General features: G+C 40.0%; 4 protein-coding genes across 9 annotated transcripts in view; 2 read left to right on the top strand and 2 right to left on the bottom strand.

Annotated features, from left to right (window-relative positions):
* The window catches only part of LOC119913070 (attractin-like protein 1), a 162,280-nt gene extending 40,807 nt beyond the window's left edge, over nt 1–121,473 (top strand). The window contains exons 6-10 of the mRNA XM_038732386.1: nt 2,864–2,925; nt 14,069–14,147; nt 75,493–75,588; nt 102,247–102,361; nt 119,780–121,473. Coding sequence (XP_038588314.1) covers nt 2,864–2,925; nt 14,069–14,147; nt 75,493–75,588; nt 102,247–102,361; nt 119,780–119,901 — 474 coding nt within the window. The 3' untranslated portion in view covers nt 119,902–121,473. The remainder of the gene's footprint in view (nt 1–2,863; nt 2,926–14,068; nt 14,148–75,492; nt 75,589–102,246; nt 102,362–119,779) is intronic.
* Nucleotides 121,474–137,471: 15,998 nt separating this feature from the next.
* Nucleotides 137,472–244,784, bottom strand: gfra1a (gdnf family receptor alpha 1a). Of its 3 annotated transcripts, none has more exons than XM_038732379.1 (11): nt 244,768–244,784; nt 240,404–240,709; nt 239,440–239,520; nt 224,925–225,095; nt 165,212–165,390; nt 164,203–164,375; nt 161,645–161,754; nt 159,748–159,882; nt 152,232–152,413; nt 144,572–144,618; nt 137,472–140,934 (listed from the first exon to the last, which is right to left on the bottom strand). In XM_038732379.1, the coding sequence occupies exons 2-11, from the start codon at nt 240,594–240,596 to the stop codon at nt 140,922–140,924; spliced, it is 1,284 nt and encodes a 427-aa protein (XP_038588307.1). In that variant the 5' UTR covers nt 240,597–240,709; nt 244,768–244,784; the 3' UTR covers nt 137,472–140,921. The 3 variants fall into 3 exon arrangements, with proteins under 3 accessions (XP_038588307.1, XP_038588305.1, XP_038588306.1); XM_038732377.1 differs by lacking the exon at nt 244,768–244,784 and adding an exon at nt 241,250–241,878; XM_038732378.1 differs by lacking the exons at nt 224,925–225,095; nt 244,768–244,784 and adding an exon at nt 241,250–241,784.
* On the top strand, nt 244,259–259,082 carry ccdc172 (coiled-coil domain containing 172). Of its 4 annotated transcripts, XM_038732381.1 has the most exons (8): nt 244,259–244,488; nt 246,206–246,291; nt 248,001–248,117; nt 249,162–249,327; nt 250,684–250,785; nt 251,735–251,837; nt 256,471–256,558; nt 256,801–259,082. In XM_038732381.1, the coding sequence occupies exons 1-8, from the start codon at nt 244,410–244,412 to the stop codon at nt 256,834–256,836; spliced, it is 777 nt and encodes a 258-aa protein (XP_038588309.1). In that variant the 5' UTR covers nt 244,259–244,409; the 3' UTR covers nt 256,837–259,082. The 4 variants fall into 4 exon arrangements, with proteins under 4 accessions (XP_038588309.1, XP_038588310.1, XP_038588308.1 ...); XM_038732380.1 differs by having other exon boundaries at nt 244,262–244,488; nt 256,471–259,082; XM_038732382.1 differs by lacking the exon at nt 248,001–248,117 and having other exon boundaries at nt 244,261–244,488; nt 256,471–259,082.
* Nucleotides 259,083–259,145: 63 nt separating this feature from the next.
* Nucleotides 259,146–261,735, bottom strand: LOC119913069. The gene is made up of 5 exons (XM_038732384.1): nt 261,608–261,735; nt 261,089–261,469; nt 259,908–260,020; nt 259,678–259,792; nt 259,146–259,462 (listed from the first exon to the last, which is right to left on the bottom strand). The coding sequence occupies exons 2-5, from the start codon at nt 261,324–261,326 to the stop codon at nt 259,287–259,289; spliced, it is 642 nt and encodes a 213-aa protein (XP_038588312.1). The 5' UTR covers nt 261,327–261,469; nt 261,608–261,735; the 3' UTR covers nt 259,146–259,286.
* Between the last annotated feature and the right edge of the window lie 26,623 nt (nt 261,736–288,358).

Here is a 288,358-nt window from a genome sequence, read left to right as displayed (position 1 = left end):
ATTTCATCCCCAGTGTCAAGTCAGTTCCCTGTTAAAAGATACAACCTGATTGTTAGAACTTTAAATATGAACCCATCCTAACATCTACAATTCAGTGATCGGGACATTGTCCCTTCTTTTGTTATTGCAACACACTTGGACAGTTTTGATTTGGTTATGCATTTCCCCATTCCCCTTAAAGGCAACACATAGGAGACACTTTATTTTCTAAGTAAGCACACAAATGGCGTTCTCTGTCAAATGTGACTGCTCCAAAAAAGCAATAATTGTTACACATTTGCACCCCACATCAGCTCAACCTGGCTGTGGTACCATGGCTACTTTTGTGCTTCTGTACCATGTGTGCTACAGGCGTCAAATGTTGTGATGCTATGCTTAGCGATAAACATGTATTGCACTTGAGTTTTCATCAATGAAAACAACCAAGTCAACCTATAGCCAACCTGTAAGATTAGCCAAGTCTGTCACTCTGTAGTTTCCCAACCATGAACATGACTAGCATGTTTTTTCTATTTTTAGGAATTGACATTGGGTCTCTGGAGTGGTGCCAAGATTTTTTGCCCGTTTGGCATCCGAACAGCCCAATATTTTACAATTTATTTAATAAAATTGGTTAAAAAATTATCTAAGTCCACTTTTGGTTGTGGTCTTCAGCTTGGCCATTGCATTATACTGCCGGGCTTTGCTGTGTACAAGTACCATCTCTCTATCTCTCAATGCACATCCTCCTTCATCTGTCTAGAAACAAGACAGTGGGGACTGTGAGAAAGCTCTATTTTGTTCCTACAGGGCGGAAAAGTGAATGGAAAATGAATTGTGTCTGTAATAAATAATCCTCTTAATATGAGGGAGTTTATTCATGGACAACAGTGGCTTTACAGGAGGTTTTCTTAGCTGAAGGCCAAAACTTTGCTCTGAAGCAGCAGGGTGCATCTCTCTTATACTGAGACACACAAACAGGAAACCCTGATGAAGACAGATTGCAGAGTTATATTTTGAGGGATGAGATAAGGTGAGAGGTGAGCAATGTGTGGGTGTGTACGCTGATGAAACAATTGGAAATATGTTTAAAGTTTTTTATTGTTTGTTTTAATGGTGCAACATACAGTATGTTTTTTGTTTTTTTTACATATAGAAAACAATTTTATGTTTTTTGTGCTATATGTCTCTTTTATTAGTCGACATGAAGTTCACCTAAATCATAAAATAACACATTTTGCCTGGGTGTTTTTTATTAATGCAGATATATTTGGTTTCATTTGCCCAGGTTTTGAAAACTTGTTGTGAGATTTCTGCTCAAGCCACAATGCAATTGAGGTTAATTGAATTTCACATTGGCCCCACTGAAATTTAAAATATCAACAATGTATATAATTATAATCAGCCACAACAATGAGTCAAAAACGAACAGCATAAACTATATACCGCAAAATGTCACAAAAAGGGATTTAAAAATCTTTAATTAAAGTGCAGATAAGAAACATATCAAAGAATGCATCTTAGAAACACTTGTGGTGACTCGGGGCCCACAGACCTCACTGTAAACTACTTGGGGAACTATGGGTTATCCCAAGTGACTGGATGATATTTCTGGAGTTTATTTCAAATCGTGTTTTTCTTAAAGTTCCATTCACCCCCATTGTATTTGGGTGGAAGCAGATGATTCACAGACGGATATCTGAAAATCTCAGCACTTAAAACCAGAAACTATTTGCATGACTAAATATCACTATGACTGAATGGCAAAAATATGTTTTTCTTTTGTAATTTGGGTGAACTGACCCTTTAAAATTGTCCCGCAGGATGTCTTAGTCAACATGTATCATATCTGTGACTCAGGAAAGCAGAGGGCTACACGCTGCGCCAGTATCCCAGCACAGAAAACGTGATGATGGATTGTGCAGCCAGTGGATTTAGTGGTGCTGTAGCATCCAGCAGGTTTGTCGGAGTTCAATTGAACAATGTGCTGCAGAATACTGGAGAGCACAAAGGGCCAGAAACCTTTTCTCACAGGCTAATCTTATACTAACCTGCAAACCATATGGGTGGTGGCTCGCGCGCGTGTGTGTATGTGTGTTTTAGACAAGGAGACAGAGAACATGTGAGAATTTATTTGGCAGAAAAAGTTGTTGGCCTTACGTAAGAGGTCTGAACATTGGCCTTAGGTAAGAACGATGTTCATCCACAGTTATTGCATCAGTTTCACGTAACGCTCTACACATGTTAGGGGAAAGCGAGGTTACATAAGTGTTTTGTTTGCTTTGTGCAAAAGAATATCTGTACTTCAGATATAGAATAAAGTCGTGTTTCAGACATGCATTTGAATAATTTTAAAACTATTCATTACCTACCTCTGGCCTGATGTATTTAAATCTTCTTTCACCTGTATAACCTTCAGCTTTTCTTTGTTATGTGGAAGTAGGTGGAGTTGCATAATTTAATACATAGACTGAAAACCAAATGCTGACACAAGTGTAAAAAAACAACAGTTTGGGTCGGACTGACGTGGAGGTTTGTTTGTCTAACTTTGTAACTTACTATGTAATTTGATACTGATATCTTATTTGATACTATGTTTACATGGTAATAAAGATCTAAAGGAAGAAAGAATAGAGCATTGATACACAGTCATGCAAATGTAGAAAAGGTAATCAATATATCCAGCAAAAATGCCAAACATTTTAAATGTGAGGTTGGTGCTATCGATGCTATTTTGTTTTCTCAACCGATCATAATCAAGATATGGGATCGTTTTAGTCTAAACTATTTCAGTTTATCCGGTGCAGGGTTTTGCACAGATTTTGAACTTTCCATATGCGTTACCTGTATATAATTAAACTGTCTTTTCTTCCCTTTTCAACAGATTGCTTTCTCTCAGCACAACAGCATCATGGACCTGGTGCAGTTCTTTGTTACCTTCTTCAGGTAAGTTTTTCCTCAGTGTCTTATTTACTGTGTGTACTGTGTTTGCTGTGTTTGCTGCAGAGCATCCAGCTGCTCATCTCAGGGCTTTGTTCCTCAGTGGTTCACTTCCCTGAGGCTCTTTGCACAACTGTGCTATAGCCTGAGCACATTGAGTTACAGTAGGTGGCAGCAGCCTCAGGAAAGACACTTTGCCCCCAACAGCTCTTGCAATCTTCTCCATCTGCTCAACAGCAACAAGCAGATGTGTGGGGTAACTCGTAGGTGTGTGAGTTAGGTTGCTGAGAAAGAGCAACTCAACTGATATTTAAAAAATGACTTATATTGCACTCTAAAAATAGGAAATGTGCAAACCAAATTGACAATCTTGCAGTAAACTATGATTTGTTGATGTGCAGGTCAAAAGGAGCTTTTTTAGATGTCAAGGTTGAAAAACCTTGATTTCACTACATTTCAGCATGTACTTATGACCTTCTTTACCCTAAAAATATAGCCATTTATAGTATATGCTGTGGAAACAATGGTGCATTGAACCTTGATCTTAAAAACAAAACAACAACTTACTTTTCAACCAAAATTAGCTCAGTATTGATTAGATTTCTATTGACCTGCAAATCACCAAATTAATGGTCTCAACATCTTTGAACAATAAGTGCATTTTCAGTAAGGTCATAAGAATTTTATACTACAGTTTCTCCTGCCTATTAGCTCACTTTGATCAAAGAAGAAAAAAAAATATAATAATAATATATATATATACCGTAAAACAATTATTGGCCGAGTCCCAAATAGCCGCCTACCTCCTTTACTGGCCTGGTGTGGGAATACATTTTGACAAATAAACGCCTGCCTCCATTAAACACCTGGTCTGGTTTTGTAGAAGTTCTTTGGATGTATTAAACCTCTTAAACCCTGCGGGGTCGCCCACTTTAGCTGCTTCTAAGATGCTTAGATCGCAAGAACACAAACACAAATATTAATGATTAAACGTATGATCCATGTGTCAGTATGGACATGCTGCACATCGTTAGATCCGTTAGATTCTCCACAATTCAGTCATTCAGTTCATTTAACGCAAACAACGAACCCCAAAGTCTAATTCTGAACCTGCATGGTAGGAGAGGAAAGGAAAAAAGTGCTGAATGCCATTACCTTTGAAGCCTCGTTAAGTCCGAATGTGTCCGTTCCTTTATTATTTATCTTCCTTTAGTCTGTAAGAGTCCCCCGATCAGAAGAACAGCTTTTCAGAAAAATGAATCCAAGTTATGAATCCTGTCATGTGAAGTCCTTCACTCTCTGTCAGCTAACTTCTGCCACACTTCTCTCATCCTGCACCCTGTTGTTGTTTCGTTAGTTGCTGCCTTCAAAATAAAAGCGCACAAGCCGTCTGTCGGAGCTAGATCAAATGAATGACGTGTATTTGATATTATTTGATCATTTTTATACAAGTATTATTCTGTTTGTTTTGTGCAAAAAAGTGCCTGTCCTATATGGACGCCTGTCCCAAATATAGGCAGGGTCAATTCAGTGATTTTAGCAAATAAAAGCCCGGGCTATTATTCAAAGTTTTACGATGTGTATATATTAGAAAAAAACTAGACATTATCCAATGAAACACAACCTAACGTCACCCTAAGCAGTGGGTTAGCATTTATGATCATCATATTTATCATGTAGAAGAATTTTAACTAAAATATATCCCCAAAGACGGTTCAGACAGAACACATGGCAGATTTCAGAGATGACGCAGTTGCATCCGAAGTTAACGGAAAGACACGATTAGCTCCAGGGCAGCGCGACCTGATGCAAAGATGCAAGTTTCAACTTGCGAAAATTCACACTAGAGAGTAAAAAGAGAGAGGCTGGAGGGAAATGAGCCGGCAAACAAACTCACACGGACAGTTTTACAAATCAGTAAAAAGCAAACGTTTCTTAATACAATGGCAGTGAATGTTTTTGTTTTGTTTTTCGCTTGTGGTGTGGCAGAATCAGATGTTTTCCTGTTTGTCTCTGTGATGCATGCTGTTGTGTGGTGTTTGTTTAAGTAGTATTAATACTTAATAAGGTCTGAATAGTAATAGCTTAAAGACTCATCTCCATAATTTCCACACACATCAAACCAAACAGTCAGACAGAGCAGTGAATTTTTTTGGAGTGGGTGAGAGACGTGTATGTTACTGCTCGTCATGCAGACAGGCAGTGGATATAATGAGAGAGTGTTTTGGAGGAAGAAGTCTGGAACGAAGTCTGCTGTCTTCAGGCAAGATTCTGCCACTCAGCTACGACACCGGACAAGTGTGTGTTTGTTCGGTGCGAGTGTGTACGTGCGCGTTGTTTCCTGTACGTGTACATGTGCGTCCCCCTCACTGTGTGTCCGTGCTTGTATATGTGCGTGTTGGTGTGTGTCACTGTGCTGCCATGTGTGGAAAGTGAGCCATTTGTGTGCCCACGGCCGGCTTCCGGACATCAGCGACCTTTAGGCCAGCATAGAGGGATGATGTCATCAGTAGGGGACAGCGTCAAGTTTTGCCGGGAGAGTTGGTGTTGCTTGTGTGTGTGTGTGTATTAGTCACTGCTCTGTTTATGAGTTGCTCTCTTCTGCACTGCATCAGACTCTCAGTGAGAAAAGGTTATGTGCTACATCTACAGGACTTTTTTGTTGTTGGTTTATTTGCTGCCCTTATTATACAGTATAAATGTAATTTGCATGTTTTTTTTTTTATTAATGTCCTTTTACATATATAAGAGCAGCATTACCATAATTAAAAAAATGCTCAATTAAAAGACAATGCTTTTAAATTTGTATTCTTAGATGCGTCAATCAATATTTTCAATGTTAACACAGAATCAAACAAAAACAGCTGTTCAAAGCCTCTTTTAGCTCAAAGTTTTGGCTGTACGGTATATTAACTGTATAGTTCAGTCTCACCTTACCGCGTAAGGCCCGTTTCCAGCAGCAACAGGCAGCTGTTTTCAGCAAACAAGCTCTAATAAACCCACTTTACGCTACCAGCCCCGCACCAAATGGCAAACAAAGTTAATTGGCGCTTTCACACTATGCCGGTATTGTATAATTGTACGATGTCAGTGTCAGGGATTATGCCGCAAACGTCGGTTCACTATGAATTAGTGAATGCGGCATATTGGCGAATATTCTTTCCGCGTGTATGGCATTGTATTGTGTATCTGTATAAAAGGGCCTCATAATTAGCTGGTGAAGAAAGTGGTAAATAAAGGAGTTTTTGGAAGGCAAAGTGGAGCTAAAAGCAGACTGAAGTTGGAGTTAAGATCAATAACTTTTTGCTAAAACATTTACCATACATTTTGCAGCTTTAGTTCTGCTGTGGGGAACTTTTGTCTCCACCTTCCGATTGTGCGAGTATAAAATAAATATAAAAATGCTGAGTTGCTGCTGTCACCGTGGTTGCGCCCCCTTCAGCTCTAGCTGCCAAATCATTGCTGGGGTCACTACCGGTGTGCCAGCGTGGGATTGTCGCCACAGACGATCCGATTTAAAAGCTCTGGTATACAAAGAGATTTACCTGTTGGTGATGGGGTTTTTCTGTCAATGGATATTTAAACTATATGTCAGAGATGCAGACGTATGTATGTGTGTTTGTGTGCGTGTAGGTCTACATCACATAGGTGGGTATGTGTGTGTCTTTTGGCTCCACTGTGCTGGTGGGGTCAGGAGCTCGAGTGCCGAACTGCCTGAGTCATGACTCAGTGTGTGTTTGGCTGTAGGCAGAAGGCACAGTGATGAGATGCAGTCTGGCACTGGGAAGGAAGAGAAGAGGGAAGATATGCAGCAAACATAGAAAAAAGCAAAGTGATTGAAAGGAGAGATTGGCGATCTCGCTTTATTGTCTGTCGACTAATGTATCTGTCTCTGTGTCTGTCATCAAGCAGATATGATTGGGGTTTTTTTTTATTGCTTTTGGGGGCTTTTTATTGTCTTTACTAGATAGGGACTGCTAAAGAGAGACAGTAAAGATGGGAGAGAGAGAGAGAGAGAGAGGCGATGACATGCAGCAAAAGTCCCGGGCCGCTGCGGTAATGACTTAATGTATGGTGCAATGGATTGACCAGGTGAGCTACTGGGGTACCCAGGAAAATATGTTTGAAGGGAACATAACCAGGCCTTAGTTAAAAAAGCAAAGAAATATTTACATACAACGCATCAGCAGTGTGTTGACTGTCAATGTGTTTTCTCACAGCATCCTCTGCTAGCAACTAAAGCACGATTCACATTTGTATAATTACTGGATGTTTAGGCCAGTGTTGGGAGTAATATGTTACACAAATACCGCAGTTACAGTAAAGTATTGCTCTTTGCTGTAACGCAGTAATATAACGCATTACTAATCACATTTCGGTAAAATTAGACCTGTTAAAATCTGTGAAATTTTGAGGGGAACATTAAGATTGAGGAAAGATTGTGGTGTGGGTTAAATATTGAGTAGTTACATTTCCTCCAAAATCCGTTTGCGTCCATTGTTGATTGAACGATTTGTAGCTACGTTACTGATACTGCCGTGTAAATAACTACAAAGCAAAACATTTGAACACGAATGGATGCTGCCAGGGTTAAATAGGAGGGCAGAAAAATAATCAATTTAAAAAAGCTGCAGTCATCATTTAGTGTTGGGGTTGTATAATGACACAGTTTTAAGAATATGCAATGCTGTAACAGCCCAGAGGACAATCTATAAGTCTATATGTGTTTTATTAACTGTTGACTTTTTTCTTTTGTAAAATTGGGCCCAGCTGCTTAAAGTTTCTACTTCCTATGTCTCCCTGATTAGCTGTGAAAGCTCCTTCCACAAAGATTTGGAAAAATTTGAAACTCTCCTCCCCTCCCCTTCCCGTCCCTCCGTTCATCCTCCTCATGTATTCTTTCTCATCTCTAAGAAGCAGAGGAGAAAAAGGAATACGGCCATAATTAAACAGCGTTTATGTCTCCGCTCTCCACAGTCTCAAATGCTAATTGGTGACACTGCAGTTCAGCTTTGTCCAATTACTCCTAGCTCTCGCTCGCTTGATTAGCAATCAGTTTCTCTCTCTCTCTTTCCAAAACAGAGAAGCTACTCAGCACTAAGTGGCTCATGAGACTCCCTGAGCTCCCGCACTTCATTTCAAAATGACCATCCCCATCAACGTTCACTTCCACCTCTGTGGAGATTTTAGTCTTCGTTCAAATATATTTTATCTGTTGGCACCTATTTCAGATTTTAGAGTTACTTCTTTGAACATGCACAAAAAGCAAACCAATAGGCACTTAACGCATGGAGGAGCAGGAGCGATGCGGAGGTTGATTCCTCAGCTCCTATGTGTTATATGTTATGTTATATTATGTTTTCAACCCTTTTTTTTCCAAGAGCAACACGTTTCTTGACTACATTAAGACTTAACCACTTGAGTGCATCATTGTGTTTGGACTTTTTAGCAGTTTGGTGGTTATACATAACTAATGGTGTGACATGACTCAAAATTCTGCAACTCAACTCTAATTAAAGTAAACTCAAATATATTTATTGAACCTAAAACCTTTTTTTCCCTGGCAAGTTTTACACTAGCCATGTTTTCGTCTAATTGTCATGCAAATTTTACAGGAAAAAAAAAAAGCGAAATATGTGCATATCCGTCAGCTGGTTTGGAGTGAATGAACCAGGCTACGGCAAGCGTAGGAAACAAACAGGAAACAAAACCAGTCGCATGGACCTGAGGGCCATTGATCTTAGAAAAATGGAGAGAGGTCCTCAGGAATGCGTTTCAAGCGGGCAAGTTGCCACCAGCCATATTGCCGCACCTTATGGGAATATCCGGCAAGACGCCGACAGCGGAAACAGCTGATCAGACGTGAGTTACAATTTCGCGACATCAGAACTTATTCGGCAATCTCCCATTTAGCGCATTTACACTTGTTCGACAAAGCGAGTGTAAAAACTTTTTTGCAAAATTAACTTTTTTGCAAAATTAAGGATTTTTTTTAAATGCTGGGCAACAATAACATTTTTTAATTGCAATTAATCGCGTGATTTTCTTGCTGCATCCTTCTTAGTCTTCCGAAGCCTCCCTCCGCTGCTTGTGTGGGTGGATGATTTGCTGGCTGATCAACATCCCACCCCTCCTGTGACTCATGGATTTACTGTAGGCCTATAGCTGATGATACACAGAGCAACTTCTAGAGCAATGGTGCAGGGCAACGTTGCCATCAATGGTAATGGGTAAAGATTACTACCGTTATCCCCTTCCCCCACCACTCCGCCACACCCGCCCCGCACCGCCGCTATCTGTTCAAAACATAGTCGGACTTGCCACTAGCAAGATTGCCCAGCAACATTGCTCAAAAAGTTGCCCCGTGTATCATCAGCTTTAGTGAATTCAGAGCCAATGAGCAACGGACTTTCAAGATGATAATAAGTTTTAAAAAACTGTTAACGTGCGATAAAATAATTGCCGTCATTAATTAATTAGTTAATGTGTTAACGGGCCCAGCCCTAATTTCTTTCAAATTGTGCCGTTTCCATCAGCCTTTTCTAATGCGATACTTCAAAATGTGCATAAAAAAACTTCGTATCGTACAACACCGTCTGTTTTTAGACCCTTGACTCGGATCAGGAAGAGAGTACCAGATAAAAAAAAACAATTAAAAACTACAAAAATGACTTTTAAGCAAGTAATAACAAAACTTAACTGAAGACTTCATACATGGAAGAAATGCAGCAGTTGCTTCATCTTTAACACAATGAAAGTCCACTTTGAGAAATACTGAAGACCCATGAGTTTGCAGTCACCAGAAACAGCAGTTTATCATATTCAATCCTGCGCAATCATTTAATCTATCAGTGCCACTATGTGCAGGTAAATAAAATATGGTCTATTCGCCAGGCAACACATTTTCTTCGCCAAGGCGCTCTGCTACCTCTACCCAGGGCTCGACCTCAACGCTGTCTTAGGTTGACCATTAGGCATATTTTATATAAAACTAGCTTTGTAAAACGTTGTATCCTTGCTGTGATGTTATCTGTGCTAGTCGGTGGACAGTGATGCTACAGGGGAAAACCGTTGAATGTCTTGACTGACAAAGTGAAGTTGATTCAGGGCTTCAAACTGAAAATTTTAAACCGATTTTAGGGAGCAGCCCTTTGGAGTGGAATCGCAAAGATTTTATGAGGATGTTGATCTGGTTCACCAACAATTCATATGCTTCTCATTTGTTGAAATGAAAACAGAAAGACGAAGATCTGGACACAGATCCTCCGGGTGCACAACCGATAGTAGTTTAAATGTTGAAAACGTTACAGGAACAGAACCTGCTGCTTCTCTCTCTCCGAAGAGGAGGCCTCAGAGTGGTCCGTCCCTACACAGAGTTGATTTGCTGGTTGTGCAGATGGAAAGCTGTTTCCTATTGTGTGCTATCTGTGGCTCATGTTCAACGAATAGTTTATTGATTTCTTTCGCTCTGCCTACAGGGATTCCGGTGTTTCACTGTGTTCTCCTGTGTGTGTGTGTGTGTGTGTGTATGTGCTGTGCTTTAGGATTTCACCACTTTAAAAAGAGCAGGAACACAACCTCACACACTCACTCATACATGGACCCAGACTCGTTCTTACCCATTTTCCCTGGTTGTTTAATCAGTCGATTGCTATTACCTGTGGCTGAACAGTCTTAAACCCATCAAGAGGCTCAGTGAAGTGTTAACAAACCCACAGGACAATCCCCCCCCCACACACACACACACACACACTTCCTTCTCTCTAATGCCTTGGTAATAGCGACAATCAGCCGCTCCGGTCCATTGGTTAGATGGCTAAGCTCGGGTCCTGTGGCTCATTAATGGTGAGCTGAGGTAACACAGACTGAATGGGGAATCTTGGGCCTGATTGGATTTGAATCCCGGCCAGTGGAGGGTTTTTAGAGCATACGTTTGGAGGCTGGAAAATCATTGCAGGGGAGCTACTGAGTCTATTTGTCTTTGCTGTAGTTGTTCCAGGGAATATTCAGTGTAGTGGGGGTCCTGGCATATCTGGTGTCTGGCCTGGTCAGTCTATTCAGATGGCACAAGCAAGTGGAAGTATTTTGAAATAAACCAGACTTTCTAACAGACAACATGAAACTTTAGAATTAAGATCAGGTAACGGGTAACTAATGTTTTGATACATAAACCAGTTTGGCTAACCATTATGGCCCAACAAGTCAACCAATCAACCGTTGTTGACGTTGCTTTTTTCCCTCCCATCAGCAATCAACATGGGCAACATCGCTCATATATGTATATAACTGCACTATATAATGTAATATAACTAAAAACACAAAACAAATTTTTACAAAATAAAATAAAGATAAAACATTATTGGTGGTGTATAGATAGGTGTAAGATATAAGTCTTGCTTATATCAGTCCTGCCAATCACATTTAGTCCATTTGAATAGGTTGATATATCAGTTAGTGTCTACTTTATGTTAATTAAAACCTGATCAAACCAATATTTTATAGCTGGTGATGGAATAAAATTTATACATAAGCAGATAAATGTTATTGCAATATATTGTTATATATAACCTTAGCTGTTTTAAGTTTACAGTAACAGTACTGCAGACTAAATCAGAAACCTAAGCACAAACATTAGTGCCATGTCCATAAATTGAAACTCCTCCCTTGATCTTTATATTATATGCGTTTGTAGTTGATGGTACGACTAGGAGACATTATGGTCAGGTGTGATAAAGGTCAAACAGGGTTGAACCATCTCTGTAAAGTGTATATATATGTATGTATATATATATCACCTTGTCAGGGCGCTTTCAAGGCTATTGGATGACAACTTTTCAAATAATCTTGAAAAAGTCAGCTGTTCGAGTCTTGAAACCGGATGGTTTTCATCCAGCAGCAGCAATTAGCATCGTGTCCTCATCACCGGAGGGGATTTCCTAGTTGTGATGTGCCTCAATGCAGCTGAGAGGTCGGCTGTGGACTGAAGAGGCCATGACTGCGGCCTCTTCAGCAGACTGAGTCTGAAAATGTCATGCTCATTACACAACTAATACCCTTTACAATGCTGTCTTCCTCACATAGACACACAGTAGGACACACACACACACACACACACACACACACACACACACACGGATGAAGAGGAGCATTGTTTCAGAGCTGCTGTCCTCAGCAGTTTCTCAGGGACTTCCTGTTAAGTCTTTGGGTGCGCTTGTTTTGAGTTCTTGTCAGAAGTTCTGGTTGAGAGAGGAGCTTTGTGTTTGGCCAGATAACTTTGCCCTCCAGACATTAGACTTTGAGGCTGAGTGCGTGTGTGTGTGTGTGTGTGTGCGCGCGTGTGTGTACATGAGACCTTGTTCTTTGTTGGAGAGCATCATGTCGCTCATTGACCTCTCGCTGCCCTGTGCTGTGCTAAAATCCCCAGCTGTCTGTGGTCACCGCTTTTTTGTATCTCGCCACAAATTTCCCAAGAATTTCTCTATCCTTTTGTCGTCTTTGCTCTCCAAAAAAGGGAGCTCGAGGGCAGTAAATTAGTGTGAAGATACTGCTCTGTGATTGCATTGTGGTTGTGTGATTTCCTTTTTTCTTTTTCGTTTTTTAAGGATAACTACAAAGACTACTACAAGCATGAAATATGTTGTATTAAAATCACGTTATCTGCAGATAGACCCTGGGTGGAGTTGTATAGCGTGAAGAAATTGCCCAATAATTAAATAATGGTTTAGAGAAATGTTATTTTCATTATTATTATTATTTAAACTACAAAGGATGAAAACATGTGTTTTTCTTTTAATTCATTTTATTTTTCAACACTAGCCTCCTCTGTCAGTTGCAGTGCCTTGTTATTGGACTTTTGCACGTATATTGCACCTACAATATCTTATTAAATGTAACATTTCCACCCAAGGTTGAATATTTCTAGAAGTAGCTGTGTTGAGCACATAACTAAACCTGCCAGTATTTTACATGAAAACAGAAAAGGCCATTTGTGTTTTTGTCTCTTGATCCCTTTAATGGATGTGTGTGGCTGATAACACGAGTATAGTTGCCTGATTTGTAGAATAAATGTATTCATACACACAAGTTGTGTGTCAGTATTTTCTTTGGAGGTGATTTGTTGGCAATTGCACCTCATTCTGGTTAGATTTGGACTCTTGCTTGCTGCTCCCTGTCCACTGAGGTCAAAAGTATGGTATTATTGATACGGCTGGGCGATATGGCTAAAAATGTTATCACAATAAAAACATTTCATATCATTCAATATTGATAATTATCACGATAAATGTCAAATCATTATTTCTTTAAAAGGCAGATATTTGCTCCTGAGTGAATGATGGAGAAATCGGAAGGGTAATTGTGTGGTTAAACTTTTCTTTATGGTCAAAACATGACAAAGACTTGATCCCAAACAATGGATCACTTCACAAATCTGAGGTAGAACATTCAAAACTTTTTAACAAATATAATTAGTAAATCTATTTTTCAGTCCCTTTTCCTCAACAAAATAAATATCTTAATAGAAACATTAAGTACTAATTCGTTCGTGATTCAAATGAATTAAATCAAACATTTATTGACTATGTATTGAACATTTGTTATATTGTTGTTGAGGAAAATTATCATTATTGTTTTATTTCCCAGCCCTAATTATTGAAAAATATTGTTGTCTGCTTAATTTAAAATTGTCACGTCGTCCTGGATAACATTTGTAGGTATTCATGCAGTGCTGCTGAGACAGATTGAGTACAGAGTGCAGTTTCCTTCAGGATCACTGTTGATGATCAAATTCTGATCCATTCTTTACTGAACTGTCCACCTCAGTTTGCTAATGGAAAATTAGAGGGGTTGCCACAGTTGTTATTTCATTGTGTCGGATACATACTGTGTTTAATCAGCATTTAGGCCTTGAATATAAAAGTATCAGACTGGACTAGTTATCAGCAGATTCCCAATCACTGCTGTGGGGGCTGTGATGAAATCAGAATGATGCCACAGCAGATGAACCAACATAGCACCGGGTCAGCTGGTAGTACCATCTCATTCTTGGTGTAACTATATATTTGCATGCTTGTGTTCATGCCCTATTCAGAATCCATTGGTTTTTAATTGATTGATTTGTGTATGACCTGTGTCGCTCTCCTCTCTCCAGCTGTTTCCTGTCTCTGTTACTGGTCGCTGCTGTGGTCTGGAAAGTCAAACAGACGTGCTGGGCCTCACGACGTAGAGAGGTAGGGAAAATCATCGGAGGGGGGGTATAATATGTGTTTTCATGTGTGTCAGCGTGTTGCAATATGTGTATACAGTATAATATATGTGTTGTCAAGCTGTGTGTGTGTGCGCCTCACTCTGCTACACATAAGCCGTTAGATGCAGCTGCCACATCGAAGACTGGCGTAAATATACACAGACGCATCCCCTCACCCACAGATGTGAACGATGGGTTAATGTCACCAGTCCTAAAAGAAAAAACAAAAAATCTCTCTCCGCTTAACGAGCGTCGCTGTGACGATAAACAAGGCCATCCCCTTTAATTAGTGCTCCTCATGAACCAATTAACTCAGACGAAGTGATGCTAAATGAAGTGGAATGGAGTGATATATCACTTAAAGCCTCAACAGATGCCGCATCATTTCATGTTTACTCCTGACCCCTCCCACACGCACACGCACACAAACACACAAAAACACAATTACACCCAGAATCAATTCAGCAGCTCCAGTGTTTGACTTGTTTTGGATATATTCTCTTTTAAGTAATAACCCACGGTCTCACTTCTCACTTTTTGTCACTGGTTTAATGTTTTTACGCATCTGTTTTCAGTGTTTGGGGTTTGAGTCATCAGGGAAGAATCAGTAATTGGGTATGAGCAGCGATGATAATAGTCTGTTTTTATTGGTGTAATCCACACACACACACACACACACACACACAGGGAGCTATTGTGCATAAATACACTTGCTGGTTTCCGGCCCCCCTCCTGCCTCTGCCTTTCTGCCATTATGCAGAAAACGCTGATGATTTCATGTGCATGTGTTTAAATGTTGGTGTCATGTTACTTTTATGGTCATTCAAAAATAAAAAATTTTTGTAATCTGCTTAAGTGGTTTAAACTTTTCTTCACTTTGGGTGCGTTCAGACTGCAGGTCTTAATGCTCAATTCCGATTTTTTTCCCAGATCAGATTTTTTAGTTTGACATTGTTGCTTAATGTGGCCCATATCAAGTGATCCGCATGCACAGAATAACACGTCACACGCAGGAAGCTGTTGTACAGAAGTAAACAGAGCCACAGAGGTTAACTCCTACGTGCTAACCCTTCCAATTTTCACAGGAGACTCCCGTACTTCATTGTCCTCTCACAGGTCACATTTTTCTCGAATTATGACAAATGTTCACAATTTTCTGTCCTTTTCATTACGGTTTCTGCCGCTGTAACGCAACTGCCCCACAACTCACTAACGTTACAGTCTCTCTCTCTCTCCCCAATGCGTCCGCACGGACAAGTAGCATGCACATAACTCAGAAGAGAGCTGACAGTCCGGAGGCTTACATGTGGAAGAAAGGGAATTAATTATGACTTTTCTGGAGCTTTCTTGTTCATAGCGGCTCCGTCTACAGCAAGAACTGTGACAGCAGCTGCTCTAGAGTGACGTCTAAGTCTGACCTGAGTGTTCAGACTCAGGTCGCATTTAAAAAGATCTGATCTGTATTGGATTTGGACCACATAGGAAAGTGTCCCAAATCCTGGATCAGATCAGATTCCATGTGACTTGGTCTGTTCACACTGTTATAAAAAGATCAGATCTGAGTCACATATGAGCAAAAAAATTGGATTTGGGTCACTTTGGCCTGCAGTCTGAACGTAGCCTTAGTGAGAGACGTCACTCTAATGTATTAAAAAAAAAACACAAACTGAAAATTGTGCACAGGAATAGTTATACTACAAATGTAAAGCTCATTGATTTTGGTTTTTTACCAAAAAAACCCACCCAGATGGCAGCTGATGCAGATTGCTTTGGATTGACTTTTATCTTGATTTTTTTTTCTATGTTGCCGTACATCTAAAAGTTTATTTTTGTTGTTAAACTACCAAATGTTAATGCTACGAATTGTAATTCTTAAATTCAGCTATAATATTTTTTATCAATCAAAATTGACAAATAGGTATGTGAGAGTCTTATCTAATCTAACTAGCTCTAATCAATATCTTTCTATTGACACTGGATCAAATGAGTCATTTAGCATCTTTCAGCTTATTATTTTGGTTTTACGGCCCATGATTTTGAAAAAGCTGTAAATGCCCACTTTACATCTTTCACTCAGTCTGAACATTTGTTATTCGGTTTTGTGTTTTTTGTGCACACAGGTGTGTATGTTCCCTGTGATTGATACCTGCACTGTGATGTGTGTTTAGCCACCTGTGACCTGACTAGCAGGGTGTTTGTTTAGCCTTGTTTTCCCAGTGTGAGGAGCAGCGTACTGGCTGCTGGCAGGCCGGCCTACACTCAGCTCCATTATTTATGAGAGTCTCATATCACAGCAGAACCGCAATGCTGCATTTACTGCGCTGTTGGTTTATTTACCCAGACTTCCTGCTATTTCTCCAGTTCTCTGTCTTCCCCTCTGTCGGTCTCTCCCTCTTTCGTCCTGAGGGCTGTTTTTTTTCTCCTTTAGATAACAGAGGATCTAATAAATGGAAACCTCTGCCTTCGAGGGAGAAATCATCACTGTAGGAACTGTGGCGATTAAACTTCACTTTCTTCCCTCCATCATCTGCAGTTAATGTCCTGTTTGAAATGAAATCAGTTACTTTTTTCATCACATAATTAGTTCATCTAGAATGGCACAAAGGAGGCAAATGGAAATCCCTCAAAGGGTGATCTTTCACTTTGCGGCGGCTCAAGCAGAGGGTGCATAAGAAAAAAGACAAACGTTTAATAGATTTTACCGAGTAATGGTACTCAGCCAAACGTAGAAGGGAGACCGTGACATTTCAGAAATGTACTTAGTTCATTTTCTTCACCAGTCAGTTGTTGCTTTACAGGAAACTCTTTTCTGGGTTTGTCCTTTTAGCTACTCAAAAAATGTCATGACTGAATCCAACTGCTGTAAGCAAGTGAGCCACAATGCAAACTATGTTAATGGGCCAAGTGTCAGCGGAGAAGCCCTTTCATTATAACAGGAACACTGCCCGTTGCAGGCACAAAACAGACAGATGTTCCAAATGTCAAATCGGACACTTCTGATGTCAGTGTCAGTCTTATATTGCTGTTTATATTCAACCTTTGCTCCACTACAAACCAGTTTTAGCTTTTGGTTGTGAAACAAGATGATACAGCTGTGTGAAATAGAAAAGAGGGTCGAGGAAGGAAACGAGAGAGTGTTGTGGGCTCATTATACTGCTGCAAAAACACCTTAGGCCCTACATGTGATCAGAGGCGGAAGTACTTGATGCCGGCATAAACCAATATTTTCCCATGGAGGAGATTGACGACTCCAAACCTACTTTGCGTGCTGCACACTTCTTGGATGTTACACCTCGCTACTGAACTCAAAGGTCATACTATATTGATATTAGATATTTGGAATGGGTAAACAAATCATTCATTTTCTTTCAAATGATTTAAATTTGTGTATGTTTGATGATGTTTGCCTTTACAAGAGAACGCAATTGAAACTCGTAGTTTACTCAGACCTCTATTTACCACTGTGCCATTTATGATAGAAGATAAACGGTGAGAAAGAGTCTGTCTTGTAACAGAACTTTGTCATCGTTCCCAGTGAGCTCTGCAGCATCGCGCCTCTTCAGCAGGCCACAGCCTCACTTACGCTGCACCGCTGAGTGAGAAATTAACAGTGCTAATCAATGCTGAATGCTGTGTTTTTATCATCTCCTTGTTTTGGTGTGTTTAGTGCAGGCCTGATTATTATGGAGATAAACTGCAGTTGTCAGGGGCTCTGGGGAGAGATGATCAATACATCCAGATTTTATTTATATAGATATTGTTATTCTAATATAAAGGCGCTACTGATCCGATTCAAATAGGGATTTTATTGAGGCTTTTTTTCCGTTTCTCCAAATAGAGCTGCACATTGTTTTGTATTTTTACCACTTTTATGAAAAGACTTTCCACATTAAACAAACTGCAAAAGGCTGTGATATCAGATCTTTGTGTGGTTGAAAAGTTTGAAACCTTTTTCATATTTTCAAATTCAAAATACAACCTGTATTAAACACTGATTTAGCGTTTTTGAACTAATTCAGAAGTTTCTGCTGCGTTCACGGCTGTGTCTGTAAAATAGGAAGAAAAGGAAAAACCTCACGTTTTTTTTGGGTATTGTTCTGTTTCGCATTGCTAGCCTTGTAATGGACATAATGCCTAAATTAGCAGTTTTTATTACATTTGTAGTAGTTCATTACCAGATACAAAGAATATGTGACTCCTTTTTTTAGCTGGATTGATTGTATTGGTGTTAACTTTGGATTTCATTCAGATGTAACTGCCACTTATGTCTGTTTGTTGCTGGTTTGTTTTTTACGAAGTGGGATATTTCAGAACTAACTTCATATAAGATCTAGATGCCTCGTTATAAGACTGTTTTGTTGTGACATCTGACACTGTGTTGGTGTAAACTGTTCTGTTTGGAAGGTGGGATTATTTGCCCTAACCAACCAGCAGCGAGTGACGTATTTGTGTCATTTATGTCATTTTTAGTTGACTCGCGAACTGCTGTAGCAAAACTGTGGCTGAGTTGTTTTTCCAACACTGGAGCAACAATTAACACACCAGCCCATTTTTCCCCTTATCCTGGGAATCTTGTTCATATTGGATTTTTTAAACGTTGGCATTGAATGTAATCTGCTGTTCGACAGAATCATCCAATAGTTAGATTCTGTGGCAATAGGGTCACATTAAGCACAATTTGTAAGATGTGGGCAATGACTCAAGTTAGATATGGATGTTTTTTCCCACTCATGCATAAATTTATGGTTGGTACAATATGACATGAATATGACAATAGATGTGACTGCAGCTGCTTCAGAGGCGGGGTTAACATAATTTCTTACACAATAGGAAAAAGAAACATCAATGCAATCTCACTGGCTGTTGGTGTGTTTCACAGTTTAGAAGCAAAGTCTCTCAATCCAAAGGTTCTGTAACCTTTAGACTGAGCAGCCAGATACACAGCTCAACTTAATGATATGATCCACCTATTCAAATCATCAGGATTTATAAACAGTTATAGCTGCCTTTAGCTTAAATGTATATTTCTGTTGATACTTTAAAAATCTAAAATATTTAAGTGTCAGTATACTGTAGGCTGCATTCTGTCAGGTTGTAATATCCTAAATCGGCTCTTTCTAGTTTTTCTGTAGTGTGAAGTATCATCTGTTCGCTGCTCTCGCTGCTCTCCAGAGAGCTGGTCTAGTGGGGAACCACACAGAAGGTGAAAATGGGATCTCTTCACTGTTAATTATGGATCACAACCAGACACAAGACTACAGAGGAAACGGGGTATTAATAGAACCACAGCCTTATGGTAATTGCTTTTTCTCACACTCCCTTTTTATAACCAACAATAATTTTTGGATATGAGATCAAACAATCAAAAGCTACTTTGAAATTCTAATGCTGATGCGCAGAGACAGGCTGCGCAAGATGTCTCTGGTTTTCACTAATAGGGTTCCCCCTCTGAAGACTGTGTGTTGTGGGCTTGCATTTTGAAATCCACCACAGCTAATATTGCCTCTCGACTGGATAAATAAGTCAAAAGACAAATGAAAAGCTAGAAAGAGAGCCAGCAAGAAGGACAAAATTGAGGTCCTCTCCTCCCCGTTGACTTTTTCCATATACATCATTCATCATTTTCTTCTCTCCTACCTTGAATCTGTCATTTAAAATAACTAATTAAAACTTACAATGCAACTTTTTATGGCCTTGTATATCTTAGATTATTGTACCCTGGTCATTGAACTGTACATGTTTTGACTTTATGGGCCACTGTACAATACCCGAACACTGAAATCAAAACTGAAGTCTACTATTAAACGGACTCGCAGGTCTTGAAAGAGTGAGTTAACCCCGGGCTGACTGTTCACCTCTGATCACACGGTGGTTGGGTTGATAGTGTTTCACCTGTAACCACACCCAACAGTGATGTCACATTGTACTGACACCTCCTTCTTCTTCTACTGTCAATGCAGCAAGCTCAAACGCTTTTCAGCTGATGCTGAGTTGCTCTTTTTTTTATTGTGTTATTTGTTATGTTCAATGATGCAGCAGTTTTAAAAAAAACCCATTAAAATAAACTTATGAAATATGAATGACAATTCAGCTGAAGCTTAGGCCTTTACCACGGCCAGAGATGGGCAAGAATATCTAGTGTGTCACATACATGTGAGAGAAACATGCATATAAAAATACAACAGGAATACAGCATAAAAAACCATAGCAAAATATGAGAAATATTGAATAATTAATTATTTATGAGCAGAAGTCTAAGCTAACTAAGTCAGTGGCTCCCGTGTTCTCCTTCACTGCCTCACTGATGATGAACGCACCAAAACCTCTCTGCCCTCCCCGTCCATCTGTCTCTCCATAAAACTTTGTTTCTCTCAGTTTGTTTGTTCATCTGCTTGTTGGAGCATTTTTTTACATCACGTCTCAGACAGATGTTGCCACACTTCCTCATCGATAAGTTGTCCTGAAGACTTTTAGTACTCGGCAGCGCTGCCAACTTCAGCCTCGCCCTCCTGAAGACTGAGAAGCTTCACTCTGAGCAGATTACTCTGATGTGTTTAAAGTTGGCTGTTAGCTCACAGAGCCTCCTGACCTCTGCTGCTGTCCCCCTCACACATTAATTTTCTTAAATTAGATGTGCATTAGATTTGCTCTTCTCTTACATGAGACAATTAACATACTGTGTCATTTTTCCTCTAAACTCATTAAAGAATCAGACTCCAAGATACTCCACTCTGAATTACAGGAGGGTGAGAATATGCAGCATAATGAAGAGAGCTTGATTAAAATTTAAGTTTTAAGGCTGTTTTGTTTGTTTATGACTTGTCAGCGCTGCACAGTATCCAATAATCTGGCTTGTGGAGCTAATTATGCTGCTGTAAATGGTTTCCTGAGGTCACTTGCAGTCTAATTTCAATTTTTGATGTTGTTGAATTTTGTCAAAACTATTGAGTTAATTGAACCAAAAGCCATATTTTAAGATTGTATATAGGCAATATTGGACATGGATACAAAAAGGGAATTAAATTCTGAGTAAAGAAGCTTACAGTGTGATTATGCTATTCTTTTTCCTTACTTTTCTTTTAATAAAACTGTTAGATTTACCGAGTTCTGCAGAGGCGATGCTGTGCTCTGATTGCTCAGTCCTTGGCTACCTTTGTGTGTGTGTGTTGATGCTGTACAGTATATGCTTGTGTGTCCCTTATTTAGTTGGCATTAATCGAGGTGACAGATTAGTAGAAAAGGTTTAATGTGGCTAAGCATGACTGGGTGTCTGTGGATGGCCGCTGTGCACACAAATCACAGGGACGAGACCGGAACACACATGCATGCACACACCCTACAGCAAGCCACCATGCTGCCTGTGCTTTAACCTCAGACCACAGACACTAGTCTCCTCTACAGTCACATTAACAAGCTGGCCATTTGCCACTGCACAAATATACAGTATATAGCTACACCGTATATACCAGGGGTACTTAAAAGTTTTTACACCACAATGACTTTTTCATAAAGTCAGAGGACTGGACCAATGAAGCAAAACATAGGAACAGAAATAATAGTCAGTAAATTGTCTTCAGCAGATACGTTGGTCTGCCTGGGCGTGAGGTTGGTTAATTAATGCTACTTCAGAGCTACATTACTACCATTTGTAACTCACTAGTTAGCCAGTCATGATCATCAGTTACTCATGATGGATATGTAAAACTTAAATGGCAAAATAGTAGATTAAATCTTTGTAGCTTTAAGGTTTCGGGTTTGGACTCAAAGCTTTTGTCAGCTGTTGAGCTGATGCGGAGTTCAAGTCAGACCCAAGCCAAAATGTCAGGCCTGAAAAAATTACAATGCAGTATTTTAATGGTTTATTCTGTCTCCATCTCAACAGCTCATTGAGGGACTGCATAAAAAATGATAGTGTGCAGTTTGTGGCCTTTTTTGACTCAATAAAAAATACAAAGTAAAAATGAAAGTGTGCCTATGATGAGTCAAATAAAATAACAAAGCAAAGCTTGATGCAGGTACTTCATGACAGCCCAGTAGCATGAGAAAGCACCTGCCAAACCGTAGTCAAGTCAAAACGTGACACTGCCATGGAGGGTGTGTTACATACTTTGGTGTGATGATGTGTGTGGTCTTTGTATGCTGCAAAGTGGGTTTTCTCCAACAGCCCAAAGATATACAGGTATGAAGTGGTTTACTATTAAACACCTTTAGGTTTATATTTACTCTGGCATCCAGTCCAGAATGTACCTGCTAAACATAAACATGTTAATGTTGGGATTGTAAACATGTTAGCATTTAGCCCAAAGCACTGCTGTGCCTAAGTACAGCCTCACAGAGTTGAGAGCATGGCTGCAGACTAATACTCCTGTTAGATTATAGATATTGATATTGCAATTTTATGTTTCTATGATTATAATTTCTCATCTTGAAACAGCTGGTGATATTTTTTTTCCTAAAAAGCCCCAGTGTCATACTGAACATCAAGTGCTTCCACCAAGAAGAAGAGTGCAAGACATTTTTCTGTCTGAAGCTGAAAATCTTGTTTCAATTTAGGGACCCGTTTCTACTGTCATTTCAAATCAGACAACTACAGACAAGCAAGCAGCTTATTTATGTAAAGTTTGCTTTAGGCTTGTAGCTGCTCTCCAAAGAAGAACAGCAAAAAACTGACTGAAAGAATGAAAACAAGACTTTACTTTAAAAATAGTGAAGAATCTCTGATAATATAGAAAAGAAATATACTGAACAAAATTATAAACACAGCACTTCTTTTTTTACCCCCATTCATCATGAGCTGAACTGAAAGATCTAAGACTTTCTCTATGTAAACAAAAAGCCTATTTGTCTCATATTGTTCACAAATTTGTCAAAATCTGTTAGTTAGTTAGTGAGCACTTCTCCTTTGCCGAGATAATCCATCCACCTCACAGGTGTGGCATATCAAGATGCTGATCAGACAGCATGGGTATTGCACAGGTGTGCCTTAGGCTGGCCACAATAAAAGGCCACTCCAAAATGTCTGCACATTTTGGAGTGGCCACACAGCACAACGCCACAGATGCCACAAGTTTTGAGGGAATGTGCAATTGGCATGCTGATTGCAGGAATGTCCACCAGAGCTGTTGCCTGTGAATTGAATGTTCATTTCTCCACCATAAACCGCCTCCAAAGGAGTTTCAGAGAATTTGGCAGTACATCCAACCGGCCTCACATTCGCAGACCACGTGTAGCCACACCAGCCCAGGACCTCCACATCCAGCATCTTCACCTCCAAGATCGTCTGAGACCAGCCACCTGGACAGCTGCTACAACAATCGGTTTGCATAACCAAAAAAATTCTGCACAACCTGTCAGGAACCGTCTCAGGGAAGCTCAACTGCATGCTCGTCGTCCTCATCGGGGTCTCGACTTGACAGCAACATCACACATTGAAGAGGAGTGGACCAACGTTCCACAGGCCACAATCAACAACCTGATCAACTCCATGAGAAGGAGATGTGTGGCACTGTGTGGAGCAAATGGTGGTCACACCAGATACTGACTGGTTTCCAGACCCCCCCCCGGTCCCCCGCACATTTTAGAGTGGCCTTTTATTGTGGCCAGCCTAAGGCACACCTGTGCAATACCCATGCTGTCTGATCAGCATCTTGATATGCCACACCTGTGAGGTGGATGCATTATCTCGGCAAAGGAGAAGTGCTCACTAACACAGATTTTGACAGATTTGTGAACTATATTTGAGAGAAATAGGCTTTTTGTTTACATAGAGAAAGTCTTAGATGTTTCAGTTCAGCTCATGATGAATAGGGGTAAAAACAAAAGTGTTGCGTTTATAAATTTGTTCAGTGTACAATCAAATAATTTATTTTCCAAAAACATGTGATCAAAGAAAAGTAATCTGTATGTACGTGTATATGTTGCATAGAAAGTCTTTTCTGACATCACATGGAGGTAATGTATACAGTAGTATGCGTGACATCTGTCTACTCAGTAGAATTTTAAAGTTTTGTTTACTCTCTTGTGGAGAATCCAAAATTTAAAAACATGAGATAAGGTAAATGGTAATGATATTTTGCTGCTATCAGCGCGGCCCAGGTGACCGCTGTCACCATCAGAGATCCAGATTAGCTTGAAGGTGCCGGTATTCAGAGAGGAATTTAGCAGCACCGCACTGCCACCAGAAAACTTCAAAAGCACCGAAATGAGAGAAACAGGAGGGAGTAGTTGTGTAGAGAGGGATGAAGAGACACAGAGAAGGGAGGGCGGGGAGCGTTTTTGTGAGGGACACAGCAAGGACATCTCCCCGGAGCCATATGGTGGTTGAGATGGTTTTATACGGTTGTGTTTGTCTGTCTGTTCCGTTTAGGATTTTTACCGGGAAGTGCCGCAGGCCAGCCGTCTGTAATAATATATCTCCCTCCCCCCCTCTTTTTTCACTACCCTCGACCATCTCTCTTACTGTTCTTCTGTCTCTTTGTTTCTGCAGCTATCCTAGAAATCTGCTCAGCGTTGTCATCGTGACTGATGGCCAACGTTGACTCAAGGTGGGAATGGGTAGTCTAGCTTTTATTAATAACTCAACACCTGAACCAGTGATGTGACTCCCGTACCTTTACTCCACTGGCTGTTAGTTTGTCCTTGTGTGTGCTTGCAGGTCCATATGGACTGACCATTGATACTAAAATTGCTGTGTGTTTAGAGCCCGACCGATATGGGATTTTTAAGTCCAATGCAAATTTTGATACTTGAGAATTTTAAAATACTATATATTGGCCGATATTCTTTTTTCCCCTTACTTTAAGAAATGCATGACATAAACAAAGATTATCCCTAATATTTGTTATATTGAGACCTCTCCAAAATACCACGACATAATGCAGTATAAAAAGAAACTTTTTTATTGTTATAAATAGTACTTTTTTATAAATTATGGAGTACTATTACTAAAGAACATTAAATTAAATAGTGTATGTATTGTGGGGGCCAGCGAAACAGAAATAATAAAAATACCAATATAGTACTACGACTGCTAATAATACCATATATCAAATCTCAAGTCACTGCTATAATAATGGTCAACAAGGCTCTCCTGAGTAGGCAAAAAAATTATATACGTATATAATATATTTGTCATGAAATGGTTATTACCTGATTTCCGATGTACCGATAGCAAGGCAAGAGACTCGCAGATATATTTAGAATATGTTAAATACTATAGTCAAGTTTCATTTATAAAGCACATTTAAACTATAGTTTAACATAACAGGAACATTCACTAGAACGGTTTCCGAAATCAATCTACAGTCACGTGAGCCTGGAGAGGGCAGTGAAAAACGGGAGGGTCAGGAAGTATGGTATGGTAAGAGGAGAAGTGATGAGGGCTATTTTTATTAATAATTAAGTCATGTAATTGATGTGAGAAATGACTAACTCACTGAGTGTGAGAGCTACCAGGAGCTACTCTCCGTAGCTCTGGCAGACTGCGGTCAGCTGATGTTTTGTTCTGTGGTGCTGCAGTGTTGATAACAGAGGAGCTGCAGAGCGCCCTCTGGTGGGCAAACTATATAACACGTATGACGAGTGAAGGATCCCGACTCTGTTTCTTTTTTAATAGTCACATATTGGCTGTTATAAACACCGATACAGCATATCTGCAACTAGCTTATATCGGCCGATAATATCTGCCAAACGATAAATCGGTCGGGGTCTAGTTGTGTTGTCTGAATATAGTCTGACACTTTAACCGAACAACGTCTGTGTTATGAATAGTTTGGAAAGGTTACAATGATTAGTTTTGTGTGGAAAAAAGTTAATGATTTTCACTTTGGAACTAGTCCTTACAAATGTAATGTAATATTTATTATCGACTTTTTTTTTTTTTATTGCCTAAACAAACTGGAACAGTACCTGTCTTGCTATGGATCATCTCTTAGCCTCACAAACAAAATGCATCATATTATTATGTCATCATAGCTGACATTGTGCTCCACATGTAGAACATTTTTCAAGGATCAAAGCTAAACCCCTGAAGAATGCTTTAAATTTAAATAGTAGAGATGCTGTCGGTGCAGTAGAGCAGCATTGTTGAGCTCCATCCCTACATTACGGGTCTGGTGTGGGTGTGTGAGTTCTGGGATGTGTTGCTAAACATATCTTTGTACTAACATAATCCTTGTCCTATCATAAACAAGTGGACAATGATGATCCTAATCCTGCTCTAAGAAGATTTTCATAAACTGGAAGCACACACACACACACTCACGCTGCTGCTTCTGCAGAGGAACTTTGAATGTGCACTGTGGATGAGAGCTATGACACATACCTTTGTGAATGTTGGATCTGGATTTTAAAATGATTGCAGACTTACTGCAGGTGGTTCCCACATCAAAAATACTAAGCATGATGTTTAGTACCTTACTTTTTGGGGGAAAGAAAGATAAATACTATTTGTGTACTTGGAAAGTTTAATTCTAAAGATTTTCAATAGGATTTGATATAATTTTGATTTTGGCTGAGTTGGTAAATCTGGTGCTTACCACACTAGAGAGTGAAACTTTGTCTATGTTAACACATGAAAAACATACCATTCAAACACATCAGCAAACTAGCAGATTCATGTTGTTGGATACATGACATGAAAGTCAGAAACTAATAATCAGTTAAAACAGCAGATGAATGTCAACCTAGGAGTAAACTTTCAGTCAGCACTTGACTTTGAACTTGCTTGTCTTGAAAATCAGCACTTACTGGAAATAAATGTTTCTGCATCACTTTGTGACGATGAAGAACAGTGAAGATGCCTGGAAAATTCACGAAATGGTATTCATCTTCTGTGTTTTGATGCATTTCGTAATAAAACGTGATGTTGGAAGTTAAACCTCATAGAACATCTGGAACTTAATCTGATGTTGGTCTTTTTAATACACTTCCAACTTCATTACTGCTCCTAGTTCTGATCTGCTTTAGCCCAAGACACGTGTTTTATATGATGGGAGATTTAGTTTCTGCTGACAATATCTGTGGTGACATTTGTTTGGAGGTACTTCTGTAAATGCAATATGAGTCATTTTTACAGAGTTTTTGTTGATGAAAATGTTTGAATGTTAATACTTCCCTTCATTACAAAATCGCGGAGCAAGAAAGAGCACACAGGTGCAAACAGATATATAAGTTTCCCTTCACCATTTCAGTGTGTGAGTATCTAACTGTCATTTTGGTTTTATACGTAATGAACCTTTTGCAGACATCTACTGTAACAAACCAAACATGCAGCTAATTCCTCAAGTGAAGACCAATCTCAGTCTAATTAGCTGCTCGCACAGGAAATCCACCCAGAAGTGGACCTAGTGCCGTTGCAGCAATGTTGATTTGTTTAGGAAGCAGATTAAACTAAATCTCAACTGAACCATACTTCATTTCAGATACCTGAACAAATATCAGGCTGAATATTAGGGAACTCTGTTGTTTTAGAACAAGTGGAAGCCAAATTGCTTGTGGGGATTAAATGAGAGACTATACACACACAGAACAATAATGAGGTACATCCGTGGAGAGAGCAGTTTGGGTAACACAATCAAGTCTGTGTGTAAATTGTTTTACTGGTGCGAGTGAGTTTAAACTGTTTGTTATTTTAAAGATCTGAATTCAGATTAACCCACTCACACATCTCACCTTTAATCATTCTAATTTATGACTTGCAGAAGTAAGGATAAATTACCATGGCTTTTGAACTGGAATACATTAGGAAGACACAAAACTTCCAGCCATCCATCATTAACCGCTGATCCTGCGTACAGGGTCGCGGGGGGCTGGAGCCGATCCCAGCTGCCACCGGGCAGGACAGGCCGCCAGTCCATCGCAGGGCCACACATAGACAGACAACCATTCACACTCACACCTGCGGACGATTTAGGGTCACCAATCAACCTAGGCCGCATGTCTATGGACGGTGGGAGGAAGACACAAAACTTTTACAATTTAATTAATTCCTTCACCAGACAAGAAAGACCGGAAATATAATCATCAAGGGGCACTTTTAAGTTTTATTTCTTTTTTATTTAAATGTTTAAGCATGAAATTGTATTATCCCCAAAATCTGCTTTGTACAGCATCTCATGTTCTTTATCAAATATGACCTAAGTTGCATGTTTACACATGATGACAACTAAGCAATCTCTATGATGCGCTGATAAAAACCTACATACAAAACACTCCAACACATACATAAAGATACATACATAATCACAGCACCATAAAAAGATAAAATGAAATGCACCTGATCCTGCAGTTCCCAGTAGACTTGCCCTGACTTGGTGAGCCTGAAACCCTGAGAGGTTTCACCATGTCAAAATTTTATTGTAGTTTTACACGTAATAAGAAATTTCATAAATGCAAAATTCACATAATTAATGACTAAAAAAGTGAAGAATATTCTAGTGCTATACTTGGGTATGTGCCTGCATGTGTTGATACTAAAAATCAATTGATCTTACTTTGTGTTCATTAAGAACTACAATACACTGGAAGGTGTAATAATATTCACTTCACTCTATTTCCACTCTGAGGCTAAACATTGTATTCAGTGCTGTGTGAGCCGGTCATAGAGCTGTTGAATGAGGTATAATTTCTTTCTATTGTTACACTCTGTCCACTGTCTGTGTGCATGAGGCTTTCTCCCCCGGCTGTCTGCAGGAACTGAAAAGAGATTTACATTTTTCCACACGACTGAGGCTTCCTTTGTGACTAAAAGCACTTTGTAGTCTGAAGCAAACGCAGGCATGCTCCCTCAAATGCTTCACACTCAAACACACACACAGCAGTAAGATGCAGAGGTGAATAGACTCTGAGACCTGGTGCTTATTAAAAGTTTAACATCTGAACCAAAGCTTTGTCCCCGGGGGCACTTGGCCCATCATCTGTGTGTGTGTGTGTGTGTGTATTTTGTGTATCTCAGTGTTACAGCATGACACACTGTCAGTTGGGACTCACAAACAAAGAAGAGATTTGATCCACAGTCGTTTCTCCTTCCATATCCTTTAATAAAAGCTCTTGTCCTCATCTTCCCATCCCTGTGGGCGTGTGTGTGTGTGTGTGAGAGTCTGGAAGTACAAACTGTCAGTTTAGTGAGTAAACGCGAGAAGAGCCCATGAATGTCAAAAAAATATAAATACTGCATATATATATTTTACTGTGTTTAAGCCACGTTTTTTCAGTTGTCCATCAGTTTTTTTCTGTCTGTCTACACCAAGTTGTGTCTCACTCACACGTATCTGCAACCCAAAGTGCGTTTCCTGCCATGTACACAGTAGGGCTGCAACGATTAGTCGACGTAATTGACGACGTCGACGTAAAAATTCATTGTCGACGCATCCTTACGTTTTAGGGAATCTTAGCAATCTTCATATAGAGAAGTCCCTCCCCTTCTGGTGGACCACCATGGAACCTTATTTTGAAAAATATTGTACGGTAGTCAATGGCGAGGGACAACAAATATTTTGATCCCGTTTGAATTGTGCCCTGAATTACACACATGATCTTTGTCGATTTAAAAGATACATTTTAAATTAAAGAAGGTTGTAGTTTGATGTAAAACTGTTGAGATATAAGACTGTGAAAATACGTAATTACAGAGACCATAAACCCAAAAGTCGCGTATGTGACGTCGTAACTTTCTCTGTCAGTGACTGAAGCTAACGTTACTGAAGCTAACATCAAAACACTTAAATGAGAGGATGATGTGATAAAAGAGCCAGGAGTTGTTGGATTAAACACATCAGGTGAGATATATTTCTGCGTGGAACATAGCTGCATTATCTAGATAGTATCAAGAAAGCAATGAACGTTAGCTAGTTTTACCGCGCTAACATGTGGGTGACGTATATTAGTAGTTCGTTGAGCAGTTTCACACAAACCGGCATGTAACAAAATGCGACTTTCTTGACTTGCAAAATTCTATTTTAAATTGACCAACATCATATGTGTAATTCAGGGTTCACTTCTAACGGGATAAAAAGATAAGTTGGCTCTCGCCATTGACTATCGTACATAATTTTTCCAAAATAAGGTCCCATGAGCCGGAAGCGGAAGTGAGTGACTTAGGCTCTCTATTACAAGTATATCCAGCTGCAGCCCGCAGACCTGACGGAAGTTGAACTTCCAAATATGTTTTTTTGGGGGGGGCATTTATCACCATTGATGAACCCCACAAAGAATATTATAGTGTTTAAAAGCAGTATTTGGAGGTGCAACAACAGAGCAACAGAGACCGAGGAAAGGCAGTGTTTCCTATAGGCTAAGTTCATTTATTTGTGGCGACCCGCCACAATATAAACACTGACCGCCACATACTGATTTTCGTTTTTTTATTTTATTTTACTAGGCCTATTTAAAATCTTATTTGATTGCCGATGAGCGCTGTAGTGCATTTGCACAGCACAAACTCTCGCTCGTGTCTCTCTCAACGGCAGCTTTAAAAATTTTTATTAGTATTGAGTAATGGTTTAAAGTACATAAAGGAACATCTACAGAACATTTTCCACTGAGCTATTGCCTAAAACCTATAAGCACTACAAGACGTAGTATGAAAGGGGACTGGTGCTTTATTGTTCTAAGTAGACATCACATTGTTGTGTACAGTTATGCTTTTAATTTAGTTTTATTTTATATAGTTCCAAAGCAAAAATCTTTTGTTAAACAGTTAAAAGTTTTAAAGTTTGTATAAATCAGTGAATTATAGGAGGAGCCTACGCTGTCTTGTCATCTTCCCTGGTTTCCCCCTGGCGTTGACCCTGGTGTTCATCCTGAATAGTAAATCTCGTTCACTTAATGGTAACGTTAGCTAGTTAGGCTGAGTGTTGGAGATCAGTAATTGGCTTGAAAGATATTTAATTAGTTAAATGGTTTACTTAGGGTTAGCGGAAGACAAAAATAATCATGACTAGTCGACTAATCGAATAAATAATTAATAGATTAGTCGACTTACCCTAGTATACAGTTCGTACTGTAAAGTACTACTACGCTCTCATTTCCATGGCCTTGCTTACTCAGTCTCTTATCAAATTCAAATCACGAGCGGCGGTTCCTGGATCTGCGTAAACATAATAACATAATTTGTCTAGAAATTAAAGCGCACAGAAAACATGATTTACAATGAAACCCACCCATGATGTTGATAATACTGGAGGAAAGTAATGGACAACAAATCACTGAGGTTGACGAGTCAACTCATCATGCTCTCTCTCTGTCTCCATCAGTTATAAAACACAAACTATAGCAGCCAGTAGCCTGGCAACAAGTACTTGACTGCATGGACCTGCACACAGACACACTCCACATAAGACGCCTTGAGTGACTCCACTGCCAGAAAGACAATTATTTCCTCTAATTAGAAAATCTCTGAGCAGAGTGCAGCATTTCTCCTCCCTCTCTGCCTCCCGTTCACACTCTTCAGATGTGCTTTTCAGTGGCTCTGTCATTTCTGACTTTAGCTGTAGACAACAGGTAGAAAAAAAATACATATGAGCAAGAGCACAGACCAGCACCTACATTTACATGTGTGAATGACATGAATAGCTTTTTCTATTTTACTTCTGTGAAGCATTAACTTGTGAAGAAAATCGTCTTACCCAAATAATTAAAACGATTTACATCTTTACCATCTATAACTTGTCATTTTGCTATAATGGTTATATTCTGTTCACAGGACATCCATTGCATCTTTATCTCTCCTGGGAGAGGGATCTCTCTTCTGTTGCTCTTCCTGAGGTTTCTTCCATTTATCCACATAAAAGCGTAGTAGTTTTTCTTCATCCGAATCGAGGGTCTGAGGAATTTGTCATATTGGGCTCCGTAAATAAAATTGACTTGACTTAATTTGACACAGAGCAGATCACATATAAAAAGTAAAACAATTTTTCATTACGTTTTGCCTGAGATTAACTGTGTTCATAGTTGACGGTAATTCACTGTCGAGCATAAACTCATCCTCCGGACACATGTTGGATTTGAAAGTATTGCTTATTGACAGTAAAATAAACTTTTAATTGTCCTTCAGTACCATTTATTAGACATTATGAAGGCTGGAACTTGTGGAAATACCTGCTATATTCTCCTGTTAATTGGGTAACCCAGCTTTGATTTACACCTGGTCATTCTAATAACCTTATTTGAATATAGGCTTCATTATGTGCCCAGACTGTGATCACATCAAGCAGGTCTGTTTTTCCCCCCTCACTATTACAGCCTCTTCTTATGTGCAGTGGCCTCCATTGATTTCAGTGTCTCGGCTGTCTTGGTTAAAGTTAAGGACAGATCGTGTGATTGATTGCCGATGTGTTAACTTCTAAAGATTTACTTGGTATGTGAACCTTTTATTCATAAGGAAAGAGCTTCATATGTATGGTTAAAAAGGTTTATCCTGATATGTCAGTTTGCTCTGATGAGGTGTTGAGTGGAAAACTTGATAATTAGTGGATAAAGCCTGTGTGAAACAGAACTACTGACTTCAACGTCAATATCAAACCTGTGACCAATGAGCCACGATGCCAGCTATTGCCTGCTTAAAATGTTATCTTTTAAGTAAATTTTTAGAAAGGCATTGCAGTCTTCTGTCCCCCTTGGTGAACTGTTGGACAGGTCAGATCAGAGTGCAGTCTTCAGAGTTCAGTCCGCGGCTCGGCTGTAATGGGACAGGGCCTCTCTGTCTGACTGATCGGTTCAGTAATGTAGGCAGAGTGCTGCGGTGGCAGGGTAATTGGGCGTGATTTAAAAACCCTCTGATGGTTTAAGTGTGAAGGCAGTTTGGCAAATTAATGGTTCTTAATCGAACATGTGTGAATTGTTTAATATGGCGGAAAAATACTCAACAAGGGCTTTAATAGAGAGCAGGGAGATTTTAAACCAAAATGACGAAAGAAATGAGACTACTCAGATTACTGTTTTTTGCTGATCTTCATTTCACTGGTTTTTTTCAAGCCTCTGTTATGTTCAACTTCCATATACCTTTTTAACCATGAAAACCCCAAATCTATGAGTTGTTATAGAGGCAATTTGAAACATATAAGGCAATTACACTCTCCTTCTCTCCAAGTGTTTTCTGCTGCTAAGTGTGTTTACCTGCAGTAATACAGTACAGTATTAAAGCTTAGTTTTTATTGAAAATGACTTTGGCTTGAGTATGTTGCTATTGAGGTATAGTTTTTGTATTTATTGTATTTGCTCAACTTGAATATAACGTAAACTTGGTTCTGATTTGTGAACTTTTTATCAGTTGCATTATCATTGCAGGGTAAGTAAGAGTAGACACTGTTGTGAAACTGGTTCATCAGGGGTACGTTCAGGTAAGGGTAAGGGTCTCTTAGGGCCGTGAGAGTGTAGATGTTTCTCTTTGATTACCTGAGAAGGTAATTACGGTTGTGCATTGGAGAGAGAAACAGGTGAGAGACAGACGCTCCTTGACGTCAGACCGTCTCTGTTTCTGTCGCTTTGTTCTGCTTGAGGGAAGACGCTGGGAAATTAGAATTACCAAGACAGCACCAGCGGATGGACTTAATGATCAGTAGATTTAACACACTTACACACATGCACACAACAAACTGTGATGTTTGTATTTTACAAGGGGCAACTTGAAACCCTCAGACTGCTAGTTAGTCTTGTATTTCTGAATAGCGTAGGCTTTAACAAGACATTTTGTCCCTCTTTGGTGCGTTCTTTTCCCTTCTCTCCGATTTTTCTTTCTTTCTTAATTTCATATCATTAACATTATCTTTTTTTTAATTTTATTAATTTAGTCTCAGTTTGGTTCATTTGCTTTCGGTTTTCATTCTTCCAGATTAACTAAAACACCTGCAAGGCAACATTACAGTGGGTCTAGTGGCAGTGCTATTAGTGTCTGATATTATACTGGACTGGTTTCTGCTATGTTCTAGATGTGGTTTGAGAATAAACAAAGTATTGTCAAATAACGTACAGTTTACTTCTGAGCGAGTATCACATGCTTGATATTTGTCACAGCATGACTCGCAGGTTGTGTCACTTAGTTTGTTTATTAGCTTTTTATTTGGCCACTTGATCTTGAGTGACTTCTGCTTTCTCTTGCCAATGTAACCCACGCATTTCAAAATGTGTAATTTAGAATATATATATATATATATACACTGCTCAGAAAAATAAAGGGAACACTTAAACAACACAATGTAACTCCAAGTCAATCACACTCCTGTGAAATCAAACTGTCCACTTAGGAAGCAACACTGATTGACAATCAATTTCACATGCTGTTGTGCAAATGGAATAGACAACAGGTGGAAATTATAGGCAATTAGCAAGACACACCCCCAATAAAGGAGTGGTTCTGCAGGTGGTGACCACAGACCACTTCTCAGTTCCTATGCTTCCTGGCTGATGTTTTGGTCACTTTTGAATGCTGGCGGTGCTTTCACTCTAGTGGTAGCGTAGAGTCTACAACCCACACAAGTGGCTCAGGTAGTGCAGCTCATCCAGGATGGCACATCAGTGCGAGCTGTGGCAAGAAGGTTTGCTGTGTCTGCCAGCGTAGTGTCCAGAGCATGGAGGCGCTACCAGGAGACAGGCCAGTACATCAGGAGACGTGGAGGAGGCCGTAGGAGGGCAACAACCCAGCAGCAGGACCGCTACCTCCGCCTTTGTGCAAGAGGAGCAGGAGGAGCACTGCCAGAGCCCTGCAAAATGACCTCCAGCAGGCCACAAATGTGCATGTGTCTGCTCAAACGAAACAGACTCCATGAGGGTGGTATGAGGGCCCACGTCCACAGGTGGGGTTGTGCTTACAGCCCAACACCGTGCAGGACGTTTGGCATTTGCCAGAGAACACCAAGATTGGCAAATTTCTGTGCTCTTCACAGATGAAAGCAGGTTCACACTGAGCACATGTGACAGACGTGACAGAGTCTGGAGACGCCGTGGAGAACGTTCTGCTGCCTGCAACATCCTCCAGCATGACCGGTTTGGCGGTGGGTCAGTAATGTGTGGGGTGGCATTTCTTTGGGGGGGCACAGCCCTCCATGTGCTCGCCAGAGGTAGCCTGACTGCCATTAGGTACCGAGATGAGATCCTCAGACCCCTTGTGAGACCATATGCTGGTGCGGTTGGCCCTGGGTTCCTCCTAATGCGAGACAATGCTAGACCTCATGTGGCTGGAGTGTGTCAGCAGTTCCTGCAAGAGGAAGGCATTGATGCTATGGACGGCCAATTGAGCACATCTGGGACACATGTCTCGCTCCATCCACCAACATTGCACCACAGACTGTCCAGGAGTTGGCGGATGCTTTAGTCCAGGTCTAAATGTAAATGCTCTGTATTTGTATAGCGCCTTTCTAGTCTTTTTGACCACTCAAAGCGCTTTTTACACTACTTCTGCATTCACCATTCACTCAGTGAGCCTAAGTGCTCAAACAGAAACTAGCTTCACACACATTCAATCGGGGTTCAGAATCTTGCCCAAGGACACATCGACATGCGGATTGAACTGCCGACCTTCCGATTAACGGCCAACCCAATCTACCTCTTGAGTCACAGCTGCCCCGGTTTGGGAGGAGATCCCTCAGGAGACCATCCGTCACCTCACCAGGAGCCCAGGCGTTGTAGGGAGGTCATACAGGCACGTGGAGGCCACACACATTACTGAGCCTCATTTTGACTTGTTTTAAGGACATTACATGAAAGTTGGATCGGCCTGTAGTTTGGTTTTCCACTTTGATTTTGAGTGTGACTCCAAATCCAGACCTCATGGGTTGATAAATTTGATTTCCATTGATCATTTTTGTGTGATTTTGTTGTCATTCACATTCAACTATGTAAAGAAAGGAGTATTTAATGAGATTATTTCATTCATTCAGATCTAGGATGTGTTATTTTAGTGTTCCCTTTATTTTTTTGGCAGTGTATATATTTATGACAACTGATTATTTTTTCTTTGTGTAGGATGACAAGAAATGCAGAGAGGATCAGTCAGAAAAGCAAGCATGTGTTCTTGAAAGCCAATATCTTGTAACGTGCTGCCCCAGGATGTTTACAACAGTGTGGACTTTGAGGTGTAAATTACACTGTTATGGGATGGAATATCCACAGCTATACTGTTTTAGTTTTTTCAGTCATGTGCCTTGAAGGGCATTTGAAAACCAGAGATAGTTCTAGTGTTTTTGTCTCTTGCTCTGTCTAGATAGTCCCACTTTGTGTGTGTGTGTGTGTGTGTGTGTGAACGTGTGTGTCTGTGTGTGTGATTCTGCTTGCATGTGGAGATGAAGAGCAGATGAAGAGAGCAACTGTGCAGACTAGTGGAAAAGTCTCCAGGGGCGAAAAGCCACTACAATCAACAAAACGGAGATGGCATTAACCCCCCATAGGGACACAGGCCTGTGTGTGTGTGAGAGAGTGAGTGTATGTTTTCTGATCAAGTTAAACTGCTCTCATCCATTGAATTTTTGCATTTTAGCTTAAAAAAAAAGAAGACATAGTTTTTCTATACACTGTGTGTTTGTGTATTTTTCCGTATGCTTGTTTATCTGTTTGTGTAGATGTGTCCATGTGTGTTGACGTATTTGAGGGTGTTTTCAGACAAATGCTCCTTTAATCAAACACTTGAGTTTCTTCTGTCTTTAATTATGTGAGACTTAATGATGCGTAGAGCTTCGTTGTCTTCATTAAAACAAATGCTCTTCCTCCCTCCCTCTCTCTCTCTCTCTCTCTCTCTCTCTCTGTCTCTCTCTCTCTCTGAAGTTGAACTATTCAAACTTTTTACAGACAATTATTAAAGAGGTAGGGAGTTAAAGCGAAAGAGCAGGAGAGCTGAGAGATTGAAAATACATTTTTGTTGTCTAATAAAAGCATGTCAAAGTCAAGCTGTAAGGAAGCTCAACAGTATATTTTTAGTGTAGTAGTATGATAATACTACCTGTGTGCTCTTTGTGCAGTGGGGGAAGATGAACTCAGATCCTTAAAGTAAAAGCAGCAATCCTGCAAATTAAAAACGACTCCATTACAATTAATTTAATACGTTCAGATTTTGACTTTTCAAGTAATTTAGAATTTAAAATAATTTCACTTATTCACAGTTAATGTTTTACGATTGGGAGTCTCCACGGGGTGTTTTATTTTGAAAATTGGATTCCTGACTTGTTGTTAATCAATTTACCAACCAGTAGCTCCACTTAGTACTTCCCTTTGAGGATGTGCAAAAGTAAGGGAGAAAAGGCTTGTTAAGTCTAACAAAATATAAATACTAAATTAAGTAAATCAAGTACCAAAACTGCACTTTAATAGTTTATTAGTGTACTTAATGGTTTTACCAAAGTACATTTATTTACCTCTGCTTTCAGAGTCCTCTTGAATGAATAATTATACATGTAAAAAGCTGGATTACAGTTTTCAGGCAGAAAAAAATAGCTGGACTGAACAATGTTAGAGGAAAGAGGGCGGAGAGGTAACATGAGGAAAAAGTTGTCAGAGAAGGAGTGAGAGTAGCGAATTGCTGACAGAGAGAGAGGAGAGGACAGAAAATCAGAGAGTAGTTGTGTGATAGAGAGAGGTGTCGACACGACTACCTGCCAGTGTGATTAATGAAATGGTGAAACAGCTCAAGCCTCCACATGAAAGAACCTCCAGGACAAAGTTTGTAGTAAGTGTCAATAGTGTACAGGTACTTTTTAAATGCTTTAAAACATATATTGCTGTGAAAAAAAGGTTCTCCAACACTTCATTGGTCAGTTGTTTTTCAGTGATTCATCATCCTGTTAAAATGGACCAAAAAGGGAGCGAATATCCACAAGGTTCACATGGTGTCTCACCCTGCTGAAATATTCAGGCTCTGGAATAAAATGTGCCCATTTATCACCCAGAAAGGTATTAAACATGTTTTGTTTTTTTAATCAAAGGGAATGTGCATTCTAAATCAAACAAAAGTATTTCTTTGTTTTAAAATAGAAAAGGAAACTTTGTCAGATACGTCCCCGGGATTGCACTCCCCAAAAGTTATCGCTCCTTCCATGACTTCCATTTCAGATGCAGATGCAACAGAGTTGTTGCATCCTGACCTTTAGTTCCTAGTATGGGCCAGGCTCCAAAAGGGGAATGCCTGCTCCAGATTCATCTTTACCTCTTCTGATGTAGATCTTTCTCCGCTTTTCTTCCTCTTCCTTTCTTCTCTCTCTCCCTCTGTTTCACTGGTGTGACCTGTTTGTTAACAAGCGTCCGCCTCTCATTAAACGTCACTAATCTAACTTTTAATGAAGCTGGCTGCAGGAATTAACCATATCAACAGAAACATTCGAAGACAAACTAGAAGATGGAAAACAGTCTCATTAGGCTCAGATATTGTTGTGGTTACTATCAGTGGCGTTACTGTGGACACAGTCTTACGTCATTAAGTGCTGCGGTTGCTTAGAGATGACATTTTACTTAGGAAGTTTTCATGTCCCGAATGTTTGCTTTGTTTTGGCAAAACATGGCTGCATTAGCGATGCAGTATCCCATCTGAAAACTATCTAGCTATGTAGCTATCTAATGATCACACTGATCACTGTAGATACTGTACTTCAAGGACGTTTCAATTCTGCAAGTTGATATTTGTAATGTACGGAAATAAAGGAAATCAGAAGCTGCCATAAAGGTAAGTAATATTTATAGTGTGTATATATAAATACATGTCTCAATTTAGCTGCCATCCCACTCTTCACACTCTCTCTCTAACTCACTCTGATAACTAAGGAGTAAGTCATTGGCTGAGTGCAGCACGTCCAACGTTTTCTTCTTTTGTTGAATCAGGATCCAGTGAATATCTTATGAAAATATTAATTGCATAAATGGCCCAATAAAAGAAAGCAAAGCGAGAGTTGCATGCACGTTTTCACACAGTTTATTGACAGATGTAACGGGGAGCTATTTAAGGCGTCACTTTCTCAAGGTTACCTTAACGACAGTGTTTTATATCAGTTTGTAGATGGAAAGATTCCTCATGGGGTCACATATCCTATTAATATTACTATCCACATGTCACAATGTGTGCGATGGCTGTGTAAAGTGTGTTAAAACATTATCATAGGATGGAGCAAAAATTAGTTCATGTGATGCAGAAGGAATTTTATTTGCGTGTTTCAAATCACTGATACACCTGCCCACACTCTTGATCCAGCTAAAGGTCCAAGGTTACTCTGACACACGGATATGTGTAAACTCCTACATTCTCTGGGTTAAGGTGGTTGGCTGACAGACAGGAGGCCTGGGCAGCAGCAGCAGCTGTTGGTGCTGCACTGCAGATGTAAATATCGGGTCTAACATCATAAGCGCACATTCACAGTGTATACACAAACACGCTTGTAGAGAACACCTCCCGCTGCACCTTGGGAAATTCTCCATCACTTGTCTTCCATCTGTTAGTGTACATGCAGGGAGATGAAGGAGACGGATGGTGAGATGGAGACGGAGACGGAGAGGACGGAAACAGGTGGGAAGAAAGCCTCTTCAGTGCAGGTGGTTGGGTTATTCAAAGAAAAAGAAAATGTCAGGTGGGCAGAGAAAGTGAGAATGAAAGGAAGTTGAGATAATGTGTATGGTCACCGAAGAAATAAGCTTATTGTTTACTGAATGAGAGAAAAATAGTTTGTGATAAGAGAAAACTGCTGGCCAAGATTTGTACGAGAGAATAAATAGGACATGATTAAAACATAAATAAACTGTTTTAAATAATTCAGTTTATATAATATAATAATTCAGTTATATTTAGTTAGTTAAGATCACCTATAGGGCCCCAATAAAAGCTTAAAGCGGCACTCCACCAATTTTACATGTTGAGTTTTAGAGCTTGTGAAAACAGTTGTGTAATGTCTTTTATGCTCTGGTCCAAGCTTTGTCAAGTTAGAGAAACTTCAACATGAGCCCCTTGTGCTTTGAGACTACACATTTGAAAGGGAAGCATGGTGCGTGGTGCTTTCACTTCTGGAGGCATGAAGATGTGGGCATTTACTAGTCTAAATGCAAAACGCTATAGAGTTTCATTATTAGTGGCCCCATTCAGAAGACCATCCCAAACTGGGCTATGGGTTCAGCGTTGTTGAAGTTGGACCCATAATAGAGACTAAAGTTGAGTATTTCTTTGTCTCTGCTGCATCGATTTTGTGATGATCTTGGTTTTGTTAAAAAAGCCCCAAAAAATGTTTAATTGTAGAGCCCTGAAAAGCTAAGGTCTGCTCTGGGTATTGGAAACCAAAGCCTTAACACAATTTAAAAATCTATTAGAAAAATGTTTTAGTTTATGAAATAAAAAATATGAAAATGTCCTATTTCAATATCATCATTCTGATTTGACCTTATCTCATGTAGACTCTCCTGGATTGACATCTCTCCCTGTACATCCTCATTATTTTTATTACTATAAGGATTTTGTTGGCCTCACATAATTCCCAGCAAAGCTCCACCCAACTTCAACCTGCACCAAAAATGTGATATTGTCAACTTTGCATTTTGCAAAGTTAAAACACCGTTAAACATAATTCACACTTGTGACTGGATCCCACTGTATGTCTGTTACTCTTGCACCAGGTTTTCTTTTATCTTACCACATTTTTCTCTGTTTTTGTATAACCTCACTGAACTTCATCACGATAAAAGAGAAAACGGTAATAAAAGCTCCACTCAATGCTCTGAAGACAGATTATGCCTTTTTCGTATGCTTTCCTTCTATATGAGCATGTATTGTGCAAGAGATGTAATTTTTGGTGAATGATGAATATCTTGTTTTTGGAAAGAGGCTCATTCATTTCCAACTCCCCGTCATCAGAGTGAGACAGGAACAGACTCTGATATGTGCCTTCCAACAATCTGGTCCCCCGCTGTCTATTCATCTCTAGTAATTTCCTCACCTCACTAAGTTCATAATTATAAATCTGCTCTGCCATTATTAGTGCTTCAAAACAAACAACAGAGCCCCTGCAGCTGAGAAGCCAGCCATGACAGCCTAAATACTGTTCCTTTCCTTTTATTAGCTAGCTTATTAACATTTTAGCCATCAGGGCTTTCAAGATCCCAGCTGCCACACAGAAATTATGAAATTTAATATCCAAAAGATTATTCAAAGTAAGTTTGACATTGTTATTATTATGAAATGAATGTGAAGACTTTGATTGCAAAATGAGATATCCAGCTTTTTATAAAGTGATTTCTGTTTTGAATGATAGAAGAGAATAAAGTACATAATAAAAACTTTTCAGATTTGAATAAACAGTAATGTAGTTCAGCAAAAAAAAAAAAAAAACTATCTTATCTACAACTATTTATTTACTAGTAAATTTACACTGTTGGAGCAACTTTAATGTTTAGCTGGGAAGGAAGGCATGAGAATCTTATAACAACGCTCTAAACACACTGTCAATGGACGCTGTTAATTACATCTTCAACCTGACAAACACGAATGAGATAAATGATGGATGTATAAAGAGATCAGAAGTGGACATTTGTAAAGATTAGAGTTGATTAGAAGAGGGTGGTGGGGCTGAATGAGTTTCATCTTTTCCCCCAGAGGGAATCTTTACTGTAGTGTCAGAGCAGTAAATGCAGTTAATAGATGTTAATACGTATTACAAACGGAACAGAAGTTTATAAATCGGAAATATAATCTCTTGTCGTGATATCACAGAAGTTGCTTGTCTGGCTCCTGCAGTCCCCTCTCCCTTAATTACAAAAGACACACATGCACACAGCAGAGGGGCAGATGATGGCAATGACCTCACACGAGTTCCGGTAAGATTCAGGGCAGACCTCTGTACAAAAAAAAGATTGGATTATGTGGTCTGACATCAGAAAAATACACACGTGTACACAAAGATGTTTATACCAGAATGGGAACTCTTGAGACAAGGACAGACAAACGGAGAAACCTTCTGTTTAACAACTCCCCACCGAGACTCTGTCTTACACACAGACCCATTAACTAACCAGTGAGACCACGTTTTACAGCGGCTCTGATCTGGATCATATTTTATAGAGAGAATATTGTCTGATTTATCCCACTGATGTCCGGCTGCTTTGCCTCAACTCTCAGTGATTTATGGAGTTTCTGAATTGACAGAGCTTTACTTGTTGCTAAAGTAACCGATAACTGTTGCTAACTGAAAAGTTAGCAAATGCAGAAGTGCCTTAAACCTGTGTTCTCTAATGGCCAGCAGGGGGCGACTCTAGTGGTTGTAAAAGAAGCCCATTGCGTTGTAGTCATGACAAAACTACCCTGCCTCTTACCTGATTTGTTACCTCAGTAAACACTTTCTTTATGAGTTCATGGTCTCAGTCACTAGTGTCAAGTCTTCTTCAATACAGCATGATGTTCATTTAGTAAATTATGAAAATAGACAATAAAGCAGGGGATGTTTTTGTCCACAAACTTTGATGTTTTCACAGTGTGTTCAGTTCATGAAAGTTAATTTTAACATTTCCATCGCCTAAAATGTGTTGTTCAGCAGTCAGTTGTACTAAAATACACTCTAAAGAGTTAGCAGTTAATTTTTTGTAAGCCAAAATTAGAATCCCAATTAAAATCAGTTAATGTGAATTATGGATGCACATTATTAACCATGCTGGCTAGCTCCCCCTGAGATGTAGACTTTTAGTTTTAATTCTGACCCAATGGTCCCTCCGTATCCACCCTCCTGACCCAGTATGTAAGATGGCAGACAAACGCCAAACACAAGTCTTCAAAACTGTAATCCACAAACCAATGGCTGACATCATCTTGGCAACGTCCATTTCATTTATACAGTCTATGAGATCAGGTCTTAATGGCTTGTTCAAATGCCATTTCATTAGATAAAACATTTGGAGAAACAATGGTCGATAACCGTTTAATTCTTTAACAGCACTGCATCAACATCCTTAGGAATAAAATTCATGTCTAGACAAATTCTTTCAGAAGTCCCTTCTATTAAATATATTAACAGTTCTACTCAAAAGAAGAAAAAACTCCTCAATTTGTGCCACAATCTGGGACCACCCAGCTCTTTTACTGGTTCAACCAGCATTTTTTAATGGGAATTGCTGTGACCTCATCACATCGCCTCTGAGCTCACTGACTCTACCATGGTCACCACTCCGCACTGCCAGCTATTAGCTAAAGGAGCTTTAGGTTGTGAGCAATGCATTGTATGTGTGTGTAGTTTGATGTGTGCTTGCAGCTAGGTGTGCATGTGTGTAATTGCTGTACACGTGTGGATGAGTAACATGCAACTGCACAGTCCCTTTCTGCTGTTTCTTTGTGAAACGTCTGGCTAGGCGCAGCAAGGCGTGACTGAAGAGGCGTGGTTTGTGACCGGTGCTTCATTATCTGTCTTGTAACGGGCTACGGTGGGTGGTGAGCTGTGACAGACACTGGGCATGACCAATCCCCTCCCCCCCCGCTGGCAGCCAGACAGAGCAGACAGGTCGTAAACAGTGGTGAAGGAGTCTGAGGAGAGGGGCTGGCCCATATCTTTGTCTGGTCGGGATGTGTGAGGCGTTCTGGAAGGATCTATGAGTCTACTTATTCACAGTGCCTGAGGTGGTGCATCAGAGAGTGGGCTTTATCACAAGTTAAATGCCTAGCCAGAGGTGTAAGAGAGACATTATGTCAAAGAGAGAGACGAGAGAGTAAAGGGAAGATGTGTATTTCTGTTTGTGTGTCAGAGAGAAAGAAAGGGCACAAAGGAAGACTTTATTCAACACTATGACTGAAGCATTTAAGGTGAGCGGTTGGGAAGGCATTGTGAATAATGTGAATCTTCAGTCGCTAATTTTCAGTGATCATGTATCACCAGTAAGAGATTTTCTTGACAGATATTGGTTTGTTAATAACCTTCACCACAAATTTTGGTCCAGCCTTTCGTGTACAATGTTCACTCTCATTTTGTCTTCACCAAGTCCTGAGAACAAAATGTGGGGCCTGTTTTACAAAAGGGATTTGTGAAAACTGCTTTCACACAGACGACAAATGATTTTGGCTTGCAATATGCAAGTTCTAGAAGGGTCTCACAAGCTCATGCATGGGTGGCAAGTATGGCTGTTGTTGAGACAGTGAAATAATTAAAAATGACAGACAGAAAAGTATCTCATTTTGCAAAATCCACCTTTCATGTTGCAAATTCGATGAAGCAATGTCCCAGCTCTTAAGCTGCTAGATGTTACACGTTTCTCACAAGCTGGCTGCTTACTTTTTCTTTTGGCTCTTGCTGAACAGGTAGCTTGCAGTGGGTTTATCAGAGTATTCTCACTGAAGAGACACAGAAAAAAGCATCTGCCAGCTGCTGCTTGAAATTAAGCTATTATGGAGCATATGAGCCAGAAAACCAAAACAATACAGTTAACAGCTCTGAAGAACTTAATATCAAGCATAAACATAAAAACACAATGCTCATACAAAAGAAAACATTTAAAAATATAGCACGCTAGTGGTGTGCCAAAAAATTCATACTGCAATATATCGTTGCACATTCATCCCTAATACTGTGTCCAATATTCCAACCGCATCCACATCCTGAACGACATACTTTGCAAATACTTAGTTTAGTTTTTATACTTAGTTAAGTACGTATGCTTCCTGTGTGAAATAAAAAAAAACAACTTCACTGGCTTGATCTGCTACTCTGCTGCTTCATAGCACCATAGACTATCTAAAGGAAGTGGACATAGTCATCGTGATGTCACACCCATTGGTTTGTGGACTGCCGTTTGGAAAAAGTGAGTTTGGCTGATAGGGCGCCGCCATGTTGAGTTTCTGCAACCAGGAAGTGCCCGGAAGTAAATGTATTCACCAGAGAAAGTGAATAGCTGACTCCGGATACGCTTTTTCAACGGCGCTGGTTAAATTTACACAGTGCCGTGGGTACGAGTCACTCTAGCCTGATTGACAGGTCGCCATGGTAACGACTTGTCAATCAGTAGGTGAAGAAAGGGCAGCACAATGCTGTGTCGTTGAACAGTTATAAATATGATGCACCAATTAGGCTTAGGTGGTATAAAGCAATTTGTATTTTCAGCAAAAAATCATTAAATTCAGTAAATTTGCATTTGTATGTGCCTTTTACAAAGGAATGTTTATCATATTAATTTTTCACATTTGCTCTGTAGTTCTGTAGTTTTAATTTATTAATTTACAGACTGAAAAACGTGCTACGGAATTGTGCGGTTTTCCAACAGTTTGGATATGCAGTAAATAAAGAGACATTCACAGGCATTTTGTATTCGTAGTTGGACAGATATCGTGAGGTATCATTAGCGAGGCTTATCTAGCGATAGTGTTGTAATACTCGAGACCGGTCTTGGTCTTGAGACGGGTCTTAGGACCACTTTTTGATGGTCTTGGTCTCGTCTCGGACTCGACCACATTTGTACTCGATCTTGTCTCGGTCTCGGACATTAAGGACTCGGGATTTTATTTCAAGACCAGTCGAGACCATAACTTTGGGAATATCAATAAATTACTTTTGCCATTGTCTCATTTATTTGTTAACATCCTAACTTTGATTGGATGTGAAACATATTGCTTCAAATGCAACCAATAACCCTAATTAAAAATGTGTTGTTACCCTTAACGACTGTCACTCCTCCTCGCGATGGTAAGCATGGAAAAGGAGTGTTGAATAAAGACGTTTATGTTGATTTCAGCTCTTAGTGTTTATATATGGGTGATTTAATGGGAATGTGGATCTTTCAGATCAATTTGTTTTTTCTCGGTATGTCATGTTATGTGGAGAACTGGTCTTGGTCTTGACTCGGTCTCAGCCCCTAAAAGTCTTGGTCTTGTCTCGGTCTCAATAAACTCTGGTCTTGGTCTTGACTTGGTCTCAGTTTGGGCAGTCTGGACTACAACACTATCTAGCGATATATTGATTCTCACAGAATTGCTGTATCGCAATATTATCGTTATCGTGAGCCATGTGTCGTGGATCATAATATAAGGTACCCTGCGATTCCCACCCCTAAAGTACACTATTGGAGTAAAGAAAAAAAATGGGGTTTTATGTTGTTTGAAACAGTCAACAGGCCCAACTGATCTATTGGGAGGCGGGACATCGAAATAACTTTTCAACATTTTTACAGCTTTAACCATGTGGAGTCAAATCAGAGAATAGTTATGGGTCGTTTTCATATGGATTGTTTTAGCATGAAGCCTGTTGGATTACAGCAGTGGTTCCATCATACAGTAAATTATGTTTCCTGGACTGAGTTGAGACATTGTATTATATGTGTATGTTTGCCGGAGAAAGGAAGGTGATTGCAGCTGAGTAGATGGCTGACATCTGCTCTTGTCTGTCTGGAGAGACACTCAGCTTCTCAAGAAGACCCTCTCCTCCTGGGCCAATCAAAACCAAGAGCAAATCCTCTTCCTAAGTCAATTGCACAATCATGCGGAAGGACAACAGTTCCTCATCGGTCAATTACCCAGTCAAAGAGAGTACTTGTTCTTCTTGTGTAAACTTTTTCAATCACAAGGAGGAACAGCTGCTCTTCCAGGGTTTAATTTCTCAATCGAAGGCAGGTATGACTGCTTTGTGAGACAGAACGCCAGTGACACCTGAGATTGTCTCTCCCACTCTAAACCACTCACAGCTAAATTAAGCAGCCAATAAATACCGATTGAGATAATTGGGTAGAATAGAGTACATTTAGGCATGGTCAGCAAGACAACCAGACCCAAATAACTACAATATTTAACACAAAAAGTTTCCATTTTGAAATTCATGTAATTTAGTTTATGTAACAGGCTGAAAGGTTCAGGCTGTTGCAGGGAGACAATGGTGGAAATGTGAGTCAGAGTTGTAGGGAGGAGTTTGTTGTGTAGGACCAATGTTAGGAAGTAAAGTCTTGGGTGTCACTGGAGTCACTTGTAGGGATCCTGTCCATGATGTTGTTAAATACTGTACCTAGTATACCAGTCAAAACCTAAACCACACTGCCAACCACCTTAAATGTCATTTTGGGAGTTATTGGTAATGGCCCTATTCTGTCGCTTAGGTGAGGGCGTGTTGGAAAAAGTCCTGTCTGGCCACATATTATCAAGTCTCATAAAAGCAGTGACAGGTGATTTTACTTTTTAAACCAAGTGACTCATTAACTGGATTTTTTTCCCTTTCATTCTGTACAAAATAAGCTAGTTTGATTTGTTAAAATAAAAGGTTTGGATCAAAACAGAAAGTAGCATAATGTGGGAAAATGGGTTATTTTTCATGGTGGAATGGTAAGGTGTAGAAGAGGGAGTTACAACAATGGGTTTTAAATTAGTTAATGTCAGACTTTGAGTAAGATGAATGGAAATGCATTAGTGCTGTGTTTATTAATGGTTTGGAACAAAGGGGTTGGAAAGTTGCTGTGCAGCATAACATTTGGGTTTTATTTCTCTCCTGCACAGATATCTGCCTTTTCTCCTTTTCTCGTCTATTAACCATTTTACTAAAATATATCAGTTTGTCATATGTTTTGATTTTTTTTGGAGGAGGCAGCTTTTAAACCGTTACATTGCAAATTATGCCTTTATTCATTTATTAGGCTTATAACTAACACTGTTTTGACACATATTTTACAATTTAATTTGAAATGGATTTTTTTAAACTTACTATTTGTTTATGTGAAAGGGGTCGTTAGCAGTGACAAACTCACAGAAACTCATACTTTGCTGTGGAAATTTTTCTTATTTTAGCTCATAATTTTGGCTTTACAACAGATTTACCTATTTTTATACTCAGTGCTCTTACAAACCTTTTTTCCAACAAGCTTTGATAACCTCAGGGTACGAAACCTGCACCAAGCAGCAGACAGACAGGGTTAGGGACTAGCTCATGAAGAAAGTGGAACAGTATTCCCTAAAGGAGTTTGGAGACCAAACCAGAGCTAAATGAGAGGCAGTATTGGACTCATCAGGTGGAAACCAGCACAAGTCTCTGAAAATCTAGTGTTTCTCTGTGTTTGATGCGTGTGTGAATATAAGTAGATAACTGTTTGCTAACACTTTTGCCATAACAACTTTATACGGTCATAATGTTTCAGATATATTTTCAGCTTTCCTCTTCCCCCAAGTGCCTGCAAAAATAAATTAATACAACTCCAAAGAAAGAAATGTTTAAAATTAAAAGACAAAAGAGATTAAAAAGAATAAAATCAAGGTAATCATAGGGCGTCTGACTAGGACAAGACAAAAAAATCATCAAACTATTGTGATTATAAATTTTGACCTTTACCACCCACTAGGTGCAGAAACTTTTACATGGTGCAGAGAAATCTAACAGTTGTACCGTCCATCTCTTTGTCGTGTACACATCATCACTCCACTCTAACTTTGCCCTTCTCTTTCCCACTGTATACTCCCTCTCCACTTTCTCTTCCAGCTTTCCAGCCACAATGTTTTGTCTTCATGCAACAGTTTGTTGCCTATATGTCTCTGTTTATCCATGGCTCAGGCAGCACATATCTAAATCTCCATCTCCTCGCTGGCTCCCCTCCTCTCTTCCCCTTTCAAACAGCTCTCTTCACCTCATTTCTACCCCGGCAAATATATAACTTTGGCTCTGGTTCTATTCCTTTATCCTCCTCCCGTTCCTTTCTTTTGTACTCTTTCAAGAAGCAACATAGAAGATTTTTTAAGTTTGATCTCTGTGTGATGTGAAGTAGCGTTGCCTTATCACAGCATGAATCTATCATCTTCTCTCTCACTGCTTTTCTTTACTCTTCCTTGCCAGGTACTTCGATTTACAACATCCAGTCTAAGAGCCCTTACTCTGTTTGACTTATGGAATAGTAAGCAGTCTGCCGCCACACTCACATACACACTCGAAGGGTTTCTCAGAGGAGTAAAGCTTTGTTCTAGAGGCTTTGACTGTGGTACTTTGCCTTTAGACGCCACTGTGAATGTTGTTTGCGTTCTGTCCTCTGTCACTCAGCAGCTATTTCCTGTCTTTTCATGTAGCTTTTCAGCATCTCACTGTCACTGTAGCACTCTTCAGACCCAATGCAGTGAAACACATCCTTAGAATAAATCCAGTGACCTTCCAGTTATCAGAAAATATTGCCACAGAAAGGGTATAAATGCACACTGATGTGAGTAGACAGGTTTCAGCTGAAAATCCTCTACTGCTGTAGGTGTGTTTGGCACATTGATCACATTTGGCACAAATTATCTGTGTCGGATACTTACAGATATGTGCTAAGTAATTATTAGAATTACAGCATCACACAAAAGTGAGTACACCCTTCACATTTTTGTAAATATTTGATTATATCTTTTCATGTGACAACACTGAAGAAATGACACTTTGCTGCAATGTAAAGTAGTGAGTACAACTTGTATAACAGTGTAAATTTGCTGTCCCCTCAAAATAACACACAGTATCACTACAGGTGCTGGTCATATAATTAGAATATCATCAAAAAGTTGATTTATTTCAGTAATTCCATTCAAAAAGTGAAACTTGTATAATGTATACATTCATTCCACACAGACTGATATATTTCCAGTTTTCATTCCTTTTAATCTTGATGATTATAACTGACAACTAATGAAAACCCCCAAATCAGTATCTCTGCAAATTAGAATATTGTGAAAAGGTTCAATATTGAAGACACCTGGTGCTAATTAACTCAAAACACCTGCAAAGGCCTTTAAATGGTCTCTCAGTCTAGTTCTGTAGGCTACACAATCATGGGGAAGACTGCTGACTTCAAAAGACGACCATTGACACCTTGCACAAGGAGGGCAAGACACAAAAGGTCATTGCTAAAGAGGCTGGCTGTTCACAGAGCTCTGTGTCCAAGCACATTAATAGAGAGGCGAAGGGAAGGAAAAGATGTGGGAGAAAAAAGTGTACAAGCAACAGGGATAACCGCACCCTGGAGAGGATTGTGAAACAAAACCCATTCAAAAATGTGGGGGAGATTCACAAAGAGTGGACTGCAGCTGAAGTCAGTGCTTCAAAAACCACCACGCACAGACGTATGCAAGACATGGGTTTCAGCTGTCGCATTCCTTGTGTCAAGCCACTCTTGAACAAGACACAGCGTCAGAAGCGTCTCGCCTGGGCTAAAGACAAAAAGGACTGGACTGCTGCTGAGTGGTCCAAAGTTATGTTCTCTGATGAAAGTAAATTTTGCATTTCCTTTGGTTTCAAGTTTTAGAGCACTTCATGCTTCCTGCTGCTGACCAACTTTATGGAGATGCAGATTTCATTTTTCAACAGGACTTGGCACCTGCACACAGTGCCAAAGCTACCAGTACCTGGTTTAAGGACCATGGTATCCCTGTTCTTAATTGGCCAGAAACTCGCCTGACCTTAACCCTATAGAAAATCTATGGGGTATTGTGAAGAGGAAGATGCGATACGCCAGACCCAACAATGCAGAAGAGCTGAAGGCCACTATCAGAGCAACCTGGGCTCTCATAACACCTGAGCAGTGCCACAGATTGATGGACTCCATGCCACGCCGCATTGCTGCAGTAATTCAGGCAAAAGGAGCCCCAACTAAGTACTGAGTGCTGTACATGCTCATACTTTTCATGTTCATACTTTTCAGTTGGCCAACATTTCTAAAAATCCAGTTTTTTGTGTTGGTCTTAAACAATATTCTAATTTTAATTTTAATGTTTTAATCACAGTTAAATGAAATAAACATTTGAAATATATCAGTCTGTGTGTAATGAATGAATACAATATCCAAGTTTCACTTTTTGAATGGAATTACTGAAATAAATCCACTTTTTGATGATATTCTAATCATATGACCAGCACCTGTATGTGTTGTAGTCAAGACCGCCCAAACCGAGACCAAGTCAAGACCAAGACCAGAGTTTATCGAGAACAAAACAACACCAAGACTTTCAGGGGCTGAGACCAAGTCGAGACCAAGACCAAGGGAGGACGAGACCGAGTCAAGACCAAGACCAGTTCCCCACATTACATGACACACAATAAAATGTGAAACGAGATCATAGGTACTTCACAAATTGATCTGAAAGATCCACATACCCATTAAAACACCCACATATAAACAGTAGGAGCTGAAATCAACGTAAGCATCTTTATTCAACACTCCTTTTCCATGCTTACCATTGCAGGAAGGGGTCGTTAGCGGTAACAACACATTCAGTAAAGGTTATTGGTTGCATTTGAGGCGATACGTTTTACATCCAATCATAGTTAGGGTGTTAACAAATAAATCAGCCTCCCACCCACTCCATGACTTTCTGCTCAAACACAGGAGCACTTTCAGTGCAAGACTTATTTCCCCAAAATGCACCACAGAGCGCCACAAGAAGTCATTCCTGCCTGTGGCCATCAAACTTTATAACTCCTCCCTTTAAGTGTCTGACACATTAAACTAGACCTCATTACCTATTTTCTGTCCTATATTACCTGTTTATTAATTAATGTGCAATATTCTCTGTTGCTATTTATTCACTAGTCCTTTTTGGTTCACCATAATTCTTAATAATGTAAATATTGTACATACCCACACACCTTTGTATTTGTCTTTATTTTATATATTTATACTATTATATTTATATACTCTTTATCTACCTTTGACAAGTGCAACTGTGACAAAAGAATTTCCCCTCGGGGATCAATAAAGTATTTCTGATTCTGATATTGTTAACCCTTAGCACCCTATTGACACAATTTGCTCTCCTACATAAATAAATTTCAACATAACATCATACACAGATTTTCAACTTTACTTACACCTTCTGAGGAAATCAATTTATGCTATATTTTTTGTATTGTTTTGTCTCTTCAAAATAGTGTCCAATTTTCTTAAAGCAATAGCAATGCTTTTTATGTTTTGAAATCCTATGAGAATCAAATTATGGTGACCTGTGAGGAAATTTGGAGTTTGTATTGGGGTTCTATCACTAAAACAAAACCAGGGGACTGCACTGTATCTTTAGGGGAGATCATAAGATTTGAGAAGTTAAACTGAGCAATAACAAAGTAAACTAAAACCATCGGATTCACACACACATTAACCAAGTTTACCAAGCAGCCAAACCAAGCAGGTTGGAAATCTATTCAATCATGGTTTTATTCACCATCCATTGTTTGGAGGAGCGGAGCGAATCAATAATTTTGTGATTGTAACAGGCCTGAGGGATGGGAAGATAAGAATCTTCTCAGATAATGAGCCGCTACTCAACGCTGCCGGGCAACAAATTACAACAATGCACACATTACACACTGCTGCGCACACACACACACACACACACACTGCTGAACTGAGCATAAAGGGAGCGTATGAGGACACCGGATGTGCAGGCATTGTTTCACATGCTTTCATCTGATCAACTTGCATTTTACATGGAGAGATCATTGAGGAGGGATTCTCATTAATAATGATCTCAAGCGACAAACAAATAAACAACCAAATACATATATAATATACAAATAATAATGCTAATAATAGAAGGAAATTACTATAAGACTGTTTGAAAGCATTAAATAACAGGATAAAGAAATCATCATGTGAAAGAAATGGATAAAAGAATACAGCACTTTAATATGTAAAGGAAATTTAATAAACTAAATAATAAACAAAAGAAACACATTGTTTTGACCCTGAGGCTAAATTGCGATCCACCTTTAAAACTATAATATCTGGACATTTTACTTGTGCTGCTAAACTTCCCAGTGCATCCCCTTAAACAATGTAAGAATGGCTCCAAGCTATCTTCTAGACTGTAACACCGTTCTCTTCTTACCTTTAATGGATCTTTTTTTTCCCCCCAAATGTTGCTATCTGAATTCCTTTTTTTTTTTTTTTTTCCTTTTTATGATTGGTCGAAATCACAACTTTTCTGTTTGTACAATATATTTGAAGGGAAGAATACCTGCACCCCATCATGACCATGATGACAAACTATGTGGCTATAGGTTTGGGCAAGGCCCCCTAGTTCGAATTAAAGTAAAATATTACAGCATAATATTATATTTTAGATGATAGTGCGCTTTCAATTTTGTAGCAACAGCTTAGGGAAGGGCCTTTTCCTGTTGCGACATGACTGATAAATAATAGATAAGCTATTTCAAATTAAAACACTCAATATACAGACCATTGCAGTAAATTGACCATGTAAATCCACAAGACTGTCAAGCTGCAAACAAGTAAACAAACAAATATATACACAATGCAAATAATAATAGTATTTGTTACTAACATACACAATTTTCACCACTTTATCACACACTGTCTTGAGTACACACACACACACCTACACAGATGCATGATCAGCTCTTGTTGCACTGGTCTGATGGGGCTGACTCTCTAATGCCTCTATCCTGTATACTTAAGCTCTATGGCAATCTGCAATAGTGCTGTGCTGGCTTGTTTATTGGCAAAACAGTTGGCTTCTCTCACTCTGCTCTTGAATTCCTCTCTTCTCTCGCTCTCTCTCTTCCACTCACACCATCGTTCTGCCTTTCTCGCTCTCCCTGTCTCTCTCAGAATATTTGTTTATCCCAACATTATTGACTTCTCCCTCTCTGCCAGCTTTCCCTCTCGGACGCCGATAGCTCAGCCACAGACGCCGCTGGTTTTTCATTTCCACAGCTGGCACACTGTACTGAAAGGGAGCCCAACAGGATCAGCGCTATGCCTAGATGTATGAATTAGTCAGCCTGACACACACACACAGCTTTATGTTGGTGTGCTCCAGATAGTAATCGATCAGAGATTGATTGACCGGCTCCTTGTTAAAAAGATCCCGAGATGAGGCCTGCAGGCTGGCTGGTAAAGTTGCTGACGCCGCTATCACGCACAAACACGGTGTTAGTCTACACGCACACTCACAAATACTCACGCTCAGTTGATGAGTTGTATATATTGGCGAGCTGAGGCCATTGTTAATGAGATGGGGCCTTGTTGTGTTGAATATTGCCGGGCTCTGCAGCTTTACACCCAGGTTTCACTGGCACTGAGGGAGAAGGAAGGAGGGAAGGACAAAAACAAAAGAGAGAGAGACAGATGGAGAGGAGATGATGATGCATGATTAAACAAAAAATCTTATGAACAGGGAAACACCAGTAAGAGATGTTCAAATGTCTTGAAAGTAGCTTTCAGTTACTCCACAGTGTTCATCTTGCATTGTTAAAGGTGTATGCTGAAATTTTGAGAAACATGCTGGTTTGTTTGAGTTAGAAGAAATAAGCTGATTGTTTTCAGTAATAATAATAATAATCTTTATTTGTAGAGCACTTTTCAAAAACAAGTTACAAAATGCTTTAACAAGTGTAAAGACAATAATACAAAAACAATACAAGATAAAAGCAAGAAAACATTGAAAAGACTAAAATACACGTTGAAGATAAATATAAAATAAGCAAAATAGAATACAATAAAAGGGATAAAAAAAAGAAGGGACTTAAAAGAGTTCACTGACTCAGCTGACCTGATTTCCTCAGGCGGGCTGTTCCAGAGGCTCAGGGCCCTGAAAGCAAAGGCTCTGTCCCCTTTAGTTTTCAGTCGAGATTCTGGAACAGACAGCAGACCTCTGCCTGAGGATCTCAAGGTACGTGCTGGTGCGTATGGGACTAAAAGGTCAGAAATATAACAAGGCGAGAGGCCATGAAGAGCTTTAAAAGTGATTAATAAAATTTTAAAGTCAATTCTAAAACATACTGGGAGCCATTGTAATGAAGCTAAAATAGGGGTAATGTGGTCATATTTCTTTGTTCTGGTTAAAAGCCTGGCAGCTGAGTTCTGGACAGTCTGGAGTCAATCAATAGATTTTTGGGATAAACAAGTGAAAAGGCTGTTGCAATAATCCAGGCGTGATGAGATGAAGGCGTGTAAAATGGTCTCAGTGTCCTTAAAAGTTAACATAGATCGAATTTTTGCTATAATTGAACAAGCTTTGTGGTGTGCTGCTCAAAATTTAAATTACTATCAAACCAAACAACAAGGTTCTTTGCCACAGGCTTAATGTGATTTACTAGGGAACCAGCAGATGACAGTATTTGATTTGCCATCTGCTGGGACCCGATGACCAGGATTTCTGTTTTGTCTGAGTTCAGCTGGAGGAAATTATTTGACATCCATTTTTTAACTTCACAAAGGCAGTTGTTAAGTGAACTCAGCATTCCAGGGTCTGTGGATCTGACGGGCAAGTAAATTTGTGTGTCATCAGCATAAATATGAAAAGAAATGCCATGTTTATGGTAATATGTCCAAGGGGAAGCAGATACAAGGAAAACAAAATGGGTCCTAAGACCGACCCCTGAGGCGCACCATATTTAACTGGACAGAACGAAGAGACATAGTTGTTTACAGACATGCAAAACTTCCTATTTGACAGGTAGGATGAAAACCATTCTAGGGCAGTAACAGAGATCCCCACCCAGCGCCTCAGTCTGTCTAACATGATGTTGTGATCAATGGTGTCAAAAGCAGCGCTAAGGTCCAGGAGTACCAGGACTGAGCACATGCCTTCATCAGCAGACATTAAAAGGTCATTGGTGACTTTAAGCAGGGCAGTCTCAGTGCTGTGGTACTTCCTAAAACCAGACTGAAACTTTTCAAATAATTTGTTATTTTCCAGTACAGTGAGCAGCTGTTTGGACACAATTCTTTCTAGAATCTTTGCAATAAAAGGCAGTTTTGAAATTGGTCTAAAATTTTGATGGAGGGAGGGATCTAAACCAGGTTTCTTTATAGGTGGGTTCACGCAAGCCGTTTTAAAATAATCAGGGACACAACCAGTAGATAGAGAGCTGTTAAAAACAGAAATCAAATGGGGCCCAACAGAATCCATTACTTTCAATAAAAACTTTGTAGGTATTACATCAAGTGGGCTGGAGGACACTCTCATTTGTGATACTGTTTTTAAAAGCTCAGACAAGTTGATGGGATGAAACTGGTTAAAACTCTCTTGTTGCTGGTGAGGGACCTCTGAGTAAGAGGCAGTGGGTAATAGAGGCTCTGATTGACACCAACTTATTAAAATAAGATAAAAACAATTCACAATCATCATTACTTCCAGCTTGATCCACAGTCACAGAAACCTGGGATTGTATTTATGTAAATGCTCCGTACTTGTATAGCGCCTTTCTAGTCACAATCATCATTACTTCCAGCTTGATCCACAGTCACAGAAACCTGGGATTGTATTTATGTAAATGCTCCGTACTTGTATAGCGCCGTTTTAGTCTTTTCGACCGCTTTTACACTACATCTGCATTCACCAGTCATACACATTCATACACTGAGCCTAAGTGCTCAAACGGAAACTAACATTCACACTGGCGGAACAGCCGCCAAATCGGGGTTCAGTATCTTGCCCAAGGACACTTCGACACGCAACCAGGGGGAGCCAGGGATTGAACCTTCCGATTAACGGCCAACCCGCTCTACCTCCTGAGCCACAGCCGCCCCATGTGTAGTAATGAGTTCAGAAAAATAGTGTACATGTACAGTAGTACACAGACTAAACCAAAAATGTTTAACCAAAGTAAGTATAAACAATTGGCTCTGGTGAAAACTCAAATGTGCCATCAAATGTGCAATGCAGCAAATTCAAAACTCACTTACGAGATTTGAGATTAAATCTTTCATTGGTATTTTAATGTAGTTCATGGGAAGAGGGTGTGGTAATAAAACAAAACGAGAATCCTCAGGGATAACATGGCCACACTAAAAACATAAAGTAAGTCCAACCATACAAAAATACAGAAAAGTAAAATAAATAAATTAAGCACAGTTGAACAAATAGAATTGTTGTTCTAGTTCAAATACTTGTCATCCTTTTTTGAAAAAGGGAGCAAAAGGTAAAAGATGGTGAGCAAAGATTTTTTCCCTGTCTTTGTAACTTCGGAGATCTTGTCCTCATTGTGAAGCCGACAGCTTGGTGTACATTGCTTACTGTGACTGTAGTACTTTCTTACTAGATACAACCTGTAAATGAATATACGTGAATAGCTGGAAGGTGCATTTTTCATATTTTGATGAAAGCCAGCAGTACACTGTATGCATAGAAATTAAATTAATGAAACAAATGATTTCGCATGCAAAAATGACATTAAAGACAGCAAACGTATTTCCAAATATGTGAATGATGGTGAGAATTTTATTATAGATTCATATCCTGGTCTTCAAAACATCATCTGCCCCCTGAAACATGAACTTGCAGGAGGAGATATATAGATCAAAAATGTATGTATGCAAACTCTACAAAAAAATCATAAAAGTGGGGAAATGTGCGGTCACATGTTATTATGACTTCCTTAATGTATAGCGACGGGGGTAAAAAGGACAAGGTTTGGTTTAGAAATAATAAAGCAAAAAACTGGAGTTTCTATTAAGTATTGAAATGTGTAATCATCTGATCAGAAATCAGGTGTGTGCTCTTAACACAGAGTCTTCACTGTGAGTCATAAAACAGGTCTATCTGTTTTGTTTTGTGGCTAAAACATTAAATACTGTTTAAACAAAGAAGGACGCAAGATGTGCTGGTTCTTTCCTAGTCTACATCACCACCTCATTTGATTTACCATTAGCTCATTTACTGCCACATGTATGACTACTTCACTGAGTTCATTGTGTCCACCCGTTTATTCACTTGCACGAGGCATAAAGTAGTTTCAAAGTGAATAAAATCATGTTTGACAGTGAGTTAGGCCAGAATGATTAAACATCTCCTCACATTACTACATTATGAAGATGTAATGATCTCATTAACACAAGGTTTGCTTGTGTGGTTGTCAGCTCACTACAATCCAATCAGAGCCGCTCTCCTTGACCTCGGTGTCGACAACGTCAGTCAGCCTGTCCCGGCTGGGTCACTTTGTCAACGCAGTCTAATTGGACACAGGGCAGGAAGTGCCAGTCAGCTGGCCTGTCAGCTGAGGAGTGTAATTGGTGTATAAGACGGTTGCCAGCCAGCCAACCAGAGAGGTCAGAGATAATGATTATGCGCCGCATAGCTGGTACAGGTGGGAATTGATGAACGTTAATATGATATTTGATGAGTTTGTGGATGGGAGGGGCTGTGATCAGAAAGTAACAAGAACTACACACACACGACACTCACCATCCACATAAACACTAGTACAGTTACTCACACTCATGCAATCAGTCACACACAGAGACGCACACTGGAGCCCCTCTAGGGGCCGGGTAGACAGATGGGAGGTTGATGCTAATGGGACACACGGCTAAATAGACTAAATGGACGGGATAAACACTGTTCCCAAGGAAACCAAAGGACTGTGTGTGTGTGTGTGTGTGTGTGTGTGAAAAAGAGAGAGAGAGAGACAGAGTAAAACAACAAAAAGAGAGAAGGGTAATGCATGTACTTTGTGATTGGGGCCTGGCAGTGTTTCACACTAGTGTGCTCATTGTGGAATGTTTGTGTGTGTGTGCATGTGACTTCTGTGTGTGTTCGTGTGAGACTGTGGTCAAAGGGATGTACGGTTGTTTAAATCTTGTAAATCAGGCTGTCAAGGCAATAATAAGAACCACCTACACTTTTCTCCACTGGCAGACACATTTATATACACACACCGACATGAGCCTGATCTCTTGAAAAGTTCATACTCTGATACAAAAATAAATGCTCTTTGCTCCACTCACAGCTCCCAAAATTCACAAGAGTTTAAACTTAGAGTTATAGATATTGACTAATTTAGAGAGCAGCCAAGATGTGCATCCAGTTTGAAAACCAACAAGGCCAATCACAGCCCAGCTAGTAGTGCGTTTGTCCAATCAGGTCTAAAAAGACTATATTTAATTTATAATCTCTATAATTTATTAAAGAGTTGTTGTCTAATAGTCTGGCCTTTGATCTCACATCCCTTATTGTCTAGCTTGCTTTCGCCATCGCATTGGTAGGCAAAATCGCTACATATAGCATAGCTATCGCAAAATGTCACAGCAGCTGAGTGTCCGGAGTTTCTTTAGAAAGCCCAATAATTGTGATGTGGTTTGATAAACGAGGTGAAAAAAGAGGAATTGATGCGGTGCAGGGTGAAGGACAAGCAAGTAATACTGATAACGTTTATCAGCCAGCGGCAGCAAATGTTCCGAGGGAGGCAAGTGGCAGCAAGGAGGTAAAAATCATTCATCTGCTTCGTGTGATGACATGACAAGTGTCTCTGTTCGTCTTTTCTCTCTGTGCCCTTAGAAATGCATAATCTGTAAATTCTGTACATGAAACTTGTGAAACTTGTGAGTGTAACCTGAGAGTTAGAAGTGCCAGGTACAGCAGATTAACTCCAGCTGCTGGACCTTTTATCAGACTTTTGAAGAAACGGGATGGAGAGACGAGCTGAGGATACAAACACACACACAGTCTAGTTATCCTCAGGGGTCTTTTGTTCTGTGTGTGTGTGTTGGCCTGTGGAGAATGGGAATGGATGATGGCTGTCTGAGCAGGCCAATGATGAGGGCTAATGTGATGGGTTATAATGGATGACCCCTGAAAACGGCCCTCTTTTTTTTTCCTTCCTGCGCTCGCCTCTCTCTCTCTCGCTCTGTCTTCATGTCTCTCTCCCTCTGTTAGCGGGTGGTGATTTAGTGGACGAGGTCACCACGCTGCTTAACACTGCAGCACTACGTTTGAAGCATAGAGGGATGGACAGAGAGAGAGAATCAGAAACATTTCACTAGCCTATTTTTTCTCGCCCTCCATATCTATTTTTGAATGTTTATTCTGGTCAAATTCACATCAATTATTCAGATTTAGATACATCTGCCAACACTGCTACACATGTATTGAATGATCCATTTTCACAGTTTTATCTCTGTCAGCATTGGCCTTTTGCTTTTTGAAGGATAGGTTCAGGCCATCTTAATACGGTAGTTACATGTGTTATGTACATTAGAAGGGTAATTGGTCACTGTAGGCATTTCTCCTCAACATATCGCATGTATTGATAAATGTTTTGTGTCTACATACACAAGACTGAGGAAAACCTCTGTATAAACACTTAATGGTATTACTACTGTGTGAAGAAATACAATGGGATTTTAACCTTTACTGCACTTTTACTATCTAGGACAGTCACTCATGTGGGGAAAGAGCAGTGTTTTCAGTGTTTCTGGAAATGTGGTTTTATTGTATTTTAATCCCATGATTCTTCTTAAGCAGATACAGTCCCCTCCAAAAGTATTGGAACGGTAAAGCAAATCCTTTTGTTTTTGTTGTTCACTGAAGACATTTGGGTTTAAGATCAAAAGATGAGTATGAGACAAGAGTTCAGAATTTCAGCTTTTATTTTCTGGTATTCACATCTAGATGTGTTAAATTACTTAGGACATACCACCGTTTGTATTAGACCACAGCATTCTTAGGTGAGAAAAAGTAAAGGAACAAATAATCTTCAAGTAGATAACATTTAGTATTTGGTGGCATAACCCTTGCTTGCGACCCATCAGCATCACCAAACTGTTGCATTCTTCATTTGTGATGCTATTCCAGGCTTTTACCGCAGCTTCTTTCAGTTCTTGTTTGTTTCGGGTGTTTCTCCCTTCAGTCTCCTCTGAAGGAGGTGAAATGCAGCTCTACTGGGTTAAGGTCAGCTGATTGACTTGGCCAGTCTTTCCACTTTTCCACTTTTTCCCCCTGATGAAGTCCTTTGTTTTGTTGTGTGCTTTGGCTGATTGTCCTGCTGCTTGATAAGCTTCCTCCCCATTAGTTTCAATGCATTTCTCTTGTAAATTGGCAGACAAAATGTTTCTGTCCACTTCTGAATTCATTCTGCTGCGACCATCATCAGTTACATCATCAATAAATATTAATGAGCCTGTTCCAGAAGCAGCCATGCACGCCCAGGCCCTGACATTACCTCCAGCATGCTTCACAGAGGAGCTCGTATGCTTCGGATCATAAGCAGTTCCTTTCTTTCTCCACACTTTGGCCTTTCCGTCTCTTTGCTAGAGATTAATCTTGGTCTCATCAGTCCATAACTTTTGCAGCTCATCTCTGTACTTCTTAGCAAATTTCACTCTGGCCTTCCTGCTGATGAGTGGTTTGCATCTTGTGGTGTGGCCTCTAGATTTCTGCTCTCTGAGTCTTCTTCCAACAGTGGATTGTGATACTTTCACCCTGCACTGTGGAGGTCGTTGCTGATGTCACTTACTGATGTTTTGGGGGTTTTCTTCACAGCTCTCACCATATTTCTGTCCTCAACTACTGTTGTTTTCCTTGGCCGACCTGTTTGACATCTGTTGCTCAGTACACCAGTAGATTCTTTCTTTTTCAGGACGTTACAAATTGTTGTGCTTGCTCTGCCCAATGTTTGTCCAATGGCTCTGGTCGATTTTCCTTCTTTTCTCAGCTTGACAGTGGCTTGCTTTTCTCCCATAGACAGCTCTCTGGTCTTCATGTTGGTTTATCTTCTTTAACAGGAAATGCAGTCTTTACAGGTTTGAACCGAGGATGAAAACTTAGACTAGTCATGCAGAGCTGTTTAATGTTTGGACAATCAGCCTAAAAGGCAACACCTGGGCAACAACAAACATCTGTCAGTCACAAGTTCCAATAGTTTTGTTCACTTGAAAAATGTGTGGGTTCAAACAAACGGTGATTTGACCTAAGCTGTTAGAAGGAAATGAGAGCTGAAATTCTGAACTCTTGTCTCATACTCATCTTTTGATCTTAAACCCAAATGTCTTCAGTGAACAACAAAAGCAAAGGAATTTGCCTTACCGTTCCAAGACTTTAGGAGGGGATGGTATGGTAGAAATTTTCTGGCAATGGTGGAAATAGAGAACTCTCCACCTCAGATGTTATGAATGACTTTTGAAAATGTTCAGGTTGTCAAATTGTACATATGAGCATTTCACAGTTTTGTTTGTCACAAACCCGAATGATTTGGCCTATTTTTCTTCTGTTTGATCTGGAATGTTTCAGTTTCTGTGTTGTCTTTTCTCCATTTCTTTCTCTCCCCAGCCGAAGTGTTAGCAGTAATTGCCAGGCAGTTAGCTGTGAATGGGACTTATTGGTCATAATACAAGAGTGTGGCAGCCTTGTTCAGAGTAACAGCTACAAGCCATACGATCTATAAGCCCTTTCTGTCTCTCTTTGTCTCTCTGGCCCTCTAATTAGCTTTCCAAATCAATGGGGATTTATTCTGCCACCCTGCCAGGATGTGCAGAAGATGTTCTCTTACGACGTCTCCGTATCTGTACTTGTCTTGTGAGATCTTGGTCCATGGTGTTGCATGCAGAACTATCGCATCCTATTACAAAGACTCAAATATTGAAGGAACCATTCTAAGCTGGTTTAAGTCTTATTCATCAGATTGATCTCAGTTCATACATGTTAACGATAAATGCCAAAAAAAATTTTAAGGACTGCCTTTTTTTCACCTAAGTAATATTGCAAAAATAAGGAACATTCTCCAACATTTTGACACAGGATGTGCCTGATTTTTGCAATTTTACGTAGGTGAAATAATCCAGCCTAGAAGTAATGCAAGACTTCCCGAGATATACAGAACTCCTCTTTGTTCCCCCTTGAATCTGTTGATAAACAAGATAAACCTTGACATTTTTGGTTGTCTGTCTGTATCTTTCTGCCGTCAAGAATGTCTCCCCTCGTCCTGACCTTGAAAATCCAGCTCTTATAAAGTCCAGCATCACATAAGCACCACTCCAATCACTTATCAGTATTTTTCCAAGACCTTGAAGAACCAATGGTTTTGCAAGTTTCCCATTAACTGCAGACCACATACAATTTACCTCAAAGCTGAATCTTTTGTAAACTATGCTGTTGTGTTATAGATTATTGGATATATTTTTCCCACCATCCCGGGCTTCAGACAGTTCACTATAAAGATGCTCGAATGATGTATCCCATCACACTGAACAACAAGACAGCATACATTTTTGTTGTATCGTCATTGTTATGAGGTAATGCAGTACAGACCATTCACATCACCTTCATTCAATTGCACTGTCCCATAATGTTAATGTAGCACTGACAAACAAAGCATGTATTTGAAAATATATACACTGCTCAAAAAAATAAAGGGAACACTCAATAACACATCCTAGATCTGAATGAATGAAATAATCTCATTAAATACTCCTTTCTTTACATAGTTGAATGTGCTGACAACAAAATCACACAAAAATTACCAATGGAAATCAAATTTATCAACCCATGGAGGTCTGGATTTGGAGTCAGGGGCCCAGTCCATAGCATCAATGCCGTCCTCTTGCAGGAACTGCTGACACACTCCAGTCTAGTGTTGTCTTGCATTAGGAGGAACCCAGAGCCAACCGCACTAGCATATGGTCTCACAAGGGGTCTGAGGATCTCATCTCAGTACCTAATGGCAGTCAGGCTACCTCTGGCGAGCACATGGAGGGCTGTGCGGCCCCACAAAGAAATGCCACCCCACACCATTACTGATCCACCGCCAAGTCTCCAGACTCTGTCACATGTGCTCAGTGTGAACCTGCTTTCATCTGTGAAGAGCACAGGGCGCCAGTGGTGAATTTGCCAATCTTGGTGTTCTCTGGCAAATGCCAAACGTCCTGCACGGTGTTGGGCTGTAAGCACAACGCCCACCTGTGGATGTCGGGCCCTCATACCACCCTCATGGAGTCTGTTTCTGACCGTTTGAGCAGACACATGCACATTTGTGGCCTGCTGGAGGTCATTTTGCAGGGCTCTGGCAGCTGCTCTGGACGCTACGCTGACAGACACAGCAAACCTTCTTGCCACAGCTCGCACTGATGTGCCATCCTGGATGAGCTGCACTACCTGAGCCACTTGTGTGAGTTGTAGACTCCGTCTCATGCTACCACTAGAGTGAAAGCACCGCCAGCATTCAAAAGTGACCAAAACATCAGCCAGGAAGCACAGGAACTGAGAAGTGGTCTGTGGTCACCACCTGCAGAACCACTCCTTTATTGGGGGTGTCTTGCTAATTGCCTATAATTTCCACCTGTTTGCACAACGGCATGTGAAATTGATTGTCAATCAGTGTTGCTTCCTAAGTGGACAGTTTGATTTCACAGGAGTGTGATTGACTTGGAGTTATTGTGTTGTTTAAGTGTTCCCTTTATTTTTTTGAGCAGTGTATATGGCAGCAGCAACAGATTCCAAAGGCCCAATCAACTCTTTTGCTACCACTTGATATTTTCTATATGTCCAAAACATTGTCGCTTTGCCAAAACATTGTTAATATACTACTTCTGATGGAGTTTTGGAGCAAGAAATTAAATTATCATAGTCACTGAGAAGAAATTGTTAGTGTTCAGAACAAACTGGACACACAACCAACAACTGGACAGTGGAATATGCTGCAGCTGTGAAGTCTTTAGACATTTGATACCTATATTTTGCTCCTCCTTTTAATACCCTCTCATAGTTTCAAAGCTTCATCGGAAGTAGCTTAGTTAGAAGGTAATTTGCAAAGCCTCTAGGGATGAGCGAGTACACCATTATCTGTATCTGTTCAGCCAACTGAGTTATCTGTGTTTTTATATCCATGCTCTGAGTGGGCAGTGCTTCAACATGCATGGTAAATAACCAGTAGTGGGTAGAATTGTAATTGAATTTATTATTAAAGGCTAGCCTCTTCAGATGCATCATCTCATTTTCAAGAGGGTCCTATAAACACAAATACAGAATACAAAAGACAAAACATAAGCAAAAACATTACATAACATACATTACAGATACACATACAAAACTCATTCACTCACAAACTCGCTCACCAACTCACACCAACCCCTCCCACTAACCTACATTTTTTATTCAAAGTTAAACAATACAAGAACAACATTAAAAAATAAATGAGAAAGTATGAAATTTTAACAGATAAACAAATGAACAGAGGATTGAAGTTAACTTAAAAGTTAAAAGCATAAACATGTTGTTTTAAGGTATAGAAATAGGGATGATCTCAAAAAGCGAAAATAAGTTACAGATCTCAAGGAAAGAGGAAGATTATTCCAGTCCCATGGTGCTTTATATTGAAACAATCTACGTCCAACTTCTTTATAAGTTCTGGGTACAAAGTAAAAGGGGTATTGCATGTGTCTGAGTGGATATGAAGATCTGCATGGAATCAGATGCTGTTTTAAATAGGAGGGACAGTTAAAATAAACACATTGGAAGATAAACTGAACACAGTGGAATTGCCTTCTTGATTTAGGATGCAACCAGTTTAGTGATTCATACATGAAACAGTGATGAGTTCTATAAGGACACCTCAAGACAAATCTACAAAGCGAGTTAACTACAACATTAAGGGGCATTAAATTAGTGTCCGTGGTATTCTGGTAAACAATGTCAGCATAATCAATAATAGGCAGTATCATCTGAGAAATTATTCTTTTTCTGACAGGAAGAGTGAAACAATTAATAGAATTAACCAGAAGTTGTTCATTTAAGCCTGAAATTGATATGTATTGATCAGAACTTGCTGTATTTCTTGAAACTATTCACCGAACAGCCTCAGAATTGAGCTTCAGAGCTTACAAAAGTAAAAAAAGAGTTTTTTTCTCCATAGAAGTTGCAATATTTACGAGTACAGATATTGAAACATTTTACTTTAATGATGCATGTAAAAACTACATTATCTGTACCAGATACTCGATTCAGCCAACCACTGAACACACTGGATTGCAAGTGGATTGTGTTGGTTGCCCATTTATTTCTTTTATTCCAGTGGTGTCTCTGGATCTCCAATGGCATCAATTGTAAATTCTGCAAGTCACCGTACGTGACTACCAACTATTGTTGGTATTCATTTAGGTAAAACTCCACCCAGCTACTCAGCCATCACTGAAGAGTTTCTCAAGTGTTTTGTCCAGTCCTGGAGATGGTGTATTGGAAGCTGGTGTGGAGTAGTGGATTCTATCAGATGAGGATATCAATGCACGTGTTTACTCTGCTCAGATGCCGCTCACCACATACAGCCAGGAGACAAATGTTGCCTGGAAACTTGGCAAACATGTCAGAAATGAGATTTGTTATCGCCTCTCTATTGTGGCCTCAATGGCATACAAATTCAAGAGACAGAGAAGTGTGTGTGTGTGTGAGATTCTGAGTGTTTGTCTGTCTTTCTGTGCTCACACCTGTTTGTGTGCACACATCCCACAGAAACATTTGGCAGTCGATGGTAAAAGTGTTTTTATGATGTAAATCCACGGGTGCACCTGTGTGTGTCTTTTGTAAAGCAGATGCATTGTATCAAACAATCAGACCTGCGGTGTCTCTGTGGACACTGCGTCTGAATTGATTCATTCTTCCCTCAATAGCTAATATCATATTTTATGCCGAGCTGCAAATCCTATCTGTCTCCAGTCACAGCATTGAGCTTCAAAAGCCACATAATGAGGGAATAATTGAATACTTATCAGTATCAAACATGGCTGTATGAATGTGTATGTGTGTTATTTGTGTAGATGCCTATCACGGGATTCAACAGTGGTCCAAAGTCAATGGATATGCCTGCTTAGGTGGGTTCTAGTGATGCGCACATCGCAGTTATGTTCACGGATCGGGCAGGCCAGGTTGGTAAAGTGAACAGTCTGATGAATGGTGGATGGCTTGATGGGTGTGTGAAATATGGTGAAACGTCTCTCCGTTAAGAAAGACGCTGTGCTCATTTATGTACAAACCAGCGTGACTTCATTGATTATTGAAATCTCCCGACACGCCGACAGGATCGTTCAGGATCTAATGTTAATTAATGTTCTGTGTTCTTCTACAAACTCAAAAGTCTCATACACAGTCCAGGTCCATGCAGTGAATTAGTTTGGAGTAAAGCAGCCGTTCTCCTGATCAATCCAGTTATTCGTTTTGCATCTTAAGTGTCCCACAATATTTGCTGTAAAATTACTGAGTTGGTAGACCATGCGCTATAGATTGTTTTAATAGCTGTTTAAATAGGTGCCTGGTGTGTGTCTCTTTTTTATCTATTGTCTCTTTGTTACTTTTTTGAAAGTGTGCGTGTGTCTTGGTATCTTTCTGGGTGTATGTTTTGGAATGGATGTAACTCTGTTTTTGATTTAGATTTCCAACTTTGGGTTGGGGGAAAGTTGGTGCCCGGAGTGAAAGACCAGGCATAATGTATATTGTTGTTTTCAGGGCAGGTTATTCTACTCAGAAATGCAATCACTTGGCAATGTGAGCAGTGCATGCTCCAGGATGCTGAAGAAAAAAAACTATATGGAATTTGTGTCCAGAGAGTTGAAGGTCAGTGTCTGCAGGTTTTGTTTTTTCAGTCTTATCACTAGTAATGGAAGCAACAAGCGATTATCAGCTTATCCATCATTTTACCAATGTCATGTATTCATTTTCACTTCAGTGTGTAGATGATCATTATATCTTCCATCCATCCATCTATCAATCCATCCAATCTCTAATCTGCTTATCCTGCATAGGTTCATGAGTGGGACAGAGTCTGTCCCAGCACACAGCGACCATACACCACCATTTGGTCAACACTCTCACAGAGCTAACATATCTAGATAGACAAATTCATTCACAGTTATATTAACTACAGGAAATGTTGAGTTTTCAGTACACTTAGGCTTTTTTGTTTTGTTTTAGTGACAATTTTGACAGTGCCAAAGAGCGCGCGACCATAGCATCAGTAGCAACTCAGTATGGCATAGCCTATGCATCATAAGCGCGTGTGAACAGTGTTGTGTAATTACTCTCACTGTCAGAAGGTGCAGACAAAAGTTCTGCGCCGCAGGTTTAACAATATGTTAACGGAGCAAGGCATGGTACTGAGGTATTTACTAAGATTAAATGTAGTCCTAAAGGGTAATATACATGTTATGGAATCAATCAACAAATGTGATTGATATTTACCTGGGCAGGGATGGTGTGTCTTTTCTATTTGGTTGTGTTTTTTACACCCATCTTGAATTCACAAGGCACGCCGTCCTCTTTCGGAACGATGCAGTCAGTCTTTCTTTCGGTTTAAATAAAAGAGAAATGTGTCCATTTGTTGTCTCTCTACTTTCTTCTCACCTGATAGGCCGCTGGTGAAGATGAGGCTCATTTTGAGAGGCCAACTTCCAGAAGCTGATGTTTTTGTTTTGTTTTTTAAGCTTGCTAGCTTTATAAGTATGCTCTGACTAGGTTAGCTTGTTCACATTAGTTATACTGAAAGCTGGCATTTGCGCTGGCACCGGACGTGCACCAAGAGCAGGGGAAAAAACGCCCAATAAGAAAGATGCATGGAGGTAGTAAGAATTTATATTATATATATTTACTCATCAGGGCACAATTAATAGAGATTTTGCTGAATTACTTTAGTCAATATTTTTTTTAATTTATGTTGTCATTACAATTTAGTGAAATAACAGGACGTCAGTGCATACTTATTGTCAACATGTTTTTGGATGGAATAAACACTAGTACCCAGAGCATATCCACATAATAAACACAATAAAACAACCAGCAAATTTAAGAGAAAATGCCCTGCTGGCTCCATCTCAACATAGACTGCCCTAAAAGGGTATTTCCGAAGAGATACTGTTCTATTACTCGATTTAGCCTGGGACAGTACTGCTAACTTTTGTGCTGTGACCATTTCCCTCCAAAAATTGACTTCGAAAAAACTGAGACCGGAATTTGTCATGTCTAATTGATGTGTAAGCCTGTCTTGCTCCAGTGACGCTGAATAAGAGACTGATTTTGTGGAGTCACATAATGCTTGACCGGATTTTACATTAAAATAAGATTGTGCCTTTTACTTTTGGTGTTGAACCATAAAATGCACTGCCACAGTCACACTTTCCATCTGCTCATTCTCATATTTGCATTTACTTTTGAGGAACCCAGCAGACACCTTTTTAAGAGGAACCTATATTGCACCACTAATGGGACACTGAGAAACACAGTAGCCCAACACCCATCAGTCTCTGCAGGGCCAATGGAGATATTTGAAGATTTCTCAGTAATTACTTAAGAAAAATATTAAACATTGAAATTAGCTGTAAGACTACAATGACTAAGAATTTGGGAACAACCAAGAGTTATATGCCTTGTCTAGAAATGGTTGTTTCCTTTGTAGCTCTGATTAAAACATTAATCAGACCTAAACCTGCAGCCTTCTGTGGCATTGATTAAACCATCTTGTTAGGTTACAGATGGACTGGAGGAACATGGACGCTGATGTTGCATTACATCTATCGGGGAAACAGGAGCTGTAATGTTGGATGAGAAATGTGGTGTTCAGTAGGTTCACATCAGCAAATTCTGCTGTGTGTGTTTACGTCGGGTGTGTGTTTTCTGTCTTTATTTAGTCTTGTTTGTCTGTGTGTGTCCGCCTCACCCTACTACTTTGTTTCCTATGCTATGTTATGCTTTGTTATTTTACAATAAGATTGCATTTTTCACAAATTTGTACACTACATAGCCAGCAAATGTGGACACATGTACTGTATGTGTGATTGTTGAACGTCTTTCCCACACCATTATATGTTATAATAGCAGCATTAATTTGCTGCTATTGCTACTGCTTCACTCAACATTGTGTAACCTGTCTACAGTGATTTGTTCCTACGCAGCCACACGTGCATTAGTAAGGTCAGCCACTGATGTGGGGTGATAAGGTCTGACTGGCAGTCGATGCTAAAATTCATCCTAAAGGTGTTGGATGGGGTTGAGGTCAGGGCTCTGAGCAGGCCAGTCAAGTTCTTTCACACCATAAACCATTTCTTTATGGACCTTTTATGTTGCAGTTTGGCCACATTCATTTGGTCATACACTGTATGTCATTAATGTCATCAATATTTTTATCGAAAGTGAAAACATACGTTGTTCCATCATACTGGAGGGTTTTTATGTGTATATTTACAGAAATTTTGTGCCACAGAATATGAGATACATGCTGCTGCATTATTCCCCCACAACACACAAACATCCACTCTGACATATGTGCTCAGACTTGCAGATGTGTTGACATTACTATAGTTTTTACCTTGCTGAGCTGATGTGTAGTTTAATTGCAGCTGTAGTAGCAGTGAGCCACTCGTCGTGTTGTGAGACCCGTCATTTGCACAGACGTGCATCCGAAATCAGCAAACGGCACATTACACAGATATTTCCAACTCGTCAAACAGGACAGGAAATTTGAGCTTGCAGGTGCTACGTTGGTTGAGCCACGTTCTGTGGTGCATAATTCGCCATGTGATTGGCTTCATTGTTGCAGCACTCTCATTTTCCTCCTGGCTGTTTATGCGCAGGTCTGTCCAGCTGAGATGGCTGGCTGGATAGATGGATGCTTGAATGGATGTCATGCCTCCCCTCAAGGCTAGATAAACACACACACACATTCAAAATGGAGTGAAAGCATGGACAAATACTTTTTAATGGAGTGTCTTCTTTTGAATCAGTTTTAATTTCAGGCATCTTGCTAAAATCCTTGAAACCACAAAACTAAATATTATTACCCTATCTCCCTTAGACACATACACACATATAGCTCCACTCCACTCCTCCTTTTGTCATCCACTTTGTGGTGTCTAGTGTGGTACTGCTTGTTTACAGCACAGCAGAGTTAATTAGCCGTTTTATGGCTGATTTACAGGCCAACAGGCAGACAGAGAAGACGCCTGCTGCCTTGTCCTTGTTGCCCGCACAAGGACTTGTCGAATAGGGCATTAAAAACATTAAACCTGCATGAGCGCACAGACAAGTGGAATTTGCATTTGTACATATGTATACATATGACAACAAAAAATAATTCCATATGTACACTCAACACACACAAATATGACCCAGCTCACCTTGATGAGTTTGTCTAATCTTAATAACTCATGAGCAGTAGCTTTAGGGAAGAAAGAGCTGAGAGAACACCTCTTATGACAGAAATTCTCAAATAAATGTGAGGCACATATTTCAACTATTAAATTAATCAGTAACTATTTTTGATGATTGATTATTTGGTTGGAGTATTTTTTAACAAAAATGTCAAAATTTTCTTATTCTAGCTTCTTAAACGACACACCTGAAAAACTACTTTGGGGAATCCCAGCAGAAACCGATACAGTATGCTGCAATGACCCAGATGCGAGGAAATGCCAGCAGATCGCGCTTCATCCAGCCAGAGGGAACAATCACCATTCACCATTCACCAATCACCACGACCATCAGCACCGTGCCCGGTCACTCCGATCTCCCGTCCCTGGCCCGGTACGCCCCCAACACCCTATTCCCCCATCGATACCTACAATGGGTTGTGTCGCTGTTACGACAGGTGCGCTGTGAACAGTTGGTGATCATTCCCTCTGGCTTGTTGAATTTTACGCGTGATCCTTGCACTTGGCGTTTTGCACCTTCCTTTCGTACGTATTAAATACAGATGCTGTTGCACTCACATGAAATTGCGTTCAGGCTTGGTAGATCACATTGCGTGTAGTCAATAAATGTACCCTCCCGTTACTTTGCACAATAACAATGAAACACCCCAAATTGCAAAGTACTAAATGAACAACAGGTGCTATATTACACTTTTGAAAGACGTCATTCTGCGTGCACACTGTTAGTAGATCAGCTTACGTGTTAATTTGCTGGTGATATCAAGTTTGCACACGTTTTTACTCACGCAAACTTTTTGTAAAACAGGCCCATGGTGTCTTCCAATATATTGTGTATGGGGAGACGGCAAACAGAGTAGTGACACGATTTAGTACCAAACCAAATCTGAAGAATACTTCCTCTCTGGGGATATTTATCTTTCCTAGACCTACAGAGATTGTCCAAATAAGGTTATTGTTCACCCATCTATACATGTGGGAAGATTCTATTGGATATTGGTTTAAAATAAGACACTATGTTTAAGCAATCCAACGTCTACCTAAGTCATGTTGTGTGTCATTCAAGTCACATGCAACACTGTCTGTAATAAAACAAAATAAAGATAATCTCCACCTCGTGTTACCTAGGAGACGGATCAGAGTGCATCCTTACCAAGACAGCTGCGTCAGTCTATCAAGCAGGCAGGCAGAGAGGAGAGACAGAGTCCGACTACTGAGTCACAGGCTGTCACCTTTGGCCAGCAATTCACCTAACATGACTTGGGGTCACCTGTGTCAGAGTACCTTTAAAATTCCTTCAAAGTTTATGTGTATGCACTTGTCAAAACATTGTTCTACATTGTCATTTGTTCAGTTGAACCAGTAAAGCCTTTAGTCAGCTCAAGCTGTATGGGTGTAACAGATGCACCCAAACAATGTACAAACACACGTTCAGATATATACAGTATATATGTTATTAAAAAAAAATAATAAGTCCCCTAAAAAAAACTAAATTGGATTTAAAATTATGTGCTCCAGGCTAATCCAAAAGTAACTTTAAGATGGACTGTGAGAAGAGAACATTATCATTATCATATTTGTCACGTATCTTTGTTTATTCCTTAATTTGACTAAAATGATTTCTAATAAAAAATGTCAAAGCATTTAGCAAGCCTGAGACTGTAATCAGCATCAGTTTGTTCTGCTTGAAAATACCTTGTGTTTACGCCTCTTTCTTTGAGAAACAAAGGCCGAAGTGATAATTTCTTATTTCGATATTAGCGTTATACTGCTGTAAACCCTCTTGGGGGTAGAGGTTGGGTTAGATGGTCGGGTGTACTCTCTGACACCAGAGACCTTTGCTTGACTCCACTGCCAACATTTAACATTTTTTCAAGCATGTCTTAAAGCAACCCTCACATGCCCACGTCTATATAACACTACTGGTCACCTAGGTTCACAGTTCCAATTCCAAAGTTAACTGTAGATTTTGTCCCCCATCATTAAAATCACTTTAGAAAAGGGATCTATTTGCAGTAAATATAGACAGGAGGAACAATTACAGCTGCTACGTCAATGTACATATGAGCACGTGTGGGTTCTTTTAAGACAGACTTGATTAAAATGTGAACCGGATTTCGGTTTTGGAAGGAATTGTTTTTTTTAGACTACACAAAGTAAAAAAACAGCATTGTTGTCTTTATCAGGCTGTTTACAAATCTATGTAAAATCCCAACTACAAAACAAACCTCTGGAACCCAAATTTTAAATGCCTAGTGTGCCTCATTTGTAGATGAAATTAATTATCATTTCTTTGTAAATATATACCATAATAAAGCAAATCATGATGCACTTGTAAAGGTGTAAAATTGTAAAAGGGGATATATTACCTCATCTAAAGCTCAAAGTACACTAACACCCTCTCTCTCTCTCTCTCTCCCATACCTTTTCACTTTACCTCTTACAAATCTAAGCTGACACCAGCAGGAGGCTAACAGCGATGCTAGCAAGCACACACTGTCATCTGAGCAGTGTTCGCATAGCAGTGACAGCTAACAAGAGAAGACATCACATTAGCCGGCACGGCGGCGTGTTAGCAGAGCAGTTGCCGCCGCCGGAGCACCTGACTACGCTGATGTAGCTACAGGTGTAGAATTCATTCATGCTTAAAGAGTCTGACACTGGCAAGTGAGCAGCCGGCGGCGCACAAGCGGAACACCTGACAGCTGGTTAATGTCAATGTGCAGTCTTTTTTCTCAACAGCAGGAGAGGACACAGAGATACGGGAGGTGCATCAGTTTAGGCAGAGGTGACAGAGTGTGGTGGCCATTGACTTTTAGGAGTGGTTTGCTTCTTTATTTTCTTTTGGTTATCTGTATGCTTAGTTTTTATTGTCTTTGCTTCTGTTTTATACTCTTGTTGTCCATTATCTTCTTTGCATCTTTGTTTTGACTGTTTTTTTTCTTTAGTTGACTAATTTTACTTCTCTGTTTATTTCTTCCTAAAATGTTCTTTAAATTTCCCTCTTAAATCCTTGTTATGGTTCTTTTTGTTGTTGTTGATTTTATTGTTTTACATTTTTAACCTTATCTCTTTGTCATTTATTGGCTTGATGGGATAACTAATTGCAGAGAGTGACGAGAAACCTAGGAAAGAAAAGTGGGATTTTAACATCATGTTACTGTTGCATCTTTTGACTACTTCACCACTAGTATTCCCCAGATTTTTATTTTTCTTCATTTCTCTACCTCACTGTGCTTTGTCAATCGCTGGGTTTTCCCACGCTGATACATAAAAGTTCATCTCATGTTATTCATTTTTAAACCATCACAGATTGTAAACAAACAAAAGTTTTTCTCTCCTGTAAGGGTCACAGTCTGCAGCCCAGCTTCTCCATCTGCTTTCCCTGTACTGGTTTCACCAATCAAAGGGGTGTGTGTGTGTGTGTGTGTGTGTGTGTGTGTGTGTGTCGCCGGTGCTGCACCAGACCAGATTTTCTGGTGAAACAATAAGCAACATACTGATGATTAGAGCTTGGCGAATATTCGGCCAGAAATGAGTTTGTTTTGCGTGAAACAGGTGGCCACCCCCAAGCTAAATGTAGAAACAAAACCCCATTAACATGTCTGTGGTGGAGTGGAAAAAGCCTGGAAAACAGGGCTTTTGATGGAGAGAAGGTTGATGAGGGTGCAGTGAGCATGTTGTTTTCTCACAATGAATTTGTGTTTCCTAACAGCAATTCAGGTTTAGATACATATAGACACTTATCTCTGTTGATGTTGGTGTGCGTCTTTGTTTTACTTTGTGTTGTCTGTGTATGCACATGCATATTTTAGTTGTTCTCTTTTTTTTTTTTTTTTTTTAAATGTACTGTATATTTGTGTTTGTGTTTTCAGTTGTTGTGTGTGTTTGGACCTCATGCTGATAAAGGCCTCAGTGCCTGCCTTTGTTCATCTGACATTTCCTCATTAATGTAGTTTTCCCGCCCTCCTCGTCCTCCTCCTCCTTCCCCTCTGTTCCCTCCGTCCCCCCCACCACCTGGCATTCCCCACTCCTCTTCGCCTTCCTCCTGCACGTCTATCAACCATTCTGCTTTGATCTCTATCTCCTCAGTTTCCCCATCCCTCCTCTCCTTTCACCCTTTTCTATTTTCTTCCCCAACTGTCCTGCTCTGTCTCTCTTTCTACTACTTTCCTTACCCTCTTCTTTTTCCAATTTCTTCCTTTTCCTATTTGCCCCCATCACTCTTCAACCCTCATCTCATGCCATCCTTTTAACCTTCGTTTTCCCCTTCAATCACACATGGTTATCGGTTTGAAAGGAATGCATATGTACCATTTGGTTACTGAGGAAAATCTACAGTCCCGATAGTTGCAAAGGAGAAATTGAGCAACACTCAGTTCAGAAACTATCATTAAGATCCTGTTGAGAAAGGCATTTGGTCTCAGTAGAGTTGCTCAGTGACCAGTGGTCCAACTGTACATGAATGACAATGTGTTTTTGAGTTAAAACAGGATGGTCTGTCAGAAATGTCCCTCAAAATAACATGTTACATTAAAAATCCTTTCTCTTTTTTTGACCCTCTGCAGCAGCTGATGAGAGAGCGACAGCAGATGGCCAGCCGTCCCTTCGGTTCGGTTGCTGTAGTGCTGGAGGTGGGCGGTGACCAAGAGGAGCTGCTACAGGTCAGCAAAAAGATCCAAATATGAATGCACACAGAAACGCACACATATGGGAAATCATGTTGTGTTGGGGGAAACACACAGATACACACACACACACAACATGGTGATTGAGGGCAGTGTGTTAATTAACATATCCATATCTGCTGAAACAATGGCAGCTCTTGGCAAGTTTGACACTGAGACTTTCTACAGTTCTTCTACCAACTGCTTTGGGCCTCTCTCCTTCTGCCATGGCTGGTGTTGTGGCCCTGCTGTGGGTGTGTTATTGTGAGGGTGTGTGTGGAGAAGCAACAGGATGCAGATGCAAGCTTGGCTATTAAACACGAGACGCGACACTTGGTTTTATTTTTCGTTGGCCAACTTTTGATTTGAACCTCAAGCTGAGGTGATTTTTTTGTTTGCTTACTGGGATATAGAAAGATGGACTCCTAGGAGATTTGAACTGAGCCCACTGCTCCCTTCCCTCAAGGGAGCAGTGGGCAGAGAGAGTGTAAGGGGCCAGAGAAAAGAACAGAATCATATATTTTTTAGCTTCCCCTGAGAAGCAAAGAACACTAAAAACCACTGAGCAAAGTCTGTTGTGATCGGAGGTGAATGGAGTTGTCCATCAAAATGGTTCACGAAGACAGTTTGACATCATCTGGTGTGCTTTGAATGCCCAGAGCCAAGTCAGCATCAACCCATGTCAATTCAGAAAGAATGGCTGTGGTCATACACTGTTTTCTGATTAGACAATAACAAACACAGAGGACTGCAGTGGGTACAGTGGTTGCTCATTCTTTAACCTTATAAACACCATATAACCATATATTGTAGGAATAACGAGATGGGGCAGATGTTTTTTTCCTTTAAATGAACTATATATAGAAATCAAATTGATCTAAATATATATTTTTTTATAATATGCAGACTTGTTTTTTAAAAGATAACACTATTATTTGTAAACCTAAACTAGTCCAAAACTAATATTGTGTACAAAATACAAGTTGGCTATGCGGTAAACTAAAGTGAATATGTTAGTGTGCAGATGGTTTTCAGCTGCTCAATGTGAAATTCGTTACAGAGATTATCACATTTGTGGTCCATGGCATCCATAAATTGACAGAATGTGACACATGCTCACATGCGTCATAGTCAGTGTCTTTTTTGTGAAGCATTGACGTCTGCAAAAAAAAACAAGATGACATTAAACTTACTTTTGGAACCTCCGCTAATCGGGTGTAGACAAACACAGCTCAACAACAACATCCACATTAGGCCTCTGGGAGGTACTGATGTCAACAAAGGTGGAAGGCTGAGGGGAGAGCGTGCAGCTCGTTTCAGTAGCCCTCTTTTCACTTAGCTGTCCAGTGTGAGAACAGTGCTCTCTCTGTGATTCTCCGGCATGCTGGCACCTCACCTTCACCCGCCAGCCCTGAAGGGTCCTCATGAGGCAGTGTGGCTGGCGGAGTGTGGGCCCTGAGAGAGGCAGCTGGCTCCACAGCTCATATCAGCCTCTTGTACAAAGAGATTACAGAGCACATGCTGTAACATGACAGTGGCGCTTTCAGTGAAAGGGTAACCACCAAATCAGACGGGCGCTTCCCCTGCGGGGGAGTGGCAGGCACTTGTTCAAACGGTGGTGTCACCTCTGTTGTGAGATGCCCGTTCTCAATGACACACTCATGCAGGGTTTAAATAAGTAGAGGAGCGTGTAAGTTGTGGAGTGATCCTTTGTGAATAGCAAGTAGGCCCCAGTGTCCAGTGTGATGTTGGGACATGAAGATGTGGAGGTGTGAGAAAGTGATAGCAATCCAGCCTAACTTATGAATGTTGTTAAAAGTTAAGTTTTGTGCCCTTGAAGATTTGCTCATTATTTTTTAGGTTGTGGGTGTGAGCCAAATTGCCTTACCCAGAGCAGGAGGCATTGGGTAGATATATAATAGATACTGATACTACAATATCATAACACAAGGTCCATGAAACATACTCATTTGTCTTGCCTTGCCTTGATGTAACTCATTTCAATGTATTAATTATCCCTGATAGAAGGAACGCATTATGGGAAGTGAACTATTACCCCTGAGCCATCTCTGTCACTCTCCCACAGCCACAGTGACGCTCTGTGACAGATGTTCCAGGAGATTTGCAGCATACAAGAGGTCAACCAGTCTGAAAGAAAGCCAAGAGAACAATAACCCTCATTTATCAAACTGCATGCAGAAGTGCACGGATAGCTTTGTAAATCCTGAGGCAGTGATTGGATGATAGACCCTGTATTTCAGACTCAGAGGGATATTGAAAGTACTTCAGTTTAGATGCACAATTAGATTGACCCAATGGACTTTAACATGCACTCTGTGTAGAACAAAAACTAATAACATACAAGGATATTCATCCTGGCTGCCTAATTCTGTGTACCCATTCAGAAATGCATCTGATTCAAACGACTGCGTAACAATCTTTTATAGCTGACAGCGGTGGAATAGTTCCCCCTCCCTTTGTAGTCGGAGCTGGATCATACTGTCTATTAATTAAAATTTTCATTATGTGAGAAAAGATGTTGTTTGGGATCTTGGCTTATCATAATGTTGCGACGCAGCAGAAATGTTTTTTTCTTTACATCAAGCGATTCAACTTCCTAAATGTATTACACAAACTCGTTTAATGAACAAACAATACCTCGGTGTCTGTCATTGTATTCACATAACTAATTACTATTTCACTTGAGTGTAACTATCGTCTGAAACCTTCAGTAGTTTGTTTAATTTAGTGGTAGTATCAGGTGGGAGATATTCTCTAAAATTCCACCTCCACATATCTCGCCTCTCTGTTTGAAGTTTCATCTCCTCACACAGTTTGTGCTGAAGGTTACAGAGACAATGGTGTTGGAAGGCTATCTGCACACATGCTTAATTAGTTTTAGCTCTGTTTCGACCAGGTTGGACTCGGCTCTGCTCAGTTCGGTTCATGTGCCTCAGGAGTACCTTCCCTTATCACTGCCTCAGCCTGGTTTCCATTTCATTCTTGAAGGTGAGAGACAATAGGGCAGAAAGCTATCTTCACACTGAGGTTAATTACACAACATCTGGTTCATAGTCAAGCATGCAGCTTAGCGTAATTGTGTAATGAATGAGGGAAAGGGAACATTTCCATGCTGCCCCGCTATTTTATGTTGTCCCGCTTATGCAGCAACAGAGTATGGTTAAACAAATTGTCATCATCACCTCATTTCATGCTATGTTTAGACAGCAAGCAAGGGACCTGTTGTTTCCACACTCACACAGTGATTTGGTCTGCACAGGAAGGATGGGGAGGTGTGTGAATTAGATGATGATGATATAATTACATGGAAAGGAGTGTGGTGCAATTTGATGGAGGATTCATGCATCATAAATGGCGAGAGTTGTGCTTTTTAAATATTCGTTATATCTGTATTTATTTAGATTTCCCATTTTTATACGTATATTCCATCAGTTGGTGTCTCACTGCACTTTGTGCATCTAACAGCCGTGAGTCGTGTTCACTGCAGCGATTTTACACATGAAATCTCTGATGGCTTACATGGAATAGTTATGGCTCACAAGCACAAACAACACTGTTGTTATGAATGTTTATGATGAAGTGGATCTATAATTAATAATATAAAGTCACACCTATTCCTCTTAACATTTAATTTTGAAATTAAACATTATCCACATGAGTTATTTAATTAAACTATTGTGGTGGACATAATGTCACAACATGTTGATGCTGAGCATATCAGTAAAATGCTAACTGACAATGTATTTAATTAGTTTTCCTTAATTATTCATCAGTTATCTGAGAAATTCAAACCCAAGTCTCCATTGTTAAAAGTCCAGTGTTTTGTATGCCCAACTTACAGCCCGACCACCTCCCCACAACTTAAAACAAGCACTTCTTTCACATGAAAACCGCCAGGCAGCAACTGCATTTCCCAGAACGTAATTGGGAAAACAGATTAGTGTTATATAAACATAATGTCTAGCAGACAGGGTTGACATGTAAGCATGTGTGCTCATATATATATATACACACACACATAAACATACTGCACTGTTCTGTACTGCCCGCCACTTATCTGATTCTTGATTTATGTCCTCTCTAACCACATTGGTTTGCCGTATGGGACAAATACTGTATATTCTTGCACAGTTGAAGGCGCCTTCATCCACTGCGCTTCCCTTCTTGAGTTTCCTTTCAGAAGCTGCATGCCGCAGTGTCTGTGTTCAAACCACAAATCATTTTCCTCCGCTTCTCTGTAAGAACAAACACTTTTAGTATCCATCACAGAACCATGTATAAATTCATGCGAATGTGTGGTGTGCTTAGACTCTCTGCACACATAAAGGATGAACTTAAAATGCTCTCCAGGCGGCTTTCCTTCAAAGACATCTTTTCTGTCGTCTGAAGACACAATTATAGGTACTCTTGGAACAAGAGCCTTGTATCATTTCTTTTTGAAGAAAGTTTTCACATGGTAAGGTGTCTGGGCTCTGTTAATCTCTTATAATGATACAGACACAAGTGTCACAGCTGGAAAGACTACTTTTTGGTCCTCTAAAGACTTGCAATTATGCTCTTTAAAGCAGAGGGAAAAACAGTCGGTGTTGTAAGACAGTTTTCACATTGCAAGGTAGCTGGGATGGGTTAATGATACAAACTACATGTGACACAGTTGGAAGGAAATGTGTTGGCCCGTGCAGTTTCATCCAAACTCTTGTAAATGATCTGCTCTGTTTCAAAGGGATGAAAACTCAAACTCTACCCATTCAGGAAAAAACAGAAACCATGAAATATTTTTACAGTTTCTCACTTTATGGGACTTCTTTTGTAATAGTTATGTTTTGCAATATGCAGCTGTCAGCATTTTCCACTTTGTGATAACAATTTGAATCAGATTCTTAAGAGTTAGATGAGATGACCCAACCTTAATCTGGAGATCACCTTTTGGGAACTGACACAGTAGCATAAATCTTTATCTTCTTGACATTATTTTTGAAATAATTTCCTAATAATTTTGTGTTGTGTTTTCTTATGTATAGTTTGTACTCAAATGATGATCATCTTCACTTCCTTGGCTTCCAAAAAATAGTGATAACAACACACTACTCCTGAAGTATGAATGCTATATATCCATATGTTTGTGGGATGTCTTTGAATAGTAAGATGCTTGCTGTAGAACAGTGCACCTGCAGCCTGTTTCATACCACAACCCTCCATATGTTAAATAGCAGTAAAAGCCTCTACATCACTACTATATGGCCCTGTTTTGCAGCTAAAGGCCGCCTCTTCCACTCCCAAACTTGATCAGAGCTTTAAAGCTTGTCATGGCTGCATTACAGAACAGAGGCAGAGTCATCAGCATAAATCGATGTTTCCACTGCCTCCATAAAGTAATGCCGTTACGTCGTAAAGCTGATGAGCCCGCAGCAACTAGCATCTGCACGCCTCCGCCTGCGAAAAGCAGTTCCCACCTAGCCGCTGATTAATGGCAGTCTCCTATTTTCATAATGCTATTTAAAGAAAAGAATGAATCAATTTCATATCTTGTGTTTTAATGTGGCGTATTTATTCTTCAATTGCAGGGATTTAATATGCCTCAGGAAGGTGGGTTGGTGGGTGGAGAGCGATGGATGGATGGAGGGAGGAAGGAAGGAAGGGGGAATGAAGGAGAAAGAGGCAGATAAAGAATATTTATGACACCTGGGAGTAATGTATGTTTGGTTAAAAAAAAAACCCACATCTAAATACTGCGACAGTACGTGCAGACACACCACTGCAGGCTTATCAGATAACACAAAAGCGTCTATCAGGCAGAGAGGAAGAATGAGAAAAAGTACACATAGACACACACTCATTTGCATTCATCATGGACAATTGCATGTGCACTCCTTTGGTTTACTTTGGCTTTGCAGACACCTGTGGCTCTTTCTGTGTATCTCACGACTGGGAGGCATGGCTGCAGACTCTCACACACAAACACACGCCAATGTTATTAACTCAATAACTCACACCCCTGTCAACACTAACGAGGCTAAAACAAACCCATTCCTCTTTGTGTTCTGTTTGCGCTTTTTAACAAAAAGGCTTTTTTTTCCCTCTTCTTTTTTATCATCAAGCAGATTAGATAAAGTGTCTGGGCCACAGCATTATTTCAGTGGCTGGAGGAGAAGCACCTGCAGCATCCTCAGCTGTGCAAACGCACTGACGGTCTTCAACCATCTCTCTTTCTCAGTGTCTCGTTATCTCTCTGTCTTTATCTTTTTCTTTCTTTGTCTCTGCTACCTCTCATATACTTCACACAGTTTTTTGAGTGCATGATCAGAAAATCCTTACTGGGGAAATTTGTCCACAAAGTAATTCAGGGAAAGGAGAAAGATTGCAAATGCTCTGTCAAGAAGAAGCACCACATTTGTAAGGTTAAGTTACAGCACTGGAAAATTATAGTTGAACCTGTTGGCCTGACTCAGATAAAACACCACAATAACCAGCTCCTGCTGAGAAGCCTGGTCTCCTGATTCTGTAACTGACATTATTGTTGCTAGCACGACTAAATGAAGAAAAAAAAATGGAAAGGAAAGTTTCACTATTGAGGGAATTATTACCATTTTTCTGCCCCTCATTCTCTGGATGTCTCATTTGTACTAAAGGTCTGACAGCTCAGTGAATTTAGAAACTGTGCAGGTTGCCAGTTCACAAATGATCCAGGATTTAGATTTAGAGACATTGTGAGGCAGCTGTGGGGTAGAGCAGGGGGTAGAGCAGGTTGTCCATTAATCAGAAGGTTGGTGGTTTGATGTAAATATGCTGTAAATATCCACACTGCCTTATATTTATAGTTTAAATTTGTTTATTCGTTATATTTCTACTTTATTGTTATTTCTGTAACTTGACATGCAAGCTGAGCAATTGTGACAAAGGAATTTCCCCTCGGGGATCAATAAAGTATTTCTGATTCTGATTGATCCCTGGCTCCTCCAGTTTCCCTTTTGAAGTGCACTTTGGCAAAGTACTGAACCCCAATTTGCTGTGTGTGCGTGTTTGAATATTAGTTTCCTTGGGCCCTTGCATGGCAGCACACCACCAGTTTAGTGAAGTTCAGTGAAATGATTTGAAAATACAGACAGCAGTAGAGTTAACGCTTGATCTGACAGAGAGGGATTGGGGTTTGATGATAAATGTCTTCTGGGAAGATTTCACAGGCTTCAGATGGGTGCTGGGCTGATTTGAATGCTAAGCTAGTGGCAATAGTTATGATTTTGCAGATGAGGCACCACCACCAGAGTGGACCACTCAGTTTAACTAGATTGCCAAATTATAAAAGGTGCAATCGAAACACGATGCAAAGTAAAATATCATATTTGTGAATGTAGCAGTGCACTTAGTTTTGTCTGCCTGAACTGGCTTGCAGGCTTTGCTCCATTTTTTGGTACTTGGTACCCCTTGACAAGGAGCAAAAGTGTGAAAAGATTGATTATCTAACTCCCTGCCTCATGTCAAAACCTGCACCAAATGTACCTAATAAATAAACCATAACAGCCATTTTCAGGCATTTCGTTCAACTGAATTAAATGTTGTACCAAAATGTAGTTAGCTAATAAATTGATAAAAATCGATTCCCTTACTGGGTTAAAAATGTTTCTCTCTTCTGGTCAGAAATGTGTTTGCAGGCAGATGTAAAAAGCCACATTTTATTTCTCCCCCACACTAAGCAGAGCTCAAAGAGGAGTCAAGGCTGTCAGACGAGCTAAGAACCTGTTGTACCTATTTTTTTTTTTTCCCCTCTCCTTCCCACCCTGCAGTGGAGGATTTACCTTGAAACATCAGGCAGTGACTAATATCTTGCTGAGTGTGTGACACACATACACATAAAAATATGGGACTTAACATTTTATGAGTGGGTTAGATGTTTTTTAACAACTTTTGTCAGTGAGAGATTTGTTTTTGTTCTAAGCTTTAAAGAACTTTTTTTTTTTTACCCTGTTACACCACCACTGTACCCTCTACATATTTCAGGAGCGCAAACAGATGTTTCATTTGATCTTTGACCAAACATCATAAACCCATGTTTTATTGTCAGCCTGTGTTCTCTTCTCTCTGCAGAAGTGTTGGTATCACAGTGTTTCAGATGTTCTGGACTCTTTATGGGCCCTTCATAGTTTTTTTTTTTTGTTATTGTTGTTAGTCCAGGCTCACTGTCCAGCCTTTCCCTCCAAGTCTTCTAGCATAAAATAATAAATAGCATATGAACCTCAAATATTTGACTTTGTCAGACATGTACTCTAAATTAACATAACTTTTTTTTTTGTTCTTATTGTTTCTGTGATTACAACTGCAAGAAATATTAGATTATTTACACGTAGCACAAAACGTGGCTCATACCTCTGTTGGTTTGATAAGGTTGTTGTAATAATCCACTGGCTCAGATAGACAGAACAGGTTCTGTAGGTCAAATATCTACGATACAAATCAAAATTAACTTCTTGTCTTTAATTGGGAGATTAGAGCTGTTTAACTGTCTCACTCGGCAGGTAAAGTAGAAATAAATACAAATTTTGATATTACAAAAATTCCTTATTTAGTTAAAGAATAAAATTGTCTACCGCTCCATTCCCACCGCAGATTTCAGGGGTGCTGTGTCGATAATGTCTGTAACTTTTCAAAACTGACAATTCACACCCACTTCTGATTGGCCAGCTTTTGGGGGGTTAGAAAGTTAGCTGGGTTTGGACTTTCATGCCATCCATTACCTCTCTTCCTGTCTTCCTCCTTACTTGCTTCCTTCTCCTTCTTTACCTTAATCTGGAGCATCGTTTCATCTGGCCTGCAGTCCATCCAGCATTGTGCATCTCTTCTGTTTTCCTCCCTCAATGCAGTTTCCACACACTTTGCTCTCCCTCCTTGTTCCATCCGTCTCCCTGCCCTCCCTCCTTGTCCATCATGTAGTTTAGTGCCAGTTTCAGGTTCAGCTGACCAAGCAGGCGCACCCATTATGTCCTGAACACTCAGCTAGTGAATACATTGTGCTTTTGTGTGTGTGTGCGTTCGTGTCCTTGCCAGCATCACTTCTTGTGTCTAGGTTATGAGATACACAGAGTAAAATAATATGAAGTGAAAACAGAGCAAGGGAGTGTGTGTCTACAGTATATATGTGTATGTTAGTTGAGTAAAACTGAGTAGAACGCAGTAGAGAACAGTAGATGTGGCAAATACTGCCTTCTCTGTGGGAGTAGCTGTGGGCATCACTGCCAATAAGAGCTTCAGCAGATTAGAGCTGAAGGTGTGTTGTGTGGGGGCCAGATGTAGTAGAATTAAAGGAGAACTCCGGGCAATTTTTAAGTTAATCTTGATCGTTATACCTTTTGTGAGTACTGTCTATATATAAAAAAAATTTTAAAAAACAGATTGCGCGACGCTACAGCTAGCCGTCTAAAACACTATTTAGGTGAATTTAAACAATGGCTAAGTTGCTAAACGCATCTTGTTGTCATGTAAGGGCCCTGTTCATGTTGGACAGACATTTTAATTGCATTTTGTGTCTGTTAAAGACTGTCTTTGTGCCTCTTATGTATAAGCCCCTATAACTGCCGTTTTAGCTGAGTGGGAGCTCTGGCATTAGCTGTAGCAGCTCCGTGTTGCGAGCACCAATCTGGTTCGTTTTTTTTTCTATAGACAGTACTCACAAAGTTATAACGATCAAGATTAACATAAAAATTGCCCAGAGTTCTCCTTTAATGGATAGATGTTGAAGGTGTTACTAAAGCTAATGATTATTTTACTAATCAAGCATTTATTTCATAGAGTTATCTGAAAAGAAATACTCCTGCTAGGCGTGTCCTGCTACATGTGTTAAATATATGTGTGTGAGTGTGGAGGCTTTGGAGCTGTTGGACCAAAATGTCTCTCTTAAAAATTGTATTGTCTTGTTTCCGTATGTCTATTATGTGTTTGAATTTGACTTAACAACCACAAACAGTGCAGTCGGCAGATAGTAAGAATACCAAAGGAGAAAAAAGACGAGTGAATAACCGAGAGGGTTGAGTCAGCTCAGAAACAAAATTGGCAGTCAGAGAAAGACAGTAAGAATATAAAACGCCGTGTGTCCTCATTTATGCTCGCATTGTGACAGCCTTTATGCTGAATTGCATTTCACCACGATTCGCCCACGAGACACGTAAACAAATCCTGGTGGGTGGCGAGCTGGCGTGCTCTGAGCAGAATAAAAAAATGCTTTTAAGGTCAGGTTTCTTCAAAACACCTCAGAGAATCAAGTCAACAAGTGCATCCAATAACATGTCACTGTGACAGTCCATTAGACCTCATCTTTACTGGTCATCAGATTCACTGACTTTTGTTTTTTTTTTACTGGTCACGTTCATTTTAACCTTTTGAACCCTAATTACCCCCTTAAGAAGCTTCCAAATAAGTGATTTAAGCTTTTCTATATTTATACTATACGTTTGTAATGATGGACTCACTTAGGCGTCCGGCAGTGTTAAAGAGATAGTTGATGGCAAGATCATTTGTATTGAAGCTACCTAGGGCTCGACAATAAAACAATAACAATAATTAGCAAAATATAATTTTTTTCAATAACAAATGTTCAATAAATATTCAATAAATGTTTGATTTTATTTACCTGAATTATACATGAATAAGGACTTTTTTTAAATTAAGATGTTTATTTTGTTGTGGAAAGAGGACTGAAAAAAGCTTTTACTTAATTTTACTCGTGCATATTTGTTGACAAAGATTTTATCATTATTGTTTTGAATGTTCCACCATAGATTTGTGAAGTGATCCACTGTTTGGCCTCAATTGTTGCACGTAAAGAAAAGTTTAAACCACAATTAACCATCAGGTTTCTTCAACTTTCACTCAGGAGCAAAAATCTCGAAAGAAATAACGATTTGATACTTATGGTGATAATTATCGATATCGAAAGATATTAAACTTTTTATCGTGATAACATTTCTGGCCCTAAAGCCCTAAAGATACCAAAGATTGAGTTTTACCACAATAACAGTGCTGCAATGGTGGATGTAGCTGCCTTAACTAAGGTCATCCAAAGCACCATGCTGACCAATCAAGTATGAGTGAAGGCAAATTAGATTAATTTGATTTTAACAGTGACAATAAAATGATTGTCACTGTGATAACTTTCTTAGCATCAAGGAGTGCATGCACGACACGTGATGGAAGTATTTGTTCAAACTGTGTCTTATTTCAAACATTCAAACACCTGGCTAATTGCAGCATGACACGGAGGTTTATCTGTTTTGGAAAGTTACATGGTTCCACTGTTGGAAAGGAGGTTTTAAAATGCTATTAGACTATCTTGACAGCTGTTTTAACGCCTGAACTAATATGTAAGATGTCTTCTATCAGTCTGAAGATTCATAATCTCATCCAAAAGGCTCAGATTCCCTTATCGTTTCTCCAAATGAAGCAAAAGCCAATCATGACGTCAAAATCAGACCTTTTTAAATCGGTGACATTTCTAGACGTATGCGGTTGTTGAGAAGTGTGGACCATGCTGTAGTGCTGTACCTGCAACCATATTCTTTCTCATTTAGACCAGTTCCTCAGTGTACAGCCCTTTCTTCTCTGCCCTCCTCTTAATGATGAGTGTGTTTCTCTGTTCTCCTCTTTTCTCCATGATCGATACCTCCACTCCCCCTCCTCCTCCTCCAATCCGTCAATACTGAATTTGGAAGGGGGAGAAAAAATAACATTTTCAGGAATGATGATGGCCTTTGGAGCATTGTTATGTGGGTTCATGTGCACATGCGTGTGTGTGTGTGTGTGTGTGTGAGTGTACATGTATACAGTACAAGAGGGTTTATGCTTGTGTTCAAGCATGTTTGTGTGTATATGTCCTCCTTGGCATCCAGAAAACACATTAATCTTTCCAACACTAATAGTAAAGGGAGAAGCGGAGAGGACAGAGAAAGTGTGTGTCTGGAGGAGGTGGGGTGAATGAAAGATATACTCCACCTCCCGAATTAAGAAGAGGACCCAAAAAAAGTTTGGCTTTCATGAGGCATTAGAGAGATGATTAATTTGTCGTCTCAGGGAGAGAGGGATGGAGGGAGAACAAGGGAGAGGGGAAGAGAGAGGGGGAGGCTGTGAAGTGGCCCTTCTGTCCTCCCTTGCGGTAATAGGATTGTTCGCTCACCGGCGTGCTGATTAAAATGGAAATTCAACACAACTACCGACTCTCTCTAACACACACACACACACACTCTCTCTTTTTCACTCATACACAAACACATATTCATGCAATGTGTTTAATATGCAGGTGTGTGGGTAATGTGACCTGGTGTCCCGCACTGAGGACTTGGAGAGAAACGAGAAGAGGAAATGACAGAGACGAGAAGTAAACACGTTTCAAGAGAGGGAGACAGAAAAGTTGAACAGAGGCAGAAACGGGATGATAAACAGAATATGGTAGAAATTAAGTAGAGGGCCATGCAGAAAGAGTAGCAAAGAGGGAGGAGTTATTTCAGGCATAAAGGTATCCAGGCATAAAAAGTCCCATTCATGTCTCCATAGAATCTTTTCTTTTAACTGCATGTTTGTGTGCACTTGGGCGAATATTTGAGATGTGTGTTATCTCCGAAATTAACGCGTCACATCAGCAAGATGCAGCTGGTGATTGCAGGCAAAAGGTTTACAATGATGCAGCTTCCGTTTTTTCTGCAATGATGTCAATGTAGCAAAAATGTCAACATGTTCGTTTGCATTGTGCAGCATCAGAAGTTCTCAAGGAACATTTTCCAGTGTAGGCCCGGGATTCACAACACAGTCACTTGCATCAGTGCGCACAAATATATCCACACTTACACACTCATGCGGGGAAATGCTGCACTTTTAAAGCCCAGCTATCATAAAGTAGAGCAGCTCTGAGGACACAATGTACTGCAACACAGGCTAGGTCTGTGTGGACTAAACACAGTAGAGTACATAAAGTACAGTAAACAAAGCATTTGAGTGGCTTTATTTTAGCCAATACAGATCTATTAAAATATGCCCGGACTGGCTCAGCTCTACTGAGAAGGGGATGGTAATGTCTAAACAAAGGTCGTACTGAGTGTTGTTTTTGAATTTTGGTGAGGAGAGACTTTGGGATCATTGGCGTGAAACACTCTTAGATGACTCATCAGTAAAAACGATGCACAACTGTGTTAGGAAAAAGTCATGTGATGCAAAAGTCAAAACTTTATAGGATGGCTATAAAAGTGCATGGCAGCACCATCGTCTTTATAGTTACTTTGTATAACCAGTGACTTCTCCTTCTTTGCAAAAAATAAGTATGATAGTAGGAGAGAGGCAAGAAATGCAGTGTAGAAAAACAACATACTGAGGGAATGAGAGAAGGAAAAGAGCAAAACAAGCAGCAGTTAGACGATAGAGCAGTGAGAGCAGGAGGGCAGGTGTGAATGTGTGAGGCAGCAGAATCTATGAACACTCTAATAGATGAAAATTGTAAATAATTTGCTGTAATGGTGCATCCAGGCTCTCGATAGCACTGGGCAGATTTAACATGACACTCGATCTTAGTCCCACTCTGGGAGCCTTCAAACACCACTAAGCGTTTCGCTTGACAAGCAGCAAGACTCGGATCCCACCAACACAGACTGCAACTCCGAGCCACCGACTCCCAGCGGTGCAGCTTTAAAGCCAGAGAGAGAGAGAGAGAGTGCTGTTAAAAGAATATCATTCCTTATTTCATCTCCCGATTTCAGCCCTGTCATCTTCTCTCTGCCACGCCTCTGTCTCGTCATCTCCTTCTCCTTCCCTGCAACCCTCCTGTTTTGTTCTCCTCCCCCTTGTTCTCCTCCTGTCATCTCTGCAGCTTTGCTGTACACATTTTTCATCTTCTCATCCTTACGACTCTGTTCTCCTGCACTGTCAAGCTTCTTCTCTTTTCCTCTCCCACTTCCCGTCCTCTTTTTTTTCCTCATCTCTTCTCCTCTACTCTCTCTTTGATTCCTCTTTGATTCTATTTCCATCTCCTTGTTTCCTCTCCTTCTTTACTGTCCTCTCCTTTAGTCTACTGTCTTCCTGCCTTGGTTCTCGTGTCTCATCTCGTCTCCCTTTCCTTTCATCTTATTGTTTTCTCTTCTCCTCTCCTTTTCTTTCACCTCCACATTTCTCACCTCCTTGTATTTCCTTCCATGTCCTTTTCCTCTCCTCTCCCCTCCCCCTCCTTTTTTCCTCTCATCCTCCCTGTCCCCTCTTTCCTTTATCTAACCAACTCTGTGTCTTCATATATTTTACATATAAAAGTATAGAGTTGTCAGGATAATGCTGGAGGACAGCCTGCAGGAGGCTGTCACAGAGACAACAGAATATCTGCTCTGCAGGGCCTTTTTGTTTACTTGTTTACCAGCTGTAGGTGACAACAAACTGTTTATGAAACATGAAGACTGGCTTTTATGGGGACTAGAGAGGAAAAAGGAGGGGGAGAGAAGGGACGAGGCACACCATATCTGCTGTTGGATCTCTGATTAGAGGGATAAAGATACCACTTTGTGCTAGAAAATCTCCTCTCACTCTCAAAGCTTGAAGGGATTTTCTCTTTTCTTAGAAATACCTCAGACACGTCCTCCTCTCCCTCCCTCTCCCTCCCTCTCCCTCTCCTCAGGCTATGAGCTGAATCCAGATACAAATGGCAAAAAGCACTTTTTATTTATTTTATTATTATTTATTTATTCATTAAAAGAAAACAGGTCCCTCTCAAAGGCCATAAGGAAGGAAGAGCGCAGCTCCACATCCTCGCTCTGTTGCTCACTTGCTGTAAAGGTCAGAGGTTATGGTATGGAGTGTTTCCCAATTGCAACTTTAACTGGGAATATTGGTTAATCTAAAATAAGCGTGTAAGAAATTGCACTGGTGGATGTGAATGTGCTGTTAAATGTTACTTTACATTAACACCATGTAAAGGTTTAACGTATATTTTCAAATTATGTCCGGATGAGGTTTGAATCTCTGTATCAGTTTGGAACAGGTGTCTGACAACTTAAACATGTATGTTAAACGAAGTTCCTCTTATTTCTTACAGTTATAATCTGATTAATTAGAGCTACAAAATATGAAATTTGTACTCCGCTTTGAAAAACAAATTTGATGCTAAGCTCTGATGTGCTTTCACTGCACTCTGAAGGAATTCCGTCTGAACATTTACACATTATTTTACTTAAGACATCATTTATAAAACGAGTGTGTACTGCCTTTCAGTTTATGCACAGCAGAAATGATCTTCTGACATATCAACTGTGAGCTTTACTCTCTGCATCCACTATGCCCTGAACCTAGCAGCAGTTTTGTTGCCTAAACCTAACCAAGTACTTTTTGTGTCTTAACCTAAAAAAACTGCAACGTCTCACGACTTTAATAACGTGCCGTTTCAAAATGGCAATGTTTCGATACGCTGGCGTTTTATAACCCAGGGCGTTAAAAAGTGATGCCAAAGGGCCTTGACCAAGCGTCGGGAGTGAGAATGTGTTGGTGAAGATGGGATGAGAAGATCAGAGCTGATAGTGAGTCTGAACCCACTCAGGTATTAGGCCTATTGTGGGATAACATATGTACTAACAAAATATACTGTGACCCTGCCTAACTTGGGGTTGAGTCTCAGTTACCATGAATTGCCCAGGCCTATGATTGAAGGGTTGTTTTGGCAGCTTCCAGCTGTGAAGCTGTATGTAAACATTTGAAAGTGGAGCGTGGCTTTGCTGCAAAAATATTAATATAAACTCTGTTACGGATTTACGTATAAATGCAATCTTACATTTAGAAGCACACTAACAAAAAATACTTGAATTCCAAAATAGTGTTGCTCAAACATATTTCCACCTAAAGTGGAGTATCAGATGGATAAGCACGTCAAATGCACTTTTCACACACTCACACAAACACACACTGTCTCGCTCCCTGATCAGGACCATGTCCTCTCAATCCAGCAGACTCCCTGGGGAGGACAACGACAGATCCAGACAGACAGAGAGAGGAGGAAATGGAAAAAGGGGTTTTGGATGTAGAGAGGATTGGACATGACAATTTTCTGCCCTGCAGGGGTGGACATGCATGGTCGGTCTAATCGGCTAAGGAGGGCATGACAGGGGGGGCACTCTCCACACCTCAGGGGTCAGAGAGCGACGCCGTGTTTGTGTATGTGTGTTTTCCCACGTGTGTGCCGGTCTGAGATGTGTTCGAACAGGGAGGCCAGTCGGGGTTACTGTGCATTCAAAGGCCCTCAATCCACATCGAGCCCTTTGTGTCAGTTTAAAGCCACTTAAAATGCCACCAGGGAGGATGAGAAGGAATGGGAGAGTGCACGAACGAAGGAATTTGTGACGGTAAATAACCTTCAGATTTTTAGAGTTGTTGTTTGTTTTGTTTTTTTTACTGGAAATTCATTTCAAATCTGGTTCAAGTGTAGAATCAAGTATTCCAATAATGTCACAATAAATTGTTTCTTTTTTAAGGTAAGATTTTGGCCCTAAAATATATGTTCCTTAAGTAAATGAGAAAGTTGAGAAAAGTGGAAAAACTTTCAAAAAACATTTTATATGCTGTATCCAGCCAACAGGAGGCAATTATATCTCAATTTAATCTTAAATGTTAAGGCAAAACTCAAGTTGATTCACTGGTAGTTTCAAATGTATAAACTTCTATCACACCCCAACCTACACACAGTTTCTTTGCTCTGAACACAGCATTATTCAAAGTGTAACATCCAGATTATCAGCGTAACAAAGATCCTGCTGTGTACTGAGATTGCGCCCTCGGCTTTTGTTGATATGAACAAAGATAGGATGAGCACTGTTTTAAGAGATGTTCCTGATATCAGAGTTCTAGTGCCTGTATTTTCCTCTGGTGGTTTAAAGCATTCGTAGGATATAGATTCCTACCTGGATCTAGCAATTTATTTAAGTACAGTATTTTTATGAGCTGTTTCCTCTCCCAGTAAGCAGTGATTTAGTCATCAAGCTGTTTTGACATCTTGGTTAAAAAGTGAATGTTCTTTAGGCAGCTAGATAACATAATAACTTTGTTCCAACAGCATTTCCATGAATATATTTCAACATGTAGTTCAGACCTGCTTCACACTGAAATTCCATTAAAACAATGGTCCGGTGTTTGTGTCCAGCAATGTGTTCATTAGATCAGTGTTCACGACAGACAGAAATGGAGAGACAGAAAGACAGAGAGAGAGAAGGCTATTAGGAGGAAGAGAGAGAGTGAGAGTGATGGAAGTAATGGGCAAGACAGAGAGGCCTGACAGTGAAGATTGTAAGGGACGACGAGAGGAAAGTGGAGCCGAGGAGGCGATCTGGAGCAGAGGGGAGGAGAGGAATTGCAAGGGAGAAGATGGAGGTGATTTCGCAACTGGGTCGTTATGCTTATTTCTGCACGTATTTATCCTCTTTCCTCCAGCCACTTTCTTCAAAGTTCAGCATTAAAATAACCAGAGGAGAGCTTTAGTTTCAAGTAGTTTGACATGACTTTTAGATGCTTTGGCTGGGTCATGTTCCAGCTGCAAGTTGAAGATTTCCTTCTTCCTGGCCTTACTGTAAACTGCACACAGCCCTTGACTCTGACAATCACGTCACCCTCATGGATGCAAAATATTAACTTGGCGCTCTCGCCATTCACAGATGAACAGAATAGATGAAATTTCAGGAGCCTGATGCATCTCAAATCTTAACACTTGTCTTGCTGATCCTGTTTAAGTGCTTTTTATACAATATCCCCTCTGCTGTGGATGCAGGGTTAACAAGTTAACAATCTTATGGTTCAACGACGACTGCGAAACCGCAAGATCCATATGTTTGCTGTTCTTTTTTTGCCAGTTTTCATCAGGTTTATAGGAACATCTTTACGCAAACACAGAGCATTGCACTTAAAAAAGTACTTATTCCGAGTAAAAAAAAAAAATCTGGAACAAAAGTGTGTCTTTATGCGATATACTAAGGCTGCAACTACAACAATGTTGTTTTCATTATGATAATCTGGCAATTAGTTTCATGATGAATCAGTTAATTCTTTGATCTGTACAATAGATGAAAGGAGTGATTCTTCTTTGGTCTTTCAATCAGGCACGCACAACCAGAAGAAACAGCCTTTTAAAATAAAATCCTTTGGCAAAGAAGGGCATATAACTAACATTGTGAAATAAAAACGTCCACAACTTACTTTTTAACCAGCAAATATTGTGCCTACTTACAGAGGTACCAGAAAGCTAGCTTTAGCCTTAGCATTACTTCTTACAGCCGTGTTTGTTTTTTTGAGCCTACTTCAGTTGGAGTTATCATTTTTAGGTTTCTTTTCATCACAAAATTTTAACATTTAATTTACAAGTTCTTTAATTTGGTGTTATTATCCTTTATGACAGTCAAGGGTGTCACTTTGTGTTTCAAAAGTGGCGGGCACATAGGGGCTCAGATTAGCAGTGTGAAGAGACACTTAGCTCGCGAGACATCACAATACGTGATATTAGGTTCACAAGAACGAGACGAAAAGATCCTTAAACAGTGTTTGAAAGATATGCTCAATGCTGAGATATACGAGCAGGTGACCTCCCTCAGGAAATTTTGATCATTAAACACTTCATTTCCTGCATTATGGTGAAAGTTTCTGCATCAGTTTACGGTGGAAATGTTTTTATTTATGTAAAAGGAAACACAAAATTCAGGTAGCACGTGACATTTAATATATATAATAGAATATAAAGCAGCGCAGCTCTCAGGCATTCTGTGTTGCTTTCAGATCAGTTTCTCCTGTAGATTAACTTTTCTCATCTAATATCCTCCCTGCTGACACAACACATATATGTAGGCATGATTTAGTCTTCCCTCCTCTTTTGTCATGTTCAAAGGGAGAGAACGAAAAACTTGGCCAAAAAGAAACTTGAAGTTGTTAAAGTTACTGTTTTTGGGTCATTTTATAATCAGTACCTTGTTGTTGTTTTTTTAGCTTAAGTTACTGTTTTTGGACAATGCACATGTTTCTTCTATGTTTTATTTGCATTGCATGTTTTCTTAATGTATAAATAAACCTTACTAAAGGTATTTTCATTTATTTAACTGCAAGCTATATTTCAGTTTGTTTTTTTTAACAAAAAGTGATGTGGACAAAATCAACCATTTCAACCATTCCCCAGTGTAAATGACACCTATGTGACCAGTGCGTGTCAAGCTGTTCAAATGAAGTTAATGTCGCAATGGGAATGCTTTTTCCCCACATTGAAAGATAACCCCGGATCTAAAAAACATGTTTTTCCTTTTATAGTTTACCTAGTCTTACTTTAACTCGCCTGCTCTCTATCATCTGCCACTGCTCATTTAAAACAACAATCCCTTCCCCACTTTTCTTTTTCTCCGAGTAAATCGTATTTTCATGCCTTTCTTGCTGTCCACCAGTGAGTTACTAGCTTATTTGGATGATTGGATTAGGAATTTGCACTTTACCAAAACTGTGATTTCATTCCGCTACGTCCGGAATAGAAATTCTGTGAAAGCTGTTAGAGATCACAGCTTCAGCGAAAACGAGCAGCTATTCGGGGGAAGATAAACTTTTGGATCAATTTCCTGTGGCCTCAGACAATTTATCTATCATGCTGCTGTAGCAGTAACCCCCACCTATAAATACCGCTCCATTGACCACTTTGTTCATCCCACGGACAAAAATGGGACGACTGTTGCAACAACTGTTTGTTTGAAGCAAGTACAAGAGACAAAGAGAGAGGAGATGAGGATAAAAAAAACCCACAACTGGAGGGGAGGGAGGAGGAAGGAAGCTGTGAGGTGAGGAGATGAAAGGAGAAGAGAGGTGAGACTGACACTTTGTTGAATGACCTCACTTCTTAAACGAAATGTTCCTCTCTTCTCTGTTATTTTTGATGAATGAAAAGAGAAAAGCAAACAGACAGAAGAAATGGACTTGGGAAAAAAGTGCAGCGTAAAGTGACCTTGTCAGAGTTTCCTTTTTTCTCTTTGTTTTATTGGGAGAGGCAACTTTCTAGCCAGCCCGAGTTACATGATTTCTAACAGAAGCTTGTTTTTTTTTTTTTTTCTTTCTTCATGTTGACGCAAACAGGGCCACGAGGATACAGAACCGACACAAGGATAGATTCATTCTTTACTTTACTTACGCACACAGATAAACACAGTGTTGTCCTGATGCTGCTCCTACTCACTAGAGACGTTAGCTGTAAGGTCAACAGGTGTACACCACTTGGCCAAGACCCCTGTTCTTACAGAAAAAGCTGATTAGTCAGAGAAACATGTAAAAAAAAAATTTAACCATTTGTTGCTTGGCAAATCCTTACATAGTTACATCTGGCGGCAACAACCTTGTCTCTTTGAAGATCATCTTTGTGGACTGAAGAAGCAACAAATATTTATCTCTGAGATCTAATCCACCAGCAAAACAACACATGGATGATAGCACACAGACTTTGGACATATCTGTACACATATTAGATGCACATTAGATCTCCAGCAAAGTCAACAATACCAAAAAGCTTTAGCACGTAAGGAGGAGGCTGGTGCTGACGTGAGGATAATGGTAAGAGCTGTCAAGTTACAAGTTATCAGTGTGATTGGATGTTACTCGCTGGCAGATGGGATGCAGCACCTGAATTACAGAATAATACCATGCACTATTTATGCAAGTTAATGAAGTCCTTTAGTTAAAAAAGAGCATGCAGAAGGTTCTTTCTTTTTGCTTTTATTCACAGAAAGGAAGAAGAAATTGTTAGAAACTCATAGAAACAGATATTGCAACAGTAGAGCCACACAGGGGGATCACTGAATAGAAAACAGAACACACAGGACATAGTGGACACTATAAAGCATGAATTATTAAAAAATATTAAAACACTTTTTTTTCCTCTGGCATTATTAAACTTCAAAGATGCATCTTCCCTCAAGTCATGATTTACTTTGTGAAAACTTTTTTTAACAAAGTGTATTGTTTATGAAAAAGAGTAGTTTGTAATCAGCCTGCTTCATCCAGTGCAGGAACCTCTAAAAAGGTGTGTTGGTCCACTGGAGGCACACAACGTTAATCAAATAGATAAACTCAAATTGAATCGATCAGGGGCGGCTAACCATGTGCCACGGAGACCTAACAGCTCTGGTGATTCCACTGAGTTCTTCGTCTACACTGGAAGCATTTGGCCGCAGTGTATGTGCATAAGTTGGAAGAAAATAACTTGAAACATCCAAAGACACTTGCATGAGATGAATGATTGATTTGAATAATATGGCTAAATGTGTCCGGTACAAACGGCACACAACTTGTAGCTTGTGTGACAGAAACCTCACTCCCCGACTCCTTGGGAGATGCACTGGCGACCGGCGCTAGTGCCATTGGTTTTAGCCTCCTAGTCAGCGTGTCTGTTGCCTGTTCCCGAGGTCGCCGGTTCGAGTCAGGACCGTGCAGTATGTTCTCGGGAGCAGCCGGTGACACTACATCTTTCTGTGTGCATGAAATGATCTGGTACAATAAATGTAACAACTGGCGTGCTTGAGTAATGATGGTCCGCATGGCTGACCTACACCTGAACACACAGTAACTCAATCAATAATAATGTGAAACATGAAATTGAAAAAGTATTACTGCTGTGGCTTCATCCGGCACCCATCAAAGACGGCATCAAACCACTAAAACGCTGCATGGTTAAAAACAACAGCCTTTCTGGATTATTTCCAGTAATTCGTTATAGGAGGAACGAGTGAAATTGCTCAGTATTGCCAAGTAGCCAATTTCAACATTGCACACAGTCAGCAAAAACTGTTGTCTGGCCTTAAGTGGCACTTGATATTGAAAATATAAATAAAATGAGAGAGAGAACATCTGTTCTCTTCAGCTCTACTTAGTGGCTGTCAGCTGAGAAAGCTTTTATACTAGACAGACAGCTCAGCAGGATTTTACTGTTGACTTAAATGCCTACCTGGACTCCACCCACCTGACTCTCCTTTCTAACCTCACTAACCTCTCCCCTTTTTTCCTCCTGTGTTCATTTCTATCTCTCTCTTAATTGTCACATCTGCTCTCTCTTTCTCTCTCTCTCTCTCTTACTTACTGTGATTAGGTCGGGAAAGGAGCCAGAGAAAGCTCTTACAGTCGTCACATCATGCTGGCTCTGCTTCATCATTTACTCACATGTGCGCGCACGCACGCACGCTTACTCGCACACGTTTATGCCGGCACAAACACAGCACATAAAGAGTCAGGAACACACATACCAACTTTGCTGCCGTTAGATTTGTAATTTTGTTAAGCAGCCTGTTATTAACCATAGAGATCAAATGGTCCGGCGTTTGAGGTGTGAGGGGGTCGACCTGCTAATGGAAGTGTACACAAATACATCAGCTCTTCAACCACTGTGTGTTTGCATGTGTTCTTGACAAGCTGACCAATTGCTGCAACTGAACACCAGTGTTGTAAACTCGCCAATTCAAGTAGAAATAGTTTGTTAGTGTTTTGAAGTTGTCTGTGGAGTTTTGACCTGCAATTCTGACTTTGGCCATTACTCCAAAATTGCTGTAGAGCCCATTGTTCTGAAAGGTACTGTAGTAATTAGGGGTGGGAATCGCAGGGTACCATACTATACGATACACGATACATGGCTCACGATAACGATAATATCACGATACAGCAATTCTGCGATAATCGATATATCGCTAGACAATCCTAAAGTGATACATCACGATATCTGACTACCTATTATTACAAAATGCCTGTGAAAAGGTTTTCTATTTATTTGCTGCAAATCCAAACTGTTAGAAAACAGCACAATTCTGTTCAGTCTGTAAATAAAATTACAGAGCACTTTGAAAAATTATTATCAAAACATTTGTTTATAAAAAGGCACAAAAAATACAAATTCACTGAATTTTTACTGCAAATAAAATTGCTGTGTACCTCTAAAGTCTAATCGGTACATCACATTATGTTAATAACTGTTCAGTGACACAGCGTTTTCCTACTGATAGCTGTATTTTTAGGCCACTGGGAATATTGGGTTTGAGTTTTGACCCTTTGGGGTTGCTGTAGCTGGTCTGTGTGGAGTAGCAGATCAAGAAAGTGAAGTTAGCAGCTTTTTTTTTATTTCACACAGAGCTCAGGAAACATGTACTTTAAGTATTTGCACAGTACGTCACTCAGGATGTTCAGCATGTGTGTGTAGTTAAGATTGTATTTTCGCAGTCGTGATGGGACATTAGCATCAGGATAGCACGTTAATGGAGATTCCCATTATATGTTAGCATTGAGCTAACCGTTGAAGCGCTGTTTTTTATTAATATTATGTATCGATATGATGGGCTGGAATATCAATACACTATCATGGAAAAATATATTGCCGTATCGATTTATTGTCACCCTCCTAGTAGTAATGCATTAAAGAGGAGATTTATTGCCACAAGATGATGCAAGCAATGCAAGTTTGAGTGCATTAAGCGAGTCTTATGTTTAATAAGTTAGCATTCAACATATTGTTTAGTCTTGAAGGATGCATATATTTCGATTTAGTGAGAAATGACAAACCACGTTTGTTGTTGCTCATTAACATTAGATACTTAAAGACACAGAGTTATGTGACCTTTACTTGACTTAATGCTCTGCAGGTATTTACACTGTTTACTTAAGTGTGAATTTTAATGACCTTTTACTCGACTAAACAGTAATTTCCAGGGGGGAACTGGTGTCTTGAAAACGTCGTATGTGTGTAACTTAGATCAAAGGAACTAATGGATTGTAACTACACACACACACAAACTGAAGTGAGTTGCTGTTGCTTGGGAACCACGCTGACAGTTGTCACCATGAAGTAAATAAGAAAGTGAGCATTTGTTATTTGTGCATCTCACGGTCAAATTGTGTGTTTTACATTAACAAGGAAACATGCTCATGCTTTCAGTGCCAACAAACACCTGTTATTCATTTCTCTCTTCCCTATTTAATTCTCTTGCCAAACTAATCCTAATCAAAACAATGACTCAATGTTGTGTTGGTGTATTATCTCAATCAGGACAAAGAGCGCTTGCTAATAGGAGGTTCTGCTTCCAGAGTCAGTTGTGTGTGCATGTGTGTGTTTTTAGTTAGTAGGGAATTCATCATTTCCTGACACTTTGAAAACACTAACCAAACAGGGGAGCCTCTACCCTCTAATTATACTGTACGCTCCAGCACTTAAACTTATTAGCACCGGAGGGGATGTTTACGTGTGTGTGTTTGTGTGAGTGTGTCCTCTCTGTGTTCGCACCAAGGTGGTCCAAGTGCTGTGTTGTGTTAAGTTGATAGCTACTTAGATAGCAGCGTGTTGATGTGCCCTCTAATTACTGCTGGGCGATTAACACACTGCTGATTATTTTATCCAGGTTTAAAATGTTGGACAGTTGAGTTCAGACCCTCATATGCTTTTGGTTTATTTAGAAATTAAATATTTGGACAGCCATGTTGTTGTTGTAAACATTTATTTCCAATTATTGAGCACAGATGGTCTTTTTTCCCCACAGTAACCCGCTTAATATTGTAGAATATATTTTAAAAAATTTTAAATTGTGTTCCATATTCAATAACAATAATACAATGTTTGTTTTTTCAAGTAACTGTCTTAATCAGTCATTTTATTTATACTTTTATTTGCACTGAACTGACAAATGTACAGAAAGCCTCCATCAGAGCAAATGTTTCATAAAAAATGATTTTATTGTAAAGGACTACAGTATAATCTTTATTCCTAGGACATTTCTTAATAAGGCAAACAAAAATTCACACATGCACTAAACAAAAACAAAAATAAACCCAGCGAAAATCATGTAAAAAGCCTAGTGAGAAAGTAAAACAACAGAAGACATAAACTAGTCAGCAATTGATTTGCCTTCAAAACATATATGCAAAATTCCCAGGAGACAGGATTGATAGGCGATATGCCTTATAGTCAGCTCTGCACGACAGCAACACATGAAAATACATCAAAACAACCGCAGATTATATTTGGGCATGTTGTATTCAGACCTGGGTTAGCCCTGGTGACTTCTGTAAACTGTTGTTCTGATTTGTCATGTCAACACGAAATTCTCTATAATTTAAGGGTGAAACAAGTTCTACCCACTTTATTTGTCACGCCGCTAACTTTGGCTAGCTAGATGTATGGAGCGACGAGCCAACGCTTGTTCTTATAATCCATCCCTCAAGGATCTCTGTTATTTGTGGACACCTGAAAATAATACAAGTGATAATTCAGTGATTATGTACTTATTTATCTAATGCTGACTTTACAAACAACTTCTCATGTTACTGTTTTAGTGAATGAAATTGCTGGCAGCCATGTTGACTCTCTCCTCTCCATTCACAAGCTATTATTAGGTGCACAAAGCACTCACCAGTGACGGTTACAAAACAGCGTATTGCTGATTTACAAATGTGATTGGAGAGATCTCTGTTGTGCCCTGAGTATTTAGACATCTACTGAAACACAGAAGCGCCCTTCAGAGAATAAATGTGTCAAGATGGTTATCTGAAGTGCATTAAAAATGTGTAAAAACAAAGTAATGTATGATGAGGAAAGAACAGATGATTGGACAGGCTTATGGGCTGTTGTGTATACATACTGTGTGTGTGTGTGTGTGCGCGTTCCTCAGAGACCACAGTAATAAACAGGGTCTATCTCTATGACCTCTGTGGTACAGAGTGGCAGAAGAGTCAAACCTGATCGATAACTCAGTGACTGTCTTCCTTGTGTTTTGTAAGGAAACACTATACAGCCATTAAATATCATTACAGAGACATTAAGACACAGTAGATATATACAATCAGTCCCAAAGGCACTGTACAGGGTGAATATTTATGGTATATATTTTTATTTTAGAGATAGCAAATATCTGGTCATTTCATACTCCCAGTGTCTTACTTTGTATTATATAATCATGTGCTGCTCTTGGCACAACACAAACCTGTTTCAACTTAAACTTTTAGAAACATCGAAACAAGGTTTCTATAAAAAACAAAGTTCAGATAATGAAATACCCACAGCAGTTAGTCTTATTTACAAACCAGTTTTGGCTAATCATGTGAAACAGTCATATAACTGTTACTTCGTGCAGTGTCTTCTTTGGGTAGGATATGATCGATGGGTATAAAGAAGAGAAAAGCTGCCATTATGAGACTGTCTCAAAAAAAGAATAAAAGGACCTGACAGCCGATATATAAACTTGTGTATGTGCACACTTAGGTGCAGCTCCACAGGCTGCCAGTCAGCCTGCTTCCCCCAGCTGAGGGCTTTGATCATGGGGGAGGTGGCAGCAGGCCTCCGGATAGTGTGGCATGAGCTCTTGGTGTTTGGGTATCTTTACATCCTCCCAGAGCGGCTAGCTGCTCTGTTAGCTTGATAGCATTGTGCACCTTCCCCCACACACACACATTAAACACACACTAATGCTTGTGATGTCAGGGTCTGTTCTGGCATTGTCTGAGAGGGAACATTAATCTCATCATTCTGTTGTCCATAAACTGGCAAAACATTTCTCCTTTCCATGCTGTTTAATTCAGTGTAATTTGTGTCTTTTCACTTATTTTCTTTCCAGTGTGCACTCATTGTGTTCTTGTTTGTTTACCCTTTGTGTGTGTGTGCAGGCAGTGCCGAAGCCCATAGCTATGGAGCCATGTTGGGGGAGCAGGGCAGGTGTTCTGACGGTGCTGCTGTATCTGCCCAGAGTCCCATCTGGAATACCTCCACCAGGACAGTCTGGTATGATTCACACAAATACCCATTAACAGACAAGTAAACAACATATAGGATGTGTTGTTTCAGCTTGTAATCATCTCTTCTTTTGGTTAGATATTTGTTTATCTGCGCCAAACAGGCAATCAAAGTTTCTGACTGTGACAATTTTGAGGAATGATCATTCTTGGAGGCTTTACAGTGGTGGCAATCCCAGCTAGGAAAATATATTGGTGCATTTATCTGTAAGTACCTAAAGCTTCTGTGTGCATGCTGTTGCACATTTTGTCATCAGCATAGTTTTAACTTATATGGTGCCATATTTTCCCTAAACCACTTCTGCGGTGTTGTGTCTGTGGTTTTGGGAGGATTGTCTCCTAATCTTTGTATGCTTGGTGTATATTGTCCCGTACGGCTGTGCACAATATTCTGCTTTTTATGGCGAAGAAGGTGCTGCCTCAATCATATTTTGTGCTGATCATTTCTAAAAGGCAGGTTGAGCATAATGACCAGCTGCAGTAGCTGCTATTATCAGCAGACAGTGTTTATGTCCAACTGTCAGACACTTATCAGGTAGAGCTAATGTGACTTTTTATGATTAAGTGTAACAAATTTCAACTCTCCTGCTGGTGATTCCTCCATTTTCATTTGATCGTCGCTGCTGTTGTAAACTGTCAGCTGTCTCTGATCCATGAAATCCCAATCTTTGTCATTGTAGGTGCACAAAAACAGTCTACACCGTTTTCAGCAGCTCAACAGTGTCTAAAAAGACTCCAGATGTAGTGAGCGGCGCTTCTCGTGTGCCTTGCGGCGGCTCCCCATCAGCTCTCAAGCAAAACAGGCCCTGGCAGTTTGAACAAAAGCAGCGTAAACACACTAAAATGTGATGCATCCAAGGCGTCATCAAAAGTGTCTTGATGTTTCCCGGTACTGTCATCATTAGAACAGTCTGCAGCCTGAAGCAGAGCAGAGGGGTAGCTTAATAGTGTAGAGGGCTGTTTTATAGCCCAGAGGTTACGCAAGTCCTATGTAACAAGTGTTCTCTCAGCCTGCGAGTACCAGTTTAATGCCTGCAACGCAGAGCTCTGGCCCATTGCTCATCAGTGCAGCATTTATATTACTATATTTCAATGTGAAGCAGGTCAGTCAATACAAAATGATATATAGTATCTGAAGTGCTGCTTACAGACTGTACATAGCAAATTTAATCAATTAATATTTGACACAATGTGCTGGTTCTACCTTCAGATTTTCTGCCTTTCATAGTTTTGTACGTTTACATTTCTTCATTTAGCTGACGCTTTTATCCAAAGCAACTTAAAATTGCTAAATATATATCAGAGGTCGCACGCCTCTGGAGCAACTAGTGGTTAAGTGTCTCAGGGACACTTTGGTGGGTGTGTCACAGTGGGAATTGAACCCGGGTCTCTCACACCAAAGGCAAGCGTCGTCTTCTCTGTGCCATCGCCACCCGCATTTTATATCTTTGCTACTTAAATATCTTCAGGTTTTGAACTGTTCTGTGAAACTGTGATTTGCACTCTATTGCACTGAAAAACAACACAGGGATGCAGCAAAATGACAGATATTTAGCAGATTGACAATTGACCCTTAGTTAATGTTGCTACGTCCAACAAATTTTTATGCTGGTGCTGCAGCTGTCTATTATTGCACTCACACGAGAAATATTGTCAAATGTTTTGGAAAAAGCGATCTCGGAAAGAAGCAGACAGTTTTGCAGTTGCATTATACATTTGAAGGTTGTCGAACTGACGTGGAAAAAAATATAAGATAGACGCTAATGCCTTCCGATCACAGAGTAAAAGTGAACCACTGCATCATCCTGACGAGACAAAAGACAACAATAGTAATAAGTAGTAACTGTTCCTGTAAAGCTGGGTAGGTCTCTCTTCCATGGGGTTCAGAGCCTTCAGCCGCTCTGCCCCTCGTCTCTGGAACTCTCTTCCACCACACATCCGCAACATTGACTCGCTTTCCGTTTTTAAATCCCGCCTGAAAACACATCTTTTTAAACTGGCATATCCCACGTGATCACTATTTATCAGGTCACAGCAATCTTTGCTTCCAGTTGTCATGTTCCCTGATTTTATGCACTTTAATTATAGTTAATTTTATTAATATAGTGCTGTACTGTTTTATGTTTTGTGAGGTGACATTGAGTGTTCAGAAAGGTGCCTATGAATAAAATGTTTTATTATTATTCACTATTACAATCATTAAAAAGCAAAAGGAGTAGGTTTATATAACCTTGCATTCAGTAGTAAGTTAGCTAGGGCTAGCTAACTAAAATTACATTAGGAACAACACACAGCCGACATTGTTCTGGATTTATTTTAGGTTTTGGAAAGAGAATAAATCGTACTTCTCCTTTCAACCTTTCTGGGTAGAGACTGTAATTATTACAAGTGCCCCAGGAACAGTGTTTAACCATATCTTGGAAAAATACAGCAAAAAAAAGCTAGAAAACGACTCTTTTTACATTACAATGGAGCGCAGCCATGAAAGTGTGAGACCTCAGTTGGGGCGAGTCCTATACTGCGCTGTGATTGGCCAGCTGCGTATTCTAGGCATGGCTTAGCAAAGGGTCAATTGATAGCACATGGTTAAAATCTAAATGTTTTTATGTTGTGACACTAGTGTTTTTACTTTGAGCATCAGCATGTTCACAGTGACATACTGAATTATTCAGAAAAACTCATGACATATGACACCTTTTACAGAAGGTCTGATGTGGTCAGACCTGCCTGGTTTCCCTCCAACACTTACTGCTGGATCAATTGTTCCCCTAAATGAGACATCCTGGCTTTCCACTGTCTGAGCTCATGTTGCTTCTATAGACGGACGACATGCGATATCCCCCACTCGCTCCGGCCGACCACCATACGGCTGTAGAAAAGAGAGCAGCACTTCCTCACAGACCAAGGCCCGGAGCATTATGCAACGTCAGCAAGAGGCCAATTTTCCCTCCCTGCAGCTCATCTTCCACCTCAGTCGACTTCTCACACTCCCCGCTTACGTGTACATTTAGTCTCCCAGACCTTTCTCTCTTTACATTTTCCTTCTCCCCTGCAGCTCTTTGGGAGACTGCTATCAGTTTGTCAGTTGGTAGTCTTGGTCTTTATAAAGTGGACTGTATGTAACTGGAGCAGGTGTGAGAAGCCTCTGTTCCTCCAGGCAGGAAGCAAAGCCTTGGACTGGACGAGTACCTGACAGAAGAAACGAGCAGAGCAGACGGAAAATGAAGCACTTTTCTTGAAACCACTTTTCTCAAGCTAGAAGGAGCTTTATGTTGAAGCCTTTAAAAGGTGGAAACAGTCACTGTAGTCTAATACAGAGGAGGGGAAAGGGAATGTGTGAGAATGAGTGCATAAGAGAGAGAAATTGAAAGCTTTGCTAAACCCAGAGGTAATTGTGATGATTAAAAGAGCCCTAGAGAGGTTAATGGTAACAAGTGCATTAGGGGCAACTGGAAGAGCAGTAAATGGCTCCAAATGTCCAAGTCAGTTTGTGATAATAAAGTAGGTATAGAAAATTTCCACTTTATGTTGAATCACAAAAATTGGTTCATGAGCCTGATTTTAAATTTGAGTGCTGATTTTGTGCGTGGTTGCTTTATAAATGTTGACTCTAGGCAGCCTGCGCTTGTAAAAAGGTCACAGAAAAGTGGTGATGTGGATTGTGCAAAGAATTCAGGAAACTTGGAAACTTATTTTCATAGTTTATGTATCACTCCTATTGGTTTTTATTACATTTTACATACCAATCTCAGAAGGTGATACAGGTTTACAACCAAACACATTTTTACCAAATCCTCCATTACAATGAATATTTCCGGTGTGTTTAGGAGCGGCTGTGGCTCATAGAGCGGTGGTTTGATCCCCAGCTCTAGTCCTGTGTGTGTGTCGAAGTGTCTTGGGCAAGATTATGCCTGAAATTGCTCCCACTGGAACTGTGTGATTGGATGCAAGTCCACCTTTCTGATGAACCGCTGAAAGACATTCATCAGTGTATGAATGTTTGTGAATGTGACATGTAGTGTAAAGTGGATGAGAGGCTAGTGATTTGGGGCGCGATGATACATTTGGGTCATGAGACGTGACGATGAACGAGGCGAGAAGATTTTTAGCACTATTTAGATGAAATTTTTTGATGCGGAAATATATTTTGAGCATTAAACCCGTAATTTCCTGCATTCTGGAGACATTTTCTGCTCCAATTTAGGGTGGAAATGTCTGTTTTTATGTGAAAGAAAACTACATTGCATTGCATGTTTTCTTATAGTGCAAATAAACCTTTTCTCTAAGCATTTTCATTTGTTACTTAACATTTCTTGGTGGAAGCTATTTTTCTGAACATTTTTAACAAATGAGGTCAGATAGGGTCAGACAGCATTGTGGAGCTGTAGGCTTGTGTTTAATCCATTGTATTTAATCCATTTTCACTATATGTTATACTATATAATTTACCACTAGTTTAGACCTATTATGAATATATATAATATAATCAAAAACTACAATACAGTACCATAAAATAGAGCTGTATGTGTGTGTTTGCATAAAAATCAAATCCCTCATCTTCAGCTTTGAGGAGGCCTATATCTGGCTCAGCTTCCCCTGTGCTGGACTCTGCCTCTGCTGATTGTACAGCTACATATGCATGAGAAGAACATCAGTAATAAACATGACTAACAATAATCCATTCTCTAATTCTATCTCTACATTTGATTGCCTACCCTGCACACTACCCCTGTACCTGTCGCTGTTTTTTCTGGTTCCATTGTCCTTCTCCTCCTGCTCTTGCCGCACCTCCTGCAGCTCAAACTCTTCCTTCTCTCCCTCCTCATCAACATGATTGGGTCTATCATCACCCTGTCCCTAACAGCTAATATGCATACAGAGATGCATCCTATAAAAAAATAAATAAATCATTGCAGGGGCATCCTTGCACAGTCTGCCTGCCTAGTGTGGTAGACCCCAGCCTCTATTGATCTTGTACTGAGTGCCTGTTCTTGTGCCGCCATGATTAGTGCTTCTGTGCTGTCCTTTCTTGATATCAGCCACTTCTTCTATTTGTCTGTGGTACATGCCGTGCAGCAGCTTGTCTCTCCATGAAGGTTCTTCGTCTTCCTTGTCCTCACCCTCGGGGTTTCTGCTACCTGAGGTATTCACCAAGCCCTTCATCTTCCTGATGTACTCTTGGATCTAACTGGCCAAAGGAGGAGATAGAGGCTACTATAGAACTATTATATATATATTCAGCACCTCACATTTCTTTATCCTCTCTTTCTTTTCGCCATGTTTACCGTCTCAGTAGCAGTTATCAGCCTGAGCTGAGTTCGTCCCGGACAAAAAGTAAACTCCTTTGATCAGCACCATTCAGCCAATCAGATTTCAGCAAAACGAGGATCAGTCCAAGTTGGGAGGGACTATCGTATCCCCCGTAGTGAAAGTATTGGTTTGGCCCAGACTGACAGACACAACAGCAGTGTTCGCTGCAGCTGACTGGTCTGCCTTTTTTTGAAGCTGCGCACTGAAGATAGGGGGGCTGCAAGAACAGCAGATTTTGTGTTCACCACCTTACAATACCTGATGTTTTGAACATTAGCTCGTCACAGCAGCAGCAGACACATCCAGGGAATTAGGCCAATGAAAGGCTTGTCAGGCTGCTCTCTAGGGGACATCCAGGCTCTTATGTTGTTTTTATCGTCAAATCAATGAAATAGCTGTCGTTGTTACCGGTGTTGGAAGCTTAAGTCTTTGGGTGAGTTTGTGTAGTGATCAGAGCAGTTAGTCATGATCGTAGTAATTGCACATACAAACACAAGCAATGACGTATATGCAAAGACATAAACACAAGGAGCAGATCAAAGTTGTAAAAAAAACAAGTATTTATTTTTTTAAATCGCCCACCCATCATCCATCCCAAGTCTCTCGCTCCTCCCTCTATCCTCCCACCCCTCCACTCCCCAGAGATGCTCGAGGCGCAGGGTCAGACAGCAGGCCTCCATTGATGTTGGCATGTATGAACGTGAAGTCACTGCAGGCTAGCTCCGCCCACCCTCGGTGGGAGATACTTCAAGAGGAATCCTCGATGAGCAAGCCTATTTTAGCTTGCCGCCTTCTCTTTGTTTTCTTCTTGTCCTCCTTTGCTCTGCTCCCCTGAGGCGTTACCATTAACTGACCCTTCATATGTAACGGGGAGAAAAAGAGAAAACGCCATTGTTGGTTTCAGAAGGGAGAAAAAAAGGACTGCAGTACCAGCCTTACAAATTAGTTTCTCAGCTGCCAATATTCCTCATTCTGTATGTTGCGTTCTGTTTCTCTTTCTGTATCATTGTAGAGTTTTTTCTTCAGGACTCAGACAAAAACTGTGGCATTATGATGTCTTGTAAAGTGACCACACTGAGATTAGCTCCCCAAGCCACAATTTACAAACAGAAAACTGTAATACATCCATGGATATTCTTAGAACTTATCGACTAGCTGACTTGAAGGCAAAACATACCACCAGCGTACAACTGGCATCAAATCACTTAGTCCTTTTTTTCTCCTGTGTAAGCCCATATGGCAAGATGTTTGTCACCATGGGTTAACAGGCTGCTTAAGAAGCCACTCGCTTACCTCCCAACATCCATGTTACAGAAAAGCAGTGATTCAATCAAATTCACTCATGGAACTGGAACATTTTAGCTACCTATGCAGTGCATCCGCCGTGTTCCTACAGTAAAGGCAACAAAAGGTAGATCGCTCAAACTGTCTAAGGTATCATCAGTTTGACTGACTGACTGACTGGTGGGGATTTTGTAGGCGTGAAGGTTAGATGGAGCGCAAGACTGACAGGCAGGTTGGTGTAGCACCAGCAGTAATGTGGGAGTTGTTGATTGTTGTGATGAAGAGGGAGCTGAGTCTGAAGGCAAAGCCTTCAATTTACCTGTCAATCTACGATCCAACCCTTACCTATGGTCATGAGCTTTTGGTAGCGACCAAAAGAACGAGACTGCGGATACAAGTGGCCAAAATGACTTTCCTTCACAGGGTGGCTGGGTTGACCCTTGGGGACAGTGTATGGAGGTACGACATCAGGGAGGAGATCAAATCAGAACTGCTGCGCCCTCATGTTAAAAGGAGCCAGATGAGGTGGCTTGGGCATTTGAGCAGGATGTTTAACGGAGGCCTCGCTCTGGAAATTGTCCAGGAACATCCAAATAGGAAGAGATCTAGGCAGACCCAGAACACGCCGGAGGAACTGCATACCCCATCGGACCTGGGAAAGATTTTAGATGCCTCAGAAGAAGCTGAAGGATGTGGCTGGGGAGAAGGATGTATGGCTACTTTGAATGGCCTGCTACCATTGTGACTCGAACCAGGATCCGGTATTACTGGCTAACAGTAAATGGATTACCTCAAATATGTCACAAAATCAAGTCATCAAAACTAGATCTCATTGTTTAAACACGTGGGAACTTCCCACCAGTCACTAGAACTGTTGAAGGTTCTTGAATGAGAAGAGAAACCTGAAGTGCGTCACTGAACATGGATACCAGTACGCCTGACATGCTCTCTTTACTTGCAGTGCTTTGCATTTTCAGCCACTTTACTTTAGCCCTGCATAAAAGGTAAAATTATTCAACTTTCAAGTGCAAGTTGTCATGTCACACATGGCATGACAGCCCTAAGAATAAAAAGCCTTTTTCGCTTAGCACAGTCTGCCTCTGTCTGAAGTGCATCTGTAAAAAACACTTACACTGTAAAAAGAAAGTACCTTTACTCTGATACGCGGATACTGTTATTGCATTACAGTTTTGGAAATAGCATAGATGGTGAGCTTTTTTTTTTTTACGATTTTGTGTTAGCTAAGCTCTCTGTGTCAAACTCTGCATTTCTCTCTCTCTCTGTCCACAGCCTAGTCTGTGTGATGAGATTACAAGCTGCAGAAGGAGAGGAGGTCTTAAAGCTCTTGTATGGCTTTTTCTTCACTCTAATCTAGGGCGGCAGAAAAACACTCAAATAAAAAACATGCATGGGAACACAGAGATCTCTGTGTTTGAAACCAAATTATGTGATTAAATGATAATAACTTTAGGACAATATTTGGTGAAACAGAGGGAGGGATGGGGGGAAAAAAAGGGAGAACGAGATCTTATTTTTGGCTCGAGTCACCACTCTTCCATCTCCGTGGCCTCTTCATCTTTCTACTGCCTGTTCAACTACTTGTTGTGCCTCCCGCAGCTGCAGATGTATTGTTTTTTTCGTAAAATGGGACTCAATTAGTGGTTGATGGCTTTACCAGGCTGCACATATTTTCAGTTTGGTGCAGTGTTGAGGATGGAGAGAAAGAGCAAGACAGTGGGCTACTGTCTTCCAAGCTTATATAGTGGGTCAATATAGACAGAGGCGCAGCATTTTTCACAGCCGCCTTTTCTGCGCTAATCTGCCTATTCAGCAGCAGAGATAGAGCAGGGAATATCAAAGAGAGAGGGGGGAAAAATACAGGTACTGTGAGATGTTGAAAGTCTTTGTGAGTAAAAATAGAGCAGCGTGTGAGAGAGAAAAGAGGTATTAAAAGCCTGAGAGGTTCGATAAGAGAGGTGTAAATTCTTAAAAATATTTGTGAGTGAAACAGAAAGTGGGAGATGTTATCAGGAGAGATACAGACAGAGAAGGATATAAGTAATTGAAGGAGCTGTTAAGTAAGTGCAGTGGGTGGTAAGAGTCCACGCCGACGGCCCCCTCACCCACATAACCAGATTTGCATATTACTGCAGCGACGCTGAGATTATAAATCCTTGTGGTTATGCTTTGATAAATCCACTCCTGGTTTCCTCTAAACCATCTGAAGAGAGGTAGGAAGAAAACATAATCTCTCCCCCCCCCCCCCCCATCTCTCCCTTTCCTTTACTTCCTCACCACTCTCTAGTGGTTCTATCCCTTCATACGTCTTGTCTTTCAGTTTTATGTAGTGACAATTCAATTAAAAACTTTAAAATAAAATTCTTATCAGTTCTTATTTCTACCAACTATGTGAACATATTTAGCAGTATATGACAAGGCTGCACATCTGAGCTAAGATGGTATTTCTGTTCTTGAACCAGGGGATGTTGGAGTTACTGACATCCCAGACTCCTCTACTTTTTTAAAATCTTTATTTTGCTGGGCTTTCTGGTGGAGTGGAGGCCAGTAACAGTGAACAGCAACATGACATGAACGTTTTCTCTGAAGAAGCGGGTACCAAAACGCCAAGGTGCTTCTCCCAATAACCTGTTTTTATCTGTCTGTCAGTATATCAGCTTTTCTACCCCAGCAAAGCATAAAACCATTTTTTGTGGCAAAATGTTTTCATTTCATTGCGTTTCCACCCTGGCGGTTTAATGCACATATTGCATAAAATAGGTGAATGGAAATTTAACATGTCTGAATTCATAGCTTGTGTTCTCTCTTCGGGTTCAACTTTGTTTCTGTCTGTCTTTGTTTGCTTCTTATTCTCTCTACACCCTCCCTTCTCTCCCCCTTACTCCTGACAAAGCACCTTGAGCCTTTCGCTGTATCATTCTCACTTTGGCCCTGTTCCTAATGGGAGGAAAAAGTCAAATTTATTATCCCTGGACAGGAAATGACTCTGGTCATTTGCATTAAATACACTGAAGACACTACTATGAAAAAAATCTAATAGGAGACAACATTTTATTAAAACACTTGGCTGGTTTTGCTCTGTTCTAGTCTAATTGGTCAGCAAACTCTACCTTTTTGTCTTAATAATTTTTACAGTAGTTAATTGCGGACACTTCTAAGTGCAGGAATTTTAAAAGACACAATTACGCTGCAAGAATTGTGCGTACAGCATAATATAACTATTTATTTACCAAATAAATCAGGCGCATTGATAAGATGCTTGCCTTTGGTGTGGGTTCGATTCCCACTGTGAGACATCCGCCATTGTGTCCCTGAGCAAGACACTTAACCCCTAGTTGCTCCAGAGGCGTGCGACCTCTGACATGTATAGCAATTGTAAGTCGCTTTGTATAAAAGCGTCAGCTAAATGAATAAATGTAAATTATTAATGCAGGTTCAAATGAGAATATCGGTATCAATGTCATCCTAGTGTCAGTATCGCAGCTAAGAGATGTTTTTAATACTAGCTAAGAGTGGAAGCAGGTCAGAAATGACTTCTAACGAACCCCAAAGACAAGAGTGAGATATGTTGAGGAGCAGTTAGCAATGGAGCTATTGGAGATACAGTAGTGTGGTTCCCAGGTTTACACACTAATGATTATTACTACTAATGTACAAAACCCCTGTGATTCATGCATACATTACTACTGCATGGACTACAAGCTAGTTAACAAGGCAAGGCAAGTTTATTTGTATAGCACATTTCAACAACAAGGTAATTCAAAGTGTTTTACATAAAACATAAAAGCAACAGGGAAATATTAAAAAGTTTAAAAGTTAAAAGTCTCCCACCTTTGCTTATTTTACTCCTTTGATTCCCCATCTCCCACTCTATCCCCCCTTTAGTTACTTAGGGACTCTAACCCTAATGGTTAGATACATGTTTAGGTTTTTTTGCCTTGTTTGACTCTATATACACGCACACACACACACACACACACACACAAAATATATACTGATCCCTTCATTAAGTGGCCTCTTAATGGCATACAAGTGTATTTCCCAAAATGTGTCTTATTTAAGTTTCTAGTATCCTTGTTAGTTAGTTCCTAGCCTGTCTGTTATACCAGACACAGCCTGTGACTACTGGCCTGAAAGCATTGCTGTAGCACCGGTGTGCTTTTCTTCCTCTCTCTGCATTCACCACCTGCCTGTGCTCCACCGTCTCTCTGTGGGTGTCTGACTGGATAGCTGCTTGACAGGAATCGCAGGGCAGCGCTCAGAAACTCAGCTCTACTGACCCGGAATGGATCTCAGATACTTTGATCCTCTTTGTCTTTGAAACTATCCGCCCCACTGGGATGGACCCTCCTGTCACCCCCACTCCTTCATCTGTCTGCTTGTTGACTTTTAGTGGCATTTACTTTCAGGCAACTCATGTATTTATTATGTGGACATGAAGGTTTGTATCATATCAAGTCACTGTTACTTTTCTTCTTGCTTTTGCTTTTATTTGCCGCTTGCCCTTTGTTGTAATGCTCTGTTCCAAAATGAGATGCCTGCCATTAGGAAAAAAGCAAAAGCTGCTATTAAAATGATTGATGGAACAGTTTTGAACATGCGTAAGAATCAACTAAGACAACTCAAGGTCTTACTGACAAATTGGATCAGATACATACAGGCAAGAAAAGTCAAGGCAAGGTCAGGACCCTGATGAGAACCATTTTATCGAAGAAGTGCAGCTTCCTGGTTTTTTGTTTGTTTTATATGATAGCCACATAAATCAAAACTTTTAAATGTTTATTTTGCATCTGCAAAAGCATGTGCTTTCGACTTTTTGAGGATGTCCTTCTGCCTTGTTGTTGAGAGAAATTTAAATATGAATTTCAGACGAGCATAAAGAAAGGCTTTACCAAACCCTGCCATGTGCAGTTAATGAAAGGCATCCTAGTTAGTCAAGATCAAACCTGAATCTTACATGCGTACATCAAAGAAGTCGTAGTTGTGCGTTATGTTTGCTGGTCTTTTCAAACCTGGAATCAGTGTCTCACAGATGCATAAATATTTGAATATCAATGTGTTACTGTTTGTCTGACTTTGATTTCCCTTCGCTTCATTGAACAGACGCTGCCGTGGTACTTTTTGTTTACTATTATACTGGATCCTAAGCAGGCTACCATCCGCACAGACTCAGAAGGCAGGCTTTGATGTTTAGAAGGAGAGGAGGGCCTGGCTGTGAGGTTTGTCACCGGGTTAGCAAGCGGGCTCCTCCCGTCGCAGATGTTTTCCAGCTGCGAGTCCCAGTTTTCCACATCAGACCTGTGCCGATATGTGTTCCTGGGGAATTTTGTCTCTTGCTAATGACCCCATTAGTCTATCAGGAGGGGGGGAGAGGGTTAATGATGCATCAACTCACCTGACAAAACAATCACATTAGCACGCCTGGTCGCCACCGCAGCAAATGAGCACTTGCACTCACCTGTAGCATAATTTGATTACTTTTGACCAATTTAATTTTGCAAATGGAGATGTGTGTGTTCACCAGAAAAACACAATTATAATGGCAATTTGTCAAAAGGTGAAAACTATTTTGATGAAAGAATATTCAGATGTCACATTAGAAATTTCATTAATTTTTTTGAACTTTTACTGTCTTTTTCTCATTTTTCATTAGAACTTGTTTTCTATCTCGCAGGCCGGTGTGTTTGTATGCAATGTAGACCACGTTCAGACAGATGGATTTTAAGTTTGAGGTTTTGTGGAGGTGATTTTAGTGATAACTGGTAGCATTCCTGTTGCATTTGTCTTGGCCTCGGGTCCCCCCCATAAATGGAAACAGGTTACAGACAGCTGTCTAACTTAATCTGCTCTGAAATGTAATTTCCTTCCCTGATCCATCCCTTGTCTTTTTCCATTTTCATTCCTTTTTGTCATCTGTCAGTCATCCTAAACTTTTCCCTTTCTCATTTATCTTTTATGACTGAGGGGGTTTTAATCACAAGTCTCCCTATTTTTTGTACATTGAACCACATAGTTAGATTATGTATGGATGTTTGAAGCTTTTCATTCACTGAAACATCACTACATTTTTCACCGATCACTAAGAAAAGAAGTAACTTATTGTCTGTGAAGGTTCTCAGTCATCCAGGTCATAGTTAAAGTCAAGGGCAACTGGACTTGGTTGAAGATACTAGAAGACGTTTTGTCCCTCATCCGAGAGACTTCTTCAGTTCTGAAATGACTAGTAGAGAAACTCTATTTAACCTCTGTGGGATTGTTTGCCAGGACAGCTCTGGTTCGTTAGTGCTCCTGGCTGTTGTAGAGGTAGTGCTTGTTAAGTTTCCCGGGAAGTGATAAAAGGACAGCATTGTAAGTGGGGGATAAGTGGTTGACGGCTTTTCAACCCGGGTGTAGATGCTTCCTTGACACCTCTTTCAAACCATCCATCCTCTCTGTCTAAAATGTGCACCTATTGATCCTCAAACGAGTGTCCTCTGTCCTTCAGATGTAAGTAGACTGCAGAGTCTTGACCTGAGGAGTTGGCCCTTCTGTGTTGAGCCATGCGTTTGTGTAGTGGTTGTTTAGTCTACCCAATATACAGGTCTGTGCATTCCTCACTGCATTGGACCGCATACACTAGACTGCTTTTCTTGTGTTTGGGTGTGCGGTCTTTGGGGTGGACCAGCATCTGTCTTAGCGTGTTCTTGGGTTTAAAAAACACAGGGATGTTATGTTTGTTGAAAATCCTCCTGAGTTTCTGATACTCCAGATACGTATGGAATCACAATGTTGTTGCATTTGACCTTCTTCTTCTCCTCCCCTGTAGTTTTGGTCTTCTTCTTGGATCTTGTGGCTGTTTTCACAACGGTCCATTTAGGGTATCCACAGGCTGTAAGTGCCCCCGTCGGTTCTGTTCCTTCTCTCTGGCTTGTGCACGTTTGTATGTTGTGTGCTCTGTGGTGCAGGATTCTCATGACCCCCAGCTTGTGTCCCAGTGGGTGGTGGGAATCGAAAAGTTAGTATTGGTCTGTGTTTGTGGGTTTTCTGTAAACCCCAATTTGCAGGCTCCTGTCCTCTGCAATGTGTACAGCACAGTCCAGGAAAGCCAAACTGTTGTTGTGGACATCTTCTCGCGTGAACTTGATGATACTGTCCACAGAGGTGATGTGTTCTGTGAAGGCTTGCACTTCCTTGGTTTTAATTTTGAGTGTCATCATCCACATACCTGTACCAGTGGCTCAGTGCTGTTCCTCTGAAGGAGTTGTGGGCTTTGCTCTCCACTTACCGCCAATAACCCCATGAGATAACAAATTTCACAAATTTTGATTCGGCCTATCATTTTCAAAGTCTACAAGAGCTGCAAGATTATCATTTTATCCCCATTTAAATTAGCGGAGGGCTAAACTGGAAGTTAGCGGTCTCGGCCGGGCAGAAGTCAACACGGTGGAACAGCATATGTCAAATTGAAAATATAGACAAGTCTACTGACAGACTCAAAAATGTTCCAATCATTATTTTAAATTAACCTTATAAAGCAATCAAACAAAAAATGCCTTCATGCCATTAAAAAGTACTCAAATAGTGGTGGAAAGACTGTATCCTCAACCACAGCTTCCAGTGTTTCCCATACGTTCATTTATTTGTGGCGGCCTGCCACAATATCAACGCCGTCGCCCTCTCGCCCTCATGAACACAGCGGCACAAATCTGTCCAACGCAGCGCTGTAAATGTTAGAGAATCAGCTTTAAAAAAAGTTATTAGCAAGCATGTAAGGAGCCTAGCTAATAAGGAGAGCTAAGTTAATGTTAGAATGCAGCTGGGTTTTCGAGGATAACACGCTGTATCTGGTAGCTAACATCGCCCGCACGCGTCACAGTTACAAGGTCATTCTGTGGGAAACTCTGGCTTCGGTTCCCAACTTTTTATGAAAACTCACCTGCTCTCAAATAGCAAAAGGTGGGGTGCTAACATGACAGTTAAATAAATGTAATCTAAAGTATAATGAACAACTTCACATGAAAAGAAAACAACAAGCAGCACATGAGCTCAGTGGCAGTGCATTGAAGTGGCAAAGAAGTAAAGTGGCAACTGCACAAACACTTATGGAGGTGTGTTTACTCCTGAAATACACAGCAGATCTGCAAACAAGCCCTACTGGTTTTTAAAATAAACCACAAATTACCATAGTGACAGAAAGCCAAAGTCTAAGGTATTGTCTGTGGTAGCCAAAACAAACACCTATAAACCCACTGCCAAAGTGAAACAAACAGCCATAATGAACCATATTCCAACCGACCAGCTGCTGCTAGCCAATCACCTTCCCTCAGTTTTGGATGAAGAAAGCACACAACTATTGGCTGCCATATCTGTTTATATGGCTTGCTGTGTCAGAACTGTACAAAAATGTTATGTGCACAGGTGCATGCACACACCTACAGTATTTACACAGTTACACACACACACACAGGCGCACTCTGAGCAACTTTGTAATCGGCTTTCCCTTTTCCACCTACAAAAAAAAAAAATCCTAAGAATCACTTGAGTGTGAAATGCTGAAAACATCCTGCATCCAAATCATATCGAGAGTGCAGCAGATTCCCTCCACTGTTTGCCTGTTTTGTTTATTTGGCTCCTGCATACCAGCAGATTGAGCTCTTGTCGTAATGACCATGCTTTGTCAAGCCCACGGTTGTCGGGAGGGAAAGACAGGACTAGCTGCACTTGCAAGAGCTGCCATCAGATGCCTCTCAATCCACATTAACAACAGCAGCTACTGCCAAGGTAACACAATGCTTGGAGGCATCTGATGCCTCGGTGCAGCCGGCCTGCTGTCTGTAAGTCCTGCTGTGGAGAGCGAGTCAAACATCAGATACAGAAGTTGTGTTGAGAGAGGTATGACATCCTGATGGACAGTGAGAGGGAGGCAGGCTGAAAAAAGGAAAGAGCCAGGATGATGGTGGTAGACATGCCTCAGTGACCTCAGCGTTACACCCTTGTCTCCTGCTGAAGCCAAACAACAATGGCTGGAGACGCATTGATAAAATGTTTTCTGGATGTTGTGTTGAGGTGCCTGCTGGTAGGATGATGCGTCTCCACCTGCCACACATCAGCTGAGGCTTTCTGCTTTGTTGTTCATCACTGTATTCTTTTTTCACGTGCTTTTCACTTCTTAGTTCGCCCTCTTGGCTTTCTTTTGGGCCATTCTTTTCTGTCGGCCTTCATAGCTCAATATTGAATTTACCTAGAGAAAACGCAAAAGAAATAATTGGGAATCCATAAATACTTTCAATGTAATTTATTTGATAGTTCTCAGTTGATGAAACATGATTGAGTCACTTTCCAAACTTGCAGATAAAAAAAAAAAAAAAATACTTTACATAGCTAGATAACATTGGTGCAGGTACAATTGTGATCATGTTAATAATGTGTGCACAGAAAACAAAGGGAACCCACAATAGTACCTTGCGGACCACCAAATTTAGCTCTAAGCACTAATATTTTATATTACTTTGCAGGTTCAGTGTGTCTCATTTTTCTATTATAACTATTTATATACATACAATATTGTATATGTATTTCCACAAAAGACGGCGCCAAATATCGGCAAAGCGCAGGTTGCCCTCCTGACTGAGGCTACATCCACACTACTAACTTTTAAAACGCAGATCTTCTGCTACGTTTGCACCTCACGACTAGACTAAAACAGTGAATCCGAAGACCTAAAGCGGAGAAGTCTGAAAACACTGCTGACCCCGTTTTCGTTTTAAAACTCCAGGGTAGCGTATTTGTGTGGACAGATGAAAACGGAGGACTTTAAAAACTCAAACAAAAACATAGTAGTGAAGATGTACCCTAGATATTTACTGTAAATATCATAAGTCATAGTTTACCTGTACATTTAATTTAGCTCTAATTTAATTAAACCCTTTTGTGCATGAATTATGACAGCCTCTGTCAGGATTTATTTCTTAGGTGTTTTTATTGCTCTTTAGGCATGAAAAACAAAATTGGAAATTAATTTTTTAAACACATTTTTTTCCCCACAAAAGGTGGACAGCGTGCACGTAAGTTTTCAAATGAAGAAAAATGTATTTCACAGACCGATGAATTAAATGTAGTATGTGAAACCTATATTTTTAATGCTGTTACACTAATGTGGTCACATGTTTTAACATTCTAATACCGTTTAATGCAATGGAAAAACCAAATATTGTTAGAATGTAAATCTTGCAGTTTTTGTAACAAACATAAATCCATTGATTTACATCCAAAAGTTATTGCACGTGAAGCATTTAAGAAAAACAAAGTCTCAGTAATAGTTAATTGTAGCTGAAATATAGCCAACGATGCATAATGTCCAATTTAGTGGACAGATGATTAATCGTAATTTCCTCCCAACATAAAAGAGAGTGGCAAGATTTACCCGAGCTGCTCAGCATCTCTCATCGGCCATCTTGGCTTTGACAAATTTAAATTGCACTTACAACGGCTTACCAGAGGGTGGCAGTGTGTGGCATGATGCACTAGTGTCCACTATACTAGACTATCAGAACAGCTGTCCACTGTAGTGACCACTATGCGTGAAAGGGTGTGACCAAGATATTGAAAAAGTAAATTTAAAGGATGTTACAAACGGCAACATACCTTGTTTTATTTTAGTCAATGTAGTAAACATAACAGTTGATATGGCTTAATTATTGCTAACCAATGACCACCTAAGTAGAACGGCCGTGGCTTCACTTGAACAGGTCACCTACAATAAAATTAGCATGCTGTATATTTCTCTGTTAACTCTCTTTTCTGTCTCGGCTTCTAGGTATCGCTATAGCCAGTGCTCTGGTAGACACATCACAACAGCGCGTGATGGACTTCAAAGAAAGAGGCCTGGGTCTGAAGCACCGCAAACTCACCGTGCACCACCAAGGGACGTGTGTGTGAACCGGATGCCCCCAAAGAGGTGATAAAATATCCATTGTGCCACCAGAGGAATTTCACTGGAGATATTTTTATTGACTTTAAACAAAAGGGACGTATTGTAAACAAAGGCCAAACTGGGGGGGGGGTCCCGTTCTCCCCTGGATCAGATGGAAAACTTGCTCTTTTTGTCCCTTGTGTGTGTACATGTTGGTCCCGATGAGCCAGGAAAACAAACAAATATTGGACACCTGCAGAACAAGGATGTGCTTCTACACTACAGCTCGGGTCAGAATTTTACTGCGAGAGCTGGCAGGCTTTTCCACTTCCATGCCATGTGGCTCGGCATCCTCCGGGGTACTACATGTCTGTCTGTCTGTCATGCAGTTTGCCATATTGACAGAGGAAAAATACTTGTTTTACACCAGTAAACCAAACTAAATGGCTTTGAGCTCCTGAGAAAGATACTGAACTGAAATTAACTGAATTGAAATGAAGTCCTCCCGACTTACAATCTGCCTCAGTGAGCCAAACTGGAAAGAACAACATGGACTTAACGAGATCAATGGAAAACACTGTAGTGGGTGCTGCTTGCTTGAGGTCTCCTTTTAAATACTACTACTCTTGAGGACTGCATCTTGCTACAAACATCTTTGGATGCAACTGTAGAAATGTGTCCTTAATGAAATACATGCATTTCTTGTCCCCCCCCCCACCACCACCACCACCACCACCACCACCACCACTATTTTGATATCTGCTCAGGTCCTCTATAATGGAAAAGGGTCCATTATCTGTAGCTTTGGGCCTTCTACACATCTGTATATGCACTATAATTAAATGCTTTACCAGTACATTAGGACCCTCTGTGGAATAATATTATGCAACTGATCATCCAAATGTAATGTTTATTGTGGGCTGCGATGTAACCTTGAAGGTCTGTATCATCAAACACATACTACTGATGGTATTCATGTATGTATTAATTCATTTATATACTGTGAAGCTACACTATACATGTTTTCCTCACGACCTCCAGTAAATCTTATGCCTGTTTATTTGTGATACACAAACTTTATGTAACGTATCTCGTTACGCAGTATGTTTTAATTATGCAAAGTTACAATTAAACACAAATTTAGTTAAGTTTTACAAATGCACTAAGGATTTATTTATTTTTTAACAGAAAAATGAAAATTGATTTTACAGAACAGGTCTGTGCGATATTCCCTTTTCTGCTTGTACCCTCAGTGTCTTTTCATTTCCAAATATATATTTTATGCATATCCTAGCAAGTTTTGTGATGACAAAAGGGATTTCCCTTTTCCAGCTGTGTTAAATTGTTATTGAATATTGTAAATTCACTTTTTATTGACTGCATATACACAGATGTCCTTCTGCACACACATTTGTCTAAACATCAAGCCTGATTGCTTTCATTTAGGTTTGTTTTCATGTCATTTTGCACCAGTTTGTTGTTGAGACTTATATAAACAAAGGGCAGCTCACCACACTGTTTTTGTCCATATAGCATAAATCTGTACATTTACAATTAAAACATTTTGATGCCTCTTCGTATTGTAATTGAATGTAAAATGCTGTGCGTATTCTTACCTCTGGTGTTGTGGGATTGCATTGGTCAGATGGCACTGCTGATAAGATACATCGAGACCTTAGTGGACAAACAGAATGAAAAAACACAGAGCAACAACTTGAGTTAATAATACTTAAATTACGCTTCAATAAAAGTGTCATCTAAATGAATAAATGTTTATATAATTACACAAAACCCCAAAACACAGTTCTTTTACAACTAACTAGTACTGTCAACACTTGCTTCAACCTACTCTATTACAACAGTTAACTTATATAGTCGTGGTCAAACCTTGCAGGTCTGTCACATAATGCACTACTACAGAAAACTGTTGGTATTCTCATGTTTATTTGGTAGTTGTTGAAAAATGGACTGGATAAAAATATTGGCACCTAGGTTTGTCTTCTATTTTCAAATCGTATTAAATTCAATCACTGCTACTTGAGCTCACAGATTGAAGGGTGCAGTGTTACGTTGCAGCATGCCAGTGACGCAACAACGTGAATATGTGCAAAGAGAATTGGAACGCCCCCTGAACGCTCTGGATGACCTTCGGAATGCCAAAGACCGAAATGAACGGACTTAGACCTTTCACTACCGTCTTAGTGGTAATTGCCCTCAACAGATACACAGCAGGATACCGAGTATTTTGACACATCAGTCAGACTTAGCGCATTGAAACAGACCCACAATTAGGTGCTCAAATGGTTCATTCACAACCAGAATGAGTTGTAATGGAGCAGGTTTAACAGCTTTCCTGTTAGCTGACACACATGACGTGTCTTAATGTATGCTCCAACACCTCTCTTCATCCGCGGCCAAAAGAAATGCCTCATGATGTTAAGTTATTTTCACACCCAAGTGCCCACTCTCATCATGTGCGGGTTTAAGACAAGAGGAGAACATATAGTCTGTACCACCAGCTGAACGACAGCATCTCCAACAAAGTAAGTACCCAGAGTCAACCATTTCCTCAACAACAAGCCATTTTGTACAAAGTACCCACAGGCTACACTGCTTCCTGATCTCCTTAAGGCTCGTGCAGACTACACGACTTTCAGCGTCGGCAGATTGCCCTGCTGTTCAGACTACACAACTTGCCGTCTTGTGACTGGAGTCTTGAAGTTGTTGTGGCGTTCACACTACGTGACTGATCGGTGACAGGAGGTCACACACTACATGAGCTTACAACAACCGTCACCTGATGATGCGATCCTACACACAAAACAGCTGTTGTTTGTTATTACAAAGATAGTGTTTTTGCAATTAATGACAGCTTCTTAACTAGCCTACTGTAAGTCAACACATCCCCCAGACTCTCAAACCATGTGTTATAACTAAATAAAACTGTAACGTTGCATCATCAACCAAAAACCTGTAACCTGTTTTTCACAGAGCACAAACATGTAATGAACAATGCATTCAGACAGCTTAAACTACTTTAGGTCAACACATCCCCCAGACTCTCAAACAAACTGTATGTGTAACTGTGTAACAAACTAAATAAAACTGTAACTTTGCATGATAACAATAAACCTGTAACCTGTTTGCAGCCGACGTTAATAATTAACGTGTTGGCAGCCAGTGGGACGTAAATAATTACGTTAATCGACCACCTCAAGTTCAGCAAGTAAACAATGGCTCATTCACATTTTCATAACGAATTACGGTCGGATCTAACCTCCGGTAGGACGTAGCTAAAGTAAAAAGCAAGCTAACATTAGATGGCCAATGTGGAGCTAAACATGTTTACTAACCTCAGGTCACTAACCTATTTTGCGTTCAGCGCTTCTTTTGTTTGGGCCTTGTTCTATGACTACAGAGCTACTCTGATGTTCTCTTGGAGGCGTTTGTCGCCTACCACTACCGAGAAGTGCGCCGCAATCTTCAGTAGCTGCTCCTTAGCAGAACGCTCCAACGCCTCTTCAGACGGAGCTGCAATAAACGCATCACACTCTGCCATTACAACAAACTACAACTGGCACTTCAAAACCACAGCAACAGATCCAGCAAGACAGTGCAGCTTCCTCATGCGCACAAAGAGGACAAACCCTCACCCGGTATGGAGATCAACCCAGCTAACTAACTCATCCGTAGTCTTCACGCAGCTACTTGTGGTGGGTATTTGTGCACTAATGACAGCTGGCTTGGAGGAGCGACTAGCAAAACCACAGACATGCTCCTAAGCTAAAAGCTTCACCCACGTTCGCCATAACACTACCAAGGATCAGCTCAACAAGCCCAAAAGTGGACCGTCGCTGCAGCCTACAAGAGAAAACTCCACCCACTTTTATCTGCTCTGGAGCAGGTTATGTTCCAGATAAGAGATCAACTCTATGAAAACGCCGCCTACTGACCAATCAGCTCTCTTGGAAAATGACATCACCATCTGTAAGAAATCCCACAGACTGGTTTATAGGCTGCTTTATGTTTGCAGTGAAACTCTTGTCTAGCGATATCGTCCTACAGAGACTGATTAAAAGCCTCAGGCTATTGTTGCCTACATGTTTTTACAGTAGGCTGAGCCTACTTACTGCTTTGAAATGTGTTTAATAGCCTATTTTTTTATTTGCTCCCAATCCGTTTCACAGCTGTTAAAATAAATGGGTCTCATTTTTCTTATGTGAGGCTGAATATTATGAGCAGTTTGGTAGGGATATTGAAATACTAAATTTTAATATGATCGTACGTTATCTAGCCTATTAGAGACTGTAGTCATGTTCCGCCCCACCTTTAGCGATGTGGGCGCAGGTCATGAGTTTTCTGTAGCCTAAATGTTGGGATTCAGTCTTTCAGCCACTATTTGAGCACATTTTATGGCATGAATGGATTTTTATTGTCAATGGGCTCAAAACTCAGAAATGAAGCACACACCTGTTTTCTCCGTTGGTTGCATCAGCCACTATTCTATTCTAATGTGGGGACTCGGATTCAGCCCTGTGCACGCTCCCGAGCGTTTCTCAAACTACAGCAACAACACGGCAGCTAACGGCATGCAGTCCACTAACACCATAAAACAACCGGCTCACAGCAAAACACAGGCTCCACGTAAGGATACAAAACAACAATAAAGGTTTATGTGCTGAAGCCCATCAGACCAAACAGGTTCAGATGATGTCGAGTAAGAACAAAGTGAGCATTAGTAAAGCTGGACAAACACAGAGAAAGTCACGTTAGCTCGCCGGCTAACGCCGAGCAGTTGCTAATGTTATCCGGTGCAAAGTTATATCGCTTTCCACATTCCTTCACCAACTAACGCGACCCATGTTACTATCCTGTGTACCACTGTTGATTTAGCCTGCAAGAAAGGATATAACGGCAAAAAAGCAAATGTGGAGTGATTTGTTCACTAACGTTAGCCTGTAGTGATGCAGCCAGGGCAGCCAGATAACGCTACAGTAGCCTAGACCTGCCGCTGTTTTCTTCGTAACATTCAGTTTAGGTTTTTAAGTAAAGTAGTAAAGTAAAGCTGCAAACTTTTGTTTGGTATGAAGAAATGAATGCGACATATTTGCGGATATTCTTTCCATGCTAATCTCCGTATGAAAGCGGCTAAACTCTCACTCTCCCCTCCCGACTACTGTCCCCTAACGCCCACCCCATTACAAATCTACGCCAATCAAACACAAGTAACATGAAAATAACAAACAACAACCAAAGAACGCCCCTAATCCGTGTGGTACACGATTTTAGATACTTTGGCACATTGGCGACCAATTTAAGTGCAACACACCACCAACAAGAACGCTGGTCTGCTGCTAATTGCCGTCAAATAGAAATGATATGCCGAATATATTTACCTGCCAATGTGGCAGGTAGCCTTCCAACATTTGGCCGCCAAACGGAAAATCCACCTGCATTTTGGCGGGTGTTAATGTCCATCCCTGGTCTGACTTCCTGCCACATTTATGCAAATGTGGGACTCGAACCAGAAGAAAACACCAACATACATTCCTTCCAGGGAACAGCAGCAGAGTATCTGGTGGCTGCAGAGCTCTATCATCTGGCTGCATTTCCACAGTCAGTGATGTAGTGGTAAATAAAAAAGGTAGGTAAAAATACTTTATTGCCTCTCTAATTTAACTTCAAAAAACATTATCCTATTGGTCAGATTTTTTAAAATTCAGAATTTAAAATAAACTGAGTGTCAAATACAATCGAATACATTTAAGTTGGTTGGGTTTTCCATCACTAAGTCCTAACTTTTTCAATGCGTACATCTTTATTATTGAAGGCAGGCGTTTTCACACCCCATTTGTCTAACTTTTGCTCTTGACCCCTTTCTTCGAAAGTCTATTTTAGAACTTGAAAGGCCCCTGAACATTACATGAGGCCAACACTGTCACCACCATTAGTGACCAGGAGGAGATAAGTGCTTCTTTTTATGCTCTCAGCTCACTGTATTTTTTTTTCCCACCAAGATAAAAGACTGTAGTATTTAGCATTAAGTGGGCTGCTGGCATCTCTGCTCAATACCTCCACGTCAGAGGCAGCGGGGAGTTGTGCACTTTCCCTTTTATCCTGATCTAAGATGTTTTTAAACCAGTTCAGAGGATGAAAGGGGGGGTTGTGTTTTTAGTGTAAAGTAAAAGTGAGAAGCTCAATACCTAAACGCACAAAACGATTGCCAGCATACTAACAGGGAAAGAAGAAGAAAGGCAACCTGCCTTGTCAATTTAATGACATTCTGAAGTTACATGGGGATGTTTTGGTAAACACTTAACATCTGTTTTACTGTCTCTTGTGGATAATGGAGACAAAGATTCTGGCACGTTGCTGACATGGGTCCCACATGTTCACACATGTGCAAACACACCAACTCGATCTCCAGTGAGTTCTGTTCATAAACAAACGAGATACGATCAGTAGAGAATTCCCTTAATCACTGGCGACCCAGGATCACAAGCACACTTAATTTAACCTCTGCTATAATCTGTGTCTATTCTAAACTTGTCTTAGATGCCATAGACATTGAAAACGGTCTCAGCGATGAGTTGTATGACAGACATGGACCATAATGCAATTCTTCAATTTGTTTGCAAGGCCCCAGCAACTGCACTAGTAAAGACACACAGTGTTAATCAGGTCTCTCGTGCATAAATGCTCTGTATACCATGTAAGACCGTGAACAGAGTCACAAAATAATCCCCGTTAGCCAACATGGCTGTCTCAGCACTACATGGACGCTCGGCCACACACGTGCCTCAACACATGCTTCTCCTCCATTTAGCAGATGTATGTGCGAAATAAATTAATACTTTAGCTCCAATATAATCTATACGCTCACTTTACATGTCTTCAAAACAGCTAAACATGCCGTTTAAAACAACAAGACGTGGAGCCTACAGCCGATATCGGCTCTGTGAGGCTGCACATTAGACATAGCAGTGCTTTGAGCTAAATGCTAATGTCAGCATGCTAACATGCTCACAAGGACAATGCTAACATTATGATGTTTAGCAGGTGTAACATTTACCATGGTCACGTTCTTAGTTTAGCGTGTTAGCAAGCTAACATTTGCTAATTAGCAATAAACACAAAGTACTGCAGAGGCTGATGTCATTAGTTTTGCAGGTCATAAACAAACACATGGGACAAATAAAGTCATGAGTGGTGAACTGACCAAACAACATTACCAATCAAAATGACACGCTAGTGTGGCGGAAAATACCACAGGCTAATCAGAGCAAAAAAAAAAGGCCTACTTTCCCAAAGAAAAGAGCAAGTATAGTTTGTAAAATACAAGTAAATACAGTCTAGTCCCTGTTAAAACACAAAACATTTCTTTTATAGGAAAGCGCACATAAAAACCTATTTACTCACTTAAAAAAAAACACATGCGCAACAAGCGGACACACAGCGAAAATCCTGTCCGTAGTTTAGTGCACAGCCACGCGACTACAGATACATTAACAATACTTAAGCTTATTGTATAATTTTATTTACCAATCAGGCAATTATTACTGAAAGTAAGTTAGTTTTAATTTCACCCGCTGTCTATGCCAACTGTTCTTGTGACCTCATAATGACTGTGATTAAGTATAAAAGGGGTTAAATGTTTAATTTTCACACAGATTTTTACCCGTTTCATTATTTGGAAAGAGAAAAAAAATATTTTTATTACCTTTATTAACTGTACTTTACTATCTATTCAATAATCAGATAAAAATTATAATTTGGATAATCTAGTTAAGATTAGGTTTCCACAACTCCACATGAACGCAAATTTGTAGGACGCTTCAGTTGATGTCCTCTCTATTAACTTTTCATTTTGATGTATTAATATAAAAGATGCCATTCAGCTGAATGAGTGATATTTGTAATTTGGCCCAAATTCAAGATATAAGTACAACATTTAACCTGGAGCGAATCCTCGATTAAATTAGCTAAATCAACCACACATCACGTCTGCCAAATGTGAGCTTTTAGATCCCATTTATGTCCATGCACCCACACACACCCAGCTCACAACCCGTTTTCCTTTCTCTATCCTGTCCGTCTTTCTCGATGCTTTCTCGCCAGCTTACGGGAACCTTTCAGTCCTGCTGCCCTTCTCACTGCCTCATTCCCCATTCTCGCGCCCCCTTGGTCTTCCCTCTTCTCTCACCTCCCTCTTGTTCAGGACTCAGGGTCAGCTGAGCCACGTCCTTGTGATTGATGCCCCATCCAGACCTCAATCTTTATGCCATTATGCACCAATTGCGGCGATTACTTTTGGCCGCAGTCTGAGGACAAGTGACTGAGTCAGCCGGGGGGTCAGGGGGGGTGTACAGGATTACAAAACACACTGTTGTTCTTATGCCGACACACACACACACACACACACACACACACCACCAACCAGTCAGCCAGCCTCAATGACGCTGTAAAGAATTCTCCTGTAAGCGCCGTCCTCTACTCAATCCCAGCATGCACTGCTGTGTCATAAGTGGCAGTCTACGCTAACAATGAATGACCTTTTTTGCCCCCATTCCGGACACAAAGTGCAAAGACATGAAGGATGAAAGAGACGGAGTGAAGCCATTGACGCACTGCATCAGCTTGATTATGTGAGCAGTAACCACAGAGACAGTGTGGACGCCTGCCGGAGGGTCAGCTGACGGGTCGCGGTGGCCAGTTTCCTGCTTTGTCAGATTTTCCCATTCATGGGGAAACACTGCGTGTCACAATGTAATCTCTGTGTTCCTCCTTCTTCTTTTTATTTATACTTCATTGTAGCTCTGTGACTCGTGGATTTTCTGTGGCTTTCTTAAAAGCCGTTAAAATATATAATATAAAAAGAAACGTAATGCCTAAAAACCTGATTTGCCCCAGGTTTAGTTTTTTAACTAATGAAAAAAGAAACACAAAATCTTTTTCTTCACTGCTCCAACATTTCATTTAGATGCTACCATAATTTTTTGTGTTCAGCCAGGTTAAGGCTGCTTTGGCTGTTGCCGAGCTCAAGTAAAAAACAAATAAGGCATGAACTGAGTGAGGGAGTACCTGTGTATTTGATTGATTAATTGGTCTTAATAATCAATAAAATAAAAAAAATAAAAAAATCAGGTCAGGCCCAGAATTGATTGAGATGATTGTGGGTAATAAGCCAGTTTTGTTGAACTTGATATGGGACCGACTCTGGGTTTCCAAATCTGGACCCATGTAGCAGTTCTATGTCTATCTTATGCATCATTACACACATTTTTCCATATTGAAACTTTGGTATCTCCTTCAGTTTCAAATAAGGCTGAATTAATAACAACCGAACACTGAATTGCTTGAGATTGAGAATTGAGTTTTAGACTTGTATACCAAATGTAATGAAAAGGCAGTGAAATTGTAATGGAATAAAAAATAGAATTACATAAAAATAACACTGTATATTAGAGACGCACGAACTGCAATTGTCTTGTCCATTCCCGATTTTTTCTTTCTTTGTAAGAACTGTAGGCGACAGCATACACAGACATTTTGCTAACTTTCAATTGTACTAACGATTAAATAACTGTTACAGGGTTATAGTACTTTCTCTCACTCAAACTGATCCTACCAGCAAGTATTGTGTCTGTATCCAAAGAGTGTATAAGTTAATACTCCTTTGTCATCCAAAAACTATTATATAAAACACACCAACGAGCCACACTGTTCTGCTGCACTGGGTGACGTGTCTTCTTTACCATGAACTGTGGTTTAATTTGAGTCCATCCCACATACACCATCCTGCTGCCCCAAACAGCCACTACAGCGCCACATGTGGATTAACCTGCCTCTGAAAACAGTCCCCAACAAATGCACTCCTCCTGTTTTAGTAATGTTTGTTAAAAACTACAGTGACCAGTTGTTTTAGGAAATTAAATGATATGGACTTTTTAAAGATGGATGTCTTTTAGTGGGTTTGTCGAGCCACAGACAGGGTAGGGGAGTATTAAAGGGTAACTTTTTAAACCTGGACCCTATGTTCTCATGTTTTTTGTGTCAGTGTGACAAGCGTGCTGCAGTCAGCAACAGCTAAACAGGGCTTGCACACCATCAAAGCACGTCCACTAGGTGCTTATTTTTGCCACTGAGTGTTATGAGTGATAATCAGAAACAGCCACTATATCGTTCAAAAACAGTAGTTTTATCTTGAAGAACTGGGGAGTTTCTGGGCTACTGCTGCCTCGATCGGTTAGTTTGTGTGTATTATTGTGTGACCTAAACGGTTAAAAACACCAAGGTCAAACAATAATACACACAAACTAACCAATCGAGGCAGCAGTAGACCAGAGAGGTAAAATTACTGTCTGGTGGTTTTGGAAAAGGTCCCAATTAGTCACAAAAACATGGGAAAACAGGTTGAAAAAGTTTAACAAGTAATACATTGTTGACTTGGGTGTTTTAAAGGGATTGAACACCAGTCTTGCGCTTTAATTACACAAATGATTCTATCTCTACTAATTATGTTAGTACATTTTTTTATGTTATTGGTCAAATTACTATCCCATCATCATGGTTAAAAAAAAAAAAAAAAAAAAAAAAAGGTTCAGTCATTTATAAAAAACCTGCCTAATTAAACCATGATTGTAAAGAACCAAAGATAATTACAACAAACACATCTATTAGTATTCATGACCTATTTGTCATAGTGACATGAATTGGCCACACAGGATTTTACTGCGTCGCACAGCGATTCCCTCGTGATGCATTAATAGATGTTAATTCACGCTGGTGTCGGGAGACCCAACGTGTTTATGTGAAGTTTTATGACCTCCTCTTATAAACTGTCCATTAATGAAAAGAGATATGGTATTGATAAACTATATAATATCAGGAAGCTTGTTACGAGTGTGAGCAGATGAGACTGCAGCATGAGAGCCAAGTCGAATGTCAAGTCTCTTTCAGTTATATTCTGGTTATTATTCGCATGCATCACACGCCCTAAAGAACCTTGACGCTGAAGTCAAGGTGCTTATTAGACAAAAAATGTGCAATATCAATGCAATCAGTCCTCAAATAAAATGTGAAGAAGCTAACAACTCAAATGTGGCATTCATTTCATTTTGACACCCCGGCGTGAGAATCCCACAACGCAAACACAGAAACAAAGAAAATCAAACCTGAGCTCGAAATCAGCGACACACTTAAAACAGACGATGTCTGCAATACATATCTCACCGCATCAATTCTCAAATCAGTTCATGTTAAGTGAGTCGTACAATCTTTTTCACAACAGGTGATAAAGAATCAGCCAGTGCAGTTAATATATGTCAGCCTGTTCCCAACTAAAATCATCTCGATTGATGAGTTTTCTAAAACTCTGTATGTATCCACGGGTAGTGGACTGGCTCTCTCTCGAATTTAAAATCTGTCTGCTGACCTACAAAGCCCTTACTGGTCAGGCACCATCATGTATTAAAGTGCTTACAGTAGTGTGTAGTAAAGTTCAGTGTCAAAGGTTTCCAAAACCCACAGTGGAAACTAGGCCCCTGGCAAAAAGGATGAATAAGGCAACGAGACTCGAGGCTTCACTAGAATACACAATAATAAACTTGATGTTTAGTTAATAGGAAACAGGTTCAAAAATCACTGCAAGGAGATTAAGACTTCGGGTCAATTACCAATTTAAGAGATTATTGCAGTGTAGAGAAACAGATGAAACTCATTCTCATCAATTTCAAGAATAATGTAATTGCAGGTACGATTCTTCTTCTTCTCAAGTCACTCCGGCACAAAATCCAGGTAATACCTGACTGTGCTCAGCAGCCGTCATCAAAGCTCACAGTGCTCATTATCCACTGACGCCATTCAACAGTAAGAGGACTTTAATACTCTTAATAAGCTCACTCTCTGCATGTGAAATTCTGCCTGCTATGAAAAATCCAGTTCCCCACATTCACTGGATGTAATATTTGATAGGTGTCTTTGCAGTTCTGTTTTGCAGCTGCTGGGGTTTAATCAGGGTTGTGTAATGTATTTGTGTGACACTGTTAGCTTTATTTGGGTAAAGGAAGTGTCCTCGGATGACTGGGGGAGAAAAGCTGGATGGTTATTGAAATTTTTATTGAAATTCACATGTTAGGTCACAGTGCTTTCATGTTTTCATTAAACAACGTGTAGTATCTTTTTAAAATCAATCCGTGAATCCATAATTAACCCTTTTTCATTCGTACAGCCCATATGTAACACCTCATCTATTAATTGTGTCGTCAGTAATGATGTGTCCACACCTCTGCACACGAGAGAAAGGAAAAGGAAACTTCATGTATGCAAACATGTCAACAGCTGCCTTAAAAGTTACAAGGGGTTTTCAGACTGGATACAATTGAAGGGTGAAGCCTCTGTGTCTTCAAATAACTGACAATGCAATCAACATTTAAAGTATAACATAGAAAAACAATGAAAACTGCACATTAGATGTCAAAGTGGACACCTTCAACATGCTTTTTTCATCCGACCAACAGTCCAAGACCTAAGGTTTTTCATCATTTACAATAATATCAACAGGGAAAACAGCAAATCTCCAAATTTGATCTTTAGTTAATAACTGAAATGATTCTTCCATTATCAAAAATGTTGTGTATTCATTTTATAACAATCATGACTAATTGCGTCACCACTAGTCATATGTCTAGATTTAAACCTAACTTGGGTATTTAACTATTGATCACACTATTTTATTTAATGGAAAAGTGATCATATCGCAATATGATAAAACAAGATTGTGTAATCACAAAGGCTGCGATTATGGTCACATGACACGCAGGAGTAAAGCAGTCTGCAGAGGAAGCATCAACTTTGCTTGTTTTACAATGTCCTCAAGCGACGTGCAGAGCCGCACGGCACGCATGCAAAACTCTGCACAAGACCGGTGAATGGCAGGCGAGCGAGCAGAGAGAAAAGGGTCAACAATAAGACTGTAAATCCTCTGTTGATGCTTTGTTTAATCCATATAACTATATAGCACACACAAAGTCTGGGATTATTTCAAGCTAAAGAAAACAACAACAACTCTGTAACGTTACCGTCTGTCCACCGTAAAACAAAACTGATGTCGCCTCGGCAACCGCACGACAGCGCCTGATCAGAAAGCAGCCGGTGTTCTGCTAGCGGACCACGGACAAGGTAACAGCAACTTTAGCATTTAAAGGGGCATTATGTAGTTTTCAGCGGCCACTAGCGGTGCAGTTTTAAGATTGCTACCAGGCGTGTGCTCGTACGCGTGCTCGCTTGAACTCATGAGCGAGCATAATCCGAAACACAACCGCTTTCATACAGAAATCCTGCAATAAACGCAGAAACACACTAGCTTTTCACTCAGACATGTTCAGGCTCCGTTACTTCAACGTACCCGTCTCGGAGGCGATCAGCACCGGCGCCGTACCTTTCATTCAGCGCGGCAAGACACCGGCATATTGGCACAGTACTCCAGAAAAAAGGCAAAGTGAGAGCGGCTATAGACAGGCAGGGAGCCAGCTTCACACAACATGATAGAAACTCAGCTAAACTCCCACTACAATGTTACAGTAATATTTTTATCAGCTTGATGTTGAACTAATCCATGCTCGTTACATGATAAAGTTACACTGCATTTAGCCGGCATGCTACATCGTTAGCTCGCCTGCTGCTTTCAGTAACTGTCTTTACTATCTGTGAATCTGTCACCGGAGGCTCAGCAGTGTCAGCACAGCTAAATGTATTGGATGATAATGAAACGGTTAGTGAGCTGGACTGAATATTATAACGAGATTATGTGTGGATGTGGATGTTTCTTCCTCTGGGTTTTATATTATGTGAGTCATGTTAGTTACAGCGACTGAGAGGTGGAGAGCTGTGTACCTGAGTATCGGTAAAAGGCAATAAATCTAAATTGAACGTTATGAAGCAAACAGCGGCAGGTCCGAGCTACTGTAGCGTTTGGTGGCTGCTCGTGGCTGCATTACAATAGGATAGTGAACAAATCGCTCCACTTTTGCTTTTTACCGTTACATAATTTCTTGCAGGCTTTGACACTTTGACATAACAGTGGCACAGAGGAAAGTAACACGGGTGGCGTTAGTTGGTGAAGTAATGTGAAAGCAATATAACTTTGCACCAAACAACATTAGCAACTGCTCGGCGTTAGCTGGCGAGCTAACGTGACTTTCTCTGTGTTTCTCCAGCTTTACTGATGTTCACTTTGTTCTTACTCGACATCATCTGAACTTGTTTGGTCTGATGGGCTTCAGCACATAAACCTTTATTGTTGTTCTGTATCTTTACGTGGAGCCTGTGTTTTGCCGTGAGCCGGTTGTTTTATGGTGTTAGTGGACTGCATGTCGTTAGCGCTGCATGTTGTCGCTGTAGCACGAGAGAGGCTCGGGAGCGCGACCCGGAGACCTCACATTGAAAGCAGAATAGTGGCTGATACAAGCAACGGGAAAACAGGCGTGTGCTTCATTTCTAAGTGAGTACTCAAATCTTTCACTTAAAAATGCCTCAGTATGAAAATCCTAGGGTAAATGTTCTGAATTAAAGTTGTTTCTCAAATGTAGATACAACTATTTATCTGCAAGAGGTACTCAAGTATCACAAAGTAAAAAGTGCTCATAATGAACAGTGACTCAGATCCTTTACGGCCCCTTCCAAAACAAAATTCTTGGCAAATGTGGTTATACTGCAGTTATTATGGAGCACTGTATTAGAGCTTGAGTGTGTGCATTTAGTCTAATGGCAGTGTTGAAAGATATTGCAGAATTATAACTATAAAGTATATTCAAATGTCAAACTCATTTTCTGGCATTTTATGACGATGATGTGCACACGTCAGACCATTTTCCCATCACCCTTTTCTGTTTTACATTAATTTTTTATTCAAATGCGTCTGTGGATGTCCTTTATGTCAGTGACTATCAACACCACTTTACATGACACATTGTCATAAATGGGCCTGTTTAAGCCATCGCTTTCCCATCCAATTCATGGCCATTTTCCGTGGAGTTTAAGAAGAGTGGTTATAATTAATAACTCTACAGCTCTGAGCCGACTCACGGTCTCATGTATACAGTCTGGACCAGAGTAGAGCAGCAGGGAAGTTATGATTCAGGGGTAGATCTTCTTTATTAAGATGTTTCTGATGAGATGCCAAACTTTTTATACAGTCTCTTCTCATAAGAGTGTTTCAATGATTCGGGTCAAAAACAACCACAGCCACACAGAGAAGGAAGATTTGTTTACGGTGGTTTATAAACCATCACCAGAACTGTCAGTATTATTCCTGGTAAGTTATGTGCACTTCTATAGTTTCAGGTAATGGCTTTGTGCAGCTACACCCTTTCCACAGAGGTTGATATATAAACTCCACCACCAGGCCAAATATTCATTCAGTTTACAGTATGTGGGCTAGTCAGACACTCCTTCCCTGATATTTACTAGAATTAAACACAAAATAGTACAGAACTCACTCAAAACAATAAAGAAAATGGGGTCTTGTGCACTGCAGCCAGTGCAACAACAATTAATAACGTTAAGTGCATATAAATCAAACAGCCCAAAACTTCTAATACAATCAACAGTAACACAGGACACCTGCAAGCAACACAAACACCAGAGTAACATCCGTAATCACGCCAGAAATACAAAAAAAGACGAGGCCTGTCCTGCAGTTTGTTACTCACCTGTCTGAGCCTGATTCTGCTTCACAGTCAGGTCTTCAGTCGGTCCTTCACTCTCAGCGTTTAATATAACAAACTCACTCCGCCGTTTGTACAATGAATGAGCGGAGAATGAGAGCTCAACAGGGTTGTTGAAACAGCAGACCACCGCAGGTAGAAGTCCACCCCCAGCAGTTTAGTTAGACCCAGCATGCACCTGTTGGCTGCACATTATGGGTGTGTTCGATTTGGCTCCCTTAGCGTGCACGTCGGGCGGTGCGTTAAATGTCCGACTTCTCGACCCCAAAGCGTTTCAGGTGCATGACGCCAAAATTGCACAATAGACTTGGCTGACTGTGACAAACTAAAAAGATGACCGTGTTAATGAACTGTGTTCCTGTCTAGCTACATCTGTTGGTAATGTGCCAAAGTCAATTTCCTAATGTTCCCCACATTTTTATTTTATGCCATTTAATTAGACCTTCTGAGATAGTTTACTGTAACCAGCTAAACTGGTGACTTATGCTGACATCAATTTACATGTTTTTTTACTAACAGTATGTATTAGTTAATTAAATGCAGGTAGATAGCCTTTATGTTGCCTTTAGTTGATGGTTTACCATTTATAATATGAGCTTTCATGGCTATTTTGACTGGTATAGGTTGATTTTAGTTTAATTGGTTATAATGTTACTTTTTTTTTAAACAATCTAATTAATTTAGTAGTTATATGAAACATCGAATTGTCTAAAAGAGTAAATTGAATTGTCCTTGCTGCAAAAAGGACTGTAGATAACTTTTAAACAGTTATTAATTCGGTTGTATGGTACCATTTCACAAAACAATATTAGTTCCAGTGACTATTACAGTAGTGCCACTTGCTAAAAAGTGGTCCACTTCAGCTGTACCCATCCAGTTGTTCACAAACTGATAGTGGTTCGCCTGGGTCCCTTGAGACCCTTGAGGTCCTGGACCTGGGTGTGGCTGCACCTCTCCTATCCCCAGCTGCACCACCTGTAATAAATACCCAACCTACTGTGTCTATCACTAATAAGCTTGAGTTACTGCGTGCTCACATTTTGACTGACACATTGTCGGTACATTTTCTTTCAGAGCTAAAAAACAATGCGTTGGTGGTGCCACTTGCCTTCCTCGTTATTCTGCAAGGTCATTGTGTTTCATGAGCATTGTTGGATGGTAATTGAGTTCAGCCTCAGGAAGCCTTCCTGGAACTGTTATTTTGAAGAAGAAATGATGAAAAACTGAACGTCTAAACATTTTTGGAGAATAGAGTAAGTTGTTTTATTGACTTTTTTTGGGCTTCTTCCAATTCAATCCACTAAAAATTGCTTTTAAGCTGCAACAACTCCTGAAATTAATGCAATTTAATTTTATATAAGAGGTTAACAAGCCTGAAGATTCTCTAATGTAATTTCTCAGTTATCTCAGTAGATAATGTAAGTAGTAATAGATTCAAACTGAACATAAAATGACTCATCAACCAAGTTGTTTGCAGGTGAACACATCCACCTCAACCCTACAGGATTAACTTTAGTCTGGTTTGCCTTTTGTTTCTCCTCATGCAGCACTAATACAGTATCACAGAGAGTCGGCCTGATGTGACCTCTCCTCCTCACGCCAGTTGGCCAAAGCTAAAAAGCTACCAGAAACCTCAGATGACTCTTTCTTTATCCGGTCTCATCTCTTCGCTCTTCACTTTTCCTTTGGCTTGGTAGCCCGAGGTCAGCAACATTAACTCGTACGGTCTTATCAGACCCTCAGGATAACCTCAACTGACCTCAAATGTTCTTTAATCGTTTATGTCACCTATCCTATCTGTATTTTCCACATGTCTGCTGGTTCCTCTCATCCTTGTTCAGTGAAATAACACCACGTACAAACAGTCTGGGTGATTTAACAGTTTTTAATCATAACTTTTGTACAATAGATTTTACATTTTCACAAGCTAAGAAGGTAATGATGCCGTATATCAGAGGGAGTCTGCATCTCCAAAAATCCATTTTTGGTATTTTGAAACAACAGGCTGGGTGGATATGGACAGCAAACATATTTAACTTTAGCTCAGCTCAGAGGAACTCTTCAAAGAAATGTAAAGCCCATGTATAAACTTTACTTCATCTCATAGTCCAGGGCCAATGAAGACATGACACTGGGATTCAAATATGAAATGATCAGATGTACTATAAGACACAATTCTGAGAAATGTAATGTAGGTTTTAATCATGTAGCAACTCATAACATTTCTGTTTAACTTTCCATCCACAATGCACACGTCCAGTCTGTGGGAATTTTCCCACTTACCCACTTCTGGTCAAATATACCATAAAAAAGCCTTTAATGCTGCTGTGTAGAATATATTTGTCTGATTGATTTATTTCCTTCTTAATCATCATGCAATCACAATTTCTTTCTTGCTCGACTTCTAGTTGTTGTCACTAGAATTATTTCAGCCTTAAAAACCAAAATAATTACAGTAAAAAAATGTAAATATGAGCTATCTGTAACCAGTCCATCTCCTTCACTTCAACTCATCAAAACAGCAAAAATTAGTAAAAGATAGAAAAATAATTTTAAATCTTAGCCAAAAAACTCAATACTATATTTAAGCAACATCATAAATGGGGCTTTTTAACTACAGTAGGAGAGTTATTGATATCCTCTTTCTCAGATGCAATAATCATGTACATACTGGGAGAAATATACACATAAGTTGTTATAAAAAACAATATTCTGGTTTATTCAATGTACTCTATGTTGTATCTGAATGTCAAAATAGCTCACAATGCTCTGGAATAGAATATCATCAGACATTTATTTGTCCAATTTATAATTTCAGCCAAGTACATACAGTGCATATACCATGTTTATGCTCGGTAAATAACATTTAAGTTCTGCTATACATTAATCATGTTTTGAAAAGCTACATAAACCCAAGCTGCGTGTCAGAAATGCTCCTGTCACTGTCCAAATGGCTAAAGTAACTTGCTGAACATGCCACAGTGATGTATGTGAACGTCTTGATCATGTGTTGTTGGGAGCTTTATTTCCTGTTTGGAGAGTTCGAAAACCATATGCCTGCGTCTACATATGAGAATTGAATAAGATTGCGATGCTGTGGCTGGGATTTTCCCAGCAGTCCTCTGGATCAGACATACAAAAAGTGGTTTGGCGATTCACACACAGTAAGTAACAAGTCAGACTCATAAAAAGACAGAAATGACCGTTTGCTAAACCCCTCCCCCGAACAATAATTCTTTAATCGAAACTTAGCAACTACAGCTACGCAAAGCATTTTTTTTTTACACTTTGAAGTTCAATCAACATGCTGAAGTGGTGTTCACAGGGCAACTAAAAAGAATCCAACCAGGTAAAAGGGTGGTGTCGGTAAAAGTGCAGGGAATGGGTTAAACAGTGTCAGTTCTCTGCTGCTAATGTTAGCACACCTACTGCAGCCGGAGCATGCTTACCCAGGTTATGTTTGTCAAACACATCCTCAAAGCCATTTCTCTTTTCTCAAATTTGTGTTGTTTGTTCAAGTGTGTCTTTGTAGAAAATTGAGACACATTATAATAAAATAACAATGCTTAAATTTCTCCTTATAACGCTGCAGTGCTAACGAGCTCTATCCTTCAGTACAACAATGCTTCTACTTTATTCCCATATCTCCTAAATGAGTCATCAAATGATGACTGTTTGCCTGGTATCTATATTACAAGCTTTAGCACTGCTGATATCGCAGTCCTGAGTTAGCAACATATGTAACACAAACCCCTTTTTTCAGTATTCACATTTTCAAATAGGTCAGATGTAAAGAATTTTCCATCTGAAATCAAAGACATATTATTCTAGAAATAACTACCAATGTCAAGTAGCGATACTGCATACATGCCATGCTAGAACACGAAACTCCACGGTTGTTGTGATGGTACCTAAGAGTATTTGGGTTTAGCAAATGGTCAATTTCAAGCAGTCGCTTCCTCCCCAAAAACGTGTCGACAATTTTACAATTGAGGCAACAAGTCGTAATACTGAACTGAAAGAAAAGGACGCTTTGCATCGATGGAGGTGTGTGTTACCGTTGAATATACGCTACAACAATAAGCCTATTTTTTTCCTCAGCTCTTGTTTTTGTGGACACAGTGCAGCAAAGTACATCAAAACTAAAAAAGAAAAACAAATGTTCAGGTGAAACTGCAACAGCTTCTCCGTCCCCGGCCATAGAGAAACACTGAATGTGGCTTAGACTGTTATAAGTATGTACAATCACTAATGAGTGGAGTGGATTCAGCCATCCACAGCAGCGTGTGTCCTGTGACCTCAGAGTATCACTCATTTGGCAAAAACCAGGTGTAAAAAAAAAAAAAAAAGGGAGCAGAAAGCCTGGCGGTGAGTGTGTTTCTGTGTGTTTTTGTCTGAATGTGTGAAAATGTGCAGTATGTGTTTGTGGGTCTTCGCCTGTGTGCTTTTGCCAGCGGCGATGTGTGTTCAGTACGAGCTACAGTAAAGACGGTTTGGGCACAGATGTTCTAACTTGTTTTAATTTGTTGGTGTTCACCCTGAAAAAAAAAAATTCAAGTGATATTTTTCTCAGGTAAATATCCACGTGGACCTTTCATAAAAATGTAAAATACCAGATCACGTCATTATCAAAACATACACAAACCACAGAGGAGACTGAATAACACCTAAAAGCTTGCCCAAATGATAAAATGTAGCCATCACTGAACTGACTGTGACGAAAGATCCCACTTATAGCCTCAACACACAAACAGACGTGGGTGAAAACTGATTTGACGACTCAATGCTAATATACATTGTGTGTACCTTTCCAAGAGCAACCAGCTGTGGTTTATTGGAATGTAGTCCTCGAGTATTTTCTCATTTCTGCCCAACATGGACGCTTTAAATCCCTTTTTTTCCAACTAACCCGGAAGGAAACACACAGCCAAACTGAGTTAACACGTATAGTAGATCACCATTTTAGCACGCAGCTGCAATGCAAAAAACAACAAAACAAAAATCCAAAAATTCATTAAAAAAATTAAAGTAGGAATAAAAAGAGAGATAGAATCTATAGGGGAAATAAAAATACAACAGGTATTACTGAGAAGAAAGGATATAATTTCTTGTTTTGCTCTTTCTTTTATACAAATGTGTGTTTGTCAGTCCGTTGTAGTTTGTTGCTGCGAAGCGATGAGGCTACAAGACGCCTGGCGAGGAGAGCGCCTGCAGGCTGCAGTACCACAGCCAGAACAGTGGAGGCAGCAGAGAGGCAAGGCCTGATGGCCGTTTGGAGACAGCCGAGTTCCTCGGGATGGCGTTGGACGTACTTGGGCCGACTAGCTGAGGGTCCTGAGAGAGACACAGAGAGGCACAGAGAGTTTAGTAAAAAAAAAAACAGTCATACCGAGCTATGTGACGCTCATTGTCTGTGGTTTTTATTCAATTTTCACAGATATTTCCTTTTCAACACTGTAATGATGGCTCTTCCCTGAAATACAAAAACAATATTCATGTCTTCTGCATGAAGCCTTGTCATCTGGTAAGGACTTTTCACCTGGGACATAAGCTTTTTTGCATCATTACACCAACGAATTAGCATGATACCATTTATGTCGTCTGTTTTGCAGGCTTCTTTTTCACAAACGAGTCAGCTGAACACATTCAAAAGTCACATGGGGACAGATTTTCCCACCAAATTACTCATGCAATGCTAGGTAGCTAGGTAGCTCTATTTGTTCAAATCTAGCAGTGATTTCAAGTCATTTCAATCTGCAAAACAGTTGTCATCGGAAAAGGGAAGCCAGCTTTTGTGTGCTAACATCTGAAATCAAGAACCCATTGTTCCAAAAATGATGACTCTGGATATGTTTACAATGTACAGGTTATATAATATGCCACAGTTGAATTGTAAACTTAAAATGTAAAGCTTGACAGGCAAAGCTAAATGTGTTGGATTAGTGAAATATTTATTTAAAGTGATTAAGCCTTTTCCCTGCAAGGGACAGCTGTTTAGGCACTAGCGTTTTTTAATAATATATTTCTAGTTTAAGGGGAATATAATGAACCTTTGTGCTAAAATCTGAATTTAAAGCATTATGCTCAATCTGGTTTGTATATAAAAGTTAGTATATATACATTCCTTCTTTCTCAAAGTAAGATTGACCTCACATTGCCTTGGAAAATATGTATTTTCAGAGACAACTAGTTTCTACATAACTGAGGCCCGGCCAGATTGTGGCATACACAAGTTTCATGAATCAGCTGTGGCAGGTGCCTCTGGATCTAATCCACAGCAGATTCTGGGAATGTTTTCATGACAGCTTGATAAATGATAAACAAACAATAACATAAAAGGCTGCCAAACATTTCAAACATCATGCGCCATTGTAGCTTTTTTTTTTTAGGTACTTAGGTACTTATCTTTATTCATATACGCATCACTCATTGGAGAATTTGACTTTTTATTTGTCTATACCCTGGTGATTTGTTTGCCATTACCGGCATCTTACACACTAGGACACAAAATGGACTGTAGGTGAAAATAATTTAATTCATGCACAGAAGAGGTGGCATACTTCAAGACATCAGGCTTTAAATTCAATAATATCACCTACAAAAACTACTAAATATATTCTTCTGGTATGACACAGTATCAAAAGGTTGTTTTTATAGCTAGAATGCCACAGTGGAAAGCTGAAAAGCATGTGTGCGTGTGTGTGTGTGTGCATTTGCATGTGCCACAATGCATAAGTATGTGTGTATAGAGCTCCACCACTGGTCTTTGGCGTTCTAATAAAGCTGCAAGCTAACGGCTGGGTCATCTCCCCGAGACCTGTCCCTGCCTCTATTAAATGCCAGTCCAGCGCATAACCATGCCTTATTATTGTACAATGACATTTACAGTGAACTTTAAAAGCCACCAGATAAGCAACAAACCCATTTCAGCCTCAAAGGAACTACAAAGAACAGGAGTTTACAAAGGAGGCAAGAAGGATTGCCACGGCAATCACTGTCAGAGGAAGGTGAGCGAGTACAGCGAGGTTGGATCAGAGTTTGTGATTATTTGGTAACTCGAGCAATCGCTTTGTGGTCTTAGATAAAATGTTTCCTGAGATAAAATACTGAAATGGTTTGAGATTTCATCTCCCAACACAAGTTGTGTGCCTGAATTTTTAGGATGTGAAATGTTCCCCAGATTAAAGACATAATTCTTTGACCCGGCATACCTATGCAAAAAATATGTGTTATCTAGGACTGACCCCGAATAGTCGAAGATTTGATGCTCGATGGGTGGAGCCTGATTCGACGAGCCAATCTCACAGTCGAATCTTCGCAGTGGCGTTATGAAAGATGGATCATACCATTATGGATATATGGGGGAGCTCAACGTCTCATTTTACATAGAACTACAGGTTTTCTCCCAGTAAGTTAATATACAGCCTCTTATGATATACATTTCAACATATAATGCTGTAAATAAAACTGTGAAAAGAAAGCTTTTAATAATAAATATTTTTAAAGAGGTCATATTATGCTTTTTGCCTTTTTCCTTCTCCACTGTTGAGTTATATATCTTTTTTTATACATGTATTAGGTTTGCAAAATGAAAAAGGGAGTTCCCATCTCCCACAGAAAACTGCCTTAAAACAGCTTGTTTGTAGTCCAGCCGTTTCCCTTTCATCCCTGTGACGTCACTGGGATGAAAGCAACATGCGCGTCATATAACGCTCGCCAAACGGCTAGTCCAACACGCACTCAAAAACACCGGTGGAAAAACATTGAGCTGCAGCACACACCTCTCCTCCAGGCAGTCAACGGACATAAAGTTGTTCCTGTGATGTAGAGACAGAGCTCAGTTAAAACTTTATGGATGAAAGATCCTTTTGTTACAGATTAATAACTCACCACTCTGAAACTCTCGCTCCAGTCTATGTTGCTAAGCTGGTAAGAGGATATACAGCTGAAACGAAGCTGTATACCGGCTTCTCACTGACCCGCCCTTCTCTGCTTCTGATTGGCTAGTAGTTCTTAACCTGGAAACTGTGCGTGTGCAACTCCCAAGAAAGATTTGGTACAAATAAGATGCAGCTCAAGAGTGGAGCGTACAACACATAGGGTGAAAAGAGGAGCTGCAGTAATGTGCAGCATGACAAAAAATATGGTGTTTTTTTAATTAAACCATGTAAACCTGTTCTAGTACAACCCCTAAATAAGATTTTGAACCTGAAAATAATCATAATACCACCTCTTTAAAGTGTGTGAATAAATCCAAAATTTTAACCCTAGCCTTAAGGTTCAGTGTGTGTGTGTGTGTGTGTGTGTGTGTGTGTGTGTGTGTGTGCAGGTGAGCGGAGAGAAACAGGTCAACAATAATCCTCGGTTTTGCCAGAAATGCAGTGTAAGTTACAGTGAGTAATGAACATGTATCATGTATCATGTATGTAGCTGCAGCTTCTCAAGATTAAAGCAGAGCTACTGTGTGTAATTCTCATTCGAATATATAAATCCTTAGTCAGGGACAACCCTAATGTTGTCCAAATGCACGGCAATAATATGCTTGCAGAGACTTGAAACTTGTTTCAAACAGGGCAATTTGTCACTACAATTATTCTGGCATCTTTATTTTCCGTCAGAAATATGTTATTTTGGTATAACTCTATTGTAATAATTGTAACAAAGAAGTAAGAGGGTGAGAAAATTAGTACTTTTTACAAGGAAGTTCAGAGGGAACATTTTAATTAACTGACAACATCAGATGCCAAGATGGTAAGATGGGACAGACCTGCCTAACTCTGGGTAAGTTGTTATTGAATCACTTCAAGTATTTTATCCTGTCATGACATGTAGTTGCTTTTAATTGACTAGAAGTAAAATTTTAAGTAGAATGTGACTCTGTTTTTGTCTAGAACTACATTTGTTGAACATTTTATTCATTGTCTCATGACTGAATTGTGAATTTCACAAAATGAAATGACAAAAAACTTACCAACAGAAGACCCCATCAGCAGTTGAGTTTGACTTCAATTTCTGAGCCTGCAACAGAAAAGATAAAAAGAATCACAATCCATGTTACAACCCAAAAAACATCCACAAAAAAAGATTCATGTTTGTACTTTTGTTAATGACAAAAGATCATGACACAGATAATATATTAATGAAGTTTCAAGGTTAACTAATATCTTAAAGTCTGCATGTTAAGTCACGACACAACAGCATTTTAGTGCTTTGATGACTATCAAATTGAGACTGAAGTGAAAGTCGATACGAGGATCTGCATTAATTAATTTGCTCTGATCAACATTCGATGGAACAATCTAAAATCTAATTAGTCTGAAAATATTCTGTCAATACGTTTACACACCAGGTACAAACAACACAAAGACATCAGTGTTCAAACACTGTGACTAAACTTCAAAAAACCATCACATTCAGTCTGTACGTTTATGAAAGCCCGGTGCTGATCTGATCACAAAAAGCAGATTGGAAACTAAAGCCAAATTGGAAAAACTACAATAACCTTGAAGAGTTTACCCTGAGAGCCTGTTAAACTTTTAAAGCCTCTGATATTATGACTCAAAGGAGAAGAACAGCGAGACTCAGCACAGAGGGACAGTCAAACCCAGAATCAGATTTCATCTCCGATTTATCATTCAGTGGCTGTCGCACGCTCACGCCGTCTTTGATTCCATCTCTCGCGCACACACACACACACACACAGACACACACACACACATTTTTCATGTGTGTAAATGTAAGAAGCTGCTCTGGGATGATGCTTTAATTTCTTGACTGCGTTTTTCAAGTAACTTACTGCTTATTTATTAATAGTGGAATATTAACATTTTTGCGTAGATTTAGGCAACTAAAATTACACCTTCAGGGTTTAAATAAACCAACACTGACTCTAAGTTGTAAGTTTACTGAATGCAAATGTATGTAATGTATAGAATCTTTAGCTAATCTCTCTTTAATCTCTCTCTGATGTCTTCAGAGGAAAGACAGACTAACCCATGGCTAATGGATGGCAGAGAGGTAAAGTTCCCATCCACCACTGCAACAATCTAAAGTTTGATAATGTGTTCGTTCAAACACAACTGCGGTGTCAACTCTTTATTAAGTCGTTCATTGGTAAAACAACCCTATCACAAGACAAAAATGTCAATAAGGATGAGGGAATTTCCACACATCAATCAACTCGGAGCACAAACTGATAAGACAACTGAAACAGCTCCAGAGTGACGAGGTCGGCAACACATGGTTATTGTTAAGGTGCCACATAAATCATACCAACCTCAGAGTTTACTCTAAGGAAAACCTTATTAAAAAGCTCTAACTATAACCGTGACCTTATTACTCCAGTTTAAAATTAAAAAAAATAATACAATCAAGTCCTGAACAGAAAAATGTACATGACATTTGTTCAGTGATGACGCATCACATTGGTAATCTTCATTCTCTCCTCTTTACTCTTCAGGTAAATTACAAGACAGTGATTACCACTTGTGTTGATTGCAAGCCCACAATGAGTTGATCTGCTGATTTGCAGCCAAGCCTTGTAATCAGCATCTGAACATCTCATATTTTCTTTCTGTATTTGCTATATTACGCATCTGATTATGAATTTGATACTTTGCGCAGGAGTTTTTGGCTTATGAGAAGATTCTCTTGTGTCCTTGTGTGCATACTGAAAGTTTGTATTCAGGATCAATGCTGTTAGTGAATGTAACTCCAGTTTTGGCTTCTGGGTATTTATATGTGTGTGTGTATGTGTGTTTGCTCCGGCTGTAGGTGTGACAGAATAATAAATGGCTCCAGTATACAGTATCGTGAATTCAGACCAAAAATAGGGATGTACAGGTTGTTGCAGGCATAGTAATACAGAAGGTGAGAAACTGAATTCTGTTATTACACCGTTGCTTCAGCACTGAAAAAAAAAGCCAAAGCTCGGGTGGAATGATGTCTATAAATCATGGTCTATTTGCTGGCCTCTGCATAAACACGCAAACAAAAGAACAAGCCAAGAATTCCAAGAGTGGAAACAGAAAATTGGTCTGAGCAACACAATGACTAACCAAAACTTACATCAGTTTGTGTTTCATGATGAGGTCCCATCTGTGTTTGGAGTCATTGTTTAGATGCATTAAAAGTTTTAAACACATTCACAGAAACACGGAGAAAGCATAATGACACTAAACTTTTACAGCTTGTTGCTGAAATCCTAAGAGCACTTTCAGTGTTTCAAAACAAAACATTTGGAAATTTAAATTATATTATTGTGACTTTAGAATTTAGATTCCATTTACAAGTAGTTTTTTTTACTGTTATAACGTCTCTGTAAGATGATTGAAAACCAACAAATTCAGCAGTTTAGAAACTTTTTAGACGTCTTGTCTTGACTAAAATATGAGATCCACTTAATGGCACATTCTGGATCCAATATGTAATCCAATTATAAGCAAAAGAGTCACTCAAAACACAAGATTAGACCTGTCTCTCACTTGTAAAACTGATAAAATTGTCAAATAGTTTAACACAACGACAACCACACAACTAGACAACTAAATATAAATCATCAGTGTTCTTTCTGATGCATTAAAAGATTTGTTTATATCCATTTTTATTCAAAACTAACAAATGCAGCAACCCATGTTTTCTCACTTACATCTACTGTAGCACTGGCACTAGACATTCGGACACTTTCGGTTTTAAGTCTATACTTACATGTCTCTGCGATGTCTGAGACAGATGGGTACAGTATCTTAAAACCTATCAGCATGGGTAGATATCACTGTTTCATCACAAGTTGGGTGACCTGACCCTTTAAATTATATCACACTACTATGAAAGCTTAGCTTATGAATACATGCATATGAAAACCATGTAAAGCTGTGCCTACTGTACCTTGTAAGTATCCTATAATATTAAACAATTGCAAAGCTTATTTCAAATTCAAAAATGTTTGGATGTCAACAAGTTCATATATATATTCCTGCCTTGTGTCCACGTGTTTTGGATTTGCCTAATACCTGCCTGTTCTGAAAAGTCACATTAGCATGTGGTAGATTTCCATATTTGTCCAGGGCACGTCTTGCCTGCTTTGGAGTCAACTATATTCATAAGAACAGGCTGATGTAGCCCTGGGGCTTGTAAACTATTTGTGTGTGTGTGTATGCCTGTGTGCTCTGGCACATGTGTGTTTATGTTGTTTTATCTGTGTTGTGTTTGCTGTGGGCCAAGCTAGCTCTGCTGTGTGACGAAGGGAAAGCAGTCCTTCAAGGGTTTTAACTTCTAAAACAACAAAAAGGAATAAAATAAAGAAAGCTTCTTCTCACTTGCCATATGTTCACATCACACAAGACTAGAGTCTACAGCCATGTTAACGGGTCTGTGATGCAGTGCTTTGAGCGAAATACTTACGTTGACATGCACTTGCAATGACACTTAAGCAGATATGTTTACGATTAGCATGCTAACATTTGCTAATTAGCGCAAAGTAAATCAAAGGCTGTATTTACGTTTGCATGTATTTGGTCATGAGTGTTGACCTGATGGTGGTACTAGACAGAAAAAGTCTTAACAAAAAGGATTACCAAAGTCAGTAAAAGGTAATACCTGGGAACCATGACTGTATGTACCAAATGTTGTGCCAACACAGAACAAGTGGAACTTTGAACTGCTGGTGGCAGACAAGCGAATGCAGAAGTCCCTTAAACCTGCATTATATCAAACGGCCAGTAGGGGGCGACTCCTCTGGTTGCAAAAAGAAGTCCGGTTCCATTAGAAATAATGTTAAAATGACCGTACTTCTCAGCTGATTTATTACCTCAGTAAACACTTATCATAATGAGTTTATGGTTTCAATCGCTAGTTTCAAGTCTTCTTTAATACAGCATGATTTTCATTTAGTAAATTATGGTCCCATTTAGAGGAAAATAGACCGGAAAGCAGAGCATGCTATCAAGGCGGGACTATCTGTGATTGACAAGTCGTTACCATGGCAAGAGACACTCGTACCCACGGCACTGCGTAAATTTAACCAGCGCCGTTGAAAAAGCTCATTAGGACTTGGCTCACTTTCTCCGGTGAGTATACAAATTTAGACAAAAGACAAAATTATCATCCCGGTTAAAAAGACAGATGCACCTAGCTAAGCAAGCTAGGTAGCTCCACGCTGAGCCGCTGGTTGCAAGAAATCAACATGGCGGCGCTCTAACGGCCAAACTCGAGGCTTCAAAATGGCAGTCCACAAACCAACGGGTGACGTCACGATGACTAAGGCCACTTCTTTTAGACAGTCCATGTGTGGCACAATAGGAAACATCAGGGGATCAGCAATCATAAAGATTCATGAGATATTTCAGCTTGAACCAACTGTGGGCCACCTGTCAGACAGAACAACATAGGCATGGCTAAAAAGACGTCTTTAATACAGGTATGGATGACAAAATAGAAGACAGGATCTCCTTAAATTTTAGCTTAAAGTCAAAAACACTTTCCTTGTGTTGTCTGAGCATTTCACAAAGGAGTCAAACTCAATTTGAGAACTCTGACAAACGGGAAGGTGGAAGGTGCACAAGTCTCCTCCAGTTCCTAAGAAGATCTCACTGGAAGCTGAGGAGCTTTACACCTTTCATTCCTTTTTCTCCTCTCTTTGATCTTTTCTGTCATGCCGAGGTAGTTGGACTGTCTGACTGTTGAGAGGTTCTGAGTCACTGGCTAATGGTTATTATTCTGCATGTATGTGGGTGTGTGTATGTGTGTGAAAGAGAGAGAGAGAGAGAGAGAGATCAATGAGGAGAGTGGAGTGAATCGTCTCACAGGCCTGTCCCCAGAGTATGTCATTACAACAACATAGCCTGCCTTGATGCCTACACACACACACACACACACACACACACACAAAATCACACTAGAAAAATGGTTTAACACAACTCTCTCATTAACTTGTATTTGACGTGCTATCAGAGCAGTGCCAACAGCTAACACGCACCAGTACACCACCAAAGCTCATTATCAGTACAGACCGTGTGTATATACATGTGTGTGTGTGTGTGTGTCAGCAAGTGAGTGCACTTGTATTTGTGTGTACTTATGTGTGCTGACATGAGTGTGTAATTGCATCTACTGTATCTACAATATCTGTCTGTGTGAACTAAACTTGCAGGACTGAATGCCTACATATCTGTGTGTGTGTGTGTGTGTGTGTGTGTGTTTCTGGGGCAGTCCTATTATTCTAGTCTTGTTTTTCTGAAAACAGCAATGGACATAAAGTTAAAGGCACACTCTGTAATTAACAACAAACAAAGGGGTAACCAGGTGACTTTTCAAAACACAGGATTGGGAGGAAGAATTGTAAAAACACTGTGCAAACTTTCTGCATTCTAATGTTACAGAATATCAAAATTAATTTCACTGTATGAAGATAAATATACACTAAGAGTAAGTCTTTGCAACACAAACATATTTGCCATAAATAGTGATCAATGGGTAAATGTGTGGTGATGGAGCAATGGGTAAGACACATGCCTTTGGTGTGAGAGACCCGGTTCAATTCCCCACTGTGACACATCCCAAGACCTCTGACATATATAGAAAGTGTAAGTCGCTTTGGATAAAAGCATCAGCTAAAATGAATAAATATAAAATACAGCGTTTAAAAGCAAGATTTAACAGTTCACTCAACTGTGATTTTAGCAACAGAGCTGAATTCATTAATATCTCTATATTAAAAATTGATCAACTTACAATCTGTAATGTGAAAGGGGTCGCCACACAGATTTATTAGACAGCTCTGCGTTTCCACTCAGCTCTACAGAGCATTTTAGTATCTTTCATGTCATAGTTTTGGTAGCTCTACTGTTCTGGTTCACGATCACCGCTCTCATCAACACCGTTACTAGTAGTGTTAACTTTTGTCGGACGAAACTAAACGAAATAGATTCGTCAACGACCTTTTTTTTCCCCTGACTAAAATGAGACGATGCCATGCCATATTGTTGCCGAAAAATTATGACAGGCAATATTTTCTCCCTCTAAATTTTCACCCAAACCGTGTGTTCATTCAGTGGTATTTTGCTTCCTGTGCTTTGAATGCTGGCCGACCGGGGCGGCGCCTGGTGAGCCGCCAATGAGAGCATTGACAGTTCTCTCCCATGCAGCAACAAAAAACAATCCAAATACTCTGCACAGTGTACAACAACACAGACATAGAAAGTGACGTTTATAGTTAAGATTGTTGTTTGCAGAAAGAAATGATTAAGGTGGATTTCAGTTTGAAATTGCTGGAGGATTTTCTGTAAACGTGGGTAAACAATAACTTTTTTGATTTTATGATGCTTCATCGGGTTACAGTATTATTATATGTGAAATGGCTCTCTGAGTCCCTGTCATCGCTCTGCAGGTAATGACAGTACAAACCCCACTTCCTCCTCCCCCACCAGGAGGAGCCCATCACCGGTGTTCAGGATTGCTGCTTGTGATCCCTGTGTTTCATCAGCCAGATAACTGTTGTTCCTGTAGAGCAGGAGTGGCTTCTCCAACTGAGAGCAGATTCTTATTGGGCACAATGGGAGTGACACACATACAGGACCACGCGTGTCAACAGCTTATCCTGCGTACAGGGTCGCGGGGTGAAAGGTGGGGTACAACCCTGGACAGGTCGCCAGCTACACATAGACATACAACCACAGTCACACTCACACCTAAGGACAATTTTAGAGACACCAGTTAACCTAGCCTGCATGTCTTTGGACAGTGGGAGGAAAAAAAGCCAAGTGGAGGATGAATGAGTCATAGTAACTAACATTTTAATGCTTTACCACAAGTAAAGGACGAGTTCGAATTAGTATTTATAAATGTACCAATACTTTCACTAAATGATTTGCTGCAGTGACATACTGCTGGTTCTGTATGCATGACTGCTGAGTCTACTACTACTAAGCTATGATGACAAAAAGAAATCACAACTATTTTTAGAAAACAAATTAAAACAAATTTCTCAAGTAATACTGGTATTAAGTTTATTTATAGTTTTCCTTATTACAATTTGGACTTTTTATCAAAGCTGCATTTGGTGATTTCACTAGAGGGTCGAAAGACTCTAAATCAAACTCGCACAGCTCTGCAAACAGCTGCCTACTTGCACATCGATCAGACACAGAGTGACATTATCATTCCATTAGAGTCGTAAGCTCAATTTTCAATCTCCTTTTAGCTCTGGTTTGGTTTCCACCAACTCATGAGAAAGAATATTAGCTCTTAAGATGCTGAATGTTTCACTTTCTCCACCAGCCACTTGTAAACTACAACTTGCCTGTGGCGGTTTGCTGCAAACTGCATGAATAAGACTTACGTTTGCAACAGGATTCTTTTGAACCCTTTATTTTTAGTATTTGATTCAGTGTTTTAACTTATAAACAAATGAAACTGGCCTGAAAATACAAGGAGACAGAAAGTGAGCCACAGGATGACAGGCGGTGAGGTATGCAACAGAAACAGACAGACCGGCAGTAAGATAGCTAAATATGACCAGACACTGTAGATATATGGAAGGTGAGACTGATAGAAAAGGATAGAAAGATCAGCAGGTCAGATAAAGCGCACTGAGAGCCTCTAAACACAGTTGTGTCTGTGCGTGCATGTCTAACCTGTAGGCTGCCACAGAAGTGGTAGATGCCAGGGTCTGGGTTAATGTTGTTGTCGATGGTGTTGGGGTTGCGCTCGCGGTTCCTCTGGTAGGGTGTGGTGGTGGAAGTGGTGGTCTGGACAGGGGACATTGGCTGCCAAACTCCCACGTCTGTCCCGTTCCCAAAGGCCTGGATGGCATTACCTAGAGAGGTTAAGTGAGAGATGGCACTAATCAGATGTGAACAACAAATACTTCTTTGAGGGAGGTGAGTTGTAGACATAAAGTTAATACGTAATGCTTGGAAAGCTATAATTTACTGGTGAACAGGTGAAATAACTAGCTGTGCCACCTGCTATGATGTACACCAACCAGGACACACAGACTGAAATATCTTTCAGAATAAGCAAGTTTATCCTGACTAAGATGTCATTTTTGTTTTACTTCCGATTATAAAGGCTGCAAACACATATCTTGATGAGGCAGACTTTTAGATAGACCATAAATACTACCTCCTAATTTCAAGCAGCTCACTTTAACATTGAGCTGGACCTCATTTCAAAATAAAACTTTATATTGCAACGGCCTAAACCGCAATTAAAGGTGAGTTAGAAGATACTTAGGTTTTGTTATCACTTCCCCCACATTATAAATTCACCACACAGTCAAAAAACTGAGTGCTGATGTGGCTATTTACCATTAGAGTCCATTAGTGGCCCTATTAATAGCGTTCTATGCTTTGATGTAAAATGCACACACGGACACACACGCACACACAAGGGCGCGCACAAACACACACACACACATCAGAGGAAGGCTGAGCTTTACAGAGCTGCTGTTTGAACGTAATGATATTCTTGTTCTTCTGACCCTGTTACTGCGGTAAAAGAAGGGTGAGCTTATTGCATAACGGATCTTTAACCCCACGGAAATATTCACTCTCACATGTGCAAAGACACATGGGTATGTCTACATGATGTACTTTCTGTATGCATATATTCATCTTGTTGGACCAGGTCATTGTTTTTCACTGTATTCGATGCCGAATTAAAAAAAACACCACAAAATAGTCAAAGCATCGTCATAAATGGTACTGTAGATGTAGATGATCTGTTTAAAAACGATTGCATCCATAGACAATTGTCACAGATGTGCAACAACACCCCAAAACTGCAACGCCACTCCACATAAAAGATGTCGACAGTATTCAAAATAAACTCAGGCAAGTGAAATATAGAATCAATCAAAAAAATAAAATGTATAAAAACCTGTAAACACAAGATGTCATTAGTCTCCTATTGAAATAAAACACATGTTCCTGTTTATCACTGCCAGCTTTAAGTAACCCATCAGTCTTTTCTTCGCGTTGCTCTATCTGTACAGATACGCTAGACACCATAAACAACCGCCACTATTGAAATATGAGCATTCATTCAAAGGTGTATCACAACAAGTGATGTTGGCTTTTATGTCTCATTTAAACACCTGCCAGAATAACTGCTGTCTCTGAATATGATGTTGGCAGCAGCCAGAACTGTTCTGCTTAAAGGGGTAAATTCTTTCAAATAAACATCGGTTTCTATAATTAATCAAAGCAATAGCACTTCTTAACTTTTAGTTGAAACAACAGATCAGAAAACACTCATATGAGTCATACAGACCATTTTTGAAATACACCCACATACATTGTTTTTTTGCTAGGACCTGCGGAGTAAAGTTTTTGTCAACGCCTCACCTCCACATTGTGACATCCTAAAGCCCTAAAGTTGCTCTGCAGGACCACGGGAGTAACTGCTGCAGTACTGGCAGCATTCATCCTCCAGATGTTGACAACTGAGTAGGATGATTGATAGTGAGTATTTATCCAATCAGTGACCTACCCTCGTCTCCTTACGGTGTTTTCTGAAAGCACCCATGGCAGCATTCCCTAATTCCTGCTGACTGAGATATATCAGGGTTGTGTTCGGCATCTCAGCAGGTCAGAATTACCCCCAGTGTCCTCAATAGCTTAACTTCTCATTGCATGTCTGACAGATATCCATTAGCATACAGTGGATTTCTTGGAGAAGTATTTTTTGACAGCTGAACCAGTCGCCTGTTAAGGACAAGGGTCTGGATATTAGTGTGCATGTAAATATATTGGTGTGAGTGGACTGACTTGTGCCTGGATAAACTTAAACACATGTTCAGTGTTATTGTACGTAGCATGGTCTCACCCTCCTCTCCTCTTTCTGTTCATTCCCCCTGTGGAAGCAGCTTCTGCTTAACCTTAACCTAGAAAGAACCTTTGAGTTAGTTCCACGCTGCACATTTAATAAATGTGACTATTAATCTTGAACTAAGTAGAACCGGAGACTCCATCACTTCATCTGCTTGTTGAAGACCAGACATCCCGAAAGATGGAAAGACTTTCTCTCTGTCTCGTAATGACAAACAGACAAACAATTAAATTATTTTTTTGGAAAATCTGTGATGATGAAATGCATGTTTACATTTTATTTAGTGAGTTCAATTCATATATTTTGTTTCAATGTTTATATTGTATATGTAAGCAAGAGTAAGCACATACTGTATGTATCTGATTAGGGCATCCCATTTAAAAGACAAGCCGTGGCTCTGAGCTAAACCGGCTTTTAGAACAAATCTGTACTTTTCTGCAAACTAATGCTGTCTGATTTTGTTTCTCAACATACTTGTTTAACATTTTCCAAGTCTTGAAAAGTAAGTTCTGTATAAAAAAGCTGTAAGCTTCATATCTGAGATGCAATAATCAGCAAAAAAAAAAGTAATTTTAATTGTCAATATCCTGCAGCCCTGATATGTGCGACTTTTCTCATGAGTGTGCATGTGCACATTTAATTTTTGCTTATGTGTGAGAGCATGTGATTGTGTAGCTGCTAGCTTTGTGTCGAGACAGCAGAAGGCTGATTAGCATATTGTAAGTGTTGATGGGCTTCTCTGTCTCCTCACCTAAGGCCTAATTACATTCACAGCACAGTGACCGTGTGTGAAAAACAGTTTGCATCTCAAATGAAGCCTCAGGATGTCTGACGTGCATGTGTGCTTAGTTGATTCCTGTTTTATAGATATAAGTACGATATAAAATATTGTTTCTACCTCACACCTGTCTGACACTTCTGTTTATACAATCATTGTCCTTTCTGTTATTCTCAGTCAACTGAATGAGCAAAACAAACTACAAACAAATTCTCTCTAAAAACATGTCCAAGTATACGCCATATGCATTTTTATTTTCAGTTTGTATACAAGCTTGTATGTCCAGCTTTGCAAGATAGCAAATTAGCTTGCAGTTACTTGGTCTCATGATTTAAAGTGAAAGCGGAAACCTTTTTGTATGCTCAAACTCAAACATTGATGATGATGATGATGATGACTGATGATGTTTTGTTGTGACTGAAATGCCATCAGTACACCCGCTAACATGAACACATAGTATTTGCAACGCCACCTGGACAGGTGCAACATGACAAAGCTGTCAACATTTAGCAGAGTATGGAGGGTATCTTCAAATAAAGAATCTGTAACACAATCCATACAGATTAAACCTCAAGACGTGAAAGTGCTTTCAGGCAGAGCTCTAATCCTTGAGCGTATTTGAATAATAAACCATAAAACATACATAGAGCTTATGCCTTTACTCAATAGATTCAATGAAGAGTAAAGGTCACCTCTGCAACTGTTTACTGTTTACTCGGGATAATTAAAAATAATCCACAGCCACTGTAGACCGAACAAATAAACTGTGATATGCAAGATACGATATACAGCGTAGTGAGGCTGTACTTTCCCTAATTACACTTAATTTTCACTAACACTAACCTTAACCCAATGCCAAAGCTGCAGTTTATTCTAATATTAACCACCAAACCTAGACACCAGAACAGGTATTTACAAATATATTAGAAATGAACTACTTTTGCTATTGGAGCTTAAGCACCTCTGGTAATGCTGTGTTAGCTGTTAAAATCCTGAAACATTCCATAAATCTGAGAAAGACTTAGCGTGTGTTCTGAAATTAGGCCCACCTGGCCTTTAAAATGCAATCAGAGAGGATCGAAAGACCAACAAAATTAAAGGGAAGGAGCATGCTAAAATTCTTGAGGTCGTATAAAAGTGTCTCATTAATGTGCAGCTGACTTGATGGTGTCCTGCGAGCTGCTGCTTCTACAACCAATCACTTGTTCCGGGAACGGCTGATAAACACACCTAACCTAAAACCATAACAGTTGAGTATCACCTTGTAACAACAAACCGTTACTGCCCTTATTCCAAACCAATAAAGCAAGTCTTAACCCTCAAACAGCCCTTTTAAATAAGCGATGACCAGACCAAACGTCCTCAGCTTCAAGGTCTTAAACTTAAATTGATCCTAAAAGATTAAAAAAAAACCCCACATATACACATATAGACATTTTAAAGCACTACACCTAACATTCATTTAACCTTCACATATGAAAACATCACAGTGCATTTGAACAAACACGATATTATCTTCTCACTGCAGCAGATATTTGTATAAGCACTATGAGTTTGCCTCTCACAGTCTACATTACCGCTTTATCTCACTTTACATGTACGAGGTTTGCTGTAATACTATAATTATGACCATGTTGGATGGTGTGACCTTTTCATATTCAGTACATGTTTTGCAAATGGGGAGGAATGGTACAGGAAAGGCTTTCATTACATTAAAGCTCCAGTGTTTGTCTTTAATATTAAAGCACCAAACCTGGGGGTGGGGAGAAGAACGTATTTTTTCCTGTAACACTGCTTTTTTTAATTTGAATTACTTGGAATTTTTTCAAGCACTCAAAACAGTAGGGGAAAACACTTTTTGCTTGACTTCTTCTTAACCAACAGGTATATGATATAAGACATGACCGTTGATATGTAGCAAGCATGCGAGTAGACATTGCTTCATTTTAAGGGGCTGAGAGCTGAAAAGTTTGGGAACTATGTGTTAAGGGATGCTTATATTATATATATTTATATATGTGTCACAGCATGAGAAATAAGTAAAGAAGAACATTCATCCCAGGCAATTATCTTCCGTCCCTAAACAATAAAACATCTATAGAGCAGTATAAGAACAGAAATTCCTCTCTCTCTCTAAGTCTTCCCATATTCTCTCTTTCTGTCTATTCTCTTTCTTTCCCTCTTGGAGTTTCTCTCTAGTCATGACCCTGTAGCCGACGTGTGTCAGGATCTTCAGAGTTGTCAGTTCCTGTTACTGCTGAGCAAACTTAATGAGAGCAGAAAGCGGGAGGGCATGAAAGGAGGGAGATGGAGACAGGGAGATGGGATGAGTAGAAAGAAGTTAGGTGAAATATGAGTAGGAGAATAAGTAAAAGGAGGGGGTTGTAATTGTCAAATAAGTAGTAAAGGAAGATTGAGCAAGCATACAGAGTCTAAAAATGAAAATACAGAGGAGGGGCATTCCTCCACTTTGCCCTTCACTTGGCTCCCTACAGTTAAAGCAAATAATATATATATCTAGAGAGAGAGAGAGCTTGATTTAACCCACATTAACCCCCTTTGAGCTTGCAAATTTCACACTGACACACTTGGACAGCATGTATAGTGCACATCTCACACATACACTCACTGAGAAATACACAACGATATGCACACACACACACACACACACACAGGCTGTGGCAGTGCTCATTATCTTTGGCAGACCAACCTTGTTAACCCTGACTGGTAAAAAGACAACAGAGCACAGAAAACAAGAGGGAGGGAGGGGCAGAAAAAAAAAAAGAGAAGAAGAGAAGACAAATGAGAGAGCGAAAGAGAGAAGAGTTGGAGAAAATGAGGCTGCATCTTGCTGGTGTTTTCTCATCTGGCAACTGTCATCAAGGGCCCCACTTTGCTGGTGTAGAGCTCAACCACAAGCAGCAACACAACCCCCCGGCCCCTTTTTGTGACTATGGCTCATTATTTTAAATTCACACCATTTTCTAGGTCGTTCACCTACTTAAGAACACATTGACCCGCTGACTGCTTGATACAGATGTCTTGCACTTGATTGCTTCATCAATTTAATACCTAATTGAGTCCTAAACGAGGCAGCTGCGTACATTGGCAGCGTAAAGTGTGTAAATGTAGAGATAGTGGTCAATTTGTGATGCTCTATGAATGTATGATATGATGTGGTGTTAACAGGAGTCACTGGGGAGCTTTGTAGTTCCCCTTGCTATGAAATTTTCCATCTTCTAGTATGTCTATTCTTATGAGAATTTTGTTCACCCTTAGGTTCCCATTTACATGTGTGAATAGGTGATCTTTAACCATTAGCATATTAAGATTTTGTTTTACTTCCACTGGGACTGGTGTTCAATCATTTTATCAAACCTGAATCCAAAATCAAATCCCCTTATTAATTCCAAATCCCCTCGATTATTGAACATTTTTAGGTTCAACATTGTGAGTCACTTAAGTTTCAAGTTAAGATAACTTGAAACTGAGCGACATCTTATCTGTCATAACCAATGGAAGTGTCAATTAAGCACCGGCTGAAAATAACAGTTCCACAACCTGCGGGTTTTGTGCATTATAATTTGGTTTTGCAAATAAAAAGAGCGGGAAGATATAAAAGATTTCATAAGAGATGCGGTTGCTTCATTGCTTAGCAAATCCAGCTTTTTTTCTCAACCTGAAACCGGATCTGGAATCGAACTGGCCATTGACAACCATGCTTTGTAATTTAGCCTGAGACAATGGTGCACTTTCACATGGCAACCCAGATGCAATCATAGCCAATTAACTATTTATTTATATAACGTATTCATCTCATTCTATCCCACAGATCTTGTGAAGGATTTTATTCAAACAAAGGTCCGAAATCTCCATCCAATCAAGTAGCCTACTAGATTTCATCAACCATCCTTCAAGCGTATGTGATTACAATTATTCATTCAGCTTAAGTGTCCTTGAGCGAGATACTCTATATATGACCCTGTGTCCTGACCTCCGTACAGGAATCAATGACGAATCAAATTACACTTAAACTGTGTGGTGGAGGATGGAATACAATAAATCTGGCTATTATCTCCACAGCTTAGTAGGAATGCCCTGCAACTTATTAATCTTGGCTGGTAATAGGTATGTTTATATATATGTGTGTGTGTGTGTTACTTAAAGATGTAATGAAAAGAGGGCTGCATGAAAAGGCTGCTTTCTGTCAAAGATCTGGAGCAGGAGATCTGCTACAGCTTTTGGGCACACAAACGAACACAGACACATCCACACAATATAACTGGTTGCTCCATAATGTGGAAGGATAACAATGCAAGCATGGCAATGGGATATATTTGGTTAGAAGGAGAGACCGAGAGGAGGAGAGACAAGAAAAGAGGATAAGAGAACAAAACAGGAAATAGACCAGCAGAGCAGAGTGGGTGAAAACAGAAAATAAGACAGAAGTCAGAAAAGGAGATAAAGTACAATAGAAAAAGAGTGGAAGGAAATAGAATAAGAAACAGCTGGTCAGACAGCTGAGCAGAGGTACGACTTACGGAGGCAGGTGTTCTCTGTGAAAAACTCTGTGAACTTGTCACACTCGTCCTTGTTGTTGCCACTGTTGCTGCAGTCGCAGTAGGGAGAGACGCTGATTTTGGGAGAGCGCAGGTAGTTGGGAGTCATCACGGTACCTGCCGCAGGTAGATGGAATGATTTGTCATTCATGCATTCATCAGTCTTTGTTTTAGTCAGAAATTGACCCGTTAACAAGGCTTCTCTGTGAATTGTTATTGTCAAGAACCCCAATAGGCTGCTGACTGTCAAGAAAAAAAAAAATATTTAAACCTTTTAAGACTCAGTTATCATACTTCTTCTGTGTTAAATGATGAATGCTATAATAACCAAGTCAAATCATTGTTACATTTATTTCTCTTTCTCTCCTCCCCATGTACAGGAGTAACGCAGTGTGGTGGAGTTTCTGCAGGAAGCAGAATGCAGAGAAGCCAGAGTGAAGAATAGGCTCTCTCTCTGCGAGGGAAAGTAAATAGCTTCAGTCAGTGATTTCTCACTCCACCAATGGATTGTTCCCTTGTGCTGGCTGCGCTCCAAAACGGGCCTTTTTGTTTTGCAGTAGGCAGAATGAATTGGCGCTGTGTGGACAGTGTGTGTATGTGAGGTCTGGTTTAGTGACTTGTGAGGACCGATTCTTGACACCACACTGTTGTGGTGAGGACATAATGGGTTTTGAGGACAGTTTGGCATGTCCACATAGTGACTGAGACTGGGGTTAAAACAGGAGTTAGATTAAAGGAAATACAACTTGGGTCTTAATTTCATAGTTGTGTCCACCATTTCTATCTGTTAAAACATTGTACTCACCAAGTAAATTGCTAAGATCTTCAAAAAATGGTCACCTCGTTTGGTCCAGTTTTAAACCGAACCGAAATTACAGTCTAACCTTTGACCAAAGAAAAGAGGTGCTCTCCCTGAAACCATAGTTTCTAGCGTGAAATTTGTTTTTGGGATGGTTCGGACTTTGGGACCAATTACATTTAGTCATTTAGTCAGAACAAGAAGTTCTTTAGTGGACTGCAATGTGAAACCAAAACTAACCAGATCAAATGTAAACAATTTAACCAAAAAACACGAGCAGTAACCTCCGGGTTAGACAAACTTATTAGGAAAAGAAAATGTCAAATGCTAAAAATATGACCTAAAATGTTGGTTGTAAACATTCATTACAGTTTACAGACCTACTTCCTGCTTCAACTTTGACTGTACTTGCCATAATTGTGGACATAGACAGTTTTACAAGTCAATGAGGGATCATTTCAACAGAGCACTCAATTTAGGTTTTACCTCCAAATAAAGTAGTTTAAATTATTGTGATAAACTGTTGGTTTGTTTAAAACTTGTCAGATTTTCTGACTGCACGTGTTTGTAGTCAAACTTGTAGTGATGTTGCCAAATCTCAGCAATTACTTTGGTAAAAAAATTGGTAGTACAATTTTAGGGTAGGCTTTGTGTGTCTCAGCAGTAGCTGAATTTCTTTCATTCCAAGCTGACAAATCTTTATTAAGACACGTTGATGGTACACCTGAAGAAATAGGGTTACTAACCTAACATACTTTTATTCAGATGAGCTAGCTTCTGATTTTACCTCCAATAAAGTGGTTTAAATAATCTGTTTGTATATTTACAACTTGCCTGATCATCTGACTGCTCGTGTTTCTTGCCCCATCAAACATGTGTTCCCAGATTTCAGAACTTTGGTTAGGGCAGTTTTATCATAACCAATCAAAACAAAACAATGAAAATAAGTTTTTAAAGTGTTTAAAACAGAATTATCCTTTAAGTACACCATCAAAGTAAAATAACAACAATCCACAGAGACCTGGAGTAAATACCGAGACAAGGCTGACCAATAACAATCAAGTGTACACAGGAACTCACCAATCAGACCCGAGTATGAAAGGAGGCAGTCTGCGTAGTTCTCCTTCAGACAGCCTGACAGCGAGCGAGGCTCCGGCTGGCAGTTGACAAAGAAGTCCGCGAGTCGTGACCTACAGCACACACAGATCCAAAAATATTTCAGGGCCAGACATGATTACACCTCCAATAGATTTTACATGACCAATTCAGATGGCCAATGTGACTGGAATGTGCAACAAAATGCCTGGTCCAAATGAGTGTACGCTGGAATTCATTTCTCTCTATGCAATTAGCCTTCTTAATGGCTGCCTTCATTGGAGTAAGATGACCTTCTTGCGTATGCTGTGGCTGGTTTATATCCTGGAATGAATGAGGCTAAAGGCAATTCTCCACCAAGTCTGTTCTGTTTCATTTACTGCGTTCATAAATGTTTGTTTACACTTTTGGCACAGGTGCAGTGGCATGTGAAATTGAAATGGAGTTTGGATTCCCAAGGAATTCACCATTTGAAGTTAGATTAAATATGATATACTAGCACTAGACACAAAGCAAAACCTTCTAATGTCACTTCTGGACTGTAACATCTTTATGTGTTGCTTGTGTTGTATGCTTGCAGTTTTGGCCACAATTTCTTTTTGTACTGGTAACATTTCAACCATAATATTTATTGTTGAGATTTTCTTTTAACTGGTCCGCAACTGAAAAGGTCAGATGATCACAGGCTGTGAAACAAACACCTAGTTTAGTCCATGTGTGCATCAAGAACAACCGCAAAAAATTACAGGCGGAAATGGGCGTGGCCTATATCACGAGATGCAGCTGGATTCAAGGTAGAATATAAGGTTTGTGCAACGTACTATATGGGAGTTATGGGCCAAAACATGTTTAATTTAATTATAGCGTTTTTTTGTGGCTAAAGTTTGTGCAGCAGTCTATACCACCCTTGTAAATTTCACTCAAATAATGTTTACCGTTTAGGCTGCAGTATTACTTTTACCGATGTAAAAAAAAAATTCTATAGCACCACTGGTACTAGGATCCAAAAAATAAATATGGAATTTAGCTTGAAGTAAATAACCTTTCAATCATGAAGACAATACCACTTCGTCCAGAGGTATCTGGGGGAGGTTTTCTCTAAACAAAATCACATTACCATTCAGTGTTTCTCACCAGAAAGTCATTGAAATATCTTTTACCTTGACAAACGTGTTGAATACATTTAGTTCCTGATAAAAGTCTTGCAAAGGTAAACTTTTCAATATATGTTTATTGTTTACTTTCATCTTCTTTTTACAGGCACATTTCTTGGAACAGTGTGAAACTGTGTGAAACGGGGACCTGCTCATAAAAACTTTGCTCCATAGCACCACAAGTGGTTAAACATTCCACAAACACAATTTAGAAACAAAGTTTCTGAAGGAGAGCAGATTTCTGTGTTTATTTGAATGAGAGTTACAACCTGCTACCAGGAAATAGTTGCAAGCATGTACTAAAACACACATACTTTATGCACTCACAGTGAGATCTATCTAATCCCACCAATCTGCTGCAGAGCAGAGCAGTGCAGTGCGTAGTGAGAGATGTCAACAGCAGCCAGTATACTACACCTGACATATGGTGAGGGAGCTTGTGGAAATGCATGGCTTTAATCTATCTGTGCCAACTGACAAATGGACTGGGAGGAAGCCTCGCTGCAGTGAGACCTGTTCAGCGCTGAGCGTATGTCTGACGGATAGAAAGCACCATGGAAGGAAAAAAGACAGAGATGGAAGGAAGGACAGACTATAATTTTGTCATGCTGCTTACTGTTAAGTAGAGACAGAAAGAGAGACGGGAGAGGGAGGGAAACCTGAGGCTACAGTCCAAATGGAGCTCATTTAAGATGCCTAATGCTTCAATTTAATCCCAGAGAACCACAAGACTGCTGGCTGTAGCCTCAAGAGACTGCATAACACACACACACACACACACACACACACACTCTCCAATGAGGGTGAGGTCAGATGTCCATCACTGGATTACTCTTTTACGTGTATGTGTGTGTGTTTGTGTGTGAATCTGAGACTCTGAGCCGTGAAGGCAGACAATTTATTTTTGCTGGTTTTGGTGAGATTAGTAAGGTTAAATTTAGAGTAAGTCACCAGGAAATCAATATAAGTAAATCTGCTCTAGCCAACAAGCACAATTAACACAATTCTACATGGTGCACACAATAGAGTTTTCAACCAGCACTGTGCACTTGCATGATTTTGATTTTTCAATGCATTGCGTTGCCAGATAAAAAAGATTTTTCCCACACAACCCTGCATTTTTTGGCTGGAGACTATGTTTTTATGAACGATCCTGATACGTGATAAAATGAATGGCTTTCTGTGTGTAGATGCACGTCAACACAGGGAAACAGGACAGTGTTTTGACACGTTTCAGAGGCTACATACTATATTACCCTTTAACTTGTGTGTGTATTAGCTGGTTTCTTACAGACATTAGGGTAAAGGTGTCCATCACAAACCAAGGGGTACCCGGTTCACATCTGCCCGGGGACCTTAGATACATTTTGAAGGCCTGCTGTTTCCTACCTGCAGATGTAGTTGGTCTTGCAGGAGGCCTGCAGTTCGAGACAGTTGGGTCTCTGTTTTTCTTCGTACGAGCAGACGGGAACGATGGTCTGACGCCTGCGTTCAGAACATGCTGTCTGGTCACTAAGTGGGCATGAGCAGAACAGCATGCCATAGCTGTGCTTCGGAGGAACCTGCGTGGCACAAGAATCACAGCACAACATTGAGTGTAGAAGAGAAACAAGACTTTTGTTGTTTTGTTCATATTCTTTGTGGCAAATGTTGCATTTTCCGCCCTTTCAAGGACACGTCTTTCGTTGATGTTCTTTTCATTTGTTGATTACCCAGAGTGGCTATTGCTGCTCATGCTAACTAGCCATTTCCTCGTTTTAATCCAAACAAACTGATCCTGTGGTTGTTGAAAATATAAAACGTGTCACTTCCTGTGAGTTGCAGGACTTTTCAAGTGTAATGAAAGTTCCCTCAAAGTTTAACATTGATAATCCAGTAAAACAAAGACCCACCAAATATTGAGGTATAGGCATGTATTACAGTCGAAAACAGAAAAGCGTTTACTGCAAATGTTTATGAAAATATTTTTCTGAAACAATAGGGAGAATTTTATAGAGAAGAATGTCAATGTAGTTTTATCTCCAGCACAAATGAAACTCAAAGCTTAAGGCTGTTCACACAGAGAGTTCTCTGTTGTAATTACAGTGTTTCACATAATTTTTTTTACAATACAGCACAGATAGCAAAAACATCTTTTGTGTTTGATGACTGAATCAATGTCAAAGCTTAGTGCTGGAAAAGAAAACCCCGAACAAAAAAGGCCCACATGATTATTTATTGTGATTTTGACAACCCCTCTAACTTATCCACTTCAAAATTTCTTCCTTTTGAAGCAGGTCCTTTGTGGTGGACATTCAGCTTTTATCAGATTTCAGTCATTTGGAAAACCTCCAATGTGTATGCTTTTGAGTATTTCTTTTCTTCCTTTTTTGATAAGCTCGTGTCAGAAGTGCCTTGCCTTGTCAAAGAACTGCCGCAGGGCCTTGTGGCACTTCCTCTTGTTGCAGACTTCAGCGGTGGAGACGCGGCTGGTGCAGGGGCTGATGTAGGCAGAGCGGTACTTCTTACACGTGTCATTCAGGTTGCAGGCCTTGGCAGCGTTCAGACAGTTATTCTCTCTGGCCACTGCAGGCTCACCTAAAGACGAAAAGAGGAGAGGAGAGGGGAGAAAGAATAGGGACAGGAAAGAGGGATGAGAATAGAAGAAAAAAAGAGAACGATGACTGCTTAATTTACTGTTTCATCAAAAACAAATCCTGAATGAGCAGGAAGAAATAGATTTTTACAATAAGAAAAGATATAACCATATTTAATCTGCTTGAAAAACAGAAGGACTGACAACTACAGGACAGCTATACCAGATAGATTGTGACCGAACAGTTTAGCCAACTCTCTTGGCCTTTCTCAGCAGATGTGGTTTGAATTTCCCCTTGCAGGATTACTAAAGTATGTTTTCTTCTCAGATTTCATTGAAAAGGTTTATTTCATGTGACCTAAGCATGGAATTTTGGTTATGTGGCATTACAACTGAACCATCTACATGACAACTGAGCAAAATCCATCCAAGAAAGAAGCCAGTTTGAATAGATTTCTTTGTGAAACTAATCATGTGTTCCCTGGGCCTAACCTTTCACCAAATTTCAATGTGAACTTTCTGGGATACCCTGATGAACAGATACATTGGTCCAACCATGGCCTGATTAACCAGTTAGAGGTCTTAGGGCAACTTTTTGTAGGAAAAGTACCTTATGAGCACAATAAAAATTCAAATAGAGTTAAAATGACACATTTTGACACATAAGACTCGGCCATAAGATTAGCCAACACTGCAGGATATTGTCCTTTAGTAACAGATATTCCATGACATATTTGCAGTGAATCAAACGATTGATTGAACAATGAACACAAGACTTTTGAGACCCCTTTAGGTCTGGATCCCTGGGGCTGTTGCCTGTTTTGCCTAGTTGATAATCACGCTTACAGATCATATCACCACAAAACAAAATCAATTGAACTCCGTAGAAGAAAAAAAGAGAGCAAGTGAAGGAGGCACAGAGACAGCCGCATAATAATGTGTTCTCAAAACTAGTAGATAACCCTAACAACAAATTCTTCTGTCTGCATCTGAGCCGGCTGATATGAATGTTTGTTTTGTATTCTGCGTGTGTGTATGTGCGTGTGTGTTTATGCTTACTAAGAACACAAAAAAACCCATTTGCTGTTGTCTCACTTCCTGAATCAAACAGTGGCCCTCGTCAACATGGCCCTGCTGGCTAACCAGGCATGTGTCTATGTGTGTATACAGTTTGTGTGTTTATGTGTAGAGTTCCTGTAGTAATCAAAGTCTCCAGTGCAGTGCCTTCCTCGTTTGTTGGCCCGCGCTAATTGCCAGTGTTGTCCTTGATCCGCTATCAATTAACATTTTCATTGACGTCTATCCCTCCTGCCTTTTTTTTTTTGTGCGAAAATGGAGCAACAACAGCATTTTTTTTACCCTCTAACGAGCACCAATTAAATAGGGCGAAGGCCTGCATGACAAACGTACAGAAGCAGTGAGGGGGCACTCAGCAAAGGCAAACAGAAGGAGCGCTGTAAGCAAGTCAACAAACCAACCGGCTGATGGCAAATGGTGTTAATAAGATTCAACAGATCAAGGGGAGGAGGAGTGAGATTAAAAGAGACGTAGAAACACGATGGGGGGAATGAGTTGATGGTCCGGTGATGTATTAACGGTGGCAGGGAGGATGCTGCATGCTCTACTAGAAAGGGAGAGATCCTTAAGATAAAGCTTTCCAAAACCTCCAGCGGCCTTTGTCGGTTTATAGACTCATTTTTGCACACACCTCTTGAGCGAAAATGTTTTAGTTTTGTGCATTCAAAAGGGCTCTCTCTGTGATAATTGATATGTGATAATTTAATGTAATGTAACTATTGGGATATGTGCAATGAAAAAATATTTTTGATGTTTGTTTTTGAACGACATTTAAATCAAAGTTGGGGTCTTTCCCATGATATTACAATTATTACTTTAAACCAGGATTTAGTGATAATTGACACAGAACTGTGGGTATTTAAGTTTAAATTTGTGAATGAGTCATGTAGAAATATTTGTATTTGATCCACTTCTTTTCAGCATATCCTCCTTCAGCCCAGTTTTGATTACATTAAATCTGAATGGTTAACATCTTTATAGACACACACTGTGTTACAGACTGCATGCAGTGGCAGGAAAGCCAAACCCGTCACAAGCAGCCTTTTTGGTGTGTTTTGTTGGTGTAAGACACAGGACGACTCAATGTCCTGTTAAATGGTGTTCTGATATTTATACTTCGCTGCAGCTGATATGAAACATCTTGCCTATTACGTCATAAAGCAGCCAGAAATAAGGTAATTTTGTGCAGCAAACAACATAGTTATGTGTGTAGCGTAAAAGAAAAACTGTTTTAAAAGGCTCATAGCTAAGATACTGTGTTTCTTTTTTAGGCAGAAGTTTAGGGCAAGATGTAGCCAGAGTACTATCAAGCACACGCCGCAGCAACATTGTATAACAAGATATAGCTTTGCATATGAAGGCTGTTTTGAACGTTCAAACTACCTTATTTAGATATATTTCTTTTTTTCAGCACATATATGGCAACCTGGAATCTATTAAAGTCCTTGTAACCAGTTTAAAAGACGAGAAAGAGACTTGAAGAATATTTCACTTCAAAAATGTTAAAGTGCACTGAAGCAACAAAAAAGTAAAAAGTGACTTGTGTTACTGTATAAGGAAGTTCTTTAGTCTATTTTCCAGTTAGCCTTTTAGTGCAGAGAAGCTGGCTGTTGCAATAATTGTTAGAATTTCTTAGAATTAGAATTAGAATTTCTATATATATTATGGTAACTTATTCATGACTCTTAATATCTGTTGTTGTTCCATAGCCTAAAACCACAGTCTTTCTTCCGTTTAGAGACTAAACCATATATGCATATTCTGACTCCTTTCATTCAGAACCAGCATCAACGTTTTCAGCAATTTGACCTACAGGAGCTCGTCTGTTGGATCGAACCACAAAGACCAGCCTCTCCCCTCACCACGTGCATCACCTGTTCACCGTTTTCCCTTCTCTAGATAGGTGCTGACCATCTAGCCATCACAATTTGGCCAAGGTAACGAGAGCAGTGTTCACTTCACCTGTCAGTGGTCATAATGTTATGGCTGATTGGTGTATATAATATAGTTTAGTAGTACATAGTAGTACACTGTCAGCATCTCCTAAATAATAATGATGTTGCATACTTTATAGAAACGCTTGCCTTCTGGTCTTTGCGTGACAAACAGCCAGAGCACCACAACTTTAGCGTCGACCCTCAGGACACATTAGTATCTTCACTGTCAGTGTGTATGTGGGTGTGTTGCTTTAGCCATTTCTCTTCTCCAACAGCAGCATGCAGGGAGTCCCTACACACACACACACACACACACACACACACACACACACACACACACACACACAAAAACATGCATACAGTTTATTGTCTATACCCTACTGCGCCCCTAGTGTCAGCAAATCCGTCTGCTGAACTCCCCTTGCACTCCTGGCAGATGGTAATGTCTCTCAAACACACAAAACTAGACACACATACATTGACACACACACACACACTGCGTGCTCTGACAGGACCCACACAGGATTGGGGCCGGGGCCATCTGGAGGCCTGGTAGGGGGAACGAAGCCCCCCCAGTGGCTCATGTTTCCGATTCAGCCTCAAATTGATTATCATGTCGCCTGTTTCCTCCAGTCCCGCTGACCCCCCAACCGCCACCCCCACCTAATTTCAATTACCATGGGATGCCACAGGGTCGAATCCTGACCTCACCCGCCTCTGTACCACCCAGCACCGCTCCATGAGTCTCTCTCCTCATCGTCTCTCGATTTTCTTCCCGCTCCTTCTCTGAATCCTCCGAACTTCCTTCTCACACGGTCCCCCTTTTCTCTCTGCTCCTCTTTCATGTCTTTATCCATGCAGTTCTGGATGTATTCCAGTCATTATCTCCCTTCCTCTTTCTCCATCATCATTATCCATCTCTTAACTCCTCTCTTGTGGCTCCCATCTCTCTTCTTTCTTCCTGTGTCTTTCCTCCCCTCTGCCATCTGTCCTTTATTTTTCTTTGGAGCAAAGTGGAGCCGTTTAATGGCCTCCAGTAGCTTTTCATGCCTGTTCGAAACTCCCATCGACTCCCATCTCCCATGCGTGTCAACATCCATAGAATCAACATTTGAGGTGTACGTTTGCTTAGGTTTAAGGGAGGTTTTTCTTTGTCCTCTGTGTCCTCCTCCCAAAATGCTCCCACTGTACACCCAAAATTTGGATTTGGTTGAAATAATGGTCATCGATTTGGGTACATCAATATCCACATCAAATTGATGCGGCCATGCTAACTTGCCCTTGCCATGAGCCGTACTATTATTATAGTATGTAACTGTCCTTGTTATAGCACTCCGGCAGAACACATTACTGCACTTCATCCAGCCAACTGAGGGTCAGTGAGGGGTTTAAGCGGGAGTACTTGAAAGGTATGTTTGTTTCCACTACTCATGGCTCTGCAGCAGTGGAAACAGTCAGTGGCTGCCTGCTGTGCCACTGGGTGACTGACTATAATTCACAGCTTCTTTGTTTGCTAAGTACAATAAATGTGCAGGGATTTGTTGCGGTGGCGTGGCTGCAGGGGGTTACAGAACAAACACGCTGACACCCAGGGGCAACTAGACATCATATACAGTGAAAGGGAACCGTTTAAGACACACTGCATATATAGCTACATAAATGGCTAGTAATTAACATTTAGTTATCCAGGCTGTGCTCTCAAACTGCAGCTGCACAGGCGATATGGTAAGTGTGGCATGGTCAGTAATAATCTAACAAAACTTATTTGGCAGTCTGTCATCAAGCACAAAGTCCTGTGGTTTTAGCTTCTCAAATATAATAAGTAGTAGCTTTTATCTGTTTTACATATATTAAATGTAAATTAAATATTTTTTTGGCTTTGGACTGTTGAACTTTGAATAAACCCACTTAAATCATGGGAACCTCTGATTGGCATTTTGCAGCCCTAAACAAATATTATTATTGACGTATACTATATATAGTATATATTTAAATACTACATAAACATTAAATTGTATGCAAAATGGGTTTCCCTCTATAAACTAATATTTGAATTTGGGAAAACTTTTACTACCAGAAAAATATTCCCAAATACATTATTTGTATGTAATTTCAATTACATGTTCTATTACCCAAAAATGCGGGCGGCACGGTGGTGCGGTGGTTAGCACTGTCGCCTCACAGCAAGAAGAGGGTCGTGGGTTCAAACCCCGGTTGCCCCGGCCTTTCTGTGTGGAGTTTGCATGTTCTCCCCGAGTCTGCGTGGGTTCTCTCCAGGTGCTCCGGCTTCCTCCCACCATCCAAAGACATGCAGTCTAGGTTGATTGGCGACCCTAAATTGTCCTTAGGTGTGAGCCTGAGCGTGAGTGGTTGTTTCTCTATGTGTGGCCCTGCGATGGACTGGCGACCTGTCCAGGGTGTACCCTGCCTTGCGCCCGATGTCAGCTGGGATTGGCTTCAGCCCCCCCGCGACCCTGTACGCAGGATAAGCAGTTGACGATGGATGGATAACCCAAAAATGCGTTGACATCAGCAATATGTATGCAATATGCGTTTAGGAATGAAATTCAGCAGCAGGTGAGGCATTTACTGCACATATTGTAGAGTTGTCATTATATATCATGATTTAATTTGGAAACCCAAAAGCTTAGCATTAGTTTATTTCATTCATCTTTGTGTTAAACCTTTAGTATGTAAGTTTGCTGTCTTTGCAACAACATTGACTATATTTGCATGGTTACGGTCTGTTATTTGTCAAAGGTCTTGTTTTGAAAATGTCGCATTAACTTCTCATTTTCCCCTAGAACTTTCATAAATTGTAAACTACATTTGTCCTGTTCTACAGATGTCTTGATTATTCATTGTGTAAATTACTTTCATCGGACCTCCTTCCCACTTTGAGAAATTACAGCACAGTCAGATTCAATAGAAAAATCTAACATAATAAACGAGGCCTGGGGTCTCTTCTCTGCGAATCTGCTCCCTCTCTGTTGATTATCAGTGGTGAGTTACACTGTCATCCACTTTAATGGGCTCCACGCTTGAAAGTGCAAGACAAGCAGAAATGGAGAGAGTTGTGGAGAAGTGGAGAGAGAGCCTCAAGGTTTACTCATCTTCATTTGCTTCCCCCTTTCTTTTCTTTCTAAACTCTCCACCTCGTTCTTTCTTTCAATGCTTTTCTGATTCTGTCGGCTTTCTTTCCCTCACTTTCTCTCTCTTTTTGTGCGGTTAATAATCTCTCTCTTCCTCCAAACACTGTCCCAGTGCAATAAAGCCACATGGCACTTGGTGCAGCAAATATCATAACTCACAGTTCCTAGTAATTGATCCCTGTAGTGCAACAGTCTATTTCTCGCTTTCCCTTTCTTTTCCAACCTTCCATCTATATGTCTTCCTCTTCCATCACCTCTCTCCATCTCTACCAACACTTTCCCTCCAATTCCATTGAATTTATTGACCTTTATTGGCACACAGTACAATAAAAATGTGCCAAAACCAATTACTTCTGTGTGTCCCGTTAGCTACTTGTTTCAGTCTCCTGACATCAGATTCCTTACTTCTCCCTCCACCAACAAATCCCTTCACCTCATTCCATCCTTCCTGTTTCACTAACATTTCAAGCCAGGTCTTGCCAGAAGTGCTTACCTGAATACATAACTTGCTTTCGGTACCCCATCAGCCCTTCCAATTTCATACATGAAACTTATTTTCTTGCCTGAAATTTCACTTTTGATCCAAATTGCCCGTCCTCAAACCTGGGATTATGAGCGCTGGAACTGATGGAGGAGTAGAAATACAACCCTTCGGCAAAACCTCTGTGTGTTACCAAAGAAGTTTCCCTCCTCTCAGCTTTATGTTGCCCCTCTATCCCATCCCAAACGTATTCCCTGTCAAACCCCTCCGGTCTACCTTATCATGTATCAATATCAACAAGGTCTCAGCTTTTTCGCCTCTAATAGTTGAGTGGTTACCTTCAATACTTCTAGAGCTAGATGCACCGTCTCTGGCTTGAATCCCAGTGCTGCTCTCAGAAAATTATTTATGTCAGATAGACTGAATTTGGTACTGCGCACACACACACACACACACACACACACACACACGTTATCATCCGCTTTTGACAATTAAGAATGCATGACTTGGCCCCATTGCAATTAACTACTGAGCTAGCAATCACTATAACTTGCAAGTTAACCCACTAACAAGAACTAACTAGCTAACTGGTAGCTTTTTACACCTGCCACATGTGCTTCATTGAGGTGTTTTTTAATTGGACAGGGCAGCTCAACCAACAATGTCGTCTGATTGATTGGACTCCAGGTTGGCTGACTCCAATTACCTTTTGGATAAGTCATAGCCTAGGGGTTCATCTACTTTGTCCACCTTGCACTGTGACTGTTTGCACAGTGTGTTCAATAAAAAACATAGAAACATATGATTGTTTGTGTGGCATTAAGCAGACTGTGTTTGTCTTTTGTTGTGACTTAGATGAAGATCAGATCACATTTTATGACCAATTTAGGCAGAAATCCAAGTAACTCCATATACTTTTTCCTGTGACTGTGTAATTTGGGACAAGCTTAGAAGACCAGAAGTAAACTTAGCTTGCTTGCTCGTTAGCTAGTTATTTTACTCGCTAGTGTGCTCTGGGGATTTTGAGCAACCCAGCTGATGTCAAATTGCAACAGACGTGAGTTCATGTATGCTGTGTTTGAACCAGATGTACTGTGGCACATTCAACAGACCAAAACAGAGACAAAGAAAAAACTTGAGAAAGAAAAGGGAGAGAAGAGTAGGAGGAAGAGAGGGAGGGAACCGCCTTGGCTCTTCACAGTGATGAATCTCCAGCGAGGCCTGTTTCATTACCCGTCTGCCAGTGTTGAGATCAGCCGGTAAGAGCAGGCCCTGTGGGGCTGCTGCAGAAATATATGGCTCTTTAATAATCTCCACAAACGCATTCCAGTACAGTATTGCACACACAATATTACACCGCCCCCACACTGCACCCTGGCCGTCCGAGGCCTGGTCCCTTCACACCATATATACTCCTACATCAGGTCCTGTGACTTCCAGTCTGTGCCCACAAGTTACCTGCAGCAAACACAAACCATTTTCTTTTCATGTACAGAACTAATACTCCTCAGAAGTTCTGTCTTGTGTGGGTGTACAGGGAAAGTCATCCCTTAAAGTCGTACGTGCCACAGAAAGAAAATCCATTTAATCATGAGGTGGCAATTTTAATATCAGCAGAAAGTGTCTAAAGTTGAAAGCATCTAAAGTTGAAGTTTGAGGAATATGGTTGTTTTTATTTATATGTGATGCTCACACCAACTTACAGATGCATCTCCCTCAACACCATCACCAAGAAAAAAGGAGGCAAAACCTGTTGCTAAAGTGTCGACAGATGCTGCAAACTTCATTGTTGGATCCGTAAGTTCTGCCTCTCATATTAGGCTTCATTATTATTATGATACTTAATAAAGAATCAATCAGTCCAATATTCAAAAAGTCACATCGCCACATTTGAGGATCACAACTGTACCATCAACAATAGGTTTACCATTATTAACAATGTCTGCAGAGGGGTCAGGTGCTGGTTTGTTCCAGTGTAGAATTGATCTGTTACCTGTTTGTGCTCTACGTATACATTCTCCTCTATATCTGAATAATATCCTAATTGCACTTTGGCATATATTCTATTATTCAGTCATAAATGTGCAGGGATTTGTTGTGGTGGCATGGCTGCAGGGGGTTACAGAACAAACAAGCAGACACCCAGGGGCAACTAGACATCATATACAGTGAAAGGGAACCGTTTAAGACACACTGCATATATAGCTACATAAATGGCTAGTAATTAACATTTAGCATTCAGTTATCTAGGCTGGGGCATGGTAAGTAATAATGTAACAAAGCTTATTTGGCAGTCTATCATCAAGTACAAAATCCTGTGGTTTTAGCTTCTCAAATATAATAAGTAGCTTTTATCTTTGGACTGTTGAACTTTGAATAAACCCACTTAAATAACGGGAACTTGGGACTAAACAAATATTATTACTGACATATACAATATATTTAAATCCTACATAAACATTTAGCAGTCGGCTAGTGCGGCACTCTGGCAGCAGAGAGAGAGTCTTAATGAAGAGATCACCTACAGTAGATTACAATCAGTCAGGTTTCATAACTAACTGCACACTCTTTTTAACCTTCCAGCCTGACAGAACTATGTTAACCGAAATTATAAATAGTTTCATCATTTACTGGATCTGTTTCTGAGGATTCAGAAGGATATTTGAATCAGACACAGAGGATACACTCAAAGATAACATGTACTTGGATGATGGGACAGCTGAGCGGCTTCAGACACAACCAGATCTGATTAAGTGCCCTGGAGCAAGACACTGAATTCCTAAGAGCTCTTCAGACACAATGTTTAATCTGTGTCATAGTATTTAATTAATCATCAATCAATCAAGTACCATGGATTTTATTTAATGTAGCACAATCCAGTGTGCTGATCATTCTTCCTGATTTTGTAACATAAGCGTGTCTCCCTCAGGAACTTTATCTGTCTTTGACAAGTTGCATGCGGTTGTTGTGTTTTTTTTCTCATCTGCTAGCTGTCAATCATATCTCCCAGCTTCTGTCACTCTTCGTGTGGGGACAGGAATTGACTATGGCTGGTAGGGTCAAAGGGTACGTCAGAGCGAAGACATATTAGAATTTTGAATGCTGAGCTCATAGCTGGGTTACTATTTTCATTTCTAGCAAATAATTTCCGCCTATATATCTGAACTGTATCTTAATTGCTGTTAAGCCCATATTCTATCATCTGTGCCACTTCAGTCATGAGGAGTACAATGTTTTAAAAGCAATGCCTCTTTCCAGAAACACTGTCATGGTTATTTTGGACATTACCAGATCTCACTGATAACAGTGTTCATTGGAAACAATTTTCCACAGATGGTTACAATTTTCCACAGATGGTAAAACAAAAAGGTGTAAACTGTTCATGCTGAGCTCTGTGGATTATCCAAAACAACCAGGCAACCTTTTTTTAAATACTTTAGTTAACACATAAACTATCTGCATTGCTGGATATCACATTTATTTTTATTTTTTTTACCAGGAAGTCTCGTTGAGATCAAAAATCTCTTTTACAAGAGAGACCTGGCCAAAGTAGCAGCCATACATAAACACAGCATATTAAAATACCACATACAATCATGACAAAATTCACAAAAACAACACAAAAAACACATCTATTCAAACACAACGGCCTCTCAAGAAAAACAACCACATGTCTCCTTCACCACGTTCTTTATGATGCTCTTAAATTTATCAGTTGATATACAGTATACATTCTAGTTTAATATCTTTTTGCAAATTATTCCACGCCCAGAGTGCACAGTATGAAAATGCAGTTTTCCTCAGATCTGTCAAAACCCCGGGTACACTAAAAAGCAATCACTTGGAGGAGCGTAGCTTGTAACTAGCAGAATTCGGACAGAGAAGGGTACTGAGGTAAGCTGGAAGTTTACCTAGCATGTGTAAATTTGGATTGTGGTTGAACTAAACCTTTAAAAATGACAATTAGAATTGTTTTAATGCTATCAGACTACACAATATTGTTGTCTTTTCAGTGGGTCATTGTGTCAGATAAGCCAATCATAAGAATTGTAATTATTTCATGGAAGAACACTTTGCGGCATTTTATCAACGTGACCAAATGTGTCACAGAAGTTTTCACATTAAGTGAAAGACGGTTGGAAGATTGTGAAGCATCCCGGATGCATCGTCCGTGGCTCTTTGCTCTCACTTCCTGAAAGCTAATGCATCATCTCTCGAGCTTACCCCTGATGCAACATTCATATCTGGACAATACCCGTCGTAGCCATTTTCTTCTGTTTAATATATCCAGCCATTCTGTCTACACCATCTCCACCCAGTGTTCCCCGGCTTAAATCGGCTGTCCCTGCTCCCCAGCCTCCAATATCTCGCAGCCCTTCTGCGTAGACCGTCCCCCACCTGCAGTCCCCTTCTGAACATCAAACAGTCCACTGTGGAGATGGATGTGGACATCTAACAACTGGATAGCCTGTTTACTCCTGTGTGAGTACAAGTTGCGGCACAAACACATGGCGCATAATTGTATTCAGCAGCTCACCTCCAAGTCTGTCAGATTGATTTACAATAGTGGCAGCGATGTGCCAATGAATTTGTTACGCAGCCGGGAGCGGAGTGGAGCTGGGGGGGGAGTTATTGTTGGTCCATAATTAGTCCTGCTGGTGCCCTTTCAGGTGTGTGTGTGTGTGTGAGAGAGAGTGGTGAAGAAGAAGAGATAGCGAGAGGAAGAAACAGCCAGTAGGAGAGACAGAAAGAGGACATAGTTCCCAATAAACAGTTAACCCTTGCCACTGTCAGCACTTACACAGAAACTCAGGAAAGAGAAAGAGAGGCTTATCAAGACTTATTTTCCATCTGTTCCAGAAAGCTCATCAAAGAAAACATCAACAGATTCTCATCTCAGTTTGAGAGTGACAACAACCCAGCCTTGCTTCCATCAGCCATCTTTTTTGACCACTAAAACAGGGTGAAATCTGTGCAACCTTTCCTTTATGACAGGAGGAGGTAATGGTTGTTGAAAGCAATCTGGCGGCCCAGGACTTTCAGATCGATACTGAAGGACGGCAGTGCGACACACCAGCAACAGAGAGAGAGAACTAAGAGAGACTGTCACTGTTGAGTCTGAATAAACAGATCACTGGGATTTACCAGCAGTCAGATTTGACAACTAACTGCACACTCTTTTTAGCCTTCCAGCCTGACAGAACTATCTTAACTTGAATGAGCAATAGGTTATAATTTATGGATCTGCTTCTTGGGTTCCAGACAGATATTTGAGTCACACACAGATCATACACTCAAAGATAAAGTGTAGTTGAATGACAGGACAGCTGAGTGGATACAGAGACGAACAGACCTGCTACACAGCAACACATTCTCACTCCCGACTCGTCACATATTGACGCTTGGCCAAGGCCCTTTGGCGTCGCTTTGAAACGCCCTGGTTACCCCTTTTGCGTAATTTTTAGATGTTTAAGGTTCCACGGTCAAGTTAGCAACGCTTAGCAACAACAAATGTGCAAAGTTAGCAACAATAAATATGCAACATTGGGGTTCTGGTTAGACTTTCAAAATAAAACGCTAGCGTTTCGAAACATCGCCATTATGAAATGGCACGTTATTAATTAGTCGTGAAACGTTGCAGTTTGGTTAGGTTTAGGCACAAAAGTACTTGGTTAGGGTTAAGCAACAAACTACTTGGTTAAGGTTAGGAAGAGATCATGGTTTGGGTTAAAATAACTATGTAGGTCAGTTAATATGTAGTTAACTCACGTAACTTCAATAAAAAGATTTAATGTTGACTATTGTTTCACACAGGACACGAACCACGGTCTCCTGGTTCAAAGTCGGGGATCTGGCCCTCCATCCTCCCCAACCACCTCCTCACTCAGTCTTTTCTGTTAAATATCATATACCTACTTTACTGTCAAAACCTGACGCTACAGGGCTTCCTCCACTGCGTTGAACTATGACGCTATAGGGATCCCCAGTGTGTTACAAACTGTCGGTCTTGGACCAACGTTGATGGGCCTCCCCGACGTCGGGAATGAGAACGGGTTGGCTTAAGTGTCCTGGAACAAGTTATTGCTAGCAGTCAATGAAGTATCAAGGATTTTTTAACGTAGGACAATCCAGTGTCCTGATCCTTCTTGAATAAACCACAAAGTAATACCTGATAAAAATCTGCCCTTAAGAGCTTCATCTGTTGTACAGACATGACAAGTTGCCCGTGGTTGCAGTGGCAGGGTCAAAGGGTTTCTAGTTTTTTACTCATTCAAATAGTGAACATGCAGACATGAATCTGATGTCTCTAATAAGCTAATTCAGGTTTACTCTTCAGCGACCAAAACGTAAACAGGAAAGGAAAGGAAATGAAACCACTGAAACATCCTGGATTAATAAATTTAAATTCTGGTCAGGAAGTGGGAATGACAACCACTAAACTGATGTGTTGTGTTGAGAACACTGAGTTGGCATAAGGAAACCCAGGTGTGATGGTGTGAAGCACTGCACTGCTGAAAAGGAGCACATGCACTCAGTAAGCTTTTCCCTCTGGAAAATAATGTTCCCTTTCACTGAAACTGGCAGCGTAGTGATTGGCGTACAACCAAGAAGAAGCGCTGCATTTTACATTGATCATTACAGAGTTAGCAAACTGGTCAACAATTACATGTGACTGGTTGTGGGCTTCAAATTAACGCATCACATACATTATTGATATTCCTTATCGGTTCTTTTTCATTTCTAAATAATTGCTTTTTATAAAAATATATAATTTTAAAGAATCATTTCAGAACAGGATTAACTAAATATTGTTTGTAGAGCAGCAACATTAAGGTTTACAACAGGAAAGTCACTATACACACACTCTAATAATATCTCCTTAGAAACAAATCCAGAATGTCAATAATATAAATCATCCTCCTGACATCAAAATAGTTAAGTTTAGGAAAAAAGAAAAACACAGTCAGTTTCAGTCCTTCCTCCTCCTCCTCCTCCTCCCTCTGCTGCAGTGATTCAATGCCAGCAGGTAGCATTACTGCTGGCAGAGGGAGGAGCAGCTGGTTTGTCTCAGCCAGCAGCTAAGTTTACAAGAATTTGCCAAATTTTAGACTAGACAGAGCTATCGCTTTAGCTTGTTTGTAACAATATGACATTTGTCACATTTTCGACATGTTATGCTTGTTGAAAAGATGTAAGGATGAAATATTGGCTTTTTACTTGCAAAGGTTTTATTGCACTTAATGAGTGTAGTTGTCGACAGCAATATGTCTGAAGTCATCCAGGTTACAGTTCTCCAAGGTTTTATCACTCCTTGAAGAACTTGAGTAATCTTTGAGTTATCTTCACTTCACCTGGTTCACTTCACTACCTCCACCGCAGCCTCTTTTTGTGTTTGCATGTGTGGAAGAGCTCAGCCCTGACACTGAGAGAAGAGGAGAGGCTGTGGCGTGATAATAAATTACACCAAAACATTAAAAATTACTGATAAAAGATCGGGTAACTTAGCAATACTTTGACCTTTAAATATTTCGCCCTTGGGCCTGTTTAATATCAGTAATCGTAACCGTTCTTTGCTTTCTGCTGTCCTTCTCAGCCCCATCTCCTACCCTTTCTCTTTCACACGCTCCATATCTATGTCTCCAGGTTACTCTCACATGGATCTACGCTTCATCACAGGAGAAACTACAAGGACTCTATAGTCAAAGAAGCCAGCGTGTTATCTGCCTACCAATGTATTAATGAAACCAATGACCACAGAATGTGTCAACCATTTCTGTTTGATTACTTTGTGCTCAATGCCTTCTGAAATAAATTGTTTTCTAGAAAGTGTGAGAACACAACGAAGATCCAGTTTTCCATCATTATAAATCAAGTTAGGAATGCGGGATATGGATAAAATCCTTGATCATGTATGTAATTATATATCATGATGTCTATATACCCATTTTATGGATAAATCAGCTATTAAAGGACAGAAACCTGCAATACCTGACAAATCAAGGTCCTCACACTGATGGAAAAGTGTCTGGATATTGATTTGCAACATCGCACACAATGGCCTGACCCAGTGGTTCCCCAGCAGGGAGTTGGGACCCTGCTAAGGGTTGCAAGATAAATCTGACAGGTCACGAGATGATTAACAGGATATGCAAGTGAAACAAGACACATTTCTGCTATAAGAAAATGTCTGACAAAATACATGACAAAATATCTGATGGTAGACAAATGTTTATCATCTGAATGTCCATATCATCCCATCGCCCAACCTTAGATCCAGACGAGACAAGAGGAAGCAATTACAGAATCTTGAATACAACTATGATGACCCCCCCCCCCCAACCTTCTCCTGCGAAAGAAAGAAAAAATCCATATTCATCACCATTAGATCAATGAGCTGTTGATGAAGTGGCTTTGAGGTTCACACTTGTACAAGTACTGCTCCCAGGGCCATCTATCACTTTTGATGTATGGACTAATGAATGTGTAAAATGCAAACTGTCTTTCACACAAAACCAGCCTTGCTCTAGAAGTCTGGGAGTGTCATCACTTCTTAGATGGTTTATCTCTAGAGAGAAAGACAAGAGACATGGCCTGTCACTCAGACGATATGCCACACATCAAACCAGTGAGATGTCTTTGTCTATGTCGCTTTGGCTCTTTTTGTGTCTCCCTTCTTGTGTATGTATGCATATTAATGTGCGTACACTTGCAAGTTTATCTTTTGAGAAGAAACTAGCCCCCACCCTCCTTATAATTGGATATTGAGATGGCCGATGTCAGACTGTGTTCTCTCCTCTACAAGCTTTTGCAGAGATGCAGGAAGCTTTTGATGGATGATGTTCATTTTCTAAGCTGTGTCTTGGACACTTTAGGTGCATACGACCCACTTCTTTTGGGCTATATGTTTTTAATTTAACATCCAGGCGTGTCAAAGTCTGGCTCGAAGATGGATGAGAACTCCTCTACATCTGCTGGCAGGTTGAAAGCGGAAAACACGGTGGGAGGGGGGTTGAAGTGTGTGTGAGAGAGGGAAAGGATGGGGGTTAGAGAGTGTATAAAAGCAGCCTTATAAGGGAAAATAGAAAGAGAAGTGAGTGCTGCAGACATCGTCCAGACTGCTAACAAAAGCGGATGAGATGAGAGGAACAGAGGGACATAGAAAGAGAAAGAAAGTGAAAGAGGGAGAGCGGGGGAGAATTAAAACAGAGAGACAAAAGCAAAAGTGGCGTTTGGGAAAGAAAGGCCAAGTGGGAGAAGGGAGAACAATGTGATTGTAAAAGTGGAAACAAAGAGAGATAGACGAGAGAGGAAGAGCCACTATCTTTCTCTCACAGTGAAGTTTTAACTGAGGCCAAAGCTTTCAATTTCACTACATATTAGTAACAAGCATGGTTTTACATGTTTAATCATTTTTAACTATAAACATATACTTTATATAAGTGTTTTATTATTAACCGCACATCTAACCATTATACAAATACAAAACTCTGAGTGTACATTCACTTGAGAACACTATGAACATGCCTACTAACATGCCTGGTTATTACTGTATTACTGTAGGTGTTTCAAATCCATCCAACAAAACATTTGGATGAATATATGACAACAGTTTCCATTATATTGGTAATATACGTGATACATGGAAGGTGAGCCAATCAAGGCAAGAAAGAGGTGGAGGTGAACAACAGTAGAAATATACTGTAAATTAGGGCTGACCCCGAATAGATTCGATGGGCGGAGCCTGATTTGACTGTCAATCTCACAGTCGAAGCTTCGCAGCGAAACGAGGATCATGCCATTTTGGTGATATGGGGGTGCTACCAATTTTCTCCCAGTAAGTTAATATCCAGCCTATTACAACATACATTTCAACGTTTAATGCCGTATATAGAAGAAAAAAGAAAAGAACTTAAAGTCAGTAAGTAAGTAAATGTTTTTTAAGTGTGTGTAACCCTAACCCTGGGTCGTCAGTGTGGATGTGTAGGAGTAACGTGTATGTGGTGGCGGAAGAGGAACACTTGCTGAAGAGACGGAGCCCCAGCTTCACTGGTGTTGTGCCGAGTTGTCCGCACCTCACGAGACTTTCGAAATAATTTATCACCGTTGATGAACCACACAGAGAATATTATATCGTTTTTAAATAGCCGGCTACTTGAAATAGACCCACGAGGAACCGCAACGTGCAGGCAGCTGTCTGATTCGACTATGTAAATCCTTGGTCGAGGACATCCCTACTGTAAATACTGAAAGTGCCTGCAAATTGCTCCTCACACAGCCTACCTTTTCATCCAAACAGAGCTGCGATTCCACATAGAAAAAAGATTAGAATCATATTAAATCATCAGCCGTACATGCCATCTTTGTGACTGAACTACTTTTACTGACAAAATCAATATAAAGGAATCATAAAATATAAACTGTCAACTGCATGTTTCTTATAACAGCAGGCATAGCCAATATTTCCCCCGCCGTACATGAGCAGTGATTATCTGCGCCTGAAATGTCAGTAAAACTATCTCTACACAATGCTGGTTCTGGTGGGGGCATGGGGGTTGGGTGATGAGGTCATGATTAAATGAGATTAGTTAATGATTACTTAATGACTTGACAGTCAAACCCAGGCTCATTTACTGACCAATGACTTCCCCTGCATGATCATTACTTGGCAACATGAGAACAACGGGCCAGTGTGCTCAGACGCAGTCTAATTACATTGACTGTGGATGCCGTCTCCAAAAAGAGCTTCTAAAAAACGAGTGTTCAAGATAAAAGAAACCACGATAATTAAAATTAATAATATAGTTGGTTTTGTTTTGTTAGTTTAGATGATCAAGTTTGAAAAAGCACTGTTTCTTCATTTCCGTTTTTTAGTTTGTGTGAGTGTTGCTATAGAGATTTAGCTTTTTTAAGCTGATATTAAGCTCAGCATGTGACTGCATCCTCTTGTATTGCTTTTCTTTTTTCTGTGTTTGCCACCCTCTATGTTTTGCTTTTAGTCTCTCTGTATCTATCTCACTGTCCACGTTTCATTCAGCAACTCCATCCTGTACCTTTCAATAAAATAAAACCAAATAGAAAGCACTCAAAGGAAATAAACAGTGGCCTCCAGCGCTATGGCCATCCATTTGGCCTCACTGTGGTAGCTAAAACACAGTGCCTCCAGTTATTTTACACAGTAAGGCAGCCTGCTGAATGAACCAGGATCTGTGAGCTTTTTCTATCAATGACAAGGTCAGAGTAAAATTGACAGATAGTGAAGAAGAAACACTCCGCAAAGATGTGTTGAGTGTGTTGCTCTTTACTCAGACCATGCTTGTACAGTTATTTGCCTTTTTGTTTTAAATTGCAGGACACATCTAGATGTCTAGAGAAGTTATTTTCACTTTGCCTTTAAACATATTTTCTTGTCTTCAAGTTTAAACTTCCAAGTTGGTTGACGCCTCAGTCTGCAAGTTTCTGCTGATCCGCCCCGGCCTCCAAAAGTAAACTTTTGCATTTTGAGCATTTATATTATACTTTTACAATTTTCCTTTCATTCATTCAAGTAGTGAAGACTCCTATAGTTAGTGAACTGACTAAATACCGTCAGTTAAACAGAAATATCTAGCTAAAATAAGCTAGCGTTAACCACTGGTTCCATTTTTTGTTAATAATTTTAACTTGTCATTTGTATGAGAAAGAACTTGCTATTTCTTCACTTAAAGCTCTCTTTAGCAAACTAGTGCTTAAAACTTGTGCTTAGCCTCCTAAATATGAGGCAGTTTGCTTAAATGTTCACCTGCAATGCTCCCTGATTGAATCATTGGTCTGTTGTCTGTTGAATCTGTTGAACTAATTCTTTTGTTTTTGACGCTTGTTTCTTTTTAACATCATGAAATACCTTTGGATGGGTTGGCTTGGTCATGAATCCTAGCTTTAGCTGCTACGGCACACAATAGCAAGCGTTTGTTCATCCTCTTTGCTAAATCCAGTGTTTGTTAACACACTGTGTTTTCTTTGGGATAGAGAGGTGTGTGTTTGTGTGTGTAGTAGTAGTAGTATGTAAATTTGCACGTGTAGCTTTTTTCCGTGTCCACTGAGTGTGTCCGTGTGCGTGCATCCAACCCATGCATGTTTATAACTGTGTATGTTTGCCCACCATGTGAGTGTAGTCTCATAAATGTGTAACTTTACCTACGTGTGATTGTTTGTGTGTGTGTGTGTGTGTGTGTGCGCCTGCATGCGGTTGCTGAGTGTTGTCCAGATGCCGGCCTGTGGTTTATGGATATTCATTACACAACCATTACAGCTGAGGTTACACGGGACGGGAGGGATGTTTTATCTGCTAATGCATAAAACACAATCACAATCACACACACACGTCCATATCTCTTGACATCTCAGGAATGAAAGCATCTATCATCCTGCGTGGCGGATCGACCGGAGCATCGGCGGAGCTGTGTAGTGAGATGATGAGAAACAAATCACACAAACACATTCCTATCTGCCACTTCCTGGACAATTGAATCACCGGACGTCACAGCCTGCCTGGCAGGCGCATCATTAGTTAAGAAGACTCACTTGTAATTAAGCTTTATTAAAATGGGAGCGTGTCAACAGCGAAAAGATCAAATCCACTGTTGCAGTTTACAGACGTCAAACTTTCATTACATTCAACAGCCATTTCACTTCCCCTCGATGCCTGGATCAATCCCATATTCCTCACCTGATCAATAGCATTGATTGGCATGGCTGATTGCATCATGTGATGGTAACTGCTGGCTGATGCCCTGCCTGAGGCGCTGTCAGTTGAAACAATGAACAATTTTTATTTACTACTAACTCCAGACACAACAGAATAAAGGTGCACTCCATGTGTTCAGCTGTTACAGCAGTTATGGGAGTATCAATATGATGAGATAGTACGCCTTTAATTAGGGAGGAACTTAAATCAGTGCTTAAGTGGAAACTGGCATCTTTCATTATTATTTATTATTATTACAGTTTCTGAAGGCAAGCAGTTCATTTAAAAGCAGTCATAAAAAATTGTGCCAGGAAATAAATAATGTAGAATTGTGTGTCCAAGTGTCCAACCCTGCCACAGCTGGAATAAAAAAACAAACAATGTTAAAGCCCATTCAAGCAGAGCACATTAATTATGGATATAGAGACATAGTTTCTTGAAAAGTAGGTCTTTCATAAAAATAATTATTTGAGGTTTACAATTCTTGCTGAGCTTCTAGTATTGTTTAGTACATTTTTTCTTCATATTTAGCCCATTGTTTGAAAAATAATACTTGTTACGAATGAGGCTGCGGGTCGTTTGAGAAAGAGAAAGCGAGCTCCCTGTGTGCCTGTGGTCATGTTCAGGAGATAAACACAGGACATTAGCTCCAGGCTGGATGAGCCTCAGGGGCTACATGAACTAATCTGCTCTAATAGACAGCACACATTCACTCATTACACCCAGAGCGTTCAGTGCTGGTCACTTCATCATTGTTTGATCTATGCAAAGACACTGAGCTTGAATTAAAAGGAACGGATTAGAAGGTGAAAGAACAGAAGGAAAGAAGTTAAACCTTAGCAAGGGCACTGGATTATAATCAGATTCAGCGAATTATTATTATTTTGTTTTAGAAATTTGCAAGCTTGGTCTCACAATATGCCAAGCTTCCAGCCTTGACAACAGCTTAACACTCACACTTTCAATGTGAAACTCTTCTCAGGTAAAAGTTAAATGATACATAAGTTGTTATTAAAAGAACAATGGAGCTGAATAACAAGTAGTTGAATTTTTATACGTAATGTTGATTGAGAACATTCCTCGTCATTTCCCATGACTCTCCTGAGTCAAGCAAATGTGAGTTTAATACATGGATGTAATAAAAGAACTGCCTCATTGCCTATTGCATTTGAGAAATTTTGGTTGGTTGTTTGTTCTCATCAAAGTAAAGTATCAGGCAACTGACAATTTAAATAAAACAATCCGAGAAAACAGTCTTTGGATGAACTGCTCACAACTCACGGACACGTAACCTGCGACGAGGGACAAGGTTTGGTTCACTTTAAGGGGTCACCAGGTGAAAAGGTTAGAAACTGTCTCTCTTTGTTTTATTGTGAAAGGGAATCCACTCTACCAGACAGCTGCTAGCATTGACATCTTAGCCTTAGCCTCGTGGAGATAGTGACAAGACTAAGACAGAGAGCGTGACAGAGGGAGCTTTTTTAAGGGTTTTTCCTGCAGGACAAAGAGAAATTTTTGATTTGTACTTAGAGCTAAGTAGCTGTGGCAGCTACTGATGTATATTTAAAGTCTTTTGCTTCCCAAAAAAACTCTGTCTCGGTTCTTCTTTGGGTGAGAGCATGTGTTAGTGTGCATGTGTATAACTTCTGTGTATTCTAAGTGGAAGGCACATTGCACTGGCAGTGATTGACCATGTTTCCCCTCGGATGGAAACGTAATGTCTGAGCATCTCTGCATGCATCACGCAGTGAGCCGAGAGTCCGCTGATAAACCTGCACCAGTCTGATTACCTGCCCGCTAGATTCACTGGCTCAACAAATCCCGCTGAGGCCGAGGCCACGTCGCAGATTTGTATTCATCAATGCACACTTTACCCAGAGTCAATCTCCGTAGTGCGCGCTAATCAGGACCTTCAGAACAGCACTGGAGACTATTAAGTAGGACTCAACACAGTTGAGCCCACTCCATTTCCGAAAGCACGCCTGGAGAGGCACCGATGGAGCCATCACCTCTGCCGGTTAATTCACTCTTTTTCACGCTGTCGCTCCCTGTCTCGCTGTAAGTCTTTCTCTCTGTTTGTCTTCCTGTCTCTTTCTTGTTAACTGCTCCTCAGCGACTTGCTCTTGCCAATTTTGTTTCTCGTGAACTTTACCCCTATCTCCCTGCATTTTCTTTTAGCTCCACTTCCCCCCGCCTGTCTCTCTCTTGTATGTTGATGAGAGGAACTGTATCGAGTGCTGTGGCTGTATTAATCAGGGACACGTGGAGCCATTCCAGAGGCTCTGGGCCCATTACTGAAACAATTAATAATTGATCGAGTTACTCAGACACACATAAGCTCATACACAGACAAACACATACATAGACACAAGCAAATACACCCACAGAGAAACTGCGTATATCAAACTTAGTCAGCACTGCAGTGCATCTTAGTCAGTTATTCAACAAAGGGCTGTCACGTGTGGATGTCAATATTCTCAAAATAAATTACTTGAAATTACCACTTTCATCTGTTAATGCCTAAGAAGAGCAGACACTATGTGTGATGCACCATAGCAACTTCACGGACAGAGGGAATGAACTGTAATCTGTTGCACTTGAGAAACACATTCAGATTGTGTAGTTTATTTTTTTATCATAGGTCTGTTAGTTTCTGTCAAAACAGGTCAGAATAGGCAGTTAAAGGGGCATAAGATTAAAAGGCCCTCTGCAAAGTTCACAGGTTATAGTCAATGTCCAGTTATCTGCACCTGGCCCGACAACATCGCAATCTTTTCTTTTAAGCTTTACCCATAATAGGAAGTAACAAGGATATTTTGGCCTCTGCTGCTTTAATTTCACCTCTCACAAGTCCTGTAACTTTATGGAAGTGCATTAAAAAATCACTGCATACTCTTTTATCCTAGGGGCATCTTTACATGCTATAGAAGTCATAACCAGCAGCAATGGTAAATTGATATTTTACTAGTGAAATCATCACATTTATTAATATTGAGGAGATTCTGTAATTAAAACAAACAAATGAACAAACAAACTTTATAAAATAGTGACTTTTAGTCACTAATTATGCAACCAGACCCTCACTGTCTGGTTTACGTCCATGTCTTTCAAACTATACATCACCATTAAAAATGTTGAGTCTCCATGCCCAAATTGAGATTACCCTGATGACATCATAATGACCACATCAAGGTTATTTTCTGGTTTGCTAAGAGGTTCTCCAGAGCCATGTAACCAACCTATGTTTTTACACTTATACTGACTGAGTATTCACCTGAACTTGAATTGGTGGCGTTGCCCTTTATAGTTCACAAAGGTCATAACAAAGAGCTTTAAGCTAACTGTTGCTGATGTTGATGAAAAAGGTTGATGTTTATGGAACTAAAACTTTGGTTGGTAAGTAAAACTATTTAAATACAGCTTTCGGTCATGAATAAATAAGAATTAAATGAGAAAAACTTGTAACAATTGAAACTTCCTTCACAGTAGAAAATGTCTTTGCATAACTTAAATCTGAACTTTACTGTCAGCAGAACTGAAGGCAGATCTACAGACACCCACCCACCACCCTGACACAACACCCTTACTTTGCACTGCATTCTTCACAGACAAATTAAAGTTTTGTATTTTCTTTCTGTTGCTGTCTGCTCTATGTAGCCCTTTCAGGGATATTTCTCAACGTTTCATAGCTCATCTTGGCTTCAGCGCTTGCATTTTAAGATGTTTGTCCTTAATTAAAAAAAACTCCAGGAGACCAGACTGCAGGAAGACAACAGTTCCAGATGGTAAGAGCGTCACAAACCCACATTACCCACATTACAAACTCACAGGTTTAGCGGAGGTGATGAAGAGCCTCATATCTGACTCTCTTGAACTGCCTGACTATCGTAACTGCTTTAAAATGACAGATCTTGGAGTGTGTGTATATGTATATGTAGGTGTGTTTAGATGACAACAATCGACTCTTCTGTCAGAAGAAGATTAAGTCTTCACATATGACTGCTCAAATGATCATTCAACACATGAATCAACCATGAGAATTGAAAGGATCTCACGGCTGATGAGAAGACATCAGAAGTGCATTGATGAGGGAGCAGCTCAGTTCAGTTATTGCTGTGATCCTGTAGCAACTCTTTCACATTGTTGTAAAGTCCACTGCTATTTTGGTTCTTCGATAGAAGCTACACACAACCAGATATAGGTCTAAAACTTTAGTGATGGTTCTTTGGTTTTTCTAGTATCTTTAAACTGCTTCTGGGTGTAATATATACAGCAAGCCACACTGTGAAATATAGCAGTCTCGCTATTTTTGTTGCGAGTCAAAATTCAGTCAAAATTCAGTTAAAAACATTTTATAGTGTACAAAAAATGTATTTAAACTGCAGCGTTCAAAGTTGATTCTGCAGGTCTAAAACTTGTCTAAAGAAACAGGCTTGAACATAAAGCTATGCCACACTGAGTAAGCTTCTGCAACCCCCATCTACTCCACTTCAACACAAACTAGATTCCATCACAAAGCCTTGTGAGTTTGCATGACTAGACATTTATTAAGTGTGAGAGAAGGAGCTTTGATCAGTGATTGGCTGAGAACTCTTCATGGCTGAGGGCAGAACTCCTGCAAACTGGTTTAAGATTTGTTATTCTCTCTGGGATTGGGCCTACCAGACTGCACCTGTCCCTGTCAATTATTATCTGTAATTACAAAAAAAAAAATGTGTGACATTATTAATGACTTGTTGATTGCCCCCAAAAAAAGACTAAAACACAAAACAGTGTAAACTGTAACATACGTTTTCAATTAACGGATAATTCAGATTTATTACAACTTGGTCATATTTCATAGCTTTAATTTCTATTAAAACCTGGGGGGTTGTGTCCAACCTGTCTGACTGTCTCACTAACTTTTTAACTTTTTAATAGTGTGTCTTAGTACAATTTTATTATTACAGATAGTAATGATGGTCAAATAGTCAGGTTGTAATAAAATGCACCCTTTAAAAGAAGCTAGGCTAAGAGTCAAAAAACAAAAGGCTAAAAGGAAAATGAGTAAATGTGGATTTCTCTATCCTTAACTTAATGTATATACAGTAAGCACGGTCCCCTGCATTAACTACGAACTCCTCTCATTAGTTTCTTGTCACAGAGTAAAAAATCTGTCCATTAGGCAGACTACTGTTATGAAGTAGGAGGAAATAGAGAAGCAGGTGAAGCTCCACAGATCTAACTGTCGATGTTCACCCGGACACTGTCACACTATAGATCCTTAGCTGTTTATAAGAAGACAATGCAACACACACACACACACGCACAAGTGGGAGCATGAGCATGGACACGCACACGCGCACACTTGTAGCAAACTTGTAAAACCTCCTATCTCATCCATCAGCCACGGTAAAGCCTCACCTCTGACAATGTTTGAATAACACTGTCTGAACAAATCTGTGACGACGGAGGAACGACCGCACTGTGAAGCCTCATGTGAACTTTGACACTCCAGATAACAGTGACTGCCCCTGTGGTATGCATCTTTTTGTCAAAAGCAAAGAGACAAATCCATTCTCCATATAGGGAAATTAAAGTCAGCTATCTAACTTGTCTCTCTTCCAACTGGGAAGATGTCCAGAAAGTAATTTAAAGCCCTTCTGCTCTAGTGGAGTCCCCACATTTGTATGTTGGGGACTGAATAAAGCAGAACAATAATAAAGATTAGTGAATCTGAGCGTGAGTAATAGAGGAAATAAACATAAATGAATGGATTACCCCACATTTTCCAAATTCTAGGATTCGAGAGATTCTGCTGCTCCCACTAGATGTTTACTTTTACTTGTAATCCAAATTATCAGTGGATCAACCCATTCCCTCCGTCAGTGTTTAGACCCGACCCCTCCATCTTCGAGACATAGTCCAGATGTCAGATTCTCTCCACCCCAGTGAAAAAGTGTGGATGTTCCCAGGTTGTAAAGATTATAGAGAAGATAAACAGCATGGGGGCAACCCGAGAGCCAGAAGGAGAGAGTAGGGTCCCCTGTTGTTTTGCTTGAGCGACCATTCATCAGGTGCTGAAGTTGTTGGGCAATCTATTTCTCTATCCTTTTAGCCATGTCGTTGAGCTATGGTCTGGCAGACCTGTGGGCAAAGGAAATGGGCTGTCTGTCTGTTTCCTCAGGGAAAGTGGATTTATTTTCTTTAGTGGGAGGCTCAGAGAGGATCCTACCAAACTCAAGTCCTTTGCTAGAGCAGGACTGGATGAGCTAAACAATTGTTGGTTTAGCTCAGTGTTTTAAGCAAGGGGCATTGTGTCAGTGAAATGAGAGCTGAAATGATCAATTCTGAGCATAAGCAAGACTGTCCTGACCTGAAAAAATGCTGTTTTGGTATTGTTTGCTCAAAAGCTTAAAACCACCTATGGACGGCCTATGCATTCCTGAAAATTACTTTTACTTTACTTTATTTTAAGCTTCTGCTGTGCTTGCATGGACCTCATTTTGTAGGTGAACCTTTAGCCTGAATCTGGATAGTTTTTTTTTTAATAGAGAATGAATCCCATCAGAATGAAAATCACAAAATGTACACAAAAATTTACACATTCTTACTGTACATTATTTGACAAAATGCAAACAGGCCTGCTGGAAATATATTGCTGCACAGATACAGGTAAATGTCTCTGCATGTTATGTGTCACCGCCCGGCTCTTGGACTGTAACAAAATCAGAGACACAAGGGTACACTAAATAAAAAAATAGTTTATTAATAAGAAAACCGGGCCCAGGTGTGTCCCATGTTGCTGATAACCCTGCCAATCAGGTCTGCACCCCTGGAGACAGAAAGCACACTAACAGCAGTATGAACCCTGCAGAGGGGCCGTCACATATGTGAAACAATAAGTCACAGGGGTTGATACAACACCTTCCAAATCTCAACAAAGCATTGTGTAAAACTGCTTGTCAAACAAGGTTTATCTTACTTTCTGACTGGAGGCAGGCTCAAAACAAGATGTGCTCATCTTGTAGTCAAAATTGGTCCAAGTATAGAAAAAACAGTTATACAGACACCTCAGAAAACAGCCATGCATGTTTGCCTACGTGCAGACAGAGAAGCATGTTCTAGCCTTTCGTGTTTTTGATCAGCTAATACAACTGAGGGGATGAAAAACCACAGACTGAAAGATGACAGATTCAAAATGTCAAGGCAGCAAGTTGATGCATGAGAGAGAAAGTTTCGTCTCAAATGATGGCCTAAATGAAATGTGACAAGCTGTGCTGCTCTTGAACATTGCTAAAACACCTGAATTATCGCCACACTTCTACAGCACTTAAATAATATGTTCCCCCTGGCCATTTGTAAAGGCTGCTCTTGTTTCTAAGACATAACATTCCCTTACATGGTTTCCAGCTGTGAAATATGATTTCAATCTAACCCAGTGGTTCTCAACCTTTTTTGGGCCAGCGCCCCCCTATCTATTATCCAGGTCCCTTACCGCCCCCCATCAAAAAAGATGTTTGCTATTTGCCCTGAATATTGTTGATTTTTTTTATTGTTACTATTAATAATAAAATCATAAAAACATGGAAAAGGTAACAAAAAAGCCTAATAAGTGAATGTTTCTCCCAGAAACTGTGTGTGAAGCCAGATACTGTTTTCTTGGATGGGGCACTTAATAAGTGGGGGGGTATGGGGTCCTCCCCTAGAAGATTTTGAGCATTAAACACTTAATTTCCTGCATTCTGGTGAAAATTTCTCCTCCAATTTCTGCCTTTTCTGCACCAATTTATGGTGGAAATGTCTAAAAATTCAGGTGGCAGGTGACAATTCAAAATATATATTTATAATAGAATATAATGTAGTGAGGCTCTCAGGCATTCTTATTGCTTTTAAATATTTTTCTCCTGTAGATCAACTTATTTAATATCATCCCTGCTGAGTCAACTCACATGATTAAGTCTTACCTCCTCTTTTGTGGGGAAGTAACCTATAAATGTGTTTGTGGCCCCTTTTCATCTCAGTAATAAATTAATCCGTTTAATTCCGTTATTGACTGGACTTTATTAGCTCACCTGTTAATAACTTATCATAACTCAGTGTTTCCCACAGAATGACAGTGTAACTGTGGCGCAGATACAGCATGCTAGCCTCAAAAACCCCGCTGTATTCTAACATTAACTTAGCTCTCCTTATTAGCTAGGCTCCTTACATGCTTGCTAATAACTTTTAATAGCTGGGTCTCCGACATTGACAGCGTTGTGTTGGACAGATTTGTGCAGCTGTTTTAAGGAGGCAGAGAGATCGAGGGACGGATGAAAGAGACGAGCGAGAGGATGTGCTGCGTGAATACGCGCTGCCTGCAGCTCAAATAGGGTTTTAAATAGTCCTAGTAAAAAAAATCAATCAAAATATCAATATGTGGCGGTCAGCGTTGATATTGTGGCAGGCCGCCACAAATAAATTAACGTATGGGTAACTTATCTGCTCATGTTCAAACCTTTCTGCACTTTAAGAATCTCTCCCACATATCTAAGTTCTCTGATATGTAAATAAAAAAAGTCGTAATGGGAGACTAACGTCATCAGCCTTTTAAAGAGGATTCATAATATTTTACTACATGCCCTATACTGCATTACGTTACTGTTACAGGAAGCTCACTCCACACACGTTAACTTCAGCACCTCTGATAAAGTGCTGTTTACAATCCCTAACAGAGCAAGTCAGGGCTTCAGTTTTTAACGTTACATTTTTATAACCTACTGAAACTACAGTATATATTCGCTTTGGCACAAACTGCGTGAGGTGGGTCCACGTCACTCACTGGTGTCGCAGCGAAGTTGCTTTCAGGGTTGAGTCCAACAGCAGAATATCCCTCTTGTAAATGTGTAACCACTGAGATAACAAGACGTTCACGGCGTATTCCTCAGAGAAATAAACACTTTTCCACCAAGAAAGAGAACATCAGTTTTCCAGAGTTTACACACTAAACGCCATGTGGGTAAAATTTTAGAGATAAGATTTAAGTAGTTTAAAGTTTAAACTTGTATTGTTGTGAATCTTAAGTGTAAACTCGCCTTAGAATTTCCAACCAATAAAATATTGCTTCCAGCGCCCCCCGTGGTCCTCGGAACGCCCCCTGGGGCGCGGTACCGCCCCCGTTGAGAAACACTAATCTAACCAAACGGTGGCTCTGTATCTATGCTCCCTTCTCTCTCTCTCTCTCTACCTTGCCTCAGAGACAGATGGCAGTGACAGGGGGGTTTGTAATGCAAGCAGAGGAAATGAAGGTAGCGGTTGACGGTTTCGGGATCACCTGGTGGGCTTTTGATGTGTTTGAGTGACCGTGTGAAAAGGATGGCTGACCAGTGGAGGTTCCCTCTGGTGAACTTTAGTACAGGCGGAGGCTGAATGGGGCTTGAAGAAAAGGTAACAGGCTTTTCACCTGCAAGTGGGCCACAATGAAAGACTGAGCAAGACATAGGCACACAAAAGAAATGGAAGGCGGAGTTGATGCATACAGCGAAACAAGAAATTAAATAGAAAATACAGACATATATATATACAAGAATATGAATGTGTCCTGTTTCCTTATGAACAGAATAAAAGACAAAGTGGATTTACTGTGACTCTGAATAAGAAAATGCTGCATATTAACGGAAACACAGAGTTCTATCGTATCTATTTCTCTCAAGCTATTTATGTGAGAACGCTAATCAAACTTACCTTTTATTATTGAGGTTGGCTCAAATAATTACTCTATCCATTTGAACAAGAAACGGCTTTATTTATTCAATTAAAGGAGACAATGTCGGAGTGGAGAATTAATTCTCTTTTAACTGCTGCCAGCACAATATGGCTCAACCGACATCCATATTAAAGACCCTAGTGCATTAATTAAAATCTGAAGCAACCAGTGCACTCAACTGCAATTTCAGCGCACAAAAGAATTCATTCATTTGGCCTAAAATAATCATTAAAAAGCCGCATATCCTGTTCCCTAACTGAATGCTGAGTTTTCCTGTTATTTATTCATTGAATGTCTATTAACCTGAAGGCATTTCACAGAGAAGGTAATTTATTATTCAATAAGGTTGATATTGTGGTGCCGACACTCGGAAACAATATTTATTCAAGACAAATGTGAAAAATCTCTGGTTAAAAGACTGAGACTTGGGGAAGACAGAGAAGGAAAGAGAACTTTGCACGATACAAAAAGTAAAAAATCTCTTGCAACAAATCAGACACACTTTTTTTTGTCTCGTCTGCATTCAACAATAATGTGACTTTAAGCCTCGGGGCTAAAACTGAGCGGCGCAGTTTCACAATTTATTGACTGTCTAATTTGGTAGACATGGTTTGACCTTGAAAGACACACAGATCTGGGTCAAACAGCATGCAGCATACACACAAACACGCAGAGTAGTTGAGGCCACAAAAACACACCACTCCCCCTCGCTGTAGTCAAACATGGACCTGTAGTTGGTGAACCACATGCAAACAAAGCTTCTTCATTCTGTGGCAACTTCTGCATGATCAGCGCGAATACCTTAAAATGATATTTTACCAATCCAACATAGGGATGGACATTTCAAGCAAATATACCAGCTGATAGTAAAAACAAACACAAATATATTTCTAAGAAAATGACAATAGTGGCATAAACTATTCCATTTTTAAAAATAATTTATCGACAACTGTCTTCTGGACTTTTCCTCCGGTGGTTCTCTTCACAGCAGCAGCTGAGCTGCATGTTGAGGAGGCCTGTTGATGACGTAGCCTATCAAAACAAAACCAACGTGGTAGCTAACGAATAACATCTGACTGGTGTGTTCACTGTGGCTTTACCTGGCCTGCTCTTGTAAAATATCCACGGTGTCTCGACTTGTAACGTAATCAGTGTGTTTCTCTGATAAATGCAACAGTGTGTCGCCTAACCTGGGCGCCCCCCCCCCCCCCCCATCAGGCCGACCTAACACTTTAAATACAGTTAGGGACGTTCCACTGTAACCATATGAAAACATTGTTAATGCAAAACATTTCCTTGCTCTTTTTCCATGCTTATCAAGTAAGAAAGCACAATTATTATCCCTTTTAGCCCACATTATGTATACATTTTAAGTATATTCTGAAGGTCTTAAATTGCTGTGACTTTGATGTAATTTTTTCATACCTCTAATTTACAGAAAATGTTTTAAAGGGCTTACACAATCCAACGACTTTAAAGGGACCTGTATAATTACAGTGGTAGCCATTGAAAGCATTCCCTATCCTCCATCTAAGCTGTAATTATCCTCCACTAGCACTGAAACAGCCTCTGCAAGCCATTTTTCATTTTTCTGATTGAGTTGAATTCATATATTGTAACAGAAAGTTTTAATCTTTTAAGCTACAGAGAACAGAATGTGTCTTGCACCTTTTAATGGCTGAAAACGCTTAAATCAAAGTTTTTCTCTGAAGGTAAAGGGACATAGCAGAGTGTAAAAAGTGGACCTCAGCACTGGCTTTAAGTAAAGTGCAATCCTTATCATTTTCGATAATTTCCTGCAGACGAATGCAAGTCATCCCACCCAAGTGCACTCCGAGAGGCCTGTTGTAAAAACAAAGAAAACCCATCCTCTCAGACTCCATTATTTTCTTGGCAGTCTTCCAGCATGTGGATATTTTACAGTATTTAGCGAGGGATGATAAAACAAGCACACACCAAACTGTTTCCGTCAAATTTCCATCACGCTGTATGATAGCTGCAGGTGTAGAACACAGCCAGCGTGTTTCTCTCTGGAAATCTTCCTGTTTAATTTCCCAGTCCGCCCGCCTGCCCGCCCGCCTGCCATCCTGAGAGGATATGTTAAATGTGCTTGGCCTGGGGATGTTTGATTTCTCTCTGCTGTGCTCCCTTCCATCTGACAGATTGGAATAATAAGGAGAGCTAATTGGAGAGGCTGCTCATATGCTGATTAGATGTGATTTTTTTTAAGAAGCATCCGCTCTCCTTCTTTCTCTCTCTAGATATATATATTCCTCTCCATCTCCTTTTTCATTTCACACATGCCGGTTCCCGAGTTTTTGGGAATGTGTGCCTCTGCAACAGCAGATATACTGCAGCAAAGTGTGTGTATGTCTGCCCATGTGTGTGTGTGTGTGCCCTTATACATGTCCGGGGCACTGCTTTGACTCTCTCCAGCTTTCTCCAGCCAGCTGATAACAGCATATGAGGACACATTTCCAATTTCTACTGCTTAGCATTACGATGCCTCTTAATCCTGGGAAAATCAATTCTTAATAACCTATGAAAATGTACATTTGCTGTTTTACCATTGCCAGAGGCCTCGTCTGCTTCCCCTGGGCATTAGGCTATAAATATGCCTGCATTAGCACTTAGAAAAAACACAGGAACAGCCTAAAGTTTCAGCTGATACTGAATACTCAAGTGGAGGAGAAGGAAAGTGAACCACACCTTTTGCTACTAAAGGTGTTTGAGGGCTTTTTGTACTACTACTACTTGAGTTTCAACGCTTTGTTTCAGCGAGTGAAAGTGCAACTGTGTGTGTGGTAATGTGTGCATCTGTGCATGAGACAGAGGGGGAAAGAGAAAGCTATCACTCAATCAGCAGCAGGAGCTTGCCTGCTAATGCTACTGTGTAGCATAAAAATGAAGCCAGCATGAAGCCTAATGATTTAACAGAATCCTAATGCCTGAGTCACTTAGATATTGACGCATTTCCCAAAATATTCGACTCTATTATTAAGCATTATCATACCAGTCGTCTTCATTCGAGCAAGAAGAAAGACACTTCAAAAGGTGCTTCTTTCTCCTCTCTATTCCTTTTAGCTGAATTTCCCAAACCCCCTCTGAGCTCTTGATATTTGTGAAGGAGCTTCTATTCTAGACTTTGAACGATGCCAGCTCTGCAAGAAGACAACAAAAGAAGATTATATTGTTTTTAGCAAGCTTTTCACTCAAGCTTTAACTTGTGTTGTTTCTTTTTAATGGAGTTAACATTGACTGGTGTTGCGCAAACTGAACTTTTCATGGAGATTTGTCTTTTGAATGTCGCTTCACACATTTCCCACAGGTGCGATGAAAGTGTGGCTTCTGTTTGCCTTTAGGAATAAAGAGAGTCTACTGACAGTTAAAATGACTTAATTTAGTATTTCAGTTCTTCTTTGGCTTTTAGGGGTAGATAACTGTCTACATTTCACCCACAAAGTTCTACTTAAATGTGTTTGAATCATAGCCTGTGGATGAGAACGATTTGTAGCAGGTGTTTTAATTTATATGGGATGAGTTCTGAGATGAAAAGTCAACTCATGTTACTGTTAAAGAGTTCATATTTCATCTGAGAAGCAAGGACATTGACATATTACACATTTAATGTAATTAAATAGTAAATCAATTAGTTCATCTCAAAAATTACTATTTAAATGCAAGAATTTGTTGATTTTGTTGTTTTGTGACTGTTGCCCATCACAGTTTCACTCCAACATGACATAATTACATTGCTGGTTTTGTCTGACGAATTGTCCGAAACTCATAGACATTCAGTTTAGACTAAGACATTATAATTTTTCTCCAAATCAACCTTTTTTTAACAGCTCTTTCCGACTTCACTTCCTACTGTAATGGAAAGCATTTACATTTTCCTGACCTCTTGTGGCCGTGCTAATAAAGCATGTGGTCACTGAGAAGCAAAGGTGGCTCTACTGTGATGTTCTAACACCAAAACAACCTTGTAGGGAGGAGGTCAGCTTGCGTGGCTTCCCTTTTCCCTAACTAAGGTGTTTTAGTAACTACATCTAATGGAGCTGGGACCCTAGCTGTGGTAGATCAGAAAACATCTTATTTTGTCTTTTAGATTGGACTAAAAGAAATGTCTTCCCATGGTTTTGTCCCATCTGGATTACTTGCTAGATATAAAAACTACCTTGTGCATCCCTACTTGCGATGTTTAACATTTTAATCGTTCTAGCCATGGCTTAAATACTGTTATGATACAGCATTTGTCAGACAGCTTCTCTGTGAATATGTGCTATGCTCTCCTCACATATATGTGCTGTATCTATGTATGTATGTGTCTATGTTCAAGCCTCCACAGCAGTTTATCTTGCCTGTGGTTGAAAGAGATTGTCGCTGGCGGTGCTGAGTAGGGAAGGCCTGACCTAGCTGGATGTAAACAGCTTCAGATGAATACAGGGGCTTAGCAGGCAGACTGGCTGGAAGGATGAATGACTACGCAGCTTAGCTATGGCCTGCATCAACATACCTACACACACACCACATCACACACATCACAAATACCCACCCCCATTTCTGTGACCGAAGCTCTCCATCTTGAGGGAGGCGCAATTCTGCTCAGTCCTGATCTCACAAATGCATATAGACGCCCGCTGCCACCCAAAGCTGATCATTAGCTGCTATGATATTAAATCCATCAACCCTGGAGGAAAATGTTCACCCAGGCCGCAGATACACCTCTGAGAGAGACCTGACCAGGGAGACCCAAACTAAATAAGTTATGAAATGATTAGTCAATCAATTGGTCAGTATGTCAATCACCAACAACTCTGGCAACTTTATTTTCTCCTCGTTTTTAGAGACAATTAATTGTTAATGACATTTAAGCAGCAGCTGTAACACAGTCTATGTATACAAAGTCAAAACTACAAGCAAAACACACACATTATGTACAGGGCTGCAACTAATTATTATTATGTTTGTTTATTTTCACCCCCTAACCTTAACCTTAATTAAACCATTTAACTAATTACATATCTTTCAAGTGAATTACTTATCTCCAGCACACAGCCTAACTACCTAACATTACCATTAAGTGAACAAGGTTTACTATTCAGAATTCAATGATTTACTATTGCACTTGTAGAAACACATGTTTGCTAACTCAACTAAAAGAGTGTTTTTTTTTAGCCAGCATCAGGTTAGGTTTTAACTCTAAAATTCTCTAAAACCTGTTTAACAAAGACTTTTGCTTTGGAACTATATAAAATAAATGCACATTAAAACCAAGTACCATATATTATATAATGCATCTGTATGGGTATATGTATATGGTTCTGTGAGTGCGTAGGTGTGAACGCGTATAAATGTGCAGGCGCATAATGTATATATGTCTTTACTTATCTATATGACCACTTGTCACTTCTATCTTGAAGTCCTATTTCAGGAAGTGTTATAATGTACAATGTTGAATTGTTAAAATAAAAAGTTCAAAAACTAAAAACCAAGTACTATAACCACAACTGTACACTTACAATGTAGTGTATTTAGAATAATTTCTGTAATTTTGTTTTCCAAAGTGCTTATAAGTTTTACAAGTGCAGAATGTTCTGTAGGCTACATCTCGAGCCAGATGTTTCTTAATTTACTTTAAAATGTTAAATCAGTACTCAGATTGTAACGACAGAATAACAGAGGTACGAACATTGAAACTATCTCACAGCAGCGGTCTGAGTAACAGGGACCAGAGGGCTCTGTGAGTGTAGCTGGCAACGCTAATCTCGCGGCCTCTTGTGGAGCTTCTCAACTCCGAAAACCTTTGAGCGCATTTTTGATTCGCCGTCAACTTTCGTAAATCTGCCAATATTCAGGTTTTAAACAGTTGATTTCTCGCGTCAAAACCTCTCAAAAGAGTATTTAGTGATAAAATAGCGTTCAAAACTTGTGAAAACAAAAAAACGTTGCTGTTCGCCTCTCTCGCCTCTTTCTCCGTTTCTTTCCGCTTCTCGCATGAATGCTTCTTCTTCGTGAGTAGTCTTACAGTCAAGCAGTCATCGCAGACAGTGGAAGTATATACCGCCTCTAGCATTCCATGTAGTGCATTGCAGTTAGAAATGAACAACCAGAAATGTTCTTAATAAGAAGATTGCTATATCTCCCTTAAATGGCATCTCTGTAACGACGCGCTGACAATGAAATTTCACATCGATTAATTTTTATAATCGACATCGTCATTACGTCGACCAATTGTTGCAGCCCTAATTATGTATAGTGTTTGTTTAGTATCATCGATCTTATTCGTGGCGCCCTCCTTCCAGAAGCATCTTCTTAATAACGTTCATAACTTGTACCTGGCAAGAGCACTTCTGCCTGGCCTTGACAACTTCGATAGCTCTTTGGAAAATCAATGCTCAGATAGGACTGAATCAGAGCCTGAGGGTGAAGGGTGGGGATGTGGGCTAAGTGAAGTTTTGAAAGAAAAGGTAGTGAAGAGAGACAGACAGGAGAGGAGAGGAAGTAAGATGTTAGGGGAGCAAAAGAAGAAAAGAGAAAAACACAGGAGGAAAGAGAAGAGAAGAGGAGGTCTTTATAATACCAGACGCCTGGTGCTCTGTTATTAAATGCATCTATTCAATTCAAATTTCAACTGTATTTTGGAAAATAAAAGAGAAAGACTATTCTGACTATTCATTACGGAGTTGTGTTATCCACATAACAGTCTTGTATTTATAGCTAAGTGAAGATAGTACACATTGTTCAATGGAACCGATGGAAATCGACATAATAGGTAAAGGAAACATAAGAAACCAGGCAAATGGTAAATATATACATTTAACAACCAATTATTGATAACATAAAGAGTCTGCTAAGAACAAAAAGCAGAGTTTCAACTAGACTTCTTTTATTGACATCCTGTGGTCACTTTTTCATTGATCCAGTTTTTACGATGCATTCAATTTGGTAAAAAGAGGGTTGTTTTTTCGGGTGACATTTTCTGTCATGTAATGTGGCCTTTAAAGGATGCAGCCCTTGAACTGGGATGCAGCATATCACAACCCCAGGGCTGTAGTGTTGTACAAAGAATTGTGAGACCTGTATCCATGGTGAGTACTGCCAGGGTAGCAACACTTGTTGCCTAGTCAAGTGCCTTTTATGTGCATAATCCCCCACACACCAGCTCACAGCAACAACAAATCAAGCTCCCCAGGAAGTGATTTCTAACCAGGATTTAGAGGAGGTTTTTCTTCCTTATGAAAGAAACTTGAATTGTATAATTAGTTAAGAGAAGAGTAAAAGGATGGACCTACTTCTTCTCAGACCCCAAGAGCTCTGACATAAAAAATGACTGCTCTAACCCTTGAATGATCTTGTATGACAGACAAGTGCAAGGAGAGGAAATAAGAACTGCGGGGAGAAGTAGACATGATTTATTTCTACTTAACGATAAGAGCCAAGTGCAGCAAGTTGAGGGGGGCAGATATGGGAGATGGGGATGTAATTCAGGGGGGGAGCGAAGGGTGTGAAGTATTTTTTGAAGAGATGACAGTTCAGATCAGAGCAAGAGATAGGGAGCGGCTCAGCAGTCCAGACGCCAACTGGGAAAGTTGTTTTGCCACTGGCAGGGCTTGGCTTTAAGGTTTGTCTAGTTGTCATAAAGTTAAAAGTCATAAACAAACAACGGGTGTCTTCACATTATGTGTATAGGCGTTGATCCAAGTATTCCACAGAGTAGGAACCCCTCGCAGTTTTACCTCAAAAGAGCAGTGACAGCGATGTTCATTCAGGCGTCGCAGCTCGGCCGAGTGCCAGAGAAAGCTCCAACAAGAACAATAACATTAGCTAAGCGCCAAGCTAGAGAATTGTGACCTGCTCTCACTGAACCAGTCACATTGACCAAAAATACATTTGAGATTAGCTAAACTATAAAATAGCTAACTTGCTAGCCAAGATTGATCTTTCCTAAACACAAAGTATCCTTATGTCTTCTACAGATAGCAATTTTCCCAACTTCTCCAAAACAGACATTCAACTGTTGTCAAATCTAATAGATTAAATTGTTCCAACATGCCCCATTACCATGGTCAGTAAGATGCAACAGTAAGAGTGAAAAATTAAAAATTGAGACCACACCACAAAATATGCATCTCAAGAAAGGTATAACACATGTGTCAACACTAACATCTTCCTGTAGTTCGCCAAGAACTAAAATAACTCACCACTCACTTAAATTACTTTAAGGATGGCTGCAATTTGGGCTGTCGCAAAATTGAAATACTTGGCCAAGCTAACCGCAGACGATGGCAAGCACCGCAACCGCAATGTTCATACTTTAAACTTCAGTGCGTGTTAAATTAATAAATTAATGCTTCAAAAACAGTTTACAGTTGAATTAAAACTTGGTGTTTCCGTGTCTTGCGTTGTTTTACTGTTTGTTTTGTAGGTTAGCTAACTTAGCGTTAGCATACTGCGGCTAATGCGGTTAGCAGACTCTGCGATGTTGGTCTAATGTTGAGATACTGAGTTTAGTTATAACGTTACTACAGCTCAGTTGTTGTTAGAGTTGAATGGAAGCTCATTCTGCTCTGCACCGGTGTGTATGTGTGTGTGTGTGTGTGTGTTGCTGCGGTATGTAAATTGACTTGATAGACATGCCCTGAAGGTAACAATATAGCTACGTAGGAAAAAGTCATGGTCAAACTACAGATGATTTTGCTCAGCAATGTTGTGTAACTTAAGACTAGCACCCAGCAACTGGCTTGCTCGGACCGTAAAGCTGTTAGCGGCTCGCTGTGCAATGAGGTGAGATCCACAGACACACTTACTATGCAATATGTCACCAAATTACTTCATTGATTAAAAAATGGCAATAATACCGCATCCCCCGCTGTTAAGCTCCAACAAATTACCGCAGGGAAAATTACTTCACCTCTACAGCCCTAACTGCAATCCATAATAATGAGCTGTTGCGGATACTATGCTTCATGTATGTTTGGGTAAGTACTGTTGTTGATATAAAACTCCAAAAAATTTAATGGATATACAGATTAATGAATTTCAATTTAGAAATGTGTCCAAATTACAAATGTCCGTTTGATGATTAAGTGAATTTTAGCTTTTGTAAGTTCTCATGGGGGCATACATGTTTGTGTCAGCTATGGATTTTAACTGAATAGATACAATTATGACTTTAAGTAAAAACTGTAATAATAATATCCATAGAAAACAATGAAGAAAATAACTTTCTCACACAAGAGGCATCTTTCTTATTTGACTACTAGATTCTTCAAATTCACCAGAAAAGGTAAATTTTCATTATTTTTTCCTGATTCCTCCATTTATCCTTGTCTGTCTTCTTTTCCTGCAGTAAACCTGTGCAAAATGACAACTCAATGACAAAATCTTTATTAAAGATCGACCTAAAAAAGGGGAATTAAAACCATACTCGACAACAGAATTGGCAGCAGACAAGTTATCAAATACAAAAAGCTGCATTTAATATTTCCATCAAGGCAACATTGAGAAGTGCTGACATAGTGATGTCCACGACATCAGTCATCACAATGTGGTGGAAGGATAAAGCTCTGCTCTACGGGAAGAAGGACAAATGCTAATTCTGGCAGGATTTCACTACATTATCAATTAATGATTAATGACTCTGGATTCACTATCAGTGGAGAATATAGTACCATTTTCATACAGAGGAACTGTCTTACTGAACTTAATGATTAGTAATGAATCAATGTCAAGGCCTAGCAGTTATCAAAAGGGCATTGGCAAGCTGAATCCCTCAAGAAAGCAGTTGTCACTTATTAGGTGGTCACACATATGACCACAATTGAGATCTCAATAAGATTAGACATCAAAATATGTTCTATAAAAGCATCTAAATCAAAACTGGTCAGTATTAAGTTTTTTAGACATCTAGATTAGACAAAACTGTAGTTACCAAAGCATTTAAAAGGGAATATTTCTATGTGAAGAATCAAATATACACACTGTTGAAATAAATGTTTCATGTTTTCTTGATGTCTCAGATGAAATCACTGCTTACTGGGTGACTTGTACCCCACTGTTATCCCACTTTGGGTGGAAGCACCTTCAGGAAGAAGATAATTAAATTTCTGTTATAGTTGCCCCGTAGTGGTGTGATGATATCTCGTGCCAGGAGATCTTGCAATATTAAAACGTGAATATACTGGTGAAAAGCTAACTACACGCTACCAGCATGACGGAGTGTGAGGGTGAAATTATCATAGAAGATGCCCACAGCACTTTTAAATTGTTAGTGTGGCAGCATTTTGGGGAGCCAGTGGAAACAATAAACGGCGACAGAGTGACAGACACGAACAATATGTAAGCATTTGTTTCCATTTTGTGACTTCCAGTAGAATTACTTTTTCTAGTCTTATATTTCGTTATTAATAATTTCTTAAAGATAGTGTTAAAATATCATCTCATCTCTATCTCGTGAACCCCCGTATCGTCTCGTCTCCTGAGCTAAGTGTATCCTTGCACCCCTAATGCCTTGGCTACTTGTAACTATTGTTTCAACAGCACTTAAGTGACAATATCGCACAAGTTCTAAGCACAAGTTGAAACATGGTCACTGAAATGCTGCAAAAACAACATGAGCAAGAACAGCAAGTAAATGGAACTTGAGCTGTCTTGGCTTTTTTTTTGTCAAAAACAAACATCCACAGTTCTGTGTTACTGAGCAAATTCAATCTGCTGATAAAAACCAGGTCATATGGTCAAAAGCATAGACTGTACAAAAGAAGTGGACGTAGTCATCGTGACATCACCCGTTGGTTTGTGGACTGCTGTTTTGAAGCCTTGAGTTTGGGTGATAGGGCGCTGCCATGTCGATTTTTTGCAACCAGCGGCACCAGACGTGACCATATTTGGACTGTGGCGCCTACGGCTCTGTGTGGAGCTAGCTTGCTTAGGTAGATACATCTGTAATTCACGTTAACTGTCAAATTAACCGGGACCATAATTTTGTCTTAAAAGTAAATGTACTCACCAGAAAAAGTGAACAGCCAACTCCTAAAATAAGTGGTTAAATTTACACAGATGTTTTTGACCTCCATCCCAGTACAGTTCCGAAAAACCACGATTACCTCGATGACAAATTAATTATTTTAAATTCAGTCAGAAACTCCTGGACTTTAACTGCTCCTGTGTTTCAGCAGCTTTTCTGCTCACGTTCAAAACTTTCTGCAAATTCAGAATCTCTCACTGACATGTCTAGAAAAGAATCATAAATAGGAGACTAACATCTTTATTTAATGAGAATTTATTATATTATTATATAAGTCTGTGCATTATGTTGCTTGCTGGTAGGATCCCCTTCAGACTGTACTGAATGAGACAAGTGCCCTGCACTTCATCGGAGGTAAAAACAGAAATGAAGGTTTAAGGGACTTCCGCGTTGGCCTTACTTCTCAGACTGGAAGCTTCCTGCTTGGTCAAAAGTCATAGAACAAGCAAGTAAGTGGACCTTAAGTAAAGACTTTTTCTCAACCACTGTTTCATTCTTAAGTCAAAAATGAAATGTAAAGCTCGAATGTAATGTAGCCAAGATGTCTACAACAATAGCCAAATTTAACCCAGTTTCAAAGTCTTTTGGCATGTAAATAATGATCTTATATCAATACATTAGAAATCATGTGAAGGTAATGCAAGCAAGCTGCACACAAAGTGCTTGTCAACCCTTAAAACTACAAAATACCAAAGATCATTGCTGCTGTTAGGATTTTGGAGCAAATAATGCAAATACTAAAAATCAGATCTTCCTTGCTATGGAGTAAAGTTCAGATTAGCTTCACAAAAATACTCGACTTTTACAGTTTTAGATGTATAAAGCTAGATTTTCAGAGAAAAATATTTTACAGTTTTACAAAGAGAAAGACAAATCACGCTGGATAAAACTAATCAAAACCCTAGATATCATGCAGGTGTCACAATCCTGTTGCCGGTGTCTGTGTTTCTTCTTCTTTTTGCTTTGTCTGCTCTGTGTTTCTGTGTTTTGGGTTTCAGTCCTGTTCAGTCTCGTCTTTTGTTTAGTTTGCCTGTATAGCTTATTTTAGTCTTGTCAGGTGATTTTTCGTTACCCCTGCCTGCTTTTATTGTACCCTGACAGTAGGCCTATGTTCCAGTGGAAATAATGGTGATCTGGCCTGCTTACTTTTGATAAGGCAACTCTTATCTACACTTAAATGTAAATGTGAATGCTCTTAGAAAAGCCATTATACTGTAATTTTCTACAGGTCACAGTGACTCAAACACTCATCAAATATGTAACTTCCAGCAGTGTACCTTCATATTGGAGAGGTTGCCATAGTTATTATCCGCTCCCTGAGAGCTTAGCAGACCTGTAAGCAAACTTCCCGTGCCCCAGTAAAATCCTTCCTGTGGCCCAGGACACTTAGTTCCAACTTGTTTTAGAGTGCCGCATCGTTCTGCTCCACCTCGCACACGTGAAAGCGTATGCTAATGAAATCTGGAGCTTAGCGGTGTTACTACGGCAACCACATCCCAGATGTATTCCTTCTCTTGTCTTTAAAAGAGCCACCCACACCGAAATGACTGTGAAGTATTTTTCATGACGGGAGAGGACAAATGGTGCTAAACAAACACTGCATTAGACCCTCTCCTTACCTGTGAGCAGCAGATATAATGTACACAAATGATTCCTGCCACACTGCCTGTGGTGAGAGACACAGTAATTCTAACTTAAATTGACATTTTAAATGGGGGGAGCGTTCCTGATTATGCATGTGAGTGTCTGTGTGCACATTTATGTGTCTGTGAATCCATGTTTGTGTGTTTTATGTGTTTTAATCTACCTTTTAGATTGCATTTTTTTCCCTTGATTCACACTGCCTTCACTACACAGACGTAAATGTGCTGCTCTCCGCCCGTCTATCAGGCCGCTGATTAGATCTAGTGTCAGCGCCTAAACAGATTACTCTGGCAAGAGGCAAGCAACAAAGTAATAACACACTCCCAGCCTCAATCTGTTGCTTTTAACTTTATTTCACAAACAGACTCCTCTCACTTTCGATATCAGCACAAGCATCACAATTCGGCTAAAAAGGAACACTAGCTTTTCCTTGGATGAATTTTCCTGCCACAGCTCGCTCCATCGGTCTCTTCATGGAATACATTCAGAAAAAGCCTTTACGTGACAAATAATGTTTGTGTTTTCCCTGTAAGTAATTCATAGTTTTCAGTCACGTGACATGTGCAGTGACCTGGAGGGCAACACAACAGACCAAGATAGCGGCTCACACCCGAAACCTGGGTTGTGTTCAACGGAGCAGACACATACAGGTGCTGGTCATATAATTAGAATATCATCAAAAAGTTGATTTATTTCAGTAATTCCATTCAAAAAGTGAAATTTGTATAATGTATACATTCATTCCACACAGACTGATATATTTCAAGTGTTCATTCCTTTTAATTTTGATGATTATAACTGACAACTAATGAAAACTCCAAAATCAGTATGTCAGAAAATTAAAATATTGTGAAAAGGTTCAATATTGAAGACACCTGGTGCCACACTCTAATCAGCTAATTAACTCAAAACACCTGCAAAGGCCTTTAAATGGTCTCTCAGTCTAGTTCTGTAGGCTACACAATCATGGGGAAGACTGCTGACTTGAAAGCTGTCCAAAAGACGACCATTGACACCTTGCACAAGGAGGGCAAGACACAAAAGGTCATTGCTAAAGAGGCTGGCTGTTCACAGAGCTCTGTGTCCAAGCACATTAATAGAGAGGCGAAGGGAAGGAAAAGACGTGGTAGAAAAAAGTGTACAAGCAATAGGAATAACCGCACCCTGGAGAGGATTGTGAAACAAAACCCATTCAAAAATGTGGGGGAGATTCACAAAGAGTGGACTGCAGCTGGAGTCAGTGCTCCAAGAACCACCATGCACAGACGTATGCAAGACATGGGTTTCAGCTGTCGCATTCCTTGTGTCAAGCCACTCTTGAACAAGACACAGCGTCAGAAGCGTCTCGCCTGGGCTAAAGACAAAAAGGACTGGACTGCTGCTGAGTGGTCCAAAGTTATGTTCTCTAAAAGTAAAGTTCCTTTGGAAATCAATGTCCCAGAGTTTGGAGGAAGAGAGGAGAGGCACAGAATCCACGTTGCTTGAAGTCCAGTGTAAAGTTTCCACAGTCAGTGATGGTTTGGGTGCCATGTCATCTGCTGCTGTTGGTCCACTGTGTTTTCTGAGGTCTAAGGTCAACGCAGCCGTCTACCAGGAAGTTTTAGAGCACTTCATGCTTCCTGCTGCTGACCAACTTTATGGAGATGCAGATTTCATATTCCAACAGGACTTGGCACCTGCACACAGTGCCAAAGCTACCAGTACCTGGTTTAAGGACCATGGTATCCCTGTTCTTAATTGGCCAGAAACTCGCCTGACCTTAACCCTATAGAAAATCTATGGGGTATTGTGAAGAGGAAGATGCGATACGCCAGACCCAACAATGCAGAAGCGCTGAAGGCCACTATCAGAGCAACCTGGGCTCTCATAACACCTGAGCAGTGCCACAGACTGATGGACTCCATGCCACGCCGCATTGCTGCAGTAATTCAGGCAAAAGGAGGCCCGACTAAGTACTGAGTGCTGTACATGCTCATACTTTTCATCTTCATACTTTTCAGTTGGCCAACATTTCTAAAAATCCTTTTTTTGTATTGGTCTTAAGTAATATTCTAATTTTCGTAGATACTGAATTTGGGATTTTCATTAGTTGTCAGTTTGAATCATCACAATTAAATGAAATAAACATTTGAAATATATCAGTCTGTGTGTAATGAATGAATATAATATCCAAGTTTCACTTTTTGAATAGAATTACTGAAATAAATCCACTTTTTGATGATATTCTAATCATATGACCAGCACCTGTACAGGGAGGGAGATTGACAAATAGAGATGGCTCTACAGAGCGACCACTTTGCTCGCATATGCCCCTAAAAATCAATACGTGCAAACTGGAAAAATGATTTACAAGCACAATGTGCGAGTAATGTGAGTCACTTCCCAGGAAACTCAACAAACGTAACCTATTGGCCTCAGGTGAAGATGCCAATGATGGTTGTTCAGTCTCGGCCTCTGGTAGTCCTAATGACCACAACGACTGTCGTTACAACAGCCAGGAACACTAACGAGCGGTATCGACGATCCTGACAAATGACCCCACTGAGGTTAAATAGCTGAGTTTCCCTACCAGTCAGAACTGATGAGGGACGAAACGTCTTCCAGTATCTTCAACCAAGTCCAGTTGCCCTTGACGTTAACCTTCGTTGGATAATGTACGAGTTACTACCGTAACTACAACCTACAATAACCCCCACCTGCCCGCTGCTCTGCGCTGATAAAAGACAGAGACATCAGCAGCTGGAGCAGTGGGACAGAAGACAGTAGGGAGAAGATAAGGAAGTTGTAGGTTCAGCTAGCTGCCATAATCTATATCAGGTAACTTTTGTTAAAACATGTTAAACTTTTCATAAAATCGATGTGCTCTTTAATTTCACTTCACTTCGCGTCAACTGACCAATCACAGCCTGGATGGGGCGGGACATAAAAAATGGTTTGACGTGCTACAACAAACTTTCAAACGTTGAACTCCTCCTGCATGAATGGTTCGTTTCTGATTCTTGATGAGATAGTAGCATTAACAAATTAAGTAGGCCATTTTTCTTGCACAAGGATTAAATGGCTGAAAACATGAAACTGCTGTTTTGTCCAACGGGAATAAATTTTATACTTGTGGTGCTGTGTAGTATACAATTACAATAGCCTACATATAGTGAAATTACATAATTTATATATCAACATACTAACAGTATACTATTAGATAAAAATTTAGCTTTTTATCTAATGTCATAATATTACACAAATACACTCATTTAAACTATTTTCTCCTCCATGTTGTGGAAAGAGCCTCTGCAGTGGAAGGATACAGATTTCCAATTAAGAGGATGCCGGTGTGCCAGTATCCATCTAGCCTCCTGAGAGCAACATGTTCCCCTCATTCTGATTTACTAAAGTTACTGTAATCCTGTTCAGTAGTCTTGTTTGCATAAGGTGTGGGTTGTGTGGGTGCTGCTGGTGTATCGTGAATCCGTACCTGGTTAAAAAACTACACAAGTACCAATCACAGTAAAGTTTTTTGTGATGACTGATCAGTGTTTTAAAATCTGTTTTCAATGTCTTAATTTTTCATAACATCTGTTTCAGTATTTTAAAAAGCTTTAATAGAATATTAAGGCTGATGCCGAGGTGTACAGATACAAGGAGCACACACGTAGTAAAAATATGTATATAATAAATAGTTTGTTAAACTCTGTTTATATTTTTCGTTGTGCTCCTAAATTTCTTTGTGTGCTCCTTTAGGAAAAAGGTTAGCGTAGAGCCCTGGTTTAGCAGAATCAACAGGTCAGACTTTTAAAAAATTGGAATCAGCAATTCTGAAAATTGCAGTAAGTGCATCTCTAGCTAGTAATCATCTGATGTTTGTAGTGTGTAGAACAGAAAAATTCAAATTGATTAGCTCACAGGGCAACAACAACATGCACATAAAAAAGAGCAGAGGTCAAAGCAATGAAAGGCCTCTAACATCAGTGTCCCAACTGTAGGAACAACACACAACCTGTCAACTTCCTATGCAGTAGGAAGTAGGCCTATCACATCTTCTCTTCTTCAACACACCAACTTTGCACATCAGCAGCAATAAAAACATGTTTGCAAATTTTTCTGTATGAACACGTGCATGAAGACTCACTTATGGTGTCAAAGCCTCCCTGCAGAGAGCTTCTCTAGTTGGCTTCCCTCTCTCTAAGACAAATCAAAATGGTCGATAATTGGACCAGTGGGGGGTGGGCGGGCGGTCACAGCGGACAGTACTTGTCTTCATGGGATTGTTCTCTAATTGACTTTATCTTGTGATGCATTTACAGCCTTCATAAAGCTTCTGCCACATCAGGAGTCATGTCCACCTGTTGTCTGCCAAGTCCTCCCCTATTTCTACCCATACCTGCCTCCTCTGTGTTGTATCTATGTGCCCAGGCTCAGTCTGAGCACATTATTGGAGTACTGATGGAGTACTAGGTAAAGCAGTTCAACCTCTGAGTCTTTAGGCAAGGCAGGTCTAGAGGCACACAGCGCTGCAGTGGTGCAATAAAGTTTTGTTTTGGCAACAAAATCCAGCACTATAATCTATCTCAACACCTCCCACTCCACATTTCAGGCAATGTTAAATTCAATCCCTATAATTTTCAGCTGCTGCTTATTTTTTGTGGGTATCACTTTTCATTAATCATAAACGGTGTTAAATGTCTGTGGTGAATGCACTCGTTTTTTGTATCAACACAGTTGGCTGATGGAAAGACGATACATGCCTTCACAAAATTAAACAAATCTCTCTCAAAGTTAAAGGACATGGTCCCATGATTCTCAGACAGGGTCAGAGCATGCAAATTAATTGCTCTTGTGAGACTTCACGCTGACTTCACGCTGGCTTTCTGCAATTAACTTTACCAATGTCTGGGTGCTACTTGAGCTGCTATATGATCTGCCGTGTAGATTAGCTGCAACCACAGGCAGGCAGAGGCACATCTGTTCTCCACATTCAGATTTATGGTTTAGAAATCATGGCTTTCCATACTAAGCCCCTAAAGACACATTGGGGAGAGTTTCAGGGTCTATTTCCATCAGTAGAATAAAGTTGAGCCTGGACTCAGCTTCATCGACAGGTTTCTTATTACAGTTGACTCTTTCAGTAAAACTTAACATAAAAACAATGAATGGAAAAAAAAATAGGAACTAAAACTGAACTGAAATTAAAACAGTTAAAAATAATAATAATATAAATATGTACTGTATATAGATATATATTTTCTCCTTTGCTGAAATTTTAACATGCATGGTGTTTCACATATGTAATTTATAAGAAAACGCATTTCCCCTTAACACAGTTTGCACATCATAAATCAACAGGCCCCGCTAACACCTATTTGACAACCAAATCCCCACATTCATTACCCTCCTGGAGCCTAATGGTAATAAGAAATAGTTTCAGACCTCCCTCCAACTTATTCAATTCCTTGTGTAAATACGCCGCAGGCCAGGGAGCGGAGCGCAAGCAAGCCTAGCATAACTGGCAGCCTGAGCACATAATCCCAACTACAACACGGCACAAAGCAGAGAGGAGGAGAGAAGGGGATTGAGGGGAAAGAGAAAGGAAAGGGGAATAAAAAGGAAGGAGAGACAGCAGAGGTGAGACGAAAAAAGAAGACAGGAGCAAAAGTGGAAGAGGACAAATAATTTGGAGGTGACAGGAGGTAAAAGTCATAAAGGGACACAGGTTTCAGGGTGTGTGATTAATCCGCAAAGCCACAGACAAACAGGCAAATTCGCTTGTTCTTCAACTGCAAAATATAAGTGCAACTTTGACCTTTGTGACCACTTCAAATTTATTCCGCAAATACAGATAAACTACAGCCTTTTACAACTTCACACATCTCAAACAAATCAAAATAAAGTTACTTCAGGAGAATGAAACAGTTGAAACACTGAAGTATATGAAAGTTGCAGCAATATATTGTGTTTCATATTTTGTTTCCAGTTTTGTCAGCTTGGAAGCTTTGTTTAAGTGATTTACAGTAGCAGACATGGCTGCAGACCTTTGGTGAAATGAATAGAAACTATAATGAATTTGTGATGGAAAAAAATTAAGTCAAGTGTGAAAAAATGCATTTAAAGATTTATACATACACTAATGTCAACTCCATAAAATCTCCCATTCCCCTGAATTGCAATACTAGGCAGCATGCTGTTTAAATTTGTTTAAAACTGAATTATTAAACTACTTAATACAATAATAATAATAAGAGCTGTGAGGAGCATAGGCAACATATACCCCACTTTGCTCTTTTAATTTTCAAATCCACTTGTTCTGTCCCTTAAAGTTACTACTTCTATGCACATTTCACCTTAATCTGAAAAGTTTAAGGGTTTTGAAAGTTATAAAATTAAAGAGTTCTGTTCCCCTGTGAAAGTGAAGCCAAATTGCAAAAATGACCTCAGACTCCATCGGGATCAAATTTGCTCTTGTCCAACAAATGAACTGGAGCATTAATATATACTTTCACATTAATTTACTCACTGCACGAGCACGTCCCCTTCCTCTTATCTCCACAACTCCACTGCAACCCTGAGGACAAGTGTACTTCACATGCTGAAGACCTCGGATACATGCTGGAGTGGATAACCTCAATGGAAATATTAGAAAAAAACATTGTTTTATCAGCTGAGGGTGACTTCACTGTTTAATTCATTGGAAAGTATGCACACGGGCAGCTAATTCTGTCTGAAAGTGCATCAGCCAAATAGCGTCGGATGAATTAACTTATCATATCGTGGCCTTGTTATTCTGGGGTGTAAATCTCTAGTCTGGAAAACAAGTCAAACATCTTAAGATGGAGTGTGGTTGAGTGTAGGAATACATTACTTTGAGTTCCCACTTGTAAATGAAATTGGTTTCCTCGCCAGTCGTAAGCGCATTTGCACTGAGTACATTTCAACCTTCACTTCCCCAAGTTAAGATGCAGGAGCACCAGCGCTTTGCATGTAAATCTCTCAAGTTTAAGCACACAGCCTACGCTCGCTGGCTTGCTCTGTCTGTCTCTTTCTTTCAGTAACACACATACAACCTCTCTCTCTCTCTCTCCCTCTCTCCCCCCCCCCACCGTACACACACACACGCACACACATGCAAAGCTGCACAGCAAATCCAACTCTGACTTTAACTCTAAAACTCTATAACTTGTATTTCCTGTGAAACACACTGTAGGGCAATTCCAAAACGAGTCACTGGCGGAGATGCAAATTCAAGTGTACAAACACCCTGATACACACAGCTTGTGCAAACTCTCATTAACACAACTGAAAGCCTACGTCTCTGGCAATTACACACACACACACACACACACATACAAATCAGTATTCTTCTGACATCTAAACAAGTAAATGTGCCAATATCTTTTTTTTCTCCTCCAACTAAACATCCTGTCTGTGATGCAAAAGCAGGTAGGAACAGGGTGTTTACTTACTTGTCCAGATAACATATTATAGTTATAGAATAACTTAAATGAATTACCTATTATACTGCCTTTCCAGTCCTATATTGTAGTTGTTTGACTTCTGTATAGCAGCTTTGCATGATTCAAAGAAGGCCTTCATTTCAGCCTCTGTCTGAAACAAGCTATAGCTCCTGTGTCTTTCAGGTTCCCCTCTCAAAGCACACTGTCTTCTGATTGGCCAAGACCTGAGGCACGTGTATCAGGCTGTTGTTGCCGCTGAGCAGTACAGACAGACTGAGCGTAGCTGTGCGGAGCAAATGACCATATATGTAACAGCGGCTCCTTGTAGCTCCGTGTGTCGTCCAAGCGGGAAGCTTCCTGTCTGAGACGTGAATCCAATGGGGAAGTCCCTTAAACCTGCATTCTATTGAACGGCCAGCAGGGGGCTACTCCTCTGGTAGCAAAAAGAAGTCTGTTTCCATTAGAAATAATGGTAAAATTACAGATGCACCTAGCTAAGCTAGCTAACTAGCTCCACACACAGCCGTTAGCTCCACCGTCTCGTCCAAATATGGTCACGTCCGGTGCCGCTGGTTGCAAAAACTCAGCATGGCCAAACTCTAGGCTTCAAAACGGCAGTCCACAAACCAATGGGTGATGTCACGATGACTACGTCCACTTCTTATATACAGTCTATGGTGTGGTCAAACAGAACCGTTGCTAGAAAAAGCTACTGAAAACAGAGCGTTCAGAACAGGAGGACATCTGAGGTTTTGGCTCGCAGGGATTTCTTAGAAATACTTTAACCTCATTATTTGAAGCTTTCACCATGTTTAACATGAACATACAACATTGTAATATTCTAGATAAGTCTTAAAATGTGGTAAAGCACAATAGGTCTCTTTTAAATGAATGACCCAAACCACAGGAGGCCCTTTGCATTGTGGGAGATTCATGAAATTCAAAGTGACAAACCAAAACTTCTACTCTAAAACTGATAAATTACAGGAAAATGTACAATTCCATTTAAAATTCCATTATGAAAATGAAAAAGCTTAAAATGAGAACCAAAACAAAGAAAGTTAAGTCATTTCCCACAATTATCTATGACAAATGAAGGAAACATCTACTCCAACATGGTGTTTGTTGATGTAATATGGTTCTGTTGAAATCTCACTACAGTGAAACCTCACAACTGCAAAAAAGCCACAAATTACAACCTCGGCCTGTGACTTTGACTAATTCAAATTCACGACTGGTTTAAAATGCCCAGAGTCTCAACAGGTTCAGGTCTGACAACATAAAAACTTGGATTTGGTTTGCATTACAGAACCACACACACACTACACCCAGCCAAAAAAAGCATATTCCGTTTTGACATTCACATGTCAATATACAGCGAGTTCCAAACCAAACCAGAAAATTACTCCAAACACCACATGCAGCATATTTCAAGTGCAGCTGAACAGCCACACTGTGGGTCCAAACGTCCAATATTTACATCATTATCTCCTCCATTTTCCCTGCTCTCAAAGCTCAATCTGCCCTACAGAAATCTGGCACAAGAGACCTGCTGTCGTCATGTGTTTCTCGATAAGACAAAACACTTGATTAATAATTGTATGGTTATATTTTTGCTGTTTCTGAAACACGTAAGAGCTCTTAAGTCCTGGAACCTTCTGTTGTTCTCAGGACGGCTGAAACAAAGCTGCACCAGCTGTGTTTGTTGCTGATATACAAACTTCACTGGTGTTTCAACTGACATGAGTGCAAGCAGTTACTGAGGAAATGTGCATTCAATTACTGCTACTGCTCTTAAAAACATCTAATCCGTATTCCAGCCCCTTTCCAAAGTCAGTAGTGGAGCTTGAGACTTGGACTTGTGTCTGACTTAGTTCTCTTAAATACAGTAGGGTGTGGAGAAATCTCCACTACTTGAGAGACAAAAAATGTAAAAATTGGACAATCAAGCAGTCCTTGTATATTTCATTATTAGGCCTGTGCATAGACAGTAGTGGGTCTAAGATTTGTAAAAAAAAAACATTAACAAAAATTTGAAAGGACAATGTTTATATATGTTCACTTTACTTGGACCTGTCTACAAGGACTTGACTTGACTTTGGATATGTCCCAATTCCATGCTGCATAAGAATTCAAAGCACATTTGAGTATGTGTGCTGGAAAAGTGACAACATTCGGTGTAATGTACACTAAAAAGCCTCAGTATAGATACTAAATCTGCTTGGTTTTGACTGTGCTGTTGATGCACACATTGTCTTTCATAGTGTGGATTATGGTGAGACAGCTCCAAGTGCAGTGAACTTCCAAAACAGTGTACTTTACAAATAGTATATAGTTTAAATTGTGGACTGGTAAGGTGTATGACTGGGACAACTGAGGTTATGTCTTTGTTTTGTGTGAACAATTCACTTCTCTTATTTCACAACAGGCTAAACTGAAATACACACTGTGCATATATGCATTTTTTTCACATTGACAGTCCAAGTTTGCCTTTCCTGTTTTTTTTGATGTTCCAGGAAACAGAGTAAGTAAACAGCAGAAAGCAACATGGAGGACAGTGTCACGGTGGTTGCTGTGTGTAGTCGCTGTGTTTCTGGTTGACAGCACCGTGCTGGGCAGGTGACAGGTGTGTTTACAGTGTTTGTGTGCTATGAAAGACGTCACAGCACAGATAAGAAGTCACTGCTGACAGAATGTAAGCCTAGCATGCTAATACTACATAAACATACGGATGAGACATATATAGAGATCCGCAGCTAGAAACAGATGAAAGAGTTGCGCCAAAAAATTTGCGTGTCCACCCGGGTGCCATGTTTCCATCACTGGCAATCGAAGGTGGAGACGATAAATACCCGTGACTACTGCGGAGTAATTTGACCTTGGGGTGAAAGACAAAAGCCAGATGTTAGCGGGTGTAAGTGGGCTACATTACAGTGTAGAACCCTCTGTGAAGCAGAACTGAACCAAAAGTTAAAGATCTCCCAGTGCAGTTATGTCTGGGTATGCTACAGTTAGGATTGGGTAGGTTTAATGGTCTCCCCTGAGAAGGAAAAGTTTAGTTTGTGATTTAGGTGAAACTGAAGACAAAGTCCATTTTAAGTTTTATTGCTCATTATATGTTGCTGTATGTTTCACTGCCGTAACTACATATTTTATGTCTTATACCCTTAAAATTAAAAACATTCAAAAACAGATCTGGTTAGTACAAACCAAAATACCGTCCCTTCCCACCAAAAGTCCCCACTTCTTTGTCAAGTCCTCTAGCTTGTCCTCAGGAGTGTAATGCCGTGAGTCAAAACAACTCTGCAGTGTCACATCAAACTGCCCACCAGGGTCTCAGCTACCACAGGATTTCCACTATCACTGCATACTGGGAGCAGTGGGAAGGAAATGCCCCTGCAGCACTCTGTCCGGAGTACGTGAATGTGTGTGTTTGTGTGTCAACATCACTGATTTAAACGGATATGCTCCACAGGCACGACAGCAGAGTATTGTGAATCACACATCAGGACACCTGGCTCTCTGCAGCACGCACAAGGGCGACGCCATGCTCGCACACAAACACCTGCACACACACTCATGATGCACATTAATGCGTTTCACTGGTCCAACTGCACATTACGTCCCTTTCACCTCTCCCTCCCTCCGGCTGGATGGTGATAAGTCCCCTGCTCTCAGTCAATGTGAAGCTGTGAATAATGGATGAAGTACAAGTTGTGAGCGACCACAGCGGAGCGCTCACATGATGGACACAGACACAAAGAGAGACATGGCAGAGACAGCAGGCATCTGTCTTTGCCTCTTTCACTGCTTTTTTTCCTCCCATCTCCGTTTGGCTCTTTCTTTATCTCCATCTTTATTATAACAAGTCAACAGGATTGAATTACATGTATAATAATACTTGTCGTTTTCTTTCAAAATAACATGATTCAGACTTCTGAAATGTAAATTTCACTCAGCAAATTGTCCTGTCTGACAGCCTCAAGTGATTTAACTTTGTGTAGGCCAGCTTCACTGTTTACTGTCTTCTTTGACCTTAAAACCCCTTCCACCACGTTTGTCTCAATCTATGAATAACAGCAACACCAGCACGCGCACACACACAAAATAAAATACTGCTCTCCATCACCTTCAGGTGGCACAGCTTCGATTCTCATAATACTCTTTCTATGTGTTATTTATGTGTTCTCTCTGTCATCATCGTTTCTTTGAGCATGCATGTGTACAATTTACACGTGTGTGCGTCAGCGGAAAAGTATAAACGCAAACGGCCAGCAGCCGGTGTGATATTTTGCGAGGTGTTTGTGGCTCAGTGCCAGTAACCTGTGGGGGTATCTTGCTCCCGTCTGGTTAGTCGACCGCCGCGGTTTCCTGTGGGGCTCACGCTACGCTCAGTGACCTGTGCCATTCTGCTTGAACAGAAAACACAGGAGTAGGTGTGCGGGTGGAGGAGCTGAAAAGGGTCTTGAATATAATGTCATTTTATTGACCCTGCCCTGTTTTGTAAATTTCTTTCGTGGGGGTTTGTTGGTTTTCCTAACCTCTCTAAATATGGATTCTTCCAACAGATAGTCTACTTATTTTAACATAGCTCTGGATCCTGCCTGCCCAATCGCTCATTTTAGCTGTCATACATTTTCACATCAACTAAACTTAGCAGTAATGACACTGAATGGCGGTCTCTGCTGTACTGTTGTCTACTAGATATTGTAAATAAAATTGATATGTCTTGTTGATGGACTCATACTGTAATTATATGGTCCCTATGCATTTCACCAATTATAGTTTCAAGTAAATTGAAATTAGAATGAGTAAAATGAATCTTTTTGTTGCACAGATATAAGTCATCTGTGTATATGTCAGATGATAATTAACAAGAAATTGCAGTGCAAGAATACCAATGCTCGATGTGATTTTGAAAAATAGTTGGTCCATCAGTGAGCCTTTATCAGAGAAAAGGGTAGGACATGCAATACAGGCCGCCAGCCAGGAATCAAGCCCTGGACATTTATGTGGTATGTGTTGCAACCATTAGCATCTACTGTAATGCATAGAATAGAACAGAATAGTTTGTGGGTCAAATCGTTCCCTAGAATTTCTATGTACTGTGATACTAATCCAATGAATCAATTCCAATGAATTGACAATGAAATCTTACTCTTTTAGTCAAAGCAGGTCACCTAAACAACAACAACAGCAAAAATGTAAAATGTGTTTACAAGCAGAATTCAAATTCAAAAAACTGACAGATAACGTTACCAACAATAAAGAAATAGATGAACATTTATTTGGGTCAAGTAAATTCCTCTGGAAATCAACTGACTGTTCACATTGTGCGTTCACTTTAATTTGTACAACACTATATAAATAACTCATCACACCTGACATAACTCAAATAACTGTCTCAGAACTGTATCTCTAGTTCCCCTAAAATTACTATGTAATTAAATTTCCAGGAAACATACTAGGAAATCGCTTGTAAATTGTAGATCTGTAAAATAAAGTGTTACCCAGTTTGTTGCATTATGATAATTTGGAATGAGATTTTGCATGTATTCGCCACATTGTGATCTATATCAATTTTGGTGGAAAAAACTATGTCTTTATGTGATTTTCAACCATATCACTCAGCACAGTCAGACAGCTTGAAGTGCACTTGTAGTACCTGCTCAGTGGAAACACACATGTCGCTCTCATGAATTATGTACCAGCTACATCAGTACAGTCAAATGATTTTGTGCTTCATGAGTCACAACCAGAGACCAGTGCTGGATGCTTTACACTAGGAAAACTGAAATTTCTTGTGTGACTGTCAATGTCTGAATGATGCTCAGTGACCTTTGTTTTACAGCAGCTGTTTAACAAACTGAAATATTTTTTAATAAATCTCTCTGTATGCATGATTGTTTCACCACCACCACATCTCTCACTTCTTCCCATCTTCCCCCTCCGTGTATTTCCTGCTTATTTTTTGCAGATGAGTTCTACTTGCCTTATGAGGTGCAATAGGTTTCTTCTAAAAATGCAAATTTCAAACATTTAATACCCTTACAGAGATAAATAATATATTTGCCATATATTTTACCGTAGAGCTCTGTTTCTAATTAATCATCAGTATTTTATATTAAGGCTATGAAAATAGTGCAAAGTTTCTAAGAATGGAATGAGAGGATAAACGCTCTGGGCGTGTCCCTTCATAAGCTCCTCTAACTAAGAATGCTGATTTAAAATAAGCTCTCTCTTTCAGACAGTCGTGACTCATTTGGTTCGGGAGGAGATTTTAGTCTTCCTCATTTAATGATAAAGCTTCATCCAAAAGACAGCGGGCCGGTGGCCAAATCTCCTAAGCTGACGAGGCTACAAGATGATGACAGTGTGTTCTGGGCGGTAGAGAGAACCATGAGGAATATCACAGGCTTGATCCCTGCAATCAGAGTCTAACGTGTGCTCACACTGGCTGTGGGTTTCCATTTTGAGCTAAAAATTCAAAAGAAATACTTACATTACAGGTGCATTCAAATTTTTACTTTCGGAAAATTACTGAAATATTGCATAGTCCCCTACAGGTAAAGAAAATGTCTGATATGGTCTAAAGCACACTAAAAGCAAGCTGGAAATAAACTACCACACACATAAACCAAAAAAATAAATACGTCAGTGGTGTATATCTGTATTATCTGTCAAATAAAAAGGTAATAAATAACTGTCAGATAAATGTAGATGAGTAAAAAGTATAATATGTACTCCTGAATGTAGCAGAGGTCTCACATGATTTACACATTTTACTCATGTGAAGTATCATTCTCAAAATTGTGCTTAGAAGTAAATAAATGCACTCAGCTGATATAAAGACCTGACACTGTGAAAAACAGTATACACTATAAAATAACTTTCACATATCAGAATCACATCAGACATCATGCTCTACACTGATTATTCGAACTTTCATTCTGGCCTATGTTTCAAACTATCAGTTTCTTATGAAGCGCACAACTCAACCTCTGCTTATTGTTGAAGCCATATTACATCCCTTAACTGAAAAGATGAACTTCTTGGCTTAAGAAAGTCCAAGGTGTAGCTGTTCTAAGGGTTTGCTTTTAATCTGACATGCAGCTGATCGCCACATAACAGACTTTGGGAGTGCAATGCACTCTGTTAGTATTCATTCTAAGGGTTACACCATTTAACCGTATCTTCTGTTATATGTAAAAAGGCCATCTGGATAGTTTGGCAGAGGGTCCTCGCTGAGATGACATACACTTTTGATCTCTGATCCAATCCAATGACACAGGCTTCCTCGTGATATTACAGACATACAGTTTGACATGTATGCAACATCCTCTTCTATCATAATCTTTGATGTTTTATGGCATGAGTTGTTGGTCTACTTTATGTAATTTTTTTATGAAATTGAACAACTCTGATGCTTTATTCGCTTTTGGAGATGCATCTTTTACCCCTTGAGTGAAGCAGTAAAAACATGAAGCCTGCATCAAAAAGATTTTGAAATGTGTGTTTATGAAAGGTCAGCTAACACAGTTTGGCAGGAAGGCCATAGCTGTTTTTGTTTTCTTCTTTTAAGCAAATGGAGAACATTAGAAAACTATAATTACAACAAATGAAAGAGGTGAAATTTAATTAAACAGATGCCCATTTAGGTTCTGTTTCACTGTTAATTTGAAACAAGATACTCATAAAACTCCATTTATTTACACTTTTTCAAATCCTAACTGCAGCACCTTATACACCAATTATTAACTGGGATGATGAATGTTTTTAAATGACAATTTTGGAGAAACGGTATTTACAGTTAAGCCCCCGGCGGCATCCATATTCCTGTCAGAGAACAGAGGGATTGAAGTTTTTAATTAATCTGAACGCCAGCATCCTGGGGACACACACATAAATACTCACTTACTCACTCTCTTCTACACCCACTCACACACTCACACTCACACACACAGACACACCCACCCGGGCTCAAACCCACATAATGCCTACCGCAGCGGGAACATATCGGCGTGACAGGCGGAGAGTGGCAGAGCAACATATCAACCTTTGCATAAACGTCTCTCTCAGACACTTTGTTAAGCTAAAAGTGTCTGGAGAGGGGGGGTACAGCGTCATCGCAAAGTACTAGAGAGTTGTACTAAACAGTGAAAGATCATACATTTACATCATCCTAAACAAAAACACAACATTATCTGTTCACATACAGTATAATACAGCAGCTTTTGAACATGTCTTCATGTGAGTGCTACTACAGACTTCAATGCAGACTTCATAGCAAGACACAACTCTCTTCCTCTATATGTTTCTTTATTTATACTGTATGCCTGCGTTTGCATCTTCCTGTAAATTTGTTCTTGACACAGAGTAAAACGCCTTCTATGTGTCACAGTGTACTTGGCCAATAAAGTTGATTCTGACTGTGATCCCGGCTACCAGGATGTTTTATAATGTTGCTGAAACAGAGATAGGTACAGGGTGAGAAAGAGTTGGAGAAAAAGACTTTCTATCTAAACATTGTACAACAGTGGAAAAAACGTCAAATAAAACGTGAATCCATGCGTGATTTTACTTTTCACTATTTTTTGCTTGACATTGAAAATATGCATTAATACAGGTGGATTGAAATGCCCCTAGTGAAGCTGAGTGAGGAAAAAGGGGCCGGTGTGTGTTCCCCCTCAGGTTTTAGTCAGAACACACAATTCAGTGTGATTCAACCTCACAACCCTACTGATGTAATCCCCCCTTTGGCAAGACTTGCAGCAGAAAATGTGTGTTTGCTAGTGAGTGTGCATTTGTGTGTTTGCTTCTTTGGTCAGTTGTGCATGCAATAAAATGTGCACCCATGTACATGATGGTATTTGTGTCTGTGTCTGTGTGTGTGTGTGTGTGTGTACATGTATTTGTCAGTGAGAAATGCTCATGTCTTTGCAGTTCAGCAAAAGAATCTATTAGTTTGCCACGTGTCCATGTGTGTGCACGCTCAAGGTGCATATGTACTCAAAAATTGAAATAATGCAGTGAATTGCAAAATAATGACCAAATTCATTCACAAAGACATAGCAAGTAAACTTTTTAGCAGGCCACGATGCAAAATGACATATTTCCACTGCACCATCACAGCCTGCGATAAGCTGTTTTTGGCCATAAAACTAATGTAGCAGTCACAGACATTGACTGCCCTCTAAAATGGAAATTCATAAGCCAAAATGGCACAGTGGGAATATCAAAATATGACATATCCTCGGCTTCTTCTACCCCACCACTCACTGTCTCTTGCTGCCTCCCCGTTCCATCCCTTCTTCTCTTCTCCAGGGTTTTTCAACAGAGAGCACATCTGCTGTAGAAACTCTACTGAAGGACATGTCATCCCTCCCTGACACAGCTGACTAAGCAGACAGACGGACAGCCAGGCCAACCTCTCTCAGAAGGTCCCAAGGGAACCAAAATCTGTAACTGGCTTAATCTGATACCAAGGAGGCTGAAGTCAGAAGAACGGATCAACATGTCCAAGGAAAACTCACATTATGATTCTAGGCATCATCTTCATACTTTTTGGTATCTGTCTGGTTCAGATGTGGTCTGCTGCTTCATCTACATGAAGTGCAGGAAACAACGCAAAAATGTGGTTTTCTGGGTACAAACAGACAGATGATGTTTGATAATCAGCAGTTTTTCATGCTTGGAAAGTCCTGAATAAACAAAATGAGCCAAGAGCAAACTGTAGTGTGCACTCATGATCAAATCAAGTTTCTATTTGTTGTAAACTAGTGAGAATGCCAGTCGTTGCAAAGCTCAATGTGGGGGGCTTCGTCTGTACTGTGGCTAACCCAAAAATGGCCACGAGGCAGCCGGATTAAGCCTGGTTGATAAACCACCAAGCTGCTAGCCACCTGAGAGGGTGCCCACCTGTCACCCAGAGCAACCACGTTCTAAATTATTCACAACTTTAAGCCTTAATATAATTTATTGAATTATGTAAGAATTCACCCTCCACAATTATAGTACATTTATGCTGACTCTCTGAAACAACATTGACTGCAAGCAAGTTTTTCTTATTAAATCTGTAATCTCATAAGATTAAATAATAAATCACCAACCAGCTATTTGAGAAATGTGTACTGTAATTGTTCAACGTTTTACCTTTCTACACTTGTTTTTCCAAAGAAAACCAACTGCACGAGTTCAACTGCAGATACTGTTAACAATCTGAGGATTGGCTGTGGAATTTGTATTCTGTGTTAGACTCAAGAAAACAATTATGCATGATCAAACACACACACACACACAAACATAACTCTATTTCATTACCCAGTATGGCCCAATTCGGATGAGCTCTCCTGTTTCTACTGGGATCCTGAAGTTCCGTGGAGGAGGGGCTCCCTCTGCCCAGAGCGGGCTCTCTGCCTTGGGATACCCTGCCCTGGGCGCCCCCCCTGCCTGGAGCTGAAGTGGCGGAGCTGCTCCAAGGTTCCCCACCCTCTGTAAGAGATGCGCTTCATTCAGGACCACCAACCAACAGCCATCAGGGGTCATCAGGGTTCACAAAGGTCACAGGGAGGTCAAGACTCCAAATGATAGAAGGGGATACTCACAGGTTAAAGGGGAAAGGTCAAACAACAACCGGAAAGAGAGCATTCGGATCATTCAGCTAACGGGCAAAAGTCACATTCTGGGTGTTTTCCAGGAAGGCAAAGGTAAAGGCAGAAGAGGCACACAGGAGCAAGGTTTTAATGTTTCCTGAGTTTCATAAAATAAAGAATTGTATGACCAGTTCAGTATGCTACAGAAGAGAATAAAGAAAGAGGAATTGTTGCCTGTAACATCGCTGAGGGAGTATAGTTCTTATCTGCAGCAGACATTAGTGAGAAGAAGCTCTAAGTTCTTTAATGTCTGTGAAATCACATCTGGTCCAGATCGTGCTCTATACCTGCTCAGTGAGACTGCACGAGCTGAAAAACTGATATCTTTTCACATCAGTGCTCGTCTTTTCTGTATTTTTCTACAAACTCTAACACTGCAAGTGCTTTAAGTACAAATAAAGAGCCCAACCGCAACAAAAGAACAATTTGGGTGGTATTTACCAAGATTTCCTAGTGACAAACTGCACAATTGGTGTGTTGAAAGATCAGTTTTTAGCCCACTTATGTGTGAAGAGCGTGTACACACAACCAAATCGATTGAACAGTCACAGTAGCCTCACATGAAAAAGCCCAGAATAGAAGCATCTGAAGCTGCCTGGCAAATTGGGGTCATGCAGTTATAGATTTTTAGTTAGGAGGTCGGTTGTGGACAAAACAAATGCAAATTTATGTATCAATGCTCTCATTTAACATCTCTGAGTGCAAAGACTGGCACAGAACAAGAGCTCAGTTGGATGCTGTTCGTTTGTGTGTGTGTGTGTGTGTTTTTGGGTACCAGCGGGTGCATGCTTTCTCACACACATGTATCTTGGCTCTTGGTTGTGTGTGTGTCTGTTTAAGGCCATGTTTGCTTTTCAGGGATGCTGCTGTTCGGTGATCAAAAGAAGAGGCACAAAGGGACAAGGGAGAGAAAAGGGTGGGAAGTTATTATTCTCCAAAGAGAGGCGTTTGTTAGTTAGAGCCCCTGCTTTAATCAGACACACTGTGGCTGTTGACAAACGTGATCACAGGGGACAGAGTGTAAATTCCAATAGACCAGCAGGGACCTTCAAAGTGTGCTAAGCAGAAAAAGAAAATATACACTACCGACTACGGACAAGCTGGGTAAGATGACCACAAGCTTACCCAGATAAGCTTTTCATACATCAACTACACTGGAAGGTAAAGCATATTAATGATACACCAATTAGGGCTGAACGATTTGGCGAAAAAATCTAACTGAGATTTTTCTGCCACATCTAGCGATTACGATTTGATTAGCAATTTTTTTAATGAAGTTTTGCTAAAGTTCAATATTCACTGCCAGTCTATTTTTGACTGAAGCCGCGTCAAGCAGCACAGAGCAGATGAACCAGGCAGGAAGTCAGATACAGAACGGTATAGAGAATCCGGTTGATTTTCAAAATAAAACACCCTTTGGAGACACCCGATCGTACATCAACAATAAACACAGTTAGACAGACAAAAAAAAGAGACACAATTTAATTACATAGCCCACTTAACCAGCCGCTGCCAACACGTTTCCTCCAGTTTCGTTTGTTGTAAAATGTACACGCCCTGTGCCCGCTCTGATTGGTGAGTAGGACCGTAACAGGAGACGCATGGCGCTTGTGATTGGCGGGTAGGTCTGTCACACAAGGATGACAATGGAATGAATTTGTAACTACGTGACTGTTTGAAACGGGTCAGATGCACTGTATACAGTAATTAACCTACATTTTAATCATCGTCTTCATGATTAGCTAATCACGTTCTTTCAAATCGCAATTTCGATTTGAAAACGATTAATTGTTCGGCCCTACTTCCAAATCACTAGACAATCAAGAAACGGTTTTTCAGATTTTCTGACCTGAGTGAGGTACATAATAAATGCACAGCTGAGATGATGAGGCTTCAGCTAGCAAACTTTTTTTTGACATCATGTAATATTAATGTGTGGGATAAAGTAATTCTAATATTGTGCTTGCAGATTTCAGATAAGACATCATAGAAGACTGGACTTTTGACCTTGGCAGAAGTCTGCGCTCTCAGAGTTCCCTAGTATATAGGCTAATCATTTATTTATTGTGTATGGGTAAGAGTCATAAAAACAAGGCCTTAGACTTTATGCAAATTAGATGTGGAACAAAGCAAACATGACAGAAACAAACAGATGTGGTAACAAAATCACTACACTAGCTTAAGCTTACATTAGCTTAACAACTATGGTATATTTGGATGATTCTTTTTTTAACCAAATGCAAACAATTATCACGTGCACTGAATGAACAGCCTTTGCTTATACAGTAGAGTGTGATGTTACACTCCTTTCAAAAACAGAAACAAAGAACAACCTAGAAATCCTAACGACTGCAGTACTACTACTATGCTAATATGGGCAGTATTGGGCAAGAGAGTTGCAATGGTGAAACTGTCTGAGAATGAGATATTTCAACAATTTCAAGCAGGGGAAGAAGCATAACTTTACAAATCCACTTCTATAAAAGAATGAAAGAGTATAGCTCAGTCCAACGCAGTTTACTTTGGTAAAGTCTGAAATTCTATTAAGACACAACGGCAAAAGTGAAAGCCTTGACGGCCGGAACCGAGGCAAGTTAATCCTGCGAGTTGACTGGGTGCAGCTGAGGGCTTAAAGCAGCAGCTTAACACAAGGCTGTGGCTTTGGTGCACCTGCCAGTGGTCAGTCATGTTTCAGCCAGCTGAGCAAAACATAATGTGATTATAACACATCGTAGACTGTACTAAAACAATCTTCTCTTAATTATTGATTTAAATGTACTTATTCACCACATTTAAATACATACAAGTCAGTAAATTCAACGTCTGACTCAAAACAAATATGAGAGGAGGTGATCTTTAAAGAGGTTATATAATTCTTTTTGGCTTTTCCCATTTCCTTTATTGTGTTATATCTTTTGTGCATGTAATAGGTTTGCATAGTTCCCATGTCCCACAGAAAACACTTCTCTGAACTGCCTGAAAACAGCTCAATTGCAGTCAAGCCTTTGCTTCTGTAACCTATCTGCGTCACTATGTAACACGCATTATAATGCTCGCCTAATGGCTAGTGTGGCACGCCCTCAAAAACACTGGTGGAGAAACACAGACAAGAAGTCTGCACACTGCCTCACCTCACCCCCACCCTCTCTACCAAATGATATATTAGGCAGTCATGGGACATAAAGTTGTTACTGTGATGTAGAGACAGTGCACAGTAGGTAGCCTTAACTAGGTACTGCACATGTGCAACTCCCAAAAAAGATCATATAGATGTTTCTCTCTAGCTAAAACTGAGCATTCAACACACAGGGTGAAAAGAGGTGCTCCAGTAATGTGCAGTATGACAAAAATATGGTGTTTATTCAAAATTAAACCATTCTGGTACAATCCCTAAATAAAAGTATGAACCTAAAAATAAGCATAATATGACCACTAAGAAGTTTCATTTCTTAAACCCAAAGTTATAACTGTGTACATTTGTGCAATCCATCTTTTGCCTGAGAGTCAGGCCTGACTGCATTGCACACTTATGTGTATGTGAAAAGTTAAATGTCCATATTTGCATGCAGTTTGAAGCATCGGGAGGAGGCAGACCTGGCACACGCTCCCTCCCGCTGATTTGAGCTGTCAACTGCATTTATTAACTATGATGAATCACCCCTCCACTTCACATCCAATCAAAGGCCTCTCAGAGGGACTCAAATCTGGTCACCTTTAACTAAATGATTTTCTTGGCCCATGGTGCGCCAGCTCGCAATTGGACTGGCAACCTGATGATATGGCTGCTGTTAGAATTATTCTGCCAATGGCCCACAGCTGGATCAGTCATTTTTGAAACAGTGTGGTGAATTAAGTGGCCAGCTGACATGTAGCTGCATGGGGAAGGAGAATTTTAAAAGGCCTTGTTGGAATGAGGAAATTTCAAAATAAAGAGTTCTACAGTCAGCGATACCTACAATAGTTTTCCCTTGACCTTGCCTTAAGGATTTGGATTAAATCTGAAATAGGTGCACTCCCTGCTGCATAATACGGTACATTTTACAATGCAGGCTGACAGCTACCACTGAATCAGAATAATCTTTCTTCCACAACGTAGAGGAATTTTCCTTAAGCCTTGCCTTTCCTCCAAACCAATCCATCTATATTTAACTAAAAATACACTCATACATCTCTTAGAATCTCTGAATGGTTCACATTACTGCACACATTATGCTAAATATCACCTGTACAGAAATGAGGCAAGGTCAGTGAAAACACAAATCCCCAACAGGCTGTGTCCTTCTCTTAGAACACAAGAGTCTGGAATTGTACACCTCAAACCTTGCTCAAGGATAAAGCCTTTGATCCCGGCCTGAACGGAAGAGCTTGGGCGGAAAAGAAGGAGGGAACAGGGGCAAAAGAGAGAAATCAATAGATTCTTGTAGACACAGCCTCAAGTTTCCAATCTAACACAGTATTGATTAGGTGTCATATGAGACAAGGCACAGGGACAGTAATGTTGGCAGTGGATTTGGGAGTCTTTAACAAAACAAACTCCAGCGCAGGGAACAGGACAATGAGATCTATAGGGAGAGTTTTTTGATACTGTAGCTGAGGAATCACATGATGGATGTATAAAGATACCAGAAAAGTCATGTCAGTGTACTACTAGAATTTAAAGTAACAAGAATAAAATTTTTAATCCACACTATTATCACACACCAGAAAACAACGTGGCAAATAAAAAATTGAGAAACAACTTAGCCCTCCTTAGCTCCTTACCTTAGTGGCTGAACCTCAAATATATGAAATATTTATCCTGAGGGTGATGCCAGATCTAAATCCCATTAGCTGTACTCAGAGATGGTCAGTATTTCAATTTAATGTATGTAAAAATGTATTTAATTACTTTTGAGATTGATTGGCCACCTAAAATCTATCTAATTAGCAGTGCTCATCTTTTCACTATAGTGGGGTTAAAGGTACAAAGTGTAAGAATTACGACTACTCTCCACCTGTAATAAAATACTGCAATAAAACAGGGGGCAGCATATCACACATCAGGTTAACAGCTGCTAACTGCTGTTGGCTAGTTGGCTCAGTTAGCCGTTTTTTGTTTCTGTCAAGTTTAAGTTTGGTTTATGAGTTAGCAAGGTAATTAGTTTGGTGAAAGAGAAAAACTTGACTTAAGAAGGTGTACGTAGGGTTGTATTTTTCAGTTTGATAAGGGAAAAAAGTCTAAGTATATTTCCATTCTTGACATTTTCTGAATTTGTTTTGTTTATTTATTAGACAAAAAAAAAAGGAAAGACAGCTTGTGTAACGTAGAACACTGAGATCTCGCACACATGCCCCAGTTGAAACTACGGGGTTGACTGGGCAACAGTATCAGACTATCGCTGCTTGAGGTACAAAGTGGTATCACAAGACAGGACGGGCTGGGGCTAGCTGGTTAGCATGCTTGCAAACGTCTACATATACGTCTTTGACGTAACGTGTACCTTAAAGGTCAGACCCATACTGAGGATGCTAATGCCTAAAGAATGATAATATCAGTTGGTATTCAAATTGCAAATGACTTGTATTTTAATTAAAACATGTTTTGTATTCTATTTTGATGAGCAAGTATTTGTAATTTGTAACAAGATACTTCTTGATTTTCTGTTGGTTGTGCTGGAGGATCAGGGGATCCCCAAAGTCATCAGAATTAATCCACTGGGGACTCTGAGTGTCTAGTGTTGATAGAGTGTTCTAAAACATGTTGGCACAAGTCCAAAGTGTTAAATGGGAACGCATACAAAAAATCACAACAGCAGGACTATACTCAGAATAGGATCGTTCTGAGGTGTCTTCTGGACAACGACTGAGGAATGAACATGGATGTATACACCAAGTATACATATATCCTGCTGAGAAAACATGAACGCAGGCTACATCCTCCCGTCCAGACTAAAATGGCGAATCCAAAGACTTAAAATGGAGAATTTTAAAAACGCTGCTGACCCTGTTTTAATTTTAAAGCTCCGGGGTAGAGTATTAGTGTGGATAGGTGAAAACGGAGGACACTCACATTTGGCTTCTTGATTATCAGTCATGAAAAGCAAAAACACAAAGCTTCTGACGGTGTTTTGACTGTGGTATTTTTATTAAAATATTTTGTTGTTACACTTGTATTATGCATGTAACCCTATTTACTTTGCGGCGACTGCCAGTCTGTTTTCCGCCACCACAGTCTCTTATTTTCAGTAACAGTTCCACTTCGTTGTCAGTCCATGCAAAAAAAATCTCTGGTGTGGTTATTCGTCTGTTGTCGTAGTTTCTTCTTTCACAGAATCTTCTGCAACTGCGGAGTAGACTATGTGCTTTCTGTTAACAGCGGCACACACATGCCCAGTGTAAGTGAATGTCACTTGCGGTGCTTTTTCAGTCGTTTTCACATAGACGGAGAATAACTCGTAAGACGTTGGTGTGAACGGAGGAGATCTTTTTTGTTTTAAACCTCTGTTTTTAATCAAAAACGTAGTAGTGTGGATGTGGCCTGAATCTCACCGAAGTTCTAAGCTGTAAACCAGTTTGAGTATTCACCAGGTCAAAAACTGCAAGAGGAGAGTAAAGCGTCGAAAAGCCTCCGATTCAAATTAAAAATTCAAGCCGTGAGCCAGACTAGACTGAGAGCTACACTTGGTCTGTGATTGACATGCAGAAAAAGAAAAGCATCTCCTTATAATGATGCAGTTTGAATGAAATAAGCTTCAGGGAACTGAGTCATTTAGCTTACAAAGATGAAGGAGAGGCTTTCTGGAAAATGATGCAAAAGGGTTTATAAGTACGTTGATGAGGTCAGAAGCGCATGACTATGACACCAAAACCAAACCAGGAAACTCATGACTTCATCAGCTGCACTGCTTGTTCCTAGAAAAACAGATTATCATATAATAAGGACTGCTACTCTGAGCTGGCATGAGGCTTAATAATGAAATGATCCCACTTTTTCTCTGCCTAATGAATCTATTCACTTTCAATTTGCTTCTTATCAGGCCACTGCCCATTAAGATTATTTTTAACTTGTTTGATCTTATGAATGCCATCGTCAACATCCAGTGTAAAGGGAGAAATAACACTAGCACTAGTGAGCAAATAGGAAAAATGAAAAGTTTACAGTCTTTGAAATTATGATTTAGTGTTCTTGATTGGGGTTTGCCTAAATACACATCTCTAATAATCAGCCTACCTGTTGTCTACCTCTAATAAGTGCTCGTTCCTGACCGAAAAGACTGATATATCTGTGTATGTTGGTGTAAACCATCCGTTTATCAATATCTGAAAGGACTGATCATGTCTGGCCAACACCTGATCCATTTACTAAGGTCAGGGCCGGTGCCAATCCCAATCCAGTGTATCGGATTGATGCATCACTAAGCTAAAGGCAAGTGAGAGAACGCCCACTCTTTCAACAACTTCTACAAAGTAAACACTAAATCTGTTAGGTGGCAAACAGTGTAGGAATGTTTATATCCAGAGCAACTCCCAGCTACATATACATTTGACTGAATAAGCGTGAAGCAGGGAATGGCAGAAAAAAGAACGAGCGTGCTCAGTCAACCAACTCTGTTAAGTAAAAATAAAGTTAAGAGAACAGGCAGGATACAGTCTCTCTCTCTCCAAAAGATACAGCACAATAAAGTATGTTTCTACCTCTGTAACTCCTCTGCATTCCCTCCCTGACTCTATCTCTCACATAAACACACACACACACACAGATGCAGGCGTACACACACAAACACAAGCAGGGAAAGAGATAGCGGTAGACACTCTTATCTCTAAACATTGGCAGCTCATAATGAGAGTGACTTCCTCTGCAGCCAGTGGTTGAGTGGTGCTGACAGCCTCTCAGCTCTGCGTGTCAGCACAGGGGGATTTGAAGCGCTGCCTTGGCTTGACAGCCGGGCCACGCACTTACAGATGTTTTCACGCTCAATACACACACACACACACACATATGCACACATCACTGCAACTGCGCTTCAAGGTTGACTTCAGTAGTAGGAGGGAGGAGGACAAGATGTGTTTGAAGTCTTGACACATGGAAGAGACACAATATTGAGCTTTGGTGTATTGGGGCTGATAATTGGTGAGTGGGTGATATATACAGAGCTGCTGTACCAGCCAACTGGGAAGAAGACGCAGCTTAAGGAGAGTTTAAGCCAAACAGACATCAATCTACAGCAAAGGGGGAAAAAATCATTACATGCCAGTAGGGCTGAAACAAGTCATCGATTAAATCGATTAATTCGATTACTAAAAAGCATCGAGGGACATTTATTACTGTCGCACATCGTGCTTACGCTGTGATGAAGCGAACACGACGTGATTATGATAGCGCTGTTTGCAAACGGCATCTGATCAGAAAGCACCCGGTCTAGCATCAAGTCCGCAGAGCGGACAACAGACAAGGTAACAGTAACAGCAACTTTAGCATTTAACTGAAATCATGACTGATTGTTGAGTTGAAGGCAAAAGTAAGCCGCAGTCCTCAGCTGAAAATGTCCACATGTGCGTTTGTTGTTCTCCACCTGGTTGGGCTGTGAGTTTGGGTTGTACGTCACAGGCATGAGTTAACTTAACAGCTGACCCAGTACCGGCGGGGCAGCGGCGCCGCCAAGCAAAAGTACTTCTTAACAGACAAATCGATGAAATAATCTGTACAACACTCGATTACTAAGATCATCGTTAGCTGAAGCCCTACAACCAGTGAACACAGTTCCTGATTACTTCATGCTGGCTTGTAGAAAATCTGAAACAGGTTGGTGATAAACAGTTTTATCACTCAAGAAAATCTGTTTAAATTTAGCTGAATTTGAGTAACAGTAACTGATGCCCTTGACATGTAAGGGCAGGGAAAGACGTGGTGGAGAAAGGGTTTTCGACAAGTTTAAAAATTCTGTGCGCTACATCATACTGTGCTGTAAATCTCAAACACTGCCCAGTTTACTATAAAGTGTATAAAGTACAAAGAGTGCTTTAAGATAAGTGCTGCCAATTATCACCATTATCACTTCAAAACTGCCAAACAACTGTAAAAGGTCAGTCCGCAGGCCAGAGTGAAAATGATATGTGTATATGTGTATAAACTCATCTGTATTCATAGATTGCCCCTCCTTGAATCTGTGATGTTCTTATCCGTTTTCACCCACTGCCACCCCATAATTTAACCACGGCTGCTGTGTTTACGTTAAGTCACTTTTGGCTGCTGCCCAGACTGTCGACTACGGTCAGTGTCACTTTTTGCCTCGCGTTACATTTCTCTCACCTCTCTCTCATCATACTTGTGTGAAATGACAATTGGCTCACACAATATAATGGCCTCTTATCTGCAAACAGAGCGATCATGCATCATAATCTTTGTGGCCGTAGGCCAAAATGTTTCCAAACTAGTTCAAACCAACCATTCCCCAGACGTAGAAGAAGTCAAGCATACCTCAGCTGTGCTTTGTCACTCTTTAGGAATTAAAAATGAGAGGTCATGATGGGGAGAGCTAAGCAGTATCTTTTTTAGATATTCAAAGAAAAAGATGATGCAGAAGGACAAGAAAAAGAAGCAGCAGATGAAGAGAAGAAATGTTTTGAAAGGGACATGAAAAGTACCTGAAACAGTAAGTGTTCATGAATACAGTAATACGAAACTACCAAGGCTGTGTATCCATCCATTTCCTACACTGCTTTGATTTTCCAGCTGCCTGGGCCAAATGGTGTGGCAGTAATTCCAAGTCCACTTTAATCTCAGAATAATGCTCTCTGTTTCTATGCTGCTCCCTCCTGCATGGATCAGTGACTCACAAACACGGGCAACTGGTGAAGAGAAGTGCAGCCATTCCATCTAAACTCTGCTTTCTCCTTCCTCTAAGCTCATATGAACTCATGCAGTGCGACAGAAAAGTATTGTGTTTTTGCTCAGCGTGACGACTACCTTTTTGTTCACTGATTTCTAAAGCTAGCATTTTACAAAGCTAGCATCTCTCTAAGATAAAAATAAAAAATAAAAGGTAACACACCGAAACATCAGATCATGAAAATGCAACATATGCAGTAAGAAAAAGCTGTGCAGAGTAAGCTTTTGTTTTTTTTACACAGGCATAAGCATATAGAAGGCTTGTGTATGTCATGCATGTTGTATGTGCTGAATGAAAAGTGAAAGCACACTTTTCTACAAATAGGGAGGCTGAGGTCTCAAAGGTTCCGCCTGGCAGCAGAACTCACTGAGCCCTTTAATGAACTGAAACAGAGACATCAAAACAGGTAGGGCTGCTAAAGAGAGATACAGAGAAAAGGATAAAGGGACTGAACACAGGGATATTTTGTAGGGAAAGGAAACTGAGGAGAGCAATCAACAGCCTGAATTAAAAATGGAACGAAAAACGTGAAAAGGCACAGGTGCACATGCTCTGTTGTATCCGTAAACGCAGAAAGAGGCTTGTTTACTTCCGCCACAACTGATGTGTTAAATGAGTTTTATATATTTAATATTTCCCAGTGTGCACAGGTCACATTCAGAGGTTTCAAAATTTACTGCTCTCGTCACTTCGTAACCAGAATGAACATGCTGGAGACGACAACTTTCAAAGGGACTTACATTGTGTCTGTATTGTGAAAAAAACCTTTCCAACACTAATGTGAAAATATGATAGCTATCACCTGCGTAAAGGAATCCAATGTTTCCAGTAGTTGTTGTATGTGTGGTACGTAAACTAATGGAGAATAGCCTCCTATGTGTCATCTATTGATTCATCACATCAGCTTACAGGAAAAGCAGTGTTGCTGCTCCTGCAACACTTCCAGCAACTTCCAAGCTGCAAAAACATGCTGATCTGGACACAGTGGACTAGAAAAATAGACAAGATGCCATTCAATCTGTATTTGCTTCTGAAATCCATTGAGAACGTATAGCAATCTCAAATTCTTAAAGGTGTTACAGTGTAGAGTACATCAGGCCTCAGACACCAACATGATTCTCTCTAAACATTCACGATTATCAAAATAACAAATTTGCACAGGCAGCTTTGTAGTTACAGTATATCTAAGCATTATGCCTATATTTTTTGTCTCTAAAAGGCCACTGTAGACTACTGCAACAGTAATTGCTAATTTTTTGGTGCAGAGAAGTTAGTTGTTCACACTTGACTGTGAGTCACTGAACTCAACCCCAGAGGAACAGGCACTCTGCCCCCGGTAAAGATCTGAAAATAATTAGCTAAATTAAGCCACTGATGTGTTTTGTGTGCATGTGGGCACATCTATTATCTAGAATGTTACATTTCATTTTTTTTTTTTTATTCTGTTAGAGTTGATTATTAAAGCTTTGTCAGCGTTTTAAACATATTCTATCCAATATGTGTTTTATTGATAATAAAAGTAAACTTCCAGAGTTTAAATGTTAATCTCAGTTAAGCAGCGTGTAATGATTTTCTGTAAATCAGCAAAGGCATTGCATATATCCACTTCACATACAGTATTTTTGTGACAACACCCTGAACGTCTCTGTAATGCAATCAGTCGGACGAATATGGGCGTTTCACTGGAAACAGGTGTTCGGGACACAACAGTGTGTGTGTTTGAGTGTATGTCTGGGTGTCACAAGAGATTAGTCAGAGACATGGGGATGATTATGGAATTACAGGATCATCGTGGCTGCCTATTGTTCCTATAGCCTGGGATCACTGAGTCGCACTGCCTGACTGAGACAAACATAAGGCACGCTCAGAGAGCCTCCTGAAATAGGTGGCTGACCACAGACTGCTGACTCGGATCATAAGTGGTTCACAAACTGGTGTCTGCAGACGAAAGAGCATCCCGCAAAAGTAAAATTGTTTCATTTACTTATTTGCACTATGAACTACAATAAAGGTTAGCATGTAATGGTTTATCTTACAGCATTAAACTGAAGGTATATACAGCGTACTCCTATAGACAAAGAGAAAAACAAATCAAATTGCTTATTGTGCAGTACTCTAATATGACTCCTTCCTCCAATATAAAGTTCTGTGTGAAACAAGACCTACATTTGCATAATTTACAACAATCCCCAGAGAGTACTTTTCATATTGGTGCCCTATAAAACTATATATGCTCTTGTGGATTTTTGTGTATATTTCCAGCTCTCTGCTCTCTTCAGTGTGCCACACGAAATGTATAAGGCTTTCTGTATGATCAAAACAAACTCGAAGCTCTAATCATTCTGCCTCTTCTCCTGTCACCTTGCCCTTTAATTTCTACAGAAAGAGCAGAGGAGGCAGTGATCTCATGCTTTCTGTTTCTGTGCTCCCCGTCCTCTTAGCCTTACCCTGCTATTCACCGATTAACCCTCACCCCCGCAGCCTTCTCCTCTCACCCCTACATTCTCTGCTCCTGCTCTATGATTCTCCTCTAATGATGACACTATTCTCCTTCTAGCCTTATCCCTTTCTGCATTGTCCCTCCGCTCTGTCTTCACTTACCCATTTCTTGCTAACCCATTACTCATCATCCACACACAGGGAAACTAGGGTTGGGCGATATCTATATACAGGGTGGGCTATGTAGGAAATCAGAGCTGGATTCTTGCGTGATCTTGCAAATCCAGCATTCTCGCAAGGTAGCATGATTTGTTTGTGTTTGTGAAATAAACAAAGCCATCATGCTAACCTGAATCATTTCTTTATTTCCGTTGAATTCAACTTCGCTTCCTTTTTATTTGTTGCTCCCCCAATGTTGTTGTCACCAATCAAGAATTCAATCTGAACTTTTTTTCAACTTCTGTTATGCCCCAAAGTCACTCTCTCCATAACTCTAATTTAATTACATAACCGTTGATGGATGTTATGTTAAAATATACACACAAATACACACACACATCTAAATAAATAAAGAATTATCTATCGTATCTTACACAAAGTTATGTTTACTTTTTCTGACTTCTCTCAGAAGATTTAGCTGATTTGTCTGATCTCTGCCTCTTACAAAAAGAGCAAAGCCATCTATCAACATAGAGGCATTTGGTCATCAAATAAGGAGTGCCTGCCTTCACTATGAGAATGACACCATAAATCTGTGTGTTCACACTACTGGAACCTACAGCTCAGACTGTCGAGAGATGTCACCTGCCTGCAATGTGAACAATGATCCTGTGCTGCCCATGCTTCAGCACTGATGGATGGTGGGTGTCTCGCCCTTACTGGGACTGGCATTAAGGGCCAGAGACAGCCTATATAGTGTACAGGCTGTCCCTCTTTTTCTGTAGAGAGTAGCAAGAGGAGAGAATAGGCTTTAGAAAAAAAGCTGGCTTCCCAGCCGATGTTTCTTTAGAAGCAAATTGGTCATGAAGTCGGTACCCAGTCCAAGATTTTGTTTATCTCTATCTCACCACCCACATTATGATCTCACCCTATTTTGGCAGAGGCATTGGTTTGGGGCAAATCAGCCCATTGTGAGAAAAAAAAATGACAGAGGAAACAGAAAGAAAAGGCTCCTCTCTATCAAAAGGGGTCAAAATATCAGCCTTGCTTTTTGATGATGTGGAGGCAGAACTTGTCTGTTTGATTTGACACAGCGCTCATCACCTGCAGTGTAATAATGAAAGTGTAAGCAGCTACATGATTGCGCCACATTCATAGATCAGGCTCTCAAATACTAGTCTCAACTGTGGGAGCACAGAGTACTTGAGCAGCTGTGAAGAAGGGAATAACATCGCCATCTAGAGGCTCGAGTCAGCATCGCTCCCACACACAGATGTGAACAGAAAAATGCCTGTCATGCTCTCCCACGTTACTCACAAAGCTACACACTCACTCTTCTCAACAAGTGGATTCAAACAGCCACAAGAGGAAGCTGTCCACAAGCACAGTGAAATACACCAGCAAAAACAGAGCCCCTCTACATCTGAAGCATTTCTCCACTGCTTGATGAGACTAGAACTATAGCTCCCCGTGTAAGGTCACTTCCAGCCAGCATGCAATATTGCTGGGGCGAGAACAAGCGGAGAGAAAGACAGATAGCGGAGAGGATGAGGGAGGATAAACACTTGACACACAGATAACCTTCGGTGAGAGCATGCACAGCTTGGAGCTTAACCGTATCTCAACTGAGACAGGTGACCAAAGAAACAATGGAGAGAAAAAAATACTAAGGGAAGGAGTGAAAGCCTCCACAGAGAAGAATTTTTTTATTCTTACCTATGATGGGAGCCAAGCGGAAAATGTCAGACAGACGGCTGTTCACGGGTTCATACGGAGAATCCTCCAAGAAATCATTACCTGTGAGGAAGATAACCACATTAGATAGATAGACAGATAGATATGTTTTGAACCCCCTCCTGTTTTCTTTATCATTCTTCACCCCTCACACTGGTTTGCATGTGACATGGGTTATTTGGGTCAGTCAATATCCACGCTGGCACACAGCCACACGCTTGATTAGGCAGGTTGGTCAGCTGTGTTGCACAACTGGAAGTCGACACACTGGCAATGGGCTGGATGCAGTTTAGGGACTAAAAGCCCCCCCCCTGCAATGATCAACACTTTAAGATGGCAATGCCAGCGCTGAGGGGCTTCACGCTCCATTACCTTCAAAGAAAGTGATTTAGGAGGTCAAAAAGTACCTCGGCTCCGCAGGACTGTGGCTGTGAACTGAGTCGGGGGGCAAATCTGAATGAAAGTTGAGTGATGATCTCATGTGATAAATAGCTGTGTGCTACTTTTTGAGATTTTGTGCTTGTGGTAGGCAGGGATGGGGAGGGTCATGGAGCTGGAACGGGAGGGAGGGTGAGGACTAATGGTGCCCCCTCCATACAGCAGTGGGGGGAGCTGGGGCGACTAATCATCTCACCCTTTTACAAAACAGATTACAAACCCTTAGGGGAATGTCTATTTCACATTAACTATAGCTGCAGGGTGTTCTCCAAATGTAGCAATCCCACCCAAACAAAGACCCCTGAGGGACTTTGTAGAGTATTATGGCATCCAGGACAATAAAAAGCAGCAATATTGTGCTATTGTTTCATTATTTGATAGTCCTTTGAACAAAAATAACACGTCTATAATCTTATAAGTCTTAGAGCAAATCAGAATCTGGTAAAGGAGGGTGTGTCTTGGGGTGGTTCTGGACAAGAAAGAGTGACACCAAAAGCACAAAACCAACCTTGTAATGTCTGATAGATCCCCCAATATATGCGCAGGCAGTTCTTCTCTTTCTTCATGCCCCTTTTACACCGGCAGTTGTACAGCGGGCTCTGTTTGAGTGCGTCCATGGCGCTTCGGCATTCGTCCTTGGCCTCCAGGCCGGCAACCATACTGAAGTTGCTCTCCTTGCCGCCGGCCACGCACTGCCTCATCGTGCGGTACTTGGTGCTGCACGCCTGCTCCTTCAGGCACTGCTCACTGGCCCTGACACAGTCCAGCCGGGTGGCCCCAGCACGCAGGTTCTCCTCGGCATAAGACAACACATCTGGAAGCAGAAGTGACATTTATAATAATAAATAATAATATAAGTAACAATCTCCTTTGTCGGTTGTTTGTTCACAGTAAATATTCAGATCTTAGCCACTTTGCAAGCTGTTTTCAGGGATTAAATATGACAGATATCAGCATGCAGGCTATCCAGTGACATGAAAAACACATCTGTGACGCCACTAGGATCATTGCATATCCACTTTGATTAAAAGCCGTTTCATACTTGACAACTTTGTGATCCACAGCTATAGTTTACTGGCAGTTCCATCATGCTGAGGAAAACGTGCTTTTACAGTCACTATTGTTGGATTAGGCAGCGACAGCTGATTGTCGTTTGGAAGCAGTTCGGACCACTGTACAGTGGGCTCTTCTCTGCGTTACCCAGAATCAGTGAGCAGCCGCTGTCTCTGCTGGCTCCCCCTTATTACCGTAAGAGACAATTAACCACTAAATGTTGTATGTAGTCTACGTACGTATGGGATGAATTTGTATCAAACGTACTGCTGTTGGTGCTCATAATTAAAGTGAAACTCACCTAAAAGAGGCAGAAGGACATACAGTAACGCGAGGGTCATCGTCTTCCTCTCCATGTGAAACATAAAACCTTGTTGGAACGAAATTTGCGAACTAAAAGCGACTTAACAGTAGTTTAATTCCCAGGGTAATTCCACTGTATTGAAATCCATTGAAAAGACGTAGCCGTGTGCGCTCCGCTGTACAGAACAGATCCAGCACGCCTCATGCGAGAAATAATCTCCCCTGCAAAAAGTGTCCAGTCCCGATTCTGCACAGTTCTCTGACTCTAAGTAGTCTTTACAAAAAAAGAGAAGTGATTCTTTCTTTCCCTCCCGTGCGGGTGGTCTTCTCACCGCCGGGAGACAAAGACAAGGGGATCAGAGCAGCGGTGGAAGCGAAACGGGCGAGTGTCCTCCAACTCCAGCCAGTGGGATGCTTGCGTCTGTGCGTCTGAGCGCACACAGCCAACTGGAGCCCCACTGCTGTCTCGCGCATTCAGCAGCGGGAGAGTGCCAGCTTCCCCCTCGCACTAAAGTACTGTAATCTTATCATACATTTACAAATATATGCCTTCCTATCACAGCAAACTTGTTATGGTAATATTGCAATGGGAGCACAGAAAACACACAATTAGTTTTAAGCTCACTTAACTTTCTAATGAGCACCGGAGACATAAATCCCAGTGGATAGACAATATCACAGGGATAATCATTTTTGAAGGGTTACCATCACTGCTGAGTTGCACACTCACAACAAACCTCTTAGGGTTATTAGTCTTTCTGGTGTTTAATTTGACTAAACTTTCCATCTTACATACTCACACAAGTTAGGCTATAGCCTATATATAGGCCCATGTAGCCTATAGCCATATCACTGTTACAGTCCATTAAAATGCACATCGGCATAGCCAGATAACCACAGATGGCATGTTGTTGCATTTAAGATGTTGAAACCACCACTGTCAACTCTTGATGTGTGTGGGCTGGTTTTACATTTCAGTGTAGCTGTGCTGACAGGAAGAGGGCAAAGAGCACGACTCAAGTGCATTTTTATGGCTTAATATAGCAACTTGCGGAGTAGCTTATATGGCAATTAGTTATATCGGAATCCCCTTCTAAACTGGAGTAGCCTGCCACTCGTCTTGAGTGACAAATGGACATATTTAATGGAGTGAACGTCGCTCACGGAGCCTATTCATGATATTTCAAGCATGTGCCTGGCTCCTCCCTGTTTGCTATAATGTTCATACCATGTGCAACTGAACACAAACAAAGTGTTATGCAACAGTGTACCAAACTACAAAGAGTATAGAGTGTTGATGACACACATCAGGGGTTATGGGCTCTTTTTAAAAACAAACAAAAAACACTTTTCAACAAAAGCAGCCTGACAGCGCAGCGCTGCAGGATAAATCCTGCACACACAGAGGAGAGTGGACACCGTGCGTCTGTCGCCATCTGTTGGCTGTTAAAAGTTATCATACTAAACCCCTTTTGATACTTTTAAAGAATACTACATTTTTCACGCTCGATAGTTTATTTTGGGAGTCAAAAAACCAATAAGAGCATCACACTTCCAAACATCTATTGATTGGTGTATTATCAAATGACTTGAAATCTAACAAACAACGCCTGATTTTAATAACAGGGATGATGCATCATCCGACTTGTAACATTAACTCTTCCTATAGCTCATTGATTGCTTATAGGGTCTATTCAGAGGCTAATCCACTTGGCTAAATACATGGGACCAGACTATGTCAATGAGCCTCTCCCTGCATTATTAAAGACTGGGCCGAATCAATCAAGGATGCACAGTAAATCAACTTTACACACACACAGACAGACAGAGGTGGAGGGGGGAGAGAGCTGGTTCATTCAGAGATTGGATTAAATACCTCATTTGAACGTCAGAGAAAAATCCCTTTTTGAAAAGTAACCTGTGATTAGGTAAGCACGACGAATCACTCCTGCAAGGCAACTTACAGTCACTTTTCAAAATTACTTTCAATTTTGTTAAATAGATATGCCACAGGCCATTGTCCACAGCTATTTCTTTTTATAATAGGCTATGACTTGGGGGGGAAAGACAGAAAGTGTTTCCAAATGAATGACAGGCTCAGGCTTCTATATCTGGGCTAATTGTCTGCTTGCAATTTGATGACTTTGCTGTTCTGTAGTCTCCAAAGGGAGCCTTGCCAGTCAGGGGAACGGCTCAGTCTGGTGATTTATGAAAAGCCTCAATCAATATGCGATATTCATTTTGCAAATGAATGTCACTATGATGTAGTCCTTGGGTCATTTAACGTTTCACACTGTAATGTGCTCCATGGCACCGGATCAGAATGCTTTTTTCCTCCTGTACCAGTGGTGAAAGGAGAAAATTGGTCAAAGTCAGGAATTGTGTGACAAATGTTACTGCAGCGGGTCTCAGTGGATTACTGTTGAGAAAGCGGTCTGTGCAGATACAGCAGTAACACGTTCAACACTCAAGTGGGAGGTGATCAATGACAGTCTAACGTTAACTTAATGTATGACCTAAGGTGACCACTGTTAGCTAACACTGCTTATCAACAGCAGACAGCAATGGAGAATTAAAAAAAAAGAAAAAAGTCAGACGTTAATTTAACCACTTATAACAGAGTTTCCACGTGGATAAGACACGCATGTGATGTGGGAGGTCTGGGTTCGATTCCCACTGCCTGAGCAAACCCTAGTTTGCTCCAGATGCATGCAAACTCTTGACATATATAACAGTAGTATTGTACGGTACAACTTTGGATAAAAGCGTCAGCTAAATGAGTAAATGTACTGCAGCTGACGTTAACTAACGTTACAAATAATATTACTGGTGCTAGCAATTACCGGGACTTGACTAATGTAACTTAGCAGCACCACAACAAGCATTTCCGGCATTTTTTTTTCTGTTTCACAAAACTGCGCATGTCAAAGTAATAAATAAACAAAATAAAATATAATGGTTCATCTTTTATCAGGAGTATAGTCTTATTTGCAATGTAAAAAACAAACAAACAAACAAACAAACCGTTGTCAGGTGCAGGGTAACTTCGTCATTGTTGACAGCTGCATCAAAGGCAACCTTAGCTAGTTAGCTACAGGCGACAAACTATTGTTGGTTAACTTTAACAGTTACAGTAGAATCTATTCCGTAGACTTACAATGAGTTTAGACTCACTCTTTCATCAAATCCTTCTGACTGAACAACAATTAACTGAGCAGACCCAAAAACTCAAAGAAGGTAACGTTAACTGACATTTTCAGCTAGCAAACTAAGCTATAAATATAGCTGTCAGCTAAGTTAACAGTTAGCAGGTTAGCAGTGAAAACAATTACAGTTTGCTGTAACTTATGGACTTTATTTCAGAAGCTTTATTTGTTCTATTTGTTGGGGGTTGTTTTGGTTGTATACTTAAAATATCTGTCTGTCATCTGTAATGTTATCTCTCCTAATGTTGCCTAACCTAGCTTAAGGCAGAGGTTCTCAAACTTTTTCACATCAAGGAGCCCCTAAACTCACACGACTTAGACCACAGACCCCCACAGTTGTTAACTGTGTGTTAATAATAGACCTGAAATCAGATTTTAAGTGGCAAGAATAGAAAGACTGGACAGCAGAGCAGACAGGTGTTGTGTCGAAAAGTGATTGCAGTCCGCGGGAGCGCGCACGCAGCCTGTTAAAGCTGTATCTTTTTAAAGTTAGTATCTTTATGTCTACAGCTGCTTTTATCTGGATCAAACAGACATAACGTGCAAATAAACATCACTTTATGTACGTGGTAATACCAAAGGTATGTCTTTCTGATACTTTAACGTTTCTTTTAATGGAATAATCACAAATGTGGCCAAATAAGTTTTGTTTATAGCATAACCAGGCATGACATTTACGCGATTATCAATAATAGTTTGTTGTCGTTGGAATATTTATTTGGTTGGCCTATATGTCTAATACCCCTGTTTATTTTTGGAAAACAGACTGTAGCCTATAATTAACATGACTGACTGTTGAGTTATAAAATAAAGACATGATCTCTTTTGCAATTATCCTTATGACTCTGCATTATTTTACTTTAACAAATCCAGTTTACCGGTTGAAATACCTTTAAATGGCCAATACAACCCATAACATGCAGTATTCTACTTGCCAGAAAGTGATTGCAGCCTCTACTTATTCACTAAAATGTAGTTTCTACCTCAAAATGTTATATTTGACAGATTACAAAAATGAAATGTCCCCCTTTTTTATTTCATATATAATAACATTATATTTTTTAATCACATACTGACTACCAAAGCAAAAATGTCCCCGGTTTTCATTTCAGAAAACTGGTCATCTTACTGTAACCCCCTCAAGGAGCCTTGAGCCACTTTGAGAATCATTGCTTTAAGAGACTCTTCCCTCTTAACCAACCACATTTCAGCTATCTTAGGGGTGACCAGACATCCCTGTTTTCTGGGGACAGTCCCCGGTTTTGGTGGTCTGACCCCGGAAATGTCCCTGTGGGTTAATCATAGTCTGTATAACGTGTTAACAGACCTGAATCGGATTTTACGTGGCCAGAAAGACTGGAAAGCAGAGCTACTATTTATCTACTTAATTACTGAAAGGTTATTGCTGCCCTGAAATGACTTGATTATATTCATGAGGTTATATTTGACAGATTATAACTCATCTAGTACTTTTTACCTCTTAAAATACCTTTAAATGGCCAATACAACCCATAACATGCAGTATTCTACTTGCCAGAAAGTAATTGCAGCCTCTAATTATTGACTAAAATGTTGTTTCTGCTTCAAAATGACTTGATTTTATTCAGAAAAGTTATATTTGACAGATAAAATCGAAGCTATATCCTTGAAGCAAAAGTGACATTTAAACACTCATTTGTGTTGGGTTGCTCAGTGTTTTTTTTTAAATCTTTTGCTGGTCATTAACAAATCATGCATCTTTATTTCAGTCAAAGTAGCCATCATCAGATGTAATGAGAAGATCAAGAGCGCCACTGAAAGGTATGAAAAGACCAATGAGGAACTTAATAAAAAGGTGAGGCTACATTAAAATGTGCTTTTTCTTTATAATTTCTAGTATAATTATGAAAACATATGTACTGACAAGAGGAGCAGCCATGACACAGTGTGTAAAGTATGCCTACACAGATGTCTTTTGATACAGTATATGATTTGAGCAGGCTGCGATTGAACTGCCAAAAGCATTGTTGTGTAACACAAAATGGTGACCTACAATACACTTTAATAGACGTTTTTAGCAGGTTTATAATATACTTTGATGATTTTATCAAGTTTTAACAGCTTTTGCCATATATTAATGCGATTTATAATTGTTGGAGGTTCTGGTAGGTTGTCACCAATTGCAATACTGTAAATAAGCGATGAAAGTGACTGTCGCCTGTTCAATGGTGCAGGTGATTTATAATAGAACAGCCTGATATTTGCACAGTCTGGTACTCATTTGCATGATGGCATATCATGCAGTTTGACTTTGAACCGTGCCTCTAGATACAGTAAGTGTTCATCTGGGGTTCTTGCACAAGGAACAGTCACTGTGTGTGAAGTACTGGTTAATATTTTACTATTTTGCCTGCGGTGTCAGGAAGGAAATATATAATTTTTTACTGTGTGTCCAATAGGAAACCTTTATAAAAATGAGAGATCATTGGTTGGTTTATATTGTAAATGTGTAACGTTTGTTGTAAAATGTAAAAACAAAGAGATAAGAAAAAATAAGAACAATAACAGTAATAATTGCTTTACCTTGAGGCAGCAGACAGTGGCATTGACACATGAGGTGAAGTAGTGCATATTGGCATATTGATCAGCTGATCTGCTTTATGATTTAAAACACTTAATTTCTCCCATTCATTTCATCAACAGTGCAAACTGCAAGTGCCACTGTAAAATCAATGGCTAATTTCCACCGGATAACATTAGTGAAACCTTTTAGCATGTGTGAGATATGATGTCAAAGGCAGGCTCATTGACCTTTCAGAAATATTGCTAACTTCTTCCTGTGCTTGTAAAAGTGGACATCTGATCAAAAGAGCAAATTGCTAGGTCTAATTTGAAAGGTTGCTCAATACAACACTATATCTGAGTATTATCTGCCTGAGAACACACGGCACGGATACCTTTTCTGTGTACACCATACAGATACGCTGGGTGTGTTTACAGCACAGCGTGTTTACAGCTCTCATTATGTAACACCTTACAGTTTATGAGAGCTGTCTTAAGATAATTACAGTGTTTAGAAAAGTTGGAAGCTGATTGTGCTTACTGAAAATGCACTGTCCTCCTCCACTACCATATAAGAAACAATAAACTCACTTCCTCCTTGACAGCTCGAATAACAGACTAAGAACTGAACTAAACGTCGTGTCTGGGGCATCTTTAAAAAGCATCCTCCATGAATGTACCTTCCTACATAATTTGGCAGTTTTCTTCATCTTCCGATGAAGACACAGGAACTAAACAAGAAAAGTTTGAATGTAAGTGATATATACTGATATGTTGAAAAAGAAACCTAGACGCCCACGTTTTTAAAAGTAGTTAAAAAATGGGTAATTTCTGTTCACCATTCCCCAGTAAGGGTCACAAACGTGTCTACACAGTATACACAGCTGCCCATCTGTGGAATCACTAACATGTCTTTCACATATCAGCAATGTACGTCCCTCTCACTACATCTGTCTGTCAGATTGTGCGTCTTATCGGCCTGCTCATCTATTTCTGCTCCAGGCCCAGCAGTTGTCTGCGATGAGGCTGCAGCATGATCTGATGAAGAAATGTGCAGACCAGATGTCGAAGCAAATTGAAGAGCTGCTCTGCCAGAAGAGCCACCTCGGGGAACGGCTAGTGGGTTGAAGCCTGAATCAATATTTACATTTCATAGCTTATTGGTTACGTGTAACATGAATACCTGGTTAACTTTTATAGTCCAAACTATGTAGATGTACAAATTAACCCCTCAACCACCACCGCCTGAACCTCCTTTGGAAGCTCTTCAGATTTTGTAGTGTCCATTATAAACAAAATATGTAAACCTGCAACTAACAGATATTTGTTTTCATAACCAATTAATTTGTCTATTTCTTTTTTGATTAATCAATTAATCATTTAGGCTATAAAATGTCAAAATCGCCCATTGCAATGTCCCAGAGCCCAAGTTGACATTTTCATATTACTTGTTTCGTCTGAACCTCAAATGTAATCAATGTACAGATATAAAAACATCAAATCCTCACACTTAAAAAAGCAAGAACAAGTGAATGTTTGAGTATTTGTATTAATCAATTATCAGAATGTTTGACGATAAATGTTCTACCAACCAGTTAATAATCAAGAAATTGTTTTAGCTCTTGGCCCACTGAAGTGAGAATAGCCACCGCATTCCTTCAAAGGCTGTCATAGTTGTCAAAAAGTGTTGTGTAGCTGATCCCAGATACACGCTGTTGTGTGAACACAGTCCATGGAAACTCACCCTGTGTCTTTGTGTATGTTTTGAAACACAACCGCATGAAACCGCTCAATGAGCTCATAGTAAGATCATATTTTCTCGATTAATCGATTAGTTGTTTGTTCTATAAAATGTCAGAAAATGGTGAGAAGTGTCAATCAGTCCAAGATAATGTCCTGAATTGTAAAATATTCACATTTAACAAGCTGGAATCATAGACTTTTTACCTGTTTAAAGAAAAACAACGACTCAAGCGAATTAATCGTTTATCAAAATAGTTGGCGATTAATTTTACAGCTCTGCTCTTGACTTTTAAGATTTCATCATACTTTTATCATTAAAATCACTTATAGTAGCAGTAGTAGAGGTCGTTGTAGCATCACAAGAAGCTGTGTTTGTATTATCGTTGGGAGCATTTCACATGATACGTCTTTTCATACCAGGCCAAGATAAAGAGGGAGTCTAAAGAAGAAGAGGAAAACTACCTTCAGGAGATCTCAAGGTTCAACAGTGACTTCAGTCTTCGAGGGAACAGAGAGATAGTGTTCGAGAGCCAAACACACGCTGAGATCCTGGACCTGGAGAGGGAGGTGGAATCATTGTACAAAGGTCTTAAAAGACAGATAATTGGACTGTTTTCACAGAGGTTATATAACACAGATGTGGCCCTGACTGCTCATTTTTTTTAAATATTATTACATTTTTGGTATATTATACAGTACAGGATAAGTGTAGTAAGCAGATGAATTATTAATGACAGGTCTTGTTCACAGCGTAGTAGTCAGCATGATTTCAGGAAGAATCTGAATTTAAATGATGGTGGGTGGAGAATGAAAGTAAAACTGTAGTAATTATATTCACTTCTGAATTGAGTGAAAATTAATAACTGTCTGTACTGTATAATTAATGCAAGGATGTTGTGTGGGTAACAAAATAAGGGGTGCTGGAATGTTTTGGAATAGGCTTTGGAAAGAAAACTGTTTATCACAACGAAAAAATACTAAGAAGTTAAAAAAAATAATGTTTGAAATTCTGTCCATCTGGCCAGTAAGTGTGCTAAAACAAATCAGGAAAATACATTCAAGTCTGGCATGAAGTCAATAATTAATACTGAGTTGATCATTGTATTGGGTTGAAGGTTGGATGCAGGTGTGTGCCAGGTACCTGCTAAATCTATCTTTTCTATCCCAGTGTGTACAGAAATATACACAGAGAAAAAAAAGAAGCATTAACTAACTAACTAAATTCACACATAGCTTAAACCTACTCCTGGATTAAACAGAATAGAGTTATAACTGATAACTATCACCCGAAGGACTGAGAATCTTAACACACAACTAAATACAGTTAGATTTTCTAGATAAAATTCACTTTAGTCCAGGACTCAGTTTGCTGTGTGTTCTCACAAACCAGCCCCAGTCCCTAATTTCATGATGATATTAAGTGCCGCTCACACTAATAACGTCTTGCCTCTGCAGCACTTGCGCCATCACCACCCCACGTTGGGTAGAATGCAGTTTTATGAAGACAATTTTAACATATGGGTAGGAAATCAATGCATAGTGTGTTTAATTTAATCATTACGTTTAACCAATAAATATTATCTAGTGATAATTTGCACAGATATTGCAGTGGCAATGGTTTAAAGTGTAATATATCGATTCCAGCAACTTTTAATGAAAAACAAGTTTTCATTAGTTACACACGAGTGAGGGTATACTGTAGCTCACATAACCGATGAGGACCAGTGTCTTCACATTATTATATCTGGTCTCAAGAGAACAGCATTTTCTGATTGTTTGTACATTTAAAGTGAATTTCAAAAATGCCCACATTGCAGTACTTTTACAAGTTTTCTTTCATTTAGCAGTATAAATTCAATATAAAGTTCTGCCCTCCTGGTGATTTTACTCAGTGATTCTTGGTGCCAAATTAGGATTTTGTCTTTTTTCCCTCTACAATCAGAGATGGAGCTGATGAGCCGCAGCAACAGCCACATGAGCTCCATGCAGGAGGAGAAGAGAGCACTGCAGCTCAAACTACAGGACCTGGATAGCATCCAGAAAGGTGAATACCAAAAGATCCTTTTATGTTAGATAATGTGGTTCTGAAAGAGCACGTGTAAATCTGCTACACTCTTCACACCACCAACTGACAGCTTTTCTTTTTTTGCTTCTGACTCAACACACTTTACAAGCTCCTTTATTGTTTCCTTCACACTGCCAATAGCAGACCATCCATCTTCCAGCTTAATTTGTAACATTATCTGTTAAATCAAAGAGAAAAAGAGAATTCCACCACACTGCTAAGACACTTGTACGGTATCTGGAGCACAGATGTTGAACATTAAGTATGTTAGTTTCTGGCTTCATGACCAGGTTGGAAGGAAGGTCAATGAAGGTGCGAAAGACGCTATTTTAGTTTGTGTCACTCACACATGTAGTATACAGTAAGCATTTTTAGCTCAAGGCTATACAGGTTTAGCTGTGTTGGGAACGAAATAAAGACTGCATTGTTGTGGATGTGTTGCTGCAGGTACAGGGTTTAAATCTGAAATACTTTCCAGGAAGTTCAGTTTGAGTAATAGATCCATAAGTTTAAAGGCTTATCATGGGGCAAAACACAGCACAGTGGTTTATAATACTGTGAGACATCATTTCACTTGATGATTGTGAGGTGAAAAGCATAAAACACTGTACAAGGCAGCATTGTGCGCTTACACCTAATAAAAAGTTGAGCCGTGTTGAACTTTTTTGTCAACTGACCCTGAGACGTGTGGCCCGCTGTCTTCTGGTCTGTGCTCAAAGAGTTGCCTGGAGTTAATAAAAAGGCTGTATTTTGTGACGTAGAGCTCATGTCAGTCGGAACAGAGCATCTCCTTTAACGTTGGGGGGATCCAAAGTTTGTCCCATTGTTTCAGCCACCTCAGCAAAAGTCTTAACAATGCAGCTACAGTGTGTGTCTGTCCTGTTTGCGGAAAGTCATTTTGTGTTTGATTCATTACTCTTGACAACAGACCTGGATCGGCAGTTCGCTGAGGCTGAAGCAATGACAGAGACTCTGAGAGCGGAGAGGCTGTTTGTCAGTCAGAAACCTCTCACTGACAGCACCTGTCTGAGGTGAGTGTCATCAACTGTCAGGATGCTGAGGGAGGTTTATATATTTGGACACACAGACACAGTACCTGCCTTACTTGCAGTTACATTATGTCACAGAACATAATCATTATGACACACAAAAGAGTAACGTAAATACTGCAGGGAAATACATGCGAATAAAACACAAACGAGCAAAAGAGAACAAAACAAAATGTAAACACAGCAGTAAGCTCTTTAGCAGCACATAAAACACGTTATTTCACAGAGCTTCCTGTTATTTTAAATATCCTTGGTGAGCAGCTATGATATGTAATTAGTTGAGCGTTTGTTTTTCTGGTGAGAGTCGGTTTACAAAAGTGCAGTCACTGTCCTCTCCTCACCAGAGTTCTGTGTTTTTATATAGTATAAGCTCAGTATAAAATTCATCTCGGTAAAAGCACTAATAACCATGGTCACTCTTGTGATGCTAAATGCACTTAGAAAAAGACAGGAGAATCACACTCTCAACGACACAACGCAGCATCCCGCAAGCCCATTAGATGGAAGTGTTATTAACAAAGAGCAGAAATGGATCTTTTTATTTATTTATTTAATTTAATTGAGAATAGGCAGCAGCATAAATAACACAGGAGCAGACAAACATAAAACAATTTAAAATGAAAACAAAGAAACTGCACAATAATAAGATTTCAAAGCATTCAAAACATCTACAGCAAGACGTAGCTGAGCCAAGAAATTTCACTCACGAGTCCACTGAGACTGTGTTGGACTCCCACTGTGAGAAGTGCTGAATAGACCGGTAAGCCCAGCTCACGTCTCTGTTTCTCGCTCTGTTTCCTGCTGGCCCGACTCCAAATCTAGAAGTGTAAATAACAGAGCATTAAGACCATTTGGCTTAATTAAGGCTTTGATCTGCAGTGTATTTCATTCAGTCAACAAGTGGGAAAAAGAAACTGAGGCTAATGTGATTGATACGGGGAGCTTTATAAGGGGAAATGAATGAGGTGCGGACAATTAAGCGGTTACACTGAATGCTTATCCAGCAACTTACCAGCAAATAAATACAGTTTGATTTTAGTGGAATCATACATCATGTGTTAACTGGAAAAATTCAACTTTTATATGTAAACTAGCAAATGGAGCAACCCAAACATCATTTTACAATATTAAATATACAATATTAGGAAACATAAGTAGTACAGTATATGTATTTAATTAGATATACAGTACATATGGAATTTCCATAAAAAACTTGAATTAACAATGGTAAGAGGCAGCTGTGTGTGCGTGTCACAAAATGAAGAGCAATACATAGAGAAACACCATCAAATAAGACAGATGGATAGCAGTAGTCAGCTTATTTTTGGAGCTCTAGAGAAAACAGATATGTGAAGCCGGTGCACACTGAAAGTGTGAAAATGTAATAGTTGACGCTTTGTGAGTTTCAACTCACAGGGAACTTTTATTCAGGTTCCTCTGTTTCCAATTTAAACTGTGAAATTAAGTATATATAGTTCATTATATGTTTTTTCTATTCAGTGGTGACAATTACTGGGGCACATTGTTCATTTTACTGTTTTACGTTAGTATCTGCACTCTCCCTTGTTCCTGTTGTTTTATTTGGAGTTTTCTTTTCTGAAGTGCAAATGATACTGTCAGCGCCTGCATAGCTGTGGGATACACTGGGCTATAGTCTTTCTCGGGAAGTCTGAACATGTTGTTTTATGCCTTTTGAATTGGTCTGTAAAGTCCTGTTAGATCAATCGTCTTAGTAAGGTTCTCCAAAACAACTTCAGGGTTTCTTGGCATAGATTCTCAGACGTAGTCTCTGAAGCTCTTCTGGAGGGATGAACACCGTTCCTCCAAAAGATAATCCCTTGTTTGGTGATTTATTGATGGTGGTGGAGAGCACTGTCTCTGTCCAAAATCTCCTCTAGTGTTCAATCGGGCTGGGATCTATCGCCTGTGAAGGCCATAGCATAGCATAGATTCACATAATGTTCGTTCTCATCAAACCATTCAGTGACCCCTCGTGTCCTACAATATATGGAAACATCTGTATTAGTTATGCATGTCCACAAATTGATTTCAAATTTAATTAAATTGTTACCCATCGTTATGGGTAAACACTCACATGTTTCTTATCTCCTTAGATTCAGGCATCCAAACATTGAACAATGGGCACAAATAAAATACAACAGCAAGACAACTGCCTGCTCATCACAGTAGAATATGAACCATAGTTCCTTCCTTTGCTGAAACATGACTGCTAGAAGAGTGCTGGTCCACCTTGTTTCTTCACAAAGAGACTTCCTTTATTTAATTAAAGACCGGAGATCAATACTGTTCCAGGAAGGAAGGGTCATTGTTATTGCTGATGCCGCTACTTTGGGTAATGTCTTCTCCACAATACTATGATTGTGAAGTGATTGACAAATCCTCAAACCTATCTGGAGTTTTTTTTAAATCAAAGTATAACTCCTTTCAAATCAGATTTGTTCCAGTACTTCATTAAAGGTGTTCTCATCGTGCCTGTTATTAGGACGAGGTACAAAACAGGCTGAACATGCTGTAGTTCTTGCTTTCATTTTCATCTGTTTGTTTTGCTCAACCTCATTTATTTTTCTCTGCCCCATGTTCCTTTTTCTGAGCCCTCCGCCCTCTCCCGGCATTGCATTAAATCATGCATGTGAGTAGCATGTCCCTGTTCATCCATCAGCATCATTAAACATACTGGGTCCTTCATTATCCCCGGACTTATTAGCCTCAGGAAGTGCTGAGGATGTGGCTTTGGAAGAGAGAGGCCTCCTCTCAGTCGTTCTTATGATCATCCATTCTGAACTGAAACCATCAATCCTGTCTTCAGCCACTGCAGCGTCTCTTTAAAACGCATATTTAACTCTCCTCTCATTGATTGTTGGAAATTGAATGCATGTCAATTTGAACGAGTGCTACAGTCATTTAAAAAGTGTTCAGTGTGCAAAACAGGGTGGCTTCTGCTGTAGATCGTTCACTGTCACACATAGGAAGATACCTGAAATATTCTTTCAGTGTGCTTGAGATCGATAATTTAGGAATTATATGTATATTCTGATGTGTAGGATTTTCTTAATTGATATATTAGTGCTAATTATTTGTGAAGGCTCAGTTTAAGATGTCATTGTACTGCGTAAATCTAATATTAAACTGCAGAAACCACCAATATCCAAAACGCCGTCCTGAGTGTCTTGGAGTTGGAAACATAATTCTACTGTTTGAAAAACAGTATGCTTGCCTCAAAAATCTGATTTCTAAGTTCCACAGAGAAGTGTAAACTTTAAAACACTGCTGTTGGTTTTTAGACTGTGAAAATGCAATTGTAGCTCAGTAGTTTTTTTTTCTTTCATTAACTTTCAATAAAAGAAGGTAGCTTGCTTCAGTTCATGTGTGGCTCAGTATAGAACCTTCAAACACCTGCCATAACAGTTAAATCACAGCCAAGGCATCGAGTACCACGGCCCAAAGTCCACTGCTTTTCCCAGAGGCAAACTGAACTGAGTAATACAATTGTATGTATGAAATATTTACTTTGCTAAGAGCGGACTGCTTTTAAAGACAGAATGAGGTTTTAGTCTGTCACAAAGGGACAGCAGTCTTGCAGCAGTTTTGGTTGATGCTTCCCTCTGCAGCCACATACCTGAACGCTACCAACCGGCCTTTGAGGTTTGCTCCAGTTGGGTGATTTTAATGTGAGAGACATTTCTAAACTTTGATTTATTGATGCCAATTCACTCTATGCTTAGTCATTTGTCTTTTGGGGCCTTCCGTATACCGTCACCCCTGTGCAGTGCACCCCTAGGGGAAAGTTTATTAAATACACAATAACAAGGACCTGACAACACTGACTGCAGTGTGTTCGAGCAGGACTGCAGGTCGTTTTTTCACACACACACTGATTTTGAAATCTTTGCATGAACACAGCAGGGTTGCTCCTCAAACTGTTAATTTTATCGTGGACAGTAGTTAGCCTCTGTCTGGGTTTCTTCTGCTGTTTAGATTTAGCAGGCGCACCACAAAGGCTACATAGTGATATAAGGGATGGAAAGCTGCATGTTTGAAGAAGATCCACATGTCAAGTTTCACTAAACATCATAAATTCCATTTTTCCTGTTAGCTTGTAGTCGTAAAGCATTCTGGATAATAAGTCAACTGTCAAAGAACGGATAGATTTTGCCTGCTGTGGAAGTCGGGGTAAAGTTAAAACTGTAAACATCTTAGTGAAGTTGTTGTTGTGCATGTAAACAAACTGAAACTCTGTAATGCCATGGGAACTCTGGGTAAATCTCTTTAAATAGAAACCAACTATTATCTCAATCTGGGTATTTACAAGAGTTGGGATATATCGTGCATGAGTGGTCTATGTCACTATAATCATGAATACCAATGTGAAAAGCAGTTTCATGTAGTACATTTGGTTTTGTTTATTTTCTCAGTGATAAAACACAATAACATGGTGACACCAAGTATAGTGATAGAAAGAAAACACATAAATAGGTTTAAACTCAACATTTAAAACTAAAAATGCTGATGCTTCTTTTTACAAGTTGCCTCTTTCATAATTCCTTTTCTTCCACCACACTTTCAGTTACTGACATGGGTTTCATTTGTTTACCAGGCTGAGGAAGGAGCTGGAGACGCATAAAGAAGGCGAACTCGAGCTTCTGAGAGAGGCGCTCAGCTCGGAAATACAGTTCCTGAAGTCAGTAAGTTACCGTGTCGTGAGCAAGGGTTATTCAGGCTAATACAAAGTATTTTAGAAAAGACAGAGTCATTCATATCCCACAAGAATCAGACAGGATTACTTGCATGTCCAAATAATATCTGCCAAGTCTAGCTAAGGGGTGGAAAGGGAAGTTTAAAACTCATTCATGTCCATCTGCATTCTTAACTGGGTTCTTTGTAGACTTTCATTCAGTTGTTCAATTCTTTTATTTTCTATTTTCAGAAGCTGGACAGCAGCCAGGGAAGAAAGCAGCATTAGTTTTGGCACAGTGATGATACAGGAAGGTTACATTATTCATTGATCATCTCTTCTGTTAAAAAACATACATGCTGATGAATAGACGGGAGCGAAAGGCTTGAAAGAAGTCAGGAAGGAAACAAAGGGAGGGACGTGTGTGTGTGTGTGTTCTTTAATATTTACCTAAAAAGTTACATGAAAAGAGCAAATTTCGTTCTGGGAGTCTTGTTAACAAAATGTTAGTGTTGACACTTGTAAACTGTTAGTGGAAAAGCTGATACAAAATAGACATACAATATCACAATTGATAAATCTTTTAAGTGAAATATTTTTTTTCTTTTACATTTCATTTTCAAGCTATACACTGCAGGTCTGTTTTTACCTTCAAGTAGTTGTTTTAATGAGAAAATGTAAGCTTTTTATTCTAATTTAGTTGCTCAGGACAAACAACTAAGCTCATACACATGCCTTGTGAACAGAATGACATGTGCGTCATCCCTTGCAAATAAAGGAGGCATTCAAAAAGTGATTTAATACTGCCCTCTAGTGTACAAAGAGTAACATTGCTATAATGGGGGTTGAGTCAAAACAGATGCTTAGAGACTGAATTAGCATTGAACAGCATGTAATTCAATCACTGACATTGGAATAATGCAATAAAATAAAAGCACTTACTTACTTTCACTGCTGCAGTTATTCTGTCCAGAGAATATAACACTATTTGGCCAAAAGTATGTGGACACCAAAGCACATATATTCATTTATTGTACGTTATTCCAAAAACACATGGGTATTAATATGCTGATGTATATGGTGTTCTGGGAACTTGGCCGCAGGGATCCATCCCAATGCGGTCTGATACAGTGGAGGTCCGGGCTCTGTGCCGGCCAGTCAAGTTCTTCCTCATCAAACTGGAAAAAGCGGGGTTGTTTATGAACCCAGTCATGTTTAAACAGGAAAAGGCCTGCCCCAGACTGTTGCCACAAACATAGAAGCTCAATCTTGTCGAAAATATAATTGTCTGCTCCTTAGTTGATGTGAATTAAGTTGTAGCCTGTCCTCTTCCAGGTCTCCATGGTGGAGAGGAGGTCTTGTGGCTCAGGTCAAGTTTGGCTAAGCGTTTTTGCGGATCCATTCTTCATAGATATTACAATCTATTCTACTCTGTACACGTGTTTGTATGTCTGTCCATCCTGGGACAGGGATCCTTCTTCCGTTTTTCCACGTTAAAGGTTTTTTTGGGGTATTTTCTTCCTTATCCGAATCGAGGGTCTAAGGATAAAGGGTGTGCTGTGCAGATTGTAAAGCCCCCTTAAGCAAATTTGTAATATTGGGCTGTATAAATAAAATTGACTGGACTTGACAATACTCACACTTGTTTTGTTTATATGTGAGTCAGTTACCAAGAAAAGCCCACCTTACCACTGCTCATCCCTCAGCCCACAGACGGTTATTTCCGTAATTGATGATTAGACAGTCTGTCGGCCTACACCAGAGGGTCATTCTGCGGGTCATTTTCTCCCTGATTAGAGTGATTCCTAATAGAATGATGTGGAATGTCAATGGCTACCTAATGAGATCCTGCAATCTCATTTTGACTTTTTAACCTTGATCTCAGTGAGCTACGTCTGGATGTGTTAGCAAAACCGAGAGCAGACAGAACAGGAGTCCATTTGGCGGAGTAGTTAACCTCATTTCAACTGCTGCTCTCGTCGAGACCTCGCCATCAAGCACATAAACAATGAGTGACTATTAACAAAATGAAGTCAGAAGGAAAGCGGAGAAGATGGCAACCAGAACACTTGAAGCTGAATCCCTCCTTTTATGGAAATGCAATGATCCAGGCGTTTATCTTCAGAGAAATCCCCTTTAATACAAAGTGTTCGTGATTGAGTCATAGACTGTAGTACAGTCGCTGCCTCGCTGAAACAATACGGTTGTGTTTGCCGTGTTTAGGTTCACGTCATTTCCCACCAATGACTGGACCGTGGGGAAATTCCCCGGGATAGCGAATGTAGGGTTACTTAGACGAGTAATCCTCAATTTACGTTTTATTTTTCAGCTAAGGTGCATCCATGTAGCTTCTAACTAAATATATAAAGTAAAATCGGTCATTACAGGAGAGATCAAAATCTTGGGTCCTGCTTTTTCAAAAGGAAACGAGTCAGTGTCCTAAAATTGCCTTACCCTCAGACCCCATTAGTGGCAAAGGAATAGCAAACATGGCTGGAGCATGCAGTAAAAAGTCGGACACTGCTAAAGCTGCACTGCAGGAAAAATGGTAAACTGCATGTAACACTAAACTGAGTGTGTATAAATGCTAACAACCATTCAAGTACAGGAACACTTTTATTTTTGTGAAGTTAGTTTAACTTTCATACAGATTTGAACTGTTTCCACTTGCAAATACTTCATTTCTTGCTGCAACACCTCTGTCGATGCATTTTTCCACACTTGTTTCTACCTCTTGGTCATCCACATACAAGACAGGCATACTCTGGCTCTCCTTGTATGCCTTGATTCTTCAGCTCATTGGTAAAAACTTCCATGGTGCTGTTCTGCAGTTGGCTGCTGCTCTTGGTCGTCAGGCAGTCCTGATCTTTAGGAAAATACGCTGTCTGTGCTCCTGAAACTTGAATAGATTCTTCTAGAAACAGAGAGTAGGAAAAGTTTAACTTCACAACTTAACATAAAGTGCCATGGTATAAATATATAATGTCAGTTTCCTTGTACAGACAGTTTAAGACTTTAAAAAGTAATAAAACGTAGCCACACTGAATAAGTACTTTAGGTCCTGCTTTGGACTTATCAGCAAAAAGTTATTAGATGCAACTCATATTAGTTAAGAAAACACAGCCTTACTGTTGCACACAGCCAGCTTGTTTCCTCCCACGTACTGGGTATCCCATTTATGTCCTGTCTGCTGGCTGCATTCATCATACAAACGACTCCTCCTGATAAAACCAAAATCGTAACCCTGTGAAAGAAGACTTGCATTACACTACTCATCCTTTTTGTCATTGTCGCACTGAAATATGTACTTATTATGACATGTTTTTATTAATATATGTTAAATTGTATGTACCACTTACATGGTTGCACATAGGTTTGCAGTAGCGCTTGTTGGCAACTGTGAGACACGCCAAACCTCCATTTTCTGGAACTTCGGCTACAGGGCATTCCTTCGGCTCAGCATCTTGACATTCTATAAATGACTGATTATTTTATAAACGAGGAATATAAAACATTTCAACAGATGTCCATTTTGGGTGTATATATCGTTTCTTGTTTCTTTTGTCATCTAGTTATTGTTCGGGCCTAAGCCCTACACTTTACTGACTGTTCTGTTAAACACCAGAGAAATCCACATTCAATTTGATGAAATCTAGAACTGCTGGAACGGAGCGTGTTTTTTATTCAGTAGGCTAAATGTCAGGCTTATATGAAAAACCACTTCAGCATTTACCACCTGCAAGAGTCCATCAGCAGAAATGACACCACAACACTTAAGCTCAATCAACGACAAGAGCAACGTCAATAGACAGCAGTCGTTCTGTTTGCCAGGCAGAGTTCACTTAATTCAGTGCGCTTTAACAAATGTGATAAATGCGGTTTACCTTACTGCTCTTCATGAGCACTCTGACTTCCATCGTAGTCAGTGCAATGTACTTAAATATTTACTACTACTTTTAGGTTTCTATAACATTGAAGTGCAGTACAGTCTAATATTATTGATAGAGGAGCATCAACAAACCTATCCCTGATTGATTGGAACTGACCATGGCAAATTAGTATTTTAAATTTTTATTGTTTCTATGTCCAGATCAGGGACATCGGCAGGTACCTCTTGTGTGATTGAAACCGAACTGTTATCAATATGTTGATTTTCTAGCATAATGCATCCTTGTGAGGGAGGGGAAATTGGCGTGTGTTATGTAAAATCATAACCAGAAATTAACATATCATATCATATATACCAGAAATAGAGCAATAGATTCTGTTAAGATGAAGAAACATGTATTGTATTTGCCACCCTCAAACTTTCCTCTGTACCCCTTCAACAGGAAGCACTGCAACCTCCTGCCTTAACCCAGCCCTAACCCTCACCTCAATCTGAGCTTCATTCTAACATTAATCCTAAAGCCAACACCCCAGACGGCCCTTTGAAGACGTGAGAACCAGACAAAATGTCTTCACACTCAAGGTCTAAAACTGTAACTGGTCACTCAGATGAAACAACAGGAACACACATGTCTCTGGCTCACCCTCCTACCTTTCAGCTGGTGCTTGTGCAGAGCATCACTCAGATCCCTCGTGGAGAACAGTAGTGCAGCGGTCTGCTGTGCACTCAGATTTTCAACACACTGTGCCGCCACCTGTTGGTGAATATCAGACAGTACAGTTGTTTTGAGAGTGGCATGAAAAGGAAAAATTTTAAAAGAATTAAAAATATCAGCCGCAAGGTTAATGATTTTGTTTGTTTTCTTCGATAAACACAACGTGAGCTTCATTAATGTGCATGTTACAGCAGCTTTTCTGGTAGGACGAACATTAACAGTTTACCTGAGATCAGCTGGTAGACGTTCAATGACCTGAGTTTGCAAGTTGCAATTCTGTAGTAAAGTTTCATCCTGCGCTGCAGAGAAGGACAAAGCTGCAAGCAAACATACACACACACTGCATATAATATCCAACCTTTCCAACCATCCATCCTTTTTTTCATATATAGTCCACATAGTTCACATCTATGTTCATGATCTCCATTACAGACACATTAAAACCATGAGATTACCTGCTAGTGAGCAAAGCCAAGTAAGTGTTCCCTTTAATGCCATGGCTGCTGAATCTGAATCCTCTCTTTTTTGACCCAGAACTGAAGGCAGAAAACTGTGACAGGTGAATTTATTGAGTCAGTCTGTGGGGGCAAGGTTTACAGAATTGGTCAATACTGTGGCCTGCAGCCAAGATTGAGTCCCTGAATTTCCAACATTTCACAAACTCTGCAGAGGTATCACGAGGCTCTGTGTACAATTCAATTTGATTTGCTTTGCAACTGACTTACAGATATATCCAGAAGTTGTTGTTCTGGTTTCTCTAATAATTAGTTGTTGTTCTACTAGGTATATAAGTGGCCAGGTCTCTTGAAAAACAGATTTTAATCTCAGTGAGACTTTTACCTGATTAAACAAAGGATATGTACTGTATGTCCCAGCTTTGTGCTGATGGGGGAGCTGGTAGTACAGACAAACTGACGTAAATAGCCATTGTACTGTTTGTCTTCATGCAGGATGCCACTACTACTTCTTAGTTATGCACCCATTATGTTGCCAAATGTTGGTGTGAAATCTACACACACACACACACACACACACACACACACAGAACAGGCCATCAGACACACTATATGACTCAGTGTCAGTCAGTAAGTTGTGCCACGAAGGATGACTGTGTAAATAATTCACTGTGGATGTTATTCATTATGAATGTCTGACAATCTGGGAGCAAATGAATTATTGAAGCTTTTAGGAAGAGTGATTGAGCTCATTAACATAGAGAATTGCCTTTTTATGTTTGATTTGAGGAACAAAGATTAGTCCTCGAAATGTTCCTCGAGGGCTGTCATTATCTTCTTGTACTCTCACATGCTTCAATTCTTCACTGTTTTTTAAGTCTGGAATTCTTCTCTTGTGATCAAAGACAAAATAGAAAGTAAAGATTCCTTTAATGTCAGATGATACGCTATCCACAAATCCATGAATGAATTCAAAAACACAGTGAAATAATAAATTAATCAAAGCTTAAATCCATAACGTTCGGCATGTTGCGTTGGTTCAGAGGACTAGATGGCTGAGTTGTCGTGGAAACTTGCTGTTCATTTGCATCAGCTTTGTAAACTTTGGGAAGAGCAGCAGCTAGTGAAGTTTGAAAGCCCCAGTTTATGCATGTAATCATTTTGATGAATAAAGCCATGGTGTGAAAACCTCTTCAAACATAAAAATACAAGGCCGCAGAAGATTCTCAGATATAGCAGTGTGAGTAATTGTAACTGCTGCTTGATAATGTTACCAGTCACCACGTGGTTTTGTATTCCTACTGGATGCATGACTCCCTGCCGTTCTTTGACGTTCTTCATCAGTTAGCATGTTAGCTCCCTCTGTGATCTCTCACTGTTTCAAAACGGCTTTACTGATCTTACAGCATCTGGTTAAAGGAGAACTCCACCGAAAACACGTGTAAAGTCTTTTGTGGCTCCAGAGGGAGCTGTGTGAAGTCTGCTCAAGTCCTCAAGTGAGGTCACTCGACAGTCTCTGGCCCAATCCCAACGTCCACACTCACAGACTCACAGACTTTGAGGCGCGTTCCCGGTAAGTCCGAGAGGTCTTAGGGCTGTCCCACTGTCAAACCTTTAAGTGCACGGGGGCTAGTCCACATTTCTGCAGACTTTACCTGAGGGAATTTCCCAAAGTTAATTGCGTTGTGACGTGAAACACTGGGGGGTTACCAGGGGACTCCCGGAAGCGAGAGAAATATCACTGCAAATCTGCCTGAAGAAGAACAGTAAACAAACAAGCATGAAAACCAACGCTGATGTGAAAATTGTTAGAATTTTTCTTAACAAAGATTTAAGATGGTAAATAGAGCACATGAAGTCAGAGGAATGCAATCACCTTATTACACACTTAGTTTATTCAACTATTTATTTTAGTTTTTGCTTAATGATGCTGTTTTCACCAATAGCACACTGATTATCGAAAAATGTAGATTTACATTTACAAGAGCCTGCAATACCTAAAAATCAGGCAAAAACATCAAATAAGAAGTATGCAACGTGTTTAAGCGTCGTCAAGGTAACGTGATAATGTGGCAAAGTGGTGTCCCGTTCATGTCTACAGCATTTTGAGCCCTTGCAACCTCAATCACTTTCCAAGTGGCATCAGTAAAGTCCGTGAGGGCTTAGGGCTTAGGGGGGACATTGGGATTGGTATACAAATGGACACACTCACTAATCACACATAGGTACATTCAAACAGTGGGAAATCTACCTTGATACCTGCACATATACTTAGACACTGTGCACACCAATACAGAGCCAGACACGCACCTACAGAAGCCCTTTGTGACTGTGTTGTATAAAAGTGATGATGAATGGCGTGTATGATAGCAACACACTCTCCTCTCTGTCTAACCTTTTCCAAATACTCGTGACATTCTCCCCGCGGCGCTCCTTGTCTACCTCCCTCACAGGCATTGTGCTGAATTAGCCAGCCGTGGAAAATGGCTACTCTGTTGTCAAATGATTCACATGGATGAGTTGCAGAGAGCCGAGCAGTCGGAAGCTAATTGGTATTCAGGAAGACGCCGTGCTACCTGTTTCAAAGACTTTTCCTTTTTGGGAGTATCACTGTGCCTGCGGGGGAAAGTTTGAACACAATTGCGGCTGATGAATAGCTAATAACATCTATTAGCTCATTTTAATTACCCCTTTGCTTTTATCACAAGGCTGCTTTATTTTCTAAACACACTGAAGCTGCAGCAGTTCCAGATCATTTTAAAGGTGCAGCACACCGCCCTGTAAGAGCTTTTGTGAGATTAACGTGCAAATGCCTTTAGAAGCAAGGGTTTAACACGGATATTCAACCCTGAGCTTGTAAAGATACAGCCAGACTGATCTTGTCAGTTGAAAAAGGCTTTTCTGTCTAAACAAAAATCAAAGGGGAAGGAGAAACAAGTAGGTTACAGGGCAGCTAAAAGTGGGCCTGATAACTCCAGCTGTGCCTTATCAAACATTTTGAAGCACAGCAGGAGGCTCCAAAAAGAGGCTTTCTTCTCCCTGTCTCGCTAATCTCGTACACTAATTAACAAACTATTATAGTGACAGAAACGTCTGCTGGTGAGATGAGAACATTCAATGAAAAGTGTGAATATAATATTTGACTGACAGCTCCTACTTTTTTTCACTCTCTATTCTTTAGTGTACACAAATTAGTCGAATGTCAGGGAGGCGCCACTTACAGTACAGAGAAATTGCAGGAGGAAAGAACATTTTTATTGAAAGACCATCTTCACTCTCACTGCTTTCTTAATGGATCCCACTGAGTGAGCCGGGGTGACGGGTTGACACAGTCACTTAGTCATCCAGTATGCCGGTCAGTCAAATGAACAGGCAGACTGCTCAACACCTACAGGAATGAAGAGAACATCCACGCACTGAAGCAACAGCCCAGAACACACAACAGATGGAGGAAACTATTAATTTATCAAATATTTATAAGATGCAAATGTGAATAAAAAATGATGGTGCTGTCCCCGAACACCTGTTTCCCTGCTGGCTTACTGAGATCTTGTTTACCACCTGTCTTCTTACACACTTTCCCCCTTCCTGAACACCAGCATGCCTGTGAGTTATGAGTACAGCTTGTTGGCTGGCTTTCATGCATGCTACATACTTCTTTTCCAGTAAACACACCCGTTTACTCTTTGCCTTTCTGTCTGTGTTCCTTTTTGCCAGCTACTTAATGTAAATGCCTCTTTGCTCCTGCTTCCGGTCTCTTTGCTTATCTCCTGTTTTCTTACCTGGCTCCCACTAACATCAAAAGTCACAACCTAATTGGCTGTTAGTATGCTAATGACTGCCTATGCATGTACTTCTTTACTTATTGCATGAGCTTTATGCCATTTTGAGAAGCAGCTCACCATTACCTGTTAGTTTTCTACAAACTGTGTTCAGATGCAGCTTTTCTGCATTAGTGATTTATGGGCGAATGCAGGAAGTAGTGTCATGTTCATTTATACAATAGTATAGCTACATTGAACTATGATATTGCGCTGTTTTGTATTGTTTCTTGCTGTTCATTTGGAAATGTTAATTTTTAGGAGGCACTGATAAACTTATTTTGGCATTTGGTATCAGGACCTCTTGTCTTTGTATTTAATCCGATCACAATTTTTCTATATTTATCCAAATTATTATTAACGTCCATCCTTATTTTTAGTATTTTAAGAATCAAAAAGCAAATCCAGTTGCATGTGACCTAGTGACTCTATATTTCCTGCTGTCCTCCCACTTACTGAGAATCTTTATAGACATACATTAATCCCATTTAATGTGCAAATAATGTAGGATTAACAAATTGAAAAACAATTCAGAAACATAATAAGAACTCAGTACGATGCCAACGTGTAAAAACAAACAAAAAGTAGTTTTCTAATGCAAAATTGGTGCACATTAACAGGATAAGGATCTTTTATTGTCAGTCTAGAACATGAAAGGGAATAAAATGAGGTACTTAGGTCCCGGTGCAGGTAATAGCTATCTGTCCATCTATAAATGGTTTTCCATTCTTACTGTTTGGCTTCCCGACTGACAGTTGCATATTGGCACTGTGGTGAAGATTTGAAGCAGGAACTCCAACAACATAAAAGAAAGCCTGATGTATCATCCAGAGGGGATCCGTGTGGTGGGGATACGCTCTGTAGCATCACGACAGAAGGGCACACAGAAAGAGCAAGAGTTCATTGTTCATGTCTTTAAAGGGTTAGCACTGCTGCCAAAAGCTGACAGGAGGCCAAAAACCTGGTGCCAGTTTCTTTCTCTCAAGAACAAAAGCGCCAGCATGAAAGCTTTTTTAAAATGGTGCGAGAGCATGCTTTGTTAGCAATCGGTACAGTGTTTACTGAGGATCCCAGAACTTTTCTTTTAAACACGTGTTTGTTTTGAAAGGAAGAATCGGCGTTGACTTTTCTTGACTTAAGTGTGTGCATGGTGGTGATGTATGAAACACAGGCTAACTTAAGATTAAGAACCTGTGACGCAGTGGTAGCCTTGATACGTTAACATTCCTATAAACATCAACAAAGGATACAAGAATCTTTAGGAGGGGACTGGATTTCATTTGGTTTCTTGTGGAGAATGATGATAAATGCAGAATGACAAACTGCCTCCCGCTAGGGTTGTTTGGCACTGCCTGCTGGAGTCTTTCCGACCTCAAGGATCTCAGCTAGAAGTTTGTCTTCTACATCAAGCAACAGGGAAATGACCCATAAGTCAATTTTATTTAATTATTGCCCAATATTACAAATCACAAATTTGACTCAAGGGAAAAAACTCCCCCAAAACTTTAACACTGGTAAAAAGACAACAGAAGAGGGATCCGGATCCATCTGTCAGGATGGATAGACATGCAATCAGTGTTGGGGTTAATGTTCTTCAAAATAACTAGGGCTGTTAACGCGTTTTTATTATTATTATTATTATTATTATTTTGCTCTGAATAGACATACAGTCAAATCATGGGTCACAGGAGAGTTGGGATGTCTATCAGCCTGAAAATCACCCACCCACACAAGCAGTGGAGGAAGGCCTCGGCAGATTATTTTGATGCAGCGTGTGGTAGAAGTAGATGCCATAGAAGTGAATGCCATAGTGAAGTGGATAGCTACACACTGCATGCTGGTTAGTGTTGGGGAAGATGTCGGTCTGAGGAACGTTCTTAAAATTACAATGTAGTGCTTGGCCCCGCGGGGTTGCTCTTTGCTCCGGTGATCAGAAAGGGAGACAAGGGAGTAAACGGCAGGAGCTCTATGGGTAGTAATCATGGAAATGGCTTCTGTGAGCTAAACAGCTGTAGCCAATTTAACTTAAATTAAAATTATAGGCTACATAACTTTATCTGATAGGCCTTCATCTAGTTTTGCGGGGATGCTCTGCCATGTGAATTCCCTCCTGTTGATGTCCTATTTAGTAAACAGTAATAGATTCTGGAAACTCACAAACAGCGAGGATCAGTCTCTCTTCCAATGATTTCTGCGGCGCGTTGCAAACAAAAGTTCGAGACAATTCAACTTTGGCAGCAGGCGGGCGTGTGTGCGTGAGGCGACCACTTCACCTCACTCTAAAAAGGGACACTTGCTGCTGACATAGACATATTTATGCTGCTCCCTGATAAAAGAAAAATGTTTCTGCTGATACCTGTTCAGAAAAAAAACAAGAAAACAGATTTATAAATGTTAACCTGTTGCTCAGAAGGTGCCTGTTATGAGAATGTGACTCTGATGGTAACTTCTTTTAACAAGCTAGATTAAAGGTAATGCCCTGGAGGTGGCAAATAGCTTTGGTTTTATATTTGATTACAATAATGTGGTGTAAATAGCATTACATTTAAATTAAAAGTGCATTATTCAATTTTCTTTTTTGCAGCCAAAAGGCTGCACCGGTGCCACCTGTCAGGTACTCTGGGGTTCTATTTACTTCCATGTACTTTAAATAATCCAACTATTTTCATTGCAGTTGAATTGCAAAACAAATAATATGTTGGATTCATGTATGAAATTTGTTGGTTATATGCATTGAGCCCCTTTTTATATATGTTTACTGTAATCAAACGTATTTCAGCTGTGAATGGGATATTGTGCCTGTCGTTCATGTTATTAGTCTGCAGAGTTACAGATTATTGGGCCGTAGACTAGGCTATGGAATGACATTCACATGTTCAAATATGTACAGTAGGCTGTGCGCCCTCTGGACACTATAACCAACATGCACAAGGAATCAGAAAAGTAATCTTTTAAAAGTAACATTACCCCAGCACACAATATGTTGTGTGTACAAAATAGTACAATAAATGTGTGACCAACATATTAAAATTATAGTATGGCCAATCAAGATGGCAAATTTGTTGATAGATTTAAAAAATATATTTGATCAGCCCAAAAGGACTCTATCACTCCATTACTCAGTGACCTCCGCTGGCCCCGTGGCCTGCAGAATCAAATTCAAGTCACTAATACTTGCATACAGAGTGACTACTGGGTCTGCACCCATCTATCTAAACTCCATAATACAAACTTACGTTCCTTCTGTGCAGCTATGCTCCTCCAACAAACGCCGCCTGTCTGCCATCCCTTCACACAAAGCAATCCCAGTCCCGGCTATTCTCATCTGTGACACCACGATGGTGGAACGAGCTACGTGTACCATGCTCATACTAGTATTTATTGCTGCTCTTACCAGTGTATTGTCAATTGTAGATCTGTATTTGATGCTCTGTTGATGCTTGTATGTTGTTCCATACAAGCATGTTCATGCACACAAGGGAGAGAGAGAGAGAGAGAGAGGCTGAATCTCCTACAGGACAACTGATTCAGATCCAAATATCTGGAATGAGGCACTGATAGCTGGAGAGAGAGAGGTCCCATGGTGGCAGATGGTCTAGCACAGAGAAGCCTGAGTGAAAAGAGAGGAGGAGGAAAGAGAGAGACGCTTGGACGCTAATGTGCTTGTGGGACAGCAAACAAACAGAGGGTGAGAGAGATGCAGCGGTGTGCAGAAAGTTTGTAAAAGCAGGACAAAACTGTAATAGCTTAACAGATTTGTTGAGACTGAGACCGAAGGATGATGGTCACAGGTGGAGGGCTAAAGTTCCAGGAATAGGTGACTAGATGAAATTTTGGTGAAAAGTTGACTTTAAAAATTTGAATTAAAGAGAGAACAGAGTCAGACTGTCTCATCTCAGCAGGAAGGTTATTCCAGATGACGGGGTGAGACAGGAAAAGGTCCTGCAGCCTGCTGACTTCTTTTGAACTTTGGGGACAGACAGGAGCCTGGATGGAAAATAAGGTTTAAGGAGATCAGAAAGATATGAAGGGGTGTGCCCTTTCACAATTTTGTAAGACGTCAGAAGTGCCTTAGAGTGTGATCTGACACGGATAGGGAGCCAATGATGGGAAGCTAAAAATATGGTTTGTAGTTTCATTTAAGAATTCAAGTTGAAGCATTCTTTACCATTAAAAGACTTAGTGCAAGACTTTCTTGGTGATTTATTGAATGTGCTGATCAAATGACAGGGTAGGATCAAACATAACGCCAAGATTCTTATCTGACAAACTTTAAGAAATCACACGTTGTTTAGACTTAGTTACTTGATCAGATAACTTGATCACTAAACTAGTGTTTAGATGTTGAGCAGGGCCAATGGCTAGAATCTCAGTTTTATCATAATTTAGGAGCGGGAGAATAAGTGACATCAAGTTTTTCACAGCAGACACGCAGGCGTCTAATTTAATAATTCAGGAATGATACTTTCAGTGAAGCGTTGGAAATTGTGTATAAATTGGCCAATATGTGAAATGTAAAGAGAGAAAAACACATGGCCAAGAACAGAATCCTGAGGTACGCCATATTTCAAATCAGAATGTTGTATTATGATATGAAACGCTTACTTACTTACACTCACATACTTTACACTCACATATTTTTTGTAAGACTTTACCCACACAAAAGCCAGAGATGGCAAATTGATTTTCCAATCGGCCTAGGAGCATACAGGGCCCCCGAATATTAAGAATGTGTAGAAACACTTAAAAGATGTATAAAAAAGTCAACTGGCAACATTTTGCTTCAGCTGTGTTTTTTGCTCTCTCACTCAATCATTCGCTGTTCCCCTGAGACATTGACGCTGCTAATGAGCCCTAGGACGGTAAGAGGCTGTGGGACCCTCCCTTGTTGGAGAATTTGTCTCCAAAACCCATTTAGTTATTCAAGGAAGAAAACATAAGTTTGTGTGAAGACAACTTTGAAGGCTGAATTGTTAATGTGTTCATAATTCATGCTATGTTTGCCGTGTGATGGGTGTGCTAGTGTAAAACGTGTTTGGTTAATGCGGTGTATGCATTTATGTGTGTTGATTTCCATATGAGACAGTGTGCATGTCTGTCTGTGTGTGAGTTATTGGTTTAATTTCCCCCTTTATGTGACTGTAAATGAATGCTATTTGAATAAGCTACTGAGGCTCATAAAAGTGCCTGTGTTGAGATAGTGGAACTAGTTAAGTTCACATTCAAAAAGGGAGCTTGCTGACGGGCAGCGATGGAGACACAAGCTGAAAGGAAAAATTCTTCCACTCCTCTTCATCAGTTGTGATATAAGTCTTAAAACAGACCTGAAAGATCAGAAAGAGCAACACTACATAAAGTCAAAGAATAATGTGGATGGAGGCCCAGTCAACCACACTTATGCACATTTCCAATGCAGCTAGCCCTGCAGCAAATTTATTCTCATTACTCATTTGATTTCTTTTTCAGAGATAAAAGGGACTCATTCCAAAATGATACATCAATTTTGAAAAGACTTTGCTTCCTGACATTCATAAGCCAGTTTTTCTCAGACACAGGTGATTATAAAGCCATAAATTTAAGCAATTTGTGAGGAAATGTCTTAAAATGACTCAATGTTAAGTATTTTGAGGGCATTTGTGGGCATTGAGTGTTGATTTATTCATATACGTAGCCTCACTTTGGATTGTAAATGTGTGTTCATTGCAGTCAGCAAAAAAGGCTTCACAGCACATATAAATATGTTGTCTTGTTAGGCATCAGCAACATTCATGCCTAGAACCATAATAAAATTTCAAATGCATGAGAAAATGATAATGAGGTCACAAGACTTCCCATGTGGAAATGAAGACACAAGTATACTTACATCGAAATCAGCATTAACAGTAAATTTGAATGTGTTATCAAAGAGCATGAATTAATTAACATAACAGTGTTTGTTGTGCACTTCACTTCACCAGTATGACACAGTGTTTATCCACCACTCACTATAACATTGTACTCCTGTCATGATAAAGTCTAAGCTGTAAACCTTTCCCAAAATGTTTTAATGCAAAATAAGAATCATGCATTTTGCCATTTGAGATATATTCATAAATCCACTTTTTCTCACTGTTATGTGTAATAACTGTTTGATAATTTGACAGAACAATTTATCCCTGATGAAATACACTTGTTTTAAACTATAGCTATAGCTATAATGATGATTTGTGGGAATTGAAACCAGTCTGTGAGGATTTGGTGGTGCTTTCTGTTATACTGTCAAGGTAATATTAATATTAATAATAGTAATAATAATAACAATACATTTTATTTCTAGGATACCTTTCAAAACACTCAAGGACATCTTACAATGGTTTAAATGAAACACGTAATACAAACAGTGCAAGTCTAAAATAAGTACACAGATACACAGGGCATAGATAAAAAGTCTAAAGAGTCTAACGAAAAGGTGTTTTGAGGAGTTTTGTGAATGTGTTAGCTGTGTCTGTACCAGCAGAGGAGGAGCTGGGGGGAGCATGTACTGGGAGGAGGTCAGAGGGTTACGTAGGGGCCAGGTTGTGGAAGGCTTTAAAGGAGGACTAGAGTCTTGAATGTAAGCCGGTATTGCACAGGGAGCCAGTGAAGTTTGAGAAGAGTGGGTGTGATTTGTTCAGATGAACCGGTGTCGCTGAGGATTCTTGCTGCAAAGGTCTGAACCAGTTGGAGCTGATTAATGAGTTTGATGAACTGTCGCTGTTCGAATCTGTGACAAGGAGGCACAACTGCGGGGTCGGTTAGAATATTTCAGAATGAGATGAGTCATTTTTTAGTGCCTTTATTACAGGTCTCAGATGGCGAACCCATAAACAGATAATTTTCCTGTAAAACAGGAGAAAGAGTGAGACAGGCTACAGTTGCTGGTTTCCCGTTGCAGCTCTGCTCAGACTTTATTCACTGATATACAAAATATCTCTTATTTCAAAATGGTTATCAACACAAACATTCACTGTACCAAATATAAACAAAATATATCTGCTGTTCCAATCCTTCTTTCTTTAAAATAAAAACACACATCCTCCTTTTCCCACTCACCAGTAAAAGTAGTACAGTCAGTATGCTACTACATCACTAAATCCTCATTCTGTCTGTTAACTGAGTCAACATTTCCGTTTTGTTCACAGTTATGGAAAAGAAACAGTGATGTGGGTTGGGAAAACAGCAGAAGCGGGGTTCAAATCCAGCTCAGGGCATCCAGCACAGTTCTCCAAGCACAGACAGTAACGTAATACAATCAAGCTCATGAACATCTCCCCAGTGCCCTCAACTGCTTTTTAGGAGCAATAAGCAAGACATTAATGAACTCAAAAAGATACAATGATGAGATCTCATCTGTTACTTTCATTTATCCTGTTGTAATCTCAATTCAGTATCCATTTGTCTTACCCAAGTCTCAAAACCTCAATCTCACTTCATCTCATCCTTTTCTCCTAAGGGGTTTTAGGAACAACAATTCAGATTGGAGTGATCTCAAAAAGATATACTAGAGATTTTAATGTTTTCTCAGGAGTTATAGAAGAGACTATTCTGAGCAAAAGATTTTTCCTCTGGGTTATGATAATGGTTAGCGATTGGTTTATCCAGAAATGTGGTAAAATTATACATTATTAACATTAACTTTATAAATATTCCCCAAAATCTCTAAGATGTCTCTAAATGCCCAGTTATGAGCATTTAAAATAACAATTTTCCTTGCAATCACTGAGCAAAAGGGGGCCTGGTAAATGGTACCAGAAAGGATGGAAATGTAAAATGGAGAAAGCTATCGTACCATCTATTAACATCCAATTGGAGTCGATGGTACAAATACATCTTTGCAATAATCTGTGTGACCCCTAACCCCTTACCCTTACTAAAAAGCTAAGTGACAGAGTAAACAATAAGTTAACCCTGACAAAAAGTTGTGTGAATAAACTTGCTGTGGATTTCCTCTGCCCTCTACTGGCCATAAATATCTACCATTAAAGCTTCAAAGAAAAACACCAACTGAAATGTTAAAATACCACCTGCTGAAATGTTAACCCTTAAGAAGCACTGTAGTATTGCGCCTCTGTGCCAAACTGACCATTCAAATGTAAGATTTCTTGTTGTTCTGACCTTTTTAATATCAACATGTGATTAAAAGGATCATTACTTTACAAGCACATATTCGTTCCTATTTTCCCACCTCAATGATTTCATGAAGTGTCACTTGGGTCAACAGCTATTTTTACCTTCCTGCCCTCTAACATTCCTCTACCATAGCGGCGTGCAGCAGCATTAGCATATGAGTCAGAGCACCAAAGGGCGACACATGCTCAGTCCAAGCAAAATGTGCAGGGCAGCGAAAGACGGCTGACTTAAACGTCAGGTGTTATTTACCTCAAAACCTGCTCTGTGTGAGTGTGCGGGGGGGATATGTGAGTGTCTGCGTTTAATGCCACATGACCTAAGCAGATGCTTCACTAAACACATCAGAAAGCTTCTGTCTTTATTATTTTTTAAATGTCATTGTTATCGTTGTATTTCTCTATACTCCACCCTGTCCACTGCAAATTCCACAGTCTCGGCCCAGTCTTTTGTTATTCCTCTCTTTGAGTCCAACTAACAAATCAATACTTACAAAATTCAGACAGGGTAATTAAAATAAGAACCTTCGTCCCAGATGAGCAGATTCTGTTAAAATGTATGTTGTGTATCTGTTATTACAACCTCTGCAGGGTAAATGTGTGGAAGGAGTGAATCAACAGCACATAAGCTCGAGCCCCACCATCACCAACATCAAGAGGATTGCACCACCTGACGCTTTGTGACTAATTGACTGATTACTTGTCTGCAAGCAGCAGCAGCTGGTATCGAGTTCAAGGTGCACACCACTAAATACTGTCATGGAAATATATGTGACCCTCACTCTGGTGGTTTAACAAGATGTTTACGCTTTGGTATGTTGTAGCAATTATTACTGAAACAACCTTTTCTTTAATAACCGAATAAATATGACCAAAATTATAATGTGCTGAGTGGTGGTGGATTTCCAAAAAAATGGTAACATAGCTCCAGTTCTGTCCATTAAACTATACTTTTAGAATAAACTATGGTGACAACTGCAGGGAAATAGGATAATTTATTTAAATTGAATTGAGAGTGAGATCTTGCTGATTCATACAGACATTTCAACATCTAAGTGACTGTTTCAATAAGTCATTTGGATTACTGTACATGTCAAACGTGCTTCTGTTGGGAGAAAAGGGACCTGGAATATAAAGTTGAATGGTTCAGGCAAAACAGAAGCTTCTGGGACAGTTTAGGATTATTTTTATGGCTTCACTTCTTTATTGGACTTTAAAGAGAAACGGTGAGATGAGCATAAGAGACCCGATGACATAAATCATAAATCATGAGCTGTTGTTAGAATCACTTAACAGTTTATGGCACTACATGCTTCTTAGACTGCTATACCATGTGGGACAGTTTTATTATCTCATGGGATAGGTTTGTGAAGGGATTGTTCCCTGTGCATTTATTTAGTATGAATGTCAATGTTAATAACTATTAAATTATTATTTTTCTTTGTCAGACTAAAGTGCTGGGAGCAATTTTGATTTTAATACGTTAGGGATGTTTTATTTAATTTTAGATTTATTCCTAAAACCCAACAAATGGTGTAAAATTGTTACAATAATACTTAATTTTAGCAGTTCTGTAGCCTGAGGGACACGAGGGACTGGACAAAGGACTTAATTTGATGTCAGGCAAAACATGGTTACAAATGTGGTCCCTGAAGTCCGTTTGCCAAAACGTCAATGTTGAATTTGAAATAAATGCAAAGGAGTTATGAGTGTGCACAGGGTCTGAAATTAACTTTTATCACTGCCTGCCACTCTGGCAAGCAATTTCTTTTGTCTGCCACTCAGAATGTTATCTGCCACTTTCGAAATGTGTGCGTTAAATGAATGAATAACATTCAGGTCATTTAGGCATCATTTAATGTAAGTAATGTTGTCATTCAATACACAAAAACCTTAAATGCATGTTTGCATGCACAAAAAACCATGACATTCAGTACACGACAATCAGTCCACCTTAACAATTACTAACAACCAGGTATTTCAAATGTACTGACACAGATGAGAAGAAACAAATCCCACAAACACTTGACCACAGTGTGTTACGGGCTACAGTCATTGCTCAACAAAAACCTCCTCTTCTGGATCCCAGCAAGCAGCAACAACAGCGGAGTTACCTAGTCCACCCGGTGCTGCTTGCAAGCTCACTGGCTGTTTTGAGTTGTGTGTGTATTGTGATCGCCACAATACGGTAACATACTACATGTGTCCTTCCTTGTGCCATGGCTCGGCGATTTTACCTGCCACTGCCAACAATTTACCCATATGTGGCGGGTGCTTATTTCAGACCCTTAGTGTGCAGCTTTCTGAACCAGCAGCTCACTAGAATGTGTCCTTTTTCCCCTCAGTATTTTTAACATAGTTCCAAAACAACTCTCTGGATTAACACCAGAGCACAACTTACTGTTGTCTCAGCACCTAGAACAAGTCAGCCAGTGTGCAGATGTTGGTATCAAGAATACTTTTTGAGCCAGTGAAGAAAGCAGTTACATGGGATGGATAGTTAGCTGGTCCCTGACCCAAGAGAAGTAAGTCCGGTTCCTGTGTGAAACAAAAATGAAATAAAAAGACAATATTTATTTTAGTTTTTATTGTAGTAGGTTGCGTAATTTACATAAGTTAGGTAAGTGTTATGTTGTTAACGTTTGCTACATCTTGTTAGCTAACGTTACATCCCGTTAATAACGTAGAACACAATATGCTAATGTTAGCTACATAGTGTTAGCTACATAACGTTAGCTACTCTACTAACGTTAACTACGTTGTAAGTAGCTTGCTAGCTAGCTAGCTGTTAGTGTTTATTGATTGCGGTTGGGATGTAAAGAGAATTTCAACAGATAAGTACTTCTGAAATAAAATGCCTACCTCAGCTTTAATTGTCAGGGCAAAAGGATATAAAACATTACATCTGGGTGCTTTAAAAAGCATTTGTATCACTTTAGATTTGCCATAACTTCTAGGTACTTCTAAGTTGGTCCTCAATTATGTTCGCTCTAATAACAGCGTGACATAAATAATGTGTCTTTTCAAAATGTTCACTATTAAGATTGAATTGTTAGCAACTTTCAGGTTACTGCAGTTAAGTGATGCAGCAAGTTGTGATGGGTGCTGGTAAATAGCCGCTTCTCTGTTTTTAAAAGGTACATTTATCTTCAGAGCACCTTGTTTTATGAATCATTTAGTTCTGAGCAGTTCTGCTCACTGACCTCTGCTTCTGTAGCAGCAGAGCTCCATGACTCTGGCAGACTCAGACTCACTTATCACATATTTAGATAACTGATTTATAGCTCAATATCAATGGACTGTGTCATTTCAAACGTTTGAGTAAAAAGTGGAATCTGTGGAGATCAGATACATTAATTTAACCCAGATTTTCTTAGAGGCTAATAAAAAGTATTTGTTCATAAAAATAGGAATTTTGGGTTAGTGAAAAATGTCTTTTTGGGCATATCTAAGGCAGCCTTATCAGGGATTACAGCCACTAAGATCCTGATATTTGTGAGTTGATGGCAGCAAAGACGTCGTCATGAGAAGACTAACTTTGGTTGGACAGATTGCACACATGTGACAATTACAGGACATGCTAAGTGCTAAGGATAGTATAACTGTAGCGTAGTTAAAGAGAACTCAAGTAAGCAAAGTGACTCAGTAATGTCATTTACACCACAATATCTAGCTGACAGTAGCCACCATAAGCTAAGCTAAATAAGGCTGTAACTGCAAAACCCCTGAAGTACTTGAAAAATTTTTCCTTTGTAAGAGGACGGATGTGTTATGTTTCTCTGTCTTATGTCTCACTTTAAAGTCTGGAAGAAAGTGGTATAAAATGTCATGCATTATCAGATCCATGAAAACTGTTTACAATTGTAGGAGTACAGTTGTAGGTCTCCATCTTATGCCCTGACTCCCCAGATGACAGCTGTTACCTGTTTACCTTTTGGTCACACGCCTTAACTGCAAGTGAAAGAACAACAACAAAAACAATAGAGCAATGATTAGAAGACTTTATTTCTGTTTAGATTCTTGGAACTTTATATTCACTGTTGTAGAAAGGATTTGGTCTTTCCTATTGATTATATTATTACCTGAGAACAGAATAAAGGAATTTCTATTTAACTGAAAATAAATGGCATTGAGTACCATCATTGAATAATGTTGGTGATCCAGTGGTTAGTCTGCGATTGGCCCTCAGGTGGACCATCTGTCCAGACAGACAGGCAGATGGCCTAACATATTTACTGGCCCCGGGGCCCCACCGACAGACAAACTGAGAGGAAAACTGGAGGCTTTCCACATCAGCCTCCTGCAAAATAAATACACACAAACAGACCCACTGTCACAGATGTGCACACAAAAAACACACATAGAGAATTGAATGTGATTCTGTGTGAGACCACACAGACATTAATATCATCACCAACAAATTAAATGAGACGGGAGCAGGGATAATCCTCTGTAGACTGAATTACATTGCAAACTTATTTTAAATGGAATAGATATAAATACTTAAATATCACTAGTGACAACAACTAGATCATCAGTAGTTATTTTTATCAACAAAGAAATTGCATTAAGATTCAGGTCCCAGTTGTGCCCCAGCATGATATAAAAGTAAGCAGGAATACAACTTGGTTTCCCAGATCCCTCGTCACTAGGGGTGTGACGAGACACTTAACCCATGAGACAAGATTTGAGATTGGTTTCATGAGATTGAGACAAAGAAGATTTTAACACTATTTTTAAGAAATCTTTAGTGCTGAATAATATATAAATTTTGAGCATTAAACACTTCATGCATTCTGTTTATGGTGAAAATGTTTTTATTTATGTAAGGAGAAACACAAAATTCACGTGGCAGGTGACAATTCAAATTCTATGGCCTAACTCTACCATAATCTAAGTCAGTGCAGCTCTCAGGCATTCTGTGTTTTCCTGTAGATCAACTTCTCTCATGTAATATCATCCCTGCTGAGTCATGATTTAGTCTTCCCTCCTCTTTTGTGTCTTTGTTTGGGGACGTAACCTCTTTAAATGTAATTGTGGCACCTTTTCACCTCAATAATAAATAAATTCATTTTAATTCAGCTGCACTTTATAAGCTCCTGTGTTTCAGCAGCTTTTCTGCTCATGTTCAAAACTTTCTGCACCAGAGAAAATGCAGAATATTACCAGACTAACGTCATCATTTAATGAGAAGTCTGCCTACCCTTTAATCTGCAGTGCATTACATTATTGAGCCGCTGGTAGTAACTTTATCCCGTTCACACCGTTTGACCGACGCAGTTTGGGACTGCATGTTGCATGTGAAACCGAAAGTAACTGAAACACTTTTGATCAGGCAGAAATGTCACCACAAGTCCACACACGTCAACTTCAGCAGCTCATAAAGTGCAGCTCACAGTTCCAAACAGCAAGGTTGCGCCTCAGTTTGTAGATGTTTATGTTGCAAAACTCTACCAGCTACGTTACCACTCATCACAGCTGTCTGGACTCACAGCGTCACAGTCATTGAAATGCATGGAGTTTAACTTAAGCAAATGCATGCTGTTCACTGCAGTTATGTAAAGTGTAGAGAAGACTTCTGTACATGATTTTTGCCCAGGTTTGCCTGTCCCAGATATTTTTAAAGATCTAACACAAACCCCTCGAGTTATTAGGAATCCTAAACAGTTCCAGTTCATGAGTGCCCCAGCCGCTACAACAGTTTTTGAGCTGGTTTGATTTTATCATAGCCAAAAACAAGATGTACTTTGAGGAAACTTTTGAAAAAAAGAGATGGAAAATATGCAATATCTCCTAAAACTGGGGTCAAGGAAGCATAGAGGCAGCTGACATTTACCCCACACACACATTGACATGGTTATGGTTTGGAAAAACAAATATGGTCTAAAAAAAACTAATAATTATGTTGTTTAGTCACAAAATGCACATGGACTGTGTACTGTACTATATGTATAATCCAAATATTGTATCTGAAGTAGATCTGACATGTTAATCTCCAGCTACCTGCTATGAATCAAGTCTAGAGCAAGAATCCTGACTTTCTTAATAACAACAATGAAATATGTGACACTGAAAATAGAATGAATAGAATGAAGAAGACTGCACCAAAAAACAACAACAAAAAAAAACATTTCAACATTCAGAACAGCAACAACAAAAACAAAGCAATTTCATATTCTATATTGGTTCATTTATGTGCTGTTCTTCAGTCCCTTTACTCAAACTGATCTCTCAGTTGTCTGACCGTTGCTCAGTCCATCTTAGTGTCTTTTACAGTTTCTGAGTTCTACTTATTTCCCAAGTCATTTTCCTTTCAGTGATTTTGTAATCAGATCCTCATCACGACTTTCTCCAGCCCACTCCTAATAGGTTTCCCTGTGGCTAATATCAGCTCCTTTACTCTGTATGCCATTAGCCTCTTTAATGAAAGTATGACCCCTATCTGTGGCCCCGCTTCTGTCTCCCTCTCGGCCCATCCAAAGCTCTAGACATCAAAACGGCAAGGTGATGAAAATGTCACTTCTCGTCCTTATTCAATTTGATATTAGCCGTTATGGCTCCTCTGAGGCTCATGCAGAGCCAGTGCTGGAAATAGTGACTGAAGAAGGAACCATTATGTTGTTTTGCTGCTTTGTTTCTTTGAGCTTGTGTTTGTGACATTTTCTTTGACTTTTTTTCTTCCACATGGTGGAATCGTAGTACAAGCTCAGTACAGCAAGCAGAGGAGGTCTACACATTTTGATCTCGACAGCTGTCGCTCCACTGTTGACAAGGGTGTATGACAAGATGGACAATAATAATAATAATAATAATAAACTCTAAAATGCATCTGGTCCGACAGGGAAGTTCTGGGTCACACTGGGTCTAGACCTCTAATATATGACCTCTAGTATTTTCAAGTATTAGGCATTGTGCCCTTTTTAGGCCACAGATTGCAGGGCATGTTAACAGTATACATATTTAAGTGGAAATAAAGCAATTTATGCTTCACTATCCTATCAAAATATGAAGTTGTAGGTTGTATCATGATAGTACAGTTAATAATTAATGAACTAAAGATGACTGAAGTATTTAAATCAATAAAAAACAAATATTAACATAACAGGCACCTACAAACCCTAAAGTCAAACCATCAATCAAACTGCGGGAGTGAGCCCAGAGGGGGAAAAAACATATCAGTCGATCACCACCGGCACTGCTTAAAGCAAGCTCCACTTTGTAATAACGTTGAAGGTTGCAACGCTTCAGTTGCGATCACTGGCTTTGAGTCAGGTTAGTAATTAATCAGACAAACAAACTGTGTGATCATTCATGATGTAATTTTGGCTTCAGGGGGAGCCCGATTCCTGTTGAAATGGAGGATATGTTTCATTTCATAAAATTGAGAAGCTGGTGTAAAAACACAGAATTGTCAACAGTGTCACAACCTACACACTGTAGTAAATGGATATTATGCAGTCATGCTTGCTTTTACTTTCTAAATTCCTGTTCATTACAGGCTCTAGTCTTATGGCATCTGAAAAACCATTTATTTGCTTGCAACCTGTCCTCCCATCTGTATCATTACTTCCTTGTTCCTTTGGAGCTGTAATCGTGAGGACTTCAATAATTAATGACAAGCTATTCTTGTAAGTACTGCTCTGGACCTGTGGTTTCAACCACACGACTTTATTACAAACGTGTCCAAACCGCCATTTAAAGGAACAACGGTTAATCCAACAAATGTCACGATTTCAGTCAAAAATGCTTCTGGGCATTGCTTTTGGGAAAGTGGTTATCTCCTGAATTTTAGACTAATCCTTTAGTTTTCAGAGCAGCTTTTGCCCTATTACTCTTTAACGAGAAATCTGTGACAGTCACTTTGCAGGCTCTAACTCTGGGGCCCCTTGACACCCCTGGGGCTGAGCTGGCGGAGACATTTAGTTATGAATGTATCCCCACCCCTGATACAATATGGAGATGCCATTTTCCAATGTTTCCACTGTAGAGATCAGTCTCAAAACAGCCTTTTTGTGTGTTTGGAAGGCACCAACATAATGTGGTTCTTAAACTGTGGGAGGGGCTCCTTGGGTGGATGTAGAGCCTATGCAGTCTCACAGACTGGAAGCAGCATTAAGTTAAATTAATTTCTTTTTCAGTACTGGGGTTCCTCTGCTGTGGACCGGCTGTCCTCTCTTTCTCTCTCCCTCATTTTTCTCCCTTCCTGTCTCCCCATCTTTCACCCAGGGTTTAGTGTAGGTTGGTGCTTCATCCAGACATCTCTGATCTGGGTGATCCTCAACCAGTGTTTGCTCCGTCTTTGTTCATAACTCTTCTCACATGATGGGTTGTCTACAATTTACTGCTTTATCTACTTTTAGCATGTCTTATCTCTTCTCCCTTTGTGTGAAATGCATGTTACAGTCTTGTGTCCTGTTGTGTATGTGTAGTCTATCCTCCTTCCAGTGCTTGGTGCCACCTGAACATTGAATGACACTTTATTGTTTCCAAATACCTGATTATGTGTGTGTACTTGTGTATATTTTATATATTTGATTCTGACTTGATTATTGATTCTACTTTTATTGTATTTTATTCTTTTTTTTTTTACTCTGTGCACTATATATGTTGTATCCGGTGGTACCTCTCCTCTGTTTACCTCTTGTTCTCTGCTGTTTTTCCCCTGTGAGTATGTTTGGTTTGCAGGTGGGCGTGGCTCCCCTCCCTGGCTGCTGCACTCAAAGTCGTTACAATCAACTGCCACATATCAACCCTGGTCCAGCACACCAGTATTCGCCGTATCTTCGGTGATACACACCTAGGCCAACTATTGTGTTTGTGATTTTTCCTGTGCAGTGTCTAACCTTTGTGTGTTTCTTCCTTGCGTCACAGACTCCCTGGACCTGCCAACCCGCCTGCTCTCCATTCTCCGTTTCAGCCAAGCCACTCCGCTCCATTTCCTCACGGCTAGATCAGGATCATTTCCCTCGCCCTCTCAGAACTGTATTTATGTTTCCCACAATAAATCCCCCTTTGAACTGTGAACATTTTTTTCCGTCTCTGTCGTGTCCAGTAAATGTACATGTAACATTCCCCTGTGGTGCTATGACAATTTGTTTTTCCCTACAAAAAAGGCCTAAACATTTACAGTCAAGGAAAGTTCATGGTTACGGTTAATGAAAAGAACATTAATTACAGGCCTGTGGGGACATGTTGTACAGGACACAAACTCCTGTCTCCTGCTTGAAAGCTATCAGATGTCATTTGTGGGGTGTGGAATCTGCAGGTCATTTCTATGGATACTTGACTGATACGTCATGCCTCTGTTGCATGTCTGTCTCTTCCTGAAGTTTTTACTTACCCATATTTAAAGGTCTAAGGAAAGAGGTGTGGGTATTGTACAGATTGTGGAGCTAAGCACATTTTAGATTGGTGATTTTGGGCTATATAAATAAAACTGACTTGACCTGATTTACGGGGGAACAATAAACAAGATTATTTTATATAGGGTATCAAGACTCACATTGGAGGGTTTTAATTAGGAAGCAAAACAACAGTACAGGGGCGGCACGGTCGTGCAGTGGTTAGCGTTGCCTCACAGCAAGAAGGTTGTGGGTTCAAACCCCGATTTCCCCTATGTGTGGAGTTTGCATGTTCTCTCTGGGCTCTGGCTTCCTCCCACCATCCAAAGACATGTGGACTAGGTTGATTGGTTATTGGTAAATTGTCCTTAGGTGTGAGCCAGCGAAGGTTAAAATCAATCATTGAAGATCTTCAACCAAGTCCAGTTGCCCTTGATTTTAACCTTCATTAGATAACTATGACCTGGATGACTGAGAATCTTCATAGACATCTTAGGTGTGAGCGTGAGTGGTTGTTTGTCTATGTGCGGCCCTGTGATGGACTGGCAATCTGTCCAGGGTGTACCCCGCCTTGCGCCCAATGGATGGAACAACAGTGCAAAGATGGAGACAATTTTGCCATTGAAGAAAAACTAACGATGCTCCTCAGTCAAACACATCAATCATTCATCATTATAGAAACATATGGAGAAAGGAAAAAAAGATGCTCATGTTTTCCATAATTTTATTTCAATAAAATACATTCCCAGAGTTGTTAATGCTGGTTGATAAAAATTAAACAGGTTTACATATAGGGGAGTGCTTTTTTTTTGTTTGACTGAGAACCATTGCAGTCAACGGGCAATCGATTCTTTACTTCATCAGGTTGTATTTTGTCAGAGCACAAAAGCAGGATCACAAGAGAAGAAACAGTTCAATGATAAAGGCTGACACTGACACCTCAGAGGTCTTTATCTTTCTCTGTCTCAAAGAAACAACTGCACACACTTTGCTCCTGCCTTTCATCTTTTGCACTCTCTCCCTCCCACACTTCCTCTGCGGGTGCTGATACAGTGCACTAATCACCACCTCAATAAATCAATGGTCCAGCCAATAACCATTACTTCAAATTAGAGGTGCTTGCTCCTGTGAGGGAAAGCAGCTGACACCTTCATAAAGGCGGCTTTCATTAGCGCCTATCGACCTGGCTGAGCTCGCACAGAACCTGCAGGACAACACACACAGCGGGAGGCAGAAACAGCATGAGGGCAGAGTGAAAAAGAGAAGAAAGAGACAGACTGCTAGAGAAAGAAAACCCAAAGTTGTTTCCAGTAAATAAATCTTGGCTGCAGATAAATTCCCTCTGCCAGAATTTATCCTCCTTAAACTGATGGGATTGGGTTCACTGCATCGGAGAGACTCTGAATTACTGTACGCGTGTCTGCGCTTGTTTTGTGGCCGAAAAGGGACTGGGATTGGATGCATAAAATGGCAGCCTCTCTGTCTCTCTCTGTCCATCTCTTTCACTCATCCTCGATCTGTCAGAAGCACAAAACTAGTGCATCAGTGTGGGTCACATGTAAATCAGAATGGTGTGTCGAGCTGGTGTTGCCTCCTTGGTAGGATCCCCCAGCTGAGCATCATCTCAGCCTGCTTACTGTAAGCCATACACACCGTTGGTTTATAGATCACTTATGTAAGGGCAGCCTTATGTGTTCTTTTTGTTGGCTGGTGTTCACTCACTGAACCATAGATGGCAGTGTGGGATAGCCAGTTTGAGATGAAAGTGTTGGTCATCACAGTCCGGTCTGCTGGTTGAGAAAGCAGTTTCAGGTCAACATACAGCACACTGGAGATATAAGATCTTATCTCCTACAAACAGTCAATGTTGGTTTCCTTTAACCACGACCACAATCATTGCCTTCAAACCTTCAATCCATAACCTCCCAAATTGTCATTGTAATGGTCAAATGGGTTGTTATGCAAGAAACTAACCAACCAACCTATTTTGTCCTTTGTGTTTAAGGGCCTGTAGCATGATACTGGTGGAGCGCAATCCCAAATTTTAAATAAACAGTCAGAGAGAGCTTCTATATGTAAAGTCTGCATATATGCCCCAAGTTAATCTGTGTAAACGCTATTTCAGATTCTGAGAGGTGTTCTAAATTTAACCTTCCAGATCATGCATGCCTTAATCTCCTGATTAAAGCATGCACTTCAGAGATGCTCTGCTTGGACGATCCCCCGAGGGTTTGTTGTGACTCTACAGGTAAGCAAAGCCTGCTTGACATCACTGAAAGAACAATGAGCTTCTGAAATGACATTTCACAAACCACAACATCCCCTTAACTGATTTGAGGAAGTTCCACCACTGCTCACAGTTTAGATTTTTTAAAAGCCTTACCAGTCTACACAAAAAGGTCAGCAGGACAACAGGATCAGCAGGAACTGGATCCCTGAAAACCATCACAAATTACATGAAATCTAGTAGAAGTCAAGCTGTATTGCTATTGACAAAAGTACACAGACCAACTGACTGACCCTCTGCCCACTGATGTTAGCCCCAGGCTCTAGTGGGGCAATTAAATGTCAATAGAGCATTGTTATTAGTTATGCAAAGTTCAACGCAGTGCTTTTTAAAAGTTCAACACACAAATCAGACGCTGATAACAAGTGCTTCCCCCCGATGCTGCTTAGATTTGATAATGCGTCCCACCACCACCAACTCTCCACCTAATATACTTCAACTTCACTATAGTTAATTCTTTGTTTTGCACACATAGTAGTAGTTTAAGCGCAGTGGATGTCAAACCTTTGGAGCCCAAAAAATGAACTGCAGGTACGTGTAAATGTTACTAATAAAAAATATATAATTCAGAATTGAGTCCCACTGTATTATAAAATGAATCTCTCCCATCTTCCTAACAGAGCGATATAATATCAAATTTCACACTTAATTATTTCTTAGGCAGAAGGAAATGCAATTTGTTAAATAAGCCACTTTAGAAACAAAATACTGCAAATGAGACAATTTTAAGGTGCATTAAAGATGTTGAATCCTGTCCTCTCTCTCTCTTAGGCTGTATGTTCAGGTAAATATAATTTGTTTGCAGCTATAGTTTGTTGTGAGTAGCTGGGTCTCAATTGTGAACTGGAACCTAACCTGATATGGAATAATGTATGTTTTTGCTCTGATGAAGTTAATACCATGATTTGTCAACCCACACAACACATTATTAGCAATCAATACCACCCTCTCACAGTCTTGTTACTGCCAGCAAGTATACAGTATATACTGGGGCTGATGACCCATAAGGATGATGGGGAAACACTGGGGTGGACAGGTGAGGAATGACAGAAGACATTTATGAAGCATGGCAACTGAAATGATCATGAGAAGATCAGTAAATCTTTAAATTACACATTTTTGTTTAGGGTAATGTTTTTCTTGTGCTTAAAGATCCTAAAAACATGTTTTCCTTAGTTAGCAACTTACTTTGAGAGATGGGTCAGAACAGTTTTGGGTAGAGAGAGTTTTCTTTGCTGTTTGCTGTTCATTGTGAGTTGACTTTGTCTTACTAGTCTGAATGTTTAACCTAACAAAATCATCAATAAACTTCAATACGTCCAACTCCGCTGCCTGCATGCTCACGTCCTACCATCGCAGAGATCACCCGTCCTTCACAACCTCCACTGGCTCCCGGTTAAATACAGGATTCACTTCAAATTCAAACAGTCTGGCCCCTCCCCGCCACACCTGCACTCGTCGCCTCGGGTCTGTGGAAGCAACAACACTAAAGCTGATGAAACACGGAGCAACTTTTTGAGCAATGGTGCTGGGCAATGTTGCTGTCAATGGTAATGAGTAAAGATTACCACTGTAATCCCCCTCCCCCAGCACTCCACCACCCGTCCCGCCCCGCCGCTATCCATTCAAAACATAGTCTGACTTGCCACCAGCATGATTGCCCTGTCTACACGAACACGGGAATTTTCAAAACCGTGACTTTTTCTACGCCATTTGGCCACACGGAAAAACAGTGTCAGGTCACTGAAGCGGAACACTTTGAAAACCCCTGCCAGGATGAGGATTTTAAGAAACGCAGTGTTGTCGTGTAGACAGTAAAACTGGAGTTGCGCACCACTATCTGCTGTGTTTGATGTCAATTGTGCGCCACTTCCTGCTTTGTTTGCATTTTTATTTGGCCCCAAACTGGCCAACATTTCATTTCATTTCTTTGTTTATTTGACAGGGTTTATTTGCTCATTAATTAACAGTAAAATCAGTGTAAATGAGCCAGAGTTAGCTCAACAGGATAATTTTCATCTGTTGTCCCTGGCCAGTTATATGAAGGCAACCTACAATGAAGATTTAAAATGACATAAAATGACTTATTACAGTCCACAAGTATAAAATATATACAAAATAATAATAAGACAGATACAACACACAGAAATAAGTAACAAATAACATATCAGCACACAACATTGGCAAAACATAACGAGAGATTAAAAAGACTGACAAAAGACAATCTGCAAACAAGCAACAAATCTCAGTAGGCAGTCAGTAGTCTAATGTGCACATATCTGATTATCAATAGCCAGTTATTAAGCTGACCGTAAAAAAGATAAGTATTTGCTTCTCTTATCAGAGAATCAAGTAAAACTTTGATAGTATGTTTATAAAGACTTTCGAGTGACTTCATTGTGGATTTGTTGGAGCCTGTGCCCAGCTTGTCAAACAATATGTAAAATGCGGGATAATCATGGCATTCATATATATCATAGCAGTTTCAAAGCTGAGTGATTCCCTAACAAATCTAAAATTACTTAAATTAAATCTAACTCGTTTGCACATACTTTTAACATGAATTCTAAAAGAGAGATTCGATTCAATTCAATTTATATGGCGCCAAATCACAACAACAGTTATCTCACAGCGCTTTTCAAAAAGAGCAGGTCTAGACCGTACTCTGTGATGCTATTTACAGAAGCCCAACAGTTCCCACGAAGAGCAAGCACTAGGCGACAGAAGCAAGAAAAACTTCCTTTTAAGAGGCATAAACCTCGAGCAGAACCATGGCTCAGGGTGGGCGGCCATCAGCCTCGACCGGTTGGGGGTGAAGGAAGAAAGAAAGAAAGAAAGAAGAAGAAAGAAAGAAAGAAAGAGCAGCCTACACAATATACACACACAGAGGTACAGACAGTAAAGGTGATGTTGCTATAGACTAAATGAAAAATGGTACAGATATTTATAGTAGTTTAATGATAACAATCGTAATGTTAATGATTATAATAACAATAATAACAATAGGACTAGTAACAATAGTCGTTGCAGCAGAGGGTGTCGAGCAGGAACACGGGGCAGCAGGTGACCCGCAGCCACAGATCCAGACTCCACAGCTCCAGAGCCAGAAAACCTGCAGGAAGTGATAGGAGGAGAGAGGAGAGGGACGAGAAAGCACA

Source organism: Micropterus salmoides, unplaced genomic scaffold (assembly GCF_014851395.1).
Source record: "Micropterus salmoides isolate LMB-PRFRI ecotype aquatic unplaced genomic scaffold, ASM1485139v1 Ms_hic_scaffold_2, whole genome shotgun sequence".
Classification (NCBI taxonomy): domain Eukaryota; kingdom Metazoa; phylum Chordata; class Actinopteri; order Centrarchiformes; family Centrarchidae; genus Micropterus; species Micropterus salmoides.
Note: the sequence above shows the minus strand (reverse complement) of the source record. Positions and strands in the feature narration are given on the sequence as shown.

Excerpts from the sequence above, each read along its gene's own strand:
- gfra1a (XM_038732377.1), bottom strand. The coding sequence starts at position 241,313 with ATGTTTCACATGGAGAGGAAGACGATGACCCTCGCGTTACTGTATGTC. Across the intron at positions 225,096-239,439 it reads CCGCTTGGCTCCCATCATAG|AGGGTGGGGAACCTTGGAGC; the intron begins GTAAGAATAAAA and ends CATCTCTTACAG. Across the intron at positions 152,414-159,747 it reads CACAGAGAACACCTGCCTCC|GTAATGCCATCCAGGCCTTT; the intron begins GTAAGTCGTACC and ends TAACCTCTCTAG.
- ccdc172 (XM_038732380.1), top strand. The coding sequence starts at position 244,410 with ATGAGTTTAGACTCACTCTTTCATCAAATCCTTCTGACTGAACAACAA. Across the intron at positions 249,328-250,683 it reads GGTGGAATCATTGTACAAAG|AGATGGAGCTGATGAGCCGC; the intron begins GTCTTAAAAGAC and ends CTCTACAATCAG. Across the intron at positions 250,786-251,734 it reads CCTGGATAGCATCCAGAAAG|ACCTGGATCGGCAGTTCGCT; the intron begins GTGAATACCAAA and ends TCTTGACAACAG.
- LOC119913069 (XM_038732384.1), bottom strand. The coding sequence starts at position 261,326 with ATGAAGCTCACGTTGTGTTTATCGAAGAAAACAAACAAAATCATTAAC. Across the intron at positions 259,793-259,907 it reads GCAAACCTATGTGCAACCAT|GGTTACGATTTTGGTTTTAT; the intron begins GTAAGTGGTACA and ends CTTCTTTCACAG. Across the intron at positions 259,463-259,677 it reads CAAGCTGGCTGTGTGCAACA|AAGAATCTATTCAAGTTTCA; the intron begins GTAAGGCTGTGT and ends CTCTGTTTCTAG.